This window comes from Megascapheus bottae, chromosome X (assembly GCF_031878675.1).
Source record: "Megascapheus bottae isolate mThoBot1 chromosome X, mThoBot2.hap1, whole genome shotgun sequence".
Lineage (NCBI taxonomy): Eukaryota > Metazoa > Chordata > Mammalia > Rodentia > Geomyidae > Megascapheus > Megascapheus bottae.
Window position 1 is genome coordinate 36,810,659 of NC_143547.1, and position 255,738 is coordinate 37,066,396.

General features: G+C 41.7%; 1 protein-coding gene across 13 annotated transcripts; it reads left to right on the top strand.

Annotated features, from left to right (window-relative positions):
• Positions 1-29,350: 29,350 nt before the first annotated feature.
• Huwe1 (HECT, UBA and WWE domain containing E3 ubiquitin protein ligase 1) lies at positions 29,351-197,591 on the top strand. Of its 13 annotated transcripts, none has more exons than XM_090326994.1 (84): positions 29,351-29,567; positions 33,088-33,224; positions 64,011-64,079; positions 70,384-70,482; positions 71,543-71,749; positions 74,025-74,177; positions 83,710-83,772; positions 85,518-85,595; positions 87,033-87,080; positions 87,164-87,232; positions 87,914-88,013; positions 90,321-90,421; positions 90,954-91,104; positions 91,205-91,332; positions 92,236-92,376; positions 92,541-92,646; positions 95,986-96,135; positions 96,553-96,654; positions 97,359-97,439; positions 98,330-98,436; positions 98,885-99,062; positions 100,091-100,182; positions 101,891-102,102; positions 110,666-110,723; positions 111,903-112,079; positions 115,123-115,368; positions 117,755-117,888; positions 118,256-118,350; positions 121,384-121,575; positions 123,246-123,462; positions 124,021-124,143; positions 124,606-124,843; positions 125,229-125,459; positions 127,088-127,210; positions 127,951-128,046; positions 129,988-130,257; positions 133,231-133,383; positions 136,847-136,974; positions 137,177-137,258; positions 137,905-138,081; positions 139,721-139,880; positions 140,472-140,830; positions 143,535-143,730; positions 146,539-146,706; positions 147,876-148,021; positions 148,618-148,684; positions 150,696-150,913; positions 157,001-157,212; positions 157,749-157,931; positions 162,959-163,131; positions 163,491-163,639; positions 164,366-164,441; positions 165,315-165,413; positions 165,984-166,117; positions 166,294-166,462; positions 167,726-167,951; positions 170,371-170,549; positions 170,770-170,859; positions 170,993-171,147; positions 173,207-173,252; positions 175,696-175,983; positions 177,537-177,792; positions 178,790-178,920; positions 179,854-180,068; positions 180,148-180,436; positions 180,569-180,671; positions 181,487-182,033; positions 182,754-183,351; positions 183,976-184,094; positions 184,186-184,342; positions 185,814-185,946; positions 186,166-186,368; positions 186,974-187,101; positions 188,234-188,330; positions 190,385-190,540; positions 190,935-191,180; positions 191,568-191,685; positions 192,497-192,637; positions 193,279-193,566; positions 193,682-193,787; positions 194,822-194,939; positions 195,492-195,673; positions 195,889-196,079; positions 196,957-197,591. In XM_090326994.1, the coding sequence occupies exons 3-84, from the start codon at positions 64,035-64,037 to the stop codon at positions 197,057-197,059; spliced, it is 13,269 nt and encodes a 4,422-aa protein (XP_090183120.1). In that variant the 5' UTR covers positions 29,351-29,567; positions 33,088-33,224; positions 64,011-64,034; the 3' UTR covers positions 197,060-197,591. The 13 variants fall into 13 exon arrangements, with proteins under 13 accessions (XP_090183120.1, XP_090183125.1, XP_090183128.1 ...); XM_090326991.1 differs by having other exon boundaries at positions 29,352-29,567; positions 167,723-167,951; XM_090326998.1 differs by having other exon boundaries at positions 29,352-29,567; positions 167,723-167,951; positions 186,974-187,056.
• Positions 197,592-255,738: the final 58,147 nt, after the last annotated feature.

The following is a 255,738-nucleotide window of genomic DNA, read 5'->3' on the forward strand; positions in this document are numbered from 1 at the left end:
ACAGGTGCCCATGACTCACTCCTGCAATCCTAACTACTCAGGATGCAAAATCTGAGGGTTGTAGTTTGAAGGTAGCCTGTAAGACTGTGAAACCCTTATCTCCAATTATCCTCAAAAGGCCAGGAGTGGACCTATGGCTCAAGTGGCTTTGAGCACAAAAAATCAGAGACAGCGGCCGGTAGTTTGGCCTAATGGTAAGAGTCCTTGCCTAGCATGCACCAAGACCTGGGTTCTATTCCTCAGTACCACACACACTGAAAAAGCTGGAAGTGGTGCTGTGACTCAAGTGGTAGCACTCTAGCCTTGAGAAAGCCTTAGGACAGTGCTCAGGCCCTGAGTTCAAGCCCCAGGACTTGCAACAAAAATTCAGAGAGAATGCCCAGACCCAGAGTTCAAGTCCCAGGACTGGCACAAAAATAAAAGTTATTAAAGTATTATTTTCCCCCAGTCCTGGGACTTGAACTCAGAGCTTGGGCACTAGCCTTGAGAAAGCTCAAGGCTAGGAAAGCACTCTACTGGTAGGCCAAACTACTGGCCCCTAAAACATCATCATTATTATTATTATTATTATTATTATTATTATTAATTTTTGCCTGTCCAGGTCTTGAGCTCAGGACCAGCGCACTGTCCTTGGGCTTTCTCAAGGCCACTTGAGCCACAACACCACTTCTGGCTTTTTCTATGTTTGTGGTACAAAGGAATAAAACCTGGGGGTTCGTGCATACTAGGTGAGTACTCTATCAATAGGCCAAACTCCGGGTCCTAAATGCTAATCCTTTTTTCTTTTTGGTTGGTCATGGGACTTGAACTCTGGTCCTGGATGTTGTCCCTGAACGTTTCAGCTCAAGGCTGGTACTCTACTCCTTGAGCACAGAACCACTTATAAAATATTATTACATATGTTTATATCTGAGATGGGATTAATATCTTGTAATTACATGCAAAGATGTCCCTTCACTATGTATACTGAAGTATTCCAAATCACTTTGGAATGGTTCTAAAATCTAAACAGACTAATCATTTCAAGGGATAGAATGGGTTTCCTCCCTGTTTCTGGGTAGACAATTCTTAAAATTCCTGAAATCTCTGTAGTGATAGTGTCTTTTGTATGCTAATATGATGGATGTCTGGTGGCTTCTAGATTGCCTCAGGTTAGGCTATTGGTCACAGGAAATTCCACAGCAGAATTACTGGATCTAGTTTCAGTTCTAGCCCTCAACCTCCTAGGAGGAGGTTGCATTGCTCACCCTTGGCCAATGATTTAATAAATAATGCCTAAGTAGGAGAGGGATCTAAAGGTTTTACTCCTATTTCATTTTATTTTATTTTATTTTTGTCAGTTGTGGGGCATGAACTCTGGGACTGGGTGCTGTCCCTGAGCTCTTCAGCTCAAGGCTACCACCATAACCCTTGAGCCACAGCACCACTTCCTGTTTTCTAGTGGTTAACTGGAGATAAGAGTCTCACAGACTTGAGTTTCTGGGCTTGCTTTGAATTGTGACCCTCAGATCTCAGTCTCCTGAGTAGCTAGGAATACAGGCATAAGCCACCGTGCCCAGCTAAGATTTAACTCCTGAACAACTAATGTATCAAAGTTAATTCCAGGAAGTAGAAACATGTTTCAGGGGTAGGCAAAGAGACAGGGACAGGAATGGAAGAAGGAAGTTGAGAAAAAGCAGTTATTATATTCAATGTACATTATGTTAAAAAATGAACTGGGCTAGTAATATGGCTTAGTAGAGTGGTTGCCTACCATGCATGAAGCACTAGGTTTAATACCTCAATACCACATTAACAAAAAAAGCCAGAGGTGGCACTGTGGCTCAACTGGTAGAGTGCTAGCCTTGAGCAAAAGAAGCACAGCAACAATACCAGGCCCTGAGTTCAAGTCCCAGGACTGGCAAATTTTTTTAATGAGGAATTGGCTAGGAACGTGGCTTAGTGGTAGAGTGTTTGCCTAGCATGCATGAAGCCCTGGGTTTGATTCCTCAGTACCACATACACATAAAGAGTCAGAGCAAAAGGAAGCTCAGGGACAGTGTCCAGGCCAAGCACCAGAAGTGCCTAAATAAATAAATAAATAAATATTAAAGTGAGGAGTCAATAGCCTCTGCTGGCGTTCAAACTCAGGTCCTGGGCGTTGCCCCCCCCCCCTCTCTCTGGCTCAAGGGCAACACTTTAACACCAGAACCTCAGCATTATTTCTGACTTTTTGTGGTTAATTGGAGATAAGAGCGTCCTGGAGTTTCCTTCAAGGGGTGGTTTAGAACTGAGAAATTCAGATCTCAGCATCCTGAGTCTCAAGTACTGTGGGTGTGAGTCACTGGTGCCCAGCTAGAAGGAGGAAATCTTGGAGGTCAAGCCATTAATCTGTGAGATGTGGTATTATTTCCAGGTAGGCAAGGTCAAATTCTAATTCTAAGATTCCTATCTAGAATCTTACGTTGGCAGCATTGCTTACTTACTAACAGGAACAGAAATAAATCCCACAACTTTCAGGATCACAAAAGTTAATTGAGCCAGGCACTAGTGAATCATGCCTGAATTGGAATATAACTGGAGTCCTGTACTTTGAGGCTGGCCTACATAACAGTATCAAAAAGTCAGTTAAGCCAGGAGCTGGTGGCTTGCTTCTAGAATCCTAGATACCCATGAGGATCGGAAGATCAAGGTTCAACGGGAACCCCAGGCAAGGAAGTCCATGAGATTGTCCAATTAGCCGCCAGTAAACCAGAAGTGCTGCTGATGCCTAGCAAAAGGAAAGAAATGTACACATTATCTGATCTGGAAGAAATAGTTTTATTGTCAGTATCTGAAAAGTTAAACTCTTTTCTCATGTAAACTTTGAGGTTCGTGTATTCTTCTTCACCATGTATAAGTTTTATAGATTAAAAATGATGATGCCTATTACTATGAAATAAAAATGTAATTGTGGCCTTATGTAACCATGCCACAGTGAAATATATATGAAGCCCTGGGTTTGATTCTTCAGTACCATATAAACACAAAAAGTCAGAAATTGTGCTGTGGCTCAGGTGGTAGAGCCTTGAGCATAAAGAAGCAGAAGGTTTGAGCACAAACAATCACCAGGACTGGGAGAAAGAAAAAAAAAGGTTTGCTTGTTTGTTTTTCCACAGAGAAAAATAGATCAGATATCCCTACTTGTTGAAACCGAATGAGTACAATTGATGAGAATCCACTCCTAACTCCAGGTTATTCCCACCCCCAAGGGACTTAGACTACCTTCTTCCCTTCCTCCCCTCCCCCCACCTTCTGGAAATTCTCCAACTCAACATCTTAATCTAAATATGAAAGCTCTTTCCCACCCTCTCAGATAATAGGGGCTAGAGAAATACCAGGGGGACTGGCACAAACAGTAGGTTCCCAGAGCCAGACCATAAACTCTAAACTAGTAAAATAATTTAAAGTGTCAACTACCTGAGGCCCTGCTCCCACCCATTATCCCACCCCTTCCCTCAGCAGGCCTCCTGTTCCTTATTTTCCTCATTACCATGGCCTCCCTGTTCAACTATGCACCATGAAAAGTGAACTGAGCAGCAACTTAAGGGCTGTGAGGGGATGGAGAAAATGGGAGAGAAAGAGGGAACAGCTGAAAACTAAGTAAAAGGAAAGAAATGTACAAATCACCCAATCAATTAGAAAGAATTACTTTTGGCTGGGAGTGTGGCCTAGTGGTAGAGTCCTTGCCTAGCATACCCGGAGACCAAGGTTTGATTCCTCAGTACCACATACACAGAAAAAAGCCGGAAGTGGTGTTGTGGCTCAAGTGGTAGAGCTCTCTCCCTTGGGAAACACAAGGACAGTGCTCAGGCCCTGAGTTCAAGCCCCAGAACTGGCAAAAAGAAAAATTATAATTTTTTGGTGGGTCACTGACCCACAGCACAACTTCCGGTTTTCTGGTGGTTAATTGGAGGTAACAGTCTCACAGAGTTTCCTGCCCCAGCTGCTTTGAACTGAAATCCTCAATCGCAGCTTCCTGAGTATCTAAGATTGCAAGCGTGAGCCATCTGCACCTGGAAGAAATAAGTTTATCATTAAGGTAGGAAGAGTTAAACTTTTTTCCTATGTAAAACTTGAGGTCTTTGTATTTTTTGTTATTCAGAAGCTTTGTAAGTAAGAATGGTAATCCTTATCATGTAAAAATGATTATGTATATACTCAATCTCAATAAAGAAAAAAATAAAGAAACTCCAGGTAGGGCCCAAGGGGAGAATAAGCTGAATTCAAAGTAAACAAGTGTGAGGAAAAAAAGAAAATTAGAAAGGTAAGCAAGAAAATAGAAACAAAAAAAAGTAAAACCAAAAAAAGTCATATGTTCTAATGAGTTTGCTTTCTGCTCTTTTATGTTTTGTTTTGTTTTTGTCAATTATGAGGCCTAGGTTCTGTCCTTTAGCCTTTTCTTTTAAGATTAGTACTCTACCAACTGAGCACTCTGCTAATTGATCCACTTCTGGGTTTTTGCTGATTAATTATAGCCTTTTGGATGTGTATGCCTGGGCTGCCTTTGAACCTTGATCTTCAATTCTCAGATTCCTGAGTAAGAGGATTGCAGGTATCAACCACTGGTACCCACCTTTTTTTAAAAAAGAAAAATTGTTTTTCAAATTCTGTTCTCCCATTGATGTGCGACTCTTTCCCATGCTGCAATGATACTCCAGACAGCATTTAGAATATAAGAACCTTTCCAAGCTGGGTGCTGATGGCTAACACCTGTAATCATACTTACTTAGGAGGCTTAGATCTGAGGATCACAGTTCAAAGCAGCCCAAGCAGGAAAGTCTATGAGACTTTGATCTTCAATTAACCACAAAAGGCTAGAAGCAGAACTGTGGCTCAAATAATAGAATACCAGCCCTGTGCACAAAAGCTCCCAGATCAGCTCCCAGGTCCAGTGTTCCAGATTTAGGACAAGGAAAGAAAAAGGAAGGGAAAGGAAGAGGAAGGAGAAGGGGAAGGGGACAAGAGAGAAAAAAAGATTGATAACTGAAACTCTCAGAGCACTCAGCCAGATTAAGTCCCTTCAATAACCTATAAAAACATTTCATGTAAATGACACGGTTTGATCATAGTTATTGGTCTCTGGCCTATTAGTTGAGCGAGCCTGGTTATGTTCAGTGGCAAATACATATCCTTTATACAGGATGTGTGTCACAAATATGCTGTGGATGCCCTGAAGCATTGTCTAAGATCAGAGGAATCGTGAATGGGAAATTGTTTTGCCTGCTGAATGCTGATGTCATCTAGGCTTGCTTGTTGTGGTGATGATAAATGGGAAACATTTGCTTACTCACATTCTTGAATGCTTCAGAATTCTTTGAATAGTAGGCATTCATTTGGACCGTGAAATATTTCTATCCCAAAACAGTGTTACCCTGTCTTTGAATGCCTTCAGTCTTGGCATTGTCTTGAACTCTTGATGAATTCAGGAACACTCTAGCATGTGCTTCCACAACAAGATCATTTCATCAATATTCAATATTTGTTCTGGCAAATATTTCTCCTCCCCAATTATCCTCTGTAGCTGTTCCTTAAAAGCTTCAGTACCTTCACTAGTGGCACTTATTACCTTACTGCCAACCTTCATTTTATGAAGATCATGATGCCTTTTGAAGTGTTAGAACCACTTGAAACTTTCTATAAACATTTGGGTATACATCAGATCATACCATGCACTTTTAGCTTAGTGAAAACTTGCCTTTGTCTAGATTGTCTGCAAGCTACAAAGAATGTTCTTTTATATCTGGTAACCTAGCCACATGATACCATGTCACCCAATAATCCAGCTCTTCATGATGACAGTGCAGTTGTTTGGTACTGATGAGTTCACTGTGTCACATACATAGCGATTCCCTTCTAATCCTTTTTTTTCCTTTCTTTCCTTTTCTTTTTTTTCCAATCCTGGGGCTTAAGCTCAGAGCCTGAGCACTGTCCTTGAACTTTTTCCAAGTCTAGCGCTCTACCACTTGAGCCACAGCACCACTTCTGGCCTTTTCTGCATATGCGGTAACCAACGAATCAAACCCAGTGCTTCATGCATGCCAGGAGAGCACTCTACCAGTAGGCCAAACTCCCCCTGGCCCTTTCTTCTTATACTTTAAGATGGTTGAGATCATCAATAGCTTCCTGTTTGTTTGTGGGATTATTAGAAACAGAGCCTCCAGCTCTTCTTTGGCTTTCCCACTCCAGGTGGCAGCTCTACCTCTATAACCACACCTCCACTCTGGCTCTGGTTAATTGGAGATAAGAATCTCTAGGATTTCCCAGACCTAACTCACACGTGATAGCCATTCCTGACCTGATAACCATTCTTGGCCTGACTTCATGCTGGCAAGTTATCTTTTTTTTTCCCCAAGTCCTGGCGCCTGAACTCAGAGCACATTCTCAGAGCTTTCTGTTGCTCAAGGCTAGCACTCTACCACTTGAGCTACAACTCTCCTTTTTCTGTTTATGAGGTACTGTGGAATCAAATCCAGGGCTTCATCCTTGCTAGGCAAGCACTCTACCATATTCCCAGCACACCAACAATTCTGGATCTGGTAAAGAAAATAATCCACTATTTTACAATTCTTGATCCACTCCACAAGGAGGTACTCTTCCCTCTAAATTCATTATCTGTCTCTAGTTTCATTACTGGTTGGCCTCTTTCCCTTGCAGTAGAGCTCATCATTCCTGTTTCCTTCTCTTGAAGTCATAACCCCATAAATGTTCTAAGCATGTGCTCATAAAGAAATGCCATACCTGATTCCCCACCCATTATTGAGTGCTGCCCTGAAACTCATCCCAAAGACATGATGTATTTGACAATTATCTTCTTAGTCTTCCCTTCATAAATCTGTCCACATTTTTTTTTGTTGGTCATGGGGCTTGACCTCTGGGCCTGGGCGTTGTCCCTGAGCTCTTCAGCTCAAGGTTATATTGCCAACCCAGAGTGCTAGTCTTGAACAAAAGAGCTCAGGGACAGTGACCAGGCTCTGAGTTCAAGCCCCAAGACCAACAAAAAAAGTCTCTTGAATTTATCTTCCTGGGCTTGATTTGAAACTCAGTCCTCAGATCTCAGCTTCCAGAGTAGCTAGGATTACAAACCAATGTCACCAGCAACTGCTGGTTTTAGGCTTTTAAGGGCTTGTGCCAAAGTGAGATTAGACCTATTTAAATAATCCAGGATAATCTCCTTGTTTTGAAATCCATAGATTTAAGAACAGATGCAAAATCCCTTTTGTCATGTAACATGTCATTTTTACAAGTTCTTAAGGTTAGATTGTAAACATCTTAGGGAAATGTATTGCCTGCCATGTGTTGTTCCCTCCTCCTCCATTGTACTGAATGTGGATCTTTAAGGCACCATTAAGAGGCTATAGTTGAATAGCATTGTACATCTGGACTCTCACCAGTAGAATAATTCCATTGGTGTGGTTTTTCTTTTTCTTTCTGTCCTTTGTCCCTTTGAGATTCAGACAACTCCTAAAACCAAGGAAAATACCTTTGTTTTCTTAGTCTCCTTTAAGCACTTATAGACCTTGAACCTACCTTCTTTTCCCTGTCATCCCAGGAGAACTTGTACTGCAAGTGGCATTTTCAGCAAAATGACCTTTTAACAGTGTATCCTCCTACATTTTTTCTTACTTATCTTGAGTAAACTAAAACTAGTGCTTTATTTATTTACTTATTTATTTTGTCAGTCGTGGAGCTTGAACTTGTCAGCCTTGCCCTCTACACCTGGGTGCTGTCCCCGAGCTCTTCAGTTCAAGGCTACTGCCCTATTCCTGGGAATAGGGCCTTGTCCCTGAGTCTTGAGCTCAAGGTTACTGCCTTACCCCTTGGGCCACAGCACCGCTTCTGGTTTTCTAGTCATTAAGTGGAGATATGAGTCTCAGGGCATTTAGTGCCCAGGCTGGCGTTGCACTTGCTAGGTAAACCCTCTACCACTGGAGCCACATTCTAACCTCCAACTCTTTTCACTTTGTTAGTATTTCAGATAGAACTTACACTTTTGTCTAGGCTGGTCTCAGATGGAGATCCACCTGTCCCTGTTTCCTGTGTAGGTAGGATTACAGGCATAGGTGTCACTGCCTTTACTCTGAATGTGTGTAGGAAGCCTTCATGATACTCTCACAGAAAGAAGGCAATTTTTTTTGCCAGTCCTGGGCTTGAGCTCAGGGCCTGAGCACTGTCCTTGGACTTTCTCAAGGCTAGAGCTCAACCACTTGAGCCTCAGCACCACTTCCGGCTTTTTTCTATATGTGGTACCGAGGAATCGAACCTGCGTCTTCATGCATGCTAGGCAAGCACTTTTAACCACTAGGCCAAACTCCCAGCCCAGAAAGAAGGCAATTTTAAAAGCTTTTTTTTTTCCATTGGTCGTGAGGCTTGAACTCTGGTCCTGGAGGCTGTCCCTGAGTTCTTCAGGTCAAGGCTACAGCCCTACCCCTGGAGCTACAGTGTCACTTCCAGTTTTCTAATTGGAGATAAGAGTCTCTGGGTCTTAGCCAGATGTGGTGGTTCTCACCTGTAATCGTAGGCCCAAACATTAAGCAAAAAAAGTCTCTAATGCCCAGGCTGGCTTTGAACCGCAATCCTCAGATCTCAGCTTCCTGAGTAGCTAGGATTACAGGTGTGAACTACTGCACCCAGCAAAGTATTTGTGTGGGGTGATGGGGCTGGAACTTGGACTGGGCGCTTTCCTGGAGCTCTTCAGCTCAAGGCTACCACCCGAACCCTGGGCCTGGGCATTGTCCCTGAGTTCTTCAGCTCAAGCCTACCACCCTACCCTTGAGCCAAACCACACTTCCCATTTTCTAGGGGTTAATTGGAGATAAGAATCTCTGGTCTTTTTGCCCTGGCAGACTTTGTACCTTGGTCCTCAAATCTCAGCCTTTTGAGTAGCTAGGATTATAGGCATGAGCCCTGAAGATTGAACTTGGCCCAGGCAGTGTCCCTGAGCTTCTTTTGCTCAAAATTACCACTTGCGACACAGTTCCACTTCTAGCTTTTTCTGTTTATGTGGTACTGAAGAGTTGAACCCAGATCTTCATGCATGTTATTTAAGCATTCTGCAACCAAGCAACATTCCCAGCTCAGTTTTCTTTTTTCTTTTTGTAGTTTATTGGTGTTTGTTTGTTTGCCAGTCCTGGGCTTGAGCGCTCAGGTCCTGAGAACAGTCCTTGGACTTTCTCAAGGCTAGAGCCCTACCGCTTGAGCCACAGCACTGGTTTTTTTTTTGCCAGTCCTGGGCCATGAACTCAGGGCCTGAGCACTGTCCTTGGACTTTCTCAAGGCTAGAGTTCTACCGCTTGAGCCACAGCACCACTTCTGGCTTTTTTCTGTGTATGTGGTACCAAGGAATTGAACCCGGGTCCTCGTGCATGCTAGGCAAGCACTCTACCACTAGTCTAAACTCCAGGCCCAGCACTGGTTTTTTCTATGTATGTGGTAGCGAGGAATCAAACCCAGATCTCTGTGCATGCTAGGCAAGCACTCACTCTGCCACTAGGCCAAACTCCTGGCCCTGGTGTTTTGAATTTCAGTCTTTTCTGCCTGGGCTGGCTTTGAACTGCAATCCTAAAACTCCAGTAGCTAGAATTACAAGCATGAGCCACTGGTACTTGGCTTAAACGTTTTTATTTTATTTTGTAAAAACTGGGGTTTGAACACGGAGTCGCACATTGTCACTTAGCTTTTTCTTCTCCAAGTTGATGCTCTAACATTTGAGCCATACCTCAACTTCCAGATTTTTTATGGTTAATTGGAAATAAGAGTCCCATAGAGTTTTTGCCTGGGCTAGTTTCAAATGGAGATCCTCAGATCTTAGCTAGGATTACAAATAGGAGCCACCAATGTCTGACTTAAAGGTTTGATTTTGTGTGTATATGTATGTTTCTTAGCCTCTGTAATTTTAATAATTGATTCTTTGTTTACCTATGTCAGTGCAAAGAAGATATGCATCTTATGCAATAACTGTTCTCATTTTGCTATCTGTACCTTGATAAAAATCATCTTCCTTCCTCAGTTCTGCTCTTAGATTAGGTCTTTAAAATTCCAAAATCAGCTGGGCCCTCAGGCTCTGTGTTCAAGCTGGGAACCTGCACACACACACACACACACACACACACACACACACACACACACACACACAGCAAGCCTGGGATCCTGTATTCAAATTCTATTGCTACCCAAACACAAAAATTCCAAAGCCATTGTCATGGTATGTGTAACTAAGTAGACCTGAGACTACACATAATTTGTAGGAAAGAACAAGTCTAAGAGAATTACCTAGCCCTATGCTAGTGGCTCAGATCTGTAATCATAGCTATTCTGGAGGGTAGGATCTATGTATCCTGGTTCAAACCCAGACTCTTATCTCAGGTTAACCACAAAAAGTTGTAAGTGGAGTGAGAGAGACATAGACAGAGACAGAGGAAGGGGGAAAAATGATGGAGAAAGAGAGGGAAGGAGAGACAGCTGCCTCCAAAAAATTTGGGAAGGAGGGACTGGGAATGTACCTTAGTAGAAGAGTGCTTGCCTAGCATGCATGAAGCTCTGGGTTCTATTCTTTCATACCATATTAACAGAAAAAGCCAGATGTGGTGATGTGGCTCAAGTAGTAGAGTGCTAGTCTTGAGCAAAACAGGCTCAAGAGACAGTGTCCAGGCCTGAGTTCAAGCCAGGACTGGCAAAAAAAAAATGTCTCTCTCAGATAATGCTCAGGCCCAGAGTTCCAGTCCCACGACCGACTGAGGAGGTGGGGGGAGGAAATGTAATCATAGCTACTCAGGAGGCTGAGGTCTGTGAATTGCAGTTCAAAACTAGATCAAGCCCACCAAATCCTTACCCCCAATTCTTACCCCCAATTAACCAGACAAAAGCCAGAAGTGAAGGTGTGGCTCAAGTGGTTGAGCTGCAGTGTCTAGTGAAAAAAAAAAACACAGGAGAGAGTGAGGCTTTGAATTTGAGCCACCATACCAGCACCAAAAAAAAAACAAAACAAAAGTCGATAATGTGGATACCAGGCACCATATACATTCCAAACTGCCCAAATAAAAAATTCATGACAAGTGCCTCCTAAGATGTCTACTATTATTATTTATTTATTTATTTTGCTGGTACTGGGGCTAGAACTCAGGACTTCGTGCTTTCTCTCTACTCCTTTGCTTGTGATTTGTACTCTACAACTTGATCCATACCTTACTTCTTGATTTTTTGCTGGTTAATTAGAGATTAAAATCTTGTAGTCACACGCTGACTGCAAACCAGTAGTCTCAGATCTTAGCCTCTTGAATAGCTAAGATTCTAGGTCAGAGTCTCTGGTGTCCAACCCACCCTTATTATTATATTTTTGTGGGTCATGGGGTTTAAAGTTGGCCTGGGAGTTGTCCCTGAGCTCTTCAGCTCAAGGCTACTGCCCTACTTCCTGAGCCTATCCCTATTTCCCCTTTTCTAGAGGTTAATTGGAGATAAGGATCTTAGGTCCTTTTGTTCCTGAGTTGGCTTTAAACCACTATCCTCAGAGCTCAGCCTTCTGAGTAGCTAGGATTACAAACGAGAGCCATCCCCGCCAGGCTCCACCCTTATTTTTAATATCTATGCATAGTGGGCACCATAGTTGTGGAAAGAAAATTGTCTTTCTTGGGTATGGGAATGTGGCTTTGTGGTGGAGTGCTTGCCTAGCATGAATGAATCCCTGGGTTCAAATCCTCAGTACCACATACACAGAAAAAGCCGATGTGGTGATGTGGCTCAAGTGGTAGAGTGCTAGCCTTGAGCAATACAAGCTCAGAGACAGTACCCAGGCCCTGAGTTCAAGCCCCAGGATTGGCAAAAAAAAATGTCACTCTTAGATGCTAGTCATTGCATCCATAACACAAAACTTCTTCACTACAAATTCTGTGAATTCACTTTAAAGGGCATGTGAACCACCTAACTCTTTCCCCCGAGCTCTGAACTAAGAGAAAATAACAAAAATAAAAGAAAATTGCAGCATTCAATTTAGAGATTATTGTTTTAGAGACTAGAACTTTGGTCTATAGCCTGAATCAGATTTCCAAGTCCATCCTCCTGAGTGTAGACTTTGCTAGAGGAGTGTTGAGTTTATACAATAGAACATCATGCAGTCAATCATAAGAAGGACTAACTGATCACTTTGCTCCCCTAGGCTGACCACAGGATTAGGCAAAGTGGGAAAGACAAGTTTGGTGTGGATAGGTGGGTTCATTAGGTGTTGAGCAACAAGTACTCAGTTATATTTTAGGAATCTCACCTCATGTCCCTGTGGAAACAAGATGGACAGTGAAATCAGAAGAGGAAGGGCTGATAGGAAACTCTCCGCCTAATACTTCTGAAATGGTGATAGTTTCCATTTCAAGGGCAGATGAGAATACAAGGAATAAAACATGCTGTAACTGGATGGATGTGGTCAAGATGCGAACTAAAGGAGTTTTCTTCTTGAAGAGGTCAGGGCATTCCCCTCTAGTGACTGATCTTATGTATTCTCTGTGTGTGTGTGTGTGTGTGTGTGTGTGTGTGGTCCTGGGACCTATTTCTGAGCTTCTTTTGTTCAAGGCTAGTGCTCTGCCCCTTGAGCCAAAGTTCCATTTTTGACTTTTCTGTGGGGAGAGTGGGAAATAGTTTAGTGCAGATAAGCCTGGGGTTGGCTTCAAACTGCAATCCTCAGATCTCAGCCCCCTGAATAGCTAGGATTACAGGTGTGAGGCATTGGAGTCCAGTCCTTATGTACTGTGTGTGTGTGTGTGTGTGTGTGTGTGTGTGTGTGTGTGTGTGTGTGTGTGTGTGTGTTGATACTGAGGCTTGCTCAAGTGGATGCTCATTCACTTGTTTTTTTCACTCAAGGCTAGCGCTCTACCACTTGAGCCATACATTGACTTCAAGCTTTTTACTGGTTGATTGGCTATCTGAATCCCTCAACTGATCTGGCTAGGTTGTCGTTGTACCATGAATAATCCTCAGACCTCAATCTGCTGAGCCATTAGATTATAAGTATGAACTGCTGCATCAGGCTGGTTTTACCTTTTTTTATGTTTTTGCCAGTTCTGGGGTTGAACTCAGGGCCTGGGCACTGTTCTTGGGCTTTCTCAAGGCTAGCGCTCTACCACTTGAGCCACAGCACTGCTTCTGGCTTTTTTCTATGTATGTGGTACAGAGGAATGCTGGGCAAGCACTCTACCACTAGACCAAACTCCTGGCCGAGACAAGCCTTATATTCTTATTGTATTACTAGAACAAATTGGAACAAGAAGTAGAATTGGCTGCTCTAGTGCCCAACAGTGATACCACATGCAACTGGTTTTGTCCCATCTTAAGAATCCTGCCTAGCCGGGCATCTGTGTCTCACGCCTGTAATCCTAGCTATTCAGGAGGCTGAGATCTGGGGATCACAGTTCAAAGCCAGCCCAGGCACAAAAGTCCATGAGACTCTTATCTCCAATTAACCACTAGAAAACCAGAAGTGGCACTGTGGCTCATGTGGTAGAGTGCTAGCTTTGAGCTGAAGAGCTCAGGGACAGCATCCAGGCCCAGAGTTCAAGCCCCATGACCAATAAAAAAAAAGAGTCCTGCCTGATTACTATGACCATCCATCTGGGAGGGAGAATGCATTAGAGATAATTTAAGCCCAGTTACTCTTTTTGTTTTTGTTTTTGTTGGCCCAGATGGCAGAGGACATGAAGTCCAAATGTAAAACAGGATAAAAGTGCTTAAAACAGATCTTTCACATTGGTAGCCTGCTGAACAGTTTCAATCCACAAATATGTTTGATTTAGACCATAAAATTCTTCAAAACCATTTAAAGGTTATTTATCATTTATCACTATGTAAAACCTGGTAGAAGACTGGCCATGAAAGTCCGTAAGACTTTTTTTTTCTTTTTGCCAGTCCTAGGCTTGAGCTCAGGGTCTGAGCACTGTCCTTGGACTTTCTCAAGGCTAGAGCTCTACCACTTGAGCCACAACAAAACTTCTGGCTTTTTTTCTATGTATGTGGTACCAAGGAATTGAAGCAGGGTCTTTGTGCATGCTAGGCAAGCACTCTACCACTAGGCCAAACTCCTGGCCCCGACTTTTTAAAATTTATTATTTATTCATTTTTTGGGGGGGGTCATGGAGCTTAAACTCTGGGCCTGGCTGTCCCTAAAGGTCCTCAGCTCAAGGCTACCACCATACCCCTTGATCCACAGCACCACTTTCTGTTTTCTAGTGGTTAACTGGAGATAAGAGTCTCACAGACTTGAGTGCCTGGGCTGGCTTTGAACTGTGATCCTTAGATCTGAGCCTCCTGACTAGCTAGGATTACAGGTGTGAGCCATTGTGCCCAACTAAGGTTTAACACCTAAACAACTATGAATTCCAGGAAGTAGAGACATATTTTCAGGGTCGGCAAAGAGATGGGGTACATGAGGGAGGAAGTTTGAGCCACTGCACCTAGCTCCTTGAAACTTTTATCTCCAATTAACCACTGGAAAACCGGAAATGGATCAACGTAGTAGAGCACTAGCCTTGAGCTGAAGAGCTCAGGAACCAAGACCAGGCCTAGAGTTCAAGCCCTTGGGCCCAACAGAAAACAAACAAACAAACAAACAAAAAAGTAGAGTTCAAATATACAATATATTATATAATATATATGTGTTATATATTATGTAATATATATCCTCAGAATGTACAGCTTCTCTGGGAAAGTTCAAAGATTCTCTTACCATGTGAACATGTCTTTCCATATAGAAAAATCAGCTGGATGGCACAGCCATAGGTTTAAAGGTACAGTACTCACCTAGGCTTTTGTGAGACCTGTAAGGCCTCTGCTTATGTTGGAGTTTGTGATCTCTGAATTAAATTCACTAACACTAGAGATTGCTTGTGAGCTGAAAGACATGCAAATTATTAATCTTCACAAGTGTTTAATCATGTCAGGGCAAGTATTTGGCAATGTGAGAAAGCCAGGGGGCTAGGTGCTAAGAAGCTGACCATTCACTATGGTGGAGAGGCAGAACTAAGAAGGCATCTGTCTATGTAACAAGGATGCAGAAATTACTACTATGAAAAGTAGAACAAGGGACACAGTGCAGAGAAGCAGACAAGGCTGGAGCAGGTGACTGCGGGAGTAAATTACAGCAAGTGTTGCTAAGGCAACTCAGGCTCCCTGCACAGCAAGGAGGGCCTCTAGCCTTCTCCCAGCGAAGGCAGCTGATTCAGAGGCCAGAGCTCTGTGGTCAGAAAAGCTGGTGAGAAAGAAAAAGATAAGGTTCCAGAAATATTGTCCTTGGTTGGGGCTCAAGGCACTAGTGCATCTCACACAAGGCTACTGCTAGCCACACTGGAGACCTCTGCCATTGGAAACCATTTATCTCACTTCTTCTATCACTTTCCAACTACAAGTCACAGCATTAGTGGTGGGCTCTGAAGTTAATTTGGTGGGAGCGGATACACACATGCATACCATATACATATACATAAACATATATAATTTGGTGATGGGATATAGATAGATAGATAGACAGACATACACATAATTAGGCTTCCATGAGATTCTTACCTGCAATGAATGACCAAAAAAAGTCAGAAATAATGGCTGATCCTAGAAAAAAATAGCTAGGGTGGGGCTGGGAGTTTGGCCTAGTGGTAGAGTGCTTGCCTAGCATGCATGAAGACCCAGGTTCAATTCCTCGGTATCACATATATAGAAAAAAGCCAGAAGTGGTGCTGTCAAGTGGTAGAGCTCTAGCCTTGAGAAAGCCCAAGGACAGTGCTCAGGCTTTGAGTTCAAGCCACAGGACTAGAAAAAAAAGCTAAGTTACAGAGCCCAGGCCCTCAGTTCAAGTCCGAGGACTAATATGTGCATGTGCACACACACACACACACACACACACACACACACACACACACACACACACGATAATGAAAGAAAAGAGACCTTGATTTGTTATAATATCCTTTATCAATTCCTTTTTACTCTAAAGGCATCAACACAATCACGTTTTTTTGCTAGTCCTGAGGCTTGAATTCAGGTCCTAAGCACTGTCCTTGGGTTTCTTAAGGCTATAGCTCTACCACTTGAGCCACAGCAACACTTCCAGATTTTTGTTTTTTTTCTGGTTGTGGGGCTTGAACTCTGGGCCTGGGCCCTGTCCCTGAGCTCTTCAGCTCAAGGCTACCATCCTACCCATGGGCCTGGGTGTTGTCCCTGAGGTCTTCCGCTCAAGGCTACCACCCTACTCTTAAGCCACAGCCCACCATACTATTTTCTAGTGGTTAATTGGAGATAAGAGTCTCAGGGGCTTTCTTGCCAGGTTCAGTCTCCTGAGTAGCTAGGCTTACAGGGGTTAGCCACTTCTCCCGGCACTTCCAGCTTTTTTTGTGTATGTGCTATCGAGGAATTAAACCTAGGTCTTTGTGTATGCTAGGCAAGCACTCTGTAGGCCAAACTTCCAGACCCCACAATCACTTTTATTGCAGCATTATTCATGGTAGCGGAGATATGGAATCAGCCCAAATGCCCCTCAATAGATGAATCGATGGAAAAAATGTGGAATATATACACAATGGAGTCTTACTCGTCTATTATAAAGAATGATATTGTACCATTCTTAAGGAAATGCAAAAACTTGAAGAAAATTATATTAAGTGAAGTAAGCCAGACTCAGAGAAACATAGATTGCATGGTTCCTCTCATTTTTGGTAGCTAGAATGTACCTATAAATCTACAAGTAAACACACTAGGTGGTATGCAAGTGGCTATAAGCGAATTAACTGAAATATAATAGAATCTATGGGGAGCTCAAATAGGATAATATTTTAGAAAGACAAAGTGAAAGCCCAGCAAAATCAACACCAGAAATGGCTACATCCAAGAGGGAAGGTGGGACCAAAGGGAGAGGGGAAAATTAATGAAGTGGGGAAGGGTGGGAGAATGCAGTTAATAATTCATTGTATCTACCACAAAACTAAGAAAAGTAAGGGAGGGGGTGGGTCAGAGGGAAGTAAGAATGTTGACTGAGTGATAATGATCAAAATACATTGTATTCATAAACTGCTTCGTTATATGTCACTTCCTTTGTACAACTACTTAAAGATAATTTTGGGGGTGTCTTAGGGCTTGAACTCCTCCTGTCCCTGACCATACTGTCCCTGAGCTCTTCAGCCCAAGTCTACCACCCTACCCTTGAGCCAAGCCCCACTTCCCGTTTTCCAGTGGTTAATTGGAGGTAAGAGTCTCAGGACCTTTTGTGCCCAGGCTGCCTTTGAACCTTGATCCTCAGATCTCAGCTTCCTGAGTAGCTAGGATTACAGGCGTGAGCCCAGCAAAGATATTTTTTGTAAATAGCTAGGCACAACCTAGCTACTCTGGAAGCTGAGATCTGACGATATTGGTTCCAAGCTAAGTGGTGCTGCTCAAGCCAAGTGACTCAAACTTCAAGCCATAATACTGACAAATTTTTAAATAAATACATAACAACAAAGAAAAGAAGCCAGATGCCAGTGGCTCACGCCTGTAATCCTAGGTACTCAGGTGGCTGAGTTCTGAGGATCACGGTTCAAGGGCAGCTTAATCACAAAACTCTTATCTCCAATTAACCACCAGAAGACAAAAATTGGTGCTGTGGCTCAAAGTGGTAGAGTGCTAGCCTTGAGCTAAAGAGCTCAAGGACAGCATCTAGGCCCAGTTCAAACCCCACAACCAACAAAAAAAGAGAGAGAGAAAGAAACAAAGAACAAAGGAAGGAGGGAGGGAAGGAAGGAAGAAAGGAAGGAAGGAAAGAAGGAGACCTGTAAGGCATTGTTCATTCATTCATTCATTCATTTTGCAGGGCAGGAAATTGAACCCAGAGCCTTGTACCTGGTAGACAAGCACAAAAATTCTTTAAGGGAGTACATTTTCATAGTAAACACAAATACTGTTTTATGAAACTACTTGTTTGTATATGTGAATGTATAGTGATTTGTGATATCAAATATGTTTCTCATTTTGTAGAATGAGCTAAAAAAAATACAATTGAATGCGGCTGCCATAGGCCCCAGAGTAAATCACCACAGGCAAGTGATTGGCTGTGCCTAATTTAGTGTGTAGAATAGATTTTGATTTTTGCTCTCTTTTTTTATCTGTTGTAAGCAGGATAGGCAGATGTAGACCAATCATAGCTTTCAAAGGAACAACTCTGGGATATGTTTTAAAAAACACACACACACAATTAATGTGGGACCAGCTAGGAAATAGTTCTGGTGTGACTTTCAGAGAAGCACAATTGCACCTGACCACCTGACTACTTCGGACTCTGCCTGCTAAGGATGCGAGAACTCCAGGTGAATGTTGAAATAAAGTCTAAAGGAGAACCTGTTTTGCGATCTGAATTCATGATTGTATGGAATTTGCTAGGGTTTCTCAAAGCAAACCTCATCGGGGACCATATTGTTATGGTGATGGTTGTTTTGCATGGATGACTATGGACACTCTTTTTTTTTTTTTTGCCAGTCCTGGGCTTGAGCTCAGGGCCTGAGCACTGTCCTTGGACTTTCTCAAGGCTAGAGCTCTACCACTTGAGCCTCAGCACCACTTCTGGCTTTTTTCTATGTATGTGGTACCGAGGAATCGAACCCAGGTCTTCATGCATGCTAGGCAAGCACTTTAACCACTAGGCCAAACTCCCAGCCCCTGGACACTCTTGTTAATGGCCATTTCTTACTTCCTTTTTCCCTAACAGAGACCTAAGTTTTGTTCTCATATAGGACAAACTTTGTGAGCTGGGATTCTTTTTTTTTTTTAATTGTCCATCATGGGGCTTGTACTCTGGGCCTGGGCACTATCCCCGAGCTCTTCATTCAGCTCAAGGCTACCACCCTACCCCTTTAGCCACAGCCCCACTTCCCAGTTTTCTAGGGATTAATTGGAGATGAGTCTCCTGGATTTCTTAGTTCTCGTGCTAGCTTTGAACTAGGATCCTCAGATCTCAGCTTCCTGAGTAGCTAGGATTACAGGTGTGAGCCACCACGCTTGGTCATGAAACCCTTATCTCCAATTAACCACCAGAAAACTGGAAGTGGTGTCCTGCGTTCAAGTGGTTGCCTTGAGCTGAAGAGCTAATGGACAGCGCCTGAGCCCAGAGTTCAAGCCCTAGTGCTCTCTCTCTCCCTCTCTCTCTCTCTCTCTCTCTCTCTCTCTCTCTCTCTCTCTCTCTGTCTCTCTCTCTGTCACACACACACACACACACACACACACACACACACACACACACACACACACACACAGTCTACAAAATACAAGCTTCTGTCAGGTGCCAGGGGCTCATGCATGTAATCCTAGCTACTCAGGGGGGCTGAGAACCGAGACAGCCCAGGGCAAGAAAGTCCATGAGACTCCTATCTCCACTAAAATAACCATAAAGGACAGAAGTAGAATTGTGGCTCCAGTGGAAGAGCTCTAGCCTTGTACAAAACAAGCACAGGCATAGCACCCATGTTCTGAGTTCAAGCCCTAGGACTAGCACAAAAACTTGTATTACTCATTGCTAGTTTATAGAAAGGGTAATTGATTTCACTATGTTAACATTGTATCTTGCAACTTTAGTAACTTCTAAGTGTGTTTGTGTGTTATCTTGTGATGTTTCTATGTAAACAATCATAATATTTGTGAATAGAGATGGTTTTATTATTTTCTCTTGGCTGCTTTCCTCTCTTCCTAAATGCTTAGAGTTGAGATGCCAAATTTGGACAAGATAAGCAGGTAGGGGATAAATAAAGCTGTTATTAATCAATTTCAACTATTCAATTATTGTTTGGAGGCATTGTATGACAAAGTAATGAGAACATAGAACTGGAGATGTAGTTTTGTAGTAGAGTGTTTGCCTACCATGCATGAGACCCTGAGTTACATTGCAGCACCACAAAAAAAATTCTGTGGAAATTACATGACCAGTGTTGAAAATACAAAATTTAAAACAAAAATGAAAGCCGGGTGAGGTGGTTCATTCCTGTAATCCTAGCTACACAGGAGGCTGAGATCTGAGGATATTGGTTCAAAGCCAGTGCAGGCACTAATGTCCCTGAGACTTATCTCCAATGATCTTCAATTAAGCACCAGAAAAGGGGACATGGCACTGTGGCGCAAGGGGTAGGGCAGTAGCCTTGAGCTGAAGAGCTCAGAGACAACACTCAGGCCTAGTTCAAGCACAGCAAAACACACACACACACACACACACACACGCACACACAATGAAGTAGGGGTCAGTGTAGCCTAGTGGTAGAATACTCACCTAGTATGCATGAAGCCCTGGGTTCAATTCACTGGTACCACATACTCAGTAAAAGACGGAAGTGGTGCTGTGGCTCAAGTGGCAGAGCACTATCCTTGAGCAAACAGTATCTAAGGATAGTGCTCAGGCCCTGAATTCAAGCCCCAGAACTGGCAAAAAAAAAGTAAGAATAAATACTTAACAGTTTCCCCTTACTTAGATTTTTTTGTCTTGTTTTGTTTTATGTTATTGTTTTTGTCAGTTGTGGGCTTGAACTCATGGCCAGAGCACTGTTCCTGAGTTGTTTTGCTCAAGACTAGTGGAGCCAGTGCTTCACTTCCAGTTTTTGAGTAGTTAATTGGAGATAAGAATCTTACAGGGACTATTTTGCCCAGGCTGGCTTCCAATAAGGATCCTCATTTTTCTGAGTTGATGGGATTACAGGAATGAACCACCAGCACCTGGCTCCTTATTCTGGTGGTTTTTGGTTTTGTTTTGTTTTTTTTTTGTTGTTGTTTCTGTTTATTTATTTATTTTTTGCCGGTCCTTGGCTTGAACTCAGAGTCTGGGCACTGTACCTGAGCTTATTTTGCTTAATACTAGCATTCTACCACTTGAGCCACAGCACCACTTCTGACTTTTTCTGTTTACATGATACTGAAGAATCAAACCCAGGGCTTTATACATGCTAGGCAAGCAATATACCACTATGTGGCACACTATATCACATTCTCAACCCCCAATCAATTTTTTTTTTAGGAAACAAAGTAGGGTTCATTTTGTGTTACGCCATATTTTAGGAAGGATTGATTTTTTTAATCAGTCATGGGATTTGAATTCTGGGCCTAGGTGCTGTCTCTGAGCTCTTCAGCTCAAGGCTACCACCCTACCCCTTGAGCCACAGCTCCACTTCCAGTTTTCCGGTAGTTAATTGGAGAAAAGAGTTTCACGGACTTTAGTGCCTGGCTGACATTGAACTGCAATACTCAGATCTCAGCCTCCTGAGTAGCTAGGATTACAGGCGTGAGCCACCACACCCAGCAGGGTTGATTTTTAAATATAATTTTATTATTATTAACACATTGTACAGAGGGGTTACTATTACATAAGCCAGGTAGTGAGTACAATTTCTTTTTGGACAATCTCACCCTTTTCTTCACTTTCTTCCACTTTCCCTTTCTCATACAAAGATAGCATTTTTTTTGTCAGACCTGGGGCTTGAACTCTGGGCCTGGGCACTGTCTCGGAGCTCTAAAGCTCAAGGCTAGTGCTCTACCCCTTGAGCCACAGCACCACTTCTGCTTTTCTGGTAGTTAATTGGAGATAAGAGTCTCACCTGTTTTAGTACCGGTGATGGCTTTGTACCTCGATCCTCTGATCTCAGCCTCCTGAGTAGCTACAATTACAGGCATGAGCTACATGCTGAGCTCAAAGATAGTATTTTTAACATGGTCAAATTTACATGGCTAATACAGATTATATATATATATGCGCATATATATAACAGTACAATCATACAGATTTGTACAGAACATTCTATAGATCAACAGAAAATATATTTAGCACAAAAATATAAAAGTATGTAAAGTGAATCTCTAAGCAGCATTAATTTCTGCAAAACAAATATATACCTGTACTGGTTAAATATCTACAAGTGTTCTTCCTTTGCAAAAATACATCTATTCTTTTTTGTTTGTTTATTTGTTTTGTGGGTCATGGGGCTTGAACTTGCCCGGGGCATTGTCTCTGAGTTCTTCAGCTTGAGCCAAGCCCCACTTCCCATTTTCTTTAGGTTAACTGGAGATAAAGAGACTCAGGTTCTTTAGTGCTCGGACTTCCTTGGAACCTCAATTCTCAGATCTCAGCCTCCCTGAGTATCTAGGATTACAGCCGTGAGCCACTGTTCCTGACTTTAGACAATTTTTTTTTGCCAGCACATGACATGAATAGTGTCTAGTTCTATTCCCAGAAGAGTCCCTATTTCCATCTGAAATCTCACGAGTAGTCATTACTATCTGTATTCCTCTCAGCATCTGGTTTTCTGAGTTCCCACCAGATTTGGCCATTAAGTTCTGCTTACAGCCTTCTAGGGTCCATCTCCAAATGTTTAAAACTTCCTCGCACAAATCAGTTCCAAAGGCTTCTGCGGTACATGGTCAGGCACTCATGGCAGTTGCCACATTTGTCTGGGACCTGTTTTCTGTATCAATTACATCTTTCATTGCTGAGATTCAACCTGGGCGAGACAGTTTATATGAAGAAATATTTGTTTTAGCTTACAATTTCAGTGGTCTCATTACAGGGAAGTTATGGTAGACCAGAGTAGCTCATTATCAGGAATAGAGAAAATCAAGAATGGCTATACTAACAAATCTTCTGTTTGTTCCCTTTTATCTATCTGGGCCCATAACCTATGGGATAGCAACACACATTCAGGGAGAATTTCCCCTCCTTACTTAACCCTTCTGTAAACATCCTCCCAGACACTCAGAAATATATTTTGCTATCTTCTAGGGCTTCTCAATTCAATCAAAATGGCAATCAAGATTAAGTAGCACATGTGAGTTGAGTATTTTACAGTAGTATACTCATATGAAATTAGGAAATATATTTTTAAATAAAAAAGAAGGGTTGGGGGGCCAGGAGTTTGGCTGAGTCTCAAGTGGTAGAGCTCTATCCTTGAGAAAGTCCAAGGACAGTGCCCAGGCCCTGAGCTCAAGCCCAGGACTGGCAAAAAAAGGGTTGGAAGTATATTTCAAATGTTAACATCCGTATATATCTAGTACAAGGCCCTGAGTTCAAATTCTTTTTTTGGTGACAGTTCTGGGGCATGAATTCAAGGCCTGAGTGTTGTCTGGCTTTTCTCAAGACTAGTGTTCTACCACTTGAATCACAGCACTATTTCCAGCTTTTCTATGTGGTATGGAGCAATTGAACCTCTGTCTTCATGCATGCTAGGTAAGCACCTTACCACTAGGCCAAACTCACAGCCCTGAGTTCAAATTCTTATACGGTCAACATAAAAAAAAAAAAAAGCCTGGTTCTGGTTGCTCACATTTATAATCCTAAATACTCAGGAGGCTGAGGTCTGAGGATTGAGGTTTGAAGCCAGCAGGAAAGGAAAGTCTGTGAGATCCTTATTTCCAATTAACCACCAGAAAACTAGAAGTGGTACTGAGAGGACTAGCCCTGAGTGAAAGAGCTCAGGGTAGCTTGGCACGGTGGCTTATGCTTGTAATCCTAGATACTCAGGAAGCTGAGATCTGAGGATCAAGGTTCAAATCCAGCCTGGGCACAAAAGGACCTGAGAGTCTTTTCTCCAATTAACATCTAGAAAATGGGAAATGGGGTTTGGCACAAGAATAGGGCGATAGCCTTGAGCTGAAGAGGTCAGGAACAGCTTCTAGACTGAGCTCAAGCCCCATGATCTACCGAAAAAAAAAAAGAGCTCAGGGTCTGGGATCACTCCCAGAGCCTCTCTTTGCTGGAGCTAGTTCTCTACCACTTGAGTCACAGCACCACTTTCGGCCTTTTCTGTTAGTGTGTTAATGAGGAATTGAACCCAGGGCTTCAAACATGCTTGGTAAGCACTCTACCACTAAGCCACATTGTCAGCAACTGCCCCTCCTACCCAATTTTTCTAAAATATGAAAAAGAGAACAATTCTAAATTTAAACACATGCTGAAGCACTGCTTTATGTAGCAATTAAAATGTTAATGTCATTGATAAGTTACTATGGTAATGTTTTTTGTTTAGACTTAAAATATGTAATTATCTTTACACTTTCTTACTCTTCTTTTTTCTGCCTGTCATGGGACTTGAACTCTGGGTCTTGACACTGTCCCTGAGCAATTCAGCTCAAAACTACTGCCCTACTCCTTGAGCCCACAGCGTCAATTCTTTATCCTTTCTTTTGTATCATTGTTGTTGCTGTTGCTTGAGCTTGAACACAGAGCCAGACTGTGGTCCATAGGTTTTTCTAACTCAAGACTAATACTCTACTGTATGAGCCACACCTCCACTTCTGGCTTTTTCGTGGTTAATTAGAGATAAGATTCTCTCAGATTTTCCTGCCTGGGCTGGCTTCTGTGATCTTCATACCTCAGCTGCCTGAGTAACTAGAAATATAACACTTAGCCATGGATTCTTGACCTGCTTTCATTTATTTCCTTTTTTTTTTTGCCAGTCCTGGGCTTGAGCTCAGGGCCTGAGCACTGTCCTTGGACTTTCTCAAGGCTAGAGCTCTACCACTTGAGCCTCAGCACCATTTCCGGCTTTTGTCTATGTATGTGGTACCAAGGAATCGAACCCAGGTCTTCGTGCATGCTAGGCAAGCACTTTAACCACTAGGTCAAACTCCCGGCCCCTTCCTTTTTTTTTTTTTTTTTGGTGCTGGTACTGAGGCTTGAACTCTTATCTCCAATTAATGTCTAGAAAATGGGAAGTGGGGTTTGGCTCAAGGGTAGGGTGGTAGCCTTGAGCTGAAAGCTCAGGGACAATGCCCAGGCTGAGTTCAAACCCTATGACCCCCCCCAACACAAAAAGAATGATGCTCTAACTCTTGAGCCATACCTCTAGTTCAGGCGTTTTACTGGTTATAGATAAAAGTTTCATGGATTGGTATGCCAGGGTTTGGGTACCTAAGGCTCCCTGCTCAGGAAGCTGAAATCTGAGGATCAAAATTTGAAGTCAGCCTGGGCATATAAATCCAAGTAACTCTTATCTTCAACTAACCAACAAAAACCTAAAAGTGGACATGTGGTTCAAATGGTGAGTTGGAAGCCTTGAGCAAAACAACTAAGAACAAGAGTTCCTGAGTTCAAGCCCCAATATTGATTAAAAAAAAGACTGAGGCTGGAGGTATGGTTTAAGTAGTAAAGTGTTTGTCTACCAAAGACAAAGTTCTGAGCTAAAATTTGAGTGCCATTTAAAAAAAAGCCATAAAGATAGGGTCTTGGTTAAATAAGTAACATTTCTTTGTAACCAGTAGGAGAACATTCACTGGTTAAGAATAACAGAGTAGGCTTGCTGTTGTGGACTCCAAGCAGAAAGGTCTATAAGACTCCATATCTTTAACTAGCTAGCATAAAGCCAGAACTGGAGGTGTAGCTCAAGATGTAGAGCTCTCGCCTTGAGTACAAAAGCTCAGGGACAGCGCCCAGGCCCTGAGTTCAACCCCATGCCCAGAGGAGAGGGGTGTGTGTGTGTGTGTGTGAAGAGAGAAGATGCTTTGATAAAAAATGTATCTCCAAGGGTGTCTTAATACATCATATATACATATGTAATACATAGTATATGTAGTGTGTATTACATATGGGTGGTATGGAATGAATTCTTGAAGTAGATCTACAACTCAAGGTATGAAATTCAAGGCTGAAATTAAAACTGGTGCGTATAAATATAGTTTTTATGTTCTCTATGTTTAGATACTTTGGTTAGTGTTTGTATTTTTACCTTAAAATATCAAATGAGTACTTGTTAAAAATGAAACTTTATAAAAGCATCTACTGTTGCAAATCAATGTTCTCGGTCCTGTCATTGTCCAATTTTGTACCCTAGATATAGCTGATTAACAGGTTCCTTACCTGATCCTTTTTTTTTGCCAGTCCTGGAGCTTGAACTCAGGGCCTGGGTACTGTCCTTGGTTTTTCTGAAGGCTAGAGCTCTACCACTTGAGCAAAAGCACCAATTGTGGCTTTTTCTATGTGTGTGGTACAGAGAAATTGAAGCTAGGTCTTCGTGTATGCCAGGCAAGTACTGTATCACAAGGCCAAAGCCCTGATCTTCTTTTTTTTTTTTAACAAAAAAAAAATGTATTCTTATGTATTTACAAACGCAGATCGTCTGAAAATTCATTGACAATTGATCTGCCACCTCAGGCAATACCAAGGAGAAAAAACAAGTATTTGAGGGCTTACTATGTGCCAGAGCCATTTTAAGGTGTTGCCCTGTGAACGCCATAGTTTCGGTGCCCCCTGCCCTGGACAATATGTCCTGGCTTGCCCATTTGTCCTTCTATTCCTTATTCTTCTTATTCTTCCAGGCATTTGGCAAGTCTTTAATTTGAAGAATGCAAATCAAATCAAATATTGTGTCTGGCAGCGGCTTCCACTATGCTCAAATCAAATTCCAGTTCCTTAGCAAATCCTACTATCCTTTAAGGTTGCCTTTCTTGGGCCATGCGTGAGTAGCTTGAAAGCGGTCTTCAAGCAAGGGACCTGGCTGCACCGCGGAGGTTGCTCCCTCCCAAGGGACAGAGGCGGGGCTTTTCATGAGGGGTGGAGGGGGGGAATGTGTGGGGGTGGGGAGGGGGGTGGAGCTTCAAATCAAGTGTGATCAGAGCCGCAGGGGGGGCGGGGGAGGATTTCGACCGCAGAGGAGCGTGGGGGAGCTGGGCTGGAGCTGAGCTGCGGACCCCTGCACCCTACTGCGGGTCCTGCAGAGCCACTGCGGGCGGAGGTGAGCTGTCCACCCCGTGTGGGGGCGGGCACAAATTTTGCTTGGTTGTCTTCAGTTTCTTAGGCAGGGCAGTTCCCACGGGACCTGGCGCGGAGGTGGCAGCTTTAGGAGAGGTTGGGCGGAGGGGAACCTGCGGGAAAGGCTGCTTGAAGGGGCCGGGCGGCCTGCCCCAACCCTTGGTGAACCCCGCCTCTTCTCCCCTCCCCCCACCCCCCCCCTCCTCCCAGGCCTCGCTCCGCGCCAGCCAGGAGCTAGCTGCATCTTCGGGGACCACGGAGCAGCAGCGGTCGGCAGGCAGCAAGGCAAGAGAGCGACCAACAGTGGGGATGCAAGGTACAGGCTTGAGCCATGGCCAAGTAGCCCTAGAGAGGGAGTTGGGACCGGGCCTGCAGCGATTCTCTCGCGGGTTCCAGGAAGGTGGCCTCAGAGGAGAGAGAATGCGGGGGGCGGGCAGACAGGCTTCCCGGGTAACTACTAGGCGCTCTGGCGCTCTCGCTCGCTCTCGCTCTCTCTCTCTCGCTCTCTCTCTCTCGCTCTCTCTCTCTCTCTCTCTCTCTCTCTCTCTCTCTCTCTCTCTCTCTCTCTCCCTCTCTCTCTCTCTCTCTCTCTCTCTCTCTCTCTCTCTCTCTCTCTCTCTCGCTCTCTCTCTCTCTCGCTCTCTCTCTCGCTCTCTCTCTCTGTATATATAATAGATTACACACATATATTCATTTCGTCTAATTACCTTTTAATTTTTCAGCAGTATACCTGCTGTAGCTTACTATATGACAGGATCCAAATGTATCCCAGTTATTTATTTTTTTAACGATGCATTCATTGCATTGTGTGATTGTACTATAGTTTATTTAACCATTTCCTGGTTGTGGTACATCAGCTTGTTTCCCCTTTGCGGGAGGGGGGGGGGAGGAAGGGACTATGCCAAGTATTGCCCTGATGAATGGGTTTGTGTATGTTGCATGCACATGTATGAGTATTCCTATAGGAGAATTTCTTAGAAGAGGAATTGCTGGGTCAAAGTGTGTATGTATTATGCATTTTGATAGAGTTGTCCAAATTGCCTTCCCTGAAGGCTATACTAATGAACACCATTAAATTTCCTGCGGGACTGCTTTTTTTTCCCCCATAGTTGTGTCAAGTTATCATCAATCTTACTAATTTTGGCCAATATAAAGGTCAAAAATCGTATGTCTTTGTTTTTATTTGTATTTTCTTATTAGTAAAACTGAACATTTTTGTTTGATTAGACACGTGAATAGGCAAATATCAGTAGTCTTAGTATATAAACAACAAGCATTTTGGAAATTTAACACGGAATAAAAGTTTCCCCCCCATCTTAGTGGCAAGAAAAATGAATAAGAATGCCTGAAAGTAAACTATAAAACTTTATTAAGTAATACAGTAAGAGAGCGTTTACATAAATGAAGAAGGGATACCATGCTTTTGGATAAGAATGCTCTATTTTGTTGTGATGCCTGTTTTTTCTATATTGATTTATACAATTGATGCAATTTCAATAAATATATCAAGTTTTTGAAACTTAATATGATTCCAAATTTCATGGGGGATGGTTAGAAATAACTTAGGAAATAATTTTATAGATGAGTAAAGCTGAGGGAATTTATTAAACTGTATTCTAAAGGAATGCTATTTAAATTGGAATGGACAGAACAATGCATTGGAATGGAAAAGCCCACAGATCCAGTCAGATTGGTTATCAAGGTTTGTTGGAGAAATATTGTTGGCTAGAATTGGAAAAACTGCCATATTAAAAGATTCAAACAGTCACCTCCACTCCCCCAAGCTCGAATTTGCCTTTGAGGGCAGAATCCTTTGTTTGGGGGGGGGGGAAACACTTTATTGGATCTTTTTGGTTATGCCAAGGTAAAACGCTTCAGTTGTTAAAACTGGTAGCTTTGGAGGTAGAACTAACGCTATGAGGCCCTTTGGTTAGATTAAGATGGATCCAGGTTAAGCCTGCAGTGCGACGAGTAGTCTGGATGTTATAGATCTTTTAAATTTTCTCCAGTCTAATGGGCAAAAACGTTATGTCATTGCTTTCATTTGCATTTGCGTGCTTATTGTGAGATTGAACACCTTTTTTAAATGTGTTAGTCAAGGAGAATGTTATTCCTGGAGGCGAGTAACAATGGGAAATCTATTGCTCCCCTTCCAGAATGGAGTTTGACTAATTGGTACAGCCCTGCCGGGAAGCGTGACAATAAACAGGTTGACTTTTTAAATTTTCTTCAGACACTAAGCAGGCTCTAGACACCTAGATCGGGGGCGGAGGCAGTTTTCAGGACATGGCCGAGATTTGGCGCTGAGCTGTGTCATCGCGAGGTTTGGCAGCTAGCTCCGCAGTGGGTCGGAAACCTCGTGGTAGGCGAGATCCCTGCAGGACGGGAGCTTCCTCCCTTTCCCCGAAAAACTCCCAGTCATTTTCACGAAGCCCCTCCTTTCTCCTTTTTAGGAGTCTGTACTAGGTCTCGCGAGATCTTGATTCCTAAAGCTAGGCGCGGGCGGCATCCTGCGGCGAATTTCGAAGGTCTCGTCGAAGCAAAACGTAATATCGCGATAGTTCTCATAGCGCATGCGGGTGCCGGTGGCGGCAGGTCGGCCCCGCCCCTAGGTGCTTCGTGAGATTGTGCGTCATTTGCTTTTTGCTTCGCGTAGGGTGAGAACGGAGCGGTAGCGACCTCGGCTTTGGTTTGGGGGAGGGGTCTAGGAAGGGCTGGGCTCAGGCTTTGCCTGTTGGGCCAAGGCTCCCGCGGGATCGTGTGGAAGCAGCAGCAGTTCGGTCACTGACTGCAGCACCGCGAACGCTACAGCAGTGTCTTCTGCTGGTGCTGTTCTTAGCTGGTGAGTTCTCGCGGGAGCGGTGTTACGTCCTCGTGGGATTGGTTAGTGGTGGTTGAGGTACCTAGGGGGGTGAGGGGGGGGACCGTGACTAGGGTCGGTCCGCCTGCCGTTAAAATGGCGGCGGAGGCTGATCTCTATCCGGCTAGGACCCGGACGAAGGTGTTGGCTATCGGCGTTTGTGACGCTCCTTAGATACCTGACGTTAACGGGGTGACGAATGGCGGAACGTTGAAGTGCGAGTAAATCCTACCTGCAACGAGGACCATCCGGTTTCTAGTCCGTTTTGGCGACACCGTTTCCCGGGCCTTGGCCTCGTGTGGGCCTGCCTTTTGCCCCTACCAATCGGTCTACGCCTTCGTGTTGCCGCCGCAGTGGGCGGGTTGGAAAGTACGGGAGGGGAGTCCAGAGTTAGTAGGGTAGTGGGGTTGATGGTTAGCTTGGGAGGTGGGAAAGAGGGGACCAACCAGCGATTCTTAGTCTCCATCTCCCTACCACTTTTGCCAGCCTGCCTCCGTTCTTAGCCCTGGAGATGACCCAGATGAGACCCTTACTTTTAGAGATGAGATGGGCTCTACCTCCCCAACATCCACCCACCTTCTTTGAGCTAAGGTTGAGGTGTCAAACAGCATTGTCTGTATTCCTCGCCTTTCTTCCGCAATTCTATCGTCCGATTAAATTTCCCTCATCTACGTGCATAGTTCGGGTTCATACTTAAGGAGGGGGAAGTCACCGCTTCTCAATGTCTGTCTCCTTCTCCAGCCTGAGTCTGTCTTGACTCCCTCTTCACTGGCCCCCTTGGCGCAGGCGTTAAACAGAGCCTCGTTCTCTGCATTTACTCCATCTTTGTGGATGGAACCTTAGTAGCCTTCCATTTCCTCAGATCCTCACGCTTATTGGCCCTGATCCGGGGACAGGGCACCGATTGCTTCAACGCAGAATGTTGTTAGAACACTCTTAGGCCGAACAATGAATGTGTCCTTGGTTGGATGATTGCAGTCCTCACATCCTCCTCTTTCGTGGTTGTTAGCCTTCCCTCCCTAATAACTGGCTCCTCCACCACAAGAAAAGGCTCTAGAGGATAACTCCCAACTTTTCTTCCATTCTGCCTGAAAGCCTTGAGACCCGCCCCCTTTCTCTGCCTAGCTGAATGTCTTGCCCTGTTGACATTCTTATTTCTGTTGCCAACCTCATTTTGCATCCTATTTTCCTTAATTCTTCTGTCGTTTCACCTCCATGCTTTTTTCTAGTGGCTGAATCCTCTTAGGTTTCAGCCTCCTGCATTTTCCTCACTCCACGTGCTTAGATTGTCATTGCCCTGCTCCTCAATCATTGCCCCTTGTTCTTCTTGGTGTTCCTCCTCCCATTTATTACAAACAATTAATTCCCCATTTGTTTCCTTTGTAGATTATATGTTCCGAATTGCTTTCTTTTAACTCCACTGTTGCATAGATTGAGGAGGAACCAAGATTTCCTATTCATGCAAGGCAGTCTGGTATAGTAGAAATACTGTTTCCTTTGAGTTTACAATGAACCTTGGCTTCTGTATAATGGTGCTAGTAGGATTGCTGTTGGAATTGGTTTTAAAGTTCTTGGTTCATCATAGGCACACAGTAAATTGTGATAACTTTCTTTGTATGAGAAGAATACATTGGTAGATGCACCTAAGTAATATGCTACATATTAATTTATGTTTTACTGGTATACTTCTAGGCCAGATTTAAAATTTGGGATTTTTTTCCTTCCTCATCAGCCACTAGAGTGGCTAATAGTTGAACATGACTGATTGCAGGTCTTTGAAACTTACTCTAGTATTAGAAATGCAGTGCACAGGCCCCTCTTCTGGGATGACCACTGGCCAAGATGGTTCTGTCAGCCACACCCAGGTGTTTTACCTCTTGAAAAGGATACCTCATCCCTTGCTTGTTCATTCCCTGCACTCTTATCTAAGGCAATATGTCCTGTCATTTTATCCTACAAAAGTAACTAAATTTGGTGCAGTGGTAAGTGCAGCCATTGCTAGCTAGTTTTCATGCATTTTTCACCTATCACATTATAATTTGACACCTCAGATCAGTAAGGAAGTCTCCTATTTGGTATCTTCTTACCTGAACAGGATAATTCCTACTTGAGAGATGTTGGAAAGATGGTTGCAAAACTAGGCTTTTTCAAAAGGAATCACTGCCTGTTCTTGGATAAAGTATCTCCTGTTGTTCTTTTGCTATTTTGTATCTTGAATACTGATGAAGTAGAGGCAACTGTATTCGTTGGCAAATAGTTTAAGAATTGCTAATATTTTGATTAGCCCAATGTCAAAGTTATTACTTTTCTTCTAATTATTTTGGAAGTATACAACAATCGAATGTTTAGAATGGATAACCATAGGATTATTAACTATAATAGGATTTAGTTTTGGACTTCAGGGTTTGCTGTGTTTAGTTTCAAGTGCTTTGGAGGTAAAAATTCTACCCCTTTTCGTTGGAGGATAGGAGATCACTTTGTTTTAGTGTTTTGCCTTGGTATTTTTTTTTTACAGTGAGCTATACAGTGATCACAAATTGAGCTTCAGTATGGCACTTCTCCAGCATTACAGTAAATCTGGGAATGATAATCTATGTATGACCTCAAAGGTTTAATTTGTTCTAGGTAGATTTTTCCTCAGATATCTCTTTAAGAAGAGATCTACCTAGAATAAGAGAGACATGGTAGTAATACCAAGCAAAAACGTTGCCTAAGCTTCAGTGGCAAAGGGTTTCTCCTTTGTCTCCCAGTATGGCCTAAAAGCATGTGTGCAGGTGAAAAATAATTTTCATAAAAGTGATATAACTTCTCCTTGGTATCAGTTTAGAGTGAGGAATAAAAAAAATGTCCATAAGATAAATACTATTGGGGCTGGGATTTTGGCCTAGTGGTAGAGTGTTTGCCTAGCATGCATAAAGCCCTGGGTTCGATCCTCGGTACCACATATACAGAAAAAGCTCGGGCTGGGCAAGTGGCCTAGTAGTAGCCCTAGATTTGATTCCTCGGTACCACATAAACAAAAAAAGCTGGAAGTAGTGCTTTGGCTCAAGTGGTAGAGTGCTAACCGTGAGCAAAAGAAGCTCAGAGACAGTGCCAAGGCCCTGAGTTCAAGCCCCAGGACTGGAGAAAAACAAAACAAAAAACTGAAGTGAGGCTGTGGCTCAAGTGGTAGAGCACTAGCCTTGAGAAAGCTCAGGGGCAGTGCCTAAGCCCTGAGTTCAAGCCTCATGACTGGCAAAACAAAAACAAAAACAAAAAAACCAAACCTATACCTATACCTTAATTTCATTTAAGTTGAAAACAGAGTTGAGTTTTAGGTACACTATGTGTTATGTTAAAACTATTTAATTCTTCAGTTATTGATCAAAGCAGATTGAACAAAATACATATTGGTATGTGATAGTTTTTGATTCCAAAATAACTATGATTAAACATTGATAAGACTGTCAACACCCACACTTTCTAATACATGTTCATTCTCTCTTCTACCTTTTTTTCATAGGTCCTCCAATAGCCTAACCTGAGTGGGTTAGTGCTCCAGAGGAACCAACAGACCGACTTGGTCAGGAAGGTTCAGGAAGCTGTTGAAGTAGTGTTCAAATTTCCTACCAGGATGAGTATGAGTGGCTGTGATTTTAGGTTAGTTTTTTTAGATATTTTTTGTATATTTACTTTCTAAAATGGAGATATGGTGAGTTATTTCCATTCTGCAATTTTCTGTTTTGGTTTCTTCCATTGTCTGGATCAGATGTGGCATTGGTTGTTTCTTGTATATTTTAGAGGATGAAGTATTAAATTAAAGGGAACTGTTTTAAGTGAATTCTGTCTGAACATGAGTTTTAAAATTACTCAAAAATGGAAGGATTTTTGTGCTAGTTCTGGTGCTTGAACTCAGAGTCTGGATGCTTCTCAACTTTTTTGCTCAAAGCTGGTGGTACTCTCCACTTAAGCTACAGCTTCACTTCATTTTATAAACACTTTAAACAATTAGTGCTAAAAATTTTAAACAAAATTTGAATAGTATAATCTCTCCAATGTACCCATTACAAACGGTAACATTGATCAATTTTCAGTCATTCTTTATCATCTGTACTTAGACCCATTGCATCCCATTATGTTGAAACAAGTCTCTGCTGTCATTGTTTTTATTAGAAAAATGTTTGTATCTTTAAACAAATGAGTTCTTTAAACAAAACCTCAAAATCATGATCACAATTGAAAAAATCGACTTTTAAAAATAGCAAAGTTAAGCTAGGGTTTAAATTTCCACAGTTTTCTGTTTGGTTTCATTTTTTAGTTGCTTTAACTCACAATCCAGATAAAGTTTATTCATCAAAAAAGTTGATACAGCTTTTAAATCTGAAATTTCTGCCTTGTGTTTTTCCTTTTCAATTTATTTGTTGAAGAGGTTATTCTGTAAAGTTTTTCCCTATTAGGAAATTACAGCCCACAGTGGTATCTAACCCATTCTTGTTAAGCCAAAGACCTTGGAGGACTCATTATAATGGAACAATAGTAGTAATCTCCTGTATCCCAGTTGGAGTTAATACTGCTTGCCTAGTCACTATACTGAAATAACTAGTCATGTATTCCATTTTCTGTAGCAAAGTCTGATTTGTTACCCTACTTCAGTTCCATGTCTTGGCCCTGCTTACTGTTCTGCATGAAAAGTAGGCCTCTTGGTAGAAGAAGCTAATGTTTCCTAGATAATGACCTGATTGTGCCTTTGGGGTTTTTCATGAATGGTTACAATATCCTTAGGTGTATATTTCGTTATAATGTTGCAGTTGCTGTTGATATTTCAGCAGCTCTGACCCACAACATCTAAGCTATTAAGACCTGATGAGGTCATCTCGCTGTCACAGATTTTTTTTGCTAGTCCTGGGCCTTGAACTCAGGGCCTGGGCACTGTCCTTGGGCTTTCTCAAGGCTAGAACTCTACCACTTGAGCCACAGCACCATTTCTGGCTTTTTTTTCTATGTATGTGGCACCGATGAATTAAACTCGGGTCTTCTTGCAAGCTAGGCTGCTTAAGCACTCTACTACTAGGCTAAACTCCCAGCCTGCTGTTACAGTTTTTGAAATGACAACATTAAAACAGTTTTTGAGAGCTTATATTTACATCCTGACTTTCAGCTATTTGTTATATTTTATGCTACCTGGAAACAATGTTGCCTCTTGTGTAAAAGCCCTTTAAATAGTTTATATCTCTCCCTGCTTAGCTTTAGACATATTAGGATGGATACTGTATCTCTTCCCTAGTAAAAACTAGAGACTGGAAGTAGGGCATGCACAGACTTTAGCTAGCATTTGACACAAAGCAGGAAAGCAAAGTTACTGCCGTCTTTTTCCCCCCACTCCTGGGGCTTGAACTCATGGCCTGGGGCCTCAGTCCTTGAGTTTTCTCAAGGCTAGGGTTCTACCACTTGAGCCACAACACCACTTCTGGCTTTCTTTGTGCATGTGCTCCTGAGGTATTGAACCCAGCTCTATATGCGTGCTAGGCAAGCACTCTACCACTAGGCCACACTCCCATCCCAGTTTCTGCTGTCTTTAAAATAAGAATTTTAAGTTGAAGGGGCAGAAAGGGGAAAATCATGGTTTAAAGTTTCTAGGTATTTGAGGTGAAATGATTGTGAATCAGTGGTGCTATAGGTCAGGTGTTGGTGCCTTTCAGTTCTGTGTTCATTGTTGGAGAAGTAAAGCACTATTTGAAAATTGACTATTAGAAGAATAATTTATTGTGGATTTGCAGCTAGCTCTTGCTTTTTTTTGCCAGTCTTGGGCTTTCTCAAGGCTAGGGCTCTGCCACTTGAGCCAGAGCACCACTTCTGGCTTTTTCTGTGTATATGGTATCCAGGAATTGAACCCAGGTGTTTGTGAATGCTAGGCAAGCACTCTACTAGTAGGCCAAGCTCTCCGTAGCTAATGTTTTTAGCAAAATTTTTTTTGAACACATTGGATATAAGACACTTAGAAAAGATCACTTAAGCCCAAACAAATTTATGATACAAGGTGACTATAGAGCATTGGTACATAATTTTCACAGTGTTAGACATTCTAATATTTGAGTATTTTCTCTTGTTCTTAACAGCTGTGAGTTCACAGTAAATATGCTGTTCCCCTCCCCTTTGTTTTATGTTTTCTGGTACCAGTTCAAAGTATTAAGTGCCAAGCTTGGTTGTTTTGAAAATTCTTTTCCTTCATATTGCATGTTTCCTCCTTGTAGTAAGATTGGAAGGTTGGAAACTGTTGAGTTATGATCATATTCAGCTGCTTTGCAATGATCTCTATCAGGTAGAATAGTCACAATTACTTCTGTTGTTAGTATTTTCCTTTGTTGTTTTCTGACTCCTGTCCTCAATGACTGGTTACCAGATGTTTATATATGCTAATGTAAGGGGTAATTCAGCTCTTAAGATTCTTTGGGAGCTTCTCATTTGATGTGTCATAGGGGTATAGTTGCTAAAACTTGATGTACTTGTTGACCAGCTTGGTTTTCTGGTTATAGAAACATTCTCAGATAGTGAAGGAGTGGCTCTGAATAGATGACTATAGGTTTTGTTTTTGGTGTTGCTCTGAATATTTTCAACTTTGAGTTTGCTTAAAATTTTTAAAATCATTTGGTTTTCAAAATTACCATGTTATGGGCCGGGAGTTTGGCCTAGTGGTTAAAGTGCCTGCCTAGCATGCATGAAGACCCGGGTTCGATTCCTCGGTACCACATACATAGAAAAAAGCCGGAAGTGGTGCTGAGGCTCAAGTGGTAGAGCTCTAGCCTTGAGAAAGTCCAAGGACAGTGCTCAGGCCCTGAGCTCAAACCCAGGACTGGCAAAAAAAAAATTACCATGTTATAAATTGATCCCAGAATTAATTTCACAGAATGTTGGAAAATGTTTTGTTTTTGTAATGTTTTCATTAAATGTATTTAGGTTGTATAGGTGACTGAACTAGATAAATGTTAAAATTCTCAACCACCAAATTCTGTTTGTGTAATCTGAGGTATTAAAGCAGATTTTTTTTTGTCGATTATGGGACTTGAGCTAAGGCTGTGGGAACTGTCCTTGAGCTTTTGTGCTCAAGGCTAGCAATCTACCACTTGGGTTTCAGCTCCACTTCTGGCTTTTTGGTGTTTAATTGAGATAAGAATCTCATGGATTTTCCTTTCTGGGCAAACTGAACTACGACCCTCAGATCTCAGCCTCCTGACTAGCTTGGACTACAGGCATGAGCCACTAAAGGCCTGCTTTTATATATGTGTGTGTGTGTGTGTGTGTGTGTGTGTGTGTGTGTGTGTGTGTGTGTGTGTGTGTGTGTATTTTGTCTGCCCTAATTTTTGAACTCTGGGCCTGGGAGTTGTCCCTGAGCTTTTCAACTCAAGGCTTCTGTTCTGCCACTTGAGCCACAGCATCACTTCCAGTTTCTTGTGGTTAATTAGATGAGTCTCACAGTCTTTAGTGCCTGGGCGGGCTTTGAACCTCCACCCTCAAATCTCAATATCCTGAGTAGCTAGGATTATAGGCATGAGCCACTAGCGCCTCACCCCTCCCCTAATTTGTTCCCCCCCCCTTTTTTTTGCCAGTCCTGGGGCTTGAACTCCAAGCCTGACCATAGTCCTTGGGCTTTCCTCAAGGCTAGTGCTCTACCACTTGAGCCACAGCACCACTTCTGGCTTTTCTATGTATGTGATTCCAAGGAATTGAACCCTGGTCTTCCTGCATGCTAGGCAAACACTCTATCACTAGGCCAAACACCCTTCCCCTCCCCTAATTCTTATCATGTAACAAAAATAACTATTCAACTTGTGAGCCTGAACCCAGAGGCAGAAACTAGAGGAAAACAAAGGGATAACATTGTCCAAGAATGGCTTTTTCTTTTTATGTGATATTGAGCAATTGCTCTCTACCACTAAACCACATTCCCAGCCACCCCCCCCTCCGCTTTTTTTTGTTCTTCCCGGGACTTGAAGTCTGGGCCTGGGTTCTGTCCCTGTGCTTTTCACAGCACAAGGCTAATGCCATACCCCTTAAGCCACAGTACCATTTCCTGTTTTCTGTTGGTTAATTAGAGACAAGAGTCTCATGGTCCTGCTTTAAACCATGATCATCAGATCTCAGCATCATGAGTAGCTAGGATTACAGGCATGAGCTGCCTGGCCTGGCTGTTTTTGTGTGTTTTTTTTTTGGAGTAGTTCAGGAGATAAGACTCTCACAAACTTTTCTGCTTGAGATGGTTTGAACTTTGACCGTCAGCTACCAGCTCCCTGTTTTTTGTTGTTGTTATTTTTATTTTATTTTGTATGGGTCATGGGGCTTGAGCTCGGGCGCTGTTCCTGAGCTCTTCAGCTCAAGGCTACCGCCCTACCCTTGGGCATGATTGTCTCTGAGCCCTTCTATCCCTGGGCCCAGTCCCTGAGCTCTTCAGTTCAAGGCTACCGTCCTACCCTTGAGCCAAGCCCCATTTCCTATTTTCTAGAGGTTAATTGGAGTTAAGAGTCTCAGAAGTGCCCGGGTGGGCTTTGAACTATGATTCTCAGATCTCAGCCTTCTGAGTAGCTAGGATTACAGGCATGAGCCACCACGACCAACTGTTATTTTTTAAGGTGTTGTACAGAGGGATTATTCATAAGTCAGTTCAGTTTTTCCTTTTTTTTCTGGTAATCATTAGGTAGTAGCTGAGAAAAAGACTCAAAGCAGGAAGAATTAAAATTATTCTGGAATGACCTAATTAGATATAAAGAATTGGTAAGTCCTAACACTGCTATGAATTTATGTACTAGCACAAGTAGAATTTAAGTCGTTATAATTAGATACTAGAAATAATTACTTTGAGGGGTATATTCCATTTGGTAGTGGCTTATGTTTTAGAAAACTTAAATTTTGCCTCAATAATTATGCTATTTACTGTATTAACTTGCTTCTTATGTGTTGAGGTGTATTTCTCCTGGCCTTTGCCTTTTTTTCCATTCTACTATGTCTTTTCTCGAGGAAGGATTTCAGTGTATTGCCCGAGCAGGCTTTGAACTCCTGGGCTCTAGTAATCCTGCATCAGTCTCTTGAGAAGCTAAGACTACAGGCATGTACCTCTGCACTTTTCACTGTTTTCCTTCCACCTGTTGTTGTTGTTGTTGATGTTACTCGTGGAGAATGAACCCTGTCCTGAGCACTGTCTTTTTGTTTAAGGCTAGTGCTCTGCTACTTTGAGCCACAGCTCCAGTTCTGTTTTTCTGGTAGCTAATTGGAGATGCGTCTCACTGGCTTTTCTGCTGGGCTGGCTTTGAATCATCACACAAACAGCCGCCTCCGGAGTAGCTAGGATTAAAGGGTGACCCACTGCCATCCGACTTTTTTTTTTTTTTGCCAGTCCTGGGCTTGAGCTCAGGGCCTGAGCACTGTCCTTGGACTTTCTCAAAGCTAGAGCTCTACCACTTGAGCCTTAGCACCACTTCTGGCTTTTTTCTATGTATGTGGTACCGAGGAATCGAACCTGGGGCTTCATGCATGCTGGGCAAGCACTTTAACCACTAGGCCAAACTCCCGGCCCCTGCCATCCGACTTTCTACCTTTCTTTATTGGAAAGACTTCAACATACTGATTAAGATAGCTGGACACTGGCGCTAACCTTCTTGGGTTCAAGTTCTGACTCTGAAGTTTACCAACTGTGCCATTTTTTTTTGCCAGTACTGGGCTTGAGCTCAGGGCCTGAGCACTGTCCTTCAGTTTTCCTCAAGGCTAGAATTCTACCCTGAGCTACCACACCACTTCTGCTTTTTCTATGTATGTGGTACAGAGGAATCGAAGCTGGGTCTTCGTGCACGCTAGGCAGGCACTCTACCATTAGGCCAAACTCCCGGCCAGCTGTGTCATTTTTAAAGAAAATAACCTGCCAGGTGCCTGTGGCTCACACTAACTACTCAGGAGGCTGAGATCTGAGAACTGTAGTTCCAACCCAGCTGGGACACCAAACTCAATGAGACCCTTACCTCCAGTTAATTGCCAGAAACCTGGAAGTGGTGCTGTGATTCAAGTGGAAGAACACTTGCCTTGAGCTGAAGAGCTCAGGGATAGAGTCCTGGCCCAGAGTTCAAGCCCCACACCACCCAGTTCTTCCTAAGTAACACAATGATTATGTTACCTACCTCAGTAGGGCTTAGGTTAAGTTGAGCTGAGTTCATGCATGTAAAGGTACTTAGGACACTGGTTCTGAAACTTTAGGAGAACTTTATCTAGAAGTTGAAGAATGTTAGGTCCTATTCATCACCACTATTAACATACTTGAGTAGCACCTTATATATAGTAGGTTAGAAAATAAGCAAGTATTCCTCTTAACATTATGAATACTATCTAAAGTGCCTTGGATGTGGCCCATAGTTCTTAGATTTTTATTTGGGGCCCGTGACTCATGCTTCTAATCCTAGCTACTCAGGAAGCGGAGATTTGGGGGTTATGGTTTGAACCAGCCAGGACAAGAAAATCTGTGATACTGAAGCTGTGACCCAAGTGGTAGAGTGCTAACATTCTCACGGTCAATGTCCAGGCCTCCAGTTTGACCTCCGAAGTAGCTCAAAAAATTAACATTGTATCTTCCTTTTCACTGTTACATCTTGGGAATATTTTGTTTAAAATTAATACTGTATCTTTTTACCCTACACGTTTGTTCCTTCCATTCAGTTGAAGAAGCATTTATTGAGCTTTTTTTTTGTTCTTGGTAGTAGTGGTCCTGGGGCTTGAACTCTAGGCCTGAGCGCTATCCCCAAGCTCTTCAGCTCAAGACTACTACCCTACCTCTGGGCCTGGGCGTTGTCACTGAACTCTTCAGCTCCAGGCTATAGCCCTACTACCCCTGGGGCCTCAGGGCCACTTCCAGTTTCCTATTCTATTGGTTAATTGGAGATAGGAGTCTTTTGGTCTTTAATACCCCTGCTGGCTTTGCACCATGATCCTCAGATCTCAGCCTCCTGAGTAGCTAGGATTAGAGGCAGGAACCAACGTGCCTGACCTTTATTGAGCATTTCTAGACACAGGGAGTTAGGGAATGAGACTTGGTCCCAGCCTTTGACAAACTCATATATATATATATATATATATATATATATATATATATATATATATATGACTAGATGAGCTGGGTGCCGGTGGCTCCTGCCTGTAATCCTAGCTACTTAGGAGGCTGAGCTCTGAGGTTCATAGTTCAAAGCCAGTCCAGGCATAAAAGTCCATGAGACTTTTTTTTCCCATCCTGGGAATTGAACTCAGGGCCTGCTAAAAGTCCCTTTGCTCGAGGCTAGTGCTCTGCCACTTGAGCCACAATGCCACTTTTGGCTTTTTCTGAGTATGTCGTACCAGGGAATCAAACTCAGTGCTTCATGCATGCTAGGTGAGCACATAACCCCTTGGCCACACTTGGCCTAGCATTGAGCTGAAGAGCTCAGGGACAGGGCCCAGGCCCAGAGTTCAGTACCCATGACCAAAAAAAATGTGTTTAATGTTTCTCAGCCTTTTCTACCATCCTTTTTCCGTTTATGCTGTCCACGAATTTTATAGTCTATTGTTTCTCAAAGGTCTCTAATTCTATGTGCCTCCTCAGCCTGTGAGACTGCAGATATATGAAAAAGTATCCAATTGTCTTCTATGAATAACAATATAAAGAAAGAGCCTTTGGGACAGGTTGGGGTTGCAGGTGGTGTTGATATTACAATATACTTTACAGATTTAGATGAGTTTTGCCTTCTCTTCTCCTCTCCCCCCTCCCCTCCCCTCCTCCCCCCTCCCCTCCCCTCTCCCCTCCCCTCCTCCCCCCTCCCCTCCCCTCTCCCCTCCCCTCTCCCCTCCCCTCCTCTTCCCTTCCCTTCTCTTCTGTCATGTGGCTTAAACTAGGGCTGGGCACTGTCCCTCAGCTCTTCAGCTCAAGGCTACTGCCCTACTCCCGGCCTGGGTATTGTCCCTGGGCTGTTCTGCTCAAGGCTACCACCCTACCCTTGAGCCAAGCCCATTTCCCATTTTCTAGAGCTTAATTGGGGATAAGAGTCTCAGGTGCTTTTGTGCCCTGGCTGGCTTTGAACCTTGATCCTCAGATCTCAGTCTCCTGAGTCACTAGGATTACAGTGCGTGCGTTCGTTCTTTCTTTCTTTCTTTCTTTCTTTCTTTCTTTCTTTCTTTCTTTCTTCCTTTCTTTCTTTCTTCCTTTCTTTCTTTCTTTCTTTCTCTTTCTTTCTTTCTTTCTTTCTTTCTTTCTTTCTTTCTTTCTTTCTTCTTCTTCTTCTTCTTCTTCTTCTTCTTCTTCTTCTTCTTCTCCTTCTCCTTCTCCTTCTCCTTCTCCTTCTCCTTCTCCTTCTCCTTCTCCTTCTCCTTCTTCTTCTTCTTCTTCTTCTTCTTCTTCTTCTTCTTCTTCTTCTTCTTCTCTTTCTCTCTTTCTCTCTTTCTTGTTCTCTCTTTCTTCTCTTTCCCTGTCCTGAGACTTCAACTCATAGCCTGGACACTGTCCTTTAGCTTATTTTGCTCAAGGCTACTACTTTATCACATGAGCTACAGAATCACTTTTCTGTTTCTGTGGTACTGAGGAATTGAACCCAGGGCTTCATGCATGCTGAGCAAGCACTCTACCACTAAGCCACGTTCCCAGCCCTGCTTCTGTTATTTTCCTGTCTGGTTTCTGTTTTGTTGCTTTAAGTGCCTCCCTCACATTTTTCCTTTCCCTCCTTCCCTTTCAATGTACTTTTAGAAGCTGCTAAATATAATAAGTGTTTCATATAAATTATTCAGAAGTGGGCCTAAAATGATTAAGTATTTCATTTTTTTGGTTTGTCATTGGGCTTGGACTCTGAGCCTGGGCTTTGTCTCTGAGCTCTTCAGCTCAAGGGTTGCACTCCACCACTTGAGCCACAGTGGCTACTTCCTGTTTTCTGGTGGTTAATTGGAGATAAGGGTCTCATGGACTTTCGGGCAGAGACTGGGTTTGAGCCCCGATCCTCAGATCTCAATCTACTGAATAGCTAGGATTATAGGGGTGAGCCACTGGTGCCTTATAGGTTGTTGTGAGCCTATAAGTACAATGTATATTAAAATGTTGAAATTATAGAGTACAAAGATAGAGCCATTATAATTTGTGTACAACTGATAGATAATAGCTATGTTATTTAGCAGATTATTTCATCATTGAACCAGTTTCCTTATCATTTAAATGAGGGCAATGATATTCATCCAACAAATACCTAATGAGAATTACTCATTGCTGCCACATAATGGGAATACAGAGATAAGCAGCTAGAAAATGGATGGAGAACCAAGAACCAAGTGATCTTTGGGAGGAAAACTTCAAATGACACTCAGAAGGATCAGTACAATTATATGAGGAATTGACAGAATGGGAGAGTAGCTTATAGGCATGTATTAGAGAATGTCATAGAGAAACTTAAGTTACGTGGACCTAGGTCATGTGCTCAAACACTAAAGATGAAGTAGTTTAACTTAGATTTGACCACTTCATTAAAAGTATAAATGGACACTAGTAAAGTGCTCTAATACTTCTGTATATCTAAAAGGATTTCTCCATTCCATTCATCCTTTTCACTTATCACTGAGTCAATTCAGGAAAATCTTGAATATATGTTTTATTTCGGGGGAAAAGTGTTATAATAGTTTTTTTTTTGCGGGGGGGGGGGCTGGTCCTGGGGCTTGGACTCAATGCCTGGGCACTGTCTTTGTTGCCACAGCACCATTTCTAGTCTTGTCTGTGTATGTGTATTGAGGAGAATGGAATGCAGAGCTTTGTGCATGCTAGGCGAGCGCTCTTTCACAGGTCAAACTCCTGGCCCCTCATAATTCTTTTTTTTTTTGGGTGGGGGGAGATTCTGTTGTGGGACTTGAACTGGGCACTGTCCATGAGCGCTTCAACTCAAGGCTATTGCACTACACCTTGTGCCATGGGGCCACTTCTGGTTTTCTATTGGTTATTTAGAGATAAGAGTCTCATGGACTTTAATGCCCGCCCAGGGTTGGTTTTGAACGGTGATCCTCAGATCTCAGTCTTCTGAGTGGCTAGGACTACAGGCATGAGCCACTGGCACTCAGCTTTGGCCTTTTATTTTTTTGGTCATGAGATATGAACCCTAGGCCGGGGTGCTATCCTTGAGCTCTTAAAGTTCAAGGCTACCACCCTACCCTTGTGCCACAGTGCCACTTTGGGTTTTCTGGTGGTTAATTGGGGACTTACGGACTTTAATGCCCAGGTTGGCTTTGAACCGCAGGCTGGCATTGAGCAGCAATCTTTAGATCTCAGCCTCCTGAGTGGCTAGGATTACAGGCATAAGCCACTGGAACCCAGTGTCAGTTATTTTTATTGGAGATAAGAGTCTCATGGATTTTCTTCCCTCGGCTGACTTTGAATCAGGATCCACACATATCACATCCTGAGTAGCTAGGATTACAGGTGTGCACCACTGGTGCCTGGCCCATTATTCTTTTTCTAAAGTAAAACGCCCCATTCCTAAGTGCCACCAAGTATCATCCATAAAAGTGCAGAATAGCTAGCTATTTTACTGGACATTGTCACAAAAATAGAGTAGATAGAAATGTTGGTAAGAGAGGCAGAAATATAAAGGAAGCAATCCTTCCTTCCTTCCTTCCTTCCTTCCTTCCTTCCTTCCTTCCTTCCTTCCTTCCTTCCTTCCTAGTCCTGGGGCTTGAACTCAGGGTCTGAGCACTGTCCTTGGTCTTCCTCAAGGCTAGAGCTCTACCACTTGAGCCACAACACCACATCTGGCTTTTTCTATGTATGTGGTACTGAGTAATCGAGTCTGAACCTTTGTGCATGCTAGGCAAGCACTTTACCACTAGGTCATTCCTGACCCCATCTTCCTTCCCTCCCTCCCTCCCTCCCTCCCTCCCTCCCTCCCTCCCTCCCTCCCTCCCGTTCTTCTGCTCTTTCACTCTCTCTCTTTTTCTCCTCTCTTCTTTGCCAGTCCTGGGGTTGAACTCAGGGCCTGGTACTGTCCTTGGGGTTTCTCAAGGCTAGAGCTCTACCACTAGAGCCACAGTACCACTTTCAGCTTTTTCTGCATATGTGGTACTGAGGGCTTCATGAATTCTAGGTAAGCACTCTACCAGTAGGTCACATTCACAACCTTAATTCACAACCTTAATTAATATTTTTGGCCAGCCCCGGTGTTTGAACTCAGAGCCTAGACACTGTCCCTGAGCTTGTTTTACCCAAGGCTTGTATTCTAGCACTTGAGCCACAGCTCCACTTCTGGCTTTTTCTGTTTATTTGGTCCTGAGGAATCAAGCTCAGGGCTTCACGCACGCAAGCACTCTACCCCTAAGCCATAGTCTAAGACATTTATTTATTTATTTGGCTTATGCTGGGCACTGTCCATGAGCTCTTCAGCTCAAGGCTACCGCCCTACCCTTGAGCCAAGCCCCACTTCCCATTTTCTAGAGGTTAATTGGAGATAAGAGTCTCAGGTCATTTTGTGCCAGAGCTGACATTTGAACAGTGATCCTCAGATCTCAGCCTGAGATCTGAGTAGCTAGGTTTACAGGCATTGTAGCTGGTTACCCTAATAATACCTACAATCTTAGCACCAAAAAAATGAAGCAGATGGATTGCAAGTTCAAGGCTATCATGCGCTACACAGATATCATATTTTCAAAAAAGTTTGCATATCATGTATACTTTTAAACATTTATATAATATGTATAGCAACTAAGTTCTATGTGTATATGTAGTATATATATTTTCTATATATACTACACACATATTAATATATAATATAATATATATGTTGTAAATACATACACACACTCACATATAACCTGGTGTTTGAAATTGCGCCAGGGCCAGGGTGCTGTCCTTGAGTTTTGTTGCTCAAGACTCGTGCACGGTTACTTATGCTAGCTCTGGCATTTTAGTGGTTACCCGGGAATAACCATTTTATGATCTGTTTCGGTTGGTAGTGAACCACAATCTTCAGATCTCAGGATCCTGAATAGATAGGTTCTCGGCATGAACAATCACCTGGCCCCAATGTATACTTTTTTTTTTTGCTAGTCCTGGGCTTCAGCCCAGGGCCTGAGTACTGTCTCTGGATTTTCTCAAGGCTAGGGCTGTATCACTTGAGCCACAGCACCATTCTGGCTTTTTGCTACGTATGTGGTACCGAGGAATCGAACCCGGGTCTTTGTGCATGCTAGGCAAGCACTCTACTACTAGGCCAAACTCCCGGCCCCCCAATGTATACTTTTAAGTTACAACCAATTGCTTGATTCTAGTTAAACATTGTGTGTGTGCGTGTGCGTGTGTGCGTGTGTGCGCGCGTGTGTGCGCGCGCGTGCGCGTTTGCGTTGAACTCATGAAGGCCTGGGCACTGTCCCTGAGCTAGTGCTATTCTAATCTGGAGCTGGAACTCAGGGCCTGGATGTGATACTTTAGCTTTTTCACTCAAGGCTGACACTCTACTACTTGAGCCAAACATAGCCCCACTTTCAGCTTTTTTGGCAGTTAACTGGAGTTGAGAGTCTCATGTATTTCTTCTTGCTTATGCTGACCTCAAATCTTGATCCTCAGTTCTCAGCCTCTTGAGTTGCTAGAATTACAGGTATGGTCGGCCTGGTTTTCTTTTCTTTATTTAAAAAAAAAAATGTATGGCCATGCTCGGTGGCTCATGCTTGTAATCCTAACTACTCAATAGGCTGAGATCTGAGAATCATAGTTCAAAGACAGCCCGGGAACTAAAGAACATGAGACTCTTATCTCAAATTAATCACTAAAAATAGGGAGATGGGGCTGTATGGCTCCAGAGTTACGGTGGTAGCCTTGAGCTGAAGAGTTCAGGGACAGTAGCCAGGCTCAGAATTTCAAGCCCCATGCCCAACAAAATTTCTTTTGATTGTTAATAGATAATATAGAAAAGGTTTACAGTTACATAAGTCGAGTAAAGATTGTTGTGAAATGGAATCTCAGGTGTAACTTTTATTGGCAGTTCTCTGGTAGGATAAATGTTTTTTTCTTGCCAGTCATGGGCTTGAAGTCAGGGACTGAGCATTGTCCTGGGGCTTTCTCAAGGCTAGAGATCTATAACTTGAGTCACAGCACCAATTTTGGCTTTTTCTATGTATGAGATATTGAGGAATTGAACCTGGCCAGGTCTTTGTGCAGGCTAGGCAAGTATTCCATCCCTAGGCCAAATTTCTGGCCCCTGAATAATAATAACAACAACAATAATAATTAAAACTTTTTTTGTTGGTTGTGGGACTCGAACTCTGGTTCTGGGCACTGTTCCTGAGCTCTTCAGCTCAAGGGGTAGGGTTCCTTGGGCCAAGGAACCACTTCTGTTTTTCTGGTAGTTAATTGGACATAAGAGTTTCATGTTCCAGGAGGCTGAGATCTGAGGATAATGGTACAAAGCCAGCTCCAGCACTGAAGACTGAGACTCTTAGCTCCAATCAACTGCTTGAAAACCAAAGTGGTGCTGTGGCTCAAGGGGTAAGGTGGTAGCCTTGTGCTGAAGAGCTCAGGGACAATGTCCTGGCCCAGATGTAGGGCTAGGTAGCCTTGAGCTGAAGAGCTCAGGGACAGTGCCTAGGCCCAGATTTCAAGCCCCATGACTGACAAAAAAAGTCTCATCTACTTTAGTGTCTGGCTGGCATTAAATTGCGATCCTCAGATCTCAGCCTTTCAGACTCCTGAATAGGTAGGATTACAGGCCTGAGCCACCGCACCCAGACCTGAATATTTTTTCATGTATTTTTTCATGTATGTACTAGTCAGTTTTACTTTTGAGAAATGTGTGCTCAACTTATTTGCCTCTACTTTTGGGTTCTTTTTATATTCCAGATATTAATCTCCTGTCAGATGAATAGCTGGCAGAGATTTTCTTCCATTCTGTGGGCTGTCTGTTCACTTGGGTAACTTTCCATTTTCCGTGCATTAATTTCTTAATTTGATACAGGCTCATTTGTCAATTTTTGCTATTTCCTGAGTAATTTGAACCATGTTCAGAAAGTCATGGATTTTCTCTATATTTTGAAGTGTTTCCCCTGTGTTTCCCTCTAATAGTTTCAGAGATTCAAGCCTGTTTTAATAGAATCCTTTTCAGTAATTGGAGATTAGAGTCTCATGGACATTCTTGTCTGGGGATTTTGAACTGTCATACTGAGATCTTCACTTCTGGAATAGTTAGGATGACAGGAATGAGACACCATGGTATTTTCCCCCTGATAGTTCTAGCTATAGAAATATTTTTTCATATACATATATATATATATATATATATATATTCTCATAGTACTTAGGATCAATCCCAAGGCCTCACACATGCTATGCAAGTGGCATGTTATGCCACTGAATACCTTTATCACTTTTTTTTTTGCCAGTTCTGGGTCGTGAACTCAGAGGCAGAGCACTGTCCTAAGAAACTTTGCTCAAGACTAGCAATTTGCCACCAGAGCCACGGCACCTCTACCGAACATTGCTGTGTATGTAGTATGGAGGAATTGAGCCCAGGGCTCTGTGCCTTCTAGGCGAGCACTCTACCACTAGGCTATCCTACTGGCTCCTCATTCATTAGTTTTGGAGAAAAATTCATGTTATGTTTAATACTGAACATCAGTTTTAGGCGTAAAGCAAGCAATTACAGTTTTGTTGTTGTTGTTGTTGGTCATGAAGCTTGTGCTCAGCTCAAGGCTACCACCCTGCCCTTGAGCCAAGCCCCACTTCTCTTTAGAGGTTAATTGGTGATAAGAGTCTCAAGTGTTTTTGTGCCTGGGCTCTCTTTGAACCTTGATCCTCCGATCTCAGCCTCCTGAGTAGGTAGGATTACAGGCGTGAGCCACTGCACCCCACTAGATAGTGCTTTAAGGAAATACTGTTGCATTTTATTTTGCTGGAGCCCTAGATTGTTCTTAATTCACAAAGCCAGTAAACTGCAGTCACCCTTTATTCTGAAATGCAGTAGATTTTTCACTGTTTAGTTCATTTAAGAAGTATTTGGGCCCAGGAATTTGGCCTAGTGATAGAGTGCTTGCCTAGTATGAGTGAAGACCGGGGTTCAATTCCTTGGTACCACATACATAGAAAAAAAGCAGGAAATGGTGCTATTGCTCAAGTGGTAGAACCCTATCCTTGGGAATGCTCAAGGACAGTGTCCAGGCCCTGAGTTCAAGCCCCAGGAATGGCAAAAAACTATGGAAAAGCTGTTAGCAGGGCTGTGCCTCAATTATTAGAGGGCCAGCCTTGAGCAAAAAGCTAAGGGATAGTTCTGCTCTAGTACGGAAAAAACAAAAAATGTTTGAAATAATATGTATGATTAGGCTTTGTGTAGGGCTGTGAGGTTTACTAACATTGTTGGTTTTGTCAGTGTTTTATGTTGAGATTTATGAGGGTGTATGTGTGTGTGCAGGTGCATGTATGTGCGTGCATGCATGCACAGGTGTGCCCTTGCTTCCAGTTCCTGGAATTCATTTTGATAAACAGTACTTACTTATTCAGGGGAGGTATGCCTTTGAATTCCTTCCTTAAATCAGTTTGTGTGAAAATGCATTAAAGCCTCGTGTATGTTATTATGCAGAATTGTATTTTCGATTTAGTGTCCACATATGAAAGTTGTGGGGTCATTTGTGTCTGAGCCTGGATTACTTTCACTTAACATGATTTCTTCTAGGTGCATCTATTTCCCATAAAATTACACATTATTTTTTCTAATAGAGGAATGAAATTCCATTGTGTATATACCACATTTTCTTGACCCACTCATCCATTGTAGGGCATCTGGGTTGTTTCCATAATTTGGCTATTGTGATTAGTGCAATAATTAGCATAGATATGATAGATAAATGCCCAAGAGTGGTATGGCTGGATTGTAGAGTAGTTCTCTGGTTTTAATGTATCTCCAAATCGCCTTCTAGTTTACATGCTACCAGCATTGTAATAGGGTAATGAGTTTTGATCGTCATAACAAAACAAAATTTCATGTTGCTGAGTTTACTATTATACTGGTAATTATTATAAATAATCTCATAAATAGTACAATAAAACACTTGGTTTCTCTTTCTAAATTCATGTGCACCTACTCAATATTTGACACCATTAAAATTTTTGATTAGGTTTCGGGAGTTTGGCCTAGTGGTAGAGTGCTTGTCTAACATGCATAAAGACCCGGGTTTGATTCCTTGGCATCATATACATAGAAAAGCAGGAAGAGGCACTGTGGCTCAAGTGGTAGAGCATTAGCCTTGAGGAAAGCCCAATGACAGTACTCAAAGCCTGAGTTCAACCCCCAGGACAGGCGAAAAAAATGGTTAGGCACAAAAAGAAGGGTTGAACATTTTCTTTAAAAATCAGCACTTAAATCTGGCAGCGGTGGCTCACACCTGTAATCCTAGCTGCCCAGGAGGCTGAGATATGAGGATCACATTTCAAAGCCAGCCTGGGCCCAAAAGTCCACAAGACTTATCTCCAATTAACCACCAGAAAACCGTAAGTGGTGTTGTGCCTCAATCATTAGGGTAGTAGGCTTGAGCTGAAGAGCTCAGGGATAGTGCCCAGGCCCAGAGTTCAAGTCCCACAACTGACCAAAAAAAAATTGGCACTTACATCCTAATGAGATTACAATATGTTTTTCATAGTGGTGTTATATAGAAGACATGCTGTTTTCTTTTTGCCTGTCCTGGGACATGAACTCAGGACTTGAGAAATCTGTTGCTTTCTCAAGGCTACCACTTGAGCCTCAGCACCACTTCTGGAGTTTTCTGTGTATGTGATACCAAGGAATCAAACCCAGGGCTTCATGCATGCTAGGCAAGCACTCTATCCGTGGCCACACTCTTGGCACCTGACGAGCTATTTTTGTTTTTGTATTTTGTTAAGTTTATAAATAAATAAGTGTATATAAACATTTATAGCCATCTATCAAGTATCTACAGTAATCTTGTTGGTATTAGATTATTCTGTAGCTAAAAAGAAGAAAAAAACCATGATTTACTCTGTCTAGCACAATCCTGTGAAAAAGGATTTGTTTTACAGCAGTCATGACACAAAGAGCTACAGTAACTTGTCTATGATCACACAGTTACAAAATGGTATTCAACCCAGGTCTGACTGAGCCCCAGATCTTTCCATTATGCTGTTACCGTCTCCTTGCTTTGACTTCTCTTCCGGTGTTTCTTACTCTCAGTCTGTAGTCCAGCCTGCCCTCTTTGCTAGTTAAGGGGCTAGAACTGAGGGCCTGGGTAATATTACTGAGCTTTTTTGCTGATCCACTTGATCCTTGCCTCTGCTTCTGGCTTTTTGGTGGATACTTGAAGATGTGCCATATGGACTTTCCTGCTAAGGCTGTCTTCAAACTAATCTTGAAATCTCATATATAGCTAGGATTACAGGCATAAGCCTCCCCTCCATTTTTGGGCTTGTAAGCAAATTTTACCCCACTGAGCTACACCCTCAGCTCCCAAATTCTTTTTACTTTTTTTTTTTTTTGTTGGTCGTGGGGCTTGAACTCTGGGCCTGGGCCCTGTCCCCGAGTCTTTACCTCAAGGCTACCGCCCTACCCCTGGAGCCTCAGTGCCACTTCCAGTTTTCTAGAGGTTAATTGGAGATAAGAGTCTCACAGAAGTGCCCTCCTGAATAGCTAGGATTACAGGTGTGAGCCACCACCCTTGGTTAAATCAAGTTAAGTTCTTTTTCTTTTGGCCAGTCCTGCGTCTTGAACTGAGGGCCTGAGCACAGTCCTTGGGCTTTCTCAAGGATTTAGCTCTATCACTTGAGCCACAGCACTACTTCCAGCCTTTCCTATGTCTGTGGTACTGGGGAATTGAACCTGGTCTTTGGCGCACACTCTACCACTAGGCTAAACTCCTGGCCCCCCTCTTTATAATTTTTATTAGTATACATTAGTTATATAGGCTAGATTTCATCATGACATTTCCATTCATGTTTCCTTATCTTTTATTTTTTTCGGGGGGGGGGGGGGGATGTAGTGTTTTGTAGCTTTTTTTTCTTTTCAGAGCTGAGGATGGAACTTAGACCTTGGACTTGCCAGGCAAGTGTTCTTCCACTGAGCTAAATCCCCAACCTCCATTCATGTTTATTATATACTTCAATCGATCTTTTCTTTATCACTCTCCTTCCCTTTCTAAAACAATTTCAGCAGGTTTCATCATGCTAATTTCATTTCTTCTCTTTCTCTCCGTCTCTCTCCACCCATCTCTGTCTTCCTCTCCCTCCCTTCCATGCCAGTCCTAGGGCTAGAACCCAGGTCCAGTGCATTGTCCCTGAGCTGCTTTTTTTTTTCAAGGCTAGCACTCTACCATGTCACCCTCAGTGCCCCTTCTGGCTTTTTCTATGAATCTGCTGCTGAGGAATCAAATGCAAGACTGGCTTCATGCATGGTAGGCAAGCACTCTACCACTAAGCCACATTCTGAGCACTAATTGTGCTATTTTTATGCATGCAAACAATCTATTCATACACTACTAGTCTTTACCTTTTGTCAGTCCTGAGCTTTTTTTGCTCAAGGTTAGTACTCTCCCACTTGAGTCACTGTGCAACTCCTGGCCTTTTCTGTTTGTGTGGTACTGAAGAATCAAACCCAGGGCTTCATTCATGTTAGGCAAGCACTGTACCACTAAGCCACATTCTCAGTGACAGATAAAGACAATACTTTAAGAATACAGGCAAGGATTATTTACAATTATAAGTTTTAAATTTTATAGACAAGGATTTTAACTTCCATAATTTATTAAATTAATGTGGATATTGCTGGGGTTTTTTTGTTCCAAATGCACAAACAACTTGACATGCTAGGTTTCCTGTCTCCTGACAGAACTGATAAGCTACAACTTTGATGATTCTATAGTATTACCTAATTCTTCTCATGTTAATTTCTCTATAATTGTGAATAAATTTACTAGAAAGATTGCCTCCTCAGTCTGTAGCTTTTCCTAGCACTGTAGATTTGCTGGGCATGCCTTTTCAGTTACATTCATTCTCATCTCCAAAGTCAATGTTAGAAGTTTCAGAGACCTTTTTCTTGGCATCCCTTCCCTTTTTTCTTTTTCATGAGCATACTGCAGTGTGAATAAGCACCTAGAAGAAGCCTGTAAACTAATTTGAGCTGTAGTATATCCAGATCTTAAATGTGAGAGACTATATTTCTGTAGAGAATTTCCAGATTTGTCTTGGGTGAGTAAAAACTACTCATTACTTTGTGACTCCATTTTACTATTGGTTCCCAATAATATCAAGAGCAGCAATCTTTAAGGCACATGAGAGTTATGTTTTGTGTGCTGAGGAGAGACCAATATCTGTAAGAAAAGGAGTAGTAGAGTGGACTGTATAAGTAGATAGACATGCATACTTTAGTATGTATCCAGGTTCTACCTTTGCCTCTTCCTACATATATCTGGCTGTTCTTTTGTTTTTGTTTTTGTTTTTTTTTGCTCCTGGGATTTGAACTCTGGGTCTGGGTGTTGTCCTTGAGCTCTTCAGCTCAAGGCTATAGTCCTAGCCCTTGAATCACAGTAACACTTGTGGTTTTCTGGTGGTTAGTTAATTGTAGACGAGTCTGGCTTTGAACCTCGATCCTCAGATTTCAGCCTCCTGGTAAGATTACAGGCTTGAGCCACCTTACCCAGCTTCTGGCTGTTCTTAATAAATTGGACATAGTCTTTTATTTATTTTGCCATTTCTGGGCTTGGGCTCAGGGCCTGAACACTGTCCTTAGGCCTCCCTCCCTCCCTCCCTCCTCTCTCTCTCTCTCCCTCCCTCCCTCCCTCTCTCCCTCTCCCCCTCTCCCTCCTTCTCCCTCCTTCTCCCTCTCCCTCTCCCTCTCTCCCTCCCTGCCTCCCCCTCTCTCTTTCTTTCTCTCTCTTTTCTTTCTTTTCTCTCTCTTTCTCTCCTTCCTTCCTTCCTTCCTTCCTTCCTTCCTTCCTTCCTTCCTTCCTTCCTTCCTTCTTTCTTTCTTTCTTTCTTTCTTTCTTTCTTTCTTTCTTTCTTTCTTCTTTCTGTGGGTTATGGAGCTTGAACTCCTCCTGGGCTCTGTCACTGACTGAGTGCTTCAGCTCAAGGCTACAGGCCTATTCTTGAGTTACAGCCACACTTCCTCTTTTCTAGAGATAAGAAATAATTAGAGATAATAGTCTTACGTCCTTTTGTGCCTGGGCTATCTTTGAACCTTGATCCTCAAATCTCAGCCTCCTGAGTAGCTACGGGCTTGAGCCACCATGCCCAGCTGCCCTTGGGTTTTCTTAAGGCTAGAATTCTACTACTTGAACCACAGCACCACTTCTGGCATTTTTCTATGTATGTGGTACTGAGGAATCAGACCTGGGTCTTCGTGCATTCTAGATAAGTACTCTATCACTAGGCCCAACTCCCGGCCCCTGGACAGTCTTTTTCATGTTGTCACATGGATTAGAGATATAATGCAATATAGGTGTAAAGTAAAATGTTAGTGATTATGATCATAAATGATTTTCTTATCAGTTGGCTGCAAATTAATGTCGGTAATTATGAACTAGTTCAGTTAATTATGTGTCATCTTTAACAAATTAATAAGTATTGATGCTTGTGCCTCTGTAGGGTTAGGCTTCAAGATGCAGCTTGCAGCTGCCTCTTGACATGGTCAGTACTACCCTCAAGAGAATTTAATTTCAGAGGTTGCAACAAGCAAGGGCAATCATTGCAACACACACACACAAAAATCAGTATTAATTTCCTTTTTGGGATATTGGAGTCTAATGTTCTTTTTTCCTTCCATTTAAAAACTGGCATCGGCTGGGTACCTGTGGCTCGTACTTATAATTCTAGCAACTCAGGAGGTTGAGATCTGAGAATCACACTTGGAAGCCAGCCTTGGCAGGAAAGTCTATGAGATTCTGTTCCTGGGGTTTGAACTCAGGGCCTGGGCACTGTCCCTGAGCTTTTCTGCTCAAGGCTACCACACTACCACTGGGCCTGGGTGTTGTCCCTGTGCTCTACAACTCAAGGCTACCCCTCTACCCTTGAACCATAGCCCCACTTCCTGTTTTCTAGAGGTTAATTGGAGATACGAGTCTTTCTGCTTTGTATTGGCTTTGTATTGCCTGGGCTGGCTTTGAACCTTGAGCCTCAATTCTCAGCCTTCTGAGTAGCTAGGATTACAGGCGTGAGCCACCAGGCCGGCTGCAGAAAACTTTTTTTTTTTGTGGGTCATGGGGATTGAACTTGGCCTGGACACTACCTGAGCTCTTCAGCTCAAGGCTACCGCCTTACCCTGTGCCTGGGTGCCCTACTCTGTGCCTGGGCATTTTCCCTGAGCTCTTCAACTGAAGGCTACTTCCCCATCCTGGAGCCTAGCCCCACTTCCCGTTTTCTGGAGGTTAATTGGAGATAAGAGTGTCTAGCCATTTTGTGCCCTGGCTGGCTTTGAACCTTGATCCTCAGATCTCAGCCTTCTGAGTAGCTAGGATTACAGGCATGAGCCACAGGAAACTTTTTATACATTACTTTTTGTTAGGATATGTTAGTTATACTAACATATTCAAATCCTGGTATTTGAATTCAGGTCCTGAGCACTGTCCTTTGGCTTTCTTAAGGGTAGAGCTCTACCACTTGAGCCACAGCACCACTTCTGGCTTCTATGTATATGGTACTGATGAATTGAACCTGGGTCTTCATGCGTGCTTGACAAGCACTCTACCATTAGGTCAAACTCCTGACCACTCATTCTAAATTTTGATACATATGTGCAACATCACTTACCAATAAAAAGTGAGTGCTTTTTGTAAGACTGGATGACAGTTGTAAAGGAGTTATAAGTGCCTACTAGTAGGTAATTTTTTTAGTTTGATACATGTCCTTCGTCTATCTTGTCCGTCCTCCCCCCTTCCCTCCCTCCCCTCCCCTCCCCTCCCCTCCCTCCCTCCCTCCCTCCCTCCCTCCCTCCCTTCCTTCCTTGTCATGGGTTGAGCCACTGTGCTAGGCCTGTTTTCTTTTTTTAGCCTGGCTCTAGTGACTCAGGCCTATAATCTTACCTCCTGAGAAAGCTGAGACTGGAAGATCTACGGTCTAAGCCAGCTGAGGCAAAAATGGGAGTTCCCAAGACTCATCTTGAATTAGCAAGCACAATGCTAGACTAGAGGTGTGGCTCAAGGGGGTAGAGTGCTTGCCTGGCAAATGCAAGGCCTTGTGTTCAACATCAGTGCTGCTAAAATAACAAAAATAAGTGAAGGGAATAGAAATTTTACTAATGAAAAATGGATGCTTGACTTAATATTTGAAAGTCTAAAAGCATTACGCATGAAAAAAAATCCCGTCTTATTCCTCCACATTGAGGCAATTGCTGTAATGATGTATTTTTTTCTTAGATTCAAAATGCTTATTTTATTAACATATATTAGATGTACAATGGGGAGTTTTTTGTCAGTTGTGGTACTTGAATTTTGAGCCTGGGTGTTGTCCCTGAGTTCTTCATCTCATGGCTTCTCCCCTGCCCCTTGGCCTGGGTATTGTTCCTGGGCTCTTCAGCTCTAGGCTACCACCCTAATCCTTGAGCTTAGCCCATATTGGTTTTCTGGTGATCAATTGGAGATAAAAGTCTCACATTTTTTATTGTTTGAGCTGGCTTTGAAAGGTGACCCTTAGATCTCAGCCTCCTGAGTAGGTAGGATTACAGGCGTGAGCTACCTTGCCCATCCACAAGGGGGGGCATTACTGTGACATTTTCATACATGTAAACAATTTATTCTAATCAACCTCACACCTTCATTTTTTTGGTCAATATTGAGGCACTGACCCGAAATTTAGCTTTTTTTTGCTTAGTTGGTGCTCTACCACTTGAGCCACACTTCCGCTTCCAGGTTTTTTGTGGTTGATTGGAATTAGGAGTCTTGCAAACTTTCCTGCCCAGTCTAGATTTGAACCATGATCCTGAGGTCTGAGTCCTGAGAGTCGTAGGATTATAGACAAGAGCCACCAACTCCTGGTTTCACTCTCCTTTAAAAACAATTTCATGTGGTTTTCTTGTTCTATTTTTATATTGCAGATAATCGACATGGACCATATTTACACACTCATCCACCTTCATTAGCTCTCCCACTGGCACTGATGCCCACTCGCTCAACATTAGTCACTCATATTTTAGTGTGTATTAAACTGCAAGGTTTCACTAAGTTCTTTTATATGTGCTTATTATTTTGCTTAGAATAACCCTTTATTGGTTTTGTCTTCCTACCTTGTGGCGGATATTTTTTCATTAGTTAGAGAAGTGATATACAACATGTTATCTAAGTACCAGAGGAAGAGATACCCAGTCAACATTTAAGAGATTAGGAACAATATTGTCTTTAATTCTGCATAGTTTGAGGTAATAAAGAGTAAATGATTTATCCTCAGCTTTCACAGGGACTTATTCAGCTGTCCTTATTTTCATTTGTTTAGGACCTCATACTCACTTGGGTTTCTTGCTCCTAGTTCATGTTTCACCACTTGAGCTATAACTCCAGTCTAGCATTTTGTTAGTTATTTGGAGATGGAGTCCTAGAGAATTTTCTGCTAGCCTGGTTTAGACCTGAGATCTAGTCTCCTGATTGAGTAAGATTACAGATTTGGTAAGATTACAGATGTGAGCCATGGGCACCTATCTCCCTACATGACATACTGTAATGTTTAGGTAGGTACACTAGCATTTTTATTCCTCTTTTCCCTCTCTACCTTTTAACCTCATTGTATTCTTCTCCCATTCATATCCACTCTTAGATTTTTTTCTTCATGTCATCTGTGTAGCTTCAATTACATATAGTCCCATGATTTGTTCTAGTCTGTCTTCCTTCTTCAACATTGTTAAGCTATGTCTAATTCCAATAGGTATTTTTCTGTGAGCACAGTCTTTTTGGCAGCTAATCAGTTTTCTGCCAGTCTTTTAATTTCTGGATCTGAGTGCTGTCCTGGAGCTCTTCAGCTCAAGGCTACTTCCATACCACAGCCTACTTCACATTTTCTGGTGATTAATTGATGATAAGAATCTCCTCCTTTAGTTCCTGGGCTGGCAGGGAACAGTGATCCTCAGATCTCGGCCTCCTTCCTGAGTAGCTAGGATTACAACCACCCTGCCTCTGGCTCTGTTTCTTTTTTTCTTATTATTGTTTTTAATACTGATACTGGGACTTGAATTCAGGAATACCTGGCCCTTTTGCTTAGCATTTTCTCTCAAGGGACTTGACCCTTTGATCCACACCTTCACTCCCAGCTTTTTTGCTGTAGTTGGAGATTTTTCTGCCCAGACTGGCATTGAACTGCAGTTTTCAGATAGTGGCCTTCTGAGTAGCCAGAACGCCACTGACATCTATTCTTTTTCCTGGAGCCTGTCTATGAGCTCATTTTTTGCTCCAGGCTCGCATTCCACCACTTGAGCTACAGAGCCTTTCCCAGTGTTTTCTGTGATTAATTAGAGATTAGAGTCTCAGGATTTTTCCTGACCAGGCTGGCTTTGAACTGTGATCCATAGATCTCAGACCTCCAGGGTAGCTAGGATTGCATATATGAGCCAGAGGTGCCAGGAAAACATCTACTCTTTTTCATGACACTATGCATGATTGATTAATTTTACCTCACCAGCTTACGATTACAATTGATATTTGTTATGCAGGCAAAATTGCTGGGGTTTCTTTTTTCATATATTTTTATTGTAATAGAAGGGTTACATTATATTCACCAGATAGATATGCATTACTTCACATACATTGATAGCCTATCTCATGTCATGGTCCCCATCCCCCCCCCCACCTTGCTGGGGTTTCTTACTTAGTCCTTTTTTTTTTTTTGCCAGTCTTGGGGTTTGAACTTGGCCTCGGTGCTGCCCCTGAGCCTCTGCTCAAGGCTAACACTCTACCACTGGAGCCACTACTGGCATTTTCTGAGTAGTTTATTGGAGTCTCAAGGACTTTTCCTACCTGGGCTGGTTTCTGATGGTAATCCTCAGATTTCGGCCTCCTGAAGGTTGAGCCAGCAGCACCCTTCTTTCTTTGTCTTGTAAGCCTTTAAATGCTAGATCAAATAAGAACTCAGTGTTGGACCACCTTCTTCCTTTGTTTTCAAGTACTTGTCTATATGCTGACAGTCACAGATTTTACAATCATAGATTTTACTTTCAGTGCATACTTACTTCCTGAACTCTATTCTACAAATATTTGCTGTCATAGGAAAGGTACAGTGCCAAGTTCTGAGAGCTTAACATTGTAGAAAATCAAAGCAATAAATACAATTCAGTATTGTGATGAAAGAATAAGCGTGGCATTGGAGGCTTGTTTCAAGTGGCACAATACCTGTCAAGCTTGTGTGAAACCCTTGAGTATAAACCTTATTTATAGCCAAAGGAAAGATAAAAGAAATATTGGAATTAGCTGTGTGTATACATCCAACACTTAGATTTCTAGAGTGACCGATACTTGGAATGGACTAGACAGGAAAAAATGTGTTCTGGGAAGTAAAACGGATTCATGGTTATGTAGAGAGGAGTTGAGAATTCTAGGGGCAGACTGACAGGGATGGGATGAAGAAAGTTGTGCGTGAAGGATTGGAGGGATAAAACTGATCAAAATTCAATATAGCCAGGTGCTGATGGCTCACTTCTGTAATACTAGCTACTCAAGAGGCTGAGATCTTACAATTATAGTTTGAAGCCAGCCAGAAAAAAAGTTTGTGAGAAAATTGTTTCCAATTAACTATTAAAATATTGGAGGTAGTACTGTGGATCAAAGTGGTACAGCACTGGCCTTGAGTGCAAAAGCTCAGGGACAGTTCCTAGGCTCTGAGTTTATACCTCATGAGTGTTTCCCCAGCTCCAACAAGTAAAAATATGCAGTATACTCATAATCCTATTTCTGGAATTGAAACCCCTTTGTAAAACTACCTAATAAAAATGACTCAGTATTGCCAGGTATCCAATGGTTCATACCTATTATCCAAATGCAGGAGGCTTGAATTTATTATTCATTGTTTTCTTAAAGTTGTTGCTCACAGTTCTGGTTCTGATCCTACACAGGATTGGTTAATAAATCTTTTTTTTTTTTTTGCCAGTCCTGGGGCTTTGAACTCAGGGCATGAGCACTGTCCTTGGGTTTTCTTAAGACTAGAACTTCTTTGCCTCTTGAACCACAGCACCACTTCCAGCTTTTTCTGTGTATGTGGTACCAAGGAATCGGACCCAGGTCTTTGTGAATGCTAGGCAGGCACTCTTACCAGTAGGCCAAACTCCTGCCCCAACTTACTAATTCTTGTTTGCCAATTGAAGATGAGTATTGGTTTTGTCTCTGCTTATGCTGACTTCAAATCTCAGTTCTCATTTTACCCTTCTGTGAAGCTGTGATTCTGGGCAGGAGCCACTGGGGCTTGGCTAGCTAGAATATTCTTGTATGTTTGCTATAAACGCCTGTACTGAAATGATAGTGTTCGACATCAGACTCCCAGGAAGTTGAGTCTGCAGACTTGCCACTTCACATATCTATTTCACTGATATAGTTAGAACTTTGTTACCTTTCTAAGTCAAATTTTGTTCAAATTTTAAGGCTTCCTAAGTCTGTTATGCTATGTATGTATTATCTACTACTTGAACCACACCTCCAACCCTGATTGGTATATTTTCTCTAATTCTTTTCTTTTTTTCTGGATCATGGGGCTTGAATTCTGGCCTGGATGCTGTCCCTGAGCTCTTCAGCTCAATGCTACCACCCTACTCTAGAGCCAGGCCCCATTTCCCCTTTCCTAGAGGTTAATTGGAGATAAGAGTCTCAGATCCTTTTGTGCCCAGGTTGGCTTTGAACCTTTATCCTCAGGCCGAGTAGCTAGGATTACAGGCAGGAGCCACCACACCCAGCTCTAATGCTTAATGTTGCTGGTTATATGTTGAAATACCTTTGATAACTGTATATTTATTTAGTCCTTGCTTACTTACCTCATTTCTTGGCCAGGAGACGCTTCAGCTTTTATTCTTAGGTTTATGAATTGAGTAGTGTAAACCTTTAAATTCATTAAGTTCTATGCCTCTCTTTAATTTTTCCTTTTGCTTTTCCTAGGGCTTGAACTCAGGGCCTGGGTGCTATCCCTGAGCCTCTCTGTGCTCAAGGCTAGTATTCCACCACTTGAGCCACAGTGCTACTTCTGGCTTTTTTTTTGTGGTACTGAAGAACCTAGAGCTTGATGCATGCTAGGCAAGCACTCTACTACTAAGCCATATTCCCAGCCCATTCAAGTACTTGTTTTGGAAGATTGAGCTTTTAAAACTAGACTACCTTTTAGAGTAACTTTAGGTTCATAGCAAAATTGAATAGGAAGCATGGAAATTTCCAATGTACCTCTTGCCCTCATATACCTATACCCTCCTCAATTATCAGCAATCCTTTACCAGAGTGATACATTTGTTGCAACTTAGTATCCTACAATGACAGATTAACTCCCAAAGACTAGTTTGATTACCCTTGGTATCAGACACAGTTTTGGATGTGGATACATATGTAATAATATTGTATCTACTATTAGAGGATACAGAGTAATTTCATTGCTCTTAAAGTCCCCTGACTCCATGTTCAACCTTTCTTAACCCACCAATCCCTGGCATCTAATAGCCTTTCATGTTTCTCCAATTTCTTTCTCAGAATGTCATATACTTGGAATTGTGTAGCACCCTTACAAAAATTAGCTTCTTTCCCATAGTAATATCACATTTTTTAGTTCTGTATACTACTTTTTGTGAATGTACATGTGTTCATGTGTCATGTGTTTATGTGCTAAAGAACATTTGGTTGCCTTTTAATTGTTGACAATTGTGAAATTTCTGTAAAGGTATTCTTAGGTACTTAAATGGACAAAAATTTCTAACTCAGTTCAGTACTAACCCCATGATTACTGAGTCATGGTAAATGTTTTTAGTTTTGGGAAAGAACACTTTCCAAAGTAGTTGTACTGTTTTGCGTTATCAACAGTAGCGAAGAAGAGTTCCTTTTTTATTCCACATCTTTGTGGCAGAATTTCATGGTAGAATTCTAGATATATAGTGATATTTCTTTGTTACTTTAAGTTATGTTCTCCTGAAGATTGTCATTTGGCGCATCTTTTCATAGGCTAATTTTCTGTGTGTTTTCTTTTGTTGAATATCTGGTCACACCCATCACTTTTTTTTGCCAGTCCCCAGTTTGAGCTCAGGGCCTGAGCCTGTAGTTATTAGGAATCAAATTCTGGTCTTCCTGCATGCTAGACAAGCAGTACCACAAGGCCAACCCCCCCCAATCAGTTTTTTCATTGACTTACGTTATTGATGACTGTGTGTGTGTGTGTTGGGATATCTTGAACTCAGCCTGTATACTATCCCTGAGATGTTTTGCTAAAGAGTGGTGCTTTAAAAAGCTTCACATCTACATTTTTTCATGGTTAGAGATAAGACTTATCAGCCTTTATTTTTCCAGCTGGTTTATAACCATAATCCTCAGATCTCAGTCTCCTGAGCTTCATGAGCTACTGGTGCCAGGACTGGTTTGCCTATTTTTTGAGTGTTTTTTAGAGTAGAAACTTTTCATTTTACTGATAGCGCTTTTGATTTTATCTAATAAGCTATCTTCATATCCTGTATTATCTAGATTTTTCACTCTTTTGTCCTCTAGAAGTAATGTTTTCCATATTCCATTTAGGTGTATGATCTATTTCTTTTATTTCTTTTTATTGTGAAGACTATAATGTTGGTCTAAGGTTTTTTTATTAAAGAAATTATTAACACTGATTTTTACATCACATTGGTGTAAGGTTTTTGTTTGATTTGGTTTTGATTTTTTGCCAGTAGTGGGGCTTGATCTCAGCGGCTGGGCACTGTCCTTGGGCTTTTTACTCAAGGCTATTGCTCTGCTACTTGAGCAATAGCAGCACTTCCAGCTTTTCTATGTATGTGGTACCAAGGAATCAAACCCTGGTCTTCGTGTATGCTAGGCAAGCGCTCTACCATTAGGCCAAACTCCTGCCCCCCCATGGTTTAATGTTTTATTTGCATATGAATGACTGGTTTTTTCCAGCTTTATTTGGTTTTTTTGTTGTTGTTTGTTGTTGTTGTTTTTGAAATGGCCTTATTTCACCCAGAGATTGCCTGGGTTTCTTTGCCAGAGATTAGTTGACTATACTTAATGTGGGTTTATTTTTTGCCTTCTGTTCTGTTGAATTGACCTTTTTTTCAGTAATAATAAATTCTCACTGTGACATTATAATAAGTCTTGAATTCAGGTATTGGTAGACCACTCATCTTGTACTTAGACTTTTTATTTTGCCAGTTTGGGGGTTGAATTCACGGCTTAGGCATTGTCCTTGGACAGTTTTGCTCAAGGGTAGTGCTCTGCCTCTTGAGCCATATCGCCACTTCCTGCTTTTTCCGTGTATGTGATACCTAGGAATCGAATCTAGGGTTTCATCCATACTAGGTGAGCACTCTCCCACTAGGCCATACTACTACTGGCTCTATACTTAGACTTTTACCTCTCCACATAAACTTTATTTATTTGTCTGTACTGGGGCTTGAACACAGGGCATGGGGACTCACTTTTCCTTAGCTTTTGCGGTTCAAAACTGGCACTCTTCCAGTGAAGCCATAGGTGGTCCATCCCTAACTTTGGTGATTTTAATCGGAAATAAGAGTCTCATAGACTTTTCCTACCTAGGCTTGTTTTGATCTGTGATCCTTAGGACAGAAGCAGAAGCAAGGATTACAGGCATGAGCCACCATTATCCAATTGCTTTTTCTTTTTTGCTATCATATATTAATTGTACCAAGGTGTGTCATTTTTTGTATTTATAATATTTTTGGCAGTCAAATTGTCATTTTAAGCCAGTTCTATTTTGAACAGTTTGATCCTTTGTTTCACCATTATACATTGTCTTTTAGTGTCGCTCAAGGCCAGCATTCTCCCACTCGAGGCACAGTGCCACTCCTGGTTTTTTTTTCTGTTGATGTGGTACTGAGGAATCAAACCCAGTGCTTTATACATGCTAGGCAAGCACTCTAGTAGTAAGCCACATTCCTAGTTCCTTGGACTCTTGTTTAAATCCTAATTACTTTCTTTGGACAAATTTCTAGATGTGGAGTTGTTGAGATTTCTAGGGAAACCATGAGATCATTGTGAATTTTTTCCATCCTGATGTATACACTATTATTTTTAATTAAGGATTTGTTATTCCTGTAGAAGAAACATTTTCATTTTGACTGTTATTGGTTTTTTGCTTATGTAACAGGGATATGGAACACTTTCATCTGGATTGATTTTTTTTAACCACCTCTGTCTTCTTTCTGCCTGTGATTTGAAATGACATCATAAAATAACTTCAGTGATTTTAAATCATTTTCATACTGTTATGTCTAGGCATACCTAGAACTCAAGGTTGCAAATTTTATGTTCTCACTTCTTTTGGTGTTTTCTTTTCAGATTATAAAGCAGAAAATCGAAAACATGAAAGTAGATAGGACTAAACTGAAAAAGACACCTACTGAGGCTGTGAGTATCTAAAAGTTTGCTTTGTCTATGTTTTCTTTGTTGCAAGTGAAAAAAAGTTCGTGGTCAGTTTACTCATACTGCCCTTCCAACTACATTATTTCATGTATATAAAGTACAGTGAGATAACATATGAGGCTGGGGCAATTGCTTGATGTTGTAATATGTATGAATCCTTGCATCACAAAAAGCAGGCAAATTTCCTTTTGAAATTTCTTGTGTTTTTTTGTTGTTGTTTTGCTTTTTTAAATTTTTATGCCAGTCCTGGGCTTGAACTTAGGGTCTGAGCACTGTCTTTGGGCTTTCCTCAGGGCTAGTATTCTACCACTTGAACCACAGCACCACTTCTGGCTTTTCTGTATTTTTGATACTGAAGAATTGAACCCAGGTTTTTGTGCGTGCTAAGCAAGCACTCTACCACTAGGCCAAACTCCTGGCTACATGAAATTTCTTGTTGAAAAGTAAAACATAAATGGTAGGCCCAGAGTGTGGTCTAGCTTGCCTAGCATGCACGAAGCACTGGGTTCCATTCCTCAGTACCACATACACAGAAAAAGCTAGAAATAGGCTTGCGTGGTAGAGTACTAATCTTGAGAAAATTCAAGGACAGTGCACAAGTCTTTTTTTTTAATTTATTTTTGCCAGTCCTGGGCTTGAGCTCAGGGCCTGAGCACTGTCCTTGGACTTTCCCAAGGCTAGAGCTCTACCACTTGAGTCTCAGCACCACTTCTGGCCTTTTTCTATGTATGTGGTACTGAGGGATTGAACCTGGGTCTTCAGGCATGCTAGGCAAGCACTTTAACCGCTAGGCCAAACTCCCAGCCCCAGTGCACAAGTCTTACATTCAAGCTCCAGCACTGACAAAATGAATGGCAAACCTGGGTGCTGGTGGCTTACACCAGTAATCTTGGCTACTCAGGAGCATCTGCTGTGCAAAGCCAACTCAGGCATAGAAAGAAGTCTCCTTGACTGTTACCTCCAATTGACTACTCAAAAGCTGGAACTGAAGCTGTAGCGCAAAGTGACAAAATAGCTAACATTGGTCAAAAGAGTTCTGGGACAATGCTTAGGCCCGGAGTTTAAGCTTCAGGACCATCACCAACAACAAAAATGACCAGTGACAATACTTTGTAGTTATAGGTACCTAAAATGAATCATCCTGGTGCCTTTTTTTTGGCATCAATCGTGGGTCTTGTACTCTGGGCCTGGACATTGTTCTGAGGTCTTCTGTTCAAGGCCACTGCTGTACTTGAGCCACAGTGACACTTGAGTTTTCTAGTGGTTAATTGGAGACAAGAATCTCATGGATTTTGTGTCTAGGCTGGTTTTGAACGTGATCCTCAGATCTCAGCTTCCTGAGAAGCTAGGATTACAGGCTCATCTTGCTACTTACATTTTTTTAGGGTGGGTCATGGAGCTTGAACTCCTGGTTGCTATCCCTGAGATCTTCAGCTCAAAGCTACCACCTTACCCTTGAGCCAAGTCCCACTTCTCCTTTTGTAGAGGTTAATTGGAGATATGACTCTCAGGTCCTTTTGTGCTGGCTTTGAACTTTGATCCTTAGATCTCAGCCTCCTGAGTAGTCAGGATTATAGGAGTCAGCTACCTGGTCCAGCTCATCCTGCTACTTTTATGCATTGAAATGACTGATATAGTGGGACAGTATCCACAGATCGATCGATCTATCTATCTATCTATCTATCTATCTATCTATTTATCTATCTATAATACATATGTGTATATAGAGCTTGTACCAGGGCTTGAACGCAGGGACTGGGCACTGTGCCTGCCCCTGTCTAGGCTCTAGGCTAGCATTCTAGTACTTGAGCCACAGATTCACTTCCAGATTTTTCTATTTATGTGGTACCGAGGAATGAAAAACCAGGGCTTCATGCATGCTAGGCAAGCACTCTACTACTAAGCCACACTCCCAGCCCTGCACATATTTTATACATATTAAAAAATTTAGTAAGATTAACATTTAATTTTCTCATAGAAATGGAAATCTTGTCACTGCATTTTGCCTATTTTCCTCCAGGAAATAATAATAATATATTTTGTCCAGTACTAGATATTATTTTAAGAAGTGTTTTTCATTATCATTTTGTATTTTGATAGCATTGCATAGGATTTTCTACCCTAGATTCGATATTTATTGGAATAAATTTGTATAAAGCTTGGTAGTTGATATGCAGTGAGGAAACTCTCAAATGCTTTCTTTCATACTTCTATGAGGACATTGATACTTGGTTTACATTTAGTAGAAGTAACCCAAGACAGTAAAGGTGCAACTGGCTCTTTTTACTTTTTGTTTTGCCAGGTGCAGGGCTTGAGCTCTGTTCTTGAGTTCCTTTTGCTCGAGGGTAGCACTCTGTCAATTGAGCCACAATGCCTCTTTCCCACCTTTCTGTGATTGGAGATAGGAGTCATAGGGACCTTCTTGCCTGAACTGGATTTGAATCAGCTCCTGAGTAACTAGGATTATAGGAGTAAACCATCAGTTTCCACCTCTTTTTTTTTAATGTTTCAATTCCAGGGCTTGAACTTTGGATCTGTGTGCTGTCCTTTAGCATTTTCTCTTAAACTATCACTTTCCCTTGAGCCACAGCTCCACTTTGACCTTTTGGGTAGTTACTTGGATATGAGTCTTAAGAACTGTCCTACCCAGGCTGACTTTGACCTGGGGCACACAGATCTCAGCATCCTGAGCAGTTAACATTATGTATATAATGTGTCCAAGTGCTAACTAGATCTTATGAGCAGAAAATATAAGCACCTTGGACACCTCAGATATTAGTGTCAGTGGGTGAACCTGCCAAAACCTAAAGGTCTGAAGAATGTTAAAATTTCCCTTTGAAAATGAAAGAGAAAGCCTGGTGCCAGTGGCTCATGCCTGCAATCCTAGCTAATCAGGAAGCTGAGGTCTGAGGATTACAGTTTGAAACCAGTCAGGACTTTGGTGGGTCATGGGGCTTGAACTCTGGGCCTGTGTGCTGTCCTTGAGTGCTCTTTAGCTTGAGCCACAGCCCCACTTCCTGTTTTCTAGTGATTAACTGGAGATAAGAATCTCAGGTTCTTTAGTACAACTTTGTCTGGCTGAGACTCAACTCCAACAAACTACTAGCAAAGAAAAAGGAGGGGGGAGGGCAAAGAGAAGCTGCACCCTGTCCCACACTAGGAAGAAAAATAATGCACAGATTCCTCTTTGTGAAGTTTTTGTTTGATTGATCCACCCCTCCAACCCACTGAATAACATTGTTGTGGAGCATATTTCGCTTTTCCCCAGTCAACATTCTGTTTTGTCCAGTCCTGGGATTAACTCTGAACCTGGGCACTGTCCTTGAGCTTCCTCAAGGCTAGCGCTCTATCATGTGAGTCTATCATGTGAGCCATAGTGCCATTTCTTCCGGCTTTTCCACTGTATGTGTGGTACTGAGGAATTGAACCAAAGGCTTCATGCATGCTAGGCAAGCATTCTTCTACCACTAGGCCACACTCCCGTTCCCCCAAACTTCTGGGGTTTTTTTGGGGGGAGGAGGGCAGGGATTAATCGAGCGGCTTGAACTCTGGGCCTTGGGGTTGTTCCTCAAATCTTTAGCTCAAGAGTACTGCTCTACTACTTGAGCCACAGTGCCACTTCTGGTTTTCTAGTGGTTAATTGGAGATAAGAGTCTGCTGGCAGGGCCGGGAGTTTGGCCTAGTGGTTAAAGTGCTTGCCTTGCATGCACGAAGACCTGGGTTCGATTCCTCGGTACCACATACATAGAAAAAAGCCAGAGGTGGTGCTGAGGCTCAAGTGGTAGATCTCTAGCCTTGAGAAAATCCAAGGACAGTGCTCAGGCCCTGAGCTCAAGCCCAGGACTGGCAAAAAAAAAAAAGAGTCTGCTGGCTTTGAACAGCGATCTTAGATCTCCTGCATAGCTAGGATTGCAGCCATGAGCCACCAAAGCCCCAGTCCAACCTTCTGTTTTTAAAGCTGCTGTTAAGACTCTTATTTTCTTTTTTTTTTTTTTTGCCAGTCCTGGGCTTGAGCTCAGGGCCTGAGCCCTGTCCTTGGACTTTCTCAAGGCTAGCACTCTACCACTTGAGCCTCAGCACCATTTCCGGCTTTTGTCTATGTATGTGGTACCAAGGAATCGAACCCAGGTCTTCGTGCATGCTAGGCAAGCACTTTAACCACTAGGCCAAACTCCCGGCCCCGACTCTTATTTTCTTTTAGATACCAAACAACAGGCAAAAAAAAGAATGAAATGACAACTTGTCCTAATAAAAACGGAATCTTAGCTTTAGAAAGTTCACATCTTTGCCCTCTAAAAATTATAAGTTGGTTATTTTTTTCATCTTTGTGTGTCATAGGGCTTGAACTCTGGGCCTGGGCACTGTCCCTGAGCTCTTCAGCTCAAAACTACTGCCCTACCCCTTGAGAGAGCTTGTTTGGAAGTTCTAGCAGGGGAGTGCAGATACTCCTATACCCTTGACAGGAGACTGGTCCTCCTCTATCGAGGATGGTTGTCCTCTTAAGCACGCAGCTTCGTTAGGGACGCACATGGAGTGGTGAAGGGAGGAAGAGGACACCCGCCTAGCCAGCTCAGCCAGATCAGCTGTATCAACCCTTGTGATCAATGGGGTGACACATGTTACAGCCAGATCTCCCTCACATCCTTCCACCCTACCCCTTGAGCCACAGCCCTACTCCCCGTTTTCTAGTGATGAATTAGAGATACGAGTCTTTCAGTATTTAGTGCCCCGGCTGACTTTGAAAGAAATTCTTGGATGTCAGCCTCCTCAGTAGCTAGGAATATAGGTGTGAGCCACTGGGCCTGCTAAATTATAGGTTTTAATATTGCAGACAAATAAAAACATCCCTTTCTTTTACCATGAGTTCACTGTTTTTTGCTAAGTATATTTTATCAGTCATTGTCCCTATCTTTAAGATCTTGGTCCAGATTGTTTGTGTTTTGACAGCTGTTGAGTTTTTTTTCTTTTATTTCTGTGATTTGGACTTCTGTATAGTTTGTCCACATTTGCAGAGTTATTCAATTTTTATTTTCTCCAAACATTTCTTTAATGAGATTAAGTAATTACATGCAAAAATCACAATCACGTCTTTATTTTCATAATAATAATCTCCATTCTTGTCTACAAATCTTTTTTTTTTGCCAGTCCTGGGCTTGAGCTCAGGGCCTGAGCACTGTCCTTGGACTTTCTCAAGGCTAGAGCTCTACCACTTGAGCCTCAGCACCACTTCTGTTTTTTTTTTTTTTTCTCTGTATGTGGTACCGAGGAATCGAACCCGGGTCTTCATGCATGCTAGGCAAGCACTTTAACCACTAGGCCAAACTCCCGGCCCCTCTACAAATCTTATAAATGATGAAAAATACAAACACCTCAAGTTTTACATAACGAAGTTTAACTCTTCAAATATTGACAATTGACAGTTTCTTCCAGATCGGGTGATAGGTACATTTCTTTCCTTTTGCTAAGTATCAGTGGTTCCATCTTTCTCATTCCGTCCCTCCCATCACTATACTTCTTAGTTTCAATTCATCAGTGTCTAGTACAGCTGCTGTACCCCATTGATGCACTTTCACCTGCTTTACACTGATTCGGTATCCTCGCATGTGCCCTCAGGTGTGCTCATGTATATACCATGTATGAGGCAAAAAAAAAAATTCTCATGAAATTTACGCTTTAATCCTAAGTGACCATGTGGTGGTTCTTAAGTTTTCTATAAGCAATGTCAAATTACTTGAGGATCTTAGGGGTTCCTTTCCCTATACTTTGTCTCCTGTTGGGAGCTGGAATGTGGAGTCAGACTGTCCCGTGAATCTGCATCACTGCGTAAGATAACCACACAAAGAAGTGAGGTGTCATGTATGAACACCATGCCTATAAATTTTGAGCTATACTGTCAGTATTGTGAACTTCCTGACTATTGATTTATTGCTTTATCTTTCTGTTGAGAGTCGATTACCATTTGGTACATGTGTTATTGCTTTATCACTTTCTGCTTAATTGATCTGAGACCTGATTACCATTTGGTGCTAATGTAACCCCTGACAGTTCCTTGGTTTCAAGAAAGTATATAAGACTGGATTTAGAAATAAACGAGGCCAAAGTCTTAAGCTCCCAGCGTGTTTGGGCTGCTGACTTGGGCTGTAGTCCTCCTGATCCCATCTGTTTTTGCTTGTCTATTTCTTTCCCAAGTCCTCACCCCCTAAATCAGGAATCCCCATTCGCTGCCGGCTGGCCCCGGCAGTCTCCATTCCAAAACACTTATTGTTGAATACTTATTTTCCCCCCTCAGCCTGCAGATTGCAGAGCCTTAATAGACAAACTCAAAGTTTGTAATGATGAGCAACTCCTCCTGGAACTGCAGCAAATTAAGACATGGAACATTGGAAAGGTATGTGAATTTATGCTTAGAAAATATAAGACCCTGTTGCATTACAAGAGTAACCACAATAAAGAAGACTGATTCAGCAGTTATTTAAGAAGCTTCTAATGTATAATGCAGTGCAAGACTATTACCTTTTCTTTTTCTTTTGTCATTCCTGGGGCTTGAACTTTGGGCCTAGGTGCTGTCCCTGAGCTCCTATCGCCCAAGGCTAGCACTCTACCACTTAATTCGCAGTGTCACTCCTTGAATTTTCTTTTGATTTAAGTGGAGACAAGAGTCTCACAGATTTTCCTGCTTGTGCTTTGAACCATGATCATCAGATCTTAGCCTCTGGAGTAGCTAGGACTAGAGGAATGAGCCACCAGTACCTGGAGACTAGTGCCTTTTTTTAGCCTGAGTGATTGTCAAGAAAATTCTGTAGTTGAGTATGAGGGATGTTTGCCCAAGCGATGGTAACATTTTTGACATTTTGCTTATATTTATTTGTCTTTTTGGTGATTCTGGGGATTGATACCAGGCCCCTATGATTGCTAGGTAGGTACTCTTACCATTGAGTCACACCTCCAACCCCATTTATGTTTAGTCTCCCTTTATGCTCATCACCCTGGATTGTAATCCTCCCTGTGCTTTCCTTTATTGCTGAGTATGATGGGCTGGCAACACTACACCTAGTTTTTTCTCTGTAGCTGGTAAAGCTGGTGAGTGCCATCTTGCCATGGCATTGAGTGTAATGAGTCTCCTGAACTTTTATACCACAAGGCTTTACCAAAACTCCAATCCCCCAATCTCTGTTCCCAGGTAGACAGCTCTAAGAATGAATTCCAGATAATACAGGTTTAGGTGAGGGCACTGATAGTTATATTAGACATAGGATCTAGCTAGAATCCTCCCTCCCTCTTCTACTGATAGAGCATATTAGCTTAGTGGGCATATCAATGAACCCAGACTCTTTACCTGAGAACATGTAAACATGTGTAGTTACTACTCTTAGTATCTTGTAGCAAATCTTGACTAGAGATGGGCTTTGTAGTGAATGTCTGTAATCATCTCTATATTCTCTCTCCAGTGTGAGTTATATCACTGGGTGGACCTGTTGGACCGCTTCGATGGAATTCTGGCAGATGCTGGACAAACCGTGGAGAATATGTCATGGATGCTTGTATGTGATAGACCAGAAAGAGAGCAGCTGAAAATGCTTCTCTTGGCTGTGTTGAACTTCACAGCCTTGCTTATTGAGTACAGCTTTTCCCGGCACCTCTACAGTTCCATAGAGGTAGGCATGATTCAAGTCTTATTTGGTCTGTTAATTGCTATTTCTTTCTGCATATTTCTTTCCTTTTTATTATGGACCTGTAGACTTAGCATCAAAAAAAGTTAAAGGGCTTTGGATTCACCTCTTGGTAGAGGGCTTGCATAACAAGGTTATCTGATAATACAGTACTTGATGATACTGCTTTTCAATCTGTTTTCCATTCTCCCACTTATTACTAAAATACACATAGCCCTCCCTAATTATCTGGGGAGGGTTTTGTTCCAGCACTGCCTGTATGTACAGTAATCCTACCTTATTTCTGGATTTTTTGCGTACTTTTTGCCTAACCACAGAGAGAAAAAAAATTAAATAAAAACTAAAATAAAAAATTTCATTCCTATATTATATGAGCATTTCACCTAATAGGAAGAAACTGTGGTCAGTCTCTTGATAATTATAAGTTGCATTTAACTTTGTGCATTCTGTGGTGTGGTTTTCCTTCCCCCAATTTTATAAAACCATGCCGCCCTGAAAGTCAGTCCTTCCCTCGAAGAATGATTATAGTTAATAGTAATTAATTGAAGCAAAAAATGAAATTTTTATATCGTAAAATGGCAGCTAGTCTTGTGGAAATTGGGTGGTATTGTGTGAATTATGAATCAAACATCTACAATATAGCACTAAATGCTGCATTCTTTTTTTGGGGGGGTGGATCATGGGGCTTAAACTTGGCCTGGGCGCTGCCCTTGAGCTCTTCAGCTCAAAGCTACCATCCTACCCTTGAGCCAAGCCCCACTTCCCTCAATCCTCAGTTCTCAGCCTCTTGAGTAGCTAGGATTACAGGCATGAGCCACCGCGCCCAGCTAAATGCTGCATTCTGAGCATTCACAAGTTTCTCTACTTGCTATCTTCATGGAATCCTAACTGCAGATACTACGGTTCTACTGTACCAACATCTAGACAACTATATGTCTCATATAAAATGACATGATGGTTTGTATAGAAACTAGACATATTTTCCCATATATATAAACTCCCCAGAATATACAGTGTATATGTAATATAAAGAAGTGTTACATTGTATTGTTACTGAATACTCAAAAGGAACCAGTATACCTGTTCAGTAGAGTTAAATTGTTTTTTCTTTCCTTATTTATTTTTCTGTCAGTTGTGGGGCTTGAACTAAGGGCCTGGGTGTTGTCCTTGAACCTCTTAGTGTTCGAGCCTAGTGTTCTCCCACTTGAGCTACAGTTCAGTGTCCAGTGTTTGAGTAGTCTGGGAGTTTCACAGGGACTTTTCTGCTTGGGCTGGCTTCAAACCAGGTTCTCAGATCTCAGCCTCCTGAGTAGCTAGGATTACAGGTGGGAGCCACCAGTGCCAGGCTCCTTTGTTTTCTTTTTGTTTGTTTTTTGGGTTGTTGGTTTCCTTTGTGCTAGTTCTGGGCTTGGGTACTGTATTTTTGAGCTATTTTGCTCAAGGAAAGGAAGTTGAGCAGCATCTCCACGTTTTTTTAAACTAGTTTATTAGAGATACAGTCTTCAAAGACTTTGCTACCTTGGCTAGCTTTGAACCCTGATCCTCATATCTCAGGCTCCTGAGCAGCTAGGATTACAGCTATGAGCCACCAGAGCTTGGTTTCACTTTTGCCTTTCTGATAGGTAATTTCAGGTAATAGTCTCATGGACTTTCCTGGTCAGGCTAACTTAGAATCTCAGACATAAGATCTCAGCCCTCTGAGTGGCTAGGATTACTGGTATGAGCCACTCATATTGCTTAGCTATTGTCTTTGTTTCACAACAGTTCTAATTCAGTTGGAGTCTTAATGTTCTTGAGTTCCACATGTATATATCATAGTTATCTCATGTAATCTATCACTGTGGGCTTGCCTGTGGGAGTTTGAACTGTTACAATTTTTACTTTTATTGTACTTTCCTCTATGTTTTATGTTCTTTGGGGATAAGATTATATATTGTGGGGCCAGGAGTTTGGCCTAGTGGTAGAGTGCTTGCTTAGCATGCATGAAGACCCGGGTTCGATTCCTCGGTACCACGTGCATAGAAAAAAGCCGGAAGTGGTGCTGAGGCTCAAGTGGTAGAACTCTAGCCTTGAGAAAGTCCAAGGACAGTGCTCAGGCCCTGAGCTCAAGCCCAGGACTGGCAAAAAAAGATTATATATTGTAAATTCTCAAATATCTATAAATATTTGGTATTAACAAATTCATCATTACATCGGCATTTAAAATTTCCAAGGCCAATTGTCTGATAGCTGAACTTTGCCCTTTTTTGTCCTTATATAGCATTTGACGACTTTATTGGCTTCTTCTGATATGCAAGTGGTGCTGGCAGTCCTTAATCTTCTATATGTATTTAGCAAAAGATCCAACTACATCACACGTCTTGGATCTGACAAGAGAACCCCACTGCTAACACGGCTACAACATTTGGCAGAGGTAAGTCTTTGAGTGAAGACTCTTCATCTTCTGTGTTCTTACAAGGAAAAACATATAATTCCTTTCAACCTGTATTATTTGAATGCCAAAGTGAATTCACCCTTCAGGGGAATTTTATGGTATTGAGTAATCGTGTCAGGTAACTTAAGCTAAATTCAACAAACCCTCCTTTATTCTGACGTTTTTTGGTGAATATCTACTCATACAAGGTCTGTCTTTGATTACAATTTCTCAAAACAGCTAGTTACTCCGCTAATTTATAAATCATAGTTCAAAATCATAAATTTGGTTGATGAACACATTGCAACAAAAGATCTTGATTTGAATCCATTAGGAGATATGAAAACTTCAGTCAGTTTTTTTACTTGGATATTTAATATAGCTAATATTAAGAGTTTTCGGGGGGAAAAGTAATGTTTTAAACTTTAATTAGTTTGATTTTAGTTGAAGTCAAAAGTTCAGTGTAGGCAGAAAAGTATGAGACTCTTTTCACTCTAGTTAACAAGCAAAAGGCTGGTCTGGAAGCACACCTCAGGTGGTAGAAAATCATTCTTGGGGAAGCAAGTCAGTTGAACCAGCTGAAGGCCTTGAGTCAAGCCTGACTGATTCTGGCAAAAAACAAACAAAAATATAAATTGCTCATCTGTATTAATCTGTGTAGTATTCGTAGGGGTTATTGGTAGCACATACTTTCGTTTGAGAAGTACAAGTGTTCAGCAATCCAGGATATAGTGGTATTAAGTGGTGGTACTGAAGTTTGAATTTATGGCTTTCTATCTGCCAGGCAGGCATTGTTAACACTTGGGGCATAGCCCAATTCGATTTTGCTAAGATATTTTTCCTGGACTGGCCTCAAACTAAGATACTTCTGATTTCCACTTCTAGGTTAGTTGAGATTATAGGTAGGTACCATCATGTTCATCTTGAAAGCTGGGTTTTTGTTCGTTTTTGGTTGTTTTTTAACTAAAGGGATTTAATTAAGGCCTTGAGTTAGTCACTCTCCCACTTGAGCCATGCCCCCAGCCTCTCATTGCTTTCATTAGCTTTCAGATAGTGTCGCATGCTTATGCTTGAGTTGGCCTAGACTTCAATCCATACATCTATGTTTATATGTAGCTGGAATGACAGTTGCGAAACATTGCATTCAGCATTTTTATTGGTTGAGAAGTGATGTCCTGAATTTTTTTTTGTACCAGAATTGGCCTGGAATCATGATGGTCCAGATATCATCTGCATAGCTGGGATCACAGGCCTGACAAACTGCACCAAGAGTTAAAGATTGATTTCTTTATTATTTTTTTTTCCTTTTTGGAGATTATAGCCTGGCTGCCAGAGAAATTTTAAATCAGAACTGACCAAGACAGAAAGTAACATCTGAAATCCATATTTGTTGGTTCATGGCTAATATATCTGCTTATAGCTTATAGGATATAGAGTAATAGTCAATTTGTTTTAAATGATGATAAACCTTATATTTTAAAATGGACTGAATAAAGTCAGATGTTATATTTTGCTTGGTTAAACTAAATGGAAACCTAGGATTGCAGTTAGGATTACAGGTGTGACCCATCAGGGCCAAGCTAGTGTTATTCTTAAATGATTAATGACTCTAGAATCATAAACTTTTTGTACAAGTTACATTGATTTGTCTTATTTGCAGGGCAGATTTTTCTTCCTAATAATAAAATTATGTTCTCAAGTATGTTTAAAATTTTAGAAATATATTAGGCCATGGCCCCTGGCCTCTACATGCATGTTATGTGTTTAGAGAAATAAGTCTTCCAAATAAGTCTTTACTAAAGCCACAAAAGAGAAAATCGATTATATTAGTATTTGATTTTGCATTTTCTACATGTAAACATTTTACATATTTTCATATTTAATCTCATTTATGCTAAGTTGTCCTTATTTGATTATGAGTATATAATCATATACTGATTGTCCATTTTGCCACATACTGAACCTTGTACTTTATGCATTGTTTCTTCATACCTTGTTTCCTCATGTAATTATCAGAAGTATGCTGTACTTTATTCATAGCTGAAGTTGGAGGTAAATAAATTCAGTAACTTCCTGCTGTTGTTTTTTTTTTCCAATTAGCATCCTGTCTTAAGTCTTCATTGGTGCCACAGCTATATTTCTATTTATAAAAAGGAAAAAAAAAACAACGTGACACCTTTTTATTATCTAAAAGCCTGTCTTTTGTGATTTTTCTCTGACTCATTATGTGTTGAAAGTGGTGCTTAATTATCATTTGTGTTTTTTTCAGGTTTTTCTCCTGCAGCAGATTTCAGATTTTCTTTATTTTGTAGTACCAAGGGTAGAATTGTTAGGCAGTTCTTACTACACTTGAGCCATGCCCCCAGTACAAGTTTTGATTTTTTTTTGCCAGTCCTGTGGTGTTAGTACTGTCCTTGTTTTTTTCTTTTTCTGGCTGGCTGGCACTCTACAACTTGAGCCACAGCACCACTCCTGGCCTTTTCTGTGTTTGTGGTAACAAGGAAGTGAACCCAGGTCTTCCTGCATGCTAGACAGGCACTCTACCACTAGGCCATGCTCCCGATCCTGATATTTTTTTGGTGGGTCCTGGGGCTTGAACTCTGGGCCTGGGTGCTCTCCCTGAGCTCTTCAGCTCAAGGCTACCACACTACCTATGGAGCCACTGCCCCACTTCCCATTGTCTAGTAATTAATTGGAGATAAGAGTCTCAAGGGACTTTTGTGCCATTGCTGGCTTTGAACCGCCATCTTCAGATCTCAGCCTCCTGAATATCTAGGATTATAGGCATGAGCAACTGGCACGTAGCTTTGATTGTTTTTTATTTTTGTTGGTTGTGGGCCTTGAACTCTGGTACTGGGCACTGTCTTTGGGTTCTTCAGCTTAAGGCTATTGCTCTACCACTCTACTACTTAATACAACTTGAGCCACAGCACCACTTCTGGTTTTCTGATGGTTAATTGGAGATAAGAATCTCATGGATTTTTTTTGTGGGTCCTGGGGTTTGAATTCTGGGCCTGGGGGCCATGCCTGAGTCTAGGTCAAGGCTACCGCCCTTCCCTGAGCCAAGCCCCACTTCCCATTTTCTAGAGGTTCATTGGAGATAAGAGTATCAGGTCCTTTTGTGTCCTGGTGGCTTTGAACCTTGATGCTCAAATCTTAGCCTCCTGAGTAGCTGGGATTACAGGCATGAGCCACTGTGCCGGCTACAACTGTTACCTTAATTTATCATGCATTAGTTCAAATTAGTGCCAACTGGACTTATTTTATTTTATTTTGCCAGTCCTGTGGCTTGAACTCTGCTACTTGAGCCACTTCTGGCAGTTTCTGTTTATGTAGTACTGAAGAATCAAACACAGGGCTTCATGCATGTTAGGCAAGCATTCTACCATTAAGCCACATTCCCAGCCTTGAATTTTAATAGTAGAAAATTCTTACAGCTCACATAAAGTTCTGCTCTTTCTCCAATTAAAAGTTGTGTAACACTATGTCTTCTCCTTCAGCTCTCTGAGTTTCGGATGAACCATTAACTTTTCAAAAAAGATCCCTTATACTCTTGCTGTTTTAAAGATTTTCTCTTTGGCCTTGACAATTTGATTATAATGTATGGTCCCAAGCCACCTGGCTCATGCCTGTATTCTAGCTACTCAGGCTGAGATCCAAGAATCTGCAGTTCAAAGCTAGTCTGGTACGTTTGTGAGACAAAACCCAGAAGTGGAAGTGTGTTTGAAGGGGTATGGAGGTAGCCTTGAGCTGAAGAGCTTAGGGATAATACCCAGGCCCAGAGTACAAGTCCCACAACTGACAAAAAAAAATTTATCATCCCAGAGTTTCCCTTATTTTTGGAGTTCATTGCTCTTTTTGGATTTGTAGACCATATTTGTTTTGATCAAACTTGTGACATTCTTTGCTCTTATTTTTTCCTCTATTTGGGAGTACTGGGGTTGGAACTCAGGGCTTCAGGCTCCCAAGACTCCAGCATTTGAGCTATGCCCTTTTTTTTTTTTTTTTTTGCTCATGTCGCTGCTCTTTTTATGTTAGTTATTTTTCAGGTAGAATTTTGTAATCTCTTGCCTGGGTTGACCTGTATTTTGATTTTTCTACTTACACTTTCTTCACAGCAGAGATATCAGTCATATTACATTGCCAGTTTTTGTGTTGACTTGAATAGTAGCTGGGACTCTATGCATCATTTCTTTAAATAATCTCTGCCCCATTTTTTCTTGCCAGTCCTGGGCTTGAGCTCAGGGCTTGAGCACTGTCCTTGGACTTTCTCAAGGCTAGAGCTCTACCACTTGAGCCTCAGCACCACTTCCGGCTTTTTGCTATGTATGTGGTACCGAGGAATTGAACCCGGGTCTTCATGCATGCTAGGCAAGCACTTTAACCACTAGGCCAAACTCCCGGCCCCGTCTCTGCCCCATTTTAAAATTTCTTCTTGAATTTTTTTTTGCCAGTCCTGGGCATAGGCTCAGGGCCTGAGCACTGCCCTTGGATTTTTCTCAAGGCTAGAGCTCTACCACTTGATCCTTAGCACCACTTCCAGGTTTTTCTAAGTATGTGGTACCGAGGAATCGAACCCAGGTCTTCGTGCATGGTAGGCAAGCACTCTACCACTAGGCCAAACTCCTGGCCCCTATTCTTGAAAATTTGATTAGGTATATGAATGCAATGCTGCTTGATAATTGTCACCCCTTCCATGGTTTTCCCCATTTCCTCCTCTCCCGTGAATACCCTCAAGTTCTGCAATTGTCTTTTCTTTTCTTTTTTTTTTTTTGCCTATTTTAGTGTTTGAGCTGTGGTCCCATATACTGTCCCTGAGCTTCTATGCTTGAGGCTAGCATTCTACCATTTGATCCATAGTTCCACTTCTAGTTTTGTTTTGCTTTGTTTTTGGTGGTTAATTGGAACAAACCTGGATCCTCAGATCTTGGTCTTCTAAGTAGCTAGGATTACAGGGGTGAATAACAGGTGCTACTCCGTATAGTTCAGTTTTTTCTTTTTCTTTTTTTTGTAGCCAGTTATGGGACTTGAACTCTAGGCTTGAGCACTGTCTCTTCAGCCCAAGGCTACCACCCTACCCTACCCCTTGAGCCACAACACCACTTCTGGTTTTCTGGTGGTTAACTGAAGATGATTCTCAAGGACTTTAGTGCCCTTTTTTGGCTTTTTATTATTGTTATTATAAAAATGATATACATAAGGGTTAGAGTTACATAAGTCAAGTAATGAGCACATTTCTTTTTCAACAATGTCTCCTGTTCCCTCCTTTTCATTTTCCCTCCTTACCCCTCTTCTCCCACAAGTTATGTAGCTCATTTTCAACATACTGTCTAGTGAGTAGCACTGCACATTCTATTTACAACAAATGATAGAAAGGATGAATCCTATGTCTCTTTGAGTCTGGCTTGCTTCGCTTAATATATTGTTTCCATATGTTTCTATTGCCTTAAAAATGTTACCGCATCACCAGGCACTTGTGGCACACCCCTGTAATCCTAGCTACTCAGGAAGGTGAGTAGATATCCTTTTTGAGTAGCTAGGATTACAGGCATGAGCCACTGTTCCTAGCTTAGTTCAGTTTTTACATAGTGTACAATGAATATAATGACTAAATTTGCTCACCCTTTCTGCTTCTATTCATGCATCCCTTATTTATTCCATGCTTCCTCACCCCTCCACCCACCTAAAAAGTGTATTAACTGTCTGGTATTCATTTTGATCATTAATAGTACTTTAGTACTTAAGCACATTTATAACTTTGAACTCCTCCCCTTAGTATAAGGGCTAGATTAGTGGTGTATTCTTTTTTTTTTTACACTTTCCTATTTTTGATATTTTCACTGACATTACTACTTGTCTTCTGTTGTTAACCAGATGGGAGAGTAGGATATACATGTCTTGTTTCTATGCAATCTTACACTATTTCTACTCTAAAAGTTACTCCTAGTTCCCTAAATGTTATGTGTAACAAAATTCTCTATTTTGATAGTGGTAATAGTTTTATTCCATTCTTTGAAGAGTTATTTAAATGCTCCTAATTTTCTTTTACCTTTATATGTGATAAGTAGTAATGGCTGCCAATAGTTTGAGATAGCTTTTTTCTTTATTCTTTTGGCAGGTGTGCCTGTCCTAGGGCTTGAATTTAGGGGTCTGGGTGCTGTTCCAATATTTTTGCTCACTTTACAACATGCCACCCACCTCTGATTTTACTTAGTTTATTGGAGATGAAACTTTTTTTTCCCTGGGCTGGCTTGGAAGCACTATCTCCTGCTCTTGGCCTCCTGAGTAGTAAGGATTACAGGCATAAGTCACTGGTACCTGATTTCCCACTACTTTTTTCTCTGCAATTCTGACTTTATACCTGCTTGCTGCTATACTAACTGAAGCATGCCTCAAACCCTCCAAGTTTGTTTGTTTGTTTATTTTTGCCAGTATTTTTTTTTACCAGTCCAGGGGATTGAACTCAGGACCTGATCGTTGTCTTTGGGCTATCATAAGGGTAGAGCTCTACCACATGAGCCCCAGCACCACTTCCGGCTTTTTTGTATGTATGCGGTACTAAGGAAATGAACCCTGGTCTTCATGCATGGTAGACAAGCACTCTACTACATGGCCACACTCCGAGTCCCTCCACTGTTACCATGTTGTTTTTTGTGGGTCATGGGACTTGAACTCTGGGCTTGGGCACTGTCCCTGAGCTCTTTATCTCTAGGCTACCCTACATCCCTCTGTAGTGATTAATTGTAGATTCTTTAGTGCCCTGGGCTGGCTTAGAAATCAGCCTACTGTGTAGCAAGAGTCATAGTTTTGAGCCATCATGCCTGGCTATTATTGTTAATATTTTGGCCAGTCCTTAGGCTTGAACTCAGGACCTGAGCACTGTCCCTAACCCTCTCTGTGCTCAAGGCTAGTGCTCTACCACTTGAGCCACAGCAACATTTCTGGCTTTTTCAGTGAATGTGGTACTGGGAAATAAAACCAACAGATTCGTTTATGCTAGGCAAGCATTCTACCACTAGGTCACAATTCTGGCCCTCCACACTTATTTTTATTGAAGTATAGTTCTCGTATATTAAATTGTGCTTTTTTTCTTCTGTACTGCAGTTTGTGTCCTTCATTCCTTTGTTCCTTCCTTCATTCTTTTTTTTTCTTTCTTTCCTTCTTGTTTCTCCCCCCGCCCCTGGAGTGGTACTTGAACTCTGGGCCTGGGGGCTGTCACTGAGCCCTTCAGCTCAAGGCTACCACCCCTGGAGCCACTGCACCACTTCCAGTTTTCTAGTGGTTAATTGGAGATAAAAGTCTTTAGTGCCTGGGCTGGCTTTGATCTGCAATCCTCAGTTTTCAGCCTCCTGAGAAACTAGGATTACAAGCTTGAACTACCTGTCTGGTGGTGGTGGTGGTGATGGTGGTGGTGGTGGTGGTGATGCTGCTGCTGCTGCTACTGCTGCTGCTCCTCCTCCTCCTGCTCCTCCTCCTGCTCCTCCTCCTGCTCCTCTTCCTCCTCCTCCTCCTCCTCCTCCTTCTCCTCCTTCTCCTCCTCCTCCATCTTCTTTGTGGATCATGGGGCTTGAACTTTGCCTGGGTGCTGTCCCTGAGCTAAAGAGCTTAAGGCTATCACCCTACCCTGGAACCCTGGTCATTGTTTATGAGCAGTTCAGCTCACTCTACCCTTGACCTTGAGCCAAGCCCCACTTCCCATTTTCTAGGTAAGAGTCTCAGGCCAATTTGTACCCAGGCTGACTTTGAACCTTGATCCTCAGATTTCAGCCTCCTGAGAAGCTAGGATTACAGGCATGAGCTATTGCGTTGGCTCATTTTGTCTTCTTTTGCCAGTCTTGGAACTTGAAATCAGGGCCTGGGCACTGCCCTTGTGACTTTTTTGCTCATGGCTAATGCCCTGCCACTTGAGCCACAGCACCACTTCTGTTTTTTTTTTCCCTGTGTATGAGGTACTGAAGAACAGAAGCCAGGACTTCATGTATGCTAGGCAAGAACTCTTATCACTATGCCATACGTCTGGCCCATGCATCTGTGCTTCTTTCTTAAAGGAGTATTTGTTAGATTTTTCTAGTTTTTCAGTAGCATTCTATAGCAATCCAAATGACAGTTTTAATGATGTACAGAGATTGTTTTAAACACTTTACTGGAAGGTGGTGACACAATAAAAGCTTTTTCTGGCAAATAAACAATTTACATGAAGATAGTGAGTGTGTCTTCCTAGCGTCTGCGTGCTGATAATCCAAAATCATGGTGATTGATATCTACACTGGGTGCTTGAACAATGCTAGACATAAGTTACCTATAGTATAATATAAAGAGGTAAATAATATGTTGATACATAGTTGTAGCTATGATGGCTGGCATTTGTTCAATCCTAAAATTATGACCACATTAATATTATCATAATTGATATTTCATGGGTACACGTGGTAAACAAAATAATATCAGCATTGTTTTTATATTTGAAAGCCAGCTGAATTTCTTCCCCATTATCTCAAGAACTTGCTAAGCCTATTGACTTCAAATTAATGTTGAGACTGCTTTGTACAACTAAAGATAAGCTTAAAAATAAAATGATGACAAACAAGCAATTAGACTAGTAGTACATAATACAGAATCGTATGCTATGTAAGTTGGTGTATGTCAAGAAGAAAAACAACCATTCTACCTTGGTGACAAGGTAAGCGAGGTTAAAAGGTCATAAGATAGTCGTAACTGCTCTGCCAGCACATGGGAATACATTTGAATACATTTGAAGCCATGTGAATACATGGTTGGCTATTTCTTATATTCTTCTTTTGAGCATCCTTCCACAACTACAAAATTGACCTCAATGAAAAATTCTCATCTTCAGACATGTTATCTTGGTTTGAATATTTGTATGTCATAGATATATGTTAATCTATGTAATAAAAGATTATGTTTATATAGAGTCATACATTTTTTTAAATTTTTTATTGTAATTAGTAAAAGGGTTACATGATATTTGCCAGATATAGAGTCATACATTTTTATGTGTATGTAGTTGTGTTTATATTTCCAGTGCAATGTCCATAGCATTGGATATGCAAATATTGAGTCAACACTCTTGTATTGTTTGGATCTAATAGCCACACATTAAGGATACCATGTGCCTTTTATTCCTTTGGTTAGAACATTAAGTTATAGCTTTTGTTTGCTTCCTCTTAGACATTGTCTTCTCAGCTATATACTCCCCAGCCAAGCCACACCCTCATTTTATTTATTTATTTATTTATGTTTGTTTGTTTGTTTATATATTTAGCCAGTCTTGGAGTTGAATTAAGGGTATGCCACGGTCCTTGGGCTTTCTCAAGGGTAGCCCTCTATCCTTGAGCCACAGCACTACTTCTGGCTTTTTCTGTTTATGTTACTGAGGAATGAAACCCAGGGCTTTGTGCATGGGAGGTGAACACTCTACCATTAGGCCACACTGCCAGCCCATATTTTCTAGACGTAAGGACATAATGACCCTAAGAATTGTATTAACATATTGTCTTTTTCCATTTGCAAGAGCTGGGGTGGAAAGGAGAATGGCTTTGGACTGGCCGAATGTTGCAGAGATTTACATATGCTGGTAAATATATATTGGAATATATCTTTTTAATAGAGCTTATTTCACAGTGAATATTTCATATATATAGTTGCACTTGACAGTTGGAAGTTTTGAGAAACCTGAAATCAGTAGGGACATAGCAATCCTTAGGAAATACAGTAGTAGTTCTCATGTTGTTAATACGGTAATTATAGAAAAAAATTGTCAAGAGCCAGTAATATACGTTCATATCTAATCCCTCAGTAGGAAGTCAATTTTTTTGAAACAGCTTGAAAGAACCCCAGAATCTTAATTTGTTTGTATTCTGAGCAGCATATAGAAATGACTGCTTGGATTATAGAAAACTTAGTCCTGTGCTTTCCTATACCTTAGATCCTATGTTCCATACATGCTCAGGTCATCAGGCTGTTCTCTCTTCTGTGTTACTGTACAACCAACAGTTTGGTCTTTGATAACAGTTGTGGACCAATTTGCCTCGTCAGTTGGTCATTTTGGGCAAAAAATGGATGCGAAGAAATTTAAGTGATCTTAGCCTTTTCTTTTCTAGCAATAGTACTATACTCTCACTGGTCAAAATTACAGAAGAGGGCTGGGAGTTTGGCCAAGTGGTAAGAGTGTTTACCTAGTATGCACAAAGACACAGGGTTGATTCCTTGGTACCATATATATTGAAAAAGCTGTCCCAAGGACAGTGCTCAGGCACTGAGTTGAAGCCCCAGGACTAGTGTAAAAAATTTGTTAAAAATTAGTTACAGAATAATTTCCACCTTAGTTGATGTACCTTTTTTACTTAGTGTTTTATAAGTGGATATTTATAATTTGAGATGAATGTTCTTAGAAGGAATACTAACTAATTCTAATTTGCATTTTGTTTTTCATTTTAAAATTTAGTGGTTTCATTCTGAACCTCCTTATTCATGTTAGGATTATTCTGTGCTCTGTTACCAAAGCACTGTGATATACTGAACAAGGCTTGCTTGATGGCTCTTTCTTCTTAGATCTGGTCCTCTCAATTCATTGCAATTTGACATGGTATTTTGGAAAATATCTGCTTTAAATGGAAGTTGTGTGTAATAAAGTGGTTTCAAGAAACATCTTAAATAATATGTTCTTGATGTTGTCATACTGCTTTTTTAGAGAGGATGTATAGAATAGGGAGTATCAAACTTACGTATTAGATTACTTGCTTAGCATGTGTGAGTCCTTGATTTCACTCCTCGGTACTGCCCTTACCTACCCCTAAAATATACAATATACTGCTAGAGTCAAATGTAGCTTGATGAACGTGTTAAAAGATCGTAAGATTATTGCAACATATTGCAACATCACATAGAAGAATATTTAGGATATACTACTGAAGCATCCTTTAAATATAAGTTTATGGTTAATAAGGCTTCCATAAGAACATTTCTTTCCATTCTTTAGCGCATATGTATTGTAGTATTTGTTCTATGTTAATGATACTTGGCAGTTTTGTCTCCCACTCTCACCCTACCCCTGAGAGTAGTTTTTAGTGAAAAATTTATCTCTTGAAAGAAAGGGCAACTGGTAAGTTACAAGTAAGTAATAATACTAAAGGGTTTGGAGCTCTAGGTCTCATTTAAAAATAAATATTTTTTAAATAATTGAGGTCATTCTTAGAAAAAGCTCATTCCTTTGCTATAGTGAATTGGGTGACTAGAATTTTGAGGAAGGTGGGGGATGTCTGCCATATAAAAAAGCAGTTTTAATTCACTATCTGACTCTTTTGTACCATTTATGCACAGAAGTACCCACCCAGCGCAACTACACTACACTTTGAATTCTATGCGGACCCTGGGGCAGAGGTCAAAATTGAGAAAAGGGTGAGTTTTATTCAGACCTTTTCTGATAAAGTCTATATCTATTGTAATTGTGCTTATTTTGAGCTTCCTTATCAAGCTTCTTGGGAATAAGTATTAATTAGATGCCCAGCTCTGATAGAATTGAATTTTATATTGGGTCCTGCAAAAAGGTAGAACTCTGAGTGTATTTTTTTCACAGTTTTATTTGATAATTCCAACATGCAGTATAATAATCTTGTTTCTCTAAGTCAACCCATGTATTGTACGATAATCCTACATAATTAGCTTGTTATTTAATATTCTATGAAGAGGTACTAAGAATCAGTCTCATTTAGAATTAGACTTTCGAATAAAAAAATCTTCCTGTTAATGTTGACTTACACTACTTTATTTTAAGTCAACCCATATGTTGTATGATAATCCAACTTAATTAGCTTGTTTTAATATTCTTTGATGAGGTACTAAAATTCAGACTCTTTTAGAACTAGACTTGTGGATAAAAATCTTTGTTAATGTTTAATTACGCTACTATATTTATTGTAATGCATCTTCAAAGAAACCCCATTTCCATGTATTCAATCTTTGCTATGAACACATCTATGGATAGAAAGTGAGAATTTAAAAGGAACAAAAATCTGTAGTGCCAATTTGTAAAACTGTAAACTTTGGGGGGGGTTTGGTTCATCAGGGTTGGAGGCCAGGCCCCATCTTTATAAATATACCAGGTATGGTAGTATTATGCGTCTGTAATTACATTTCAGAGGCTAATGTAAGAGGTTTGAGGTATGAGACTGGCCCAGGCCAAATAAAAAAAGTAAAGCCAAAAAGAGAAGAGGTAGGGACATGGCTCAAATGGTACAGTACTTGCTAGTGGCACAAAGTTCAAACCCTTGTACTAACCTACCCCTCTATAAAAAATGACAAAGAGGAATGTAAAATGTGCCTGGATAATAGCATTATAGTTTACTATTGATTTATTGTGAATATCAAATGGAAAATGAATATTTCACTGTTCACACATGTATGAGCCTATATATGTGTGTGTGTATGTTTGTATTTGTCCCTACGTGAACTTGAACTAATGTCCCGAGTGCTATCCCTATGCTTTTTTCTGAAGTCTGATGCTCTGCCACTTAAGCCACAGCTCTGCTTCTTGTCTGTTGCTAGTTAATTGGAGAGTCTCACAGACGTTTGGTCAGTCTGGTTTTGAAATGTAATCTTTAGATCTCAGCCTCTTGAATAGTTAGGATTACAGACATTAGCCCAGGCACCCAGTTAAAACACATATTTTAAAGAACTATGAAGTTAATTTGCTTTTAAGGCCATTTGATTATATACTTGTGTCTAGGATAATAATGTTGATAAACCTTCATTTTTAGTTAGCTCTTAGAATCTATGTTTGCGGAAATTAAGATCTTTATTGATTCCTGACAGCTTTCTTAACTTTTTACATTTCAGACGAGTAGTAACACACTACACTATATTCACATAGAACAACTTGACAAGGTAAAAGCAATCTTTGACACTTGACTAATTTCTTAATGTTTGCTTGACTTTTGTTTCCTAATTGTACATTTTTTCTAATGTAGATTTCAGAAAGCCCTTCTGAAATCATGGAATCCCTCACCAAGATGTACAGCATTCCTAAGGACAAGCAGGTATGATGTATGTGAAATGTGTAGTATATTTATGGTGGGGAATGGGACAGCACATTGGAGAAAGCATAACCTCTAGAGTTAGTCTATGGAAAAATTAGTTAACCTCTATTAGTTTCTTGATTTATAAGGGCAACAACAAATTCCTAGATCCTTATACAAGACTGAAGCAAACAGAAACAGCTGTACATTATATATTGGCAGGTATCTCCATATTTCAGATATACTTAGGAGGAAGTCTTAAAAGAAAAATTTGCTTATTCTAATCCTAGACTTGAATTCAGAGCCTGGGTACTCTGAGGTGTTTTGTTTTGTTTTTTCCCCTAAAGGCTAGTTGTTTTTTTTTTAACCACTTGAGCCACAGCTCCATTAAAATTTTTATTTTGTTAGATTTTCTAATTTTTATTTTGACAAGATATTTTATTGGTTTGAAATAATCTGAACTCTTACCAAATGTCCCCTAATTATTGCCAGTCAGTATTGTGACATTGCTTAGTTTAACATGGGGTTTTAGGGTTCTGTGAATCCTTGTTTCACTCCCATTTTGACAGCTAAACTTTCAGTTTGATCATCAAACAAATTCTAACTCTGTCCTCTGTTTAGCAAGCAGCCCGACAGGTAAAAGTCCCAGAAAGAATATTCATCTTTTCTAGTGATGTTGTAACACAGGTCTTATCTCTGCAGATGCTGTTATTTACACACATACGGCTGGCCCATGGCTTTTCTAATCACAGAAAACGATTACAAGCTGTTCAGGCCAGATTACATGCAATATCTATATTAGGTAAGAGTAAAATAATACATGCTGTGGACAATATAGATTTTGTTTCTCGTGAATTTCATCCATCTTTGTTGGTATAAGGCTTGTAGTTACCAAAGGAACAATGTGTAAAGTATCAAATGCTAACATTGCTAGTGGGTAGAGTGCTAGAAGCAGGATATGATCTTTGTTGATATGTTACATGTGTTTGACCTTCCACATATATGTATATATATATATGCATATATATACATATGTGCGCATATATACATATATGCATTCATATATATACACACACATATATGGTCAGACCGTGTGTGTGTGTGTGTACGTATTTCATCATGAGGCTTGAACTCTGGGCCTAGGCGATGCCCTTGAACTCTTTAAGGGTACTGCTTTACCCCTTGAGCCACAACTCCACTTTCAGTTTTCAGGTAGTTAATTAGAGGTAGTCTCATAGGCACTTTCAAGCCTGGGCTGGTTTTGAACTGCGATCCTCATCTCAACCTCCTGAATAGCTAGGATTATAGGCACGACTCACCAGCACCCGGCTGATCTTGGCCTATTTTCTTATTTTATTTTATTGTTTTTTGATCTGTCATCTCCTGGCATAGCATTTAGGATCTTTTTCACCTCAACCTCCTGATCACTGGCCTTAAAACTGTCCACTGCCACTCCTGGTTACTACATTTTTTTCAGTTGCATGCACACATGTGCATCTCACACTGGACCTTATCCTTAAGCTAATTTCATCCTCCTCTTCTTCAATCCTCCTATGGGTATTATTTTTAAAGTCATAATTGCTATTCAACCATAACTGTGACTAGTAAAAGGGAAAACACAAAGTCAGACCTCTGCTCTCACTTCTGTTCCTTTCAAATTAGCCGCATTCTTATCCTGTCACCCTTAGTTTCTTTGTTTTATATAGTCACAGTTCTTATATTCTAATGCTAGGATTGAATGAAAAGCCTGGTGGGGGACTAGGTGGATTCCAGCTTATGAGTGTGCCTGGGCAGGAAGTGAGACATTATCCTAAAACTAATCCATGAAAAACAATGCTGGAGGCATAACTCAACAGTATTGTGCAAGCTCAGAGGTCCTGAGGTTGAAAAACCCCAGCAATGTCAAAAAAGATAAGAAAACCTAGAAAGGAAGCTAGTATAGGTCTAAAAATATAAAATGGTAATCACTTCTGTTATTAACTTATCTTTGTTATATTAGTACTTTTTGTGTGTGTATTCTGGCACATCCTGGGTGCTTTTAACTGAGCCTTCTCATTCAAAGATTGGTGTTCTACCACTTGAGCCACTGATGCATTTCTGACATTTGGGTAGTTTATTAGATACAGAATCTCATGGTGTTCCCTGCCCAGACTGGCTCTAAACCACAATTAGTTATATCTCAGCCTCCTGAGTAGATAGAATTATAAACATGAGCCACTGGCACATGGATATGTTAGTAGTTGTTTGCCTGCTTTGATAAACTATTGAGTTCCTTGCTGTGAAATTGCTCTTTTGTTTTATTCTCACATTTACCATAACTTCTTCCATACTTATTGGTACTCAGGAGTTGTTAAAAATTAAAGGACTGTGCTCTAATCACATCCAAAAATGATTCTAGTATTATCTCAGTTCAGAATTAATTGAAATTGGATTGTATGTATCTTAAATTTTAAAAGTATCACAAATTTCTGATTTAGTATGCAGCAGACCAAAAATTATCTGTTTTCTTTTTTGCTGGACCTCGGGCTTGAGCTCAAGAAACTGAATGCTCTCTGTGAGTATTTTTTTGCTCAAGACTAGCATTCTACCACTTGAGCCACAGTTCCGCTTATGACTTTTGTGTGATTTATTGGAGATAAAGTCTCATGGAGTTTTCTGCCCAGGCTGGCTCTGAATTGTGATCCTCAAATCTCAAATTCTTGAGTTGCTAGGATTCCAGGCGTAAGTCAGTGGAACCCGGCCAAAAATTATGTTTTTTTTCACAGCTTACTCTGAAAGTGTTTTCAGTCCAAACAAATACGAAGAAGCTGAAATGAAAGACTTATGTCCAAGGCACAGTGGAATTTTATCAAGTAATGAATGATGTTATGACAACTCAACCCAGCTTTATTTTTCTGCTTCCATTCCCAAAAATTCTTGGGGACTACTGAAACTTTTCCTAGGGTAATTTCTGTAATTGGGTGATAGCCATTAATGCTTATCACCTTATAAAAATTCAGTTCTATAGAATTGAATATTCTATTCTCCAGAGCTGACTGGAAGCTAAAACTTAGAAAGGCCAACTTTTATCATTGGGAAGTGGTTTCATCACTTGTTTTTCCTTTTGCAGTATATTCCAATGCCTTGCAGGAATCAGCAAACAGTATCTTGTATAATGGGTTGATAGAGGAGTTGGTAGATGTCCTTCAGATAACAGATAAGCAGCTGATGGTAAGTATTTACAATGAATCTCTATAATATGCCAAGGTTATAGCTTTCTTTGCCTTTTTGTTTTTCCTTTGGGGCTAGAGCCCCAAATGGGAAGCTTGAACATTTTGCTTCTTTTTGATTTTTTTTTGGCTGGGTTATGAGACTTGAACTCAGCCTGGGCACTGTCCCTGAAGTCTATAGCTCAAAGTTACTGCCCTACCCTTGAGCCAAGCCCCACTTCCCATTTTCTAGAGGTTAATTGGAGATAAGAGTCTCAGGTCCTTTTGTGCCCGTACTGGCACTGATCTTCAGATCTCAGTCTCTTGTGTAGCTAGGATTACAGGTATGAGCCACCTTGCCTGGCTTTCTGTTTGAATATTAAACTGAGATAAACACTATATAGTTTTTGATGTATTACTCTCATCAGCCTCCCATTGCCCTCAACCAATTACCAGTAAAACTTCTTAAATTTTAACTTTGAGTAGTAGCCTCTTGTTTGGATTATCTGTGCATCTTATTTGACACATTTTATGTTTGCTTTTTACTTTTGTAGGAGATTAAAGCTGCTTCCTTACGAACATTAACATCAATTGTTCATTTGGAGAGAACTCCCAAACTCAGCAGTATTATTGACTGTACTGGAACTGCCTCTTACCATGGGTTTTTGCCTGTACTTGTACGGAACTGTATCCAGGCCATGATTGGTAGGTTTGAATAGTGATTATCCTTGGCAAAAAGATGAGCATGCTGTTTGTTTAATATTATTTTAGCTCAGCTCTTTCTCTCTCACAATGTCTCTTGTAGATCCTTCCATGGATCCATATCCACACCAGTTTGCCACTGCTCTCTTCTCTTTTTTATATCATTTGGCCAGCTATGATGCTGGTGGTGAAGCCTTGGTCTCCTGTGGAATGATGGAAGCCTTATTGAAGGTGCTGTACTTTGTTCTTTTCATATACATTTATAGGGACATCACCTGAGAATTTTTTTTTGCCAGTTTTTGGGTTTGCACTCCAGGCCTGGGCACTGTCTTTTGGTTTTCTCAAGCCACCGCTCTACCATTTGAGCTGCAGTACCACTTTTGGCTTTTTCTGTATATGTTGTACCGAGGAATTGAATCTGTGATTTTGTGCATACTAGTGAAGCCCTCTAGTATTAGGACATGCTCCTGGCCCCTTGTTTTGGATTCTTAAACTGGGAGAAAATACAAAATGTAAATTTTTAAAATTTTTAAAATTTTTTTTTTGCCAGTCCTTGGCTTGAGCTCAGGGCCTGAGCACTGTCCTTGGACTTTCTCAAGGCCAGCTCTACCACTAGAGCCTCAGCACCACTTCTGGCTTTTTTCTATGTATGTGGTACCAAGGAATTGAACCTGGGTCTTCATGCATGGTAATGCTAGGCAGGCACTCTTATCACTAGGCCAAACTCCCAGCCCGAAAATGTAAATTTTATTTAGAAAAACTCTACTTAATTTTGTAGTCCAACTTTGTGTTATTTTTTAAAAATAAAACATACATATACCTTATATTAAGAACTTGTTGTAGTCACACAATGTGAGCATAAAGGCTCTAAGTCTTTGTCAGAATATTGTCACATGTTGTCATGTGTATGATCTTGAGGGAAAGAAATGTAGATAAATTTATGTATGAAGACACATGTAAGACATGTTGAATTCCTGAATTAACAAACTGTTATTACTTAGTTTTCAGACTCAATAAAAAGCAAGTTCTTTATACTGTTCTGCTTTATTGCACCACCCTTAGCATGGTTAAAAAAGCATATAATTTTTTACATCTCTGTTTTTTCTGTTCATTGTTTTTGCATATCTCCACTAGGTTATAAAGTTTCTTGGTGATGAGCAGGACCAAATAACATTTGTCACCAGAGCTGTTAGAGTGGTTGACCTCATCACAAACCTGGACATGGCCGCATTTCAGTCCCATAGTGGACTCTCAATCTTTATTTATAGACTTGAGGTATGTATAGTTTATATAAAACAAATGTAATGTGAGCCTAGGATCTGCAAATAATCCCAATGAGAGACATTATCCCTCTTATTACACCAATTCTTACATTAGAATTGCTTTTAAATTCTGAACTTACTTATAGGATTTTCTTGTATCTTTTCCCTTGATTGTAGCATGAAGTAGATCTGTGCCGGAAAGAGTGTCCTTTTGTGATCAAGCCAAAGATCCAGAGGCCTACTACCAATCAAGAAGGAGAAGAAATGGAAACTGATATGGATGGTACATAACAAGTTATTATGCTAACTTTTTTTGTGTTTGAAGCTTTCGTCTTATCCATACCATTTGTCATAAATTATAAAGTACACAACACACTTTTTTTGTGCCAGTCCTGCGGTTGAGCTCAGGGCCTGAGCACTGTCTTTGGACTTTCTCAAGTCTAGAGCTCTACCACTTGAGCCTTGGCACCACTTCTGGCTTTTTTCTATGTATGTGGTACCAAGGATTCGAACCTGGGTCTTCATGCATGCTAGGTAAGCAGTCTACCACTAAGCCAAACTCCCGGCCATGAGTATGCTTTTTGTGCATGAGTGATAGGCAGTAAAGTAGATGGTAGAACTTTTGTGGATTTCTTACTGTAACTCATTCTAATCTATTTTTTTCATTAGTTTAATTCATGGGTCTTTTTTTTGTGCATTGCCTCATTATATTTTTGGGGGGGGGGCAGTCCTCGGGCTTGAAGTCAGGGCCTGGGAATTGTCCTTGAGCTGCTTTTGCTCAAGGCTAGCACTCTACCACTGAGCCATAGCACCACTTTTGGCCTGAGGAATCAAACCCAGGGCTTGGTAGATAAGTACTCTACCATTAAGTCACATTCCCAGCCCATTTATATTGTTTTTATTATAACAACTCTCTTTACTTTGTATTCCTTTTTCATGAGTTACTTCTGTATATACAGAGTTATTAGTGTATTTTGCTGCCCTTTTTTCATTGCTGTTTCTAGTTTGGGCACTTGACTTCACCAGTAAGATCCTAGAAGACTGCACAAAATGTGACACTTACTAACTTGTTTTTTTTGTAGCTCGCTATTTAAAGCCTCCCTGCTCCTTATAACTCATTGCTGTCAAAAATAATATGTGGAAGAATAAGAATTATTGCTATACCCTGTCTATATCTTGATTCCATAACTTTGCCGATTAGAGGCTGATAAACTTCCATACTAAATAACTAGTCTAGGGCTAGAAGTGTGGGTCAAGTAGTAGAAATTTCAGATTTCAAATCCGAGTGCCATTAAAAATGACAACAGGCCCCACGCAGTGGCTCATGTCTGTAATTCTAGCAACTTAGGAGGCTGCTGATATGAGGATCAAGGTTCAAAGCCAGCCCGGGCACAAGAACCTGAGACTCTTATCTCCAATTGACCTCTAGAATCTGGGAAGTGGGGCTTGGCACAAGGTGTAGGGTGGTAGCCTTGAGCTGAAGAGCTCAGGGACAGTGCTCAGGCCCCATGACCCACAAAAACACCAACAACAGCAGTCCCAGCCATTGCAGTCCAGGTGATTCTGGTGTATTTGTGGAGTAAAATATTTTAAGTAAACAGCAGGTTATAGAATGCTTTTATATGTAAATTGACACATGTACTCTTACATCTGATTGGGATATTGGTATAATAAAACAATTGTAATCTCAGAACTCTAGAGATAAGCAGACGCCAACTGGAGGTACATATTGAAATTTTGTCACACACACACACACACACACACAAAATCTATATGTGATGTCTCATAACTATAATCCTAGTCTGAGACTGGAAAGATGACAATTAGGCAGGCCTTAGGTTGGGCCAGTAAGAGTAAAAAAGAAAGCTATTCAAAAAGTAAGGAAAGCAGGTAGGTGCCTGTGGGTTCTAGCTACTCAGGAGGCTGAGATGTGAAAATTGCAGTTCAAAGTCAGTCCAGGCAAGATGTGGAGCTGTGGCTCAAGTGGCAGAACACTAACCTTCCGCCCAAGAACAGTGCCCAGGTTCTTAGTTCAAGTTGTAAGACTGGCTCGCGCATGTGCACACACACACACTCTGCAGAAATGACTAGGGGAATTTGCCTGCCTAGAAAATACTCTCTCCCCCTCCCCCCTCTTCCTCTCCTCCCTCCCCCTCCCTTTCCCCCTCCCCTCTCTCCCCTCCTCTCCCCTCTCTCCTCCTCTCTCCTGTCTCCTCTCTCCAGAAATGACTAGAGGAATTTGCCTGCCTAGAAAATACATCTGGAGTTCAAAGCCTCATCCCATTAGTTATTAAATATGTAAATTTGAAAGAAGGATGAAAAAGAACATGCTGATTATATTAAAAGTAAAAAGAAATTCAGTAATCACTATTTACCTTTTGGGGCAAGATTAAAAATTACTTCAAAATTTAAAATGATTGTTTTCTTTTGTTTTGGGCCCGAGCTGCGGCTTCAACTGAAAGCCTGGGTGCTGTCCCTGACCACAAACTGCAATACTCAGATCTCAGCCTCTAGAGTAGCTAGAAAGTAGGCACAAGCCACCCATACCCAGCTAATTGTGTGTTTTTTCCCCTAAGCAAATTTTGTTTTATTCACGTTCATGCTATACATGATCCCATCCATGTAACTGATATTTGATTTGGCTCTTTCTAGGCATTCTTACGTTTTTTTCCATGTTCATGTGAGTTTCTTTTTAGGAAAAGGGATAGAATAGAAGAGCATAACCATTCCTCAGCTTTTATTGTTAATTCTCTATCTTGGACATCGATTGCTATCAACATTGACATTTTTGTGCTTTTTATGTTAATAATCTTCTTTTATAAAGTCCTATTCAGTGGACACCGGTGTCTCCTGCCTGTGATCCTAGTTGCTGAAGGGGCTGAGATCTGAGAATTGCAATTCAAAGCCAGCTTGGACAGGAAAAATCTCATGAAAAATTTTTTATTTTTATTTTTTGGGGGTTGATCATTGGCTTGAACTCTGGGTGTGGGTGCTGGCCCTGAGCTCTTCAGCTCAAGGCTAGTGCTCTACTACTTGAGCCATAGTGCCACTTCCTGCTTTCTGGTATTTTACTGGAGATAAAGTGTCTCAGGGACTTCCTGTGTCCTGTGTTGGCTTTGAACTGTGATCCTCTGATCTCAGCATCTTGATTTTTTTTTTTAAATTTTGATTGTGGGACTTGAACTCTGGGCCTGGGCATAGTTCGAGAGCCCTTCTGCTCAAGCTACCATCCTACCTCTTGAACCACAGCATCACTTCCAGTTTTCTTATGGACTTTTGTGCCAGGACTGGCTTTGAACTGTGATCTCTAGATATCAGCCTCCTGAGTAGGATAACAGGCATGAGCCACCATGCTCGGCTATGTGTGAAATTCGTATTTCCACTTAACCACCAAAAAGCTAAAAGTGGACCTTTGAAGAAAAAGGTAGAGTACTATCCTTGAGCAAATAAAGCTCATGCCCTGAGTTCAAGCCTTAGAACTGACACTTAAAAAAAGTTTCACTTTTCTACCTCCTAATGTATGTTTTACATCATTCATATGACTTACATGGAAATTTTTTAAATCTCTTTTAATAGTGATTTTTTATTCTAATTACTTTCTTTATCATAATTTGTGCTTAAGTTACAGACGTGACTATGGAAAGCAGTCCAGGCTCATCCTTATCTGTGGAGAACCGGCTAGATGTTGAATTAAAGACGTCAAGTTCCAATAGCACCACTAGCATCTCTGGCTCTGGTTCTGGCCCTAGCCATGGCCCTGGTCTCCGCCCTGGTGTGTAAATACATAGACTTTATAGGGGCTAATTTGCTAAATTAGTGAAGAGAACTTTTATTAGGCACTTACCTGGTATATTTGGAGATGGACTTAAATATCTCATGGCATTTTGTGGTTTTTCTGAAGTTTCATTTTTCATTGATTTTCAAAATAAACATATTTTAGGGAAGAATTGAATCTTTGCTATTGCTCATCGACACTGTAGTCTTGTAATTTTAATAATAGTCTTGCTTTATCCTTGGTGCCGTACTTCACCAGTTTCAAAGGTTTCTTTCCAATTTCCTGAGATCTCACTTCAAATGTCTGCTAGTTTTGTTGTATTAGAGATAGATGAGCCTCTTGTTCTATCTTGTCTGCTCATTTCTGGTTTAATGGTGAAGCCAGCATAATTCTTTTGCCTTTCTCCATTGCCAGGAGTCCAGTGTATTCCACAGCGAGCAGCACTTCTTAAATCTATGTTGAATTTCCTCAAGAAGGCCATTCAAGACCCTGCTTTCTCAGATGGCATACGTCATGGTATTTGATTCTTTATTCTATTTTTTGAAACTGTTCATCTGTTTTGCTTGTTTTTGTTCTATATGTTGGTGGTTATGGGGATTGAACTCTGGGCCTTGGAGTTGTCAGAGCTTTTCTGCTCCAAGTCTTTTGTTCTACCCTTTGAGCCACAGTGCCACTTCTGGTGTTGTTGGGTGTTTTGTTTTGTTTTGTTTTGTTTTCTGGTGGTTATTTGACAATAAGTGTCTCATGGTCTTTTGTACCCAGGCTGGGTTTGAACTGTTATCCTCAGATCTCAGCCTCCTGAATTGCTAGGATTATAGGCATAAGCCCCCAGCACCTGGCTTGTTCATCTCTTTCATACACACCTGACACTTACTCTTTTTCATAATAAAGTATGCTTAGAAAAATGCCATCCCCTTTTTATTAGTTTAAATTTACTTTAGACTTTAGATTACTGTAATGAGTCACATTCCCTTCTACCACCCTCCTCATCCAATATTCACCCCTTTCATGTTCTTTATGTGTTTGTTAATTTTGACCCAAGATTATAAAGCTCTACTGGTAAGTAATGAGGAGGAGACAAATTGGAATCATTAGATTGGAACCAATTCAAACTTGTTTACCATAGTGTAGTATGTAATGCCTTTATCCCAATTCTTTACTTCAAACTTGATATTCTTTGTAATGTTCCTAATGTCTGTAATGTATTGTTTTTCTCCTAGTAATGGATGGATCTCTGCCTACCTCCCTGAAACACATCATCAGCAATGCAGAATACTATGGCCCTTCCCTCTTCCTCCTTGGTAATTGAAATTCAGTAATAGTTCTACCAAACTGGGATAAATCTAGGGAGAGTTTTCATTTGTTTCATATACATTAGGATTTTTACTATCTATACTTGGTCCCTTCGTAAAATTTTGTCTTTCCAAGTGCTGTTTTATCTGTTGTAGCTCTGGAACTAAGGCTTGCGTACTGTCCTTGAGCTTTTTCCATTCAAGCCTAGTATTCTGCCACTTGAAGCCATAGGGCCACTTCTATTTTTCTGGAGCTAGGAGTTTCACAGACTTTCCTGCCTGGACTGGTCTTTAACTATGATTTTAAATGCCAGTCTCCTGAGTAGGATTACAGGCATGAGCCACCAATGCCTTGCATAAATACCCATTTTTTTAGGCACCAAATACACCTTTTACAAGCGGTGCATGTTGGGTCGTTTTTAATAAGAAATAACATCGTGCATTTTGCATTTTTGTGTTGCCTGAACCACTCTGCACTTTGATCCACTGGCTTTGATTGCTCGGAAATGATTGGAAACAAAGGAAATTATATAATTTGTATAACTGCATAACCTCACTTATGTAAAAATGTGCCATTTATAATAGTTTTATTTGGCCAGTCTTGGGCCTTAAATTCAGGGCCTGAGCACTGTCCTTGGGCTTTCTCAAGGCTAGAGTTCTACCCCTTGAGCCACAGCACCACCCCTGGCCTTTTCTATATATGTGGTACCAAAGTATTGGACCCAGGTCTTCGTGCACGCTAAGCAAGCACTCTTATCACTAGGCAACCCTGCTGGCCCACATAATAGTTTTTAGTCTCAGATGTAGAGGTACTAGAACATTTTTATGGAGTATATTTTGGTTATTTTTTTTTGCCTTTAATATCTGAGATGTCCCTATATTTCTCTGTCTTCTTTTAGCTACTGAAGTGGTTACTGTATTTGTATTTCAAGAACCATCACTGCTGTCCTCACTCCAGGACAATGGTTTGACAGATGTCATGCTGCACGCACTGCTTATCAAAGATGTGAGTTCTTTCTTCTTCTATCTTAAGAATGTATGTATGCCCTAAGACATGTATGTACACATGCAGTGTTACTGCATGAAAAGCTGTCTTGGAAATTCTCTGTTGTTTATAATGTTGAATATACTTTTTTGGACCCATTTATGAAAACCTCTGTTCACAGTAGTAGCCATCATCATATATTTTTTTTCCCAGTCCTGGGCTTGAGCTCAGGGCCTGAGCACTGTCCTTGGACTTTCTCAAGACTAGAGCTTTACCACTTGGGCCTCAGCACCATTTCTGGCTTTTTTCTATGTATGTGGTACCTAGTAATTGAACCCGGGTCTTTGTGCGTGCTAGGTAAGCAGGCTACCCCTAGGCCAAACTCCTGACCCCGTCATCATGTATTCTTAACATGAACTTTTTAAGATTCATTCAAGCTCACTCTAAGTGCACATTATTATCTTTCTAGGTTCCTGCTACACGTGAAGTGCTTGGCTCCCTCCCAAATGTATTCAGTGCACTCTGCTTGAATGCCCGAGGCCTTCAGTCTTTTGTACAGTGCCAGCCATTTGAACGTCTCTTTAAGGTTCTTCTTTCACCAGATTATCTCCCAGCCATGCGGAGGAGGAGGAGTTCTGATCCCCTTGGTGAGTTTACGTGGGTTTATTTTGTAATAGAAAATTGGTTTATTTGACAAGGAAGCCTTCTTCAGTGCACTTTTGTTTCTTCAGGTGGCCAAGTTAAGCTTTATAGAAAAGATGTATAGGATATAAAGCTTTTATTTTACATATTATATCTGTAAAGCTTTGCAGAAAATTTGCATACATTGTATTGAAGATGGTAAAGTAATACTTTATCCTTCATTTCTCATGCTTCTGAATATTTCACTGTTATGCTGCTAAGAGAAAAGATCCGGTTGAATTTTCATGTATCCTGTGATATGATATTATATTTCAATATCCACATATATGAAATAGTCACACATTGATTTTCTCAGAACACATGCCAATTAAAAAATATGCTTAAAAATTGTTATCTTAGAGATGACATATAGTGGTTTCATTTACATATGTCAGGTAATAAGTAAATTTCCTTTCATACAGTATCATCCGTTCCCTCATTCTCTCCCATTATCTCCCTCCCATCTCAACATATAAGTTGCATAGTACGCTTTTCATTATTGTCCAGTGCACTTCACAACTGTACTTTTTCATACTATGTCCTTGGATTTCTGCCCTCCCCTCACCCTCCCACAGATGTGAATGTGAATACACAGTGTATAAGGTAAATAATAAAGTCATCAGAAAAAGAAAACCAAATTAAGAAAAAAGTCCTTTTTTCTCATATCTTAGAGTATATATGTTATTTTATGTACATATGAAGAGGCATTTGAGGATTCTCTCCTTTGTGATTCTCTCCTAAGGCTATCCTAGTGCATTGTAGATCTAATTTTTTCATTCCAGAGAGAATATGCACCATTTGCCTCTCTGATCTTTCCTTGCCTCACTTAACATGATTTGTTCTACTTCCATCCATTTCCCTTTAAGAGACCAAATCGTGTAAGTTTCTTTTTTCTAGGAAGCCATCTTAGGTTAGAACAATGAAATCACAGCCTTTTTTTTTCCTGTTTTCTAACAGGCCTTTTCAATTTAAAAACTTTTTTTTTTGCTTTAAGGGGATACTGCATCTAATCTAGGTAGTGCTGTTGATGAGCTCATGAGACACCAGCCCACCCTTAAAACAGATGCAACGACTGCCATCATCAAGGTAGGAAATGATGTGACTGCCGTATTCTTGCTAGATCAGTAAATGGAGGGATTGTAGGTAAAAAAAAATAACCTGCTGGAGGTCATTTATTTGAATTCATGCTGATTCGTTTTCAAAAATGAAGTCAAGCTCACAACTGTAATCCTAACTACTCAGGAGGATCCATAGATCCTCCTGACGCAGCACATAGGAAAGGCTATGTGATTCTTAATTCCAGTTCACCATCAAAAATCCAGATGTGGAGCTGTGGCTCAAAGGGTGGGAGTGTGAGCCTTGAGCAGAAAATAGGGAATAGTTCCAGCCCCAGTAGACACACATGTGTGAGTTATGCCTCACATTGCATTCCTAGCCATTTAGGACACTGAGATCTGAGGATTGAGTTTCCAAACCAGCCCAGGCAGTGTCTTTTATTTGATGAAAAGAAAAGTGAACCCATGGCTCAAATGGTAGAGCTTTGCGGATAGAAGCCCAGGAACAGCACCGAGGCTAAGTTCAAGCCACAAGATCAATTAGAAAAAGTGGTGTAGTTATTATATTCAAATCTTTGCATAACCCACAGGTTATACCTGTAATCACAATTGTTCAGAAGGTTGAAATGTGAGGATTGCCTTGTAGCAAGGATAGTCTGAGACTAATCCCCAATTGACAACTGAAAAGCCAGAAATATAGCTGTTGCTCAAGTAGTAGCACAACAGCCTTGAGTGAAAAAACTTAAGAAACAAGTTCCCAAGCCCTGAGTTCAGGCCATTGGAGCCAAACAGGCAAGCACACATTTTCTCACTTTTAACCTTTTCAGATTGAGAATCGTTCCTCTTCATATAAATCTCTGTATATTGTCTTCTTCCTTTAGAACGGGCACTTAATTTACTAAAAACATACTTAGTTTTTTTTCAGTCCTCTCTCCTACACTTGACAGCTTGCCCAATTGTCATTTCAGTGTTGATGCTATATTTTTTTTGTCAGTATTGGTGCTTCAACTCAGGGTCTGAGCACTGACCTTGGGCTTTTCCCTCATAGCTAGCACTCTGCCACTTGAGCCACAGCATCACTTCTGGCTTTTTCTATGTATGTGGTACCAAGGAATCGAACCCAGGTCTTTGTGCATGTTAGGCAAGCTCTCTACCACTAGGCCAAACTCCCGGCCCCTAGTATTGATGTTATTATTTAAGTAGCTGATAGATAATCATGACATGTGGTCAGGTTATTCATTCAATTTAAAATGCTTGATAGCGAACAAAGTACCTCCCCTTTTATGTTTATTAAAAGCAATTTGTGTCTATATTCCACATATGTATTATATGAATAGTATTCTTTTGGTGGGTCATGGGACTTGAATTCTTGTCCTGAGCGCTATACCTGAGCTCTTCAGCTCAGGGCTACCACCTTAATCCTGGGCCTGGGCGTTTTTCCCTGAGATCCTCAGCTTAAGGATACTGCCCTTCCCCTTGAGCTACAGCCCCACTTTCTGTTTTCTAGTGATCAATTGAAGTTAAGAGTCTCATGTTCTTAGTGCTCTGGGCTTGCTTTGAACCACGATCCTCAGATCTTAGCCTCCTGAGTAGCTAGGATTATAGACGTGAGCCACCTTGCCCGGCTATGAATAGTATTTTTGAGCTATTCATAAATAGCACCGAGAAAGTGTTCATAAAATATTCTTCATGTTTACATTCCTGAAGTAATAACAAGTAATCATATCCTTTGTCATCAGTTACTTGAAGAAATCTGTAATCTTGGAAGAGACCCTAAATATATTTGTCAGAAGCCATCAATCCAGAAGGCAGATGGAACTGCCTCTGCTCCTCCCCCAAGGTCTAACCATGCTGCAGAAGAAGCATCTAGTGAAGATGAAGAAGAGGAGGAAGTACAGGCCATGCAGAGCTTTAATACTACCCAACAGAATGAAACCGAGCCTAACCAGCAGTAAGTGTTCACAAGACCAATTTTCCAGCCTTTTGATCTTGGGCATATTGCTAAGTCAGTCTTAGTGTCATTCTTTTATTTTGTGGTGTTGGGTGTGGAATCCAGGATCTCCTGCATGCTAGGCAAGTGTTCTACCACTGAGCCACCGCCCCCGTAATGTCACTTTCATCTGCAAGAAGTGAGAACTAGGTCATTTCAAGGTTCTTTCTAAGACTATATCATTGTTTTTCATTTCTTGTTCATTGGTAGTATCATTTGTACTTTGGCATTTAATAGCATTGGTTGCCTTGAAAAACATAGAAAATTGATGAGCTTTTGCACAGCTTTTGCTCTGCATTGATTTGATATTCCACATTACTGACTGCTTCATGCAAGCTCATTTGAAGCCTGTCTTAGGAGTTCCTAAATGTACAGGGTTTTTTTTGTTGATACTCTGATATAGTTGGTTCCTGGGTTGTTGCTGATGGTTTTGTTCCTTTGATTACTGTCTATTCCTACTAGATAAATCAGAGGAGGCTTTGACATTTATTAACTGGACTGATTAATCTCATTTCTATTCACTTCAGTTTTGTCCTATATAGGAATTGACTACCTATAGGCTGGGAATTGGTGGCTCATTCCTGTGATCTTAGCTACTCAGGAAGCTTCAATCTGAGGATCCTGGTTTGATGCCAGCCCTGGTAGTAAAGTCCATGTGTGAGACTCTAATCTCCAATTAACTACCCCAAAAACCCAAAGTAAAGCTATGGCTGAAGAGTAAAAAAAGCTCAGGGACAGCACCCAAGCATAGATTAAGGGTTGAGTAAAAGGTTGATATGTGCGTGCGAGCGTATGCGCATGCTGGCGCGCGTGCACACACACACACACAGAATTGACTACCTGACCACACAGACAGACAAACTGACTGACTCAGAATTCACTACCTGCCGCGGACACCCCCCCCCCAATTGACTACTGGTATGTAAAAAGAAAGGTGACATAAAAATTGGTAATGAATATTTCCTCATGCCTTTTGAGTTTTGTGACCTCACCTAGAGCTGTTTATATTAAATACAAACTTTTTGACAGTTAACTCTTAATCACCAGTCATGGGACTGATTCCTCTTCAGTCTTGTATTCTCCTTCTTAACATTCCTTTTGTATATAGATAAGACTTTACATGAAGGTTAGAGCTGATGATGAAAGTTATCTGGGCCTTCATATGTAGGTAGCATGCACAAGCATGGCCAATGGCCTAGAATTCTGAACTGGTGTGTTGTCTTTGATGTCTAGATAATAGTGAACATGTTGGTTTCAGCAGTTTGGGAGGGGAAAGGAATTATTATTACTAATAGTTATGAGTCTTTGAGCGGATGTCTTACTTTGTATGAGAAAGCATACCTTTGTTTGAGCAGCATGGTCAAATTACCTCAAAATACTCTCTTTTCTAGAGGAGAGACACATCCTGAAACAGAATTGTACCATTTGGGGTTGAGGGAGGTTGGAGCACAAGGGAATTAGGACCTGCTGAGTTCCTCTTCCTAACTATCCTAACTACAAATAAGGAAAGATTTCTTTGCTTAGTTGTTTGGACCACTTGTACTTCTTCCTCTACCTAGAAACTTAAAATGCCTAAAATTCAAGCCATTTATGACTTGACATTTCTACAACAGTATTCAATTCCTTACTCTCGTTTTATTCTTTTATTATTACCATATCATGTATCATCTTGTACTCTCCACATTTGTTTTCCATTTCCAAGTTACCTACTCCTTTTCTATACCAAATTTCTCTGCGTTTCGCTCAAATATCTTCCTCCTCCCCCCCCCCCCCGCCCCCCATTGTGGGGCTGACTCTGGGCCTGCTGGCTGTCCCTGAGCTCGTCAGCTCAAGGCTACTGCCCTACTCCTTGAGCCCAACTTCTGGTTTTCTAGTGGTAAATTGGAGATAAAAGTTCCACGTTCTTTAGTGCCTGGGCTGGCGCAACACTCAGTTCTCAGCCTCCTGAATAACTAGGATTACAGGTGTGAGCCACTATGCCTGGCCTCAAATACATTATTTTTGTTGTAAAGTTGATATACATAGGGGTAACAATTAAACATTTTGCTTTTTTATTTATTTAGCTAGGTAGCTAATAGTAAATAAACTAGCTAGCTAGCTGGTCCTGGGGCTTGAACTCTGGACCTGAGTCTCTTTGTGTTCAAGGATAGCAGTATACAACTTGAGCCACAGAGTCACTTCTGCCTTTTCTGAGTAGTTTATTAGATATAAGATACTCTCAGGCTTTTCTCCCTGGACTGCCTTTGAAACCTGACCTCAGATCTTAGCCTCATGAGTAGCTAGGATTTCAGGCACCTGGCCAAATACATTATTCTTTTTTATATTTATTTAAAGAATTTATTAACATTGATTTGTACATCATATTTCAAATAATGTGTTTAACAAACAAGTATTTAAGAAGGCAGTCTCTATGCAATCACTCGTACTTAGATTTTAGAACATAATTAAAATTAGGCTGAAGGTTTGTATGTCATACATACTTTATTCTAAAAGTATGACCCACACACACAAAAAGATTTCTTTCCTATATATTTCCAAATGGGAACTGAATCTTAAGTTCCTCTATTAATTAGGTTTATATGCTAATGATATTCTTTACTAATCCTAATTGTTTTAAGGAATGTAACTGCTGCTGAATGACAAGAAAAAGATCTAGTAATGCTCTGTTGGTTATTCAGATGGAGCTTTGAAGATACAAGGGCTCAAATACTACTATAGATAAATTCAGAGTTTTTCTATACACTACATGGCTATATTAATTTACACAAAGTATTTTTTTGCTTCCTAAAACCCCACCAAAAGTATTTTTTTTGTTTTTGTTTGTTTGTTCTTTTTTTGGCAGTCTTGCGGCCTGAACTGTGGGCCTGGGCACTCTTCCTGAGCTTTATTTGCTCAAGGCTAGCACTCTACTTCTAAGTTACCTTCATAGCCCTCACTAAAGAATTTTATCCCATGGATTTGTATATGACACACAAATTCTCTACAATTTGAACTACATACCCAGCATTTTTTCTCCTTCTTTTCTTTTCTTTCTGGTTAAACTCTGATTCTGGGTGCTGTCTCTACCACTAGGCCACACTCTGAGCCTGAATTTCAACATTTATAGGTACTTGGTCACGTCTGCCATCTTTAAAGGCAGGGAGTGCATTCTAATTAACTAAGTGTATTGTGTTTGCTGGAATAAAAAGCAACGCAGCTATCAAAACTTAGGCTTCATTTGAAATCCATATATACATTAGAAAATTGGTTGTTCTTTTCATCCCATTAACATATGTGCTTAGGATGGAAATTTTTGTATGCTCAGTATAAGCAAAGAGAGGTTTAAAGGGGATTTTCTTTTTAAAAAATTGTCTTATGTGCCAGTTCCAAACTTTATAATAGGGTAACAAATTTCCTTTTTCCTGCCCTCAACCATGTTCTATGTTGTATATACATTTATAGGCCATGCTTTTTCTCCAGTTTTTAAAAGGAAATGTGGTATTGATGTTTCAATCCAGGACTTTCTGGGGCAGGTACTTCTTGTTTTCTGGTGATTTTTGAGTCTTCACTCCTGCCCACATGGTACCTGTGTTGATCTTCCTTTTGTAGCAGATGTGACAGTCACATGCTTTAAGATCCCAAGTGTTTGGTTTGAGAAATTGGTCTCTTTTTCTTCCCTGATTGGCCTTGAAATATGATCCTATCAATCTCAACTTCTCAAGTAGGTGAGATTGGGTCGGGATTGTGGCCTAGTGGTTGAGTGCTTACCTCCCATGCACAAAGACCCTGGTTCGATTCCTAGATACCACATACACAGAAAAAAGCCAGAAGTGGTGCTGTGACTTAAGTGGTACAGTGCTAGTCTTGAGGAATTCCCAAGGATAGGGGTCAGGCTCTAATCCCAGAACTGTCAAAAATAGCTAAGATTACAGGCATGAACCATAGGCACTTAATTTGAATGTCTATCTTTTCCCCTTGGTTTGTGTCTGTACTGGGGCTTGAACTTAGGGCCCCATGCTCTCTCTGTCTTGTTTGCTCCAGCTTGCACTGTATCACTTGAATCATACATTCATTTCTTTGTGTGTGGGGGGGGCGGTGGGGGGAATCCATACATATACATCCATACATCCGTGTCTGCGTGTCTGTTTCTGTCCATCCTGAGACTTGAACTCAAGGCCTGGGCACTATCCCTGAGCTTCTTTGCTCAAGGCTAGCTCCCTACCACTTGACCCACTGCATCACGTCTTGGAAATAACTTTTCTGTCTTTGGTAGCTTTGAACCGCATTGCTTAGATGTTAGCCTCCTGAGTAGGTAGGTTTATAAATGTGAACCACCAGTATCTTGGCTTCCTAAGCTTTTTGTGATCAAAGTTAGGCTTTGTCACTTGAGCCACAGCTCCACATTGGGCTTTTGGGTGGTTAGATGGAGAAAAAGAATCTTGTAGAATTTGCCTTGCTAGGCTGGCTTTCTCCCCTGATCCTCAGCCTCCTTAGTAGCTGGGGTTCAGAATATCAACCACAGACATCTGGCTTTGCATTTTTTTTCCTTTTAGTTCCCCTATAGTAAAACTGTGCTGACTAAAATTTTTCAGTTACCAATTTTCCCAAAATGATCCATCATTGATATTCTTTCCACATAGATTGTGAATATTCAAGAGCATTTTATAAATATAATCATAGAAATCAAATTTTATTTGTATATTTGATCTATATACTTCATTGTATTGAGGTTGTTTTGGGGGGGTTTCATCATGCTTTTGAAATTCATACTGATTTTTTATCAGTATTGCTATGTGGTCTAATTTGTAAATGGGAAATTGTTTATTTTTCTAATGGGACCTGGCTTTTATATCCCTCCCCCCCAAGATAGCAGCTATTAAATTACTTTTAATTTAGTGTTTACTTGTGAGTTTTGAGTTACATATTTTTGTACTATTCCTGGGGCTTGAACTCAGGGCCTAGGTATTATCTACCTCTTGAACCACAGTTCCATTTCTGCCCCCCCCCTTTTTTTAACTGTTTAATTGGAAGCTGGCTTCAAACCATTAACCTCCTCAGTAGCTAGGACTGTTCTATTTACTTGGTTTTATGCTAAGGATCTGACATATGAAAACTTAAGCTATGTAATTTACTCTGTCCTCAATCTTGGATCTACTTGCTCTACTCTCCTTAGTAATAGGGATTATACTTGTGTGCCACTACAGATTGACAGTGAAAAAACCTTTTTTGACAATTCTGGGGCTTGGACTATGCTTGGGCTTTCTCAAGGGTACCACTTGAGCCACGGCAGCATTTCCTGCTTTTCTATGTATGTGGTACAGAGGAATTGAACCAGGGCTTCATGCATGCTAGGCAAGCACTCTACCACTAGGCCCTGCTCTAAGCCTAGTGTTTGTCTTTGGGTTTATTTTGCCTTCTAAAATCTAATGTAGCTGAAAATAAACATACTTGGCTGTAAATAATCAGAATTTTTTATTTCAGAATCAGAAGTTTACTTTGTTTGTTTATACTCACTGTGCCTCGCTTATAAACTGTTTCTTTAAAGAAATCGATTGTGTAGGTCTTTGTGATCTTTGGAATTTGAACAATAGACTGTCTGGTATAACAAGGCAATGGGTACAGAGAGATATTTATTCCCTTAAATGTCAGACATTGGGAGGACTCCTTTTGTAAGAGCAGAGAAAATGGGTAAAACTGACCAGAGTTTGGTTAGTTGTATGTTTTAGAAAAGAGACTGGCAGAGGTTTTCATTTGACAGTTACATGACATTGTTTCATTCACTAGTATAATGCGTGTGTGTGTGTGTGTGTGTGTGTGTGTGTGTGTACGTGTGTACGTGTACGTGCACCGGTCCCAAGACCTGAACTTTTTTGTCTCCGACCTAGTGTTCTAACACTTGAGCTCCATTTCTGGCTCTTTTTGCATAGTTAACTGGACATGAGTCTCAATTGGGACTTGCCAAGATTAGGCCAGCACTGATCCTCTTTTATTTTTTTAATTGCACACTTTTTTTTTTTTGGTCATGTGGCTTGAACTCTGTGCCTGGGTGCTATCCCTGAGCTGAAGAGCTCAAGGCTATCATCCTACCTCTTGATCTACAGCACCACCATCAGTTTTGTAGAGACTAATTCAGTATAAGAATTATAGTGCTTGGGCTTGCTTTGTTGTACCTTGATCCTCACAGCTCAGCTTCCTCAGTAGTTAGGATTAACAGGCATGAGCCACCACCACCAGATGGCACATTCTTTGAAACATAAGGACTTGAGTGACTTCTTGAGGCCAATTGGTATGTTGATTTCTTTTGAAGATATTAAGTTCATTGATGAAGGTAGGACAGGAAGAAAAGTAGTTACTTAACTATGACTTTGTTCCTGTGGTTATATTAAGAGCCATTATTTGGTTTGCCTTTCCTCTTGTTCTTCCAGTCAACTTCCATCTAGCAATGAAGGGAGCATCTGTGACCCATTTCATTACATCACCTATAACACATTTGATTTCTGCCAAGGGGTGGGTATTCTCATTGGATTTCAGCCTCAGCTGCATTTGTTAGTTACCAGGAATATGGTGTAGTTGAGGCAAAATTGTAATGGAGAGTTGGTATTAGATGATGTATGATTCTGAGGAAAAATATGGTTAAGTGGATAAGTTTGTAGTCTAGTGAAATGTTTTACAATTGTGGCTTATAGAGCACCTCCATTTGCATAATGTTCTAGGATTATTCATTAAGGATATTCATAATATCTTCCCTTAAAAGCCAGCTTTGGGCATTTTGTCATTGAATCCATTCTTTATGTTTCTCCATTCTTTCCATATTTTATTGGCTTCTATCCATTATCCTCTTTATACTGCATTTCAGTCTCACCCACTATTTTCTATTTGTTGTACTTTGAAATGAGAACTATCATTTGTCAACTCTTTCTTGCATTACTTTTAACTTGCCTATCATTAATCCTTAGGAGAAATAGACATCTTTCTTTTTTTTCCAGGGTTTTTTCCCATATATTTTTATTGTAATTAATAGAAGGGATACATTATACTCACCAGATTGAGGATGCATTATTTCACATACATTGATACCCATTCTCATGTCTTGGTCCCCATTTTGATAGGCGTCTTTCTAATGATAGTTCCTTAAACTATAGATCAGTCACTAAAGCCTGCCTTAAGAACTTAAATGGAATTCTGTGAACCTGCCCCAGCCTTTGAATCGTGAATACTTTTGGGCTGGTCCTGGGCTGGAGCCTGAAACCTCTTAAACAAAATTAAAAAACAAAACAAAACAAAAACTTGCACAAGGGTAAAAATCTCACCCAAATGTCATTGTTAAAACAACATTCCTATCCTAATAAATTTTCCTGTCACTTTATGAAAATTTTTTTAAAAAATCTGTTCCTAGAGCCTATTTCTAAAATGTGTCCTCCTTTCCTGGGAGTTTATCTTCCTGTTACATTTTTGTCCTGCAAAGATACATGATACAAAGGTCCAAGATTTCATTTAAGTATACTATATGAGTGTTGTTCTCCCCCTCCTCTCTCTCCTCCCCCTCCTTCCCCCCAGTTACTTTGAGGGCAAAGTAACTTTTCTGCAGCTTATGGGATTATTTTAACTTCTTATTCCTAATTCCCTCATGGATTGAAGCATTTAAAACTGCACAAGAACAGGCTGCCAGTGGCTCACACCTGTAATCCTAGCTACTCAGGAGGCTGGGATCTGAGGATCACGGTTCAAAGCCAGCCTGGGCAGAAAACTCCTCAAGACTCATATTCAGTTAACCACCAGAAAACTAGATGTGGTGCTGTGGCTCAAAGTGGTAGAGCGCTAGCCTTGAGTTCCAGAGCTCAGAGCCAGTGCCCAGGCCCAGAGTTCAAGCCCTGGAACCAAACAAATTAATTAATTAAAATAAAACAGTTGAATTAACAATATTTTGATGCTGGAAGTAGAGATTGTTAGGGAAGGAGGCCTGGAGCAGGTCTTTCACCTTTTACCACCAGCTTTGACTAGGATAATTTATCAACCCATGCATGGATTTGAGCAAAATTTCTCTTCCCTGTTTTCTATAACTAAATGATACAACATAAGGTTTTTTGTGTTTGTTTTACTAGCTTCTTTTTGTTGAGGTTACTGATATTTCATATTTAATATTCTAACAGTAGTGTATATACCTATTCTTACATGACAGTAGCATTTTTGATGTATGAAAATCATTTACTTAAAAATTGTTATTATATAGGGATGTACAGAGGGGCTTACAGTTACATGTCAGGTAAAGAGTATATTTCTTTTTGGACAGTATCGCCTCTTTCCTTGCACTCTCTTATTTATATCCTGTACTTTTAAAGGCTTGGTTTTCCCCCTTTCTTTCAGTTTTATTCAGGCTAACTTCAAGATTAATTTCAACTATTTTTTTCTCCCTGTGGTATGAGTCTCAAAGTTGGAGTCTTAACTTACAAAAGGCCTATAATTTTACTATATCCTTTTCCTCACTTTATTCTCTTGCACTGGTATTGTGAATTTCTGTGTAACTCACTCTTTTCTCCCTTAACAGGGTTGTTGGTACAGAGGAACGTATTCCTATTCCCCTCATGGATTACATCCTTAATGTGGTAAGATTCATTGTAGGGCAAATTACATAAAAGTGTGGGGTCATCAAAGAATTCAGTAGTTTCCATTTTTTCCCCTCAAAATCCAGAGGGGAATGATGTACAAAATGTGGAAGCTTTGGTTTTTGTTCTGGTAGATTGGTTTGCTTAAAAAAAATTACTGAGATGGCCAGCGTAGTTTTATTCTCCATTTTCTGTTCATTTTCTGTTCATTTTCAGCCCATTGGGATCCAAATGGACATAGTTGCCTTTCTTAATATCATTCCTTTGTTACGTGATTTGAATGTGTACACCATATATTTTTCTCATTAACTTCTCTTTCTCAATCAATTTGTCATTTTCTTTTAGCTTTCTAAGTGGATTACAGAAAAATTCAAAATACTTGAATTTTCCCAGAATTATTTACCAAGAAGGAAATACTCACTAGCATTTATTCAGGCTATCGAGCACTTTCAAGTCTCTCAGAATTGTTTCTTTTGTGCCTATGTGTTTCTTGCTTACATTTTTCTTTCTTTTAAAAAGATCGCTTTGTTTGCTTCAAATGGCTTTTTCAGGGGAAGTAGCTATGATGTATGCCTCCAGGGGAGGTGTACATAAGTAATAAATAAGCAAAATTAAGAAATTAAGGGCTTGATGTTGTGAACTATGCCTGGATCCTAGCTCCTACAGAGACAGAGACAAAGATCAGGAGGATCACAGTTCGAGGACAGCCTGGAGGACGCTGTGATCCTAGCTTCAAGGACCCATAGGTGAAATTGCAATCCATGACTGGTTTAGGAAAAGTGAATGCTCTGAAAATTACTCAGTAATAAAGGGGCTGGGGGAGTGGCTCAAGTGATAGAGTGCCTTCCTGGCAAATGCAAGGCCCTGACTCAAACCCCAGTTTCACCAGGAAGGGGGAGTTAGGAGTAGTCTGGAATCTACCATTGGATTTATTGTGTGGCTCTGAGCTACTTCACTTATCTTTGCTCTCAGAAATATCTGAGTATGATTGAAATGGTAGATGGGAAGAAGTTCTAATTCTTAATTTCTTGGTGTTTTAGACTATGCTATGCATCTATCACTGTTCAGTATACATTTTGGTATTTTAGAAAAGAAATGATAATGTGATTATCTTAACTGTCCTTTTAGTCCAACTGTTGACCTCTAATATTTTCTTAAATTATTTTTCTCATTACCTAGATGAAATTTGTGGAATCTATTTTGAGCAACAATACAACAGATGACCACTGCCAAGAATTTGTGAATCAGAAAGGGCTCTTGCCTTTGGTTACCATTTTGGGTCTTCCCAATCTGCCTATTGACTTTCCTACATCTGCTGCCTGTCAAGCTGTTGCAGGTGTCTGCAAATCCATTTTGGTAAGAAGTATATGGCCAAATACTTCATTTTAGAAATCAATTTTGTAATACATATGTACAATATGTGCTGCATTTTATATCTCATTGAAAAAATAATGAAAGTTTAAAAAACTTGTTATTGTTCTTACTGTTCCATGTATGGTATGTATTTCTAACACTATTTTGCTTTCTCCTTAGGAGGAGAAAGCATATTTTTCATAATGATTTTAGTAACATGCCATTCTGCTTTATTATTGGTGTATTCCTAACTTTCTAGTATGTTAACTAATGTATTATTCCTCTTTCAACCTTGTTTTAGACATGAGTTTTAAGAATAATTATATAATTTCAGTATATAGTGTTTTGCTTAAATTTGGCCAAAACCAGAAGTCCTTTCTTTTATCTTTGACAGAAACAAACCACACATAGTAAGAATTTTATCTTGTCTCTTTGCAAGTATATTATTCAGTGATACTCCCTTTGTGTTATTACACATCCCCCAAAATATTTAATCTAAGCTAAAACTATCTATGATACAACTAGTGTTCATTGATCCTTTTTCCCAGGGCTGGGTGCAACTATCATTCTTTTTCTTCTTATATTTGAGTTATTATGGTTATCTCACATAAATGAAATTGAATGGTACATGTGATTTTTGTGTTAACTTCAAAGTTTATCCCTTTTGTTGATACACTACATGGTTGTTTTGTTTTTTTCAGTCATGAGGCTTGAACTCCGGGCCGGGGCTCTGTCCCTGAGCTCTTCAGCTCAAGGCTACCGCCCTACCCCTTGAGCCACAGCCCCTGAGTAGCTAGGATTATAAGAGTGAGCCACCTCACACAGTTGCTACATGGTTCTTTGAAGGATAGGCAATATTTTAATAAATAATATGTGTACATTACCACATTGTTTATCTATTCATGTTTCAAAGGTACCCTTTCGATTGCTTTTATCTTTTTGCTATGGTAAATAATGCTCCTTTGAACTTGATTTCACAAATGTCTCTTTAAGGGTCTAGTTTTAATTCTTGTGAGAGTATATGAACCTAGAAGTGAAATAACTGGAATAAATTATAGTTCTGTTTAATATTTTGAGGGATCTCCTTACTGCTATTCTACAGAAACTGCATCATTTTCTGTTGCTACCAAGAGTTCTCAAGAATTTTTTTTTTTACATCTGAGCCAACTCTTATTTTCTGTTTTTTTTGACAATAGCCATCCTAATGAATATGGAGTGGTATGTTGCCTGCATTTCCTTGGGTTAGTGATGTGGAGTATTTTTCATGTGCTTGCTTTGTTGCCCATGTATGTATTTTTTGAAAAGTTTCTATTCATACCCTTTGCTATTTTTAGTCAGGTTATTTTGTTGAGTTATTGGAGCTCTTTGTATATATTGGCTATTAATCCTTAGTAGATAAATGATTTGTAGATAATTTCATTCTGCAATTTGCCTATATACCCTGTGGAAATTGTCCTTTGCCACACAAAAGTTTTTGGTGTCAATCTGTGAGTTTGGCTTTGTTTATAAAATATTGTTGCCTTAATTAGTGTCATGGAGCTTTTACCGCTAGGATTTCCCCTAGGATTTTATCATTTTGTATACTTTCATACACTATAAAGTATTATTCAGTTTCATTCTTTATTTGTGAATATCTAAATTTTGCACCACTATTTATTGAAAAGGCCCTTTCTTTATTTAAATGATCTTGTCATTGTTGAGAAAAATATTTTGACTATAAATGTGAGGTTTTGTTTCTGAGTACCATCCTATGCCGCTTTTTCATAGTGTTTAAAATTATTTTACATCTATAATAAAGTTGGAAATAGGAGGCGAGGTGTCAATTGATCCTCCCACACAATTGGTAGTCTGTCTGACCACTTGATGTGGCTTGAACACTGGGCCTGGGTACTGTTCCTGAGCTCTTTTGCTCATAGATAGCATTCTGTACTCTGAACCATTGGACCATAGCACCCCTTCCAGGCCTTTGCTGTGGCTAATTGGAGATAGTCCTAATGGATTTTCCTGGCCTGTCTGGCTTCAAACCACGGACCTCAGATCTCAACCTCCAGAGTAATTGTGATTACAGTCATGACCCACCAGCACCTGGCGAGAAGTCTTTTTTGTTTCTCTACAGTCATCTCCCATAAAAGGTTGGGTTTGATAGTAATTGAATTAAATATTGAACCTCCTTTTTAGCAGTTTATGCAGTGTTAATTTCTGTCCAAAATGACAATTCCAGTTGCTTACAGACTTCTAACACTTTTTTCGCCTTTGGCCATTCCTGGGGCTTGAACTCGGGCACTGGTTATTGTCCTCGTACTTTGTCAAGGCTAGAGCTTTACCACTTGGGCCACGGCACCACTTCTGACTTTGTGTATGTGGTCCTGAGAAATCAAACCCATGGCTTCGTGTATGCCCAGCAGGCACTCTACAACTAGGCTCTACTCCTGGCCCTTTAATAATGTTTTAATGTTACTCGTTTGTTTTACTCAATGCAAATGTTCATTGCAATTTGCAACCCGGTAAGGGAATTACATGGGTATGTTCACCTCTAAAATACTCTGTGATAGCCATTAAAAAGCACCTAACTTCCCCTATTGTTGTATATCAAGTTACAGGTTATATTGTCAGATTATTATCCAGACACAAGAATACGTAATTCTTGTCTAACAAAACACCGAAATTGGATACTTGATTACTATCTCAGAATTATCTCTTCTCATTATCTTTCTTTGAGAATAAGAATAACATTCTGATGGTTCTTTGCTTTCATGATTTGGAAACTTGCTTAACATTGCTCTTTGTTGAGCAAATTTATAGTTAACATCACATCACATCACCATAACATTCCAGGTTGTCCTTTACAAGCTTTTAAATATGATGAATATAGTACATTGCAGTAGAAAAAGGCATTGGGGGTGTACTGTACTTCGGTTCATATTTTGCTTCTGCCATTTACAAGGTGAGAGATGTGATTATGTATGGAATTGGTGAGATTTCAATTAATATTCATCCCATCATGCAGTTCACTGTGTATTGACATTATTTGTTATTCTTGTTTCAGACACTGTCACATGAACCCAAAGTCCTTCAGGAAGGCCTTCTTCAATTGGACTCCATCCTTTCCTCCTTGGAGCCTTTACACCGCCCCATTGAATCCCCTGGGGGCTCAGTGTTGTTACGAGAACTAGCATGTGCTGGCAATGTTGCTGATGCTACACTTTCAGCTCAGGCCACACCTCTACTTCATGCACTCACTGCTGCTCATGCTTATATCATGATGTTTGTTCACACCTGTAGAGTTGGACAGGTAAGTTAAATATTTGGACCAGATACCTTTGTTTAACAATAATGAAATACCTACAGCATATACCTGGTGGTTTTTGGCTAGCAGCTCAAAAACAAAAATCACAATTCTAATTGCCATGTAAATTGTGCCCTCTTTGAAGGCAGGCTATATCAATAGAGGTGGACTGGGATTTGTGCTCACCCCTTTCTATCAGTACAAACCACATTTGGGTTTCCATCAGATTTTGATAATCTCTACTCTTTCTATAAGAACATGTACACACAATAATGGGATGTCACAGGACATTTTGTTGCAGAGCTTCAAATCGATCATCATTAGCAGACTTTTAAGTATGTCTAATTTTCAAACCCTGTATCTCTTCTGTGCTTCATGACGAAAGCATTTTGGGTCACAATTTAATGAGTAGAGTGCCTCGCTAGCTGAGTAAAATGGAGGAGTTAGATGTGTATGCTATGTTTCACTAGCTTTATTTCTTGTGTAATTTATTCTAAAGGTATACCATCTCAACAGCCCATATTGAGCAATAATGTATAATTCTTGTCTAGTTAATGAATCAGTCAGATCAGAAGTCAAAAGGACAGTGATAACCTGGAGTATTACATTATAATGCATAGGAGGGCAGGGAGTTTGGCCTAATGGAAGAGTGCTTGCCTAGCATGCACAAAGACCCTGTTTGAATTCCTTGGTACCACATACATAGAAAAAGCCAGAAGTGGTGCTGTGGCTTAAGTGGTAGAACACTAGCCTTGAGGAAAGCGCAAGGATAGTGGTCAGGCCCTGAGTTCAGTCCCCAGGACTGAAAAAAATAATGCTTAGGAGTTTATAATTGTGGATATACCTTTTTGTTATTAAATGAAACAAGTGGAGCAAAATACTGTTACTAAAATAAAGAAAATTGAAGGGAAATAATTAGCTCTATTACTACCCCAAAATTTAGAAAGTAGTAGTTAATGAACAGTCATCTTTTTTTCTTTGATGTCTTTCTGAAAATGTTACAAAAATGAGTAAGAAATAGGAATTGTGGTGACAAGTGTATACCTATAACTACATAGAAGGCAGAAATTGGAAAGATCCTATTTCAAAGTGAAGTGGAGCTCAGCTGGCTATATCATTGAAGCTACTCAGGAAATACAAGGTTTTATTGGGGGTGGGCTGGGTTGGGACGGGGTTCTTCATGGGGCTTGAACTCTGGGCCTTGTACCACTTGGGGCATAGCACCACTTCAGGTTTTCTGGTGGTTAATTGGAGATAAGGGGTCCGCCCTGGCTTTCAGCCATGATCCTCAGATTTCAGCCTCCTAAGTAGCTAGGATTGTAGGTGTGAGCCACCAGTGCCAGGTTCCTCCTAGGATTTTTGTCTGACTGCTATAGGCAAAATTGGGAGATATCATTAGGTTTTGATTGACTTAAGTTGTAGAACCACCTCCTTAGCAAGTGTAGTACTCCAATACTCCCCTCTTCTCTCTAAACTTATATTAATAATGAGGAGGCCCAGTAGTCTTGTAAGTATATCGTAAGACCACACTCTCCCTCCTCTCCCCTCTCCTCCCCCCCACTCCTCTCTTCCTCCCCGCTCTCCTCCCCCCCATTTCTAGGCTTGAACTCAGCGCCTGAGGATTATTATCCTTGGGCTTTCTCAAGGCTAGCATTGTATCACTTGAGCCACAGCACCACTTCCGGTTTTATACGGTGTTGTCTGTGTATTTGATAATAAGGAATTGAACCCAGGGCTTTGTGGCATGCTAGGCTGGAACTCTATCTCTAGGCCACATTCCCAGCCCCCAATACAATTGCCTTTTGGTGCTATAACCTTAACTGGACAATTCTGTCAACTAAAATACTATCGTTTATCATTCTGAAAATACTTCAAAATTTAGCTAAGTGTGTTTGCCAGTACTGAGGTTTTATTTTGTCAGTCATGGGTCTTAAACTCTGGGCCTGGGCGCTGCTGCTGAGCTCTTTAGCTCCAGGCTACTGCCCTACACTTTGAGCCACAGGGCTACTTCCGGTTTTCTACTGGTTAATTGAATATAAAGTCTCACTGTCTTTAGTGTCTGGGCTGGCTTTTAACATTGATCTTAAGATTTCAGCCTCCTGAGTAGTTAGGATTATAGGCGTGAGCCACTGCGGGCAGTACTGCGGTTTTAACTCAGAGCCTTGGTATTAATTACCCTACCAGCCACAACTATGTAGCTTTTTAGTGGTTAATGGGAGATAAGATACTCATAGACGTTCCTCCCTGGATTATTTTCAAACATGAATCTTCTGATGTCAGCCTGCTGAATAACTAAGATTATAAATGTGAGCTGCAGGTCCTAAATGTAAAATTTCTTTTAAGTGAACTTTGGAAGGCAACTCATGTGAAATTCTTTCTTCTTTGATTGCAGAGTGAAATTCGTTCCATTTCTGTAAATCAGTGGGGCTCTCAGTTGGGTTTAAGTGTTCTCAGCAAGCTGAGCCAGCTATACTGTTCTCTAGTTTGGGAAAGCACTGTTCTCCTCTCTTTATGTACTCCAAACAGGTAAGTGAAATCATTTCCCTTAATATCTGCATGCACTCTTTAACACTTTTTTTTTAAAAACATAAATTTAGTAATTGTAAATAATTGCTTTGGTGCAGGTGAAGGTAGGCCCTATTAACGAATTCAGAGGTTTGATTTGGTAATCCTATCTAGGTTGTATCACTGTAATTTGTAGATCTTTCTAGTAACAAGGAATTCCAAGTCATTTTGTTGCATTCAGATTGACTATCCTGTTTCTTTGGATGAATAATATTGACCGTACAAATAGAACTGTGTACAGTGTAAAAAGTAGACCTTCAGGGATTTTTTTGGTTGTTTTTCTTGTGGTGGGGATGTTGTTACATGCCTTTTTTCTTCTATTTTTTAGTCTACCATCTGGGTGTGAGTTTGGACAGGCTGATATGCAGAAACTAGTTCCAAAGGATGAGAAGGCAGGTACGAGCCAGGGCGGAAAAAAATCAGGTAACTCTTAAGAAACCAAAATTTTAGTCTTTACTTTCTTAAATTCTACCCTATGGCATTATAGACTTATTAAAATTTAAGTTATCATTATTAGTCCTCAGTTTCACTGATTTCACTTAGCTATATTTATACTTACTTTTTATAACCAGTTTCACTAGTTTCAAGTTATTTATCATTTTTGTCAGATCCACTAGGAAACATACATACAGTAAAATTTAGTATTCATATTAGAACACATAAGATATTTCCATCAACAAATTTAATAAACAGAATGTGTGATGATGATCCTTGCCATATAAAGATTTGAGCATGTTTGGTTATAGTCAAATCGGTACCTAAATAATACTTGCCAAAAGTCATGGTGAAATTTTTATTTTTAGTATGAAATCTTGGGTTTTGTTTTCTTTATCTCCCTCTCTCCTTCCTTCCCCCCCTCCCCCTCTCTTCTCTCTCCTCTCCCTCTCTTCTCTCTCTTACTCTCGTATTCGTCCTGGGGCCCTGGGTGTTATCCTTGAGTTTCTTTTGCTCATGGCTTATACTGTACTGTCTAAGCCACAGTACTATTTCCAGCTTTTCTGAGTGGATTTTAGAGATGATGGTCCCATGGATTTCTCTGCCCAGGCTGCTTTTGAACTGTGATCCCCAGATCTCAGTGTGCCAAATGGCTTTACAAAGCTCCAAAATAGGATTACAGGCACGGGCTACCAGAGTGCCTGCCTTTTTTGTGTTTTTAACATTCTAAAATAACTATTTTGATCATCCTGAGATGAGGATTCCTCAACATTTGGCCTAACCTAATTCTCAGAACTTCAGTTCTTGGTGCTCTTTCATAATATTTCATAAGACTGGCTATGTGGCTCAAGTGGTACAGCACTGGCATGGAAATTTCTTTTTATTTTTATGTTACTCGTGATTGAACTCAGGGTCAGGGCTCTGTCCCTGAGCTTTTGTGATCTAGGCTAGTGCTCTACCACTTGAGCCAAAACACTTCCAGCTTTTTTGGTGATTAATAGGAGATGAGAGTTTCACAGACTTGCCTTGCTAGTCTGGCTTTAAATCATGCATGATCCTCACATCGCAGCCTCCTGAGCAGCTAAAATTACAGGCATGACCCAATGATACCCAGATACAAAATTTTCTTTTTATATCACAGTACAATTTCCAAAGTGTCATAAGCAGAAATCATGACACAATCCTTTGACACTAAGACAGTATACTTAAAATTAATACACACTAAGACAGTAAGCTTAAAATTAATACATACAATATTTTCAGAAATGTTTATCCTGTATTTGTATTTCATGCTTAGTGAAAACTAAGTATTATAAAACCATAATGATAATTATTTGTGTAAATCTATATAAAGATACATAGGTAAATATACTGTAATTTTACTGAAAAATTACTAAAATAGGAAAACTTATAAGGAATTAAAAGGTAAATGAGACATAATACATGAACCTTAAACTAGGTTCATTTGTTAAGGTACGTATATCCTTATATAAGGATATATGCAGTTGAGGAAGTACTGATAAACGATAAAAGCATCAGATAAAGTTAAATTTGGAAAAAATGTGGCTACTCAGCCACAAATATGAATCAAAAATACCAGATTTAATTTAATGTAATAAAAGTACTGAGTATAAAAGTAGATTCAGGGGCTGGGATTGTAGCCTAATGATAAATTGCTTCCATTTTTAGGTACCTCACCCACCCAAAAAAAAACAGAAGTGGTGCTGTGGCTCAAGTAATAGAGAGCTAGCCTTGACAAAGCCCAAGAACAGTGCCCAGGCTCTGAGCTCAAACCCTGGGACTTACCCCCCCCCCCCCAAAAAAAAAAAACCTAACAGTTCAGTGATAAATTTTCTAGTTTTGTTTTTCTCTCTCACTGTGTGTGTGTGTGTGTGTGTGTGTGTGTGTGTGTGAGAGAGAGAGAGAGAGAGAGAGAGAGAGAGAGAGAGAGATAGAGATCTCCCCATATATACATTCCAGTCCAGCTTTGAACTCTCTTCTTCCCACCTCTAGAATGTTCAGTCACCACGTTTTTCTTTTGTTTGTCTGAAAGTAGTTTCTATGTAACTTTCTAAAACACGAAGACTTCGCTGTATCATATTTCCACTGATTCTTAGTGTAAAGAACACACACACACACACACACACACACAAATGTGTATATACACAGGTACACAAGTCTATCTAACTATGCATGCTCATATATACACACAAACAATTTTTTCTTGTGCCAATACTGGCCCTTAAACAAATTCAATCCCTGGACATGAACCACATTTCCACTAGCAGCCTTGTGGTGGCTAATTCAAGACAAGAGTCTCAAAGAATTTTCTACTGCAGGCTTTCTTCAAATTGCTGTCCTCAGATCTTACGTTCTGGAGTAGCTAGGACTACAGGCGTGAGCCACAATTGCTAGGAAAGTTGATGCTGACTGAGCACTACTACCTTATACTGTCCCCCTATTCGGAATGCTAAGATCTGAGGATCGAGGTTCCATCAGGAACAGAGCAGAAAAGTTGCGAAACTCTTAGCCTTCTTATCTCCAGTTAACTTTCATGGATGTGGAGAGGATGAGCTGTACTATTAGGCAAGGCTCAAGAGGTAGATCTCCAGAAGTTAGTGAAAAAGCTTTTAGTGAAAGAAAACAGTCTTGAGTTCAATCCCCACTATTGACACACTGCCCTCTCCCAAAGGGAAAAGATTTATTTTCCAATTATATTCTACAGCATCTGAATTTGATATCAGGTATCACATGCATTGTACCATTGTGAATGGTACCCTCTTGGGATGAATATTCGTAGGTTTTTATTTGGAGATATCAGCAATTAGTAGTGCTTCAAACAAACAAAGAAAACAAACATGCCAGTACAGTTTTTTGGTTGTGGTTTTTCTTTCTTCCAATTTAGAAAGTCATTGGAATGTAAAGGCACCATATAGATAGCTCTTTCTTGGAACTTCAGAACAAGGAACTAGGTAAGTGCTGGCTCTGCATGGTTTTATTGCTGTCATCTTATATCTTCAGATGGGGAACAGGATGGAACAGCTGGAAGTATGGATGCTTCTACCCAGGGCTTATTGGAAGGCATTGGGCTAGATGGTGACACATTGGCTCCCATGGAAACAGATGAACCAACTACTTCAGACTCTAAGGGCAAATCTAAAATCACCCCAGCCATGGCTGCCAGAATTAAGCAAATCAAGCCTTTGTTGTCAGGTGAGTGATTCTCTACTTTCTATTCCCTTTTCTGGCTTTCAGAGCCTTTAACCAGTCTTCAAACAAATTGAGTTGGAAAGACTATATTGTTTCATGGTTTAAACAAAAAAACAAAAACAAAAAAACTTCCTGTGACTCACTTCACATGTATTTTGTTGAGTCCCTACTGTTTGACAGGCTCTGTACTAGCTGTTAGGGGTACAGAAATGAGAGAATTCCTTCCTGAGAGCCATGTTTACCTTCACTTCTTTAATTCCTTCCTTTATGCTTACTCATTGACTCATTGACTATTGCATATGGCTTATGCTGCTACCATTCCATTTGCTGCTAAATCCACTATGTACTTCTTAGTTCCATTTTTACTTGTATGCAGCATTCCGTTTTTACTTGTATGCAGCATGATAGACGATGTAACATCTTCTAATAAACAACTTTTCACTTTGCTTTTGTGTTACTAAACTCTCATAATTAACTGTCTGATACTTTCCTAGATACTTTTTTTATCCATTAATATAGTGTGGCTGGCCAGTAACATAGTCTCATATGCATGTTTTATTAAAATTAATTTGTCTACTTCATGGAGACTATTCAGTGTTGGCAGGAAACTATTGCATTAAAGATGTATATTGGTCTTTCTTTACCATCTTTTGTCTATAAATGTCAATTCATTTTTGAGTGGGAGGTCCTGTTTTGTATCTTCTTCAATAGTTGCTACATTTTAGCACTTACTACTAAAGAAGAAAATGAAGACAGCTTCTGGGATTCTCTAGCCTACCCTAAAAAATAGAAAATGGCCCTTAGCATTTTATTTGTTATCATAAGTTCTTATTTTTCTTTTATTTTTAAAATTTCTATTGCCTTTCTTTGAGTTTAAATGTCTTATTGCTCCCTCTGTATTGACATAAAATGGGCCATCTAAGAAAATGTTCGTATTTCTTGCTCTTTGTTTTGATGTACTTCTTTGAATTAAGACCCTGCAGCATTTTGGGCTTCCTTTGTGGGTATTGCCCAAGTTTTCTTTGTGGTTGGGCCTTTTATTTTCTTCATCTTTGAGCTACTTTGTTATCTGTTCATCCAAAAGCAATCCTGTGAAATATTTGTAAGCCTAATGTTGGGATGTAATTTCTTCTTGACTTAAATATATTAGATTTTCAGATCCTAATTGGACTCAACATTCAGCAAGGAATTGGACATATCTTTAGCCTAGTTCATATTAGGAATAATCCTGATGTGTATGAATTAGAAAGGTAAAGGACCAAACACTTAAGGGAGCTGTGTTTATATAGTGGGGTTCCTATGTACATGTACATCTTTATAAGACCAAATCTAGGATTTAGGCCTACCTCCTTTCACTGTCTCATGGTAAAGTGTTTGTTTTCAGAAATGATATGGGAGCATATTTCAAGAGAAACAGTCATAGCAGAATTTTCAAAGGAAAGTCAGCAAATAAGGAATTACTTGTATTTCACGTTTGTTACATATTAAGTACCAACATACTTCTCCGCTTTGTGCCTTCAAAAGTACCTGTTGTTTCTTGAGAAACTTCTAATTTGGATGATCATATAAAGAGAAATGAGTCAATCATAAAATTGTATTAATGCTAGTATGTCTATTCTAATGAAACCACTCTGAGAATACTATATAGCCTTATTCTAACTTATGGGTTCCAGCTTCCTCCAGATTAGGCCGAGCACTTGCTGAGCTGTTTGGACTCCTTGTTAAACTTTGTGTGGGGTCTCCTGTTCGCCAGAGAAGGAGCCATCATGCTGCAAGTACCACTACAGCACCAACACCTGCTGCTCGGTCAACAGCTTCAGCTCTCACTAAGCTTCTCACAAAGGGCTTATCTTGGCAGCCCCCACCATATACACCTACTCCCCGATTCAGGTGAGGTTTTGGATGAGATGCTGGTTCTAGAAAATTGCAATTAAAAGTATAACTTGGCTGGGAATATAGCTTAGTGGGAGAGTGCTTGACTAGCATGCATGACACCTTGGGTTTGATTTCATCAGTGTCACATAATCAGAAAATGCTGTAGCTCAAGTGGTATTTTGATCGCACCTAGTATAGAACATGGATGGAAACATTTAAGGCATTTAGGACTGGGATGTAGCTCAGTGGCAAAGCTCTTGCCTAGCAAGTGCAACGTCCTGTGTTCAATCCCTAGGGCCAAAAAAGAAAAGACAAAAACAAGGCATTTAGAATCAAACTGTGATCCAATAGCCTTTTAAATGTTATTACATGACAAGTGTCACCTTTTTTTATATCTTTGGAAATTTAATAACTGTATTATTTACCCAGCTGTTTTCCAGTCAATCCAATCACTTCAGTGCATGTTAAATGTTACCTTTGTTTCTTTTTTCCCCATGAATTTCCCATTGCTTTTATATCTTCCTCATGAATTGTTTGTACCTAATTTTATTTTTGTCTTTTTCCCTCATACAGGCTAACATTCTTCATCTGTTCCGTTGGTTTCACTTCTCCAATGCTGTTTGATGAAAGGAAGTATCCTTACCACCTCATGCTGCAGAAATTTCTCTGTTCTGGAGGTCACAATGCTCTTTTTGAGTAAGGATCATTTGCTTTACAGGGAAATTTTCTTGCAGTTTGGTCTTTTCTGTGTGCCAGAATATTGCACAGCTTTCTAAGTCACATGCATTTTGACAGTGATATGTAGATAGCCTTGGTTGTGTCCTTTTATGTTCTTGGACCCAGCCATATCTGAGCCCTGTTTTCCTTGAGTGGGTAGTTATTATTCTGTGTTATAAGTGTTTCTAAGAGTATGTAAGACTAGTCATTTTATGTTGTTTGTTTTTATTTTGCACGGTCAGAATATTTGTAGGCTGAATTTCATTAGTTTGAGGGCATTTTTTCAGGTCTTTCGTAAGGAAAGCTAGTGAATCCTGGATACATTAGGAGTAATAACACCAGGAAAAGGAAGGGATGTTGTAGTGCTCATATAGAGAATTAAATGGAAAGCCTCCTTTATGGAAATCATTAATATTTGTACTTTCTCTTACATTAATTCAGAACTTTCAACTGGGCTCTGTCCATGGGAGGCAAGGTTCCTGTTGCTGAGGGATTAGAGCATTCAGAATTGCCTGATGGCACAGGTGAATTCTTAGATGCTTGGCTTATGCTTGTGGAAAAGATGGTGAACCCTACCACTGTGCTTGAATCTCCACATTCACTGCCTGCCAAATTGCCTGGAGGGGTTCAGAACTTTCCTCAATTCAGTGCCCTCCGCTTCCTTGTTGTAACCCAAAAAGTGAGTATTCTAAAGCAAAGAGAAATTTCTCATGTAATTGGATACCTTTTCACTCTGCTTGTCCACCTTAAGGAAATACTTTTTTTCAAAATATTTTTATTATTAAGATGTTGTACAGAGGGGGGTACCATTTCATAAGTCAGATGGCAATACAATTATTGAAGAAGAGTCAATCTTAGTCCTCAATAGAACTGCTTACCCAAAGTTTATAGACCAAATGAGGATTTTCTGTTGTATAAGTATGAATTATTATAATTTATGTTGGTATATTCAAATTGAATTAAGTACCCTTTTCTTATTTCCCTTAGTTTTTACTTAGGATTTGTGATTTATGTTTGCTTTGTTTTTAATTCACTCCTTCAAACACTTTGCAAATGACTTACAGGCAGCCTTTACTTGCATCAAGAATCTGTGGAACCGGAAACCCCTGAAGGTTTATGGTGGTCGAATGGCTGAGTCAATGCTGGCCATTCTATGCCACATCCTCCGAGGAGAACCTGTGATTCGTGAGAGACTAAGCAAAGAGAAGGAGGGGTCTCGAGGAGAAGAGGACACAGGACAAGAAGAGGGTAGCTCCCGTCGTGAGCCTCAAGTCAATCAGCAACAGTTACAGCAGGTAGGATTCTAGCCTGAAAAATCCAGGGATGATTGTAAAGTTTATCAGATTTGAAGTTCATATACCACAGGTGCTTGGTTTTATTACCCAGGAGATAGGTTTACCATCACTCCTCCTGATATTTTTGTTCTCCTTAGGAAAGGTAGAAAGTAGAGTCTCTGTTATCTGCATAGATAATTGTGTCCTTTTTTAGTATATTAATTATGGTACTCTCAGTCACTTGGGAATTGCTTAGTTCTTTGCAAGGAAACTGACCATATTTATTCAGTGCACACCAAAAGCTTTTTTTTTATGGCCCAAGCCTTGAACTCTACCAGTTGAGCAACAGCACCATCTCTGGTTTTTTCTGTGTATACGTCATACTGAGGAATCAAACCCTTGTCTTCGTGCATGCTAGGCAAGCACTCTACCACTAGGCCAAACCCCTAGCCTCTACCAAAAGCTTTAGAGACCATAATCAACTCAAAACCTTGTTCCCTTTTAATTTATAAATATATAAGGCACATTTTACAAACTGAAGATGAGAAGTGGAAAGAGAAATGAACACAACTTCCTGCCACTAATCACAGAATATTTTCCTCCTTTTATATATGAGCATTGGCTTTGTCTATTCAGATCTTTCTTCTATAGATTTATGTCCTATTCATTATTGTTTAAGCGATAAGTGTCTCAAGGGAGAACAAAAGAGTATATACACAAGGCACTGGGTTTAATACTATATAATGCAACAACAAACTAATAACTTTGTTTAAACAAGTTTGGGGAGTAAACAGGATATTTTTAAGGCATTGATAATTTTAAAATGAAAGATAATTCTTGTTTGTTTTGAATTGCTTGGTTCTATCATTCTTATCTAGTTCTCATTAAACTTGTATTGCCTGCCTTCCTCCTCCCTCTCCCCCCCCCTCTTTCTTTCTCATTGGTCATGAACTCTGAGCCTGTGCACTATCCCTGAGCTCTTTAGCTCAAGGCTACCACTCTACTCCTTAAGACACAGTGCCATTTTCCCCTTTTCTGGTGATTAATTGGACATAAAACTCTCAAGTTCTTTAGTGCCTGAGCTGGCTTTGAACTTCAATCCTCAGATCTCAGCCTCCTGAGTAGCTAGGATTACAGGTGTGAGCCACTGCTACCAGCTTACATTGCTTTCCTTAAGAGATTTTTGGCTATTTTACTGTTAAATATTATTTTTTCTTTAGTTCATTGTTATAAATCTGTCATTTAGTTTGCTTATGTATAGCTCACAATTAGTAGATTTTCTTTTTTTTAATTAGCAGATTTTCTATGCCAGTTTCTGAAGTGCATGTTCTGTTTTTTAAAAACCCACTGTTACCCAGAAAATTGGAACCAATTTATGCTGTTATCAATAGTTAGTTATTCAGTTATAACCATCTACCCTCTCCCCTATTTTTTAAGACGATGGAATTGAGTGACTACTTGCTTTATTGTATAGCTTTCTTGTTTGAAGAGTTGAAGCAGCATCAAAGAAAAAGGACCATTCCTAATACCTAACTGCACTGCTCAGTAGTGCCTTCAGTTCCTTTTGTTTCCATCCAGAAAAGGTCTTTCTTTTTAAATGCATTTTTATTTCTTTACTGTAATCTTGCACTTTTGCATTCTCTTTGTAGCTCATGGACATGGGTTTTACAAGAGAACATGCCATGGAGGCTCTGCTGAACACAAGTACCATGGAGCAAGCTACTGAATACCTTCTAACGCACCCTCCTCCAATCATGGGAGGGGTTGTTCGGGTAAGTTGGCATAGATATTCTAATATCAGTTTGGTTTAATACTGATAGCAGTTCTCCTTATCTTTCAATCTCTTTTCCTTCCTTCCTTTCTTTTCCTTCCCAACCTTCCCCTCCCTCATTGCCCCACCTCTCTCTGTCTCTCTTTCCGTGTGACTCTGTGTCCTACCTCCCTCCCTAGTTAGTAGTACTGGGGCTTGAACTCCTCAGGGGCTAGGCACTTACCTTGGGCAGTTTTTAGCTCATGGCCAGCCCTCTTCCACTTGAGCCACAGCATCACTTCTGGCTTTTTCTGTTTATGTGGTTCTGGAGTATTGAACCCAGGGCTTTGTGCAAGCTACCACTAGGCCACTCTCCCAGTCCTCTAATATTTCTTATTATAACCTTTTATATTCCAATCTTTTTCGATTATCAACTTACTATAAAGTCTCAGGGCTGCAGAATATAATAGCAAGAAGCTTCCTGTCCTTTAGTGATACATACTATTAAGGACTGTTTGAAGATAGGCTTTCTGAGATTCAGAATTGATGGTTTGTTCTATATGTGATTGCTTCCTATTTTTAATTTATTGTGAGCAAATATGTTTAGTTGGGTTTGATATGGAAAGCGATATTCAGAACATATCCCCTTCCCCGTCTAACGATTGGCTGCAAAATAAATGATGTCATTTGAGTTGGGGTTGCCTCTGATTTTTATTTGTTTTCAGTGTGCATGATTGTTGGAATTTCTGTATTACTCTGTAGGATCTCAGCATGTCTGAAGAGGACCAGATGATGAGAGCCATTGCTATGTCATTGGGACAAGATATCCCAATGGACCAAAGGGCAGAGTCACCTGAGGTAACTAGAAAGCAGCATCCTATAGGTCTTGGCCCTTTGATAATAGTGTTTCACAAGCACTCTGTTCTTATTGTATTGTATGCTGTCTATAATTGTGCTAGCTTAGTGTTTTTTGTTTGTTTGGTTGGTTTTTTGCCAGTCCTGGGGCTTGAATGCAGGACCTGAATACTGTTCTTAGGCTTTCTCAAGGCTAGAGCTCTACCACTTGAGCTACAGCATCACCTTCAGGTTTTTCTATGTATGTGGTACCAAGGAATGGAACCCAGGTCTTTGTGCATGCTAGGTGAACACTATACTACTAAGCCAAAATCCTGGCCCCTAATTGTGCTCACTTGTGTTAACTCAAAGCTTTGCATGATGCAGATTAAATGTTAATCTATATTGTCACATGACACCCAAAATATTGCTTGGGTTTTTTTTTGCTGTCTTTTTCTTTTTAGGTGATATGTTACTTGAATTTAACATGGTGCCTGAAAATTAGGATATATCTATAAAAAATTAGTTGGTGTATTGCAGATAACGGGCAACATTTTGACCTGTTGGAGCCATCCTTCTCTTGTCTTCTCTTTGGCTTCAGTTGTACTCATTGTTATACCCTGATGGAATTTTAACTTCTTGAGAACATTGATAATAAAATATCACTTCAGGTTGTTTTGGTTTGGTTTGGTTTGATTTTGGTTTTGCCAATCCTGGGACTTGAACTCAGGGCCTTGGCACTGTCCCTGAGATTATATTTCTCAAGGCTAGCACTCTACCACTTGAGCTACAGTGCCACTTTTTGTGGTACTGCGGAATTGAACAGAGAGCTTCATATTTACTAGGCAAATAGTCTACTATTAAGCCACCTTCCCAGCCTCCATAATATTACCTTTTGTTTCCTGCAGCCTTGCTAGATTTAGTTAAATAATAATATAGGTTCTTTAGGGTTTTTCCATGTATTTATTTATGCATTAAATTTTGTGCCAGTCATTGGGCTTAAACTCTAGGACCTGAGCTTTCTCTTGAGACATGACTCTACCTACTGCCATTTGGATATTTGATTGGAGATCATAGTCTGTATGTATGGGCTGGGTTCAAAATACAGTCCTCAGATTTCAGCCTCCTGAGTAGCTAGAAATAAGGAATGAGACACTGGTGCCCAGCTAGGATTTGCTTGCCTTTGTTGTTTTCTATTTGTTGCTGTTGGTGGTGGTTGTGGAGCTTGGACTCAAGGCACTGTCCCTCAAGGCTGGGGTTCAGCCACTTTGAGCCACAATGCCACTTCTGGTGTTTCTGGTGATAATTAGTCTCACAGACCTCCTTCCCCAACTGGCTTTGGATTGTAATTCCCTGATCTCAACCTACTGAGTAGCTAGGATTATATCATGAGCCACCAGTATTGGTCTTTCTTTTTGTTATTTTCTTTTCTCAATTTTCCTTTTTTATAAAAAAAAAACAATCCTTAAACTGATTACACAAAAGTTAACAATTAGACTCATGCTTGAGCCCAAAGTTGAAGTCTGTGGATCATGGTTCAAAGCCATCACGAGCAGAAATCTCTAGAAGAATATTTATTTTGCCAGTTCTAGAACTTAAATTCTGGGCTAAAGCACTGTCTCTGGGCTTCTGAAGCAGGCCTTCCAGTCTTTTCTGTTTATGTGATACCTAGGAATCGAACTTGGGACTTCATGCATGCTAGGCAAGAACTCTACCACTACTACCTTTCTAGTCCTTGGGTGAGACTCTTATCTCCAGTTAACTGCCTGAAACCCGGCCCAGCTGAGTTCCTACCCTACAACAAACAAAAAAAGAGTTACAATTTAACATTTTCATTTTTGTATCTAGTACATTTGTGTTGGAGTTACCACTTGCTTGGCAAATACACTATTGTCCTATTACCTCCTTCATGTTTTTTCCCTTCACCCTTCCAATAAGCTGACACTCTTTTATCCCTGACTCCAGGAAGTTGCTTGCAGGAAGGAGGAAGAGGAACGAAAAGCTCGGGAAAAACAAGAGGAGGAAGAAGCTAAATGTCTAGAGAAGTTCCAGGATGCTGACCCACTCGAACAAGATGAGCTCCATACTTTCACAGACACTATGCTACCAGGCTGCTTCCACCTTCTTGATGAACTGCCAGACACAGTTTACCGTGTGTGTGATCTGATCATGACCGCCATCAAACGTAATGGAGCAGACTATCGCGACATGATTCTGAAGCAAGTAGTAAATCAGGTAGGCTTTCAGTGGGTCGAAAGCGAGTAGATGGAGTAGTGTTTTTTCTTGTGTTTTTTTTTCATATATTTTTATTGTAATTAATAGAAGGGTTACATTATATTCACCAGATAGAAGGAGCATTAACTCACATACATTGATACCCTTTCTCATGTCTTGGTCCCCATTTCCCTCCCCCCACCGCCACCCCTCATCTTTTTCCCCCTTCCCTATCCAATTTCAAATAGCCAAATACAAATATATCCAATATATTTGTAGATAGCCCTTGGCAAGATTGTCATTTTCACGATGTTGATTCTTCCAATCCAGGAGCACTGGAGGTTTTTCTGTTTCCTCAGTTCTGCTTTAATTTGCTTTTTCAGTGTTTTAAACTTTTCATCAAAAAGGTCCTTTACATTCTTAGTTAAGATAATTCCTAGGTACTTTATTTTCTTTGGGGCTATTGCCCCAAACTCTAGCCAGTTTCTGAAAACCAGTACTTTTGCATTATATGGAATGTTGCTATATTTACTTTTCTGCACATTTGATTGCAATCTAGCTCCTGCTTCCATGTTCAAAATGTATTGGACTTGAGCTAAGTTACAAACTCTTCTAGGGGTCAGGAGTTCGGCTTGGTGGTAATGTGCTCACTCTGTGCACAAATTCTGGGTTCAATTCTGAGGAAACATATAAACAGAAAAAGCCATAAGTAGTGCTGTGGCTCAAGTGGCAGAGTGCTAGCCTTGAGCAAAAAGTGTCCAAGGACAGTGCCCAGGCCCTGAGTTCAAGCCCCAGGACTTGCAACCCATCTATGTAACAGTTGCTTCATGGTGTATGTATTTTTTTTGCTTTTTTTTTAAAGAATTTAATAATGTTGATTTTTACATCATATTTTAAATGACAAGTTTAACAAACAAGTGTTCAAGGAGGAAATCTCTATTTACAATCACTAGGACTTAGTATTTAAAACTTAATCAAAATTAGGCTAAGGGTTTGTATGTCATAGAAACATTAATTTATGAAATAAAACATTATGTCTATAGAGTCATAAGTTTTTATGTCTATATAGTTATGTTTATATTTCCATTACCATGTCCATAGCTTTTGGTATGCAGTTGTTGAGTCTTCACTCTTGTACTCAGGACTTTCAACCCTTCTATGTAACAGTTGCTTCATCGTGTATATTTATGACAATATTTGTGCTTTTTTGGTTGTCATTTTCCTCCCAAGTTCTTGGGTTTAAACTCAGGGCCTCATTCTTGCTGAGACAGACATGTTACCAACTGAGCAACACTTCGACTGTTTTTCCTTGAGTTAGTTAGTAAGCTTGAATATCTCTCTCCCCCACACACCTCTCTTTTTTTGTGAGTCATAGGGCTTTAACTCTGGGCCTGGGCATTGTCCTTGAGCTCTTCAACTCCTACATCTTGAGCAACACTCCACTTCCTGTTTTCTAGTGATTAGTTGGAGATAAGAATCTCCTTTCTTTAATTCCTGGGCTTCTTTTGAATGCAGTCATCAGATCTCAGCCTCCTGGCTAAGTATCCCATTTTTGATTGAGCCTAGATTGTGATTATGTACCTGGAATGACATATATGAACACTCACCTAGCTGTTTGTTCAGATGGATTTCTTGGCAACATTTTTGCCTGAGTTGGCCACCCAACTGCTTTGCTTCTGATTTGGACATTCTATGAAACTGTGATTGCAAGCATGAGCTACTGTGCATGCACACATGCCATTTTAAATACTGTTTTTCCACATCGTGAAATTAATGTATGATCTGGGTAATGCAGGCTCACACTTATAATTCTAGCTATACAGGATCTGTATAGCAAGTGATCTGATGATTCTGGTCCAAAGCCTGCGTGGGCAGGAATGTCTATGAAATTATATCTCCAATTAACCACCAAAATGCCAAAAGTTTAGCTGTAGATCAAGTAGTAGAATGCTCACCTTTACCAAGAAAGCTTAGAAAAAGCACACAGGTTTCAAGTTCAAGCCCAGGACAAGCCCTTAAAAGAACAGTATGCCAGTTGTAGAAGTAGGATAAGAAATTAGATAAATCCTCACAGTCATAGATTAACATTTTCTTGTATTATTTTTGTTTTTTAAAGTCAGTCCTATAATGTCATCATTACTAGATTGTCTTAAGAAATCTTTCAACCTAATACCAGTGGAAAAATGTAAGGGGAAGACCTACATTTGTTCTCCATAAAGGCTTTATTTTTGTTATTGGTTTTGTGGTTTATTGTCCTTGAGCGTCTTCTTGTCATCATGTTAAGAAAGCATTTCACTACTTTAGCCAGCCCTAGTCTATCATAAGTTTTTGATTTGTAGTATTGTAAAAATATACCAATAGTGTGGCTTAAATTCAGAGCCTTGAATTTTCACATTGCTCATTTCACTGATGGCTTATCTTCTGCCCCACCTTTAGTCCATCATTTTGCATCTTAATAGGATGTAATTGTCTCATATTTTTCTGCTGGGTCTGGATTCAAACTGCAATCATTATATTATGTCTTTGTCTCCTAAGCAGTTTTGATTGCAGAGGTGAACTAACAATGCCTGGCTTTCTTGTTATACTTATATGAAAAATAAAACCTTTTTAGGGAGAAAAGAAAAGCACTGCCGTATTTATTTTGACAAATTTCAAATTTGTTAAAGGTGTACCAAGAATTTTGCTAACTGTTTGTTTCCAGCTAGGTGAGTGTTCTCAGTATTTAGAGTACAATTCTAGCAAGGCTTGGAGTTCAAAGATGACTATCTGTTCATGTGTTTGATTTTGTGGTATAGTATTCTTGTTGTATTCCAAAATAAGTATAAACATTTTATGTTGATATCATGATTGGCAGTAAGTCTATATTATCTGTTTTATCATTTATCTGTTTTTGCATATATTGGAGTGGTGGAAATATTTATAAGATTGAAAATCTTCTAAAAAACTCATCTTACTCTATAGTTTCCTGACTTAGTCGTTTTTCTACTTTTGCAGGTGTGGGAAGCTGCTGATGTATTGATCAAAGCTGCTCTTCCATTGACAACAAGTGACACAAAAACTGTATCAGAGTGGATCAGTCAGATGGCTACATTACCCCAGGCCTCCAATTTGGCTACTAGAATCTTACTTTTAACACTACTTTTTGAGGTAAAATTCATAACACTGGAGTTCTTTAATTCATTTGTCAAAATAATTTACTGACTATTAACCATATGAGATGTTGAAAATAAGCATGTGATCTCTGTGTTTTATGAGCCTACAATTTCTCTAGCAGGCTAAAATGTGCAAAATAGTACATGAATTACATAAAAAAAATTTCAGATCAGGAAGCATATCTTCTAAAAAAGGCCATCAAGTCCATGGACATGATTGATATATAGAAGCATATGTAAACAAATTATCTTAGCTGGGCACAGTGGCTCATTCTTGTAATCATCGCTATTCAGGAGGCTGCGATCTAAGGATTGCAGTTTGAAGCCAGCCCGGGGACTAAAGAATTTGAGACTCTTATCTTCAGTTAACCAATAGAAAACCTGAAGTGGGCTGTGGCTCAAGAGGTAGGGGGGTGGCCTTGAGCTGAAGGGCTCAGAGACAATGCCCAGGCCCAGAGTTCAAGCCCCATGACTTACAAAATAAATATTTATCTTAGTTAGGTGGTGGTAACTCATGCCTGAAAAGTCAGGGGTCTGAGATCTGAAGGTTACCATTTGAAGCCAGCCCTGGTGGGACAGTCCTTGAGACCCCCATCTTCAGTTGGAGACCAGATTAGTCCTAAGTGGCTCACGTATAGAGTAGAGCATAGAGCATTCATCTTTCAGAAAAGTTGCCCATGAACACTGCCCGGGCTATGAGTTTAAGTACAAGGAAATCATCTTCATCATTGTTGTAGTAGTAACAGGTATATAAACTATGGAAATTCAGTGTGTTCACTGTTAGGGTAATCAGGTAGAATTAGAATAATCTCTCCTTTACCAGTGGTTGTGTAAGCAGATTATTTGGGGCAGAGCATTTTATTAGACTGATTTTAAATTAGATACTTGATACTTTTATGTAGGCCATTCTGTTTAGTAGGAAAATGTGAAACTAAAATGTGAAAGTAACTCAGGAAATGATTCTAGTATATATGTCAATTTGTTATGGTACTTTTTTCCCCCTGTTCCTGGTGCTTGAACTCTGGGACTGGGCACTGTCCCTGAGCCTCTTTGTGCTCAGGCCTAATGCTTTCTAACTTAAGCCACAGTGCCACTTCTGGCTTTTTTGAGTAGTTTATTGGAGATAATCATCTCTCACACTTTCTTGTCCAGGATGGCTTCATCCTCAGATCTCAGCCTCCTGAGAAGCAAGGATGACAGCTGTGATCCACTGGCACCTTACTGCCATGTATCTTTGGGGCTCTATAGTTATTAAAAATTTACAGCATAAGATTGAATAAAACAATACTTTGAGAATAGATGGTTATGGGAATGTTTTCACAGAAATTAAATTTTGATGTCTTTGATTACATTATAATGTAAAAAAGCATTCTGGCCAGGTGCCTGTGGCTCACATCAGTCCAGGTGATTCTTATCTCCAATAAACTACTAAAAAGCCAGAATTAGTGGTATGGGTCAAGTGGTAAAGTGCTAGCATTGGGCAAAGATGGTCAGGGAAAAGGCCCAGAGCCAACACAAACACACAATTTTAAAGTAACTCATAGGCTTTCATCTGTAAGCAATCAATGGTTTCTGTTTTTGTTTTTCGTTTTACATACCTTCAAACAAGTAAGTTTTGTGAGTCATTATTTTCCTGGTGTTGAATCCTAACTGTTAAGTTCTTTTTTTTCCTTTTTGCAGTCCTGGGGCTTGAACTCAGGGCCTGGGCACTGTCCTTGTGCTTTCTCAAGGGTAGAGGTCTAGCACTTGATCCATAGCACCATGTCTGGCTGTTTCTGTGTATGTGGCACTGAGGAATCAAATCCAGGGCATCATGCATACTAGGCAAGCACTCTACCACTGGGCCAAATTCCTGGCCCTAGCCTGATAAGTTCTATGGTTGAAAATTTGTTATAACCTGACATACCTTGAGGACCTCCTAGTGCATGAGCCACCAGGAATGCTTGTCTTCAGCCAACTTTCCTGAAACATCCACTCTTTTCCAATAATACAACTTACCAACAATGGAAATTCATCCCCCCATTTCTAGACTAATCTCAAGAAACTTAGTTGTTCAGTTTTCATGTGTGTACATAAAATATTTTTATCACATGCTCTTCCTCATCCTCTCTACCTTTACCCTCCTTTCAGTTGTACTCTCGCCCATGATAGGACCTATTTTATATTGCTGTGTTTGCATTCACAGAGGCACATGCAGTATTTTAATCAGACTCTCCCCATTGCTTATAACTTTTTTTCCCATGTCACGTACACATTAGACTCCAGTTTTTATTATCCCTTATCCCTACTGTTTTCTACATAATTGCTTGTTGAACATACATTTTCCATTGTTGATGTTGTTTTTGGTCAGTCCTGGAGTTTGAACTCTGGGCCTGAGCACTCCACTGCCACTGTGCTCTTCAGGTCAAGGCTGCTGTACTACCCCTGGAGCCACAGTGCCACTTCCTGTTTTCTAGTGATTAATTGGAGATAAGAGTCTCATGCCACCTTGCCTCTTTGTGTTCAAGGCTAGTGCTCTGCCACTTAAGCCACAGTGGCTTAAGTGGTTTTCTTTTTTTTCTGTGGGTAATGGAGGTTGATCTCTGGACCTGGGCCCTGTCACTGAGCTCTTCAGCTCAAGGCTACCACCCTACCCTTGAGCCAAAGCCCAACTTCCACGTTTTCTAGAAGTTAATTGGAGATAAGAGTCTCAGGTCCTTTTATGCCCCTTTTATGCCGACGCTGGCTTTGAACCTCAATTCTCAGATCTCAGCCTCCTGAGTAGCTACGATTACAGGCGTGAACCACCGTGCCCAACTTGGTTTTCTTTTAATGGCACCATTTTGCTGGCTCCTTAGTAAGGAGAGCTATCAAGCTATGTTGGTCTCACTCACCTTCAAAGGTTATAAAGCTTCTCTTAATCAAAAGCTTTACAATTTCAACATAGTTGATACCTTTCCCTAATTATATACAAATTTTTTGTTTTTATTTGTCAGTCATGGGGCTTGAGCTCAGGGCCTAGGCACTGTCCCTGATCTCTTTTGCCTAAGGCTATCACCCTACCACTTTGAGCCAAAGTGCCACCTCAGGTTTTCTGGTGGTTAATTGGAGATGAGTGCCTCACAGCCTTTCCTCCTTGTGCTGGGTTTGAACTGTGATATTCCATTTCAGCCTCCTAAGATTACAAGAGTTTGTCATGAGTGTCTAGATCTCTATTTAATTATCATTTCTGTATTAATATGCCAGACACTGGGTTGAGCACTGTGTATGTTTGTCAGCCACATATACTGTGGAAACTGCTATTTCCGTTGACACGTCTGGAAATGATACACTAGACAATTGAAGTAAATCATCTCAAATGAAATAGTTAATCAATATTAATGTGAAATGTGCTTTCTTGTAACCATTGCTGTTAATGGTAACCTCCAAGTTCTATATGAATACTAATTTGTGTCTCTTGTATCTTTTCATTCATTTAGGAGTTGAAACTACCATGTGCTTGGGTGGTGGAATCAAGTGGCATCCTTAATGTCTTAATCAAGCTCCTGGAAGTAGTTCAGCCTTGCCTACAGGCTGCTAAGGAACAAAAAGATGTCCAGACCCCAAAGTTAGTAAATCCCATGTGTGCGTGCGTGCGTGTGTTTGTGTTTCCGTGAAATGGGTCTGTTGAGCTTAGGGCCTGAAGCAAGCAATTTCAACAACATGGGGCAAGTCTTAAGTGTTTTATGCTTAGAATACTACCCACATATCTGAAGAAATAGAGATAGATTTTCCCAGTGTACCCAAAATGTGTCATTTCTCCTTTTTAGGTGGATCACCCCAGTATTGCTTCTTATTGATTTCTATGAGAAGACCGCCATTTCCTCAAAAAGAAGATCTCAAATGACTAAGGTCAGTACCTGTGATTGGCAGGATAGTTTAGATTTTTTTTTTGCCAGTCCTGGGCTTGATCTCAGGGCCTGAGGACTGTCCTTGGACTTTCTCAAGGCTTATAGCTCTACCACTTGAGCCTCAGCACCACTTCTGGCTTTTTTCTATGTATGTGGTACCAAGGAATGGAACCCGGGTCTTCATGCATGCTAGGCAAGCACTTTAACCACTAGGCCAAACTTCCGGCCCTAGATTTTTTTTTAAATGCAAAACTAGAACACAAGATAGATCAGTAACCAATGTAAAGATTTCTGAATGATGATCATTCTCTTGAATGATGTTCATAGACCTCTTTTTCATATAGGAATCAGATTATTTTTCTAAGGATTTCTTTGCTAAAGGTTTCAAGAACTTAATCTACAAGTCGGCCATGTTTACTCTTGTTACATGAAGGACTGAATGTATAACAATCCCTCTACAAACAAGATGTTTCTTCTCACAGAATTTCTATTCCAGCTTATCTGGAACAAACATTCTCATCTTGGGGAAAACTGTTGTTAGCAAACAATATGTAGAAGATTTTAGTACTGAGAAATATATGGGAATTTTGCATATGGAGATGTTAAGACAATCAAAGTTAAACTTGTATGTAAACCTCTTGTTTTAGTACCTACAGTCCAACAACAACAACTGGCGCTGGTTTGATGACCGTTCTGGGCGTTGGTGTAGTTATAGTGCCAGCAACAATAGCACTATTGATTCTGCCTGGAAATCTGGAGAGACAAGTGTGCGATTCACAGCAGGCCGCAGAAGATATACTGTCCAGTTTACTACAATGGTGCAGGTATATGCTTACTAAGTGCTATAATCTTTATTAGAAAGTGGGAATGTATTTGATGTCTCATTTGGTTGCTTCTGAACTAATAATTTTAATATTTTAATGCCCAGAATTTATGCACCTAAATTGTGTGTAATTTTCAAAAAAACATTCAGTGACCTTGATTTTTTTTTCAGTGTTCTGTCAGGGGTTAAGGAGTGATTAGAATGGGTATCTGTTTTGTTGGAAAGCTTAACGTTTATTTAGAGGAGCCAGGTGCTTGTGGCTCACACCCTGTTTACTCAGATAGATCTGAGGAATGAGATTCTGGGATCACTAGGAAAACTTCCAGAAACCCTCCAATTAACCATTAAAAAGCTGAAAGTGGAATTGTTCAAGTGGTAGAACACCAGCTGTGATCTAAATGCCAAATCTCAAGGCTGAGAATTGGTTACCCACATCTATATCTGAGGATCCCTGTTCCTAGCCAGTCCTGGTAGGAAAGTCCATGAAACAGGCTAATCAATTACCCAGCAAATTACCCAGCAAAAAGCCAATGGTGAAGCCATAGCTCAAGTAATAAAATTTAGCAAAAATGCTTGTTTCAGACACACACACACACACACACACACACACACAGCCTTGTCTTGGAGTTCAAACCCATTGCAGCACAAGATAGAACACTGAAGGACAGAATATACACTTAGGATCTTATCAGAATTTTTTTTCATAGAGATTGGATTGAATTTAGAGCCTGTACTTGCTAAGGAGTTAACCTCTAGCCAAGAAAACCCTTCTCTGAATTTTTTTTTGCCAGTCCTGGGTTTGAGCTCAGGGCCTGAGCACTGTCCTTGGACTTTCTCAAGGCTAGAGCTCTACCACTTGAGCCTCAGCACCACTCCGGCTTTTTTCTATGTATGTGGTACCGAGGAATCGAACCTGGGTCTTTGTGCATGCTAGGTAAGCACTTTAACCACTAGGCCAAACTCCCAGCCCTCCTTCTCTGAATTTTTTAAAAATATAAATGCAAAGAATTTCACTAAAGGTCTTGTCTACTTAACATATACTAGCTGAGCAATAAATAAACGATAGCTGTATCCTAACACGAGCCTGTTTCTCTCATCACTGAAACACCACATAATCCAAAGAATTCTGCTACTCAGAAAGCTAAGGTAGGGGAGAGATGCAAAACCAACCCAGTGTGACAAACCAAATAGACTCTTAACTTCAGGTCGTAGAATGTCAACCTTAAGTAAAGCAGATTTAACCTTGAGCACACATGTTTGTTGCCTGTGCACGCACACACACACACACACACACACACACACACACACACACACACACACACACACAGTGTCTGTATCTGTCTCTCTCTTTCTGTCTCCCCCCCCCCTCCCTCCCTCCCTCCCTCCTCCCCCCCCCCCTCTCATTCTCTCATTATGGGGCCTTGTAGGTGTTCAGTTCCATCCCAGTAAAGTTTTTTCTTCAGCTGAAATAATAAGGATGAGATTGTTTTCCTAGACTTCCTCTATTTTTAGCATTATACCTTGAAGGTATCCTTCTGCATACCCTCACTGTACACATATGTACGTACACACACACACACACACACACACACACAATTTCTCTTTTGATAGAAAGTTTTTTTTTCTATTTTAATGTCTAGGTTAATGAAGAAACAGGGAACCGACGCCCTGTTATGCTGACTCTCCTTCGGGTACCACGTCTAAATAAGAATTCAAAAAATAGCAATGGACAAGAACTAGAGAAGACACTAGAAGAAAGTAAAGAACTAGATATCAAACGTAAAGAAAATAAAGCCAGTGGTATGGACTTTTCATTTTGCTATTGACTTTATTTATCTGTTGCTTTTTGTGCATTTTTGTTAGTTGTTATTAAACTGAGATTTGACTTCAGTGCCTTATGCTTACTATCAGTGCCTTATGCTTGCTAGGCCAGTGTTCCATTACAGTCGAGGCACGTGCACCGCTGAACTTAAGAGGGAAACAGTTTTCATTTTCCTCAGATTTTTTAACTGAGTAAAAGCTACACAGTTCTCTCATACATTCATATGTTTTCTTCTGGTCTTAGGATTGTTATTTGTTGTATTTCTCCTAATAAGACCTAAAGTGCTTAGCCAGTCGGTTAATGGTATATTGAAGGAAATGACAAGTTAAAATTTTTTTTGCCAGTCCTGGGCTTGAGCTCAGGGCCTGAGCAATGTCCTTTGGACTTTCTCAACGCTAGAGCTCTACCACTTGAGCCTCAGCACCACTTTCGGCTTTTTTTTCTATGTATGTGGTACCAAGGCATCGAACCCGGGTCTTCATGCTTGCTAGGCAAGCACTTTAACCACTAGGCCAAACTCCAAGCCCGACAAGTTAAATTTTCTAAAGTCTTTATTTTCTTCTTTGAAGATAATTCATTGGCTCTTGAGAATACAACTGCTGAAAAGGAGACTACCCAAGAAGACACAAAAGTTGGTGAAATCCTGATCCAGGGCCTAACAGAAGATATGGTGACTGTTTTAATCCGAGCCTGTGTGAGCATGCTGGGAGTCCCTGTGGACCCAGACACTTTGCATGCCACCCTTCGCCTCTGCCTGAGGCTTACCAGGGACCACAAATATGCCATGATGTTTGCAGAGCTGAAGAGTACCCGCATGATCTTGAATTTGACCCAGAGCTCTGGCTTCAATGGCTTTACTCCCTTGGTCACCCTTCTCTTAAGACACATCATTGAGGATCCATGCACCCTCCGTCACACCATGGAAAAGGTGAGTCTTTTTTGGTGTCAGATGCAGTCTTAACAGCACACTTTTCCTTAGTTGTAGAACAGATCTGTTCTCAGCACATAAATAGCAAGATACATGTACTACATATTCTGTCTGCCATATTTCTCCAGTGTTTTTAGAAGTTTGCTTAGGTATAGTAGATTATTCTATTGAGTGGTTTTTATTTATTTGTTTGTTTTTTGGTAGGTCAGGAGGCTTGAACTCTGGCCTGGGTACTGTCCCTGAGCTCTTCAGCTCAATGCTCCCTCCCTACCCCTTTGCCTGGGTGTTGTCCCTGAGTTCTTCTGTTCAAGGCTACAGCCCTACCCTTCAGCCAAGCCCCACTTCCCATTTTCTAGAGGTTAATTGGAGATAAGGTCCTTGTGTACCTGGGATGGCTTTGAACCTTGATTCTCAGATATCAGCCTCCTGATTAGCTAGGATTATGGGCATAGCCACCACGCCCAGCAAGTAACTTTTTTTTTGATGAACTGAAAAAATCATTTCTGCTCTTCAGTGTAGCTTTACTGTAATGGTATTTCTTGTTCAAAAAATCCTCTCTGGCAATATATGATTTCTTTATCCACGCTAAACTTAGTATAGAACCATGGGAATATGATCTACTATTTGTGCCTTAAAAAGATAATTCCTTGCTAGAAATAGATACTAGATGTTCATCTGAAAACTTGATTTTAAAGTCTTGCATTTGGGATTGCAACACTAAAGCTTTGTTTGCAATTACCCAAGCACCATGGTAGATACTTAGCACTTGGAAGCTGTGGTACAGACCAGATAAAAGCTTTTGTATGCTTTAGCTTTATAAATCAGTTAAATAAATGGAGATAATTATAGGTATCACAAGTTGGTAACATATTAATACAACCTAGGTAAGAGGCACACATCTTACTAGTAAGGCTTCTCCTCCATAGTTATACAAAAATCTCTGTACTAATCCTTAGTCCCAGGTCATCATATGACTTTTAATAGGCTTTTTTCTCCATTTTCCACTCTTGAAACATTGTTTCCCACTGTGTTAAGTAATATTGCAGTGTACATTTTAGCGGATGTTAGTAGAAACAAGGTCAAAAGGTATACGTGTAGTTTTAACTTGCTTGTCTAAATGATGGTATCAACTTAGAGTTCTGTTTGTATATGATTATGCATCTAAGATTCTAAACACAGTTTCTTATATGAACTGTTTGCTTTTATCTCACATCTTCAAAATCAAAAGAACTATTTAAAGCAATAGGTACAGTGCTTACAAAATTTGGACTAAAATGGTTAATTTTTTAAATATTTAAACTGTATTAAATGCCCAGGTTAAATATAGTTTCTTAATGATTGAGGAAACACTTTTAAAGCTTTAAGTAAATTTAGGAGTATGAAGGCAAAAACAACTGGCAGTCTGGACTTGTTTTTGTTTTTGTTTTTGTTGTTGTTTTGTGCTGCTCTTAGAATCCGAAGTTGGCCTGTGTGCTATTCCTAAATGTTACCACTTGAAACAGTTCCACCTCTAGCATTTATTGGTGGCTAAGTGGAATCTTACACTTTTCTGCCTAGATTGGCTTAGCATATCAAGGATTTCACCATGCATAGACAAAAGAGTATTTGCTATAGGACTGGATTTAATATTAAGGAACTAGAGGCCTAATCTCTGTAGATAGAAACTAAAGATGTAAAATATGGCTTTACATATTTTTTGCAACTTTTTGTATGTAAGTTAAAATTATAATTGTAGACAGGTACACAAGATATAGGAACATTAATATGTTAGGCTAAGGAGCATGAGTTACCTGGTTAAAAATTGTTAAAATACCAAAAATTATTTATCTACAATTGGCCATCCAATAGCTACAAGTAGAGCTGTGGCTCAAGTGGTAGAATGCTAGCCTTGAGCACAAAAGCTCAGGGAGAGAACTCAGATCTTGAGTTTGTGCCCCAGGACCTAAACAAAAAAAATAAAGATTGATATTCAAGCATAGAAAACATTTGATCTTATTCTTATATACTGAATATCAGTGTTACATAGTTTGTTGAGATTTGTAAGTTTATCAACTTGTTGGATTGGGGATGGGTTGTATTTTGGTTTTTGTTGTTCATGGTGGTGTTAGTCCTAAGACTTGAACCCATTTTTTGGCACTATCCTTTAGCCCTTTTCTCAAGGCTAGTGTTTTTGCCACTTGTTCCATATTTCTACATCTGCCCTTTGAGTGGCTAATTGGAGATTAAAGTCTAATGTATTTGCCTTCCTATTTAGCTGGCTTTCATAATCAAATCTCAGCTTTCTGAGCTAGGATTATAGACATTAACCACCAGTGTCTGACTCATTGTTTTGTTTCTTTTCTTTTTTTTTCCAATCCTGGGCTTGGGCTCAGGGCCTGAGAAATGTTCTTGGGCTTTCTCAAGGCTAGAGCTCTACCACTTGAGCTACAGCACCACTTATGGCTTTTTTTCTGTGGATGTGGTACTGAAGAATCAACCAAGGTCTTTGTGCATGCTAGGCAAGCACTCTACCATTAGGCCAAACTCCCAGCACATTGTTTTGTTTCATTTTTAAATCAAGAAGGAAAGAGATAAGACTTAAAGACCAAGTATGTCTTTCTCCCTTGAAAGTTTGATACATTGTTGTTAGATACATGTTTAGAATTTTATGTTGACAACTTTCTAGAAAATGATATCTAATCTGCAGTGGTTCTCTTGCTTCTAGGTTGTTCGTTCTGCAGCTACAAGTGGAGCTGGAAGCACTACCTCTGGTGTTGTATCTGGCAGTCTTGGATCTCGAGAAATCAACTACATCCTTCGTGTCCTTGGGCCAGCTGCATGCCGTAATCCAGACATATTCACAGAAGTGGCCAACTGCTGTATTCGCATTGCCCTTCCAGCCCCTCGAGGCTCTGGAACTGGTGAGTTTGATTGTTTCAGGCCTTTGAGAAATTACATCTACACTTGATAGGGCTAGAGATTTTCTACATGAAATATCTGTAAGTATGAGAGCCTCATGTAGATCAATACATTTTGTTCCTTTTTAAACATTTTGATGTTTTAATATGATCAGCCTTTGGGTTCTTCCCCTAAGAGTTTCCTCCTCGAGGTCACTCACACCTATAATCTTAGTTACTCAGGAGGCTGAGTTCCTGCCCAGAAACTAAAGTCCAGGGGATTATTATCTCCAGTTAACCACCAGAAAAGCGTAAGTGGCCCTGTAGCTCAAGGGGTAGGCCTGTAGCTTTGAGCTGAAGAGTTCAGGGTCAACAATACCCAGGCAAAGGAGTAGGGTGTTAGCCCCGAGCAGAAGAGTTCAGGGACAGCACCTAGGCCCAGAGTTTAAGCCCCAGTACAGACCCCCCCCTTGAAAAAAAATAAAATTTTCCTCCTTTGGTCTCACTTACACCTAAATAACTTCTCTAGGCCTTTTTGTTTGTTTGTTTGTTTTGTCCATTGTGGAGCTTGAACCCAGGGCCTGGGCAGTATCCCTGAGCTTTTTTTTTTCCAGCCCTGGGCTTGAGCTCAGGGCCTGAGCACTATCCTTAGACTTTCTACCACTTGAGCCTCAGCATCATTTCCATCTTTTTTTCTATGTATGTGGTACCAAGGAATCGAACCAGGGTCTTTGTGCATGCTAGGCTAGCACTCTACCACTAGGCTAAACTCCCAGCCTTTCTAGGCCTTTTTGTATTACAATCCCTATCAGACTTAAGGACTTCTTCAATTCTCTTCTTGGCCTTCAAGCCTTATGTATAGTTAATAGCTTATAAGTTGATGATTGATTGACAAGTGGGTATAATTTGTGGGATACTGTGAGACATTTACAATGTTACATCTATATTCTTGCCTAAAAGGTATGGCATATATGTGATTATGAGAAAACAAGTAAATATTCTGAGATTTCATAGGACAGCATAATATTATGGAAAAATATAAACAATGTAAAAAATGTAGAATGGTAATGTGCTACCACCTTGATATGATTCTGTATCAAGATAAAGAAAATTTGGGGGAGAATTATAAGTACCATGTATTATCTATTACTGTATTAAATTATTCTATGATATGATAATATTGTGTTAATGAAGAGATGAGACTCTTAAATCTGTCTGTTCAGGCTGGCATTGAACTGCTATCCACAGATTTCAGCCTCCTAAGCACCTGAGATTATAGGCATGAGCCAGTGGCACTCAGCTAGTTAATTGTTTTAAACAAAATGTTTTGGTAGCCCCAGGTGGTTTTTGGTTTTTGTTTTCTTGTTTTTTGTTTGTTTGTTTGTTTTGGGGTTTTTTTTTGTTTTTTGTTTTTTTTGCAAATCCTGAGGCTTGGTCACTGTCTCTGAGCTTTGCTCATGGCTAGCAATCTTATCACTTGAGCCACCGTACCACTTCCTGCTTATGTTTATTTTGTTTTGTAATTTTTAAATTTTTCTTTTCTTTTTTTTAATATATTTTTTATTGTAATTAATAGAAGGGTTACATGATATTTGCCAGATAAATGGTGCCTTAATTCCCACACATTGATACCCTTTCACATGTCGTGGTCCCCATTTCCCTTCCCCCCCTCCCCCACCCCTCATCTTGTTTTCCCCTGTTCCCTTCCAATTTCAGATAACCAAATACAAATATATCCGATAATCAGGTAACAAAGTGAGATAGTGTAACAATATGAGGTAACCAAGGACAGTAGAAGTGATGAGAGATAACATAGTGCCTTAAGAACAACAATCATTATATGGCTTATGTTTACATCATATTTTAAATTGTTCAAGGAGGTAATCTCTAATTACATTCTCTGGGACTTAGTCTTTAGAACTTAATCAAAATTAGGCTAATGGCTTGTATGTCATAGAAACATATCAGTTTATGAAATAAATCATTATGATTATAGAGTCGTAGGTTTTTTTGTCTATATAGTTATGTTTGTATTTCCATTACCATGTCCATAGCTTTGGGTATGCAGTTATTGAGTCCTCGCTCTTGTATTCTTTGGATTTAATAGCCACATATTAAGGATACCATGCGCCTTTTGATCCTTAGGTCTTGACTTGTCTCACTCAACGTGGTTCGCTCTAGATTCATCCACTTCCCTGCGAATGCCATTATTTTATCTTGTCTGTTGGCTATGTAGAATTCCATTGTGTATATATACCACATTTTCTGTATCCATTCATCTGCAGTATGGCATCTGGATTGTTTCCATCGCCTGGCTATTGTGAATAGTGCAGAGATGAACATAGCTGAGCAGGTGTCCTTATAATATCTTGGGTTTTGTTTGTTTTTTGACATAAGAATCTTGTGGACTTTAATGCCTGAGCCTGCTCTAAACCAATGTCCTTATGTCTCAGCTGAGGAGTCAGTATTACAGGCATGATCCACCAGGGCCCAGCCACCCCAGGTTTTTAGTATTGATCCCTGTGTTGCCCATCTCCCATGTATGGTCTCATATAATCATCAGCATTTTAAGAATGAAAAATAGGAGGCTTGTTACAAAAGCAGAAGTTGCTTTCAAAGCAATTTATTTCCAAAACCTTTACCTGTATTATTGATGTGCAATTTAGGATAGATAAAAACCAGAATTGAAACTTTATAACAATGGCCTCTTTTCCTCTGGTTTGTATATTATATAAGCTCCTTTCTCAGTTTTTGTTTGTTGGTAACCATGTTTAAATACTACTTCATGATGGACTTTCTCTCTCCCCTCCTATGTCTCAACTTTTGTCCTAGCATCAGATGATGAATTTGAAAATCTCAGAATTAAAGGTCCTAATGCTGTACAGTTAGTGAAGACAACACCTTTGAAACCTTCTACTCTGCCTGTAATTCCTGACACTATCAAGGAAGTTATCTATGATATGCTGAATGCTCTGGCTGCATACCATGCTCCAGAAGAAGGTATGTGACTACTCACTTTAGGAGGCTGTACAATTGGATACATTACCCTTTTTTGTCTTTTTTTGGGGGGTGGCAGGTCGGTTATGGGGCTTGAACTCGGGCCTGGATGCTGTCCTTGAACTCTTCAGTGCCACCTCCAGTTTTATGGTAGTTAATTGGAGATAAAAGTCTCATGGACTTTAGTGCCAGGGCTGGCTTTGAACCACAATCCTCAGATCTCAGTCTCCTAAATGGCTAGGATTTCAGGCATGAACCACCTTGCCTTTCCCCTTTTTTGTCATTTTTCCAGCAAGTTGCATAGTTTTCACTCATGGGATCAAGGTCAATAGGTGATATTGTACATTCCTGAAAAATTGTCACACAGTATAACAAATGTCAGTGATAGTGCCTGGTAGGGCTGGTATAGGCACAAAACTATTAGTCGGATGTCAAACATCTGTTGTTTGAATGTATCTACCATAGAGACTGGGAGCAAAGATTTGAAAGGAAACAATAGCATCTTATAAACAGATTAATGCCAGTAATTAATTCTCTAATCATTTCATATTCAAAAGCGAAAGCCCAGAAAATTAGGAACCTTATTAGAGTGGGTGACATGACTTCCTCACTTTTTAGACTACCATCCAAATCCTCTTGTATTTCCAGTTAAGAACTGCATGTGCTAGAGTTATGGCTTAGTGGTGAAATGCCCCTCTAGTAATCAGAAGGCCCTGGGTATAACCTTAGTACCATAGAGGGGGCTGGCACAGATTCTATATGTAACCACTTGCAACCCATGATTAAATTGTTTTAAACCCACAATTCCAGTCATATTCTTAATGTAGAATTGCCTCAAGTTGGTTAATACTGTTTTTGATAAGTAAAAACATTCTGTTCCATTTAGTTCCTTGCATGTCCTCCTACTATAAAACTTTTGTGTTATATTAAATTATATCAGGATTCCTCCTAAATAGGTTATAGTTGTTTGTAAGAGCTTGAACTATTTATTGACTTTCCATTGCACAAGGAAAGCCATAGTACTGAATGTGTTCATTTAGGCTTAGTAGTATTACCTTAGAAAAATAAGGATCCTTGAGTTGAAAATTGTCCAAGTCTATCTATAGACATTAACATTCCACATTTAACGAAGTGTTTGTTTTATTTCTAATATTTGTTTCCGGTTTTTCTAGCAGACAAATCTGATACTAAATCGGGAGGTATGACCCAAGAAGTCGGCCAACTCTTGCAAGATATGGGTGATGATGTATATCAACAGTACCGGTCACTTACCCGTCAGAGCAGTGACTTCGATGCACAATCAAGTTTTTCCTTAAATGTATGTCAGGTCCAGCAGCCTTCTTTTCTACTTTCCCTATGTCCTATGTCCTTAGTATATAGAGTTATGAAAAGAAAATTTCAGAGTTGTCCAGAGATCCAGATAACGTTCAGGAATACTAAGCAGCTTTCTTTGCCTTACATTAGAAATAATTTTAGGTATTTCCCCCTTTTTTATTAATATAAAGGTGATATACAGAATGGTTTTGATTACATAAGTCAGGTAATTTGTACATTTCTTTTTGGACTATTTTCACCCCTTCCCTCTCTCTCTCCCTCATACCCCCCTCCCACACACTTGTAATTTTCCTTTTCCTTCCTCCTGCTTTTCCAGTCATGTTATAATGACAACATCCCTCAAATTCTAATATATAGGGGTGGAGGCATGGCTCTGATGTTAGAAGTCAGCCATTGAGTGAAGGATCAGATATCCAGTTCAAGTCATGGTCTCAGACAAAACAAATTCTATTATAGAGAAAGAACATGGTTGAAAGGTTAGTCAAAAGAAACTCTGTCATATGCAGAATTCCCCAGGAATGGTTCTTGGGACAATTGTCAGAAATTTATAATAGCTCAGGAGTTTTTTTTCTTCTACAGAGTCAGGTCTTTGCTGCAGATGGTACCTCTGCTGAGACTTCCACTTCTGGAGCTCCCCAAGGAGAGGGTAATATTTTCTCTTTTGTTATAGTTCTTTATTGAGGAAACTGCTTCAAGATTGTGCTGGGATAGAGGGGAGGGGAATAGATGTTTGTCACACATATATTTAACCAAACGAAATGAAGGATGAGCTTAGTATTCTACAAATACATGGTCTCTGTATACTCAAATTATTTTTTCCCAGTCCTGGGCTTGAGCTCAGGGCCTGAGCACTGTCCTTGGACTTTCTCAAGGCTAGAGCTCTACCACTTGAGCCTCAGCACCACTTCTGGCTTTTTTTCTATATGTGGTACCAAGGAATAGAACCCGTGTCTTCATGCATGCTAGGCAAGCACTTTAACCACTAGGCCAAACTCCCGGCCCCTGTATGCTAAAATTTTTAAAGCTAAGTTTTACTAGTATATTAATGGCTGATATACTAGTAAGTTTCTTTAGTTGCTCTCTTGGAACCAGCCATTACCTCTTTCAATGAATTCCATAGACTAGCTTACAGACCCTTGGTGTCAGTAAAGCAATTTTAGCTATGAGGATTCTCCTGCTTTCTGGCAGTGTCAGCACAGCCCAATGGCTAATAAGTATGAATTGAAAAAATGTCTTGAGGAAGTCATCCCAGTGAGACATCTCAAGAGTTATGTATCCTTAGATGTAGAAGATCTCTCAGATCTCATTTCTGCAAAAGTTGTTGGTATATGTCTAATTCTATCTGCTCTAGAGAGAGAGGAAATGTAGCAATAAATCCCTGTATCACAGACCAAAGGCCTGGTTCCAGGACTCCAGGGTAGAGCACTTGTCTGGTATGTGCAAGGTTTTGGATTAAGGCCTGGCATCAATTTTTAAAAATGTAGCAACCCCAAATCCCCACCTAAATTAGGAGATACTATTTATACTATTTTACTAGACCCTCCAGATAAAAAGTCAAATCCAGGTGCTGGTGGCTCACACCTGCAATGCTAGCTACTCAAAATGCTCAGATCAGATGGTCGCAGTTCAAAGCCAGCCTGGGCAGGAATGCTCCCCAGACTCTTAGCTCCATTTAACCTCCAAAATTGCCATAAATAGTGCTGCACCTCAATGATGGAGTACTAGCCTTGAGGACACAAGTGCAGGGACAGATCCTAGGTCCTGAGTTCAAACCCTAGGATCAGGACTAAATTATGGAAAAAAATTTAAAGGCAAGTCTATAAATAGAGCTACTGAGGAATGCTAAGCTTTGAGGAAAAATGTTTGAAGCTATCCCAGACTGACTGTGGGAGGCTCTTTTCTCCAATAAACTAACAAAAACAGAAGCATGGTTAAAGTGTCAGAGCACCAGGCCGGAGTTCAAGCTACAGTACCAGCATGCCAACCCCTTAAAAACTACCTAGTCTAAACAGTATGATGATTAACTTATTTTGAAGGATTGGCAACTCAAATGAAATATGAAGTATGGATGACTGATGCCATTATTACTCAAAAGAAGCATTTGTGCTCACTCTGTGACATACTGTTGAATGCTAAAACAAATCCCCGTGCTTCAAAGAATTTGAGTCCAGTGTAGGAGACTTGTGAAAGTTAAAATGTAGAGTACCTATTGGAACAAAGCATACAGAAATGCAGTGCAATAGGCATGATAATATCTTGGTTCAGTGGCGAAGAAGAACAGTTGTAGAGAAATTCAGCTCTTGAGCTGAACTATATATATTAACTATATATGCCCGACAAATCAAGGAAGAAGTAGGTGAAGGGTACAAAAAGTGTTTGGAGAACTAATACACTAGTATGGTTTTTCTGCAGCATAAAGCATAAGAATAGGCAAATGGCAGGGAATCTATGGACAGTTTATAGAACGCATCCCTGCGTTAACTTAGGAGACCTGTCTTATCACCATTCTGAGTTCTTCAACCCATGTTATAAGAATAACATCTTCATACAAGTGGCCTGAAGTGGAAGAGATGTTATATTCTTTGTACCCAAGGGCTGGTGTTTTTCCCCCACCACTATTCCACTTGCTAATTAAACTATTGTTTGGCTATTTTCAGGAGCTTCGACTCCAGAGGAGTCCCGAGATGGGAAGAAAGATAAAGAAGGGGACCGGGCCTCTGAAGAAAACAAGCAGAAAAGCAAGGGCAGCAAACCTTTAATGCCTACCTCCACTATCCTTCGTCTTCTGGCAGAGTTGGTGAGATCCTATGTTGGTATTGCTACCCTGATTGCCAACTACAGCTACACTGTGGGACAGTCTGAGCTGATCAAAGAGGTACTACTTTCAATTTTTTCTTCTGATGATATATACTTCAATTATTTAAATGTAATGTACGTGTTGGGTTTTTGCTAGATCCATGAATGCTTAATACTCACCAAATAATATACATCTCTTTAAGCTACCTTGCAATGCTAGGCCTATTTTCAATGATGTAGAGCCACCAGGCTCACGACAGATGTGTTAATGAGGGCTTATTTTTTTTTCTGTTCAATATTTCTTGACTGCAAGATCAAATGCAAAAGCAAAATCAAAGGCTAGTTAGAATAAACTGTTATACTAGTGTAGTCAAAAAGTGATCTTGGCGGGGGGGGGGGGCGCACAAGAGTGTTTTCTAATGGAAGAAAGCTTGCCTAGCATGGATGAAGCTCTAGGTTCTATTCCTCAGTACATGGAAAAACCAGGAAGTGGTGCTAAGTATGGCTCAAGTTGAAGAGCACTAGCCTTGAACAAAAGCTTTCAAGGACAGTGCCCAGGCCCTGAACTGGGGGAGGGGGGGAGATCGTGGCCTGGGTGCATGCTGGAGGCTCTTGCCTGTCCACCTAGCTACTTAGGAGGCTGAGATCTGAGGGTCACTGTTCAAAGCTGGCTGCCCTGGGCAGAAAAGTCCCTGTGAGACTTACCACCAAATGAAAAACTGGAAGTGGAACTTTAGCACAAAGTGGTAGAGCACTAGCCTTGAGTGACAATGCTCAGGTTTATGAGTTCAAGTCCTACAGCCAACAAAAAAGTGGTCTTGGTAAAGTTGTAGATGAATGAATAAATTGAAGTATTTTAAAAGTAGAAATGAAAAGCAATTGGATTTGGAGTATAAAGGAAGAAATCAGAGATTCAAAATTGCCTGTGCTTTGCTCTTTTTTTAAATTCCTTCTGTGGCTCAACATCTAAAATTTGGTTTGAGGAGAAAATATTGAGAGGCTTGTGTGGAATGAAGTCTAAGGGAAGTTGGTGGTTCATGCCTATTACCCTAGCTACTCAGGAGACTGAGATCTGAGGATCGCATTTCAAAGCCAGAAGGGGCAGGAAAGTCCCTGAGACTTTTTTTTTTGCCAGTCCTGGGCTTGAGCTCAGGGCCTGAGCACTGTCCTTGGATTTTTCTCAAGGCTAGAGCTCTACCACTTGAGCCTCAGCACCACTTCCGGCTTTTTTGTATATGTGGTACCAAGGAATCGAACCCGGGTCTTCATGCATGCTAGGCAAGCACTTTAACCACTAGGCCAAACTCCCAGCCCAATCCCTGAGACTTTTATTTCCAATTAACCACCTAAAATCTCAAAGTGGTAGCATACTAGCCTAGAGAAAAAAAAGCTCAGTAATAGTACTCAGGCCCTCAGTTCAGCCCCCATGAATGCCCCCCACCACGAAAAAAGTCTTAGATAATGAAGTAAATTAGAAAAGATCTAGGTGTTTATCTTTTATATGTACTTGTATGTATTCAGAAACATCAGATATGGTAGCATTATATGGATTTTTCTTTTATTTTTGCCAATCCTGATGCTTGGACTCAGGGCCTGGGCACTGTCCTCAAGGCTAGCGCTCTATCACTAGATCCACAGCACTACTTCTGGCTTTTTGTGTGTCTGTGTGGTACTGAGGAATCAAACCCAGTCTTGGTGCAGGCTAGGCAGACACTCTACCACTAGGCCATGCTCCCAGTTCTCATATTTTATACGACCTGATAAAACTTATCAAGTCAAATTATATCATGTTCACAATGTCTTAAATGAATGTTCAAGGGAGTAGAGTGTCTTTAATTTGTGGGTCACACCATAATTTTGTGTTTTGTAAATGACAATCTGCAATCGGAGGAATACCATCATTCCCAAGTCTGTATAATTGTTTCTAAACTATACAGTAGGAAGACTGACACACATACAATGATTTTGTGGTGCTGTATACGTGTGAGTGTGTGAGACAGCAATTGAGAATTCAGAATATAAATCCTTTTGTGTCTGACTTCCTTTAACTTAAGGTGTTGGCAGGATTCAATCTTGTTTGTACTGTTTGCTTTCATTGCTCTTCAAAATTCCATTCTGTCAGTGTACCATCATCTTTTATTCCATTCTATTGTAGGTAAACAGTTGGATGTTTTTTATTTCTTTGGAGCTATCACAAATAGTGCTGCTATGAGGGTTATTAGACATGTCCTTGTAAACACATCAAATTGTTTGTATTGGGCTTTATACACCTAGAAGTCAAATTGCTCAACTTTAGGGCATGCATTTACTTAGCTATAGAAGAGGTAGCAAAAAGTTTTCCAGAGTAGTTGTATGAATGTACATTGTTACCGGCAATATAGGGAAGTTGGTTGTTTATATACGAAAACCTGGTGTTTTTCTACTTTACATATTCTAGTGAGTTTCTCTTACTGTATTATGGTTAAAGTTGGGATTTTCCTTTTGACCATATTCATGTCAGATACTCACTTTGACCAGATATCTTAGAGGATTTTTTGGTTTGCTCTACTCTTACTGTTCTACACAAGCAGGCTTGCATTTTTAGATTCAATCTCCCCAGCCTCATATTCCCTAAAAGCCATACCTGCATACCAGTACATCCAGCTTTAGGTCTTTGAACTCTTGCTCACATTGGATTCTTTGCAAGTGCTATGTAGCTGTTTTTGCTTTCAAATATTATAAATAATCTTTATCTCCATACTGTGTGGTTATTGAAATGAATCTCTTTAATAAAAACCAGGCTAAGAAAGTTAATTAGCTTATCCAAAGCACAAGAACCATACCTGGAAACGTACTTTCTACTTAATCATATTACTTTTCCAAATTGGAAAGCTTAAGGGGTGGTGGTGGTGGTGGTGGTGGTGGTGGTGGTGTGTGCGCACGCGCATGCGCACGCACACACACACACAATCTCCTAGGGCTTGAACTTAGTGCCTGGCCATTATCCCTGAGCTTTATTTTGCTCAAGAGTATACCATGCTGTCACTTCAGCTGCAGCTCTACTTTTATCTTTTGATGTTTAATTGGAGATTAAAGTCTCATGGAATTGGTGTTTAATTGGAGATTGAAGCCAGCTTCGAACTATAATCCCCTTCTCTCCCCCCCCCCCATTGGTAACCTGATATGGTTATTGTATCTGACTTTGTTACATGTTAAAATGTATATTTTATTTATTTGAAATAGGGAAGGGAAGGGGAGGAAACAAGATGATTGGGAGGGAGTGGGGTTGGGAAAAGGGTACAAAAACATGAGAAGGGGTAGCAATGTGCGAGAAGTAATGTACCTACTTCCTGACAAATATAACTGTAACCCCTCTATACATTACCCTGATAAAAAAAACAGCAACTGGGCCAGGAGTTTGGCCTTGTTGTAGAGTGCTTGCCTAGCATGCATGAAGACCCAGGTTCAATTCCTCGGTATCATATATATATAGAAGAAAGCCAGAAGTGGTGCTGAGCCTCAAGTGGTAGAGCTCTAGCCTTGAGAAAGTCCAAGGACAGGGTTCATGCCCTGAGCTCAAACCCAAGACCTGCAAAAAAAAAATAACAGCAACCAAAAGCAATAATCCCCTGATCTCTGCCTCTTGAGTAAGTAGTACTATAGGCATGACCACCAACTCCAGACACATTATGTGTGCTGTTATTCAGAAAACCATGTTTACATTTCACATTAAAAAAAATAGTGCCAAACAGGTGCCTGAAACTCATGCCTGTAATCCTAGCTTCTTAGGAGGTTGAGATCTGAGGACGTCAGTTCAAAGCCAGCCCAGGCACTAAAGTCAGTGAGACTTTTATCTCCAATTAACCACCAGCAAACAGGAAGTGCTGTTGTGGCTCAAACTGGTAGAATAGTAGTAGCCTTGAGCTGAAGAGCTCAGAGACAGTGTTCAGGCCCAGAGTTCAAACCCCATGACCGATCCAGGGGGGAAAAAGTGTCGGTAATGGAAATTGAACTCCAGACCTGGGCACTGTCCCTTAAATTATTCACACAAAGCTAGTGTTTTAGCAATTTAGCCATACCTTTATTTGTTGGTTTGTTTTTGTTTTACTATTAGTTGGTGAGAGGGTCTTTCTGATTTTCCTGCCTGGGCTGATTTTGAGCCACAATCTCTAGTTCTCAGCATCCTAAATAGCTAGTATTCCATGTATAAGCCACTGGTGTTTGGCCAAAATTAATGTCTCTTTAATAGCATATGTCTTCATTTCATTCATTTTCCCAGTCATAAGAATTATTTTGTTTTCCTTTTGGCTAGCCCTGGGTCTTGAACTCAAGGCCTAGATGCTATCCCTGAGCTTCCATTGTTAAAGGCTAGAGCTCTACCACTTGAGCCACAGTTCCATTTCTCGCCTTTTCTGAGGTTAATTGGAATAAAGAGTCTGATGGGACTTTTCCCCAGCTGCCTTCAAGCAGTGATCCTCATATCTCATCCTCCTGAGTAGCTAGGATTACAGATGTGAGCCACTAATATTCGAATTCCAAGAATTTTTTTCTTTTCTCCCTACCTCCCTCCCTTCTCCCCCTCCCCTTCTCTTTCTGCCATTTCTGGGGCTTGGACTAAGGGTCTGGACACTGTCCCTGAGCTACTTTTGCTCAAGGCTAGAACTCTACCACTTGTGCACCACTCCCAGCCTTTTCTGTTTATATGGTACTGAGGAATTGAACCTAAGACTTCATCTGTGCGAGACTTACACTCTGCCACTATGCCACATTCCCAGCACCCCTTCCCCCAATAATTTTTAATGCGCTTTCTTTATTGAAAAAATAAAATAAGCCATTTTAAAGTGTTCAGTCATCTGAATTATTTCTTCTTTTTTTTCACCAGTCCTGAGCCTTGAACTCGGAGCCTGAGCACTGTCCTTGCACTTTCCCAAGGCCAGCGCTCTACCACTTGAGCCACAGAACCATTTCTGGCTTTTTTTCTGTATATGTGATACTAAGGAATCAAACCCGGGTCTTTGTGCATGCTGGGCAAGCACTCTACCACTAGGCTAAACTCCCAGCCCTGAGTTAATGTCCCCATATTAAATATTTTCCCATATCCATGTCTGTGGTCATGCTGTCTCCTTAATACTTGTTAGTTTTTAGCACAGTATTCCAGAAATTTTGAAGGTATTAGTTAATATTACAGTTAAAATTAATTATGAAACAATGAAAGAAATCAGTTATGAATGGAAATTCGAATCTTGGGCCCTTGAGTAAATTCTTGTTCAAGCCTCTTATTGGGTATCACATGTTACCAGACTATCAGATAGGGAAGATACCTAATTTGTTTCCATAGTTTATAGGTTTGATTTGAATAATTTCATGAAAAATTGTAAGAAGCCAGTGTGACAACTGCATGCCTATAGTCCCAAACACCTGGAAGCGAGGGTAGGCTAAGGATCATAAATTGGAGGACACTTGGACATAGATAGTATATTCTGAACTATCCTGAACTAAAATGAGCAATTTCCTGTCTAAGGAAAGAAAGAAAAGACCAGACACAGATGACTCATAATTCTAAATCCTGTGGAGACTGAGATCAGTATATCAGAGTTCAAAAACTAACTAGGCTGAAAAGCACACCAGACACCCAGGTGTCACATTGGTAATCCTAGCTGCCCAGGTGGCTGAGATCTGAGAATCTCAGTTTGAAATCAGCCCAGTCAGAAAAGCCCATAAGATCCTTTGTGTCCATTTAACTACTAAAAAGCTGGAAGTGGAACTGTGTTCAAGGACAGTGCCTCATTCCTCAATTAAGGCCCTAGAACTGACAGCAAAATAGGAAGTAAAATATTATCAGTGCAAAAATGGGCTGCAGATATGGCTCAGTGATAGATTAGTTGCCTAGGAAGCATAAGACCTTGAGCTTAAACACAAATACATGAAATGAAAAGTAAGTTTATACTAAATGAGATCTATACAACAGTCTAAAAGTGGTGTTTTAGAAAATAAATGGAATTTAAAAGCTTTTAGAATTACCCAGGCTACTTATTTTTTGTAAGTGGTTTGCTGGCTTGTATCTTTGAACTTGGTTTCATCGTCTTTAATATAAGCATGATAATCATCCATCGGATGAGTTAAAAATTGTATACATCTACCTTGATGCTATGCTTGTGAATAAATATCATAATTTGTGACATTTCAGGACTGCAGTGTGCTTGCTTTTGTTCTGGATCACCTTCTCCCACACACTCAAAATGCAGAAGACAAGGACACACCTGCCCTGGCCCGTCTATTCCTCGCAAGTCTGGCTGCTGCAGGGAGTGGCACAGATGCCCAGGTGGCCCTAGTGAATGAAGTAAAAGCTGCTCTTGGACGGGCACTGGCTATGGCTGAGAGTACAGAGAAACATGCCAGGTAAAACCCATGCCTCCTCATCCATTGCCCATTCCGGGATCTTCAGACATGAAGTTGAGCAAGTGTGTGTGTGTGTGTGTGTGTGTGTGTGTGTGTGTGTGTAAGAGAGGAGGGAGAGGGAGAAGGAAGAGAGGGAGTCAGTGTCAGTGCTAGGACCTAGGTGCTGTCCCTGAGCTTTTGTGCTCCACTGCTACTTTTTTTTTTTTTGTGCTCCACTACTATAGCCAAAGCTCTATTTCTGGCTTTTTGGTGATTAGTGAGAGATGTGTCTCACAGACTTTACTGCCTGGGCTAGTTTACAGCTCTGATTCTCATAATTCAACCTCCTGAGTAGCTAGCATTGTAGTAATGAGCCATTGGCAGTGCCTAAATATGTTTTTAACATTTAAAACTAAGAAATATGAAGAATCCTAATACCTCAAGAAGTTAATTCTTATTTAGAATTTATACAAAAGGCACTAGAGAGTTACCATAGGAAAATTACTAAGGATGGACTATCTTCATTCCATAACCAAGATGTCAAACTTATCTCCCAGGCTGCAGGCAGTGATGTGTATCATCAGTACTATTATGGAGTCCTGCCCCTCTACCTCCAGCTTCTACAGCAGTGCCACAGCCAAGACCCAGCACAATGGCATGAACAACATCATTCGACTCTTCCTGAAAAAGGGACTGGTTAATGACTTGGCTAGAGTGCCTCACAGCCTTGACCTTTCCAGGTAAAGCCTTGACTTTTTTTCTGTGTTTGTTTTGCTGTTGTTTATGACACTCGCTTTTAGAAGTGACAGATGTGCTGTACCGCAGGAGGTTGTACTTCCTGTTTCTTTCCAGCTGCTTCCTTCCTATCTGTTTTAACTTACTTCTTCACCCCATATGCGTGTACAGAAACTTACTAGAGGGCCAGGAGTGTGGCCTAGTGATAGAGTGGTTGCCTAGCATGGACAAAGCCCTGGGTTTCATTCCTCAGTGCCACATACTCAAAAAAAAGCCAGATGTGGTGCTGTGGCTCAAGTGGTAGAGTGCTAGCCTTGAAAGCACAAGAAAAATGCCCAGGCCCTGAGTTAAGCCCCAGGGCTGATCCCCCCCCCCCCAAAAAAAAAAAAGTACTCAGAAAACTGAGCTACTAAATGGGCTAGTCTGCCCATTCACATCCATACAGTTTAAATCAAACCTAAGTAAATTAACAGAACCGAAACTCTCAGTGCTTAGGCCCTGAGTTTGATCTCTAGGACTGAGGAAAATAAAAAAGCACTAGAGCTGTCAAACATTGCCTAGAATATATTATCCTAGGTATATACATTTTATGTCTTGGGGAGATAAAATTCTTTGAACCACCATTGCTCTTTTGTTGAAGATTTGCTAGTAAATTAGAATGATTTTCCTTGTAGTATTTTCCTCCTTGCTGTTGAAAAAAATGTTTTATTTCGTCTTTGCTGTTGAAGAATGTTTTATTTTGCGACTTTAGTGCTGTACATTGAGATATCTATTTTCCATATAACTATGTCTTACTATCTGTTGGCAACGCTTCCTGAGTCAGTCAATCATAAATGATATCTTTCTAATCTTACTATAGTGCATTGTTTTTTTTTGTGAGCTAGCACTAATGGAAAAGTATACTCTGAAATACAGTTCAGGTAGAATGGCCATTATCAAAACAAATAACATATGCAAGTGAGGATGTAGCCTAAAAGAAACTCTTCGAAAATTAAAAATACCCTCTGCTCTAGCATTTCCACTCTTGGGCCTGTACCTCTGTGCCTCTGAACATACATATATATATAATTCCAGGAAATGGATCTCCTGGGCATTTCTCCAAAAGTTAACAAGCCAGGATATAGTAAAGCAACACACACAATCATGTGTAATTCAGCACTGTTCACCATTTCCAAGGTAGGCAGTCATTCTAGATGCCTCTTAGTGTACAAATTAATCAATAAGATGTGAGATATACATATACATCCATTATAATAAAATACCATTTGTAAACAAATGGGAATATCTAGAAAATATTATGTAAGTAAATCAGGCCCAGAGAGGCAAAGAATGCATGTTTTCTCTTATAGGTGAACGCTAGATTTAGTGTATAAATGTATAAGTAAATATGGTGTGTGGTATGCAAGTGTATATAAATGTAGTACAGTAGATTTTAGGGTGAACTCAAGTAATGTAATTCCTTCAGAAAAGGCAAAGTTTAGCAAAATAAAACACCAGTCAGTGAGTCAAAGGAAAGTGATGGAGTCAAGCACAAAACAAAACAAAGAGAAGTAGAGAATACAGTCAACAGTACAATGTATGTCCCTCAAAACTAAGAGTGAGAGAACTGGTGCAAACTTTTGAAAGGGGTGATATTGATCAACATACATTGTAGTCATAAACGGAAATGGCAACTCCTTTGTGCAACTACAGAACGATCACTTTAATTTTTTTTAAAAAGTTGCTGGGCTTGGTGGCTCACTACTGTAATCCTAGCTACTCAGGAGGCTGAGATCTGAGGATCACCGTTCAAAGCCAGCCTGGGCACTAAAGTCAGTGAGAATCTTATCTCCAATTAAAAAACAGAAAGTGGCACTGTGTTTCAAGTGGTATAGAGCAGTGGTCTGAACTGAAGAACTCAGGGATAGCACCTAGGCCCAGACATCAATCCTTGTGACTGAACCCCCCCCCCAAAAAAAAAATTCTACCACTTGAGCCATCACTCCACTTAAGGCCTTTGAGGTTAGTTAATTGGAAATAGTCACATGGAAAGCTGGGCATTGGTGGCTTACGTCGATAATCCTAACTACTCAGGAGGTTAAGTGCTTAGGATCCTAGTCCAAAGCCAGCCCAGCCTATGAGACTCTTATCTCCAGTTAACAACCAGAAAAGCTGGTGGAAGTGGATAAAGTGGCACTGTGATTCAATGTGGTAACCTTGAGCAAAAGATTCCAGAGTTTCTCTCATGGGCTGGTTTTGAACCGTGATCTGAAGATCACAGCTGAGAAGCTAGGATTGCAGACATGAGCCATCAGCATCTGACTTTTAACTTCTTAATTTATCTTAAGGGTCTAGTATGATTTCAGTAGCTTAGATTGCCAGCAGGAGCTAGCAGTGTCCAGCAAATCTTACTCTCTATAATTTGTCAGTAGTGTTACCAATGAATAAATTTTCACAAAAATGTAAAGCCAACAGATTACTTGATCACTCTAGTCATCATTCTTTATTGAGCTCAACTGATTAAACATATGGGATGATATATCAATTTTGGAGATATATCAATTTTGTTGTGAACACTTTAAAATATTTAAATATTTCAGATTCTACCTTGGTAAGGCCCTGCATTTAATATTCAACACGGAGGGGGAGATAGAAAATTAAAATTTCAGGTGTAGCAAACACCATATGTCCACCTACAATAACCACCGCTTAACATTTTGGTACAATTGCTTTACCCTCCCTCCTCCTCCTTCTCCTCCTCCTCCTCCTTCTTCTTTTTTTCTTCTTCTTCTGCCATTCCTGGGGCTTGAACTCGGCCTGGTCACTATCTGTGGTCTTTTTTGCTCAAGGCTAGCACTCTGCCACTTGAGCCACCGCACCACTCCTGGCTTTTCTACGTATGTGATGTTAAGGAATCAAACCCAGTACTTGCATGCTAGGCATGCACTCTACCCCTAGGCTAAACTTCCGGCCCATTTTTCTTTCTCTTTTTATTTATTGGTACTGGCGATTAAACCCAGGATGTTGCACTTGCTAGGCAAGCATTTTGCCACTGATCATCCCATTCCCTTTACTCTTTTCTATAGTTCACTTACTTACGCTCAAAACACAAGTGTATTTTAAAGACAAATAGCCAGGCACCTATGGCTCCTGCCTGTAATCCTCGATACTTAGGCTGAACTCTGAGGATTGAGATTCAAAGACAGCCCACACAGTCTGCAATAAATTGCAAAATAGACTAAAAGTAGCATTGTGCCTCCAGTGGTAGAACATTAACTTTGTCCAGTAAGAGCTCACAGGACAGCACCCAGGCTCTGAGTTCAAGCCTCAGGATCAAACCCACCACTCCCCCAGCCAAAAAAAAAAACAAAACACTCCCTTGCGTGGTTTAAAGTCTGTTCAAGTATATTGAGTTTATATCCATATATCCCCAACTTTACTTCATATGCCCTTATAGTCTGGTTGGTAGTCTTTTGATCCAGAATCCAGTGAAGATTACACATTTGGTTTTTATGTATTTATTTTTTACATGCAAATAATACAATCTCTTGCTTCAAAAAATGTGCTATAGAACATCATTCAGTCTGCTTTTATGGGATTCCTTCTCATGATAAAATTTTTGACAAAAGAGAAAGCTACTTACTGGTATTTTCTTATCAGGATTCATATTGCCACTTTTTTCTGTTATAAATGATAATATTTATGGTTAATTATCTGAGAGATGATCCTGTGAGGTCAAGTGAATATTCAGAAGAATTTTTTCACTCAGTGGTCTTTATTTAATCATTGAACCTTATAATGATCACCTTCCTTAATATCAATTAACATCACTATTCTGTGTAAATATGTGTATGTGTGTGCGTGCATGCGTAAACTCAGGGCCTAGAACTGTTTGTTTGTTGTGACTTGTTTGGTTTTTGGCCAGTCATGGGACTAATTGCTTTTTGACTTGAATTACACCTTTACTTTAAGCTCTGCTTCATTAGAAATAGGAGTCTTCATTGACTTTCCTACTGGTTTCAGGCTTCAGTCTTCACATCTTGGCCTCGTGCAAAGCTAGAATTACAGGCATGGGCCACCAGCACCTGTCAGCATTGGTATTTTTTGAAACCCAAATTGAGCCTGTGATAATACCTAGGTACCTGGCTATCTTAAGAGTTATCTTGTACATTCCATCTCCTAGTCTTTGTACCGGGTATTCTGAGTAGCCTTGGTTCCTTTTAGGGTTGATATAGTTTAAGAGACCACGATCAACTAAAAACAGAACCACTCTTGGTTTTATACCCCTATTAACATAAAACTCTAGCCTTAGCTCTCATATAGATTTTGTAGAACTCTAATAAGCCAATAGGGAGAGTAGTTTGAACTCCATTTAACTTATAAATTTGATCATGATTGTGTATCATTCTGGTACGTGCCTGCCTAGCTAGCTGAGATCTGAGGATTACAGGCAGGAAAGCCTCTGAAAACCCTTATTTACTTACAGTTAGCCAGCAGAGTACCTGGAAAGTGGAGTTGTGGCTCAAGTGTTAGAGTACAAGGCCCCAAATTCCCATACTTTAAACGTTTTTCTAACGAATTTGTTCAATAAATTGTACATGTAAGCAAACAACTAATAAAACAAGCAAATAAAGAGAAATGAGCAATAAACCAGAGGTACAACTCTGGCCCAAGTGGTAGTGTTAGCCTTGAGCAAAAAAAAAAAAAAGGGCAAGCTGCAGCACAGGACCCCAAGTTCAACCCCCAGCACTGGCACCATTTTATGAAGAAGTTTGATGGTGCTCGTTTGATTTCTTAAGATTTGAAAACTAAATACTGGCATTTTCATTTACCACACAGAATAGTATATCTGAAATGTGCTTTACTACTTTTATGATCATCAAGGTTTCTAGTCTAGTCAAATATTTGTTCCTTACATGCTTAATTATCATAGCTCCATAAAATAATGGCTTAGTAAGTTCTGCTACAAGAGCTTTAGTCGCACTTGGAGGACGTAGACATAATTTTTATTTTTTCAATACTCAGTCCATCTCTGTATCATCCTTTGTCTCAGTCCAAATATGGCCAACACAGTCAATGCTGCTCTGAAGCCTTTAGAAACCCTTTCCCGGATTGTGAACCAGCCCAGTAGCCTTTTTGGCAGCAAGAGTGCTTCTAGCAAGAGCAAGTCTGAGCAGGATGCCCAAGGAGCCACTCAGGACTCAAGTAGCAACCAGCAAGACCCAGGTAGGGAATTGGAGCCAATGGACTTGAAGAGCTGGATGGGTGGGAGTGTGCAGCTGCTTTCTGGGTTTGGGATTGTAACTATTCTGGCTTGGTGTTGTTTCCCTGGGAACTTGCTGGCCTTCCAGAGATCTGTCATAGTGGCGTGGGGGATCTGCCTCACACTGGATTCCTTCAAATTGCAGCCTTATTTGGCTATCCTCACACGTAGCCTTGTCTTTTCCTTTGTCACCCATTCATTTATTCTCTTGAGAATTTGTAAAGGTGCCCAAGGAAGGGACCTTATTGTCTTTGTGCTTTCCTCGTGGTGCCCAGCACATAGGCACCCTTTGATTATTTTGCTGGTTGGTTGATTGTTTCAGGCGAGCCTGGGGAAGCAGAAGTGCAGGAGGAGGATCATGATGTCACTCAGACAGAGGTGGCAGATGGGGATATCATGGATGGGGAGGCTGAAACCGACTCAGTGGTGATTGCTGGGCAGCCAGAGGTGCTCAGTTCACAAGAGATGCAGGTAGGGAGGCAGATCATCCAGCATTCCACTGTTGCGGCGCTGAACCAAAACCCAGGTGGTGTGGGTGGGTGAGTACTTGATTGAGATTCTTGCCTCAATGATGTCTGCTTTGCAGAGGAGCACAGATTGTATGCTTAGTAGATGCTCAGCAAATGTGTGCGAATTGTACAAAAGATGGGATGGGGCAGAGCCAGGCTACTACATACTAGGAAATGGGATAGATCCCAACCAGAAACCTAGGCACTGGTGAAATGTTGAAGTAGAAAGCTGGCCTGAGGCCTTTGTGCCCTGGATCTTTGATTTATTTGGGACTGATAATTTTTGGAAGCTTCAATTCTACTTTCATACCTGCTCTTACCAGGGCATTTATAAGCAGCAGTCTCCTAAAGACACTTTAATTTCTGGAGCTAGTAGCATATGGGTAATAAATTGGGCCTATGGTCCTTAGAGCTTCTTGTTCTAAAGAGATTTGCATGTATTCCTGGAAAGTCCAAAGGACAAACCTGGTGTCAGCCAACTGGGATGGACCCCTTTGGAGGACTGTTTGTGAATTGGCACCGTGGTAGTTGCTGTGCTATTTAGCACCAAGAGTGGCCTTTATGTAACATTCTCTGTCAAACATTATCCTAGAAATGTATGCTCCTTTGCTGGCTTTTTTTTAGGGTTTCGGTGCTAGCACAATCATAGACTTGTGTGTATCCATATGTATGTTCTATTTCTCTCCAGGTTGAGAATGAGCTGGAGGACCTGATAGATGAGTTGCTTGAGAGGGATGGCGGATCTGGGAACAGTACAATTATAGGTGAGAGCCCCAGAACTGAGTATAGCCTCTTCCTTTGCCTCAGTCTCTCTTGGGAGGATCCTTTTCTCATCATCTGCTTGCTCAGCTCTGCCTAAGGGCTCATAGCCAACCTAGATTTTTGCTTGTTTTGATGTTGATGGTCTTACAAGATGAGAAATTCACAAGCTATGTACAGGCCTCTGGCATGTCTGAAGTGTTGCCTGTTGGGGGGGTGGAGGGGGTGGTCATCAGTATAGATGCTATCAGGCATATCAAAAGGGTGTTTTATTCATGGAGTCCTAGAGGATGTAGGCTGAAAAGTGTTTTCCTTTCAGTTCTTCAATGAAGTCCAGGAGTTTCTCCCTCTGTGTCTCAGTAGTGTAAGAGAGATCATTCCCTGAGGGTGGCCCCTTTTAAATCTTGAGAGGGAAAGTGGCGAAAGTTCCCTACTGTTACCTGATTTTGAGAGTGTATGCGTTGTTTTTTATTTTACTGATTAAGCAAATCAAAGATCAAATGCAAGTGGACATGTATTCTTAAAGCTTACAAAGCTTTTTTTTCACAGTCAGTATCCTCTGTGGTTTCACAATTAGTGGGATTGAAAAGACACATGTGATCATTCCATTTTACAGATGAGAAAACTGAGACTCAGACAGGTAAAGTGACTGGCCAAGCTTACGTAGCTAGTTGACAGCCAAGGATCCAGGTCTTCTCCCGCATCAAAAAAAAAATCAAAACAAAACCAAAAAAAAAAAAAAAACCAAAAAAAAAAAAAAAAAACAAAGACAAAACCAAAACGGCTATCTGTTAGATGAACATAGCTACCTAGATGCGCCCAATCTGGAAAGGGAAGTCCTCTGTTGTTCAGTGAAGGCTCTGCTCTGTAACCTTCAGTGAGCAGAAGTGGAGAGGATGAATCACAAGAGGACGTGCTGATGGATGAAGCTCCTTCCAACCTCAGCCAAGCTTCCACCTTGCAGGCCAACCGAGAAGGTGAGAGCGCTGAGGCCAGAAAGGCCTCCCTTCTTGCCCTGCACGTCTGACAGACACTACACTAGGGTTTTCCTGGAGGCAGCTGCCCACATGTGCAAAATAAGGAAGCATCTGTCTGCATGCGCTGACATAGACCATCCTCAGCCAGTTTTTTCAAATAACATGCTTGCCCAAAGTTTGTCACTTCTTACTTGGTTCGCTTTCTTCTCACCCACCTGCTATCATCGCTCCAGATTCCCTCTTAACAACAGGATGTAGTTAGTATCAAAGTAGGGCTGTAAAGGCAAAGGGGAACCAGTAGACTTGGCCAAGTCCTAGACCGTGGCTCCTCAAGCACCACCCTATAGACAGCCTCCACATTCCGCCACGCTGCTCTCAGCTTGTTCATACACGATTGCCACTCACAGGAAATCAAGGCTGGCTCACTAAGTCTGTTAAGTGCCCAAGATCTGATTCTTCGTCTCAGAGTCAGATATCCCATTGCCTTCATACTCAGTCTGCCAGCCTGCACAGTAGCCTGTGTTTTCTAGCTACTCAGTATAGTCCTCCAATGTGCTCCCTTTGTTTTAGATTCCATGAATATCCTGGACCCTGAGGATGAGGAGGAGCACACTCAGGAAGAGGACAGCAGTGGCAGTAACGAGGATGAGGATGATAGTCAGGATGAAGAGGAGGAGGAGGAGGAAGATGAGGAAGATGATCAGGTGAGGGGGGACTGTGTTTGGGTTGGCTCAGGTGACACAGAGCTGCAGAAAAGCAACAGTCTGGGTTGCTAGCTAGCCTCAGCACTTCCCTGCCTCATGTGAACATATGGCCATGACAACCAGGCTTCAGAAATCCCTTACCTCCAGCAATTCTCCATCTCCTATTTTCCCTTAAGGAGGATGATGAAGGTGAAGAGGGAGATGAAGACGATGACGACGATGGCTCTGAGATGGAATTGGATGAGGATTACCCAGATATGAACGCTTCTCCCTTGGTCCGATTTGAGCGCTTTGACCGGGAGGATGATCTCATCATTGAGTTTGACAACATGTTCTCCAGTGCTAGTAAGAATTAAAGGGATCAGCTGGGTTTTATCTCTTGATTCTTATACCCTTCTCTAGGGTAAGCCAAGCAGCGAAGCAGAGCAACTACACATCCAAATATAGATAGCACTTTTTCCTGTGCTGACTTTTAAGGCAAGGGCTTTCTGAGTCCATCTCTCTCAGTAGCATATCCTGACACAGAGGAATAACAGGCAGATGTTGTACAGCCTGGACAACTTGATGATTTGCTTGATTGGAAAAGGAGATCACGTCCGACTGCATCTACACCCAAGCGCATGCTACAGTGACAGGGCAATGAAAAATCCACTTGTCAGTCACACTGGATCTTGAGGGTTTGGATGGACACCTTTGTGCTTGGCATTGGGAAGTGGATTTGAATAAATTCACTCCATTCATCAAGGATGCGTCTTTTCAGGGAAAAGTGGATCTCTTCCCTCCTCCCCCATCAACATCAGATTTCCCTTCTAGCCTCAAGTTAGAAGAGTCAAGTGCTTAGACTCAAGTTATCTTCATAGGACAAGTCTTCATAGAACATTATATAGCAAAAAGCACAGAACTGTTCTGGTCTGTTGTCTTGGCCAATAATCTCTCTTACCTCTGAGCCTCAGTTTATCACCTGTAAATGAAAAAAATGTGAAACAAAAAAAATAGGTTGGATTAGAAACTTCTCAAAATACCATCTACGATTATCTGCAATTTTTTTTTGTGGTTTTTAATCGGTCGTCTAAACAGTTGAGCCTCTGTCCTTTCAACCAATTGGACATATATCTGAGGTGTGCCTACCTTGTCCTAGGTATTGGGATTAAAGCAATAAAGACGATGCAGTCCTCGTCCCTCATAGGAGTTTATGGTCTATTATGAATCTAAATAAAGGGCTACCTAACCCACTTTATTGAACTCAGGCTTCACAGAGGAAGTGATGTCTAAGACCAAAACCAAAAAAATCAGGTGAGGAAAGGGAAAGGAGTTTCCAAGATGGAGGGAGCAACGTGTCTGAGGGGCATAGAAGTTATCCCTGTGGCTGTAGTGTGGAGAATTGATTGGGAGAATATACTATCTAGGAGGTTGTTGCAGTATCTAAATAAGAGACTGGTGGCATAAGCTATGGTAGTGTCAGTAGATTAGGTGTGGGAATGAGGGAGAAAGGACAAAGCTCAGGTTTCCGTGTGAGGAAGTAAGGCCCAGGAGACATGGTTCTGATGAACAACCATGGATGAAAATTCTCTTGGGCTCTAACCTCTTTGCGTATTGTCCTTGCAGCAGACATTCCTCCATCCCCAGGAAATATCCCTACTACACACCCACTGATGGTACGCCATGCAGACCATAGTTCCCTAACGCTGGGAAGTGGCTCCTCCACAACACGTCTCACCCAAGGCATTGGTCGAAGCCAGAGAACCCTAAGACAGCTAACAGCAAATACAGGCCATACCATTCATGTTCACTACCCTGGAAATCGCCAACCAAATCCTCCACTTATACTTCAGAGGTAAGTTACAAAGAACTGTTGGACTCATTGGAGCTCCAGCCATTCTCATCTTCACTGAACATCATCATTGTCTTGACTGGATGGAAAAATAGTCCCTCACTTAATGCTGCTATCAACCCAATAAGGTATATGCTCCATTTCTCTATAGATTATATGTGTCGCCTTTGGGAGAAAATCAAGCTGCATGTTATTTTCTTATTTAGAAGTCCTCTGTAGCCAGGTGTGATGGATCATACCTGCAATCTCAACACTCAGAAGGAGATCTCCAGTTTGAGACCAGCCTGGATATGCTATCTCAAAATCAGTTCTATTCATAATTCATCAATTATGAGGCATCACATATGCCAAGTACTTAATAGCTGATATAATCAGGATAAGATCCTTGCTAGAGTTTAATGTGCAGTGTGTGTGTGATACTAGTATTTGAAATCAGGGCCTTGTGTTTGTTAGATTGACTCTACCACTTTTTGTTAGTCGTGGGGCTTGAACTCAGCCTGGGCACTGTACCTGGGCTCTTTTGCTTAAGGCTGGTGCTCTACCAAGTTAAGCCATAGCACCACTGCCAGTTTTCTGGTGGTGAATTGGAGATAAAAAGTCTCCTGAAGCCAGCACGGTGGCTCACACCTGTATTCCTAGCTACTCAGGAGGCTAAGATCTGAGGACCCAGGTTCAAAGCCAGCTGGGGCACAAAAGGACCTGAGAACCTTATCTGCAATTAACTTCTAGAAAACAGGAAGTGGAGCTTGGCTCAAGGGTAGGGTGGTAACCTTATTCAAGACCCATAACCCCCCTGCCACACACACACACACACACACACAACACAACACACAATCTTCTGGACTTTCCTGCCTGGGGTGGTTTGAACTTGATCCTCAGATCTCTGATCTCAAATCAGCCTCCTGAATACCTAGGATTATAGGTGTGGACTACTAGCTTCCAGCTATCTTTTCTTTTTTTAGTCATTTTAGAAATAGACTCTACCAGACATTTCTGTCCATTCTAAGTTCAAACTTTATCTACCAGATCTCAGCCTGTTGAGTCACTAGGATTATAGGTGTGAACCACCAACACTTTGCTTTTGAAAAACAACTTTAAAAGAATGAGCCCCCTGGGCCGGGAGTTTGGCCTAGTGGTTAAAGTGCTTGCCTAGCATGCATGAAGACCCAGGTTCGATTCCTCGGTACCACATATAGAAAAAAGGCGGAAATGGTGCTGAGTCTCAAGTGGTAGAGCTCTAGCCTTGAGAAAGTCCAAGGACAGTGCTCAGGCCCTGAGCTCAAGCCCAGGACTGGCAAAAAAAAAAAAAAAAAAGAATGAGCCCCTGGTTGCTCATGTCTGTAATCCCAATTACTCAGGAGGCTGAGATTTGAGGATCACAGTTCAAGGCCAGCTGAGGTATTAAAGACTGAGAGAGTCTTATCTCCAATTAATCACTAGAAAACCAGAAGTGGGGCTATGGCTCAAGGGATAGGGTGGTAGCCTTGAGCTGAAGAGCTAAGGGACAGTGCCCAGGCCAGAGTTCAAGCCCCATGATTCACAAAAAAAAAGAATGAGTCTGGTGCCTGTGGCTCACACCTATACTCCTAGTTATTCAGGAAGCTGAGTTCTAAGGATCCTAGTTCAAAGCCAGCCTGGGCAGGAAAGTCTTACGAGAGACTTGCTTTCTAATTAACCACCAAAAAGCAGGAAGTGGCACGGTGGCTCAAGTGATAGAGAACTAGCCTTGAGCAAAATATCTTTTTCAGCTCACACTTAGCAACAAGAAAAGTGAAACCAAGTAATTGAAGGAACTACAGCAGAGACGTTACATCCTAACATAGTAGAAGTTTGTTGATGACAGTCACTATGTGCCAGGAACTATTTTTTTTTTGCCAGTCCCGAGGCTTGAATTCAGGGTGTAAGCACTGTCCTTGTTTTTCATTAAGGCTACCGCTCTACCACTTGAGCCCAAACACCACTTGAGGCTTTTCGCTGTATGTGGCACCGAGGAAATCAAATCTGCGTCTTCATGCATGCTAGGCAAGCACTTTACCAGTAGGCCACACTCCCTGCCCCAAGAACTATAAGAAAGAATAATATGGGCCACGATTGTGGCTTAATAGTACAGAGTGCTTGCCTAGCATGTGCGAAGCCCTAGGTTTGATTCCTCAATACCACATATACAGAAAAAGCAGGAAGTGATGTGGCTTTGAGAAAGCGCAAGGACAGTGCTCAGGCCCCATGTTGAAGCCCCACAACCAAAACAAAATCACAGAATAATATGTAACATCAACCTAAATAAATTACTGAATCAGAAAGATGGCAAAGGCACGCATGCAACTTCATGACATCCCTAATCCAGTAATGAATCCAGATGGAGAACCTTAATAGGTTTCTGTGGGCTCTCCAGTGACAGTGATATCCCACCATTACCCTACAGGTTACTTGGTCCCTCAGCTGCTGCTGACATCCTTCAGCTGAGCAGCAGCCTTCCCCTACAAAGCCGGGGTCGGGCCCGCCTCTTAGTGGGCAATGATGATGTCCACATCATTGCCCGGTCTGATGATGAACTACTTGATGACTTTTTCCATGACCAGAGCACAGCTACCAGCCAAGCAGGTGAGTGTATATGATTAAAGAGGAGATTTCTTTTGTGTAGTAAAGTGGACTGCCTTCCTTTTCCCTGTTGAGAAAAACATTTTACAGTAGCCACAAACATTCACTGGTAGCCATGGGCAATAGAAACAGTATTGTTTCTAGGTCCTGTGTAGGCCTTGGGTTCTGCTAGGCAACTGTTCTTTTTAGGCAAAGTATTTCACCTCCTTTTGTTTCCTTATAGGAACCTTGTCTAGCATCCCCACAGCCTTGACCCGCTGGACAGAGGAATGTAAGGTTCTTGATGCAGAGAGCATGCACGACTGTGTTTCAGGTGTGTGGCAGCTTGCTTACCTGGGTGGAAGTATTGAGTTAGCATGAATACACTGATAGAATTGTTTCCCTTGATTATCTGTAGCCTAGATCTGGACCTTTCAGCTTTCTCCTCTGATCTTTGTATCTCACAGTGGTTAAAGTACCCATTGTGAATCACTTGGAATTCCTGCGAGATGAAGAACTAGAAGAGAGAAGAGAGAAGCGGAGGAAACAACTGGCAGAGGAAGAAACAAAGATAACTGATAAAGGAAAAGAAGATAAAGAGAATAGGGATCAGAGTGCCCAGGTGATTCCCAAGGGCTGGGAGGATTCATCTTTAGCTATATCTGTTCTTAATTCTCCTGATTTTGTCATACCAATGATACTAAGTCATGGTGTAGGAAATACTCATTACATCTAGGAAATTGATTGTTACCATTTTCCCACATGGGTTTGTTGTTGTTGTTGTTGTTGTTGTTGTTGTTGTTGTTGTATCATTCATGGGGTTTGAACTCAGAGCCTGTTTGCTGTCCCTGAGCATTTTGCTCAAGGCTAATTCTACCACTTAAGGTACAGCTCCACTTTTTGATAGATGAGTCTCAAGGACCTGTTCTGGAATTTTCTGCCACGGCTGTTTCAAATCATGTTCCTCATTTCTCAGCCTCCCGAGTATGTAGGAATACAAGCATGAGCCACCAGCATCTGATTTTTTAGGGGAAAGAATTAGAATCAGAAATAAATTAGTTCTCTAGTATCTATACCAGAACTGTTCCTAACATGACAACACTTTAATCTGCCTCCAGCTAGGCATGAAGAGCTTCGGACTCAGCTCAGACTCTTAGTTGGTCCATTTTATTGTCAAATGGATTTCCAATGAGGGTAGCTTTACTTCGGATAACCACAGTCCATCATTTGAATTAACCTTGCTTAGGTATCAAGTGAGAAAATCTTGTCATGAAAGAGATATCATGTACTAATATACATTTCTCTGATACTCATTTATTTCATAAACAAGGTTCCCACTTTTTTCTGAAACTTCTGGTATTTTGGACAGTACCACTATAAAATTATATAAGATGCGCTAATGTCTCACATCTATAACTATAGCTAATCAGGTGGGTGAGATTTGGGGCATTCAAGGCAGTGTAAAGTCCGTGCGACTCTGTCTCCAATAAACTACCAAAAAAATAAAAACAACAGAAGTAGAGCTGTGACTCTAGTGGTAGAGCACTAATCTTGAGCAAAAAAAAGGCCCAGAATTAAACCCCAAGCTTTACGTGCGCGTGAGTGCGCACGCACGCACGCACACACAAAAGTATTAAAGGTCAGGTAGTTCAGTGGTATAGCATTTGTGGAACATGCACCACAAAGACCCTGGGTTTGGGGGGGGAGGGTTGTTTTTGTTTTTTGTTGTGGGACTTGAACTCTGGGCCTGGACGTTATCCCTGAGCTCGAGGCTACTGCCCTACCCCTTGAGCCACAGGGCATTTCTGGTTTTCTGGTGGTTAATTGGAGATAAGAATCTCCTGGACTTTAGTGCTTAGGCTGGCTTTGAATCATGATCCTCAGATCTCAGCCTCCTGAGTAGCTAGGAATACAGGCGTGAGCCACCAGCACTGGGCTAGGCCCTGGGACAGGGCCTGGGTTTGATCTCCAAAAGTACAAAGTTATACAAAGTATGAGGTTAATGGGTGGGGGGTTTATAATGGTAGATTAATCTATTGGATGGCTTTATAAATTTAGTGAGTAATAGAGAGACTATAAGTGGTAAAAAAGCATTTGCCTAGCATGTATAAGTTCCTAGCTTTGATTCCCCAGTATGATCCCCCCCCCAAAAAAAAAAGCTAGACAAAATATGCCCAAGGAAGGAAAGTATAGAGATAGAAATATTTTCGTATAGTCTCAGCCAAGTCTAATGTGATTTTTTTTATTGTAATTAGTAAAAGGGTTACATGATATTTGCCAGATAGAAGGTGCATTAATTCACATACATTGATACCCTTTCACATGTCTTGGTACCCGTTTCCCTCCCCCCCCCCACACCCCCCATAATGTGATATTTTTTTTATCTTCTCATTGTTCATGTGGTCCTCCCCTTTGTCCCCTGATGCATTATTTTATTGTAGCTTTGGGGATGAAAGTCAGACCTTTACTTTTCCACTAAACTGTGTGTGCCTGTCTTTCTTCTCCCAAGCCATTCTTGAAACTTTGTATGCATGAAGAAATAAAATGTATATTTGTGAAAGTGATAGTCAGATGTGCAAAGCACCTTCCATTGCATCACTGGGATGGATTGTGACTCATAGTTGACCTATTATTTCATGTGTTTGCAAAAGTCACAGTTTGATCTTCCTTTCTCCTTGCAGTGTACCATATCTAAGTCAAATGTCTCCACAGAACAGAATCTCTCAGGTAACTCTCCTCTCTTCCCTTTTTGCTAACTGACCAATGGATCCTTTCTCTTGACCCTTCCACATAGCTGGCCTATCTAGGCTGAAGATAGACTCTGGTGCTCTGTGGGATGAGGTAGTAGATTGTATAGTTTTAGGGTCATACCCCATCTTGGAGATAACTATACAGTCTACTGTCTTTCCTACGGTGGTACACTTATCTCCAACTGCCTGCCACTATTTTGGTTTCTGTTTTGATTATCCTATGTTTATTATGACATGTATAGTAAAGGTTGGTCATATGTCTTGATATTTCTTCTGGAACTAAGTATATATAACTTTGGAGTGGTTGGTCTTTTAGTACCCCCGACTTTGTGAGATTAAACTTTGTGAGACTACCTGATGGCTGTGTTTTTCACCACTGAACATGTTCCATTCAATGGGATAGTTTTTATTTTTTCAAAGATTATATTCTTGGGGCTGGGAGTGTGGCCTAGTTAGAGAGTGCTTGCCTAGCATGCATGAAGCCCTGGGTTCAATTCCTCAATACCACAGCAAAAGCCAAAGTGCTGCTGTGGCTCAAAAGGTAGAACGCTAGCCCTGCAAAAACTCAAGGACATTGCCCAGGCCCTGAGTTCAGCCCCAGGACTGGCCCTTTAAAATTTTTATATACTTCTTAGTTCCTTGATATTAAAATATTGCTAATGAATTATGTTGATGTTTCCCCACCCCTATTTTCATGGAACTTTCTGCTACTTCTATACACCTTCTATATTCTTTGGCAATTGGATTTGAAAATGATTGTATCTTTTTAAAAATTATCTTTAAGTGGCCGGGAGTTTGGCCTAGTGATAGAGTGCTTGCCTAGCATGCACGAAGACCCAGGTTCGATTCCTCAGTACCACATATGTAGTAAAAAGCCAGAAGTGGTGCTGAGGCTCAAGTGGTAGAGCCCTAGCCTTGAGAAAATCCAGGGACAGTGCTCAGGCCCTGAGCCCAAGCCCAGGACTGGCAAAAAATTATCTTTAATACTGGGCACCAGTGGCTCATACCGGTAATCTTCGCTACTCAGGAGGCTGAGATCTGATGTTTGTGGTTCAAAGCCAACCCACTGCAGAGATCTGCCGTGAACCACTCAAAAACCATAAGTGGCCCTGTAGCTCAAAGTGGTTGAGCTCTAGACTTGAGCAAAATACCACAGGGACAGTACCCAGGCCCCGTGTTCAAGGCCTATGACCAACCAAAAAAAATCTTGAAATAGTTGTACAAAGGAATTTCCATTTAATAAAGTAGTTTATGAGTCAAAGCCTTAACAGTATTTTTTGAGGGTCCTGAGGCTTGAACTCAGGGCCTAAGCACTGCCCTTGTGCTTTCTCAAGACTAGAGCTCTACCACTTGAGCCACAGCACCATTTCTGCCTTTTTCTATGTATGTGGTAACCGAGGAATCAAACTGGAGTCTTTGTGCGTGCTAGACAAGCACTCCACCAAATTCTCGCCCCCCTACATTATATTTTTGAAGACCATGAAAAAAGTTGGGTAGATTTTCTCATGCCCTTAACCCAGCAGAAGATATCTGCAAGGGTCTGCCACTAGGAAAAGTGGCGTTTTGTCTATTGCTCTTACTAGAGAATCCTGCTCATGCCAGGGTGAGGTAGTAAGTTGTATTGTTGTGGGGTAGGGATTGTAGGCCCCAGTAAGAAGATAACTATACAACTTACTACTTTCCTTGGTGTGTTGCATATTCACACTTAAGTGTTGTGCTTGAATTTTTGCATCTATCAGACAAAAATTGTAGACTTTCCATATATAATCAGGGTGGAAGAAAAGGTGGAAGGGGAAAGTCAACAGTTAGAGTGAGGCAGGTAATCAGTATAAATCATCTTGTCCTTGTTGATGGGATCATGTGATTAATTTATCTTTGGGCATAAACTCTATGATTACTCAGTAATAGAGCAACAATATTTAGAAGGGAATGGAAAGTATATTTTAAGGGTCCACAGACTGCAATGTAGAGTATCTGTTTATACTGAGCAGAAGAGTTCACTACACTTCAGAATTGCCAACAAAATTGTAGAGAGCCAATCCAGCAAGTACAAGGTCCTGAGTTTAAATCTTCAGTACCACCAAAAAATGTTTTGAAGGAAATTCTTGTCATTTCTTATCCCTAGGGGATAAGGAAATAGCAAAGTAGATTTTCTTTGTAGTTCCAGAAACTTTTTTTTTGCCTCGCCCTATTTATGTGGCCTGAACTCTTCCCTTTTAGACTGGGGCATAGAAAAGCTTTAATCTTTAGGATTTGTAGACCACCCTCATCATTTATGTTCCAGACCAGCCAAGAGCTGTTTCTTGGGGCACTTGATTATAGGAACAGTTGGTTGCTTGGTTGTCAGATTATAGCTGCTGATTGGAATGATTTCCCTGGTCCTTAGCCATTAACCTCCATTATCATTCTTTCCGAGAAAGATGGGACTCCTATGCCTGACAGTTACCCAACAACTCCCTCTTCAGCTGACGCAGCTACATCTGATCGCAAGGAAGCCCTTGGCATTCTGCAGCCCTCACAGCAGCAGCCAGCACTAATACCACCACCAGCCTTAGGAGACATTCCTCAGGAGCTACAGTCTCCCAGTGGGGAAGGAGAGAGCTCTACACAGCTATTGATGCCTGTAGAGTCCGATGAATTGGGTGGCACAAGAGCAAGTGGAGAAGCAGAAACAACTCAGATGGAGTTATCTCCAGCTCCCACCATAAGTAAGTAGAATTTCATATTTAGAGGAACATGAAACTAGAGGGAAGAATGGATATCTTTGCAGATTCTCCCTGAAAATGAATAAGTAGTACTTTACACATCATCTTCCTTGGCAGAAGTTGAGGTTTCCTCTCTGTTCTCAAGTGATTATTGTTAAGTATCTGTAACACTGATAACAATACCTACAAATTACTGAGGCAAATGCTCTGTTCATAAATACTAGTTTTATGATTTTGACTACTTTGAAAACAACTCTCCAAAGCAGATATTATCTCCTTTTTGGGGGGCGAGACAATCCTGGGGCTTGAACTCTGGGCATAGTTGCTGTCTCTGAGCTCCGTTTTGCTCAAGGTTAGCTACAATACCACTTGTGGCTTTTCCTGTGAATAATTAGAAATAAGTCACATAGTTATCATCCCTGTCTGGCTTCTAGGACTTAAGCAGAAGACAGACATGTGTTCCCAACACACACAGCTCTCCTAGCTATCCTCTGATAATGTTATTTATCTCATCTGCTTTTCTCCCATTGGCTTGAAAATAGGATCTTGAAAGTCTTCTCAGCACAATATTAAGTCAGGTTTTTATTTCTTTATTGTTGCGTATTTTTCCCCAGTCATGAGGCTTGAACAGCCTAGTCACTGTCCCTGAGCCTCTTGTACTCAAGCCTAGCACTATATCACTTAGGCTAGCTTTTTCTTTTTTTTTCTTTTTCTTTCTTTCTTTTTTTTTTTTGGCCAGTACTGGGGACTGACCTCAGGGCCTAGGCACTGTCCTTGGGCTTTCTTAAGGCTAGAGCTCTACCACTTGACCCACAGTACCACTTCTGGCTTTTTTCTATGTATATGTGGTACTGAGGAATCGAACCTGGGTCTTTGTGCATGCTAGACAAGCTCTTACCACTAGACCAAGCTCCTGGCCCCTGAGTTAGCTTTTTCTGAGTAGGTTATTGGAGATAAGAGTCTCATGGACTTTCCTGCCAAGGCTGGCTTCAAACCACAAGCCTCAAATGTTAGCCTTCTGAGTAAGTAGAATTGTAGTCATGAGCCACTGGCGCCCACCTCCCAGTAAATTTTTATTTAATCATTTTCATCTGTTGTGATTCCTTCAGGATAACTGAAAGTGAAAGCTCTCCTAGACCTAAAGCAAATTTTAACTTGTACATCAGAGAAAGTATTTCACAAGTACGCCTGCAACACTCAGTGATAGAAAAGCCTTGTCCCAAAAATGATGTGAGCTGGAGGGGTGAACAGTTAACTGGGAGTTGAGGTAGAAAAGAGAGATCTCAGTCAAGAGTGTGGCCTAGTGATAGAGTGCTTCCCTAGCATGCATGAAGCCCTGGGTTCAATTCCTTGGTGCTGTATACACAGAAGAAGCCAGAAGCAACCCTTTAGCTCAAGTGGTAGAGTGCTAGCCTTGACCAAAAGCAGCTCAGGGATAGTGCCCAGGCCCCAAGTATTGACAAAAATAAAAGGATAGATTTCTCTTCTTAATTGTTCTGAAGGAGCAACTGCCCCAATTCCAGAAATCTAACCTGTTCCTCTTGACTTCCTTCCAGCCTCCCTTTCCCCAGAGAGAGCTGAAGATTCCGATGCACTGACAGCTGTCAGCAGTCAACTGGAAGGCTCTCCTATGGACACCAGTAGCTTGGCTTCCTGTACCCTGGAGGAAGCTGTAGGTGACACATCAGCAGCTGGCAATACGGAGCAGCCCACAGCAGGGAGCTCCACACCTGGGGATGCCCCATCTGTTGTAGTAGAAGCACAAGGCAGAGCTGATGGGTCTGCAGAATCTTCTCATCCAACTGAGGACAAGTAAGCCTGTGTGGACAAGACAGTGGGGATATGGATGTGTTTTTCATTTTCGGTTTTGGGAGATTGAATTGGGAGTCTGTAGTGGAAAGCCAGTGACTGCAAATGGAATCCCCCCCAAAAAACTGATAGCCTCAAATACACTTAATGTTGTGAAACTGAGCCATGAGGGTAGTAAAGAAAGAGCAGAAAAACAATATCAATAAAGCAGATGAACTCTAATGAAGTGTTGAAAAGAGGTGCCATGGTGATATGAGGAGAGTCAGGAAACAAAGCATGATGCAGAATAGCAGCTGAGGAGGAAGGGCCTAATAGGATCATGGTCCCAGAAAAGGGTCACAGGGGGCTAGAGGTCAAAGTGTCTTGACACTTCATAGTACAGGATTGGCAGGTCCAATAACCTAGTTCCAGCTCCTGCCTCTAGGAAGTCCTGCCACCTGAGGGTGGGATTTTATTTTGGAGGATTTCTTTTCCTAGTCCTGGGACTTGAACTCAGGGCCTGAGCACTCTACCGCTTGAGCCACAGCACCATTTCCGGCTTTTTTCTATGTATGTGATACCAAGGAATCAAACCCGGTTTTTGCCCAATTCTTGCTTCTTGTTACTCAATATGAGATAAGAACTTCTTGCTTTGTCTGTTTGCATTGGCTTGAGTAGCTAGGTATGAGCCACAGTGCATTCAGCCTAGAATGTGTTTCAAAGTATACTTGTCTTGTTACCTAATGGGCCTGCTCATTACATGGGGAGATCAACTTGATTTCTACATGGCGGGAGGGATTGATATTGTTAGGAGTGTTTGTAAATGGATCACTAGTCTAAGCCAAACCAGGCACTAAAGAACATGAGGCTCTTATCTCTAATTAGCCTCTAGAAAAACCCGAAGTGGCGCTTGGCTCAAAGGGTAGGATGGTAGCATAGAGCTGAAGAGCTCAGAAAGTTACCAGGCCCCATGACAAAAAAAAAAAATCAGAGAAAAACCTGGGAATGATTTGTTTCTCAGCTCTCCCCCTGCATCCTCGGAGAGTTCTTCCACCAGAGATTCTGCTGTGGCCATTTCTGGAGCAGATTCCCGAGGGATCCTGGAAGAGCCATTGCCTTCAACAAGCAGTGAAGAAGAAGATCCCCTTGCAGGTGAATTCAGTGTTCTTGCTATCCTAGGATCATTTTGGCAATCTGAGAATTGTAGCCCTTTTCATGGAATTTCCCAAGTCTAAGAGTTTTCTATTCATATAGGCAGTTTTTATAATGGGAGTGGCAATAATGGAATAGCGATGTGTTGTATTAAAAATAAGCCTGGTTTAAAGAAGTCAAATTGACATTTAGTTTATTCGCATTTTCCCACTTTTCTGCTAACCTACCTATATAACTTAGGACCATTGTTTAATATCTGATCTTTTTTTTTTGGTGGGTATAGGGTTTGAATTCAGACTGGGCGCAATCCCTGAGCTCTTCAGCTCAAGGCTACCACTCTATCCTTGAACCAAGCCCCGTTTCCTGTTTTCTAGAGGTTAATTGGAGATAAGAATCTCAGATCCTTTTGTGCCCAGACTGGCTTTGAATCTTGATCCTCAGATCTCAGCCTCCTGAGTAGCTAGGATTACAAGTGTGAGCCACTGTGCCCGGCATCTACTTTTCATTGATACTGTTAGTCAAATTTCTTTTGCTGTAACCAACAAATTACCTGAGGTAATCCGCTAAAAAAACAAAAAAAAAACAGGAAAGCTTTATTTTTGCTCACAGTTTCAAGAAAGTCAGCCCATGGTTGGTTGGCACTTTATTGCCTTTAGATGTATGATGAGCATTGTAGCACATGGGAGAAACCATGAGGAAGAACCAGGGTCCCAGTACCCTTTATGGGAATTCAGAATGCTTTCAACTTGGCCCTACCTGTTAAAGGTTCTACTGTCTTAGTGGTGCCATGGCTTTAGATGGTAGCTGTGTCATCCTTATTTATCCAGTGGGCTTTTGCAAGAAGTGAAGAATTATAAAGCTACTTTTCCTAAAGCAGTGAAATGGGTGGCTTTTCTACATGTGTAAAGATGTATTGATTACATCTCTCTTCAGGTATTAGTCTCCCAGAAGGCGTGGACCCCTCTTTTCTGGCTGCCCTACCTGATGACATCCGTCGAGAAGTCCTACAGAACCAGCTGGGTATCCGTCCACCAACCCGAAGTGCTCCCTCCTCAAACAGCTCCACTCCTGCAGTAGTGGGAAACCCTGGAGTCACTGAAGTGAGCCCCGAGTTCCTGGCTGCCCTCCCTCCAGCTATTCAGGAAGAAGTATGTGAGGGGGAAGATGGCAGAGCCAAGGTTCTGTATAAGACAGGAGATAGCTATCTCCTATTCTTCTGTCCCATAGGTGCTGGCACAGCAGAGAGCTGAGCAGCAGAGGCGAGAACTGGCCCAGAATGCCAACTCAGATACTCCCATGGACCCTGTGACCTTCATCCAGACTTTGCCTTCTGACCTACGCCGAAGTGTCTTAGAGGACATGGAAGATAGTGTGTTGGCTGTCATGCCGCCTGATATCGCAGCTGAGGCTCAAGCCCTGAGGCGAGAGCAGGAAGCACGGCAACGGCAGATCATGCATGAGCGTCTGTTTGGGCACAGCAGCACTTCTGCCCTCTCTGCCATTCTCCGAAGCCCAGGTACAGAGGGAGACAAGTGGGGGGGGAGCTCTGAAATATGCGGCTTTTGTCAGACGAAGCTCTGTTTTCTTACCTGGACACACCTTGACACCCTCCTTCCCCCAAATAACTTTCTTTTTCCTTTCCTTCCAGCTTTCACCAGTCGCCTCAGTGGCAACCGTGGGGTCCAATACACTCGACTGGCTGTGCAGAGAGGTGGCACCTTCCAAATGGGGGGTAGCAGCAGCCATAACAGGTACCTTTGTCTTTTCACCTTTTAACTCCGTACCACCCCGATATCTATTAGTCCAGTTCCCTTAATTTTACGAGCAAAGAAACATCCTAAGAGGGTGGGGCATGGCCAGGCTATGTGACACGCCAGGCTAATTTTTTCTTTTCTTCCTTACTTCCTTTTTTCTTTTCTTTCATTTCTTTCTTTTTCTTTCTTGCCAATCCTGGGGATTTAACTCAGAGCCTGGGCACTGTCCTTGAGCTTTCTCAATGTTAGTGTTCCACCACTTGATCCACACCACTATGTGTTGTACCAGGAAGTCAAACACAGGGCTTCATGCATGCTAGGCCATCACTGTACACTAGGCCACACTCCCAGCCCCAAGTTACTTTCTTCAAGGAATGCGAGAACCAGATCTTTGAACTCCTTTCTCAGAAAGCTACACCTTTCAAGTGCCTGCACTTAGGCTAGTAAAGGCAGTAAGTATTTCCTATGACTTTAACAACAAGGAAAGCCACCAATCAGTAAATAATACAGACCTGGATTTGAATCTCTGCTTCCTTTTCAATGCTGATATAATGGTGTGGGGGTGGGGGGAGGGAATATTTCATCTATTTGAGCGTCTGGTTTATCATCTCAAAAAATGATGACTCTTCAGGGCTATTGGTAGATATTAGACATAAGGTGCCATATACACAGTAGACTCGCGTGAGGACCATTGTTAGGAATACTTTCTCTTCACAAGCCTTCCTAAACATATCTACTCATTCCCCTATACAAGAACTATGCTACGTGCCAGAGTTTCATTGCTAACAACTAAAACTGTGCTTTGTTTGTAGACCTTCTGGTAGTAATGTGGACACTCTCCTCAGACTCCGAGGACGGCTTCTTCTAGACCATGAAGCTTTATCTTGTCTCTTGGTCTTACTTTTTGTGGATGAGCCAAAGCTCAATACTAGCCGTCTACATCGAGTACTAAGAAATCTCTGCTATCATGCCCAGACTCGCCACTGGGTCATCCGCAGTCTCCTGTCCATCTTGCAACGCAGCAGTGAGAGCGAGTTATGCATTGAAACACCTAAGCTCTCCACAAGTGATGAAAAGAGCAAAAAGTCAAGCAAGAGTTCTGTGTCAAGTAGCCATGAAAATCGTCCCCTGGACCTACTCCACAAGATGGAGTCCAAAAGTTCCAACCAACTTTCCTGGCTCTCAGTATCCATGGATGCAGCCTTAGGCTGCAGGACTAATATATTCCAGATCCAGCGTTCAGGGGGGCGTAAACATACTGAGAAGCACGCTAGCAGTGGCTCCACTGTCCACATCCACCCCCAGGCTGCTCCAGTTGTCTGCAGACACGTTCTGGACACACTCATTCAATTGGCCAAGGTGCGAGGCTTGAAAGAAACCTTAATTCTTAGGAATGGAAAAGGGGTAACAGTCTGGGTGAGAGTGAGATGCTAAGGGGACTAACAAATCTCTCTCTGCTGTTCCTTTTGTCTGTTGGGCCCTATATGGTTTCTGAGAAATTGTTAAGTAAGTACATGGGATTTTGTTTTGGTCTTTTTTCTTTCTGTGATGCCCCATCCCATTCAGTCATCAAAACAACTGTCTGTGTCTGTATGGTTCTCACTTTACAGATAAAGAAGCTGGGACTCAGAACATTTCAGTGGCTTGTTCATGTAACTAGAAAGCGATGGCGCTGGACTAGAACTCAGTGCCATTTCTATTGGTGTTCCTTGACTAAAAAGTATTGCTTCTATGTATTAAGGGCCCGTCCTGTGTCATGCTCTATACGAAAATACACGTTCTCATGTAATCTCAACAGCTTTGCGAAGCAGTGTTGTTGTCCTCCACATTTATTAAGCCCGGAGACTGAGGTGTAGAAAAAGATTGCTTATCATTCTCTCTTGCTGCAAAGCCCTTGCTCATTTCTCTAGACTGCTTCACCATGCTTGATGAAAGCTCCTTTATGCTATATGCCCCATGTCACCAAAGCTGCCCAAAGGAGAAAAAGGAGAGTCTCAGAAGCAAATTGTCTTTCCCTGTCAGGAAAGCTTCTCTCTGTGGAGACCCCTTAGATCAAGCCTGTCCTCCTTTTCCCACCAGGTGTTTCCCAGCCACTTCACACAGCAGCGGACCAAAGAAACAAACTGTGAGAGCGATCGGGAGAAGGGCAGTAAGCAAGCCTGCAGCCCGTGTTCCTCACAGTCCAACAGTGGTGGCATTTGCACGGACTTCTGGGACTTATTGGTAAAACTGGACAACATGAATGTGAGCCGGAAAGGCAAGAACTCTGTGAAGTCAGTGCCGGTGAGCACTGGCAGTGAAGGGGAAACCTCCCTCCACAGCCTTGAGGCCTCTCCACTTGGGCAGCTCATGAACATGTTGTCACACTCAGTCATCCGACGGAGCTCTCTCTTAACCGAGAAGCTTCTCAGGCTCCTCTCTCTCATCTCAATTGCTCTCCCTGAAAACAAAGTGTCGGAAACACAGTCTAACTCCGGCAGTAGTGCTTCCTCCACTGCTGCCACCTCTGCCGCATCTACCACCGCCACCACTGCCGCCGTTGTGTCCACGCCCCCTGCTACATCCACCCCTCTCACTCCTGTTCCGACTCTGGTTGCTGCCTCAGCTATTTCTACCATTGCTGTATCTGCTTCTACTACCGTGACTACCCCCACGACTGCTACCACTACTGTCGCAAGTAAGTAGGTGTAGGTTGGGAGCTATGTGTTGTTGGTACTTTAGCTCTTCTTCCCACCCCCCACTATCCCACTCAGATACCCCTCGCCTGAATAGTAGTAATTTACCCACTTGGTGGTTTTATGTTTATGAGAACAAGGTATGTTCGTTCTCACTCCCATTCATTCCAGTTTCCTTGTCTACCCACTCACAATTCCATCCTTTCATACACAGATACTCATGTGAAGATCAAGGCTTCCCAGAATATACCTTCTTTAGATTAGGTGTGAAAAGGAGAAGAGCAAGAAAGGATTTAATTGGCAAAGATGGCCCAGCTTTTTGCTGTCGGTTCTTAGAGGACATAGTTGGCGGCCAGAGTAGTTGTTAGCCAGACCATCCTAGGAAATGAACGGAATGAGCCCTATAGCACATGACTTGGGATATGTCACCACAAATAGATTTGAAGGGCTAAGATATCAGGACCTCAGGCTTCCTTTCTCACCTTGAAAAAGAACTTTGGGGGGCAGATTTAGATGTGGTAGTTCCATTTTCATTTCTGCTACTTACCCATTTGGAAGCTCTGGACAGTTAAGTCTCTGCTTTGTAACAGTCACAGCCTTATGGTGTTGTGTCTGTTTCCTCAAAGCTTCTACTACTAAGGGCAGCAAATCTCCAGCAAAGATGGGTGAGGGAGGCAGTGGTGGAATGGACTTCAAGATGGTATCCTCTGGCCTCACTGAAAACCAGCTACAGCTCTCTGTGGAGGTGAGTCTTAAGTGTTTATCTGCAAGGTTGGGACAGCTAAGACCACACCCACCACAGGTTATGCTTATATCTCCTTCCCTATTTTTCCTAGGTGTTAACATCCCACTCTTGTTCAGAAGAAGGCCTAGAGGATGCAGCCAATGTGTTACTACAGCTCTCTCGGGGGGACCCTGGGACTCGGGACACAGTTCTCAAGCTGCTGCTGAATGGAGCCCGCCACCTGGGTTATACCCTTTGTAAACAGATAGGTAATAAAAAGAGTTAGACACTATGTCTCTCAAAGTCTTTCCCAAGCCAACGTCCAAGCTAAAATAGACCCCACTGTGCTCCCTGAACTTGGCCCCCATTTCCCTCTGCTAACTTGATTGCTAGCAAGGCTCAGCTTCATCAATACCTGGCATACAGGTGGCATTACCAAGGGAGCTGCAAGGCCTCCTTTTCCCTAATGAGTACCTATAGAGCCCCATGATGAGTTACCGAGGCAGATGTACTACTACTTCCTAATAAAATCCGAATAATGTTCTTAAGTTATAACACAGTCTACTTCCCTCTTATCACCCTTCCTATTTGGCAAAGAAGAAAGTTAAAATACAAGGTGACCAAATTAGTTTGGACCAAGTGTAGAGCTTCCATTTTCTTTCTTTTACGGGGATTTCATTGCTGTTTCCCACCACTATCCTAATCATGAGTCTTTCTAGATCTTGACTTCTTGCTTACCACAAATATTCCTAAAACGGAGACAAAGAATTGAGCAGCTTTTTTGCCATGTGCAAATGACAAGATTCTTCCAGATTCTCTCTCTGATCTGTCTTGGCTAATATAATACTCATGAAATGGACAGTGTCTAAGCACCACACTGTATAATATCACAGTTCTCATAGCAGTCTTGACAGGTTAAGCCATGTTATTTCCATTAAGGTATATAAGCAAACTGGAAATGGAGTTACGGAATTTGACTGGGTTCACCATTAAACCTCATTTAAAAATATGTACAGGTGGTCACTGGAAATGTAGCTTAGTGGAAGAATGCTTGCCTAGCATGCATGAAGCCCTGGGTTCAATTCCTCAGTAGTACCATATAAACAGAAAAGGCCAGAAATGGTGCTGTGCTTCAAGGGGTAGACTGCTAGCCTTGAGCAAAAATAGTTCAGGGATAGTACCCGGGTCCTGAGTTTAAGCCCCAGACTGGCCAAAAAAAGTGTATAGGTGCTAGTGGCTCACATCTATAATCCAAGATACTCACAAGGCTGAGATCTGAGGATCATAGTTCAAAGCCATCCCCAGCAAGAAAGTCTGTGAAAGTCTTTATCTCTAATTAATCATCAAAAAGTCATAAGTAGGGCTGTGGCTCAAGCAGTAGGATGCCAGCCTTGATCACAACAACTCAGAGACAATTTGAACCCTGAGTTCAAATCCAGGACCAAGTCAAGAGAGAAACAGTGGATGGAGTAGAGGGAGAGGAGTTTAGGCCATGGCTTTTATGGTTCCAAAAACAATTACTTCTGTTCACCAGACTGACTGTGTTTTGTGTAGACTGAGTGGATTTCTGAGGTGAAGTAAATGTGGTCACTATTTGATCTATGAGCATATACAATAATGCCAAACAAGGCAGAATTCCTATTTGTTCTAGGTCTTCTTCACAAGAGAGGCCTGAAACAATTTGGCTTTCAGCTTTGCACTAGGGCAACACTCTAATCTCTATACTTCTGCCTTGTCCAGGTACCCTACTGGCTGAGCTGCGAGAATACAACCTAGAACAGCAGCGGCGATCCCAGTGTGAAACCCTTTCTCCTGATGGCCTGCCTGAGGAACAGCCACAGACCACCAAGCTAAAAGGGAAAATGCAGAGCAGGTAGGTAGCTTCTGTCCTCTCCAGTAGGGGCTGGAAGCTGGGACAATTGTAAAAGGTGGTCCTTGGAAGTTTCCTCTTTTGATTTTCTTTGTCCGGGTGATGTTCCTATCTGTCCTACACTTCTCCCTGGTTCTGAAATCCCTTATGTCTCTGATCCTTCCTCTGAGTGTTTATATTTTGCTGCTATCAATATACGCAAGCCACCTCTACACTATCCAGGTTTGACATGGCTGAGAATGTGGTAATTGTGGCATCTCAGAAGCGACCCTTGGGTGGCCGGGAGCTCCAGCTGCCTTCTATGTCCATGTTGACATCCAAGACCTCCACCCAGAAGTTCTTCTTGAGGGTACTGCAAGTCATCATCCAGCTGCGGGACGACACACGCCGAGCTAACAAAAAAGCCAAGCAGACAGGCAGGCTAGGTATGGAACTAAAGTGTCCAGCTGAGGGGCGGGGCTAGTGGTAGAAGGAACCATGCGTCCTTTTAGGGGCTGGATTCAATGTTCTGTTTGACTTTCCAAAAGGAAGGATCAAAGTGTTGATGACTACGTTGTATATCTCATTCAAGCTATTCGCCTAAGTGATTGAAAACAGGGCAGGTGGGAATGAAGGGGGGAGAAGGGCAGTGGGCAGAAATCTAGCAAGGGCATTGGGAACCAATCTTTTGTTGAATAAGACTTAACTCACTGGATGTATACTTCATTTCTGCTTCTTCGGTCACTCCTAACTAAAACATGGTAGCCATGTGACCTCAGCCATTGGCTTGCCAAATCATCTTTCCTTCTGTCCCATAGTACTCTCTCACTCACATTGTCACCAACTTACCTAGCACCTTGTCTCTCCCCCCTCCACCTCCTTATTTATAACGATAGGTCTTAGTGCCTGATGATGTGAGTATACTCTGAAGCCACTTGAATAAAGCTCATAGATCTCAGCAAGGTGCCCTGTGGCAGCCCTGGAGATAAGAGGGTTGGGCATTTCCTCTTGCTATGTTTTATATCTTGCTTCCCTTTGTTCTCTCTCCCAGGTTCCTCCGGTTTAGGCTCAGCTAGCAGCATCCAGGCAGCTGTTCGGCAGCTGGAGGCTGAAGCTGATGCCATTATACAAATGGTACGTGAGGGTCAAAGGGCGCGGAGACAGCAACAAGCAGCAACGGTTAGCATGATGCCTGTGGCCCCTCATTCATTCGTCTCTCCTTCCCGCACCATCTCATCAGTGGGGTTTCATTGGCCTTACCTTGTGTGCTTTTGCATTAAGTTTGCTATATGAATGCTTTTGGGCAACAAGGTTACTTTCTTCTATTGGCAGTTTTTTCTTACTGTTTGTTGATTGGTTTCTTGGTTTGAAGTTCGGTTTGGTCTCAAGCTTGGCTGTCATCCCATTCTCAGCTATTCAGTCAGTAGCGGTGCTTTTGCAGACTACCTAATGCTAAGTGTCTGGGTTCTGAAGGGATGAGGGGTGAGGATTTCTTTCAGTGTCATGGAACAATAAAGATACAACAGACATCTCAGGAGTGCTATCCTTGAAAGTCTCCCAAGCTTGGTGTACATCCCATGCAGCCACATCTGGCTGCTCCTCCTACCCTGGCCTCTGCCTGTGTTCTCCATAATCCCTTGGTACCCAGGCACTCAGGCACTTTAGCAGGATGCTTTCAAGTACTTCAGGAGCCAGCTCAGTGTTAGGGTTCCTGCATAGAGTGACTGCAGTAAAAGCCAGGCATAATATGTATGCTGTGGCATTTTCATTGTCTTCTTTGTATGGAATTAATACTAGAGATGTATGGTTAACGTTGGACATGCCAGGTCGAGCCTACCCAGGCCTGTAACTCTAGGAGGGTAGAAAGGGAAAATAAAGAGCTGTTGTTCTGGAGTACTGTTTTCTAGCCAGTGTTTTTCTTATCACCTGCTAAGATAGATATTGACAGATTTCACTATTTTCTCAATCTGAACAAGTACTGGGCAAAAGCAGCTTATCTTCTGGCTATTTGAGTTTACATGCATATACAAACAGCTGTCCCAGCTTGCTTGAAGTCATTATACTGGAAGGTGTGTTTCTGACGACCTAGGACAGGAGTGGAATGCATGAAATATAGGGAGCTCTTTGGAAAACATGCAGGCTCTAGAGTGGAAAGGAGGTTGAAAAGCCATCCTTAGGACCTAAAGTACCACAGTGTTCTAACCAGAGAGAACTATCTAAGCTCACTATGTGAGGCAAAGGGTTTAATCTAGCCTGTTCTGAGGAAAGCGGAGTTACAGTCTGTATGTGACCTTATCTCCCTTTTATCCAGTCGGAGTCTAGCCAGTCCGATGCATCTGTCCGGAGAGAGGAGTCACCCATGGATGTGGATCAGCCATCTCCCGGTGCTCAAGATAATCAATCCATTGGTCAGTACTGCTTCTTATTTCTAGCCCAGCCTAAGTGAGACCCAGTCTTAAAGGATGTTTACTGGATCAATTGTCCCCAGATTAAATAAGCTCAGTGTTTTCCAGTTTGTTACTGTGAATCAGTACCAAAACACATTGAATTTTTATAGTGAAGAAACTAGGTGATGGAACATAATCCCCAGGGGTTCAGAACAGCTAGAGAGCTACATAGAGCAAGGTCCTGTCACATAAAAGCAATACCAAGAAAATATGTATATTACACATGGAGAAGGCCCGTGTTTGGAGTCTTGGCTCCCCTGATCACTTGGCTTCAATTTGAGGAAAACCTCTCTTGCTTCCTCATTGAAAAACTAGGGCTATTCACAAGCGTAGGGCCCTCCTTGAGTTTTAAACCTTAGTTGTTTAAAATTAGGCATATTCAAATGCAGCAGTCGTACTCACGAGACACTTTGTGGAAAATGAACTATACACCTACCTTGTCATGGGTATGGGAGGGGAAAAAACTGGGAAAAAGCAAGGGAAGGGGTGACATTATCCAAAAAGAACTGTAGTTTTTACCTGATTTATGTAACTAACACCTCTGTACATCGCCTTTATAATAATAATAATTTAAAAATTGGAGATATTTGTAGTTGTTAGGATTCAATAAGTAGTGATTGGCAAAGTACCTAGCACATGATAAAATGCTATTGTCAGTGGCTTTTCTCAAGATCATCTGTGCACAGAATGACTTTGGGTACCCCTTGGACTCATTTCTCATCACTTTTAAATGCTATATTGAGTCACTGTTCATCTGAACTTTACATGGATCCCATGTTCTGTATTCATCTCTTTTAGTTTTCTTTTTTAACAGTAATGGGGCTTGCATTAGAGCCTGGGTACTGTCCCTAAGCTTTTGCTCAATATTAGCACGCTCTACCATTTTTTTGGTCACTCCTGCGCCTTGAATTCAGGGCCTGAGCACTGTCCTTGAGTTTTCTCGAGGCTAGTGCTGTACCACTTGAGCCACAACACTACTTCCAGCTTTTTTGTGTATGGTACAACGAAATGGAACCCAGGGCATCGTGCATGCTAGGCAAGCACTCTACCATTAGGCCGAACTTTAAGCCCCAGCACTCTTGAGCCACAGCTCTACTTCCAGTTTTCTGGTGATTAATTGGAGATAAGAAGAGTCTTCCTGCTTGGCATGGCTTTGATTGAATTAAGATCCTTAGTTTTGTTTTTTTGTTTTGTTTTTGTTTTTGGTGGGGCTTAGAATCTGGGCCTGGGCACTCTCCCTGAGCACTTCAGCTCAAGGCTACCGCCATACCTCTTGAGGCACAGGACCACTTCCTGTTTTCTAGTGCTTACTTGGAGATAAGGGTCTCCAGTGCCTGGGTTGGCTTTGAACCATGATTCTCCGATCTCAGGCTCCTGGGTAGCTACAGGCGTGAGCAACCATGCCCGGCTACGATCCTTGATTTTCTAACTCAAGGTCAAACCATCTGCAAATGCCAGAGCCAAGATCCAGACCTAGTTCTGTCAGACCGTGAGGAATAGTCAGGATTTGGGTAGATAATGAAAAATAAAGGTCCAGAAGAAGCCTGCACAAGGCAGGAGTATGGTAACAGTGGTACAAAGGGCAGGTGAGGAAGCACTGCTTCTCTCTTACCCAGAATATAGGTGTAGTCTGTCTTGCTGCTTGGCTACTGGATGCCCTAGTTTCTGTGTGTACAGATTTCCTATGAGTTACTGTGTTAATTGAACTAGCATAGATTTAAGTGACCAATGGCCATATTTTGGGCACTGAGCACTTAAAACATGGCTAGTACACTTAACACGGATAGTGTAACTAAGGAACCAAATTTGTTACTAAAGGGCATCCAGATTTGATACCATGCAGAACTAGACCTTACCCCTAGATATTTGCTTAGTGAATAATACCCAGTGGCCAATGGGTCCAGCAGATAGATCTATGCAGTTACTGGTCCACTTGGTATGGGGGGGAAAAAACTCTTCAGTTTGGGAAAGACACCTTGAAGGCTTTCTAACTCTGTCTTCTGTGTTCCCAATAGCCTCAGATGGACCATCACATGGAGAAAAAGAGAAAGAGGAGAGACCCCCTGAATTACCCCTGCTCAGTGAGCAGCTGAGCCTGGATGAGCTCTGGGACATGCTAGGGGAATGTTTAAAGGAACTGGAGGAATCCCACGATCAGCATGCGGTGCTAGGTGAGACATTGACTGCTAGCCCCAAGCCCCTGCTGTTCTGCTCTACCATACAACCTAATTTTTCTTTCTTCCAAGTTTGATCCTTCCCCCTCTGTCTATAAAAAGAGTTCAAGTCTCTGATCCTTAGTATCCTGAAAATGATTCCTTCTTCTCTTAGTAACTGGAGTGTTTTGCTTACCAAATCGGGGAAATCGGTGTATGTGGCAGTCTATCCTGCTTTTCTCTGGCTTTGAAGGAAGTGCTGACCTCCTCTACCATTGTATTGAAAGTCCTACATTATTTCTTCCATATTGTATTGTTGCGATTGGTTTAGAGAAGCCGAAGGGTTTGTATGTTCAAGTGTATCAAGTAAAGTGCCACTTTCTTGTTATTGCTTTCCCCTCCACTCCTACAGTGCTACAGCCTGCTGTCGAGGCCTTCTTTTTGGTCCATGCCACAGAGCGGGAGAGCAAGCCTCCTGTCCGAGACACCCGTGAGAGCCAGCTGGCACACATCAAGGATGAGCCGCCTCCACTCTCCCCTGCCCCTTTAACCCCAGCCACGCCTTCCTCCCTTGACCCATTCTTCTCCCGGGAACCCTCCTCTATGCACATCTCCTCAAGCCTGCCTCCCGACACACAGAAGTTCCTTCGCTTTGCAGGTACAGGGACCTCTCAGTATCCTAGATTCAGGGTTACTTCACATTTTATCCTTAGCTGATCCAGCACAATGGGAATGTGCGCGTGTGCATGTGATGTACACAGTGAGCCTCATGAAGTACATAGCCTAGGGTCTATTTCAGAAGGCCTTGTGTGCCACCATAAGCAGTTTTGACTTCATCCTGAGACCATGGGAAGCTGGTGTGGTAGAAATAATCATATTCATCTGCATGTGCACTTCAGGGCTAAACTTACCTTTGGCTGGTTCTTATAATGTGCCCCAAAAAGGAAGAAGAGAGGAGTTGCTAGGTGGCAGGCTGTCTTCTTGGCAGCCTTCCAGCTTCCATGATACGCTGTTGATTTTTGCTGTCCTTTGTTCCCCCCCTCAGAGACTCACCGCACTGTGTTAAACCAGATTCTACGACAGTCCACCACCCACCTTGCTGATGGGCCTTTTGCTGTCCTAGTAGATTACATTCGTGTCCTTGACTTTGATGTCAAGCGCAAGTATGTGCCTGGATGGAGGGGGGTATGGGTGTTCCCCACATGATATCCGTAGTTGCTTCAGAGACCAAAACTTTTTCTTGGTAACATCAGGTGGAATGGTGCTTAGTGGAGAAAGATGAGACTTACCTGTGCCACTAACAGTCTGTGCGCACACGTATGCGCATGCGTACACACACACACACACAGAGTCGCTCTCACACAAGTCTTCATTAGCTAAATCACAGCTATGTGGTTGTTTTCTGTTGAATCGTGTGGTTTTCTAAAGTCCCATTCCATCCTTTGGTGTGATAAGATGACCGTGGTGAATTTATAGCTGTGCTCAGAAGGACTTCCACACCACCCCTGGAATAATTCCCATACATGCACTTACCTGCTTATTGAAGAAGATCCATGCCGCAATATCTGGGGGCTATTCCTCAGTAAAGGCAGAAAAACTAGTAGGGCGCGCTGGCACCTGAAGATCCAATCACAGTTTAAAGCCAGCCCAGGCAGGAACATTTGTGAGACTCCTATCTCCAATAAACTACTTTAAAAATGCTGAAAGCAGAGTTGTGTCTCAAGTTGTAGAATATTAGTTTTGAGCAAAAGAAAAAAAGATGATCATGATGATGATCATGATGGTGATGATGATCATGCAGCAGCTTAGAGATAATTCAGGCCCTGGGACTGGCATACTGAAAAGACAAGCATTTGTGTTGGTCAGAAGTAGAAACTAAAGTGTTTAGAAGGTAGAATTTTGTCATTGTGGGTCTTATCAGATGCACAGAACCTTGCTCTGCCATTTCCCAATCCTACTTTTTTATCTCGTAAGGTATTTCCGCCAAGAGCTGGAGCGTTTGGATGAAGGGCTCCGTAAAGAAGACATGGCTGTGCATGTCCGCCGAGACCATGTCTTTGAAGACTCCTATCGGGAGCTGCATCGCAAATCCCCTGAAGAAATGAAGAATCGATTGTAAGAGAACTGACAAGTCTGGCTAGGACAGAACAACTTCTATATAGTAGCAGTGGCCTGCTCAGACCTCAAATTTAGAGCAGTTTTAGCAGTTGCTATACTCCCCAATAGCTGTTTGGCTTCATTAATCTCACTGATTTGTCTTCTAACTTACGGGCCTGGCTTACTGGCCAGTTCTGCCTGGGTTACTCAAGTTCTAGGCAGCCAGGAAAAGTCTCTGGTATTTATAAGGTTACCCCTGAAGGTTTCATGATAAGTGCTCTTGTTATTACACTCAGACTTGGAAACCTAAACAAATGTTGGCCTAGATTGGGGGAGACTATGTACATACATGAGTTGCCCTACCCAATGGGCAACTGCTAAATGATGGTTTTGAAACCACCTAGAGGAGATTGGCAGTTGGTAATAACAAGTATTACTGCAACTGATGAGACAAGACTTCTTGGAGTCTGAGCCATGTGATCACACAAGAGGTCAGAGTGTCCTCCCTGAGCTCTCCAGCACTGTGTTCACTTTATATCTCACATCACATTCGCCAAAGTCTGCTTCTCAGACTCCCTCACTCATGTGTTGCCACACAAATGCTTAGATTTGTCCTGGGCTTTCTGCACAGCCCTCCTGTTTCTGCTGTCTTAATACAGGTATATAGTGTTTGAAGGAGAAGAAGGTCAGGATGCTGGCGGCCTCCTGCGGGAGTGGTATATGATCATCTCGAGAGAGATGTTTAACCCTATGTATGCCTTGTTCCGTACCTCACCTGGTGATCGAGTCACCTACACCATCAACCCATCTTCCCACTGCAACCCCAACCACCTCAGCTACTTCAAATTTGTTGGGCGCATAGTAGCCAAAGCTGTATATGACAACCGCCTCCTAGAGTGCTACTTTACTCGGTCCTTCTATAAACACATCTTGGGCAAATCTGTCAGGTAAGGAACATATTGCCCACAGTCCTGAGCTTGTGAAGTGTCATGCTTTTCTTGTCTCCCATTCCTGTACTACAACTCCCTCCACCAATGATCCTATCTAATTATGTTTTCCTAGATATACAGATATGGAAAGTGAAGATTACCATTTTTACCAAGGCCTGGTTTATCTGCTCGAAAATGATGTCTCCACCCTCGGCTACGATCTCACCTTCAGTACTGAGGTAGGCATCTCTAAAGGTCCTTGGAACAGACACTGGTTAATGTCACAATATTAAGGAAGCACTTTGACTTCTTCAAGTCCCATGTCCTGTATTCTTATCAGAGCAGTGAATGTCTGGACGGGAAAGGTACCACAAACAATTGCTTTAAAAAAGAATTCAGGCTATTAGCTAAACCAATTAAAATGTGCCAGTTGCATATGTCTTCATTGTTGAAAGTAACACATTATAAGAGAAAAATTGTGACTACTCTTCTTCCCTCAAATTATTTTTCCATACAGATTGTATTTGTACCAGTGGCTCGTGCCTGTAATTTTAGCAACTCAGAAGGCTGAGATTTGAGGATTGTGGTCAAAGACAGCCCAGGCCAGACAGGAATATCTGAACCTCTTATCTCCAATTAATCACCAAAAGGCTGAAAGTGGAGCTGTAGCTAAAGTGATAGAGAGCTAGCCTTGAGTGCTCAGGCCCAGAGTTAAAGCCTCTCCCCATCCCCTAGTACTGGCCCAAAAGGAAAAAAAGAAAGGAATGCCTCTGTGTGTATGTGCGCATGCGCACACACATACACATGCATGTACACATGCCCACACTCGTTCTGGGGCTTGAAATCACTGGGTACCAACCCTTAACCTTTTCCGCTCTGGGCTGGCACTCTACCACTGAGTCACAGCTCTGCTTCCACAGTTTTGGTAGTTTAAGGAGATAGTTTCACTGACTTTTCTGAACCTCAATCCTCAGATTTCAGTTTCCCGAATAGCTAGGATGACAGGAATGGGCCACTTTTGCCCAGCCCTATTTATAGTTTACAGCTGCTTCTCCATCTTCTTTATGTATTCTAGGCCAAAATGTTTGTTCTTTATTCCTCCCTCTCAGCCTTTCCCTGTTTATGGAGCTATCTATGAACATTAAAGACAGCCATACATTGCTATGGACTTACCTCATCTCCCTGTCCAGGACATGACAGAGTTTAGGGTATCCTCTCCAATTATTTGCGTCCTAGGTCAATCCTGATATGTATGGTATTTGGGATCTTCTAGGTCCAAGAGTTCGGAGTCTGTGAAGTTCGTGACCTCAAACCCAATGGGGCAAACATCTTGGTAACAGAGGAGAATAAGAAGGAATATGTACACTTGGTATGCCAGATGAGAATGACAGGTATGAAAAATGTCCTTTTTGAGAAAAGTTGGGACCTCATTCATTTCTTTTTTCACTTTTTCTTTTTGGCCCAAGACTGGAACTTTAACTCAGTACCTGACAGTTTACTCATGGTCTGGCACTCTACCAATTGAGCTACAGTTCCAATCCTGTTGCTCTTACCCTTTGCTCTTATTTCTATGTTAAAGTCTTCAGTCAGGCACCAGTGAATCCTAGCTGCTCGGGAGGCTGAGATCTGAGGATTTTGGTTCAAAGCCAGCCTGGGCATCATCTCCACTAAAACTACCAAAAATGCCAGAAGTGGCACTGTGACTCAGGTGGTGGAGTGCTAGCTTTGAACAAAGGAAGCTCACCTAAGGCTCTTGAGTTCTAGCCCCCAGGACTAGCACCCACAAACCAACAAAGTCAAAACACCTGACCAAAAATACATAATTTCATCCCCTTTCAGCTGCCAGAAATGGACTCCTAGCAGCATCAGAATTCAAATTAGAGATCTCTGACCTCTAGCCATTGTGCGTATTCAGAAGTCATATGGTTTGATTCTCTTTCCAGGAGCCATCCGAAAACAGCTGGCAGCTTTCTTGGAAGGCTTCTATGAGATCATTCCAAAGCGCCTCATTTCCATATTCACTGAGCAGGAATTAGAGCTGCTCATATCAGGACTGCCCACCATTGACATTGATGATCTGAAATCCAACACTGAGTACCACAAGTATCAGTCCAACTCTATTCAGGTAACCTGTTGCCTACAACTAACTCCATGCATATACTTCTGAGCCAATGAAGTGCTTGTTTATATTACAGGTGATCTAATTCTACTTAGTCTCAGCTGTTGCTGATTCTTTTGCCCATCCTGTAGTGCAACTTACCAATAGATTACAAAGGGAACCGTGTTTCCCACTCTTCATGATGTCTTCCTTACCCCGGCTTCTTGTGTCCATCCTTCCAGATCCAGTGGTTCTGGAGGGCGTTGCGTTCTTTTGACCAAGCTGACCGTGCCAAGTTCCTCCAATTTGTCACGGGTACTTCCAAGGTACCCCTGCAAGGCTTTGCTGCCCTAGAAGGCATGAATGGCATTCAAAAGTTTCAGATCCATCGAGATGACAGGTCCACAGATCGCCTACCTTCTGCTCATACATGGTAAGGGAGGGGAAGCATTTGTTTTCTCCTTTTCAATGTTTATATTGAGCTTGCAGAACTGCTGGTGCTTCTAGGTCTCTACCCAAGGTGAGGAATAAAATCTGGCTCAGTACTCCACGTTGACTAGTGTTGTTTGGGGGTTCTATTGAGAAGGTGACATTTGAGAAGAGGAAGAGCTTAGCTTATACTTGTAGCACCTATACTTTAAGGTGCTACATGACCAGATATCATGCCTAGGGGCTAGTATTTAAAAAAATAAAAAGTATGGCAGAGCTGGATGCTGGAGGCTCACACATGTAATCCTAGCTATTCAGGAGACAGATCTGAAGATCATAATTCAAAGCCAGCCCCAAAAGGAAAATTCATGAGGCTTCTTATCTCCAGTTAACCACCAAAAAGCCAGAAGAGATTAGATAAGGCTTAAGTGGTAGAGTGGTAGCTCAGGGATAGAAGCCAGGACCTGAGTTCAAGGTCCAGGATGGGCACCAAAAAAATAAAATACAACAGGCTAAAAAGAAGAAAAAATCAGCCAGGCACGGAGACTCATGCCTGCAATCCTAGCCACTCAGGAGACTGAGATCTGAGGGTCGCAGTTCAAAGCCAGCCTGTCCAATAAAGACCTTGAGACTGTTTATCTACAATTAATCACTAGAAAAGGGGAAGTAGTGCTGTTGCTCAATGGGTAGGGCAGTAGCCTTGAGCTGAAGAGCTCCGGAACAGCGCCCAGACCCGGAGTTCAAGTCCCATGACCCACTAAGGAAAAAAAAGAAAAATCAAGAGTCAGCCTTACGCAAGGATGGGCCATTGGGTGCCATGAGAGCAATGGGGAATCTACTTGTTATCTCTTCTCATGGACCGATCTTTCTTCTTTTCCTAGTTTTAATCAGCTGGACCTGCCTGCCTATGAGAGCTTTGAGAAGCTCCGCCACATGCTACTACTGGCCATCCAAGAGTGCTCTGAAGGCTTTGGGCTGGCCTAAACGGCACTGCCCAATTCTGTGGGGTTTTTCTACCATTGTTGGACCTGGGGAGGGGGGGGGATGTTTAAAAAGAACCAGAAAGAAAATGTCAAAAACCAATAAATGAAATCCACAAACTCACCATCATGTGTCTCCCAGCTGCCCCATCTTCTCCAGCGCATACCTGTTTCCCTTCTGCTCATTCTCTTTCCTTCCCTCATCCCCTTTGCTCACCTCTACCCTTTCCATGCCATCCATGGTCCCCACCCCATGTGTTTAAAAAAAAATAAAAGGCGGCAGCCTTTGCAGGGACCTGTTTGTCCCAACTGTTTGAACAGTGTGCTCCTCAGATTCTGTGTTCAGAAGGATTTGCTGCATTGAGACTTGAAACCTTTGGATAGGGGAAAAATTATATATATATATATTTTTTTGTTCTGTTTGCATTTCTTAATTTGTGCTTGGAATGTGTTGATGTGCACAGCTAATGATTCAATGCGAGACAAGATTGGCGTCTGTGTTGTGGAGGTTTCAAATAAAGAGCACTCTTCATAACTCACTTTTCACATTGGAGTTTTTTTCAAACTGTAATAAACAAAGCAGATCCTACACATGTGGAGAAGATGCAAATGAACTTCTCCAGGAAAAAAAAATCATCTCTGCCATTCCAGCTTACCCACCCACCTCCACCTCTGGTTCAACTTCTTCCTTATAAAGGCAGTTTCCCCACAGAGAGGTTGGCAGGAATTGGGGGGGAGGATCTTTTTTGATAAAGAAAATGATTTGTAATGCTTTATCTCAGCTTGGGGGCTATGACTGGTCACCAAGAACCAAGCTTCAGCTTGCCCAAGGGGTTATAAATTAGCAGGTTAAAAAACCTTGAGTTCACTCAAGGATTTTATTTGGTTGAGCCTTTATAAGTATAGTTGCTTCTGTTAATATTTTAGTTCATCTCCATCCATACTGAGTTTTAGTGAGCAAAAGAGTTGACTAGCTCTACAGTTTTTGTTTTGTCTGTTCCTCTTGTCATCTGCCTGCCTGTCTGCTAGTCTGAGTGTCCATCGATCACCCAGTGAGTCTCTTGTGCTTTTTACTCCATTCAGCACTTAAAAGCTGATCTACTTACAGATTTTGATGGTTCCTGCCTTCAACAACAACAAAAAATAATAATTTAATAAAAGTTTAGTTAGAAAAACAACCCCAGTGGTTCTTGCGCTGCTTGATTTGTGTGGTCTTTCTTACTGAGGTATCTAACTCAAAGATTTTCCTGTGGCCCATGGCACAAAGTGGGAGATTAGAATCTCCTGGACTTTAGTGCCCAGGCTGGCTTTGAACTGTGATCCTCAGATCTCAGCCTCCTGTGTAGCTAGGATTACGGGCGTGAGGCACCATGCCCAGTGATTGAGCCCAATTCTTAAAGCTGGGTTTGAGTTGAGGTTTAAAAAAGCAGGTGTTTATTGGGCTGGGAGTTTGGCCTAGTGGTAGAGTGCTTGCTTGCCTAGCATGCACAAAGGCCCGCATTCAATTCCTCAGTACCACATACATAGAAAAAAAGCCAGAAATGGTGCTGTGGCTCAAGTGGTGAAGCTCTAGCCTTGAGAAAGCCCAGGGACAGTTCTAAGGCCCTGAGCACTGACAAAAAAAAGGAAAAAGGCTCATGCTTGTACTCCCAGCTACTCAGGAAACTGGTTGGGCAAGTCTGAAACTCCTTTTGTTGGCAGTTGCAGGGCTTGAATTCCGGGTCTGAGCCACCAGTGGCCAGCGAAAATCTGGAATTCTTAATCTCCAATTAACCAGTGGACCTCTGGTACACTAAGACTAGCCTTAATAGTGGAGAGGGAGCTCAGAGACATGGCCTAGATCCTGAGTTCAAGCCCCAGGACTCGTGTATACACACACACAAGTTACTTATAAAAACAATTCTGGAGCCAGTGGCTCATTCCTATATACCTAGTTACATAGGGCCTGGACGCTGTCCGTGGACTTTCTCAAGGCTAGTGTACTACCACTTGAGCTACAGCACCACTTCTGGCTTTTTCTGTGTATGTGGTACAGAGGAATCCAGCCCAGGGCTTCATGTATGTTATGCAACGTCTACCATTGGGCCACGCTTCCAGCCCATGAGAAACTTTTATTTTGGCCACTCCTGGGACTTGAACTCAAGCCCTGAGCACTATCCTTGAGCCACAGCACAACTTCAGCTTTTTCTTTCTATGTGGTACCAAGGAATCGAGTCCAGGTCTTCATGCATACTAGGCAAGCACTCTACCACTAAAGGCCACACTCCCGGCCCCCCATGAGACTCTTATCTCCAATTAATCACAGAAAAAGCCAGAAGTGAAGCTCTGGCTCAATTGGTAGAGCCCTAGCCTTGAGCAAAAGGATCTCAGGGACAGCACCCCGGACCAAACAAAAACAAAACAAAAACTAATTAATCACCAGAAAAATGGGAAGTGGCACGGTGTCCAGGCCCAGAGTTCAAGCCCCGCTACTGACCAAAAACATGTCTTGGGTACAATATACAAAACATCTTAAACTTCCATTGTCCAGTAACATGTAAGTTGCATAGCATTTTTAAATAGTGAAAATGTTTTAATTGCATATAAACATTTTGAGTTAGATGTGAGACCTGTTGCAATTGCTACATGTAGTAACCACCTATAGTCCTAGCTGCCCACTTGAGCTGAGCCCAGGATTTCTAAACTAGCCTGTTCAACATAGTAAAGAGGGGGATGGAAATGCGCCTTAGTGGTAGAGTGCTTGCCTAGCATGCAAGAAGCCCTGGGTTCGATTCCTTAGTACCACATACACAGAAAAGAACTGATGAAACATACTAAGAGCTTGGCTTAAAATTGCTCGATGGTTCACTATGGAAAAGGACATATATGAAGAGCACCCTGCACAGCTGGGGACGATGAGCTGGTGTTGGTGAGGTATAGGAGAACACAAGCATGCAACGTGGGAAGAGCACTTGGGCTTTTTTGGTAATTAGAGATAAGAGAATCACAGGGGCCGGGAGTTTGGCCTAGTGGTAGAGTGCTTGCCTAGCATGCACAAAGATTCCTCAGTACCACATACATAGAAAAAAGCCGGAAGTGGTGCTGGGGCTCAAGTGGTAGAAGTCTAGCCTTGAGAAAGTCCAAGGACAGAGCTCAGGCCCTGAGCTCAAGCCCAAGATTGGCAAAAAAAAAAAGAGAGAATCACAGACTTTCCTTCTCCAGGCTGGCTTCAATATGAAATCCTCAAATCTCGGCCTCCTGAGTAGCTAGGATTACAGGCATGAGCTGCCATTAACAGGAAAAAAAATGTGTGTGTGTGTGTGTGTGCATGCATGTGCTAGTCATAGGGCTTGAACTCTGGGCCTGGGCACTGTCCTTGAGCACTTCAGCTCAAGGCTAGCCCTCTACCACTTGAGCCAGAGAACTACTTCTGGTTTCTGCTGGTTAATTAGAGATGAGTCTCAAGAACTTTCATGCCTGGCCTGGCTTTGAAAAGCAATCTTCAGATCTCAGCCTCCTCAGCTAGGATTACAGGTGTGAGCCACCAGTACTTGGCAATATCTTCTTTAACTTGAAAATAACTATAAGGGGGCTTGGAGTTTGGCCTAGTGGTAGAGTGTTTATTAATCACGAATGCCTGGGTTCAGTTCCTTGGTAGGTCATACATAGAAAAAACCTGGAAGTGGTGCTGTGGCTCAAGTGGTAGAGCTCTAGCCTTGAGAAAAGTTCAAGCAAGGCCCTAAATTCAAGCCCCAGGACTGGCAAAAAAATAACTATAAGGGTCTGGGAGTTTAGCCTAGTGGTAGAGTGCTTGCCTAGCATGCATGAAGGCTCAGGTTTGATTCCTCTGTACCATATACACAGAAAAAGCCAGAAGCAATGCTGTGGCTCAAGGGGTAGAGCTCTAGACTTGAGTAAGCCCAAGCACAGTGCTTAGGCTTTAAGGTCAAGCCCCAGAACTGGCAAAACCAACAAAAAAGTCAAACTCCTCAGAAAGAAAAAGCAAATGTAGTCATTACGTTCAATATACACTATGTGAAAAAATGAACTATTGTGATTAGAGATGTGGCTCAGGTTGTAGAGTGCCAGTCAATAAACAAAAACAAGCATCAGATAATGATTGTAAATCTTGGTCTCAGACAAAAAGAAATGTAAAGAGACGTTAGTGGTAGAGGGCTTGCCTAGCATGCATGAATCACTGGATTTGATTTCTTGGTTCCACATAAACAGAAATGGTGCTGTGCCTCAATGGGCAGAGTGCTACCCTTGAGCAAAAGAAGCTCAGGGACAGTGCCTAGGCCCTGAGTTCAAGCTCCAGGACTAGCAAAAAAATATATGAGAAGGGCCAGGAGTGTAGCCTAGTGATAGAGTGATTGCCTAGCACTCACAAAGACCAAGGTTTGATTCCTTGGTACCACATACATAGAAAAGGCCGGAAGTGGTGCTGTGGCTCAAATGGCAGAGTGCTAGCTTTGAGCAAAAAGTTTCCAAAGAGTGTCCAGGCTCTGAGTTCAAGCTCCAGAACTGGCAAGAAGTAGGAGGAGGAGGGGAGAGGAGTGGGAGGAGGAGGAGGGAGGAGGAGAAGAAACAACATGAAAATACAAGAGAACATGGTATGGAGATTAACTGTAAGCATTAAGAAACTCCTGTCTATTGGATATTACCTCTGTAATAATCAAGATTCATTAAAATCACCGTCTGTAATTCTAGCTACTCAGAGATTTGAGGATTGCAGTTTGAAGTCAGGCAAGGAAAGGAAAGTCCTTGAAACTACTCAGAAAAAAAGTTAGAAGTGTGGCTAAAGGGGTAGAACACTAGTGATGAGCTAAAAAGGAAGCTCGGGGGCCAGGAATGTTGCCTAGTGGTAGCGTGCTTGCCTAGCATACACGAAGACCCAGGTTTGATTTTTTGGTACCACATACAAAGAAAAAACTAGAAGTGGTGCTGTGGCTCAAGTGGTAGAGCACTAGCCTTAAGAAAGCCCAAGGACAGTGCCCAGGGCCAAAGTTCAAGCCCCAGAATAGGTATAGGGGGAAAAAAAGTATGCAGGGAGGGAAGGGAAGGGGTTTGCACTAGAGAGGTGTTGACACTACCTATTTTTTTTACTGGTCCTAGGGCTTGAACTCAGGGCCTGAGCACTCTTCTTGGGCTTTCTCAAGGCTAGAGCCCTACCACTTGAGCCACAGCATCACTTCCAGCTTTTTTCTATGTATGTGGGACCGAGGAATCGAACCAAGGTCTTCGTGCATGCTAGGCAAGCACTCTACCACTAGGCCAAACTCCCATTTTTGTCTGTTTGGTTATGCTGGAGATTCAACCCAGGGTGTCATGCATACTAGGCAAGTGCTGTAGCACTGAGCCAACATGCCCAGCTTGCCACTTTCTGATAGATGATCTCACAATATCTATTCAGAAAGGCTACAGGAAGCCCTGACCTGTGGGAGCAAGTGTTGTACTCACAGCAAGCTTTGGTGTCCTCTCTGATGGACAGGAACAGTTTCACAGGATGTCAATACAATCAGACAAGCTCGCTCTGTGAAAAGATAGACCAAGACAAATGGAGACCATTCCATAACCATATCTAAATAAACAAGATTGCCCAACCTCTGTACTTACTGAAGTGAACAGGTGGCATATGTTTATCTTATTTTACAACTACAGCCTTAATGTCTGTCTAGTCTTCCCTTTAGATAAAATGTATCAATACACCCAATCATAAAACAAACTCCATTTCTAGATAGTGTTCAAACTAGATTAAAATTTTCATTTCTTAACTGGCCATGGTGGCTCATGCCTGTAATCCTAGCTACTCAGGAGGCTGAGCTCTGAGGATCGAAGTTCAAAGCCAGCCCAGGCACTAAAGTCCGTGAAACTCTTATCTCCAGGGCTGGGAGTTTGGCCTAGTGGTAGAGTGCTTGCCTAGCATGCACAAAGACCCGGGTTCGATTCTTCGGTACCATGTACATAGACAAAAAAAGCCAGAAGTGGTGCTATGACTCAAGTGGTAGAGTGTCAGCCTTGAGAAAACCCAAGGACAGTGCTCAGGCCCTGAGCCCAAGCCCAGGACTGGCAAAAAAAAAAAAAAACTCTTATCTCCAATTAAGCACTAGAAAACCGGAAGTGGGGCTGTGGCTTGAGGGGTAGGGCGGTAGCCTTGAGCTGAAGAGCCCAGGCCCAGAGTTCAAGTCCCACGACCGACAAAAAAAAAATAATAATCACATCCTGGGCGGGGAGTGTGTGCTAGGTCCTAGTGGTAGAGTGCGTGCCTCACATGCATAAAGGCCTGGATTCGATCCCTTGGTACCACAAGCTGGAAGTGGTGCTGTGGCTCAAGTGGCAGAGCACTAACCTTGACCGAGCCAGTCACAGACTGCTCACGCTTGTAATCTTAGCTACTCAGGAGGCTGAGATCTGAGTATCGGGGTTTCAAGCCATGGCAGAAAAATCCCCATGAGACTCCAATTAACCACCAGAAAACCAGAAGTGGAGCTTTGGCTTAAAGTGGTAGAGCACTAGCCTGGAGCAAAAAAGCTCAGGGACATTGCTCACGCTCTGAGTTCAAGCCCCATGGCTGATTCCCCACCCCCCAATTTTCAAAAAGTCATTTTTTCGGCAAATTGACACAGCTGATCACTTTATATGGGGAAATTCTGTGGATGAAGTGGGTCGCTGTGGCCAGGCCAATAGTCTGTCCTCACTGTACAGAGTCAGGCTCTGCTTCACACAACGGGTGTGAGACAGCGCAGGTCCTTCTCTGGACCACTTCCAAGGTTTCCACAGCCTACCAGTCCCCTGGAGTATACATGTGTGAGAGACACAGAGACAAACAAAGAGACAATTGATCATTTGGATGAGGTGTGGGATGTTGTGTGTCATTCTAACTGCACATCACTGTGTGAGATTGCAACAGCATATCTGGCTGTGTGTAACCAAGTGGGCTTTTCTAACTGAGTGAACTTTGTTGGGTAGTGTGGGTGGGGATGATGCTGTGTGTTTATGATTTGAGGAGTGGCTGAAATCTGGTGCCTTGTTTATGGGGATTGTGAGAAAATATTTGGTATGAAAGAGTATCATGGAGTCTATCTGTCTGCAGGTGTGTGGTGTGTACGTGCACGTGTGTGATATTATTTGTGTATTTAGCACTGGTTTTCTTTTTCAGTTATGGGACTTGAACTCATCCTGAGCATTGTCCTAGCTCAAGGCCACTACCCTACCCCTTGAGCAACAGTGCCACTTCCAGCTTTTTCTGTGTATGTGGTACCAAGGAAACAAACCCAGGGCTTAGTGCATGCTAGGAAAGCACTCTACCACTAGGCCAAACTCCTAGCCCTGTGCTGGACTCATTTAAATGGTCCTAGGACCCCTAGGACTAGTCCTGGGGCTTGAACTCATGATCTGTGTGTTGTCCCTCAGCTATTCTCTGTCTCTCTCCTCTCTCTCTCCTCTCTCTCTCTCCCTCCCTCCCTCCCTCCCTCCCTTCTTCTTCTTCTTCTTCTTCTTCTTCTTCTTCTTCTTCTTCTTCTTCTTCTTCTTCTTCCTCTCTCTCTCTCTCTCTCTCTCTCTCTCTCTCTCTCTCTCTCTCTCTCTCTCTCTCTCTCTTTCCTTGTTCCCTTCCTTTCTTCCTTTCTTTTCTCAAGGCTAGTGCTCTAACTCTTGAGCCATACCTCTATTTCTGGCTTTATTTTTGGTGTTTAGCTGGAGATAATCTCACAGGCTGGTAGGAATGTGTCTCAGTGGTAGAGTGCTTGCCTAATATGAATGAAGCCCTGGGTTTGATTTCTCAGTACCACACAAACAGAAAAAGCAGGAAGTAGCACTGTGGCTCATATAGTAGAGTGTTAGCCTTGAGCAAAAGATGCTCAGGGACAGTTTCCAGGCCCTGAGTTCAAGACCCAGGACTGGGGGGGGGGAGGGAAGAGAGAGATAGTTTAGAGTTTTCTTGTAATTTCTGTCTAATTCAGGTTAATGCTAAATTCATTGAAGATGCTGAAAGTCACCTTCCTTAGAGCAGACAGAAATTTAAATCCTGCATCAAATCCATGCCCTGCTGGCTCCTATCTGTAATTCTATCTACTCAGCATGCTGAGATCTGAGGATCACAGTTAGATGCCAGCCCAGGCAAGAAAGTCTACAGGGCACTCTTCTTTGTTGTTATTTGTCATGGTACATGAACTATGAGCCTGGGCCCTGTCCCTGAGCTCTTCAGTTCAAGGCTAGTGCTCTACCACTTGAGCCACAGCTCCATTTCCAGTTTTCTTATGGTTAATTGAGGAGTCTCACAGACTTTCATGCCCAGGCTGGTTTTGAACTGGGATCCTCAGATCCCAGCCTCGTGAGTATCTATGCCACCATGCCGGGCTTTTTTTTTTTTGGCAGTCCTGGGGCTTGAACTCAGGGCCTGAGCATAGTCCTTGAGCTATTTTGTTTTGTTTTTCTCAAGGCTAGCATTCTACCACTTGAGCCACAGAACCACTTCTGGATTTTTCTGTGTCTGTGGTACCACAGAATAGAACCTAGGGCTTTATGCATGCTATACAAGCATTCTGCCACTAGGCCACGCTCCCAGCCCTATGATACTCTTATTTCCAATAAATTACCAAAAAAAAAGAATGGGAAATAGAGATGTGGCTCAAGTGGTAAAGCAGTAGCTTTGAAAGGAAGAAGCTCAGAGATAGCACCCAGACCCTGAATTCAAGACCTAGGACCAGCAAAAAAAAAAAATCAAAACAAAAAACCCTAGGTCAAGAATACCAGCCCCTGGTTTATATATACCTCTCCTACTTACTCAAAACCAAATCTAACTATAGCTGTGAAGGGGTCTTGCAGATTAACTGAACTCCCAAATAGTTGATTTTAAGAGAGATTTGTTTACTGGGCGCCAGTGGCTCATGACTATAAATCCTAGCTAATCAGGAGGCTGATAGTGGAGGATCATGGTTCAAAGCCAGCCAGATGCCAGGTACAGTGGCTCTCACCTGTAATTCTAGCTACTCAGAAGGCTGAAATCTGAGGATCTCGGTTCAAAGCGGCCCAGGCACTCAAACCTGTAAGACTTTAAACTCCAATTAACCACTGGAAAACTGAAAGTAGTGCTGTGGCTCAAGAGGTTAGGGAGGTAGCATTGAGCTGAAGAGCTCAGGGACAGGGCCCAGGCCCAGAGTTCAAGCCCCATAACCGACCAAAAAAAAAGTGGGGGAGTGAGCCAGAAAAGTCCATGAGACTTTTTTGTTGTGGTGGTGGTGGTGGGACTTGAATAAACTCCAACGAACTACTCAGAAAAAGCCAGAAGTGGCTGTTGCTCAAGTGGTAGAGCACTAGCCTTGAGGACATAGAGGCTCAGGGACAGTGCCCTGGCTCTGTTTGCACCAGGACCAGCAAAAAGAAAAAAGAAAAGAGGGCTTGAAATATGGCCTAGTGGTAGAGTGCTTGCCTAGCATGCATGAAGTCCTGGGTTCAATCCCTTGGTACTACATACACAGGTGGGAAAAAAAGCTAGAAGTGGTGCTGTCGCCTTGAGCACAAAAAGGCTCAGAGACAAGCTGGGTGTAGTGGCTCACACCTGTAATCCTAGCTACTCAGGAGGCTGAGATCTGAGGATCTCGGTTCAAAGCCAGCTAGGGCGATAAAGAATGTGAGACTCTTATCTCCTATTAACCTCTAGAAAAGGGGAAGTAGGGTTGTGGCTCGAAGGATAGGGAAGTAGTCTTGAGCTGAAGAGCTCAGGGACAACACACAGGCCCAAAGTTAAAGCCCCATGACTGAGCCCCCCCCCAAAAAAATGGCTTGGAAACAGTACCCAAGCCCTGTGAGTTCAAGCCCTACACCTGACAAAATAAACAAACCCTAGAAAGTACTGAGTACATGACATGTCGTAGTGTGCCTATCTAGCATCTGAGAGACTCTGGATTCAATCTCAAATGTCTTAAAAATAAAAATAAAAATAAGGGGGCCGAGCGTATGGCCTAATGGTAGAGTACTCGTCTAGCATGCACGAAGCCCTGGGTTCAACTCCACAATACCACATACATAGAAAAAGACAGAAGTGGTGCTGTGGCTCAAGTGGTAGAGTGCAAGCCTTGAGAAAGCCCAAGGACAATGCCCAATGCCCAGGCCCCAGGACTCGGTGGGGGGCAGCAGGAGACAAAAGAAAAAGGGAAAGGATCTTCCTAATTCCTGGGCACAGTTGGCATGGTCATCCTGCCTGGCATTTGCAGGCATCAGATACCGTTTCTCATTTCCTGCTTCCTGCAGTGCTGGTGAGCAGCAGCCTCCAGGGGCTCCTACCTTTCCCCTCCCAGCAGTATTTGCTGTCAGTAGTTTTGTAGCAGAGTTCATCCGCAGCTTGCAATACTTGGCTTTCCTCTGTCCAGCTCCTTCAGTCCACTGGGGCCAGAAGCAATCAGCAGTAAACAGCTTTCCCTAGCGCCACAGTAGACACATTTCCAGATGGTAAGTTTCCAATTAGTGCTACCAGCGGAACATTAATTACAATGACTATTTTGTTGGTCAATGACCCACAGCCAAGACTTTCAACAAGAAATGGATCTCAGCATCTCAGCCTCTCACAGACTAAGATGGCAACTACTCCTTTTATCTGCTACCCTATATCTTTTATTGCCAGTCCTGGGGCTTGAACTCAGGGCCTGGGCACTGTCTTTGGCCTTTCTCAAGGCTAACACTCGACCACTTGAGCCAAAGCACCATTTGCAACTTTTTCCTGCGTATGTGGTACCAAGGAATTGAACCCAGGGCTTTGTGCATTCTAGGTAAGCATTCTATCACTAGGGCACATTCCCAGCCCATCTACCCTAAATTATTTAATTAATTAATTGAGATTGGGCCTTGAATTCCAGGCCTGGGCATTGTCCCTGAGCTTTTTTTTTTCCTCAAGGCTAGCACTCTACCACTTGAGCTATAGCTGCACTTGTGAGTTTTTGTGGTTACCTGAAAATAAGAATGCCATGGACTTTCATGCCTGGACTGGCTTTCAGTTCCGATCCTCACATGTCAGTCTCTTGTGTAGCTAGGGTTATAGACATGAGCCAGCAGCACCTGGCTCCTAGCCTATATACTTTCTATTTTTCCAGTCCCTGGGAACTCAACTCACTGCCTGAGCACTGTCCTTGGGCTTTCTCAAGGCTAGAGCTCTACCACTTGAGCATCACTTCCAGTTTTTTCTATGTATGTGGTACTGAGGAATCGAACCCAGGTCTTCGTGCATGCTACGCAAGCACTCTACCACTAGGCCAAACTCCTGGTCCCCTATCTTATATTCTTTAGTGCTATCTTTACAACTCACTAGCCAATCTTTCATTATTCTAACCCTTGTAATAGGTAGTGCTTTAAACTTAACTCTCTCTATTCCAATGGCAATAGATTCTCCCACCTTCCCACTCTCCCCTCTCTCTCAGTAGTGTCTCATTGATCTAGACTGACCTCAAACTCATGATTCTCCTATTTCAGTTTCTTGAGTTCTGGGATTGCAGGCATGTGTCTCCATACATGCCTCATCTTTATCTCTTGGTAGGACTCTGATACAGAACTGTTACCAGGAATGGGCCCAAGAAATCCATCCGTAGAGCTGGGAGTAATCAAGAACCTGAACTAATTGCCATGCCTGAGCACTGTCCCTGAGCTTCTTTTGCTCAAGGCTAGGACTTTCCCACTTGAGCTACAGCTCCACTTCCGGCTTTTTGCTGGTTAATTGGAGATAAGAGTCTCACAGGCTTTCCTGCCCAGGCTGGCTTTTTCAGATCTCCTTTTCCTGAGTGACTGATTACAAGCATGAGCCACCAGCATCCAGTTAGGACCCCATTCTGGTAAAAAAAAAAAAAAGATACATGAGAATTTAGTCAAAACTTGAGATTAATTTTCATTACAACTTGGCAAGGCCACACAATTAAATGAGTATATTTGGTGGCAATATGACCCTGCAGCTATGACAAGAAGGGCCTGAGCCATCATGAAAGTTCTTTGGGTTTCAGATTGTCACTTGAGCTGACCAGTGAACGGGCTTGGACTGCTCATTTTCTCTTTGTAACTGCCCAAGTGAATTAAAGAATCTAGCCCATAACATAATCCTGCACTTACGATTATTGCCGTAATGGTCAGGAGCCTCAGCCGTTTGCACTCTCAGGCCTTGTACTACAGTTGGAGTTTCACCCACAGCCTTAATGCAGGCCAGGAGCGAGGCCTAGTGGTAGAGTGCTCATCTAGCATGCACAAAGCCCTGGGTTCAATTCTTCAGTACCACATACATAGAAAAAGCTCGATGGGGCACTATGGCTCATTTGGCAGGGCACTAGCCTTGAGCAAAATGTGTCCAAGGACAGTGCCCAGGCCCTGAGTTCAAGCCCCAGGATTGACAAAGAGAAGAAAAAAGTAAAATAACAACCTAAAGAGTAGGAGAACATTACAATCCTATGTCTCATAAGAGGCACCTCAGACCTGTAATTCTAGCTCCATGGAGGGTGAGATCTTACTATTGTGATTCAAAAGTCAGCCTGGGAAGAAAAGTCTGTGAGACTCTTATCTCCAGCTAACCAACAAAAAGCTGAAAGTGAAATTGAGGCTCAAGTAGTAGAGTGCCAGTACGGAGGCTCTAAATTCAAGCCACAGTACCAACACACACACACACACACACACACACACACACACACACACACACACACACACACACACACACATCTGATAAGGGTATAATATTCTCAATATAAAAGAAACTCTTTCCACACCTACTCAAGTGGCTAAGACCTGAGGATCCATCTCCAGGACTCTAATTTGTAATTAACCAGTAAAAAGCCTGAAGTGGAGATGTGGCTTGAGTGATAGTGTACTAGCCATGAGCAAAAATGCCAAGTGAGAGGCAAGAGGTACTGGGTTCAAACCTAGTACATGCATACATGTATACATACATACATACAACTCTGATAATATAAGAAGGAAAACAGCCTGATTGTTTTATATGAGTTTTGCAATATTGCCCAATCTAGTCTTGTTCTTTCAATTCTCCTGCCTTAGACTCACAAGTAGTTTGGTTTAAAGATGTAACCACACTCAGTAACAAGGACTAGACAATGTCCCTGAGTTTCTTTTTGCTCAAGGCTAGTGCTCTACCTCTTGAGCCACAGTGCCATTTCCAGCTTTTTCTGTGTATACAGTGCCAAGGAATCGAACCCAGGGCTTTGTGCATGATAGGCAAGCACTCTACCACTATGTCACACTCCTGGCCCCAGTTTTGTGGAGTTTTTTTTTTGTTATTTGGTTAGTTGGTTTTTGTAGATAACTGGAGATCAGATTCTCATGAACTTTCCTCACTTGTTTGGCTTTGAATTGCAATCCTTAGATCTCAGTCTCCCAAGTAACCAGGCTTACAGACATGAGCCACTGGTGCCCAGCACAGCCTGATTTCTTTTTGGCCTGTCTTGGGGCTTGAACTCAGAGCCTAGGCACTGTCTCTGAGCGTATTATGCTTAAAGCTAGCGCTCTACTACTTGAGCCACAGTGCCAGTTCTGGCTTTTTTCTGTGTATGTGGTACTAAGGAATCAAACTCAGGGCTTCATACATGCTAGACAAGCACTCTACCAATAAGCCACATTCCCAGACCCCAAACTCATTCTTTAAGCTAGTATTACTAGTCCCAGAGACTTCATCTTTGATGAAGATAGACACAAACCTCCTTAATAAAAAGAACAATTACTAACCAAATTTAATAAATAATTGAAAAAATCATCCACTACAGTCAATCTGGTTTTATCCCAGAGAAGTAAGGCTGATTCAATACATATAAGTAAATAAATAAATGTAATATAACACATTGTTCTCCAACCATATAGAAATAAATGCCAGGAACAGAAAAAGCAGTTATAGTAAATGCTTCTCTCCTTTTTTGCTGGTCCTGGGGCTTGAACTCAAGGCCTGAGCACTATCCTTGGGCTTTCTCAAGGCTGGAGCTCTACCAATTGTGCCACAGCACCACTTTTGGCTTTTTCTATGTATGTGGTACCAAGGAATTGAACCCGGGTCTTCATGCATGCTAGGCAAGCATTCGACCACTAGGCCAAACTCCTTGCCAGACCTGAAACTTTTAAACTACTACAAGAGTAGGAGACCCATTAGAACTTATTGGCATAGATTTGAATGTTGTGACAAGAGTCTCAGAGACACAGCAAATGATATCATATCAAACTAAAAAGGTTTACACAGCAAAGGACATAGTATTAAACTAAAAAGGCAGCCCACAAACTGGAAGATCTTTACCAGTTATATATCTGACAAGGGTCTAATATCCAAAATGTACAAAGAGCTCCAAAAACTAACCTCCCCTAAATGAATAACCCAATGAATAAATGGGAAAAGGATCTAAATAGAGACACTCATCAGAAGTAAGAATGGTCAAATAACACATGCAGAAACGCTCAACATCACTGGCCATAAAGCAAATGCAAATCAGAATAACATTTGAGATTCCATCTTACTCCAGTATAAGATTGGCCAGCATGGAGAATTCAAATAATAACAAATATTGGTAGGGATATAGGGGGAAAGAAGCAGTATGAACATTGTTAGTGGGGTGTAAAGTAGTACAAGCACGCTGCGAAGGGGGTTTGGAGATTCCTCAATAAACTAAACATAGAACTTCCTTATGGCCCAGCCATACCACTCCTGGGATACAGTAAAGACACTTGCAAATCCAGATGCCCTAACAGATGAGTGAATCAAGAAAATGTGGTACATGGGGCTGGGAGAGTGCTTGCCTAGCATACCCAAAGCACTGAGTTCAATTCTCTGGTGCCACATACATAGAAAAAGCTGGAAATGATGCTGTGGCTCAAGTGGTGGAGCTCTAGCTTTGAAAAAGCCCAAGGACAGTCCCCAGGCCCTGAGTTCAAGCCCCAAGACTGGCAACTAAATAAATAAATAAACAAACAAAATGTAGAAACATGTTTGGGGCAGGAAAAGGTGGACATAGCAAACGATGTCAGTATATTCATGTATATTATGTAAAAAATGAACTATGTAGCTTAAGGGTAGGGCAAGGAGGAAGAAATGAGGGAGAATAAAAGGAGGGATGACACTGACTAAGAAGCGTTGTACAGCCAGGTGCGGGTGACTGACGCCTATAATCCTTGCTTCTCAGGAGGCTGAGCTCTGAGGATCAGATCACTATTCAAAGCCAGCCCAGGCAGGTAATTCGGTGAGACATTTTTTTTTTTCAAGTTATGGGGCTTGAACTTGGGGTCTGGGTTCTGTTCCTGAGTTCTTTTACTCAAGTCTAGTGCTCTATCATTTTGAGCCACAGCTCCACTTCTGGTTTTTGAGTAGTTAATTGGAGATGGGAATTTCCTGTCTGAGCTGGCTTGGAACCATGATCCTCAGATCTCAGCCTCCTGAGTAGCAAGGATTACAGGTGTGAGCCACCAGTACCTGGTATCCTGAGAATTTTTTTTGCCAGTCCTGGGGCTTGACCTCAGGGCCTGAGCACTGTCCTTGGGCTTTCTCAAGGCTAGTCTGTGCCATTTGAGCCACAGCACCATTTCCAGATTTTCTATGTATGTGGTACCGAGGAATCACACCCGGGTCTTCATGCATCCTAGGCCAAACTCCTGGCCTGAGACTTTTATCTTCAATAAACTATTTAGAAAAAGCCACAAGTGGAACCTGTGGCTCATGTAGTAGAGTGCAAACCTTGAGAAAAATAATCATAGGGACAGCACCCAGGTCCTGAGTTCGAAACCCAGGACCAGCACACACACACACACACAAAGCATTGTACTCATAACCTGACTTATGGAATTGTAAGACTCTTGTACAACTACTTAATAATTTTTCAAATTAAAATAAATAAAATCAATATGATAAATATGTTAAATCTAAAAAAGATTTTTTAAGTTTGAGTAATATTTGCATACCCAATGCTATGGACTTGGTACTGGAAATATAAACACAACTACATAGACATTAAAAACTTATGACTCTATAGACATAATGTTTTATTACATAGATTAATATGTATCTATGACATACAAACCCTCAGCCTAATTTTAATTATGTTCTAAAATCTAAGTTCCAGTGATTGTATATAGAGATTCCCTTCTTGAATAGTTGTTTAACACGTCATTTGAAATATGATGTAAAATCAATGTTAGTAAATTCTTTAATTAAAAAAAACATTAAAAAGTTTGTGCAAGCCTCTTCATGCAAGGTTTGAAAGGAACTGTTAATATAATGACACTTCTTTTTTCCTTTTTCTTTTTTTCTCTTTCCTTTTTTTCTTTTTCTTTTTGCCAGTCCTGTGGCTTGAACTCAGGGCCTAGGCACTGTCCTTAGGCTTTCTCAAGGCTAGAACTCTACCCCTTGAGCCACAGTATCACTTCTGGCTTTTTCTTTGAATGTTGTACCAAGGAATTGAACCCAGGGCTTTGTGCATGCTAGGCAATCACTCCTAGCCTGAGAATTCTGTAGTTATTAATATACATATTACACATTGAAAAACCTTTTGATGATGACATATATTAAAGCAGCCAGGCACAGCAAGTTGCCTATTGTATGGAAATATAATAGATAAATCCAGAAATACCGAAGATATACCACTGACTACCAGGGGATAGGGTGAAGGTAGGAAATGACAGGTAACTGTTTAATGAAGATAATACCTCCTTCTGAGGCAAAGAAAGCATTTTGGAACTGGATGGAGGTAGTAGCTAAATAAAAATTTAAATACATAAATACTGAACAGTTCTCTTTACAATGATTAAATTATAATATTTGAATCTTGCCTCAATTCTTTTTTTCTTTAATTAACCTGACTGGCCTGGAACTTGACACACACTTAAGGAAGGCAGATAGCATGGCCTCTAGTTGCCAAGGCAACAGACAGACCATACTCTCCATGGTTACCAGGGCCACTCTTATGATCTGCTGAGGGACTCACCCACAGATCCACCCTCTCCCAAGGTGTCAAATGGACCTGTATGACACGATCACAACAATGCTGAGCCAGGAATGTAGGCTAGTAGTAAAGTGCCTGCCTAGCATTCATAAAGTTCTGGGCTTGATTCCTCAGTACCATATACACAGAAAAAGCCGGAAGTGGTGTCGTGGCTCAAGTGGTAGAGTGCTAGCCTTGAGAAAGCCCAAAAACAGTGCCCAAGCCCTGAGTTCAAGCCACAGGACTGGCAAAAAATGTTGTTAAAAGATGATGATAAAAATTTCTAGGAGAGCCAGGAGTAAGGCCTAGTGGTAGAGTGCTTGCCTAGCATGCATGAAGACCTAGGTTCAATACCTCAGTACCACATACATAGAAAAAAGCTGGAAGTGGTGCTGTGGCAAAAATGATAGAGTTCTACCCTTGAAAAGAAAAAAACCCAAGGACAGTACTCAGGCCTTGAGCCCTAGCCCAGGATTGGAAAAAAAAATCTAGGAGTAAGCCAGGAGCAAATAGCTCATGCCTGTAATCCTAACTACTCAGCAGGCTGAGATCTGAGGATCACAATTCACAGCCTGACACTCTTCTCTACAATAAATTATTCCAAAAAGCTACGAGTGGCTGGAAGGGAAGGGAAGGTTAGGAAAGGGCAAGGAGGGGAAGGAAAGAAAGGGGAAAGGAAATGGCAGGGGAAAAAAAGGAAAGGTAAAAAAAAAAAAGTAAAAAAAAAATTAAAAAAAATAAAAAGGGCCCGGAGTTTGGCCTAGTGGTTGAATGCTTGCCTTGCATGCACAAGGACCCGGGTTCGATTCCTCGGTACCACATACATAGAAAAAAGCCAGAAGTGGTGCTGAGGCTCAAGTGGTAGAGCTCTAGCCTTGAGAAAGTCCAAGGACAGGGCTCATGCCCTGAACTCAAGCCCAGGACTGGCAAAAAAATAAATAAATAAATAAATAAATAAATAAATAAATAATAAAAAAAAAGGAAAGGTAAGGGGAAAGAAAAGGGGATTTAATTCAATGGTTGGATCTAGGAAAATGAGGGTTCCCCCAAAATATTGTTATCACAGTCATTTATGAACATGGGACTGGAGCACAAATCCTGAGGGAATTGTGGTGAAAAGCAGTTTTTGCCCCTTCTCCACTCCAGTACCAATTTCAGAGATAATCACCCATACAAGCTCTTTCTGCTTAGTTCTGTTATTTTGGGTTTTTTGTTTGTTTTGTGGGTCATGGGGTTTGAACTGTGCTTAGGCACTGTTCCTGAGCTCTTCAGCTCAAGGCTACTACCCTACTCCTTGGGCCACAGCCCCATTTCTAATTTTCTAGTGATTAACTGGAGATAAGAGTCTCTCCGTCTTTAGTGCCCAGGCTGGCTTTGAACTGCAATCCCGAGCCACCACCCCCTGCTCTGCTTAGTTCTTTATGGTAATGCACCATGACAGAACTGAATAAGCATCATCCAGCAAGACATTCTGCAGGGGAAGTAATGTTCTATATTTATACTGTTCAGTACACTAATCACTAGCCACATGTGACTATTAAGCATTTAAAATGGGGTGCTGTGGCTCAAGAGTAAAACTCTAACCTTGAGAAAAGTCCAAGGACAGTGCTCAGGCCCTGAGTTCAAGCCCCACAACTGGCATAAATAAATACATACATACATACATACATACATACATACATACATACATAAATACATAAATGTTTGAAAAGAAAATTGGCAAATGGTTAACTGAATTTTTACTTTAGTTTTATCATGTTGAAAATTAACCAGGTGCTGAAGAATAACCCTTACTTAATGTTTTATTTTGTAGTAAAATACACACACACAAATTTACCATCTGTCTTCATTCATAAGACGGGGTAATTTAAAAATAAGAGAAATTCCTGAGCACCGGTGGCTTACACCTAGAATTTTAGCTACTCCTGAGCTCAGGAGACTGAGATCTGAGGATCACAGTTAGAAACCAACCTGGGCAGGAAAACCCATGAACTCATCTCCAAGAAACTGACCCCGACCCACCCCCCGCCCCCCGCCTCAAAAGCCAGAAGTGAAGCAATGGTTCAAGTAGTACATTATTATCTTTGAACAAAAGAATGTCAGGGACAGCACCCAGGCTCTGACTACAAGCCCTAGCACTAGAAAAATAAAATAAAATAGAAATAGAAATAATAGAAAGTTATTTCTCACATTTGTAGAATCTGGGAAATCCAAGACTGAGGCACCAGTAAATTCAGTGTCTGATGAAAGCTCATTCTCTGCTTCATAATTGAAGCCCTTTGCTTCAGGTGGCAAAGAGGGAGGATAGTGTGTGGTAGGGCAAAAGGCTCACAAGCTCCCTCAGGCAGTCCTCTCTTATGGAGGTGCTAATACCTTTCAAGACAGTGAAGGCCTCATGATCTAATTATCTCCCAAAGGCCCTACCCCTTACACCCCCATCATAGGAATTATGCTTTAACATGAGTGGTGTGTGTGTGTGTGTGTGTGTGTGTGTGTGTGTGTGTGTGTGTGTGTGTGTGTGTGTGTGTTGGTACTGGGGCTTAAACTTAAGGCTTGAGCACTGTCCCTTAGCTTTTTTCTGCTAAAAGCTGGTACTTTACCACTGGAGCTATAACTCCACTTAGGGCTTTTTTTTTCTTTTTGCCAGTCTTGGGACTTGAACTTAGGGAGTGGGCACTCTCCCAGAGCTTATTTTTCCTCAAGGCTAGCACTCTACCACTTGAGCCACAGCACCACTTCTGGTTTTTCTTGTCTATGTGGTACTGAGAAATCAAATCCAGGGCTTCATACATGTTATACAAGCACTTTACCATTAAGCCACATTCCAAGCCCAGCTTTTTTTTTGTCAGTTATGGGGCTTGAACTCTGCGCCTGGGTGCTATCCCTGAGCTCTTCATTTCAAGGCTACTGCCCTACCCCTTGAGCCACAGCGCCATTTCCTATTTTGTAGTGGAGGAGATAAGAGCATCCTGGACTTTAGTGCCCGGGCTAGCTTTGAACCTCTGTCCTCAGATCTCAACCTTCTGGGTAGCTAGGATTACCAAGCATGGCACCATTTTTTGGGGGTGGTTAATTGAAGCCAAAACGTCTCATACTTTCCTGCCTGAACTGGTTTCAAACCATGATCCTCATATTTCAGCTTCATGAGTAGCTAGGGTTACAGGCATGAACCACTTGCAGCCAGCTAACTTGAATTTTTAGTTCTTGTGGCTTGTACCTATAATCCTAGCTACTCAGGAGACTGAGCTTGGAGAATTATGGTTTGAAGCCAGACTGGGCAGGAAAGGCTGTGAGATTCTGATCTCCAATTAACGAGCAAAAAAAGAAAGCCAGAAGTGGAGTTGTGACTCATGTGATCAGGATCAGCTCCCAGGCTCTGAGTTCAAACCCCATGTGCTATGATTTAGACTGTTCTAACTACCTCATGTAAATGGAATCATAGTATTTTGTCCTTTTGTGTCTGATTTATTTTACTAACATACATACTCAAGGTTCATCTATACTGTAGCCATTTGCCAAAATCCCTCATGTTGTCATTTAACAATGGGAATACATTTTGAGAAATATGTCATTTGGCAATTTTGTTGGGTAAACATTATAGAGTATATTTATACAAACAAGGTTAGTTGTAACCACAGTAGATATTGTAATTGTGGTGTGGTTTTTTTTAGGGGGGGGAGAATGGTTTCGCACATCCAGTTCCTTACACGTGCCAAGCACACACTACTACCACGGAGCTACACCCCTAACCCAACATGATATATACATTACTTAAGCCTTTTTAACCAAAACATCATTATGTAGGTTATGATCGAATCTTATTTCATTCTAAGCAATTTAAATGCAAATAGTGGCTTCCATATTGGACAATAGCATTCCAGAAAATACTTCCATCAATTTGTCAATAAGTTGATATAGACTGTTCCATCGCAAGAAACATGAAATTCCTCAAATGATCTATTGACGCTCAAGTCCTAGGAATTGTCCTAGAGTATGTTGCTATATATTTATTCTCCACTTCTTTCTTCTCTAGGAAAAGAGAATAAGATGCTATAGGTAATTTATTGAGGATTAAAGGAGTATGCTCTGGGCCAAAATCTGCAAATAGTATTTGAATATGATTCATGCAAATCACTTCTTGATTAATACACTGTGGGCAGGAAGACTTGGAAATGAGGTGCCTGCCGTTAGTTTTTCAGTATTTATTATTACAATTATTATCTAATACATATTATATATGTACTTAGTTTTTCAGCATTCATTGCTATTATAATTGTTATATTACACATTGCATCTATATATTAATGCAATATTACATTTTATATAAACAATATATTCTACAATATAGAAATATAATTATGTAACAACATTAATAATTGTGTATTCTTTATTATTATTCAGTGTATATTTATTGTTTAACTATACCATGCTATGTGCTTATCACGGGGACACAGCAGCACAACTGCTAAAGCCCCCATCTTCATTAATGTTACTTTCTCAGAGGACAGAGACGAATAAGAATCACAGTGTACAACTGGCATTGGGGCCTCCTATCTGTAATCCTAGCTACTTAGGAGGCTGAGATCAAAGGATCATGGTTCAAAGCCAATCAAGGTAGAAAGGTTTGTGAGATTCCATCCCCAATTAACCATCATAGCATCCACTGGGCCAGGCCATAGTGGCTCACACCTGTAATCCTAGCTACTTAGGATTCTGAGATCTGAAGATTGTGGTTCAAAGCCAGCCTGGGCAGGAAAGTCCAGGACATTCTTATCTCCAATTAATCATCAGAAAAGCAGAACTGGTGCTGTGGCTCAAAGTGGTAGAATGCTAGCCTTGAGCAAAAGCTCCAGGACAGTGCCCAGGCCCAGTTCAAACCAAATGACCCAAAAACAAAAAACAAAAAACCACATCTACTGGAGGCAAGCACAGCTCAAGTGATAGAATGCCAGCCAAGCAGAATGTGAGGACCTGAGGTAAAGCCATCTCACACATACATACACAAACACACACACACACACACATACACACACACACACACACACACACCCCACAGAGGAGAATGAATAGAGGCATGGCTCAAGTGATCAAGCAGTAGAATGCTAGCCTAGCAAACACAAGGTCCTGAGTTCCATCCCTAGTACTGTCAAAAGTATTTAAGTAAAAATTTTTGTCAGTGGTGGAACTTGAACTTTGGGCCTAGGTGCTGTCCCTGAGCTCTTCATGTCAAGGCTAGCAGCCTACCCCTTAAGCCACAGCGCCACTGCCAGTTTTCTGGTGGTTAATTGGACATAAGAGTCTCATAGGATTTCATGCCCGGGCTGGGTTTGGCTGGCTTTGAACCCTGATCTTCAGATCTCAGCCTCCTGAGTAGCTAGGATTATAGGCATGAGCCACCAGTGCCTGGTTTAAGTAAATTTTTAAAAAGAGAAACTGAGATGGGTGTAGTCATATGTATCTGTAATCTCAGCACTCAAGAGCAGAGGCAGCAGGATCATGAATTCGTTTGTGCGTCACAGTAAGTTTTTGGCTGCCTTGAGTTGGCTAATGAGAACCTGACAAACAAAAGAAAGAGAGAAAGAGAAAGAAAAAGAAAAGAAGAAAATCCAAGCCCTAGTAGCTCTAGCTGTAATGCAATCTACTCAAGAGGCTGAGATCTAAAGATCAAGGTTCCAAGTAACAGTACAAAAAAAATAAAGAAAAGAAAAAGACCCGGGGTATGTGGCTCATGCCTGTAATCCTAGCTATTCAGGAGGCTGAGATCTAAGGATCAAGGTTCAAAGCCAGCCCAGGGAATACAAAGCCAAGAGACTCTTATCTCCAATTAATCACTAGAAAACGGGAAGTGGGGCTATGGCTCAAGGGTAGGGAAGTAGCCTTGAGCTGAAGAGCTCAGGGACAACATCCAGGCTGAGTTCAAGCCCCATGACCAACCAAAGAAAGAAAGAAAGAAAGAAAGAAAGAAAGAAAGAAAGAAAGAAAGAAAGAAAGAAAGAAAGAAAGAAAGAAAGAAAGAAAAGAAAGAAAGGTTCCAAGTCAGGTTCTTATCTCCAATTATCCCAATAAAGAGTAGAAGTGGAGATGTGGCTCAAGTGGTAGAACACCAGGCTTAAGCAAAAAAACTAAGCAAGAGTGTGAAGCCCTGAGTCTCCACACTGACATGAAAGAAAGAAAGGAAAAAAGACAGAGGGAGAGAGGGAGAAAGGAAGAGGGAGGGAGGGAGGGAAGAGGGAGAGATGGAGAGAAAGGGGTGGAGGGGCAGGGAGTTTGGCCTAGTGGGAGAGTGCTTGCCTAGCATGCACAAGACCTGGGTTCAATTCCTTGGTACCATATAAATAAAAAAGCCAGAAGTGGTGCTGTGGCTCAAGTGGTAGAGCACTACCCTTGAGGAAAAAGCCCAAGGACAGCTGAGGCCCTGAGTTCATGCTCCAGGACAAGAGGGGGGGGGGGCAGGAGAGAGAGGAAGGGAGGGAGGGAGGAAGAGAAAGAAGAGGAAGAGAGGAAGAGAGAGGGAGAGAGAGAAAGTAAAGAATGGAAGGAAGAAGAGGGGAGGAAGAGAGGGAAAGAAGAAGGGAGGGAGAGAGGGAAGAAAGAAAGAAAAGGAGGAAGGGAGAGAAAGAGGAAGAGAGAGGGGGAGAGAGAAAGAGAAAGAAAAGAAAAAAAAGGAAAAAAAAAAGAAAGAGGCCGGGAGTTTGGCCTAGTGGTAGAGTGCTTGCCCAGTATGCATGAAGACCTGGATTCAATTCCTCAGTACCACATACATAGAAAAGCTAGAAGTGGTGAGGTGGCTCAAGTGGAAGAGCACTAGCCTTGAGGAAAAAGCTGAAGGACAGTGCCCAGGCCCTGAGTTCAGGTTCCAGGACAGGAAAGAAAGAAAGAAAGAAAGAAAGAAAGAAAGAAAGAAAGAAAGAAAGAAAGAAAGAAAGAAAGAAAGAAAGAAAGAAAGAAAGAAAGAAAGAAAGGCAAGAAAGGGAGGAAAGAAAGGCAAGAAAGGGAGGAAAGAAAGGGAGGAAGAGATAGAGAGAGAAAGAAAAGAAAAGAAAAAAAGGGAGGAAGAAAGACAGGGAAAGGAAAGGGTTGGGAGTTTGGCCTAGTGGTAGAGTACTTGCCTAGCATGCATGAAGACCAGGGTTCAATTCCTCAGTACCACATACATAGAAAAAAGCTGGAAGTGGTGCTGAGGCTCAAGTGGTAGAGCTCTGGCCTTGAGAAAGTCCAGGGACAGTGCTCAGGCCCTGAGCTCAAGCCCAGGACTGGCAAAAAAAAAGAAGTGAATGGAAGGGGAAGGGAAGGAAGAAAGAAAGAGGCCTAGAGAATTGAAGATGAGTTTTTCTCCCCAGTTTAGCTTCCAACCATGATCCTCAGATCTCAGCCTCTTGGAGAGGAAGAATTACAAGAGTGAACCACAGGTACTGGACTCTCTCTCTCCCTCCTTCCCTCCCTCCCTCCCTCCAGACCTGGAGCTTGGCCTTGCTAGGCAAGCAAGCACTCTACCACTGGTTTACGCTCCCGACCCCCGGGCTCTCTTTTTAACATATATTTTAACTGATACACAATAATTGTTTGGATTTAGGGTGTATGTGAGCTTTTGACAGTAGACAGGCACTACCTAGACTTATTTCACTCGGGCTTTGCAAACTGATAACAGTCACTCTGTCTTCTACTTACGAGTATTTTTAACTCCTTGGTCTACACAGAACACTTGAAAGCAATTCTCACTCCCTTTTTCTGAAAACAGTTTTTAATGTCATGTCATGAGAATCCTGATTTACTGGAATCCTCTCCCATACCTCTCTTCTCTAGAACTTTAGTTCCTAGAATTCTATTACCTAAAATTCGTAGTATTCCCTCCATTACCACTGTTTCCTTGACCCAAGGTGACTTCATTCTAGGAGAAAAGTGTCTTTTCAAGCAAAATGATTTGTTTCCTTTTTGTGCGAATTGTTTTTCTGCAAAGTTGCTGCTTGGGGCTCAGAATGTAGCTTTGTGATAGAGTGTTTGTCTAGCATGCATAAAGTCCAGGATTCAATTCCTCGGTACCACATACACAGAAAACAAAAAACAAGCTGGAAGTGGCACTGTGGTTCAAGTAGTAGAGTGTGGGCCTTGAGCAAAAGAAACTCCAAGGCCTGGAATTCAAGCCCCACGTGGCTTGGTCCTCATGAAAGTCCCTATTCTGCTTCTGTTAAGACAATATCACTAAGGAAGGAAAAGGGGAAATTATTTTGGATATGGAAATATTTTTATGTCAGTTGTGGGGCTGGAAATTTGGGCCTAAGTGTATCCCTGAGCTCTTCAGCTCAAGGCTATGTTCTACCATTTGAGCCACAGTGCCACTTCCAAATTTCTGGTGGTTTATTGGAGGCAATAGTCTCATGGACTTTCCTATCTACGTTGGCTTTTTTTTTATGGGTCATGGGGCTTGAACTCGGCTTGGGTGCTGTCCCTGAACTCTTCAGCTCAAGGCTACCCTTGAGCCAAGCCCCACTTCCCATTTTCTAGAGGTTAATTAGAGATGAGTCTCAGGTCCTTTTGTGCTCGGGCTGACTTTGAACCTTGATCCTCAGATCTCAGCCTTCTGAATAGCTAGGAACCACTGGTACCTGGCAGGAAAGATTTTTTTTACCAGTCCTGGGCTTCAGCTCAGGGTCTGAGCACTGAGCACTGTTCTTAGACTTTCTTTTTCTTTTTTTTTTTTTTTTTGCCAGTCCTGGGCTTGGGCTCAGGGCCTGAACACGGTCCCTGGATTTTCTCAAGGCTAGAGCTCTACCACTTGAGCCACAGCACCTTTTTGTGCATGGTAGGCAAGCACTCTACCACTAGGCCAAACTCCCGGCCCATGTCCTTAGACTTTCTAAAGGCTAGAGCTCTACCACTTGAGCCTCAGCACCACTTCCGGCTTTTTTCTATGTATGTGGTATCGAGGAATCAAACCCAGGTCTTCATGCATGCTAGGCAAGCACTCTACCACTAGGCTAAACTCCTGGCCCTGGAAATATTGTTTTTAAGGTATGTTTTTAAGCCGGGGGCCAGTGGCTCATACCTGTAATCCTAGACACTCAGGAGATTAAGATCCAGCCCAGGCAAGAAAGTACATGAGACTTTTTTTTCCAGTTCCTGACCTTGAAATCAGGGTCTGGGCTTTATACCTCAGCTCAAGGCTAGTGCTCAATGACTTGAGCCACAGTGCCACTTCTGGTCTTTTCTGTGTATGAGGTACTGAGGAATTGAACCCAGGGCTTCATGCATGTTAGGCAAGCACTCTACCACTAAACCATATTCCCAGTCGTATGAGACTCTTATTTCCAATAAACTACTCAGAAAAAGCCAGGAGTGGTGCTGTGGTTCAAGTGGTAGAATGCTAGCCTTGATCAAAATAAGTTTAGGGACAGAACCCAAGCCCTGAGTTCAAGACCCAGAACTGGCAAAAATAAATAAAGAAAATAAAATAATAGGCTAGATTTTGTCTTAACTTGTTGTTGCAAAAAGGAAAAAGAATTAACACACTCTTTGGATTGTTCAAGAAAGTATGGGTGAGTTTTGAGATAGTTTGTGTACTGCTAATCTTGTCAAGCTTTTTTTTACTGAATAGTTGTACAATTTCATAAGTCACGTTATAACTACAATGTTCTTTCATTTTCTTCCATTCACCCCCCCTTCAAGTTACATAGTTCCTTTTAATATAATGCACATTGAATATAATGGCTACATTTGCTAACCCTTCCTCCATCTAGTCCTAAGCTATTTTTATTTATGTATTTTGTTTCTCAGTCCTGGGGCTTGAACTCAGGGCCTGGGCACTGTCCCTGAATTTCTTTTCCTCAAGGATAGTGCTCTACCACTTGAGCCACAGCATCACTTCCAGCTTTTTCTGTGTATGTGGTACTGAAGAATCAAACCCAGGGCTTCATGCATGCTAGATAAGCACTCTACCACTAAGCTACATTTCCAGCTCCTTCCTAAGCTTTTGCTAAAACCCAAATTCATTTAAATATCTGTTTGTACCTCCTACCATCTTCAAACTAGCCAATTGTGAATAGACTGGGTACATAAACTCAGCCAATCAGATCAGAGGGTTGGGGGCGTGCTGTATTAGGGATAAAAAGGGAACATCCTGCCTTCTCTGTGTGCTTGCCTTGCCAGGATTTCAGCTGAAGACACACCATTCTGCAGAAGTAAACTTTGCCTTGCCGAGTTCCTTTCAAAATATCCCAAAATATTTGTAACATTTCCTTTTCTTGTGCCAGTCCTGGGGCTTGAACTCAGGGCCTGAGCACTGTCCTTAGTACAGTGGGACTTTTTTTGTGTGTGAGTCATGGGGCTTGAACTGTGGTCCTGGGTGCTTTCAGTGAGCTCTTCAGCTCAAGGCTACCACCCTACCCCTGAGCCACAGCACCACTTCCTCTTTTCTAGTGATTAATCGGAGGTAAGAGTCTCACGTCCTTTAATGCCCAGGCTGGCTTTGAACCTTGATCATCAGATCTCAGCCTCAGTAGCTAGGATTGCAGGTGTGAGCCACCCTGCCCAGCAATTTTTTTGTTTGGTTTGGTTTTTGCCAGTCCTGGGGGTTGAACTCAGGGCCTGGGTACTGTCGTTGAGCTTTCTTAAGGCTAGTGCTTTACTATTTGAGCCACAGCCCACTTTGGGCTTTTTCTGTGTATGTGGTACTGAGGAATGGAACCCAGGCCTCATGCATGTTAGGCAAGCACTCTACCACTAGGCCAAACTCCCAGTCCCAGGGAACATTGTTAAAAAGCACAGTGTAAAGAATATTGTAACTGTTGTTGGTGGTGGTCATGGGGCTTGAACTCTGGGCCTGGGCACTCTCCCTGAGCTCTTCAGCTCCAGGCTAGTGCTCTACCACTTGAGCCACAGTGCCACTTCTGGTTTTCTGGTGGTTAATTGGAGATAAGAGTTTTATGGTCTTTATGTACCCAGGCTGGCTTTGAACCATGATCCTCAGATCTCAGCCTCCTGAATATCTAGGATTATAGGCATGAGCCACTGGCACCCAGCATGAAAGATTATTTTTAAGGTAAATTTTTAAGCCAGGGGCCAGTGGCTCATAGCTGTAATTCTAGACACTCAAGAGATTAAGATCTGAAGACTGTGGTTCCCTGGTTCAAAGCTAGTCCAGGCAAGTACATGAGACTTTTTTTTTGCCGGTTCCAGAGCTTGAATTCAGGGTCTGGGCTCTGTACCTTAGCTCAAAGCTAGGGCTCAACAACTTGAGCACAGTGCCACTTCTGCCACAACAAACTCTTTGGCCTAGAATACAAGCCTTTCTAGAATATTCTTTGAACTCAAACTGTCACACTAGTGCATAACATAGGGCAAATTAGTGTTTCTTCATCTACAACACAAAGATAGTAGTGCTAGTAAGGGAAAAATCTAAATAAAGCTTCACTGAATAAAGCTTCATTTGTTCTTAGTTGACTTAAAAATCACCAATTTTCGTGGTCACATGGCTGGGCAATTCATTGTTAGTCTCCAACTAGCTTTTGCTTTGGATAACACATCTGATGTGTGGCTTATAAGCATAATGGTTGCCTAGGTTACTTCTTGAGCTCTAGACGGTTGCTTTGGCTAAAAAAAAAAGATTCTTCATTTAGGAGTGCAGATGTTCAACAAGTACTATAATGGGATGAAAAGTATATCTGTCTTTACTTTCTGTATGTCTCTTTTGCTGCTTTTACCTTTGGGTCAGATTCTACTGGAGGATAGAGGTTCGAAGCCAGCCTGGGTGAACAAATCTGAGAGGCTCTTATCTGCAGTTAACTAGCAAAGAGCCAGAAGTCAACTGGGAGAAAGCGAGGGAAGGGGTGACATCCAAAAAAAAGAAAAGAAATGTACTCTTTACCTGACTTTTATAACTGTAACCCCTTTGTACATCACCTTTATAATAACAATGGAAAAATTAAAGCCAGAAGTAGAAGTATGACTCAAGCATGCAAGCAAAAATGCTAGTGTGTGAGAGTTTGATTCATTTTTTTGTGCACACACACACACACACACACACACAAAATACTTCATCTAAACTGGTAATATAGGATTAATTTGACCTACATTTTCCTAGTCTCTCTTGCCACTTCAAAGCTAACGATGCCTAATAGCTGTCATTACTGGAAACACAATCCCATGAAAGGAGAAAAAGGTGGCATCCAGAAGCCACATAAATATTGTTCCTCAGCCAGGCACTGATAGCTCATGCCTATAAGCCTAACTATTCGGGAGGCTGAGATCTGAGGATCCCAATTCCAAATTAGCCCAGGCAGGAAAGTCTGTGAGACTCATCTGCAATTACCCACCAAAAAGCCAGAAGTAGAGCTGTGGCTCAAGTGTTAGAACAACAGCATTGAGCCAAAAATTTCAAGGACAGTGCCTAGACTTAGAGTTTAAGGCCTAGGATCAGCACAAATAAATAAATATTCTACCCTTTTATTATCCTATCTCTCTACCTCAACAGTCCTATCCTATTATCAGTAAGCCTACAATTGCCTGCAATTCAGAGGTTGATTTGTGAGCAGAAGATGCTACTTCTCTGAACTTTGGTCACTAAATAAAGCTTTTTCACCTTGACACTTGTCTCTTGGACACTGATTTTTCTTTCCATGGGAAAAGTTTCCAGTCGTGTATTCATTAACGTTAGCACCTATTATGGTAGCCTTGTGAGGATTAAATGCATGAATATACACAACCCATCTGGATCTCATTAACATTCAGTAAACTGGTACCTTCATCCCAGATGCACTTAGGGTCACCTAGGGAAACATTTAAGCCATATTGGAAAAAAATGGGCTGGGAATATGGCTTGTTGGTAAAGTGCTTGTCTCATATGCATGAAGCCCTGGGGTTTGATTCCTAAGTACCACATAAACAGAAAAAGCCAGAAGTGGGGCCGGGAGTTTGGCCTAGTGGTACAGTGCTTGGCCATGCACAAAGACCCTGGTTTGATTCCTGGGAACTACATACATAGAAAAGGCTGGAAGTGGTGCTGTGGCTCAAGTGGTAGAGCTCTAGCCTTGAGAAAGCCAAAGGATAGTGCTCAGGCTCTGAGTTCAAGTCCCAGGACTATCAGGAACAGAAAAAGAAAAAGCCAGATGTGGCACTGTGACTCAAGTGGTAGAGTTCTAGAGTTGAGAAAAAGAATCTCAGGGACAGTGCCTAGGCCCTGAGTTCAAGCCCCAGGACTGGCAAAAAATAAAAATAAAAATACCGATGCCTAGGTCCCATTCCTGGACTATATACATCATACTCTTTTGTGGAAGGGGGAGTAGAATACAGACACTTATTTGTTTGTTTTAGTTTTCTGGTGCTGGAAAATGAGCCAGGGTCTCTCACATGCCAAGCAAGTGCTCTACCACTGAGCCACACCCCCATCTCACATAGCATTGATATATCTTTTTTTGTCAGTCCTGGGGCTTGAACTTAGGACCTAGCAGTGTCCTTGGGCTTTCTCAAGGCTAGGGCTCTACCAATTGAGCCATAGCACCATTTCCAGCTTTTTCTATGTATGTGGTACAGAGGAATCAAACCCAGGTCTTCAAGCATGCAAGGCAAGTATTCTACCACTAGGCCAAACTCCTGACCCCAGCACTGATATTTTTGAAAGTACCCTGGATGAGTTTCTTCATCTTATTCTATTTCTGCCTCCACATCTTTGTTAAAACCATTTTCCCCCTTATTCTTCATCCCACAACTCTGCCTGCCAGTTGAACTGCTATTCTTCTGCCAAGACCCATCTTGGTTAACTTTGCCCTCTGTAAAGCACTTCACCCTCGTCCTCCAATATATGATATCTACTATCTACACAGCAAAGTGGGGCTGCTGGATACAGAACACAGTGATCACCTTTTCTGACTTTCTTTGTTTTGGGACAAGGACTTGCTACAGTTTGACACTGAACTTCTCAGCTTTTTGCCCCAACTTCTGGAGTACTGGGATTACAAGTGTACACAGGTACACTACCACACCCTCTGCCACATGTTAGTTTTTGCTTTACTGTCTTTTTCTTTTTTGGGTTGGTTGTGGGGCTTGAACTCAGCACCTAGATACTGTCCCTGAACTCTTTTGCTCAAGGCTAGTGCTTTACTACCTTGAGCCACAGTGCCACTTCTGGTTTTCTCGTGGTTAACTGGAGTTAAGAATCTCACATACTTTCCTGCCCAGACTGGCTTTGAATAGTGAAGGTCACATAGCAGCCTCCTGAGTAGCTAGGATTACATGTGTGAGCCACAAGGATCCCAGTTCAAAGGCAGCACTGACAGGTAAGTCCATGAGACTCTTATCTCCAATTAACCATCAAAAAAAGACCTGGAAGTGGAGCTATGACTGAAGTTAGTAGAGTGCTAGCCTTGAGCAGAAAAGTTCAGGGCTAGCACACAGATTTGTAGTTCAAGTCCCAGGACTGGCACCAAAAAAAATAATAATAATGATAAAATAAAACCAGCATTTGTGTACAGCAACAATGTTCAGAGAGAGAAATCAGGAAAATAACTCAATTTGCAATAGCCTCCTAAAATTGAAATATTTAGAAATAAACTTAACAAGAAAGTGAAAGACAATTCTAAGGGAAACTAAAACTTCTGATGAAAGAAATCAAAGAAGATACTAGGAACTGGAAAGACCTCCCATGCTCATGGATATATAGAAATAATATGAAAAAGGCCATACTGCCAATCTACAAATTCAACTCAATGCCCTTCAAAATTCCAATGCCATTCTACACCAACATAATAGAGAAAACAATAAAAAATTCATATGGAACCACAAATGACTCTGAATACCCAAAGCAACATTAAGCAGAGTGTGGGTGGGGCTGGTGACATCACAATTACAGACTTTAAACTCCACTACAGAGGTATAAATAACAAAAACTGCTTGGTACTGATGTAAGAATAGATCAAAAGTCCAATGGAATAGACTGGAAGATTCAGAAATACACCCATATACTTAGTCATTTTGATATATGATAAGGGAGTCTAAAATATATGTTTGGAAAAAAGCTCCAATTATTGGCGTTGGGAAACCCATATGTTTATGTAGACTACATTGGACCAATATCACCTCAAAGTAAATCAAAGACCTTGACATCAGACCCTCAGCTTCAATTATTACAAGAAAGAGTAGGAAAAACATCAGAACTCATTGGCACAAGCAGAAACTTTCTGAACAGTGTCCCAGGGCCACAGGAAATAAGAGAATGGGACTGTATCAAACTAAAAAGTTTCTGCATAGTCAAAGACATACAATGGAATTTGACTCATCCATTAGGAAAAAAATAATAATATGTCCATTTGCAGGGAAATGAATAGACCCAGAAAAAGATCATGTTAAGTGATCTAATCCAGTCTCAGAGAGATAAATGGCACGTTTTCTCTCATATGTGGAAGCTAGATCTAAAATCCAACTATGCATGATAACATACCCAGGGTTATATGCATTTACACACAAACAGACTAAATAAGGGTATGCTTAGGGAAGGAATTCAAAGGCTTAACTCCTCTGAACAACTATTTATCAAAATGAATATCAACAGCTGGGCACTGGTGGTTCATGCCTGTAATCCTAGCTACTCAGGAGACTGAGAGCTGAGGGTCATGGTTCAAAGCCAGCCCAGACAGGAAAATCCGTAAGACACTTATGTCCAATTAACTACCCAAAAAGCCAGAAGTGGAGCTGTGGCTCAAGTGATAGAGCCCTAACCTTGAGTACAAAAGCTCAGAGACAGTACCCAGGCTCTGAGTTCAAGCCCCAGAACTGGCACACACAGAAAATAAAGAATACCAGAAAATAGAAACATGTTTGGGGGGCAGCAGGCACAAGGGAGGCATACAAATAAAAGGGGGGAAGTGGAGTAAATATAGCTAATATAGTCAATGTACATTTTGTAAAAAAAAAAGCTATGTAACTTGAGGTAGGAACAGGAGGAGGAAAATGGGACAAAACAAAGAAACGAGTGACACTGATCAAGAAGCATTGTACTCATAACCTGACTTAAGGAATTATAACCACTTTGTATAACTATTTAATAAGAAGGAGAAGGAGGAGGAAGAGAAGAAGGAGGAGGGGGAGGGGGAGGAGGGGTGGGGAGAGGAGGAGGCGGAGGAGGAGGAAGAGGATAGCTTATGCAGCCCTCCGTGGAAGCCTACTTGGAGCTTTCATTCTGGGTTCCCTGAGGTAAAGGTAGAGGTTCTCACTCTGGGATCCAGGGCACCTTGGATTTCTTCTCTAGCACGTAGCATGTTGTGCTAATTGCTTATATATTTGTCTCGGTTGCCCTTTTGTCTGAGTTTCTTCAAGGCAAGGCTTGCAATTTTTTTCTGTCTCTGCCTTCCTTCCCTGCAGCATGGGACTTGTATAAAGGAAGTACTTAGAATGTTGAATTCTATTACTCTGTGGGGGGTTTCTGGCATTCATCTTGAAAATTGCTGGTCTCTCCTTCAAGTCAAAGCCCTGATAACTTAACCGCACAGTAGAAGAGTAGTAGGAACACCTCTAAAGAAACTGGATTATCACCGCCTTCATTTTTAGCCCCATTTCTGTTCATAGACTCTCAATCTAAGATCTCAATAACTTCTTTACACAGTATTATCAAGCCAGCCTTCCCTGTCTAAGATCTTATTAATGTTAACCAGCCAGCTTTTGAATACTGCCCCCTCAACCAATTCACTGCCTGACAAATTGCTCTGCTTAGTCAATGGTTTGCAACCCTGACTATACATTCAACTCAGCTGGGAAGCTTTTAAACACCGTGCTATTCAGGCCTCCCTGCAGATCAATCACATTAGAATCTCTGGGGGTGGGTCCCCCAGCTTCTGTAGTTTTTGAAGCTCCCCGGGTGATCCCAATGAGCTGCCAGAGTCATGCATGAGAATTGCTGGTAGTTTTGAAGCCAACTAGCTCTCCTCAGCTGCCTTTTTCCTTTTACTTTCTGCCCTCATCCCAAAAGTCTTCTCTCCTTTCCACTTTTCTGCCTTCTGGCGTCTCACTCCTGCTGTCCCATAATGTGGACAATCTGGAAGACTTGTTACACCTTTCTTTTTTTTTGCCAGTCCTGGGGCTTGAACTCAGGGCCTGAGCACTGTCCTTGGGCTTTCTCAAGGCTAGAGTTCTACCAATTGAGCCACAGCACCATTTCCAGCTTTTCTTATTCTATGTATGTGGTACCGAGGAATCGAACCCAGGTCTTCATGCATGCTAGGCAAACACTCTACCACTAGGTCAAACTCCCAGCCACCAGTCACTAAACTGGTTTCCTCTCCTCTCCCTCTCTCCTCCTCTCTCCCCCTCTCTCCTCTCTCTCTCCCCCTCTCTCCCCTCTCCCCCTCTCTCCTCTCTCTGTCTCCCCTCTCCCCCCCCTCTCTTTCTCTGTGTAGGTCATGGATCTTAAACACAGAGCCCAGGCACTGACTGTCCCTGAGCCAATTTAACACTTTAGCCACAACTCTACTTCCAGCTTTTTTGGTGGGACTTTGGCCTAGTGGTAGAGTGCTTGCCTAGCATGCACAAAGACCGGGGTTTGATTCCTCGGTACCACACACATAGAAAAAAACCGGAAGTGGTGCTGAGGCTTAAGTGGTAGAACTCTAGCCTTGAGAAAGTCCAAGGACAGTGCTCAGGCCCTGAGCTCAAGCCCAGGACTGGCAAAATAATAATAATAATATCAATAATATTAATAATAATAGTCTCACCGACTTTGTTGCCAAAGCTGGCTTCAAACCACAGGATTACAAGGGTGAGCCACTGGCTCTCCCTTTTGTTGAGTCCCAAAGGGTAGGAGTCATAAGATTTTTTGTGGCCACAGGAAATAAACCCTGAAGCCCTTTGGATACTGAAGAACACCATCGAAATGTAAAGGCTATCTAAAGCTGTGTTGTGTACCAGCATACACAAAGCTGAGAACAAAAAGCTATTTAAGGCTGAGTGTCAGTAGCTCATACCTATGATCCTACCTACTCAGGAATCTGAGATGTGAGGACGGCAGTTCATAATCAAGTGCTTGAAAGACTAGGAGACTCTTATCTCCAATTAACCTCCCAAAAGCCAGAAGCAGAGATGTGGATCAAAAGGCAGAGCACAAGCCTTGAGCAAAAACCTCAGGGACAGTTTCCAAGCCCTGAGAGTACAAGCCCCAGGACTAGCACACAAAAAAAGGAGGAAGTGGTGCTGTGGCTCAAGTGGTAGAGGGGTAGCCTTGAGCTGAAGAGCTCGGGGACAGAGCCCATGACCAGATTTCAAGCCCCATGACCAACAAAAAAAAAGAAGGAATAAGGGCAAAGGGTAACAGTTCCCATTGTAAGCCTGGAACTCCCATTTCCTGCAAAGGTACCCGGAAATATTTCTCTTTTACTCCTTCCTTTACCTCTGTTAGGCTAAAATAAACACTTGCTAAAATTTTCACCTTGTGAGCCCCTCACTTCTTTTACTATCGGTCCCGGGGCTTGAACTCAGGGCCTGGGTGCTCTTCTTGAGTTTTTTTTGTTTGTTTTTGTTTTTGCTTAAAACTAGAACACAAGATTTCCTGCCTGGACTGGCTTCAAACTGCAATACTCAGATATCAGCCTCCTTTTATTTTTTGCCAGTCCTGGGGCCAGAACTCAGGGCCTGGGCACTGTCCTTGGGCTTTCTCAAGGCTAGAGCTCTACCACTTGAACCACAGCACCACTTCTGGATTTTGCTGTGCATGTACTGACAAGGAATTGAACCCTGAGCTTTGTGCATGCTAGGCTAGCAGTCTAGCACTAGGCCATGCTCCAGGCCCCCTTGAGTAGCTTCAATTAAAGGTATGAGTCACCCCATCTGGCACAAGCTTCTCCTTTTGGTGAGATCTTGAAAATCTTATCTCATATGAATATCAAAGACATGTGGTTTTATGCGGAAACCAGAAAACTGAGGGACACATGTGATCATTACCCGGTGACACAGGCAGGGTCATGACACTGGTCTGTTGCAAGACAGACCTTTGCTCAAGGCTGGTGGTCTATCACTTTTAACCACAGTGCCATTTCCAGCTTTACAGAAGTTACTTAGAGATCAGAATATCACAGACTTTCCTGTCCAGGCTGACTTCAAACCATGATCCTCAGATCTCAGCTTCCACATTAGCTTGGATTATAGGTGTGAGCCACTGATGCCCAGTGGCATCACACACCTTTACACATGCTGCACATAATGGTGCTTGATAATTCTGCTGAGGAGCCAGCACTGGTATGTCACGCCTGTAATCCTAGCTACTCAGGAGGCTGGGGTCTGAGGATCATTTGAAGCCAGCCTAGGCATTAAAGTACCTGAGACTCTTACCTCTAATTAATCACAAAAAGGGTAGTGGAACCTGATGAATGTAACTGTAACCCTAACATTACCCCAACAAAAAAATTCAATTTTTTTAAAAAAGGTAGTGGACTTGTGGCTCAAGTGGCAGAGTGCTAATTTTGAGTGAAAAAGCTCAAGGACAGCACCAAGGCCCTAAGTTCCAGCCCCAGAACCAGCAACATCAATTCATTCTTTTATTCATTCATTCATTCTGCTGAGGAAAAAGGAGACTGAGAAAGGATTATAGAGGAGATAAGGACAGTAAACAAGAACAGGTAGAAGGAAAAGGCATTCTCAGGCATAGAGAATGTTGGTCAGCAGACTAAAGACCCTTGAAATAATTTAGAATCTGATGGGACAGGCACAGCCTGCCTATATTGATAATTTTGTATGGCTAATACTTGATGTTATAAACATCCAAATGGTTCTTGGCAGGAAAAAACATGTCTCTACCCTTGATAAATGAAGTCATCCTTAAATACCAGTGTGTGATTTCGTTGTTCTCTAATCTTTCTCCCTTGAATCATTCTCACCAGTTTCTCCATGGAGGTGTTGAAAAAGCACACTGTCACTGTGGGCTTTGCAAGGAAGCAACATAAATTCATTGTTCATGGCTATTTTTATGTATATATGCAATAATGATGATTGAAGTCAGGGCCTCCACGTAAGCCATACACCCCAACCACAATTCTCCCTTTTTATGTGGGTCCCGGAGCTTAAACTTGGGGCCTGGGCACTCTCCCTGAGCTTTTGTGCTCAAAGATAGGCCTAGAACCACAGCTCTTCTGACAGGTTTTTGGTGGTTAATTGGAAATAAGAATTTTACCAGATTTTTCCTGCCTGGGCTGGACTGGAACCATGATCTTCAGATCTCAGCCTCCTGAGTAACTAAGATAAAAGAAGTGGGATACCAGTCCTTGGCTCACAAATCCTTGTTTGGATTTGTTTTTCTTTCTCTTTCTCTCTTTTATTCTTTTCTCTTTTTTTTTCTTGATGCCAGTACTAGGGCTTGAGTTCAAGGATCAGGAACTATCTCTGAGATTTTGCACTCAAGGTTGGCACTCTATTACCTGGGCCACAGACCCACTCCTATCTTTTGGTGGTTAGATATGTCTCATAGACTTTCCTGCCAGAGCTAGTTTCAAACCACAATTCTTAGATCTCAGCCCTCTGAGTAGCTAGGATTATAAGCATGAGCCACCAGCACCTGCAAAAATGTTTTATTTTTGATGATTTAATTTTTTTAGTGATACTGGATTTGAACTCAATATTTCAATGTTAATTGCTTGCTATGCAGATTCTCTACTACTTCAGTTACATATCCAGGCCTTTTCACTTTTATTATTTTATGAATAGGGTCTCTTTGCCCATCCTGACCTGGTTCAAAGTTCTCTTATTTATACTTTCCATGTTGCTGGGATAACACCAAGCTTTTTACAGTTTGAGATGAGGTCTCATTTACTTATTGCCCTGGCTGGACTCAAACTATGGCTCTTTGGATCTCAATCTAGCAAGTAGCTAGTTACAGGAGTGAGCCACTATGCCCACATATAGTTATCCTTTCTTCCTTCCTTCCTTCCTTTCTTTTTCTTTCTTTCTTTTCTTTCGTTTTTTCTTTCCAGTCCTGGGGCTTGAACTCAGGGCCTAAGCACTGTCCTTGGGCATTCTCAAGGCTAATGCTCTACTACTTGAGCCACAGCACCACCTCCAACTTTTTTTTTTGTGGGCCATGGGGCCTGAACTCGGCCTGGGCGCTATCTCTGTGGTCTTCTGCTCAGGCTACCCTACCGTGAGCCAAGCCCCACTTCCGGTTTTCTAGGGGTTAATTGGAGATAAGAGTCTCGAGTTCTTTTGTGCCCCGGGCTGGCTTTGAACCTCAGATCTCAGCCTCCTGAGTAGCTAGGATTACACTCGTGAGCCACTAGCATGCAAAAGCTATCCTTTAAAAAAAAAAAAAGCTGGGCACCATGAGTAGCTCACGCCTGTAATCCTAGTTACCCAGAGGCTTTGCTCTGAGGATCTCGGTTCAAAGCCATCTCAGGCACTAAAGTCCTTGAGACTCTTATCTCTAATTAACCATTGGAAAATAGGAAGTGGTACTGTGGCTCAAGGGGTAGGGCAGTAACCTTGAGCTTAAGAGTTCAGGGACAGTGACCAGGCCTAGATTTGAAGCCCCACAACAGGGGAAACAAGCATGGTTGATGGGATCAGAACTGGTTTAACACTATTACTCAAAAGGGAAAAGCATGGGCTGGGAGTTTGGCCTAGTGGTAAAGTGCTCACGTAGCATGCATGAACATCACAGTTTGATTCCTCAGTACCACATACATAGATAAAGCAGTGAGTGATGCTTTGGCTCAAGTGGTAGAGCTCTAGCTTTGAGAAAGCCCACGGACAGTGCTCAGGCCCTGAGTTCAAGCTCCAAGCTCCAGGATGAGAGAGAGAGAGAGAGAGAGAGAGAGAGAGAGAGAGAGAGAGAGAGAGAGAGAGAGAGAGAGAGAGGACATTTGGCTATTACATCTTACTCATCTAAGTCTCTCTTTTTTTTTGCCAGTCCTGGGGCTTGAACTCAAATCCCGGGAATTGTCCTTGGACACTTTTTGCTCAAGGCTAGCACTCTGCCACCTGAGCTACCATACCATTTCTGGCTTTTTCTTTGTATGAGATACCAAGGAACTGAACCCAAGGCTTTGTACATGCTAGGCAGGCACTCTACCACAGGCTAATCTCCGGGCCCCTAAGTCTCCTCTCTTTACCTGGATCCTGGGCCCCTAAGCCAAATTGCAAATTTCAGTTCCTTGGCCCCGTGCTCTTGTTCCTCTCCCTCTCTCTCTCTCTCTCTCTCTCTCTGTCTCTCTGTCTCTGTCTCTGTCTCTCTCTCTCTCTCTCTCTCTCTCTCGGTCTCTCTCTCTCTCTCTCTCTGTCTCTCTCTCTCCCTCTCTCTCTCTCTCTCTCTCTCTCTCTCTCTCTCTCTCTCTCTCTCTCTCTCTCTCTCTCTGTGGGTCATGGGGCTTGAACCTGGTTTTCTGGTGGTTAATTGGAGATTAGAGTCTCATGGACTTTCCTTCCTGGGCTGCCTTTGAACCACCATTCTCAGATCTCAGCCTCCTGAGTACCTAGGATTACAGGCAAGAGCCACCAGTGCCCGGCTAAAAGAGGCCTGCTCTACTTTCGCTGCAAAGGATCCCTCCTCTCAGACTTGTCCCAAATAAACCTGCTTTGGTTATTGAGCTCATCTCTTTTCTCCTTATGTCTCCTGTACTCTGTCTTCCTAACAGTAGCTTCCTCAGGTTTTTCAAAAACTTCATAAGTCGTCTGACACCCTGACAAGTACTACTAGCTCGGCATTTTTCACATGAACCATAAGCTAGCCCAAAGAACATCTTTATGCTTATTTAGACAAAAGTGAGTGTCTTAGCCTTTTCATGCCACTCTAACAAAACATCATAAACTAGGTAGCTTGCTAAACAACCGAAAGAGAAACTCACGGTTCTGACGGCTGGGAAGTCCAAGATCAAGGTACTGGCAGTTTCAGTATTTGGCGAGGGCCAGCTTCCTGGTTCATAAATGGCCCTTTCTCACCATGTCCTTCCACCGAATGAAAAGGGTAACTGAAGAACAATGACACCAGTTGAAATTGTTTTCCTGAAGAAGGCAGGAAAAGAAAACTGATAGAGGAATATAGGCTAATATAGGCTGATATAGCTAATATAGGCTAATAAAGATCTTTTCAAAAAAATAGAAGGAAAAGGCGATTGATTTCCCTACAGCCTCTTCTAGAAGAAAACCCAATTCTGTCTATGAGGGTCCTCCCCTTGTGATCTAATCACCCACCAAGAAGCCCCGCCCCTAACCTTAGGGCTAAGATTTCATCTTATGAATTTGGACAGAGTGCACAAATATTCAGACCATAGTAGCATCCCTCTGGGCAGATGCAATCCTTCTGGCTCACAATTTGACTACCTTGTAGATATTAGGGAAGGAAGCCCCTTATTCTTGGTCCAACACAGCTCAGTACCAGAATACACTATACACATTGGTGAACATAGCGCAAGTGAACTTTTAAGTTCCCACCCCAACCCCCTCCAAACGTGTCATACAAAGAAAACTTGTGATGACCTCATGGAGTGGTCCTGATTACACATCAGTCCTCATGACCTGTCACTGACACTCTTCAAGACCTCAGTCGCCAATTGTTCCATCCTACCCTCTTGCTCACTATGTCCCCTGTCTGATTCTTGCACTCCAGGTATTTTTCCTCTTATCTAGGCAAAAGACTGATTGGTCATGCAGTCCTGACTGCTTTTCCAGTTCAACACGTACATAAATCTGCATTCTTCATTCATCAAAATAGACAATTTCCTTTTCCACGACTCCTAGGTCTTCAAATAGCATCACTACCTGAAAGTCATGTTTATTATTGGCTCTATGCTCTCAGCCTTCAAAAATTGCAAAACGAATACTCCATTTAAACCCCTGTGCTAAAAGATTTAGGCAAAGTTCCCAGGAACATAAAGGCCATGTCCTGGGGGATAGCTCATCCTCATTTTTCATTTGTAAAAGAAAAACTACAAGGCTGAGCTGGAAATGAGGTTTAGTGGTAGAGTGCTTGCCTATCCAGCATGAAGTCCTGGTTGGATTACTTAGTACAATATACACAGAAAAAGTCAGAAGTAGTGCTCTGGCTCAAATGGTAGAGGGCTAGCCTTGACCACAGAGAGGCTCAGGGATAGAGCCCAGGCCCTGATTCAAGCCTCAGGACTGGCAAAAAAGGTACAAGGCTGTCAAAAGAATTTAGCATCTGTTCTAGCCAACATCTGACAATGGCCCTTGACTCTTTGTTAAATTTAGAATTGTGAATTTCCCCTCTATCCCTTAGAGATATATTTGCAACCCGGGATGACTTTCCTAAGGACCTGAGAACTATTCCTTTGAAAAGTAATCCTTAAGAAGGATCAGGTCTCCATTTCTCAGTCTCTGTGGGAGGATAGAATCCCAACTTCCATTCATGTCAGCCAGCAGACCCAACAGGCCTTGTGAGAGTCTTCCTGACCAACCCTCTTACCTGAGTTTTATAATTTCCCATTTTTCTAACTTTACATGAATACCCTCATTTGACATCTCTATCTAGTTGCTCAGTTTACCTTTTGTAAAAGACATGTGAAAGTTGTCATAATGAAATTGAATTGCTTGTGTCAATAATTAGGTAGATAGATAGATAGATAGTCAGTCCGTCAGTCAGTCAGTCAGTCAGTCAGTGGCTCACACCTATGATCTTAACTATCAGGAGGCTGTTTGTTTTTTGTTTGTTTGTTTTTTTGCCAGTCTGGGGGTTGAGCTCTGGGACTGGGCTTTCTCAAGGCCAGTACTCTACCACTTGAGTCACAGCACAATTCCTGGCATTTTTCTATGTATGTGGTACCAAGGAATCGAACCAGGGTCTTCATGCATGCTAGGCAAGCACTCTACCACTAGGCCAAACTCCCCGCCCCTCACAAGGCTAAGTTCTGAGGATCATGGTTCAAAGCCAGCCTGGACAGGAAAGCCCATGAAACTCCTCTCTCCAATTAACCACCAAAAAAAAGCCAGAAATGGAGCTTTGTCTCAAGAGTTAGAGTGTCAACCTTGACAAAAAGGCAAAGGGACTGTGCCCATGTCCTGAGACCAGCACAAAATAAATAAGTAAAATAAAATACATTTTAAAAGATGAGAGGTGGACCAGGAGTTTGGCCTAGTGGTAGAGTGCTTGCCTAGCATGGACTAGGTAACACACACATAGAAAAGGCCGAACTGGTGCTGTGCCTCAAGTGGTAGAACTCTAGCCTTGGGAAAGCCAAAGGACACTGCTCAGGCTCTGAGTTCATGCCCCAGGATTGGCAAAACAAAAGCTGAGAAGTTATTAAGAACCCCCTCTTTTTTGAGAGGTTTAAGAGGGGGGTACTTTTTCAAGTAACTACTAGAAGCTGTTTCTTCTAAGAAATACTGACTTGACCAACAAATCAGCTAAAAGCAAGATAAAAGTTAGGCATTTGAACCTGTGTCCTTTTACCCTGAGTCATTTTTCTCCAGCAGTCATTTTGCAATCCCCGTGGAATTCAAAAAACAAAGTCACAGGACTGATAAGTAACATCTTTAGGACAGAGGATAGAGCAAACTACCTCCAAGGTAGAATAAAACCCAGCAGAGTTTCCTCAAAACAGATCACCTACCAGACAACATAAATTTGCTTATAATGACCAGATGGCAGTGAACAACTTTTCCGAACCCCTTCAATAAAGATCAACCAGGACTGGAGACCCTGAACTGAAATACCAGTATGGAAGGAAGGAAGGAAAGAAGGAAGGAAGGAAGGAAGGAAGGAAGGAAGGAAGGAAGGAAGGAAGGAAGGAAGGAAGGAAGGAAGGAAGGAAGGAAGGAAGGAAGGAAGGAAGGAAGGAAGGAAGGAAGGAAGGAAGGAAGGAAGGAAGGAAGGAAGGAAAGGAAAGGAAAGGAAAGGAAAGGAAAGGAAAGGAAAGGAAAGGAAAGGAAAGGAAAGGAAAGGAAAGGAGAGGAAAGGAAAGGAAAGAAAGCAGGCAAAAACCAAGCAGGAAGTAGGTATAAGGTATAAAAATGTGATAGCCTACTGATACATAAACTTGTACACAGTCTTTCACTAAAGAAATGATATCATAACTTATGTGTTCTATGTTCAAATATTACTACCAAAATAAAAACAGCCAACAGAGAAAGGATCATGAAGGCCTAGGTGCTTCATGACAATTCCACAATGGCCAAAAAGGATCTGGAGATCAACCCTGATAACTCCATCATGTTTCTATGATGATGGAAAAACTGTGGCGAGAGGCTGAGGAGGGACAAAAGTGACAAGGCTGTCAAAGGTCTGATAGTGCTACTGTTTGAAACTGAGCCCCAAAGCCACTCCCAGTGTGTCTATTCTGTGATCAAGTTAGGCCCAGGCATTGACGAGAATGAAGTAGCAGCTGAGGAACCCAGTGCTGCTGGGTTTTTTGTTTTTGTTTTTCCAGTCCTGGTCCTTGAACTTAGGGCCTGGGCATTGTCCCTATGCTCTTCAGCTCAATGGTATAACCCTAATCCTGGGCCTGGGCACTGTCCCTGAGCTCTTCAGCTACAGGCTACCTCCCTACCCTTAAGCCAAGCCCCACTTCCCTTTTCTAGAGGTTAATTGGAGATAAGATTCTCAGGTCGTTTTTGTGCCCAGGCTGACTTTGAACCTTGATCCTCTATCTCAGCCTCCTGAGTAGCTAGGATTACAGGTGTGAGCCACCAGGGGCCACTGAGCTGGCTTGTCCCTGAATTCCTTTTGCTCAAGGCTAGTAGCATTCTCCCATTTGAGCCACAGTGTCACTTCTGGCTTTTTCTGTGGTACTGAGAAATTGAACCCAGGGCTTCATGCATGCTAGTAGGCAAGTTCTCTACCACTAAGCCACATTCCCAGCCCCAAATGCTCCTATTCTTGATGAGATCCCTCTCACTTGAGGGCAATGAGAATGCCTACTGAGAAGAAAGGAATTCCTTCTGAGAAGAAAGCCAGCACCCCTCCTCCCTCTATAGCATATCCTCAAGCAACCTAGACTGCCCTGACCCATCTTGACTCCCTCTTTTGATGTTTATCTTCTTCTCTCCTGTCCTTGTGGCTAAGACTGGAAACAAGGGGATCAAATCCTAACCTCCTCCTTTCTCTGCAAGCAAGGATAGGTGTGGTGTATTGAGGGTTTGTTGTTGTTTTTATTCTGAAATTAAAAAGTATACAGAAAATTGGGGCCAGGAGTTTGGCCTAGTGGTAGAGTGCTTGCCTAGCATGCACGAAGACCCGGGTTCAATTCACCGAGCTCTTTTCTAATGTCTACCACTCTACCATTTGAGCCATAGCTCCACTTCCAGCTTTTTGTGGTTAATTATAGGTAAGAGTCTCAAAAACTTTTCTTGTCCAGGCTGGCTTCAAACAGCAATCTTTACATGACAGCCTCCTGAGTAGCTAGGATTACAAGCTTGAGGCACTGGTGCCCTGATATATGCTTTTTATATTTTTGAAAGTGGGTAACTAGGAGCCAATGGGTTGTGCCTGTAATCACAGCTGGTCAGGAGATTAAGATCTGAGGGTTGTGGTTCTAAGCCAGTCTAGGCAAAAAAAAAAAAAAGTTTCAAGAGACTTTTATCTCTCATTAACCAGCAAAAATTCAGAAGTTTATGTTGTAAAAACTAAGTGCCTGTGATTGTATATAGAGATTCCCTTCTTGAATACTTGTTTATTAATCACGTCATTTGAAATATGATGTAAAAAATCAATGTTAATAAATTCTTTAAAAAATTCAGAAGTGGATTTCTTTATGCCTGATGAGTATTAAAACTATTTTCCAAATGAAAAAAAAATTCAGAAGTGGGCCGGGAGTTTGGCCTAGTGGTAGATTGCTTGCCTAGCATGCATGAAGACCCGGGTTTGATTCCTCGGCACCACATACTTAGAAAAAAAAAAGCCAGAAGTGGTGCTGAGGCTCAAGTGGTAGAGCTCTAACCATGAGAAAGTCCAAGGACAGTGCTCAGGCCCTGAGCTCAAGCCCAGGACTGGCAAAAAAAAATCCAGAAGTAAGTGTATGATTCAAGTAGTAGTGTGGTAGCCTTAAGCAAACTAGCTAAGGGAAGGCCAGGCATCCTTGGCTCATGAGCCTGTAATGATAGCTACTTATGAGGCTGAGATCTGACGGTTGCAAGTTAAAGCCAAGCCAGACAGGAAAGTCAGTGAGACTCTTATCTTCAATCAACCACAAAAAATCAGTTCATGGAGCTGTGGCTTAAGTGACAAAGAACTAGCCTTAAGCAAAATAGCTCAGGGATAGTGCTTAAGTCCTGAGTTCAATTCTAGGACCAGCACCCCCCCCACATACCCCCCCTAAAAAAGCTGAGAGGTCCCTAGACCTGAGTTCAAGCCCTAGTACTGGCATGCACACACCACACACACACACACACACACACACACACACACACACACACACACACACACACACACACGGTTGAACTTTGGGAAATGTAAACAAGGTTTTTTTCTTATATGTTGTTTTGGTTTTCTTTTCTTTTTTATGTTGTTTGTTTCTTTATCTGTCTTTGGGGGGGAGGATGGAGAAAAAAATAAATTTTATCAATATTTAACATTTCTTTACTTCAATTGGAAATTCCACTTTCACAAGGCCAATAGAAAGATTCCACACTATGAGAGAAACAACATTGTGACTGTAGGTGTAGAGGAAAGGAGTTTTTATCTTGACCTTGTTTTTTTGTAGGTTGTGAGGCTTGGACTCTGGGCCTGGGTGGTGTCCCTGAGTTCTTTAGCTCAAGGTTAATGTCCTACCCCTTGAGCCACAGCATCACTTCCAGTTTTGTACTGGTTCATTGATGCTAAGAATCGCAGGATTTTAGTGCCCAGGCTGGGTTTGAACTCCAATCCTCAGATGTCAGCCTCCTGAGTAGCTAGGATTACAAGTGGGAGCTGCCATGCCTGGCTCTATATTGCCTTTTTAATTGGTCTCTTATCTAGTTTGTGTAGTAACCTGTCAGGGTTAGCTGTCTAATTCTGTTTTATTGTTGTTGTTGTTGTTGTTGTTACTGATTTTTGTAAAAAAAAATCCTTAAACTGGTTGACCACCTGCATGTGGTATTTTTCTGGTGAACAGGAACACCTGTGTATGGTGCTCTCCTTTAAAAGCCCAATCCCAGGGCCAAGAACCTGGCCTAGTGGTAGCATGCTTGCCTAGCATGCTCAAAGACCCGAGATCGATTCCTTCGTACCATATACATAGAAAAACCTGGAAGCGGTGCTATGGCTCAAGTGGTAGAGCACTAGCCTTGAGGAAATCCCAAGGACAGTGCTTATCCCTGATTTCAAGCCCCAGGACTGGCAAAATAAATAAATAGCTCAGCTCCACAGAAGGTCAGGGCTGATATTAGCAACGATGGTGAGGAGTAGCTGCTGTGCTGCTATTAAACTAACTCCCAGCTCCATTCCCTGAGTGTTGGTGACTCTATTGTTCTGGGAGTTCGGGGATCCCAAAATGACTAGGATATTATAGTTTGTACGTACAAGAATGTCAACTCCATGGGCTGGAAATGCAGCTTTGTGGTAGAGTGCTTGTCTAGCATGCATAAAGTCCTGGGTTTGATTCCTCAGTACCACATAAACAGAAAAAGCCAGAAAACGCATTGTGGCTCAAGTGTTAGAGGGCTAACCTTGAGCAAAGGAAACTCAGGGGGCCAGGAGTGTGGCCAACTGGTAAAGTGCTTGCCTAGTAGGCACAAACCCAATTATTCAGTACCACATACACAGAAACAAGCTGGAAGTAGTGCTGTGGCTCAAGTGGTAAAGCACTAGCCTTGAGCTGAAGAGTTTAGGGACAGCACCTTGGCCCAGAGTTCAAGTCCCACTATCGACCAAGAAAAAAAAAGAGTGCCAACTTCTGCCAGGAACTAGCGGCTTACTCCTATAATTTTTCTCCAGAGCCTGAGATCTTAGGATTGAGATTCAAAACCAACCAGGAAAGATGCTTCCCCCCCACCTCTCTCTCTCTCTCTCTCTCTCTCTCTCTCTCTCTCTCTCTCTCTCTCTCTCTCTCTCTCTCTCTCTGTCAATTATGGGCTTGAACTCCTGGCCTAGGCACTACCTCTGAGCTTTTTTTTTTTTTTTTTGCCAGTCCTGGGCTTGAGCTCAGCGCCTGAGCACTGTCCTTGGACTTTCTCAAGGCTAGAGCTCTACCACTTGAGCCTCAGCACCACTTCCGGCTTTTTTCTATGTATGTGGTACCAAGGAATCGAACCCGGGTATTCATGCATGCTAGGCAAGCACTTTAACCACTAGGCCAAACTCCCGGTCCTGAGCTTTTTTTTTTCATATATTTTTTCTTGTAATTAATAGAAGGGTTACATTATATTTGCCAGATAGGAGGTGCATTAATTCACTATGGAAAGCAGTATGGCAATTCCTCAAAAGACTAAACATAGAGCTCCCCTATGACTCAGCAATTCCACTACTAGGCATTTACCCAATTGTCCAGAAACAAGGACGTACTAAATCCACCAGCACAACGATGTTCATTGCAGCACTATTTACCATAGCAAAGATATAGAACCAACCCAGATGTCCCTCAGTTGATCAACAAGATGTGGTATTTATACACAATGGAATTCTATGCTGCTGTCAGAAAGAATGACATCGCCCCATTTGTTAGGAAATGGAAAGGCTTAGAAAAAATCATATTAAGTGAAGTAAGCCAGACTCAAAGGAACTTAGGCTCAATGGTTTCCCTCATTTGTCATAATCAGTAGAAACCTTGGGCTCTACTAGCAGAGATCTGCAATAGAGCAAAATCTTGATACATAAGGACATATAATGTGAAGCAAATTGAAAGGACCTCCAGGATATTGAAACAAAAGCCATATAATGAATGATTGTTGTCCTTAATGTACTATGTTGTCTCTCATCTCCTTTGCAGTCCCTTGGTTATCTCATATTGTTACAGTATCTCACTTTGTTATCTGATATATTGAATTTATTTGTATTTGGATATTTGAAATTTGATAGGGAAGGGGGGAAAACCAAGATGGGTAGGGGGGTGTGGGGGGGAGGGAAATGGGTACCAAGACATGTGAAAGGGTATCAATGTATGTGAATTAATGTACCTTCTATCTGGCAAATATCATGTAACCCTTTTACTAATTACAATAAAAAAAATGAAAAAAAAAAGAAAAAAGAGGGGGGGGATGCAAGAGTGTAAGACCCTGAGCTCAATGAAGCCTTCGTAGTCACACACACACACGAGTGCCAACTCCTTGTGAGATATGTAGCTCAGGTGGTAGAGTGCCTGCCAAACAAATTCAAAGCCCTGAATTCAAACCACAATACCATCCCCCTCAAAAAAGAAAGGATTAGATTACAGCCAGTTGTGATGGTATAGGCCTGTAAGCTCAGCAAATCTGGAACTGTGGAAGCTGAGGGAGGACAATGATAAGTCTGACACAGTTTTGTGACACAGTCTCACGCCCTGTCTTCACCTCCTGATTGATAGTATGAAGTTATTCTCCCCATTTTTTAAGGCTGGTCTGCTGGTCTTGTTAGGCCTCAGTGACAGTTGAGGAAGCGCCAGCATTTAGACCAGAGGCACCTCTACAACAAGTTCTTCAACTCATCCTGTTCCATAGTCCTGAGTCGGGCTAGATGAAGAATAATGAGGCATGGAACACAACAGCCAGGAATTCAGAGATAAACACATTAATAAATAACTTGATTAAAAGCACACAGCATTATTTTTGTCTTATGCCTTACAATCTATCAAAAAGCTGCAATAGCTAGTAAGGGGGGGGGGAATACTGGTTGTGGGTGGCTGATGCCTGTAATCTTAGCTACCCAGGAGGCTGAGATCTGAGAATCATTGTTCAAAGCTAGCCTGGGCAGGAAAATCTGTGAGACTCTTAACTCCAATGAATCACCAGAAAACTGAAAGTAGAGCTGTGGCCTAAGTGGTAGAGTACTAGCCTTGAGCAAAAAGAGCTCAGAGACAAAGACCAGGCCCTGAGTTAAAGCCCCATGAATAACCAAAAAAGAAAAAATAAAAAGAGAAAGCAGGCCTCTTCCTTTGACTTTGTGCTTTGGCTCAATAATTACTAAGCTCTGGGAAGTGAAAAAAACTTTTTGGGAAATGGTTCCTCTGGGGACTAAAAGTGCTTGCAAAAGAAAATACTTATCACAAAGATGAAAATCTGACTTGGGGGTCACATCTGAGAGAACCAAGGCTTTCTTTCAATGCTTGAACATCTGTATTGCCCAGATAAGGAATTCAAGGTCTGGACCCAGTTGATAAACCAACATATCAATTAGAATGACTATATCAGCTGGTGACTCACACTGTGGTACAAGAACTCAATTGGTGAAAAACAGAAAAGCCATATTTTTTTTTGCCAGACCTGGGACTGGAACTCAGGGACTGGGCACTATCCTTGGACACTTTTTATTCAAGGCTAGCACTTTACCACTTGAGCCACAACACCACTTTTGGCTTTTTCTGTGTATGTAGTACTGAAAAATTGAACCCAGGGCTTTGTCCATGCTAGGCAAGCACTTTATCACTAGGCCATGCTCTCAGCCCGGAGAAGCCACATTTTGAGTGCACACAACTGTAGGTGGCCTCTTGTCTCAAAGACCTGCAGCCCCAAATCAAGCTTGAACAAAGCTTTTTTTTTAATGGGGAGGTGTGGGAGGTCATGGGACTTGAACTCTGGGCCTTGGTACTATCCCTGAGCTCTTCAGCTCAAGGCTACCACCCCACCCTTGAGCCAAGCTCCCCTTCCCATTTTCTAGAGATTAATTGGAGATAAGAATCTCATGGCTTTGTAGTGCCTTGGCTGGCTTTGAACCGCGATACTCAGATCTCAGCCTCCTGAGTAGCTAGGATTACAGGCGTGAGCCACTGCGTCCAGCTTGAACAAAGTTGTTTTTTTTTTTTTGCCAGTCCTGGGCTTGAACTCAGGGTCTGAACACAGTCCTTGGACTTTTCTCAAGGCTAGAGCTCTACCACTTGAGCCTCAGCACCACTTCCGGCTTTTTTCTATGTATGTGGTACCGAGGAATTGAACCCAGGTCTTTGTGCATGCTAGGCAAGCATTCTACCACTAGGCCAAACTCCCAGTTCTTGAACAAAGTTCTTAAAGACAAGAACCACATGCTTGTGGTGGAGATCCAATCCACACATAAGCAGATCACATAGGGCAGTAGCCCAGGGGTCAGCTTAAACTTTCCATGTAAGGGGGGGATTGGGTTCAAATTTTCCACTTACGGAGATAATCAGAAGCAAGCAAATCAGAACATTTGGGGGAAACTAGAGGCCAGCATTCTTGGTAGCAAAAACTCTCCTAAAGCTAAACCACATGACATCTGCAATTCCATGAATGGCCTCTCTCACCACTAGGCTTTTCAGAGCTGAAGTGTAAAGCCCCCTCGACCCAAGCAAGGTCCCAGGATGGCTATGAGAACAAGATGTTACTGAGACCCAGTGTCCTTACTTCAACACCAATAATCCTAGCCTAAATCTGAGGGTCACAGTTTGAAGCAAGCCTGAGCAATAAATCCTTTAACACTGTAATCTCCAATGAACATGTATAAAGCCAGAAGTAGAGCAGTGGCTCAAGTAATAGATTGCCAACTGTGTGCAAACATAAGCAAGCACACAAGGAGCCCCATATTGGCTAAATAAATTAATCAAAAACAGAATAATTATATCAGGTGTTTGACTAACAGGGAACATTTATCCTAAGATGCATTTGAGCTTAACCCTTACCCTGCTTTTGCCAATATAAATATCTCTCCTTTTAGAAAAGTCTTCGTATTTGTTATCACATGTGTCCATTGCTATAATCTGGATTATGTACCATCTTTCCCTTACTAGTAAACTTTCTTATTCTCTACCCTGATGTGTCCACAAATCATTTTTTGTGACATCACCAGGTGACTACCCTATCGCCAAATGGAGTCCTTTTTCTCTTCCAAGACTTGTCTTCCTGGTGAAGGCCATTCCTTTTAGCCTCAGGCCTCCTCCCGCCCATCCCCCCAAATGTGAGGTGAGTCCCTGAAGCTCACTGGAAAACCAAGGGATTGGGCCAAATTTAGCAGTTGGTCTGGGGGAGGGGCCGGCTAATTCGGAGATGGTCCTGTATTAGACTGAATCCCTTCTAGGCAATGGCAGGTGAAAGGGCAAACTCAAAAGGGGTTTCCTTCAGTTTAACACAGTCACTTCCCTCCGTCCTCTGGATTTAGACACTCTAGGGGTGAGTACACCTCAGATCAAACGAAAGAGGCAACCACCATTACCATTCATTTAAAGTCCGCATCTGACTTAATCTACCACGTGGTCGCACTCACCTTCTACCCCAATCCGTAGCACACAGCTTTTCCACAGCCCTAATGGACACTTAAAAGCGGCCCCTCTGGCCCCGCCCCTCCCTCCTCCTCCTCCCCTCCTCCCTCGCCTTTCTCTCTCCCCACTTCTGGAGGCACAAGGAGCCCGAGAAACGTGCTACACGTAAGCACACGCTGTGTGACCATCCGGGACAATTCGATCTCTCGGGAGGTGGAGGGGAGGGGCGAAGACTGCCTCGGGCGAGGGGGGGCGGGGTGTCGAGGGCGCATGCGCAGGTCCGGCCCACGCCACCCAGCAACTTGGAACTGGCTGGTGGGTGTCCGGGAGAATCCAAATTTGTTCAGATTTTCCAGGGCCAACTCGATATAAACTCATTCGATCTAAGGTGACTACTTATAGTAACTGCAATCTGAACCTAGTAATCCTGTCCTTAGTTCCAGTTTTTCCACCCTTAGAAGTGACTGGAAAAAAAAAGTGGCTGAAAGAGCAACTTGCCTCCTGCCAGAGCCTCTCACCAGGTTCCCTCAGGCCATTTGAGATCATGAGCCACTGGGCTTCCAGTGATGGAGGTTCAGGGTCGCCGCACACTGAGCCCACACCCCGGGCCCCTGTGACAGTTTCACGTGGCACAAGTGGCCTAGGGTGGATGGAACAATACAAAGCACTTTTTATAGACCCAACACCTTGCAGATAAAGACACACTCATATATTCTCGCTTCACAGTGGAGGAAATTGAACCTGGGAGTCTATAACTTCATCCGGTTCCCACAAGCTATTCCTTTACTGGGTGCACAATTAACACACTACAAACACTGCCCTTGAAACCTCAGATACAGAATGGCTCTCCACCACGCCGCCCCTCCCCCCATCCCCACCTCCACCCCCACCCCGACCCCTCTGCCCTACTATGGGGTGCTGTCTAGTCAAACTGGCAGGGATTTCACCAGCATCTGTAAAACCTGGCCCTGGCTGACTTGCCACACTTGCACTCCTTTGCTCCAACTTTACAAATTCGACTTCCTGGAACACAATATAGAAGGGATTACCACATTCTCTCCCTTAGCCTCCTTTTTTTGGGGGGGGAGCTGAGAAAGCCTTCTTTAACTTGAGGGATGATGAGTTTAAAGAGTAGAGAATGTCTCTGCAGGGATTGCCTGAGGCCTCTTCCATTGGCTCCTGCCCCAGGGTGGCCAGAATTGTAACTCTTAAGCACTGGAACCAGATGGTTACCCCTTCAAGATTCACCTTTATTCCCATCTTCTTACTTTTCTGCCTTTCTGGGAGTCCCTCCTATCTCCTTTCTTTCTGCCATTACTTCTTCCTTTGCACATCTCTTCAGTTTTCCTTGACCTCCATAGCAAGTAGTCTCCCTACTAATCCTTGCTCTAAAAACCAAGAATAAAAAAAAAACAACAACCCAAAACCAAAAACCAAAAACAACCCCCAGAGGCCAAGAGTTTGGCCTAGTGGTAGCCTAGCATGCAGGAAGACCCAGATTTGATTCGTCGGTTCCACATACATACACAAAATCCGGAAATGGTGCAGTGGTTCGGGATTGGTAGAGTGCTAGCCTTGAGAAAGCTCAAGGACAGTGTCCAGGCCTTGAGTTCAAGCCCCAGGACTTGCCCAAACAAAAATCCTACTGGTCATTTATTGTTTGTTTGTTTTGCCAGTCTTGGGGCTTGAACACAGGGCCTGAGCACTGTGTGTGCTTTACTCAAGGCTAGCGCTCTACCACTTGAGCCACAACACCACTTTTGGCTTATTCTGTGTATTTGGTACTAAGGAATCGAACTTGGGTCTTTGTGTATGCTAGGCAAGCACTCTACCACTAGGCCAAACTTCGGGCCCCCTGCTAATCTGATAATGGCTTCGTAAAAATCTATTATAGACTCTCAGTTTTCTAGATCTCCTTCTTAAGTGGATATGTAAACCATGAGATAATTCTTCCAAGAATGAGAAGGGAAGGTGAATATATGTGGAATGGACAATGTATATTGTGATTGGGACACCTATTGAATCTAACGGAAAAAGCAGGTGCATAGTGTGTGTGTTAATTCCCTAAACAATGACATGTGTCAGAGATCAGAATAGATACATATCCTCTCAGTAGTATAAATGTGGCTTCAGAGTTGGGCGTACATATGTATACAGACCTAAAAAGGGCTATCATACCCCAGTACTAGCACACACACACACACACACACACACACACACACACACACACACACACGGTGTGTAGGAGTTATATCAATAGGATTTGACTACATGGGATGAAAAAGGCCAAGTCTTCATGTTTGGCTTGACTCTGGGAAGATGGTATTTCTGCGGACTGAGCTACAGCAGCTTTATGGAGGAATAATTTGGTTTAGGATAAGTATTGGGGGGGTACATAAGGAATAGCTGGTATAGCACAGTCAAGGAAAGATAAAACATGTAATTCTGGAAACAGTGGGCATAAAGTGGAGATCAGAGAAGTTCTTGAAGCCAGGTGATAAATGAGTTCCCAAGAGAAGGGAAGAGATGGAAAGGAACTGAGGAAAGAAACAGAAATAAATAAGAGACTTAAAGAGAACCAGAAAGAGGGGCTGTGAATTTGGCCTAGTGATAGAGTGCTTGCCTAGCATGCACGAAGACCCAGGTTCGATTCCCTGGTGCCACATACATAGAAAAAAGCCGGAAGTGGTGCTGAGGCTCAAGTGGTAGAGCTCAAGCCCTGAGAAAGTCCAAGGAAAGTTCTCAGGCCCTGAGCTCAAGCTCAAGCCTGGCAAAACAAATAAATAAAATAAAAGAGAACCAGAAAGATAGGTACTGGTGGCTCACATCTTTAATCCTAATTTCTCAGAGGCTGAGATGGAGGATCTTGGTTTGAAGTTAGCCCAGACAAAAGTCTGTGAGACTCCATTTCTAATTAACCAGCAAAAATACTGGAATAGGCTCAAGTAGTAGAGTGCCAGACATGAACAAGAAAGTTGAGTAAGATCACAAGGCCCTGAGTTCAAGCCTCAATACTGGTAAAAAAAAATAATAATGAAAAAAGGAAAGAAAAGAAATAACCAACCTTTCAGGGGATGGAGGCTTAGTTCAGATGGTAATGTGTCAGCCAATGAGCAAAAGTGTCAGGTACTGATTTCAAGTTCTGGTCTCAGACAAATAATAATAATGTTATATATTTGGGAATAGCAGAACATTGTAATGGCAATACATATCCCATAGTAAATTATGGGAATATTCAAAGTGATTGAGGCAAAGGGAGAGGGAGAATATGAAAGAGTAGTAGAGGTGTACATTTGATCAAAGTATGTTATTTATATGCACAGCAATATCACAGTGAAACTTCATATAATTAATATATACTAATAAAAACAAAGAGGTTCTAACAGGGGGGAGATTTTCAAGGTAAAAATTAAAAGTAGGGCTAGGAGTTTAGTCTAGTGGTGGTGCTTGCCTAGCATGCATAACGACCCGGGTTCGATTTCTCAATACCACATACATAGAAATAGCAGGAAGTGGTGCTATAGCTCAAGAGGTAGAGCTCTAGAGAAAGCCCAAGGACAGTGCTCAGGCCCTGAGTTCAAGCCCCAGCACTGGCAAAAAAAAATAAAGAGGATTAAACAAAATAAAGGTGAATTACATCAGCTATTTTGAACTAATAATGTATGGTTATAATAAGAATGGCATCAGCCCAAGACTGAACATACAAACCATGGGCAGACGCCCTTGTGGAAATATTTTTAGTTATTTTAAAAATGTATTTCTTTATTACTTGCCAGTCCTGGGGCTTGTTTGAAGTCAGGGCCTGGGCACTGACCTTGAGCTTTCTCAAGATTGGTACTCTATCGCTTGAGCCATATCACCACTTCCAGCTTTTTCTGTGTATGTGGTACCGAGGGATCAAACCCAGGGCTTCATGCATGCTAGTTAAGCTCTCTGCCACTAGGCCATATTCCTGGATTAATTTATTTTATTTTATCTTAGGGCTTAACTCATGGCCTAAGCAATGTCCTTCCTTCCTTCCTTCCTTCCTTCCTTCCTTTCTTTTTTTTTAATTTTTTTAAAACATTTTTTTATTTTTATTTTTTTTTTGCCAGTCCTGGGCTTGAGCTCAGGGCCTGAGCACTGTCCTTGGATTTTTCTCAAGCCTAGAGCTCTACCACTTGAGCCTCAGCACCACTTCTGGCTTTTTTCTATGTATGTGGTACTGAGGAATCAAGCCCAGGTCTTCGTGCATGCTAGGCAAGCACTTTAACCACTACGCCAAACTCCCGGCCCTTCCTTTCTTTCTTTTTTTCTTTCTTTCTTTTTTTCTTTCTTTCTTTTTTTCTTTCTTTCTTTCTTTCTTTCTTTCTTTCTTTCTTTCTTTCTTTCTTTCTTTCTTTCTTTCTTTCTTTCTTTCTTATTTTGCCGATCCTGGGCTTGAGCTCAGGGCCTGAGCACTGTCCTTGGACTTCCTCAAGGTTAGAGCTCTACCACTTGAGCCTCAGCACCACTTTTGGCTTTTTTCTATGTATGTGGTACCGATGAATTGAACCCGGGTCTTTGTGCATGATAGGCAAGCACTCTACCACCAGGCCAAACTCCCAGCCCCTGTCCTTTAACATTTTCATTCATAGTTGATGCTCTACCACTTGAGCCACAATTATACTTCCAGCTTTTTGGTGGATAATTGGAGATAAGAGACTCATAGACTTTCTTGTCTGGGCTAGCTATAAACTAGGATTCTCAGATCTCAGCTTACTGAGTTGCTAATATTACAGCCATGAGTCACAATTGCCTGGCTTAATTTATATATTTGGCAGGGTCTATCTTTGTTCCTGAAGCTAGAGTAGAATTTACAATTCTCCTATCTCAGCATCCTGGAATCCTTGCCTCAGTAGCTGTGATTACTGATATGTGCCACCATTTCTAACTAGAAGTACTTCTTGTTTAAGGTTGTGGTAGTATCCTTTGTGCGAATTTTGGTCTTACAGAGTCATCTGTAATACTATCAGAGTCATCTGATAGTAATTTCAGATATTAATGAATAGGGACCCTATTTCCATAACTTATTGGCTGTATTTTTTGTAGGGTTGATACAAGTGCCATCATTTTGATTCTGACAATTTTCACATTTTTTTACAATGCCAGGCTGTGTTCCGGGTGTAAATATTCAAGAAGAGCCATCAGGACAAGATCCTGGGGCTTAACTTTCAGCCTGGGAAGAACTATTCAGATAAGGCCAAGTTAGAGCAGATCATAGGCATTTAGGTACAGTTCCACAATGTCAAAAGTTCTGAAAAGGCCATGAGTGTGGCCTAGTGGTAGAGTGATTGCCTAGCATGCATAAATCCCTGGGTTTGACTCCTCGATACCTCATACACAGAAAAAGCCAGAAGTGTTGCTGTGGTATTGGACTAGCCTTGAGAAAGCACAAGGATAGTGCCCAGGCCCTGAGCTCAAGACTCAGGATTAGCAAAAATAGTGCTCAAGGACTCAAAGGACAGTGTCCAGGTCCTGAGTTTAGGCCCCAGGAATGGCAAAAAAAAAGTTCTGAAAATGAACCATACACTGGTGGCTCATGCCTGCAGTCCTAACTACTCAGGAGGCTGAGACCTGAGGATCACAGTTCAATCCAGCCCAGGCAGGAAAGTCTGTGAGACACTTATTTCGAATTAACCAGCAAGAAGTAGAAGGTGTGGCTCTAGTAGTAGAACATCAGTCTTGAGTGGAAAAAGCAAAGATATGGCCTAGGCCCTGAATTCCAGGCACAGTATAGATGCACATTATGTTCTCATGCTTTTGTAGCATAAACTCTTTATGTGAAAAACCTGACCTGAAGTAGCGTGAGATTATAGTTATTCACACAATGAGAAAGTTCATGCTTTTCACTGTAACTATTTTCATATTTAATTATCATCCCTAGCTGTTTCTCAGTAGTTATATAATATTCTCTAGTATGTGCAGTATAATAAGTTATGTAATATAGAGTCTATCTTTCTAAATTTCTAAAACATATCTAGTCTAGCCAGGTGCGGTGGCTCATTCCTGGAATCCTAGCTACTCAGGAGGCTGAGATCTGAGGATCTGTGTTCAAAGCCAGCCTGGGCACTAAAGTCCCTAAGACTCTTATCTCCAATTAACCACCAGAAAACCATAAGTGACGCTGTAGCTCAAAGTGGTAGAGTACTACCCTTGAGCTGAAGAGCTCAGGGTCGGTGCCCAGGCCCAGAATTCAAGCCCCAGGACTGACCAAAACAAACAAACAAACAAAAAAACAGGATTAAGTCTGTAAGTGATAGAGAATTCAAATATGCAGTTAATGCTGACTAAGGACTATGACTGATTGACTGGGGAGGTGACATTTGAACTTAATATTGCATGCCAATGGAAAGTTTCACAAAAATCAGGGGGTGAGGGCTGGGAGTTTGGCCTAGTGGTAGAGTGTTTGCCTAGCATGCATGAAGACCTGGGTTCAATTCCTTGGAACCACATATATATATAGAAAAAGCCGGAAGTGGTGGTGTGGCTTGTGGCAGAACACTAGCCTTGAGAAAGCACAAGGACAGTGCTCAGGCCCTGAGTTTAAGCCCCAGGACTAGCAAAATTTTTTTTAATCAGGGGGAGAACAAAATACAAACATGGAGGCCACTCCTGGAGCAAATTCACCAATGAAGCCTGTTATTAATTGAGAAAATTCCATATAGACAGATTGTGAGTCTGGTATGAAAGGCTTTGATGAATATGATATTATAAACATGGGCATTGTAGCTTGGATGGACTGTTCCTAGACAGGAAAGCAGTTAGGGAGATATTTCAGATAGAGAAAACAAAAGGAATTTTGAGACATAAAATGTAAAATGAGATTTAATGACATGAACATCTTGGTTTTAGGAAAACAGATGAAATGCCAAGGCTCAAGATTCTTGTGGGAATATTGGCTAACAGAAGGTTTAGGATGACCTGGGTCTTAAGTAACTGTCTGGTGGAGCGCCGATCTATTGTGTCATCTAGACTTTGGAATTAAAATACATTGACAGAGCTGGGCACCAATAGCTCATGCCTGTAATTCTAGCTATGTAGGAGGTTGAACTCTGAGGATAGAGGTTTGAAGCTAACCCAGACACTTCAAAGCCAGCCCTGGCAGAAAAGATCCTGAGACTCCCCAATTAATGACCAAAAAAAAAAAAGCTAGAAGTGGCAGTAGCTCAAGTGGTAGATCTCTAGACTTGAGCAAAAAAAGCTTAGGGACAATGCCCAGGCTCTGAGTTTAAGCTCCAGGATTAACACTTAACACACAAAATATACATTGACAGGAGAAAGTTGGAAGGTATGACCTGGTAGCAATATCTGTGATTCTTTGGGTATATAAATCTCAGTATATCTCTCTCAGACTGTCTCTTGTTTTTGTGTGTCTTGCTGGCTCTCCACATCAATATCTAAAGTCATTTATCTCTACAATTTTGTATCTCAAAATCTGTGTGGGGGGGTTAGCAGCAGTAGTTGTAGTAGTATGTGTACAGGGTTTAAATTTAAAACCTGGAGTACTTGATTGGCTTTTTTGCTCT

Excerpts from the sequence above, each read along its gene's own strand:
- Huwe1 (XM_090326991.1), top strand. The coding sequence starts at position 64,035 with ATGAAAGTAGATAGGACTAAACTGAAAAAGACACCTACTGAGGCT. Across the intron at positions 143,731-146,538 it reads CCCTCGAGGCTCTGGAACTG|CATCAGATGATGAATTTGAA; the intron begins GTGAGTTTGATT and ends CTTTTGTCCTAG. Across the intron at positions 163,640-164,365 it reads TCAGTTCACAAGAGATGCAG|GTTGAGAATGAGCTGGAGGA; the intron begins GTAGGGAGGCAG and ends ATTTCTCTCCAG.